Genomic DNA, 263,733 nt, shown 5'->3' with positions numbered 1-263,733 from the left:
GGGATAACATTTCGAATTGAGAGACCTCTTACTTGGTCAGGAACATTTTATCGCATTCAGAACACTTGATCTTCGAAGTGTGTTTGCTAGCCAATCCCGTCGGTTAATAGAACGCCTTGCCGCCCACTGGGCATAGGTAGATTCGTGCTCGCGTGTGGATGTTGACGTCGCAACAATAGTTGGACGCGCTCACGAAGGCTTTCGGACAGTACGGGGATTGGAGTCGCTTCCCACTTTTCATCACCACTTCTGTCCCATCGGCATCCTCTATATCTTTCACTTTTGGTCTACCACTCTTTCTCGGTATAACCTTCGAATCGGATATCTCCTTCCGTTTCGTTGGTTGTACTTTCTCGACCATTTAATCTTCGACTGTAGTGTATGCCGAACCGACATCAGCAACACTATAGCGTTCCTCTTCCCGATCCTTACCCAGCGGTTCAAAATCCGGGTCCAGATCATCATCCATTGGATCTTCGGCACTGTTTTCCAACTCCTCCTGTTTGAAATCGGTTGATAACGATTAACTGACTTGATTTTGTTTCTTCACTGTACTTTCCGACAGACGTCGTTGGTAGATTTCGTCATTCTTGAGGCAGGTATTGTTTAACCGGTGCCACTCCTCGATCAACGTTTGGCAGGTTGTGCAAATGAAGGGGCCTCAGTGCATTCGGTTTTGATGGTCTGAAATTCGATATTATTAATGAGAATCTAATGTTTAGTTTAATTCTATACATTATGGGCTCTCAACTAATGTCGTACCTTATTTCCACGAAAACGAATTATTGTACTTACTAACATGTTGGTGCTGTTTTCCTGGGCAGCATCCTTATGGGCCTTTAATCGTGACCACCTTGTAGACACAGTCAATAATTCCATTCTTCCAACGGTACTCCAAAAATCAAAGGTAGTTAAGGAAACAAACATCACTACAAACGGTACCATTACACATCAGAATTAGTAAATTTTTGAATATAAACATTGTTTACCGAAGATAACAGTAAGTCCAGAAAGTCTTTATGTTATTTAAGTCGTGACCTTTTGCTGCCGTCCCGCAGCAGAACCAAACACAAAAGCGTCATTCGAACCGATCGAAAACATGAATCATTCATTTTGCAATACTATTTTCAATGTAGTCAGTGAATAATAACGTTGAAAATTTAGTAGAAACGGTAAAATCACAATTTTACTTTGAATTTCATGCTACAATATAGAAAAAAGTCACATAGGACGTTTTGACTAGTCAAGTTGTACATAGGACATGTTACATTGGACGATTTTTCTCTATGACATAATCAATGAGTGTTCCATTGGACGTTTTGTTCTACGTGATACTAGATTCCCTTTCACAGATTTCAGAGTAGAGTACTTGAAGTGTTCTTCTCAAAGAATAAAGAAAGTTTGAGTGCTTCTAACTATACGTTTATTCAGGTTGACATCTACACTTCAAATCACTATTTTTTCCATCTCGGTCGCAGCTGCTGCTATTACTTGAATGGAACATCGTGATTACTTGGATGGAACATCTCCCCTCTTAATTCATCCAGTACTCCTCGAATCTAGCTGGTAAACGAGTCTGCCGGCGTTCCCTTGTTGCTGGCGGAACTGGTACTGGATCTTGCTGTGGTGGATTGTCTGCCTCACTATCATCCGAAAAATACTCCGCCTCATCACTTCCAAGCTCTTCATCAACTGGACCAAGTTCGTCGGGCACTGCAGCCGGTATCGTTGCTGGAACGGATGGTACGTCTAGGCCAAAACCGTCGAAGAATACCGATAACAGACTAGGACCTTGGCTTGGACTAGGATCTGGACCAGATTCGACCGCACGTTGCTTCCGTTGATTGGCATGAGAACGGATGAGCCGCTGATTATCCTCCAGGAAAACGGTGTAGTTGACTTTTCCGACACGCTCGATTACTGTGGCAGCCTGCCATTTCCAGGAATTTGCTTGATGGACTTGAGCCTATACAGCATCACCCGGAACCAACTGCCTCGAAATCGCTCCATGCTTCTTGTTGAAACGCTTGTTTTGCTCATCTGCTTTGGGTTGTGCTGCTGATGTACGGTTGTGTTGCGGTAGTAGCATTGACGAAACTGTGCGGACCGGTCGTCCGAACATTATTTCTGCAGGAGACTTTTCACCTAGGTCAGCCGTTGGTGTTGACCTGTAAACTTGCAAAAACGTCTGCAATGCTTCCTCCAGTGTGTCTCCTCCCGATCGAATCTTCCGAAGAGTGCGCTTCAAGGGCTTCAAGGTGTCCACGAACCGTTCTGCTAACCCATTTGATTGAGGATAGAATGGTGCTGTGCGGACGTGGTGAATGCCTTGATTCTCACAGAAATTCTTGAACTCGTAGCTGGTGAACTGGGTACCATTATCTGAGACGATGGTTTCTGGCACGCCAAATGTTGCGAACGTTTGAGTAAGTAGCTTGATTGTTGTTCTTGTCGTTGTGGTTTTAGTTGCGTATACTTCGGGCCATTTGGTGTACGGGTCGACAACTACCAGGAAAAATACGCCGTCCATCGGACTTGAGTAGCTGCATGCACTGGTAGCGTTTGTGGAATACGGAGGTCTGTCTGCCGAAGATCTTTGTGAGTGTCTTGACGATATCGGCAAATGTGACGTCCTTTGGTAGTTTCGGAAGGATGTAGTTGACGTAGCGACTGTGAGAGGACGTGTCCAACTTCCGGAGCAGAAGCCTAACTTTTGCTGCGTTGTCCAGACTTCGTGCGTCGCTTTCAAACAAATCCGAGTAACGGGCAAACCATTTTTCGAATGTAGTGCCGTTCTCCGGATCGAAGCAGAACTCGCTGATGTTCGTCGACAGGGATTCCAAAACTTGCTCTGGATTCGTTGCTTGTGGAACGGCCAACCGCTGGAGAAGCTGCAAAATCGCTGCTTGGAGTTCTTCGTTTGTTGCCGCCATCCTTCCTCGGTTCGATTCTGGAATTTCTTGAACTTGTGAGCTTCCAGAAAAATCCTCGTCGCCAACTGAAGTGTTCTTCTCAAAGAATAAAGAAAGTTTGAGTGCTTCTAACTATACGTTTATTCAGGTTGACATCTACACTTCGAATCACTAATTTTTCCATCTCGGTCGCAGCTGTAGGTTGCTGCGATTACTTGAATGGAACATCGTGATTACTTGGATGGAACAGTACTTAACTTTAGATTGGCCCCGCCTTTGGAAAATGAGCACCAATCATGCTCTAGGCAGTCCGAATGTACCCATCATTTCAAACTGTACATTGGACAATTTTTGACCTATGATTATCGTAAATAAACGAGGGGGGCGACACATCTAAATCTCAATTCTAGGTATTCAAAAAATCTCACACTAGCGAATCAATCTTTGAAAAATCATCTTTCATTTCTCGCATCTACTTGCATCGTGTTTCATCTTTTTGCAGGAAATCTTCAAAATCGACATAAATCATTCTTCTATCTACGCAGCGTGCGTGCAGCTAGCAACAGCAAAACACAATCTTTTCTGCATCGTAGATAGAGTCGTCCCCCTCGTAAATAAATGAAAGTAAATTTGGATGGCTGTTTTTGTATCACATACAATGATAGCAGAGCAATAGTTTGTATCGCTTAACTCGATTTGTTCACATTTGTTACTTAGGACCTATTGAAAAGTATGTAACATGTCCGATGTACAACTATTTGACTAGTCAAATCGTCATATGTGTTTTTTTCTATATTGTAGCATGAAATTCAAAGTAAAATTGCGATTTTAACGTTTCTATTGAATTTTCAACGTTATTTTTCACTGACTACATTAAAAATAAGATTGCAAAATGTATTGTTTCTAAACAGTTAAAATAATAATCTGTCGAACTTCAACTTCGATTTTCTCAAAATGGTGTATATGTTACATTGGTCTATTTGAAAAGTTACGCGAGAAATGTCATTGGTTTCGTGTGGCATTTTCATGTGTGTGTGTGTGTGTGTGGAGTGAACCGACCGAGCCGACAAAAAAAAGGTCGACCAAAAAGCGACCGTGACCATGACAGCTGACTTTGACAGACTTGCATTGTTGCAAAACATCGTCATCCCAGAGCATTCGTCCTTCGCTTCGCACGAATTTCGCTCGATATTTTCGTTACGTATTCCCATCAATGAAAAGTTAATAATTCAAGCCCCCCAAAATGTTTCTAAGCCGCGTTTGTTGTTTGCGGGGTGTTATTCGGAATAGGAACCTGTTGATGCCGGGTGTGAGCGTACCTAAAAGTCGTGTGATTTCATCGGTGATTAGATTTCCACCGCTAGCACAGCAGCATCCGGTCGGGCAGCAAACGCAGGATGGATTTCAGATCGCCGACGAAAACATTCAAAAGTATTTGGAGAATATTCGCTTGGAATACTACTCGCTGAAGGTTTCCGATCAGCTGAACAAGCAGGACATCAAACGGTTGGCACTGTTGTCCCATGTGGTGGAGATGTACGAGCAAAGACGTATAATCATGGATAATCTGAATTCGCTGCAGGAGATGAACTCCGAAAAGGACGAAGATATGCTGCAGTTGATGAAGGAGGAAAAAGAGGTAAATGCAAGCAATTACCACGGTGAAATTGGCATTACTCAGGAATTTCGTTTCAGGCATACACTAACATCCTCACCAAGTTGGATGGCGAAATCATGGATGGCATTTTGTTGATGGACGACGAAGAAGATTTCAACTCCCTTATTTTGGAAGTGGTAGCTGGAGTTGGAGGCCAAGAAGCAATGCTATTTACTCGGGAAATATTCGACATGTACTGTGGCTTCATCGACCACAAGGGATGGGAAATTGAAGTAATTGAAACGGAGGATACCGAACTGGGTGGAATCCGTCATGCATCCATTGTCGTTCATGGCAGGGATGCCTATCGTTATCTGAAGTTCGAAGCCGGTGTCCACCGGGTGCAACGAGTTCCCAGCACGGAAAAATCCGCCCGAATACATACCAGCACTGCAACCGTATCGGTCATTCCTAGACCGGACGAATTTAAAATCGAGCTCAAAGATAAAGACTTGAAGATTGAAACCAAACGTGCCAGCGGAGCTGGTGGTCAACACGTCAACACCACGGACAGTGCCGTTCGAATAGTGCACATCCCCTCCGGGGTTGCGGTTGAATGCCAAACGGAGCGCTCGCAAGGGAAGAACAAAGAAATCGCCAAACAGAAACTTTTAGCCAAGCTGACCCAGCAGGAACTGGAAAGCAAATTCAACGCCACTCAGTCGATGAAAAAGTCCCAAGTGGGATCCAGTTTGAGAAACGAAAAAATCCGTACTTATAACTACAACCAGGATCGCATTACCGATCACAGAATCGACGGAGGAACCACCCACAACTTGAAAGCATTCCTCGAAGGAGGTCCTCAGCTCGAAGACATGATCGCAAAGTTGCAAACCATGCATCGGCAAAAGCAATTGATGGACATTATTAACAGTACCATAGAAGCTAAGTAGACAATACACACCAACCTAGTCGTGATTCAGATTATTCTCCATTAAAAAAAAAGTCAAACCATCATGTTAACTCGTTCAAACCTACCCTTCGTCTTTTATTTACCAACAGTTCCCCAATCCCCTGCCTGTCCTAGTTGCGTCACGTGTTCCCTCACGGCTTGATCGATGATTTTCTGCACCTCCCGACATCCCTGCAGTGCCGTCTCCAGCACCCTCGGTAGATGGTCCAAATGGAAGCGCTGAGACATTTCCATGAATGCAATCTTCCCACTGCTGGGAAGCGATGCCACCGTAAGCGTTGGCCCTCCACTCATTTCTTCCAAATTTGATACGTCCATCAGCGGGACTTTTCCGGCCAGTGAAGCCGTACAGGCGCAAACGTACTCCTTTAAGCAGATTCCCGCATCGATCAGGGCCAACGTCGCTGCATTGACCGAGGCACAGTAGTTTCCACCGTCCGCCATCAGCACTTCAATGTACACGTCGATCTGCGATTTGGGGTACAACTCGGTCTTGATGGCCGCACTCAGTGCTTGCTGCAGGTGAATGGTCATCTCCTGGCTCTTCCTGTCCCCTCGGGGTCGCTTCTTACGTTCTCCGGTGGAAAATGTGGCCATACTGTACTGGCAGTTGACAATGACCTCTTCATGGCTGCTCTTTTTGGCCGGAGCCTGATGAGGTCCGTAGACGGCAGCAAGCACCTTGGTATTGCCCTGCTCGATGTAGGCACTTCCATCCGGCTGGCTGAACACTCCCAGCTTGCACTGTATGCGACGCAGTTCATTGGGCCGCCGTCCATCCAACCGGAGACCTTCGTCCGATAGGAGTTCCATGTTTTGAAGGCAGAATAATAGTTATTGCAAATTTTGTGTAATAACTCGAAACACCGAACGATACCGTACGCGCGTGGTTTTGTTTACATATGCTGAGCTGATGCTGATCCTGATCAACACCGACACACCAACACAAATATAAATAAATTCGTGATTCAAAGTCGACATTGAGATACAGTAGAGGCTGAAGAACATGCCCATTTTATGTTCATTTAAAAAGGCTCGTTTAAACATCGGTTTAAACCACGGAGGTGCTATAGCAATCATGACGCCCTAATAAAAAATAACCACAAACGAATGATAACCCAAATCATTGAACTATTCCACAAATGGTTTGGATGATACCCAGAACACGTCGTTAAGCAAATTAACCATACAATTTTTATTAGGGCGTTTATATAAGGTCTGGGGCAACAGGCTGCTTGCTGGTGTTAGAAGCAAACATATTACAAACATTGCTGAACATGTCACCACAAACGAAGTGACAGACGACTTACTGGCGAAGAAATCCATTAAAATAATGTGGTTCACTGTAATAGAATTTTCTTGGAAGCTTGTGCCATCATCCACCAGATGGGTTAGTTTTTTTGTTTTGATTTGAACAAAGTTGATTTTGTGTACAATGATTCTTTGACAGTGTGCAAAGAGTGCGTATCATTTTGTCATTTTTTTTATGCATTTCAGTTTTGAGTAGAGTGAAAGAGATAGAACCAAAACATTCTAGTACATTCGGTTAAAATGCTAGTTCAATCTAGTAGTAGTTGGTAGTAGTGTTGCCATGTGGTACAATCCAGTAGTAGTGGTGTTGCCATGTGGTACACTGAAAAATTGCAATAGCAGGTTAGTCACCAAAGTTTTCGAGCCGCTCCGTCTGTCACTTCGTTTGTGATGTCACTTAGCACAATAAGCCCTTTGGCCCAGACCTTGTATAAACACGGTGTATCGGCAAAATTTCATTAATGGGTATAAACATACGATTTAAATTAGCTCTCGACTTGACTAGCCTATTGGTCCCAAGTAAATCTATACAGCTTTCCATGCTCGGTAATGGCGGCCTGTTTGTATGAGTAAATGTAACCTTCACTGTGCTTTTTGACACTAACTGAAGGGCGTATGTTGTTCCATTTTCTTCTGTTCCTGGGAGAGGGAAAGGGAGGGGTCAAAATCCGAACCTCAAGATAGTGTCAAAAATCACAGTGAAGGATAAATTTATTCATACAAACAGGCCGCCATTACCGAGCATGGAAAGCTGGATAAGCGTCTCCCATTCTAGTCGAGATTCTAGTACTACACCGAGGGGGACGACTCTATCTACGATGCAGAAAAAGATTGTGTTTTGCTGTGGCTAGCTGCGCGCACGCTGAGTAGATAGAAAGAAGATTGATTACGATTCTGAAGTTTTCCTGCAAAAAGATGATGCTCGATGCAAGTAGATGCGACAAATGAAAGAAGATTTTTCGAAGATTGATTCGCTAGTGTGAGATTTGTTGAGCATCTTAACTTGAGATTTAGATGTGTCGCCCCCCTCGTACTACACTATGCTTGTTTTGATTAGCTATGAAAGTTTGACTGACAAAATGAGGGGTTCGTGGATTTTCCTATGTTTCGAGGATTGCATCGATTAGCTTGGGACCGAAGTGAGTATCAGAGCTGAGCCAAAAAGTTGAGCACGTTTCTTCGGGACCTTCTAGTCTTAAACGCTGTCCAGACTGCAGAGTTGTATCATAGAGGTAACTCTAAGACCAGAAGGTACCGAAGAAACGTGCTCAAATTTTTGTCTCAGCTCTGGTCCCAAGTTAATCGATGCACCTCTCGAAACATACGAAAATCTACGAACCCCTTAGTTTATATGTCAAACTTTTTTTTTTTTTATTATAGTCACTTTAAAACGAGCTTTAAAACGCTCTTGGGTCATTTGTGACTTGTCCGGGGGTGAGATTTGAACTCGTGACTTTGGCGTGAGAGGTATGGATGCTAACCACTACGCCGGGTTCAACTGTGAATTGTCAAAACTTCTCGGTAAACAAACAAATCAGCTGACCGCAGCTGTCTCATGGAATGCCTTATTGAGCTACTGCGCTCCAATGAGCTGGATTACCGACGTGAAGCAATCTGTTAAGTTGTGTGAGTGAAATTACTGAACGATACAAGCAATTGGTGACGTCACTAATTTCTTTTACGTTGATTTTTTGGTTTACTAATACAACAATATTTCACGATCTGCTTTCCTCTCTATGTACTCATTGGCTGCGCTCGACTGTTGTTGAGGAGTTTGAGCAGTACAGTCTGTTGAATTTACTCGCTCGCTTTGTTGTAATGGGTAAGCATCGCTCGCGAAGCCCGCTGAAGGCCCAGGACCCCGGTGAAGGAAACTCGGGTGTACCTACAACGAACAGGTTTGCTGTTCTTCCCATCGATGGGAATGGGAATACTCAGCCTGCTGTAACCGTAAAGCACAGCAAGAAGAGGAAGAAAAATCGGGGCCAGTCCGATGGCACGACTGGTCGCGACGATGTCAGTGATATCGGAGATTTCGGTGACGCTGCCGACACGAGTGCGGCAAAAGAGAAGCTACCTCCGTTGGTAGTGAAAAATGCCTATCTTAACGAGCTCATCGCGGATTCCGAATTCAAGCTATGCAGAGTCGGCACCAAGGTGGTGCTCTGTACGAAAGTGGAGTATGACTTGGTCGTCGCCCACCTGAGGACTTCCAAGGTAGAATTCTTCACCCATAACATTCCCGATGAGAAACCATTCAAGGTCATCATCAAAGGCCTACCGAACTTCGACCCGAAGTTTATCGAAGCTGAAATCAGGGACCGGTTCAAGCTGACCCCAAGTGCCGTCTATCGGATGACGAGGAGGAACGAGCATGGGAAGGCGTACCCGGATTGCCTTTTCCTGGTATACTTCCAGACGGGAACGGTGGCGATGTATACAAACAAACCGTTGCTTAATAGATAACTATTATATTTCAAATGAAATGAGCTGATTGTAATACGAAAAAAAAACCCGGACCGCGTCCACTAACAAAGTGTTTAAGAACCCAAATAAAAAAGGAGTCGATTTTCGCTTGTGTAGAACAACAAAAGAAATTCACAGGTCCCTCTTGGGCGATTCGAGTTTGATAGTGATGTTGTTGGATTCAGGGGCGTTGGGTCCGGTGTCGGAAGATACATCAATGGCAACCGTTTTGACCGCCTTCGGCCCCCGATGGGTCTTCATGTGCGTTCGGAGGTTATCCTTGCGGCTGAAGGCTCGATTGCAAATCTCACAGTTGAACGGCTTCTCCGGTAGGTGTTTGGTGAAGTGCTTCCGTAAGTCAGAACTGCAAAGCAAGTCGATGATTAGAAAGGGGTAACATTTCAAACTGAGAGACTCTCTTACTTGGTCAGGAACATTTTATCGCACTCGGAACACTTAATCTTCGGTTCGTCGAAGTGTGTTCGCTTGTGCCTGGCCAATCCCGTCGGTTGATAGTACGCCTTTCCGCACACTGGGCACAGGTAGATTCGTTCCTTGAAGTGCGTAATCCGGTGCTGTTTCAAGCTGTTCAGCATGGCATATTGCTTATCACAGAGGTCGCATTTGTACATTTTCGCTCGCGTGTGGATGTTGACGTGGGAACAATAGTTGGACGCGCTCACGAATGCTTTCGGACAGTACGGGCATTGATGTCTGAAAGTTGGAAATACAAATCAAACATTTACACAATCTAGACAAAATAACCCACCGCCAACCTTCTCTCATTGTTGTGAATCCTCATGTGTTCGGTCATGTTTTTGATAAACTTTCCGCAAATGGTACACACCTCAGCACGCTTCCGACTTTTCATCACCACGTCTGTCCCATCGGCATCCTCTATATCTTTCACTTTTGGTCTACCACGCTTTCTCGGTATAACCTTCGAATCGGATTTCTCCTTCCGTTTGATTGGTTGTACTTTCTCGGCCATTTCATCTTCGCTTGTAGTGTATGCCGAACCGACAACAGCAACACTATAGCGTTCCTCTTCCTGATCCTCATCCAACGGTTCAAAATCCGGGTCCAGATCATCATCGATTGGATCTTCGGCACTGTTTTCCAACTCCTCCTGTTTGAAATCAGTTGATAACGATCGACTGACTTGATTTTCCTGTTTCTGTACTGCACTTTCGAACAGCTCCGACCGACGTCGTTGGTAGATTTCGTCATTCTTGAGGCAAGTATTGTGAAACCGGTGCCACCCCTCGATCAACGTTTGGCAAGTTGTGCAAATTAAGGGGCTCTCAGTACATTCGGTTTTAATAACCTGGAATTCGATATTATTAATGAGAATCTAATGTTTAGTTTAATTCGATAATTTACTTATGAGTGAGCCAAAACAAATGCCATACCTTATTTCCACGAAATCGAATTATTATACTTACTAACCTGAATGGACAAATACTGCAGAACAAGTTGAACCAGACTCTGCTCGGCGGTGGACTCCTCTGTGTTGGTGCTGTTTCCCTGGGCATCATCCTGTATGGGCCTTAAATCGGGACCACCTTCTAGGCACAGTCTACACAATGGCTCCATTCTCCACCCGGAGGGAAGTCTTAAAATCAAATCTAAAAATTAGTTAAACAAACGAACATCACTACAAACGGTACCATTACACATTAGAATTAGTAAATCTATGAATATAACGATTGTTTACCGAAGTTAACAGAACGTCCAAAAAGTGTTTCTGTTATTAAAGACGTGACCTTTTCCTGCCGTCCAGCAGCAGAACCAAACACTAAAGCGTCGTTCGAACCGATCGAAAACATGAATGCACGAATTTTGACAACTGAACCCAATGAGTGTAATAGCGAATTCGTTTATTATCGGGGTGGGAACCAGTTCCAACCCAGTGCGAAACCGAACTTTTTGTCAGTGCGAACCTCAACCTGAGCTAGGTTTTAAAAACAAACGAGCAAACTGACGTTTGTCAGAAAACAAGCAGACCCAATCCTGATACCCGATCCAGGTTGGAACTGAATAATAAACGAATTCGCTATAAACAGTTGAGGCCCAGAGAATTTTTTGTCTCTTTTTTTCCTCCGCTGTTTAAATGGTTGACGTACACGGAGATGAAAAACTACCCAAAATTAAGTACTTTTCCCTCAATTCCGGGGTTCAGCCCAATAACCCAAATTTGAGTAAACCGCATATAGTAGTTTCCATTTAACACCAGCAAAAAAAAATACCTACTCTTAAGTATATTCTACCCAAAATTAAGTTTAATTCACGTAAATTTGAGAATATGCATTTTACTCAGAAGTAGCTTATTGGGCTGAACTATATCGTTGGGTCGAATCTCTTCTTCCTTTTTTGACAACAATAACGAGTGCAAGTGAGAGGCTGAAGTCAATATTAAGTAAAAAGAACTCAAATTTTGGGTAGTATTTTTTCTCCGTGTAGTTTGATGTCAAACTCCGTCATCCACACAGAAAAACAAAACTACCCACCGCTTGGGTTTTTTAAACTCAAATTTGAGTTATTTGACCTCAGTCCGTTTCATTTTCTCTCGCTATTGTTGTCAAAAATAGAACGAAAGATTCGACTCAACCGTCTAGTTCCGTACGAGAAGCCAAAATTGAGTAATATGCGATATACCCAAATTTGAGTTAATTGAACTTAATTTTGGGTAGAAAAAATTGAAAATAACTTAGCGATGGGTAATTTTTTTTGCCGTGCTTAAATGCAAACTACTTTGAGCCGGTTATGAGTGAAAAGAACTTAATTTTGGGTTGTTTTGAATTTCTGTGCATGTAAACACCGGAGGAAAAAAAGAGACAAAAATTATCTGGGCCTCAACTGTTTACACTCATTGTACCGAACCGCTACAGATCAGTGCACGAAGATTTGCTGCACTCTTCTTTCACCCGTAAATTTTGACAGTTTTGGGTGGTTTGTTTTGGTTCCCATTCGTTGCCATCTCTTTTACTCAGAGACAACATGATTGGAACCAAAAAAGTGAGGTTAGGGACCGTGCACTGCTCTACCGTCGTGTCGTGACACTCGTGACAAATTTTGTATTGTGCTCACATGTGTGAGTGAACCGACCGAGCCGACAAAAAAAAGTCGACAAAAAAACTATATATAGGGTGATATTTCTATAGTCGCTATATTCATAGTCTGGCGGATAGAATCTCTGTAGTAATAAGGCTGTCCACGAGACAGCTGCGATCAGCTGACTTTTAGACGTTGGATAACGTCTTTCGGCAACATACGGGGGTACAAAATTGAAAACAGTAATTTTGGATGCGTTACGAAAAATTAAAAGATTTTGAACCATAATAACTCAACCGTCTCTCGATAGATTTACGAGATAATGGCATCAATCGATTGGAAATATTTCTAGCAATTTGCTGAATGTTTCAAAACTATTGATTTCATTCTGTAAACTATTGAAACATGGTGAAAATCGATTTATTTTTTTATATTCTTATTCTTTCTCCAACCGAGACATCAGTCGCGAGTATCTGACACCGCTGATAATTTCTGTTCTACTATATAAGCGTCCAACAAGGTCGCCCGTTCCATCCCATCATTGTCTATCCGATCGTCGACCCAGCAGCAGAGCAGCAGAGCAGCAGTACCAGAGCAGCGGAAGCAGAGCAACGGCAGCAGAGCAGCGGCAGCAGAGCCTGGGGGCGAAAGGGCAACTACGCCGAGTGCGTTGGTGCCAGTGCTTCGGTATACTGGGCCGCCGTCATGGAATGCCCAGCTGCTGCAGTTCTTAGTCGGTCGTATTCACCGTATGCTCCGCAAGGGCAACTACGCCGAGCGCGTTGGAAAAATGGCCCTTTTCAGGGCCACAACATTATCAAGAAAGAGTTTAACGATTAATTTTCTAATGCCTTTCCGACACTTTTTTCATATGACTTTCATCGGCCTCATGATATTCATGTGATTTTGTGGTGGAATTTTTAGCTATGTGAAATTCACATGGTTTTCATCCATTAGATACCTATGTGGTAAATTTTTTGAGTGTTTGCTTCGGCAATCAAAATATTGAATTTCATTCCGCTGCATCAATGTAGGCCATAAGTCCAGGGCCACCGCAGCTCTGCAAGGTAGGGGAAATTAAAGAGCCTGAATTTATAAAGAGACGACATCTCATCAATTTGACAGGTCTTCTGCTCGATTGGAATGACTTTTCCTATGACTTTGACAGACAATCGATTGTTCCAATTTTGACGTGTCGCCTCTTTATAAATTTAGGCTCTTTAGGGGAAATGAATCTAAGATTGGGCCCATCGCTAAAAATCTGCTATTTACCAAACTTATCTATATGAACGCGTCGTTGGGACGGTACTGATGTATATTTTAGGGCGCTATTGAAAATTTAGTCGATAGTTTAATTTAAGATATGGATGGAATGATAACACTGCACTGGTTAATTTCTTGGAATTCAAGACACGCCTACACTAATCAACCATCATCGAACCTACTCGATGAGGATATCAATTAACTAGGGAGAGCATGACAGAAAGATTCAACCATGTTTTTAATGGATTCATTTTATCACTCCTTGCGCATCACGAAGGAAACTGTTTTGAAAACGAAACTCTTTACCATCAAATTGGTCGTCCTGAAAAGGACGGATTTTGTTAAAGGGTGGGAACTTCGATCGAATTTAGGCCTTCTTTTCGGTCTTCTTGGGCAACAGGACGGCCTGGATGTTTGGCAGGACACCACCCTGAGCGATGGTTACTCCGATGGTTACTTCTCATATGAATTTCTGCTTTGTTTATGTTTACATTCAGCACCATAAACACCAGATCACTCACAGACTCTATAGAGTTCTAGCTGTCAGTGCCACTGAGAAACGTCCCTACGGAAATGAAAGACTACCCAAAATTAAGTACTTTTCCCTCAATTCTGGGGTTCAGCCCAATAACCCAAATTTGAGTAAATCGCATAAAGTAGTTTCCATTTAACACCGGCAAAAAAATTACCTACTCTTAAGTATATTCTACCCAAAATTAAGTTTAATTCACGTAAATTTAAGAATATGCAATTTACTCAGAAGTAACTTATTGGGCTGAACTATATCGTTGGGTCGAATCTCTCGTTCCTTTTTTGATAACAATAACGAGTGCAAGTGAGAGGCTGAAGTCAATATTAAGTAAAAAGAACTCAAATTTTGGGTAGTATTTTTTATCCGTGTGGATCACCTTATTGTTAGAAATACTCAGAGGGAGAGATAGGCGGAGAAAACAAAATACAATTCGGCAGCAGGGATTTGATCCTAAATTATCTTGCAACCCTTGCAGCACAAACGAAGTGACAGACGACTTACTGGCGAAGAAATCCATTAAAATAATGTGGTTCACTGTAATAGAATTTTCTTGGAAGCTTGTGCCATCATCCACCAGATGGGTTAGTTTTTTTGTTTTGATTTGAACAAAGTTGATTTTGTGTACAATGATTCTTTGACAGTGTGCAAAGAGTGCGTATCATTTTGTCATTTTTTTTATGCATTTCAGTTTTGAGTAGAGTGAAAGAGATAGAACCAAAACATTCTAGTACATTCGGTTAAAATGCTAGTTCAATCTAGTAGTAGTTGGTAGTAGTGTTGCCATGTGGTACAATCCAGTAGTAGTGGTGTTGCCATGTGGTACACTGAAAAATTGCAATAGCAGGTTAGTCACCAAAGTTTTCGAGCCGCTCCGTCTGTCACTTCGTTTGTGCTTGCAGGAAGCTAGCATTTCAAATGACTTTTATTTTTGATTCCATTTTACCAAATACAGGATGATTTTCGTTTGAAAATTAGCTATAAAACATACGGCACTCAGAGGACAAACATTTAAGAATAGTGTGACATGCAAGTGCTTTTAAATAGATTTATAATTTGATTATCTACATTTCTATACTGAATAGCCATAATATCATAAGCCATTCCACTATGGATACAAAATTTTTTCGTGGTGGAGGAAACCTCCTCCACCACGAATCAGCCAAACATTGGTTTTCATCCTTTACCTACGTTCGACACAGCTCTGATAGCGATGCATATGCTTCCACTTCGTTTATCAGCTCAGATCAGCAAATGACATTCGATAGAATTATTTACATCATCGTTTTGAATGATTTGCGTTATGGGACTGAACCAATACCATATGCATTTCCATTTAGTATGACAGTCATTCTGCAGAGAGCATTACCGTTTCAACTGAAGGCCTTATCCCTTCTCATAACAATTTTCATCCTGTTTTCTAGAGGAAAATCATCTGATTTAAAAACAACCGTCATCCGTTGCAGGTAGCATTCGAAAAAACGATCTCGATAATTTGTTTTGAATGGTCTGAGGTTTCATTCGATCAGAGGATGATGTTTGTGTACAGTGTACTCGAAATTCAACAGTAAAAATCATTGTAATTTCGTTGTTTTATTAAAATTATTTTTTCGGGTAGGTTTGACTCAAATAAAGTTCTGACCATGTCCTCGAAGGCACTCGGAACATGCCTGATGAGATCATTGCACTGAGCCAATATGACATATTCCTGTTATGTGGAAGTCTAATAAATTTGCGCTATAAGATAATCCAATGAAAATTATATGATTGAAAATGTGTCAGGTAAATTCTATATGAATATCTGATACATTTACAATGCTGATAATTTGGTAACTTTTATATGATCGTCATATGATAAATGAAAATCGGTCAAATTATAATAATTAACTGAAATGGATTTGAAACCCATAAGCATAAGCTTTACTTTTCACCACAACATAATATATGTGTCATAAATCAATCGAAGTAAAGTTTATGTGAAAATCACATGAAATTTACTTCTTCTTTTGACACATATATTTAATCGATTTCTAAAAATAAATCGAAAAATAAACATCACGCAGTGGGGAGCTTTCACAGTTGTGTCTTTTTTTATTGTAGCTGATTTGGGATTCGATAAAGAACTGTTGAAGTGTGATGCTTTCGGTGTTTGCGCTCGATTCCACTGGGACACGGCTGACTTCAAGATTGAGCTCGTTCAAATAGCATGAAGTAAGAACAGCTCTCCCGACATGGAATGTAGTGCAACGTTATGCTCGTTTTGCTAGAGTGAAGAAAAATAGCACTGACAAATGTATGCTCCGTTTCGGTGGTGTCGTGTATTAAAATCTTGCTTAATGCTCCTGTGTGCAATAAAACAACGACTAGATTATATTAGTTCATGGAACTGGTTCATGGAGTTCGAGTACTAGTGCTGAAATCTGAATTAGCCGTGTAGAAGGCTTACAATTAGAATTTTAGCAAAGTAAATATTGCAGTAGAATCATGCCCATTTTTTCAATCTCAATACATTCTTTTCCGGAACCCCTTATCTTATGGAACAATGACAAACAAAGATTATTCAATACAGTATCATTTTTGCTAGCAATATTTAGTTCGACTAATCATTTTAATGAGTGAATGATAACATCGTTGAAAATTGTTTCAATAATTCACAAAGAACAATCATGTAAGATGTTTTTTTTATTGGGAGCGATATTCATCCCGGAAAGCCATGCCAAAACCTCGGCCAAAACAAATGTTTGCTGTTGGATTTCTTAAAAGGCACATTTATATGACTATTTAATGATTTGGATAGATCTGTTTACAATCTTTAAACCTCAAAAATCAAAGGAAGCTATTTCAATTAGATATACATGTTTTCCTATACTGCAAAGTTAAATGACAGTCCAATAGTTTCTACATGTCTGTTTGCACGTGACATATCAACAAACGTCAAAAATCGTTAAAAGCAACTCCAATAAAATATACATCTTATAAGATATATCTTTTAGTGAGCAATATTCATCATGAAAACAGGTATATTTTACTGAATTTTCTCATAGTGCAAACTTATATGATTTTCCATTAGTTTCTAGATGTCTGTTCCTACCCATGACATATCAACAGTTTTTCACCATGAAATATATCAGACAATATTCATATACATCTTACCTATCGCTAACCACATTCGAAGCAAAGTTTTATCAAGTACTAAGTATGTGAAATTACGATATAAATCATTCCATATCGCAGTCATAGTTTTTAAGTGATAATCCGATGGAATCTATCAATCATCACATAGAATGGATAAATCTGCTGACATTGCTATGTTATAAGATGGACCCAATAAACGATACATGTCGATTTGTTTCAGTGTGGGATCTTGGCTTTCTCGATCTCTATTTGAATGTTCTTATCATAATGGTTGCATTTTTACCTTGTTTCCTTAATAATCCAATATCACAGCTATCACCAAAAATATGAAGGCCCCAGGTTTCGACCACATTTGAGTTCCAGATTCTTCAATCATCTGGCACATCGACTTGGCTACTTCCCTTCGGGATGGACCCAACCAGAAACCTGGGAAGGATCCTTCCTCTCCATCAAGCTACCGGCCCATTAGCCTTCTCTCAAGGTTATCCAATCTGTTCGAAAGGGCAGTTTACAGGCGACTTCTCACATCTACCGAAGAAAACAACATCTTACTTGAGAAGCAGTTTGGTTTTAGAAAAGGCTGATCGACCATCCACCCACTGACCCGAGTAACAAACATTCCTAGACGGAACAAGGCTGTTTCTAAAATATCTGCTATGGCATTGTTAGACGTTGATAAAGTGTTTAACAATGGTGTGCATGGTCTTCCGATCTTCCTCGTGAAGATCATACAAAATTATGCATCCTCCTAGTGAAGATCATACAAAATTATGGAAGTATCCTTGGGCTGTTCAATCTATTCACCTCCGATATTCCGGCTCTCCCTGATGGTGGATCCACAGACAAACAGACGTAACTCTTCATTGTGTATCTTCGTTCACGCATTTAACGGTTGATTTGAATATTATCAGTTCCGCGAACTACTCACCGGAGCGCTGGCATCGGATCACTTTGACGTTTCTATACATTCTATAGAACTTTTATGCAATATTGTTTGCGAGTTAGCGAGCAAGCTTGTTCTCCGCGAGAAGCCTGAAAGATGTCGCTACTGAGGTCCTATGTTTTGAGATACTATGTTTTCAAGAAAAACTTTTTCAAAGAGTTACGTCTGTTTGTCTGTGGTGGATCGTTGTCTCTGTTTGCAGGACACATCCATCGTCTACAAGGGTAGGGTCATCGGACTACAAAACTCCAGAGAGACTTGGATGTCCTGTCTGAGTATTTAAACAGCTGGAACGTGGTAAATACCCAGGTCATATTTTTTACGCACTCAAAATCTCCCAGACTTGTTCCGCCTGAGAATAACAAAATCTGCTTAAACCGCACACAGTGGTGGAATGGCACAAAGAGGTAGACTACCTCGGACTTACTCTAGACAGTGGGTTGTTTTTCAGGAAGCACGTTGACAAAACGAAAACCAAGTGCAACATCTTGATAAGATCATTGTATCTACTAGCGGCGCCGGTGGTGTAGTGGTAAGCGTGATTACCTATCACCCCAGCAGGCCTGGGTTAAAACCCAGTCGGCGCCGCCGGGATTTTCTGAGGCATAACATCTCTGATCGCGCCTTCCTTCCTAAACAGTCCTCCACCGACGCGAAATTCTGAAGTCTTCAGTCTCTGGAAGAGCGAAAAATTGTCTTCTTGGAAAGGTTCAGAGACACCTGTTTGAGATCAGATCATCAGATCATACGTGATCTAGTAATTTAGGTTAAGTTATACTCGCCAGCACTGTCTCGTTGTTTTAAGACGCTCTGAGAGAGGCAAGACGTGGCTATTTAACGGTTAATCGTGGCAATTTTGAATTAAACCGATGGAAGCTTGACATCAGACCTAAAGGGGAAGTTCACCGCTCCAAAAACAAAAGTTACGTTTTGATTTTTCTAAAAATATTGGAATAATATATGAAAAATCTAAATAAATCACATTTTTTTCTAAATTTCTAAAGAAAATTCACGTGTAAAAACATTTTTTGTAAATCATAGCATAAAGTTGAACTAAAAAAAACCACAAAAAAATTGACTTTTCGGTTTGCCTGAGGGTCCAATTTTTTATGTTGAGATAGAAAAACTATTTTTGCTTGTAATTTCTTGGAGAACTGATTTTCTTGGATTTTTAATAATTTTTCCCACGTGCCGAAAAAAATAATTATATAGAATATATAGAGATATAGAAAATTCCATCATCAGCTGGAGCTTTCATATTTTTAAACTTTTTAGTTATAGATCTCCCTTCGTCCAAATCAGTCCCCCAGGAATCATCAAAAATATTTTCTCGACAGAAAATATTCAGATAATCCCGAGCAACGTGATTCTCAATAGGACTAGTAAGAACCAAAATGAAATTATACACACAAAAAACAAAAATTGTTGCTTTAAGAATAATGCATGATCAAATTAAAAGTTTCCCAAATTTCGTAGTTTCAACTATGAAATTTTTCAAATGTAAATTTTTTTTTTTGATTTAAAAGTGTTACTTTCACTTTCGGCTTGTAATTTTAAAAGTCTATTTTTTAGAATAAAAGTTGTAAAATTGTCAAAAAATCTCTTCCTTGCGATGTTTTTGACAATACTGGACCTGTGTTTCCCGCCAAATTGGACATGCGAAACAAACAAACAAAACAAAAGCAGCTGTGATAATTAGCATGAGCAGCAGCAGTTTCTTGAACTTTTCCACATTTTCATCCACCGGTGCGCTTGTTTCTCTTCTGTAATATACAAATAATAAAATGGAGACATTCGTGGTGACGCTATGAAGTGGAAGGATTGGAAGGATCCTCCAGCTACGGGATTTGGAGGTAAGATGATGAAATTTTCGAAGAGTTTGCTTGGTTCCAATTTTCCTAATTGATATGTTTTGATTTTCAGCAGCTTCGTCAGAATTGCCGGAAAGGAAGGATACTCCCACCATCACCATCACCAGCTGTTCAGCCAACTGTATATATATATATATATTTGCGCAATACGCTTGCCATGCTCTGAAGTTCCATAATGCCGTGCCCTTTCAGTCAGCATCATATAAATAAACTAAAATATATTAAATTAAATATTTCTATGCTTTATTTCTTTCAAAGTAAAGAGCAATTGAATTAAAAAGAATTCATATTTGAAATGAAAACATAAATCATTGCGATAAAACTGCCCATCTTTTAAATTAAATCCTTTCATGAGTCTATTTAACAAAATAGGTTTTCATATTGACAGTTCTACAATTCGATTTGAAAGTTTCAACTTTTAAAAGTAAAAAACGAGTTACTTTTGAATTGACAGTTAGCTGACTTTTGTTTTGAAAGCTAAAGACTTTCTACCAAAAAGAACCAACGGAAACTTTTAATTCTACCAATGGATTTTTCAATTTTACTAACGATAATTTTTTGTGTGTAGGAACTCTCGAATTGCTTACCAACTTTCTGAGCTTTTTCCAATTTAGTGATCAAAATTTTATAATCTTCTTTTAGCGCTGAAATAGGCTTTTAAGGTTTTTTTTTCAAAATTTTTGTGAGCTTCCAAAAGGGTTTGTTACTCGGGTCTAATTTAGAAACATTATTTTCAAAAGTTTTGTTCATCAGGGCAGATAATCGCTTTTTAATTTGTTTTTGAAAATTCTGCTAGATAACTTTTATGGCAGGATCGTGTGTTCTTTGTTATTGTCTTCTACGGACATTTTTAAGACGGATCAAGAGCTGAAGATCGTCGTCTATTATAATTGAATCGAATTTAACTTGGCATTTTGGTACTGAGGCAGCTCTTGTTTCAACTATAGAAGTAGTCAGAGATTCAAGAGCATAGTTAATTTCATCTTTGGTTTGCAAAGGAATGTTTGGATCGAAGTTATATTCCATAAATGTTCGATATTGCTCCCAATCAGCTCTATGGTAATTGAAAGTAGAGCTGTTGGGATTAGAAATTATTTCTTGGGATATTTCAAGAGTTACTGGAAGGTGATCAGAACCGAAGTCAGCATGGGTAACCAGTTGGCTACAAAGTTGACATGAATCAGTTAAGACCAAATCAATAGTGGAGGGATTTTTTTGCAGAATTTAGACCTATGACGGGTAAGTTTCTGTAGGTCACTCTTGAGAAAATTCTTTTGCTGGCCTACGCATTGGAATGGCAAATAGGCAGCTACAAACGTAAGTTGTCTAAATTTTGTTTCGACAGAAACTCCCAAAGTTTCAAACACTTTGGTTTCAAATGAAGAAAGAATTTGATGTTTGATTCGTCTATGAACAATGATGGCAACGCCACCACAGGCTCCATCAAGACGATCATTTCGGTAAATGAACTTGCGTCCCTTTTAACCAGTCAGTGGTCAGGTTTAAGGAACGTTTCAGTTATAACGGCAATATGCACGTTTTCGAATCTCATGTCTCGTGTGTCATGATATCCATAAAAACCAATATCCCATCTACGGCGAGGCATGGAAAAGGACATAATTTACGACCAAGAGGCATCCGACTCCGCAAAAACCGAGAAAGATTTAAATGCGTATAAGCTTCTTTCATTCATCGGACAAACGTGGGACGGTCTGGAATAATGATGGTAAGACATTTAAACCGGTCAGCCTTCCGCTTCGTCCGGATTTTGTCTTGGCTCGGTCAAATTACAGGGAGCGGATTTTGTTTAGGAGAAATTTAAATTGCAAAATTGTTGACAACAGCAAATCCGGCCTTTGCTGCAGCATTGCCTTATTGTGTCTCGCCAAAAGTACCTAGGATGGATTCATGTACTTTCCTACCGTCGTCAGAGATTTTGAACAAAAGCTATAGCGAAGGCATTCGAAAAAAAAGAAGATTTATGATTCGCACCCTTATGAGGTTTTGCCGTGTTTACCCTATTTACCTGCGCAGCCGATTTAGTCTCTAGCATCATTCCATCCATCCATTCCATAGAAGCAGTGGTTGTTATCGTCCTTTTTGAATCTCTGACGTAAACCATACTCAACCACGGGACTTCGAACGCAGCACGTTTTCAAGTGTGCAACCAGCTGATTGGAACCCTCATGTACATAAAACATCGTTATGTTGCTCATTGTTGGAGGTTCTCTCCTCATATACCTACTCACTCAAATCGAATCGAGGCAGAGCAAGAGAGTATTCCCTCCAAATTTCTGTTCCCGCATTTAGTCTAGATAGATGGACGGGCAGATGTGTGTTCCCTCGCTAGTGCAGAGTCCCGTGCGTAGTGGCATTACCCGGATGTGTATACATAGTTTACGAAGATTGTCATTTAATGCAATAAACGTGGTAATGTAATACCGATACACTCACACTTTTGTCCTTGGGGTCCACTTTTATTGATTACCACTACTTATACGAATAATGTTATGCTATTTAGTTATGATAGTTTTTTAATACACTGTTAATTTGAATTAAATCTAACACAAAAATGATGTGCATTAATTTCCGCCCAGAATTCATCATACTAGAAAATTGCAAATGGACAATAGTATGACTTTTAGGTCATACTTCTTTTATTTTCTTTTGCTTGACAATTACAGTGATTTTTTAGAACCTCCAGTTTTGCATTTATATAGTGTAATAGATGTATTTTGGGCCACTATCATATTTTCACCCACCTGGCTATTTCTGCACATTTTTATACATAAGATTAATTAAATTTTAGAATATTGTGAAAGTTACATGAAAATCATTACACTTCTTAGAGTCTTCCATTTTTGTTTTCACTCGTGCTGAATTTGAACCCAACTTTCAAGAGTTATTATTTTTAAAATGTATACCTTTTAAACAAGCGAATGTGGTTATTGCGCCAAGTAAACACGATTTAAAGCGATTCTTAGCGACAACGCTCTGATGAGATAACGAAACCCCACCTCCAAGCTCCTCCCCTGATCATATCCTTCGACAATGTGCCCCTCTAACCTTGGGTAAACCGCGAGTATTCGGTTAAGTTAATTCTGTTACAAACAATGAACAATGAATTATCGGCTCGGTAAAACTAGCGCGATTGAGCCTTACAAATAAACGAACTAGATAAAAATAAAACCGTTTCTTAGTTCGAAGAAGCGATAAAATGAGTTAAAATAGTGATCTGAGGCATGGCGAAAATATGTTCATCATTATCTAGAGAAAACCTATTTTTGCCATGCCCACTAACAGCACGTCCACGTGGTCCAAAAAATGTTCCAAACCTGGTCAAACATATGTTTCCACAAGCTGCTTGAAGTAGAAAAGGTGGGCCAAAATATGTTTTATTGCTGGTTCAAAATAAAATAAAAAGCGTCTTCAGTATTTGTGATATTTCTTGTTTATTTGCTTGTCAAATAGCGTTGTACAACGTTTTGTTTTGACAAAAACATTTAGCTCTTTGTAATGACCTTGGGGTCTATTCTGACCATCACGTTACTTCACTTTTTTGTCACAACTAAAGGACGCTAGGGAAAGGCAGCTTTTAATCATGAGCAATGTGGAATACATTTTGAGTAACTCTGAGTAACTCGAGTTGCTCATTATTGCATGCACGGTAACACAGCAACCTGCTTTTGTGCGCCTACTGCTTAGTGGTTAACCTTTGTATTAATTTAGGAATGGCTAATTCAAACGGTTTACTGGAATATTGATTAAAATAAATTCCATTTTCAATTAATGTTGTCCCGGAATCGATGGAAAAGAAGCTCTTCATCGTCTAGTCACATTTGTTTATTCAAAATTATATGCTCGGTAAAAAGAAAAAAAAAACCGTATCCTTCTGGAATTTCATTCACTCAAAAAATTTGTCACATAAATATATAAATAAAATATATAAATAAATAAAACACGTAACCTTCAGATATTAAAAATTGTCTGTAAAGTATATGACGTTTATAAAATTTATTACAAATCGTATTAAGAGCCATGTAATACGCTTTGAAACTTAGATGAATATATATAAGTTTCAAATGAATTTCATGTAAGATAATTTCACTTAGATTCTACATGAATTTATAGTATGAAAATTTCTGAGTGGTGCTGGCACAACCGAAAGATTGGCAAAGGAAGTGCAGCTGGCCGGAGGTTGCTGGACACATAAGACATTATTTTGCTTAACGACGTGTTTGGGGTATCATCCAACCCATTTGTGGAATAGTTCTATTATTTGGGTTATCGTTCGTTTAAGGTATTTTTTTTATTGAGGGATATATGATCAGCTTTCTGAACAATACAATTTTTATTATTTCGAAAAATAATTTTCAAATTCCTAACAATGGCAGATGCTACGAAGAAATTTACTAAAATATAAGTGAAAACATAATAAAATTTACTTAGAAAATACCATAAAATCTATGTTGTTCTTTAGTGGATTGGGTAAATATCTTTTCACTTTGATTTATTTTCACTTAGATGTTCATGTAGCATCATGTAAAGTGAAATTTACTTCCAAAGCCTATACATCTCATTAGAGTTGTATGTGGATTGAAATTAGAACTTTCAAACCGATCCACATATGAAGAACGTAAAATTTACGTGAAATATACTAGATGGAAAAAAATCTATGTATGTTTTCATGTAACATCTAAGTGACAAAATTTCGGAGTGTTCTTAATATTTTTGTTAGGCGCGGTACACAAATTACGTAACGGAAAAAATCCGGATTTTCGACCCCCTCCAGGATGGGGAGAAGCTTGGGGGTTGGGTTTCGTTGTCTCACCATGTAACAATTAGTAACTTTTGACAAGACCCTCCCCCCTAAAATTACGTAACGCTAACTCACTCGACACCCCCCTTTCAAGATTAAATAAAAAATCTCAATTAACAGTTTGAAATTTTTTTATTATGTTATGGATACAAAGTTCGAGTGGATTTATCTAACCCTGAGCATTGGTAAAGGGTGTCCACGATGAAATTGCCACACACAAAATTGATTCGCAAAATTCGAGTTTTCATCCGATTGCCATCAAATTTTCAGGGATTGAGAAATAACTATTAAACTTCATTTTACCATTTTACTCGTATTTGTTTACAGTCCATACGCAAATGCCCGCACCTTGGCCTTAACCCCGGCCATAAGATTCTGCACAACCTGTGAATCAACCGTTTTTTGCATGTAAACCCATACTTTCTTCAGTTCCTCGACTGTCTTCACTACCTTAGGTCGTTTAAGAAGGTGCTGCTTCATAATCGCCCAGTACTTCTCGATGGGGCGGAGCTCCGGAGTGTTGGGAGGGTTGAACATTTTCGGCACGAAATTGACCTTATTGTCCGTGGTATGCACGTGGCAGCACGTCCTTGGAGTAGTGGCATGAGGCCAAATCCGGCCAGAAGATTGTTGGGACGTTGTGGGCCTTCAGGAGAGGAAGCAGCCGCTTCTGGAGGCACTCTTTTATGTACACCTGTCCGTTCATCGTGTCCTGGGTCACGAAAGGTGCACTCCGCTTCCCGCACGTGCAGATGGCTTGCCAAACCAGGAATTTCTTCGCAAATTTGGACATCTTCTGAGTGCGGACATGCTCCGGAACGCTGAACTTATCCTTGGCTGTGAAAAACAGGTTGCCGGGGATCTGTTTGAAGTCGGCCTTCACATATGTTTCGTCGTCCATGATGCAGCATTCAACTTTCGTCAGCATGTTGAGGTACAACTTCCTGGCACGGGTTTTGGCGGACTTGTTCTGCTTCTCGTCGCGATTAGGGGCCTTTTGTACCTTGAACGTTCGAAGCCTAGCCTTAGTTTTGGCCTTCTGGACAAAACTTCGGCTTAGGTGCAGCTTCTTAGCCACATCCCTAACGGAGGCGTTCGGATTTCGGTTGAAGGCCCCAACTACGCGATTGTGATTTTTGGTGTTGTACGGAATACTTTTTCCTTCACTTCTGGGCTTCCGATCGGTGGTCAACCGTTCCTCGAACCGCTTAATCACACGCGACACCGTGGAATTCGCGATTCCCAACGTTTTAGCGATGGAACGATGCGAGAGATCCTTGTTCTCGTGATGAATGCGCAAGATTTTATCACGCACGAGCTGTTCTTTCGACTCCATTTCCGCGAGTTTTGATCACAGGACTTTAAAACTTGCAGGATGTAAATAATGCACTATGAAAGCTTTCATTTTCAAATTTTCATTAAATTCTACCCAACGGTTAAAAAGTTAGAGCAATTTCATAGTGTGGCAATTTCATCGTGGACACCCTTTATAACCTTGAGGATTGCTTAACTGCAACCAGGTCCCAGGGCGTTCTTTACATTTTGAAAGATGCACACTGTTGTGATGTAGCGAACCAAAAGTTTGTTGGAATTTAACTAATAGCCAAATTTAAACAATTGTGTAGTTTAGAATTATGATTATTTTTTCTAAATAATTGAGTCTAATGGGTGCATTTTTTTTTTATCTGGTTCAAAAATTTTGGAATGCGACATTACACAGTGGCTTGATCGAGTGGCGATTTTCTTTTCTTTTGATCAAGACGATGAAGTTTTGAAGAAGACAATGATATTAAATATCTGCAATCTGCATCAACATATAGAGCAATTCCCTACACGAATTCGCAAATCGGTTTATTTTTGTATTTTTTGATTTGGTTGAAAATTTGCGGAAACGTCCCTTATTACCAACTCTAGATAGAGCTGGAATTAGGGCCTAACAGCTTTTGTAAACAATGATTTCTCTTGATGATTTCTAGAAATTTTAGGCTCGCCCACGCAAACTAACATCTTCATCGGGTAGGGAAAGACTTCCCCTATCCGATGGTTAGGTTGGTCTGCGTGGACGTGCCTTGAATTCCTAGAAATCATCGATAGAAGTCATTGTTAACAAAAGCTGTTACGCCCTAATTCCTGCTCTATCTAGAACTATGCCATTTTGCATCTTCATATCACCATTTTGAAACCAACCTTATTTTTGAAAAGGGCCTATAGAAAATATCAAGCTTATCTTCAAAAAATTTTTTATTCGAGAACTGTTTGCCCGATCGGTTTGGTGTCTTGGGAAATATTGCATATAATGGATGAGACTATTTGAAAAAAAGAACTCTAAAAAAATTACCCAATTTTTTTTTATTTCAAATAAAATCTTAAAAAAAAAATTCTCAAAGAAGGATTTTTTGTATTTTTTATTTGTTGATATTTTTTAGGGGACAAAAAATGCCATATATTGCACTATAGGTCAAGATGGAGAAATGATGGACAAAAAAGTTATGATTTTTAAATAATAAAAAATAGAAAAATATCCAAAACTTGTTCCAATTACTTTTTTGACTTTATATAATGAAAGTACACCAAATTTACAAAAAAAAGCACTCAAGTTTTCAAGATGTAGCGGTTTGAAAGTAGATATTTTTAAAATGTTGGTAGTTTTTTGCCATTTTTAAATGTATTTCGCGGTTCTCCAGAAAGCTTCAAAGTAAAAAAAAAACAGTGTAACTTTAACGCATACACTCAATGACGTTGCACCGTTGTTGTTTATGTTTACTGCAGCTTTCTGTTTGTCATAATTTTTGCCTAGATTTTCGTTTTCGATAGCTCTGATCGATTTCGACTTCAACTTTTCATGATAAAAACGGTACTGGACGTTCCCCCAGCAACAAATCTCTCCAAGTTGCATGCTCATGGCGAATCGAGCGTAATACGAACACGGAACCATCACTCTGGGATTCCGTTAACAGGGACGGCGTTGTCAATCGATTCTCGTTCCATCAGAGAACAGCACATTGGTCCAGAGACGATAAAGAATTCGTGGAAATTTATTCCTGGAAATGGAAGTGCGGCTGATTATGTGCACAGAGAACAGCTACCAAAAAATGCCGAATTTATGAGAACAAGGAGCGAATTTTGGTGGCGGTGGCCAGCAAGATCATAAAGGAATGACTTGCCTCTCGTGTGGAATGCATTTTTGATTAAACGAATGTCAAATGTACACTTAAAACCAAAATAGTCAAAAACAAACAAAAAACAACTGTCAGACTAAGTATAAGATTCGCAAATATCAGACATATTAAAATATTTAATATTTCCACCATCCGTATTGATACTGACACTTGGAGCTGTCCTTCCCCTAGAATGCGACCTTTTTTAATGTATAAACTTGTTGCTGAAATACTAATATGCTACCTATTGCTAAGCAATTCATGATACCAAGTGGGTTGGTTTTAAATTATCTACGTCCATATACATGGTGTTCGGTTTCTTAATGCAAATAATTTAAGGGGCGATAGATCATATTTGAAGTAAAAAATTGTTCTACGCATATGATCAAATCTCAAAGATTACTGAGTAATTGAACTTTTTCTGTTTTGGTCTATGCTTGCCATAAATTGACTGTAGCTCAAAAACTATGCCATTTAGCACAAAAATTCTTGCCTCCATTGAACAGCTTGGTAAATTACCGACTTAATTGTGTCATTTCTACTTTAAGTAAGCTGCATTTAGACACATTTTAGGTCTAAAACTTGTGTTTTCCTACGGGTTTTTCCTTATTATTTCAAAAAATACGTAATAAAGTGTATTGTTTTGCCTAACCAAAAGATGCCTCTCAATGCGCTCTACAACTCTATCTTTGACACCAATTTTCTATCTTACCCACCGTGCGTTGCTGTTGACGTCTGTTTCGAGGGGGGCGACACATCTAAATCTCAATTTTAGATGCTCAAAAATTTAACACTAGCGAATCATTCTTCGAAAAATAATCTTGCATTTCTCGCAGGAAATCTTCAGAATCGTCATCAATCGTCTTTCTATCTACTCAGCGTGTGAGCTTCTAGCCACAGCAAAACACAATCTTTCCTGCAGCGTAGATAGAGTCGTCCGTCCCCCTCGGTCTGTTTGCAGAACGCATGATGAAAATTGAAAATGTTCTGTTTTTTTTCTCGAGATGTAGATCAGTTCATTGAACTGATTGGGCATTTTCTAATGATTAATCAAATTGAAACACTGATCGTCGTTTCTTTCATAAATTTATTTCAATAGTTGCTCTATGTGTCCTCCATTTTCTTGGATGCAGTACCTGAACCTCCTTCCGGTCTCTTCCACAAGGTTAATATTATTTAGGGTAGAGCGCTACTTCGTCGTAATCGTCTATTTCCGTTCTATCGATCAGAAAAGCTCAATAAAATCAATGATTTCACCATGCAAAAAGCAATAATAGGTTTGTTCAGATGCGTTAGTTCATTAGCTACAACATAAGTCCTATTAGAGCGCATTGTATGAATATTTACGCTCATTGTTCTCAAAACAAAAAAAAAGCGCTCCTAGCGAATCCCCTTTTTATACGTTTATCTGTAGGACGAAGAAAATCTAATGGCGTTTCAATGCGTTAGGATGGAATTGAAACTCGTAGAACGAATTTAGAATCAAAAAGCAGTTATTAGATTTTAAACAATATCTCAACAATTTGTGACTCTTCATCAAATCCAACGGTACATATTTATGGAAAGGTGAATAAATTTAGAAGTCATTTTGACAGAAATATTCCATTTTTCGTTTAAACTTGTTCAGAAAAGAGATGTAAAGCGCGGGTTGTACTTAGTAGGACGGAAATTATCTTTCGAGCAGCAAGAAAAATTCGGTCAACTAGCTGTTCGCGCGTGTTGATTGTCACCGAATACACCTCTTCCTTTATGCACCCCCATAAAAAGAAGTCCATGGTAGTCAAATCCGGACTCCTTGGGGGCCAAACAATCGGCCCAGTCCACCCGATCCACGGTTCCCGATAGTTGGCGTTCAAAAAATGACTTACCGCATTTGTGGAATGAGGTGGGGCTCCGTCCTGTTGAAACACCAAGCGCCGTCTCACAGCAAGTGGGACATCCTCCAGCAGGATTGGAAGCTCGTTTTCTAGAAATTACAAATACTTCGCGCTGTTTAGCGAACCTTCGATAATGTCCGGCCCGATGAGCTGTCGGTCAATTATACCGGCCCATACATTAACGGAATACCGGTACTGTGTTCTTGTTTATTTGACCACTCTTGGGTTTTCAATTGCCCACGTGTGGTCATTGTGGGTATTGAAGTATCCTGCACGGGTAAAGGTGCACTCGGCCGTCCAAAGAATGCTTTTCAAGAACAATGCATCATCATCCATTTTCGCTGTCATAATCCTGCTGAACTCAAGCCGGAGCGGTTTATCTCTTTCCAGAAGCTCCTGTAGCGTATGAAACGGATGCATATTATCTCTGTTTAAAACGTACCATACGCTCCAGTGAGAGACCGGAAACTGAGCTGCAACTCGCCTTGTGCTGGTTTTAGGATCGTTCTCACAGTTCTTAAAACTTTCTCCTCCATGGCCGGTGTCAGCGACCGGCGGGGCTCGAAAAATTTCCGAATTCTAAAATAGATATACAAATTGGTTGATCTGGGTTTTGCGGAACATCTGTGATTCTTGTCGTATACAGTTTTCTAAACGTACTGAACTATCAAGTAGCGACGAGTTATCGAACTGCGATGAACAAGATATCAACATGAATGTTTCAAGTCAGGAATCTTTAGCAACTGTACCATCAATAACATCGGTAGAAACAATCGACTCTAATGTTGGCGAATATTCGCAAAGTGTTAATATTGAACTTTTCAACAAATATATACCTAGTATTATGACATCACCAATTGATATGAAACAAAATGAGTTGTGTAAATTATGCTGTGAAGAAATATCATGAAATTAATCAACGAATTAGAAAGCACATATTTGCGCTTAATGCAGAAGCAAACTTAGATGATAACAAAACTGACGATTTTAATGAAATTATTGAACAGCTAACAGAAAAGTTTTCGAAAGAAGATACAACGAAAACTGGAAATTTTAAGCTCTTGACGATATTACCTAGATCATGGACAGTTCAGAAAATTATGGACTCATTAAACACAACCAGGTAGGGTTAACTACCCCATTTCCGGCCTATTAAGCACAACTCGCACTTAGTCTTTCTTAATCTAGCGTAGTTTAGCACCAAACAGAATGTTATTATTACTGATGGCTTCCAAATTTATTTACCTTTCCGTATGTACCGTAAAATTTGATAAAGAGAAACCAATCTGCTTGACGCCAAACTAGGCCTATGCTTGAGCTTGAGCTTGAGCTTGATTGACCGCCCACGGTTGCTACTCTGTTATTGCCAGACCAGCTGTAATTACACAGAGAACCAATAGACGATGCTTGGGGCTAGCAATCATCCTCAATGTGTAAAAACTGGTGATCTTAAATTAGGCAATACCAACGCCGGCCGCGCCCGAACACAGGTCAAGAAAGGAATGGGAAGGATTGTGTTGACATGACACTCGCTTTGATGGAAGCCGAGAACACCTCTGCACTTCCACGAGGAATCACTGGGATGTTGGATAAGAGGGTTGGGTTTGCAGCAGGGTTCGTTTTGGTAAACGATAAGCTGAATTGATTTCCTAACGATCATATAACGCGAAGGAGCTTGGGACTAAACCCACGGTCTTCTGCTCAGTAAGCAAAAACGTTTGCCACTAGGCAGACGAGCACCTTAATCACCGAGTTGCTGTTATTACCATGTAGTCATATTAACAAATAAAACGATTGACGAATCTTGAATGTGGATGGGCCTGAGATTAGACTCATGTTGTTCAGCTCAGTAAGCAAAAACGGTTGCTCTAAGGCCACCGAGCCCCTCATATCACATAATACCGTTGCTCAACTTTTTGTATCCATTCAAACCCGGAACCAACGACAACAACGAGTTTCGCAAAATACACGATACACAAGCGATTTTACCATAAATCTCTTTGATATGTAAGGACCTGGGACCGCGTTTTTCTGCTCAGTAAGCAGGCCACTGTAACCGACGATCTTTCAAATCCGAAAACTAAAAACTACGAAAAAGTGCTTAGGCCTTCATTAAGTTCCACTTTCACGCGACGTTCAATGTTTCAATTGGCTCTTTACGCATTGTTCAGGCTATAAATAGGCCCTTCTCAAAAGTTACGCGAGAAATACGCACAATCGTCGCCTACCTCGCAAAACTGGTTCCAAACGACAACAAAGGCATAAGCAACGATGGATTGTTGAACTTTGCTGGCTCCGGTGGTGTAGTGCACAGCAAAAAAAAAATGTAATATCGATCAACGTAAAGGGCGAACACGAAATTATTGCGACACATTCAACAGGGCATAACTTTTTTACCATTGGGTAAAAATCAACCAAATTTTGCACACTTTCTCATTGATGTGTATTGTGTACATGCTGTCAAACTCGAAGTCGTGTTTTTCGATTCAACGAAAATGTAGGTGAACCAACGCGAGTTGAGAGAACAAATTCTTTCCAAACACCTGGAATTTCCTGACCTGTCGCACCGGCAGTTGGGAAAAATGTTGAACATTCACCATTCAACCGTCTCCAGAGTGTTGAAGCGGTTCCAGGAGTGGTTGACGTTGGACCACGGCAAAAGAGCTGGAAGAAAACCGGGACCGGAGAACAAAAAGACGGAGGGAAAGGTGAAGCGGATGATTAAAGCAAATCCCAACGTCTCAAGCCGTGATTTGGCTAAAAAGATCGGCATGTCGCAGAGCTACGTCCAGAATGCAAAGAAGAGAGCTGGACTACATACATACAAGGTACAGAACTTCCCAAACTGCGATGAGCGGCCACAATCGACGGCTAAAACTCGGGCACGGAAGCTCTACGAGAAGATGCTGACAAAATATGGCTGCTGTGTGATGGACGACGAAACGTATATAAAAGCCGATTTTAAGCAAATTCCGGGGTTGGAGTTTTTCACCGGCAAGAGCAACTTCGATGTGGACGACAAATTTAAGAAGAAGAAAATGTCGAAGTTCGCCTCCAAATATCTCATTTGACAGGCCATCTGCTCTTGCGGACTGAGGAGTGAGCCTTTCGTGACAAAGGGCACAGTAAATGGCGAGATCTACAAATCTGAGTGCCTCGAGAAGCGCCTTTTGCCGTTCTTGCAGCAGCACGACGAAGCTCCGCTATTTTGGCCAGATTTGGCATCATGCCACTATTCTAAAAGTGTCCTGGAGTGGTATGAGGCCAATTCTGTCCATTTTGTTCCAAAGGACATGAATCCGCCAAACTGTCCGGAGCTGCGCCCGGTGGAGCAGTACTGGGCAATAATGAAGCGGGAACTTCGGAAGAGCAAGAAGACAGTCAAAGACGAGAAGGACATGTTAAGAAAATGGAAAAAACTGAGAAACTGGTACCGGATGCCACTGTAAAGACTTTGATGGAGGGCATCAAGCGAAAATGCGTTCAATTTTACACTGAAGGCTCCATCGATTAACTTTTCTTTTGATTTTTGAAGTAAATATATGTATAAAACTACCCTAAAATTTTGGTTTGATTCTAAACATTATAAGAAAATTGGCATGACATTTTCGGTGTCGCAATAATTTCGTGTTGTGTGTGTGTGTGTGTATTCCCTCTAACCCCCACTGGCCGGCAGTGTTATTATGGAAGAACTCTCTCTACAATGTCGCATTTATGGTCATTGTAGACAGCTTTAGTCCGGGAGTTAGAAGGTGATAGCTCTATTGCAGATCCAGCAACCCATTTCAGAATGTCTGGAGAGTCACGCCCATTCCGAGGTTACTTTCACTCACAATAAGCCCCGCATGTATGCATCACCGTTATCAAATGGATATTGGTGATACATACACACTTCCAGGTTCGAAAATATTCTTTTCAACCCTGACATGTATTTAGTGTAATTTTGATATATTTTTTTTTTTTTAAATTAATGGAAAGCTCTCACCATATTCTGCTCTTCCGCCGTCGTTATTTGCTTCTTTTGGAATCCCTTGGACTTTTTCTCTAACGCTTCGTATTTCATTCCGTGCTTCACCGGCAATTTCCTTCCGTAGACCGTCCTTGGTTGGTTGGTTCTAATATGATTCCGCCTTTTTTGGTCGGTTTGAATTGTGTCGCAATAATTTCGTGTTCGCCCTTTATTAAATAATCTAGGTCTTATTTAGGATTATATCTCAAAAATCCAAACCTGTTCTAATCCACCTGAAATGACTAACGAATGGAAGACTTTGACTACCCAGCCATGCAATAGTTTTTTTTTTTTTATTATTATAAAGGGTGATACGGTCAAAATTTGGTCAAGGGAAAACGCGTGTAAATCGGTGAAATCGTTTATTTAAAAAATCAAATTAAATTTCTTTTTCAAGTTCAATTAGTATAAAATTCAGGAAAAATATTCAGTTAGGCTTCCGCTTTTCCAAATCCGAATTGCCGGGCCTTACGCTTGACCCCTGCCATCAGATTTTGTACAGCCACCTTGTCCACCTTCTTCGCCGCAGAAAGCCAGTTTGCCTTGAACTGCTGCTCGCCCTTAGCAGTTTTTTTGGTCTTCTTTAGGTTCCGCTTGACAATAGCCCAGTATTTCTCAATTGGGCGGAGCTCTGGCGTGTTGGGAGGGTTCTTGTCCTTGGGAACCACCTGCACGTTGTTGGCGGCGTACCACTCCATGGCCTTTTTACCGTAATGGCAAGATGCCAAATCTGGCCAAAACAGTACGGAACAACCGTGTTTCTTCAGGAAAGGCAGCAGATGTTTATTCAAACACTCTTTCACGTAAATTTCTTGGTTGACAGTCCCGGAAGCTATGAAAATGCTGCTTTTCAAGCCACAGGTACAGATGGCTTGCCAAACCAGATATTTCTTTGCGAACTTTGACAGTTTCATGTGCTTGAAAACATCTGCTACCTTTCCCCTTCCTTTTGCCGTATAAAACTCCTGTCCCGGAAGCTGCTTGTAGTCGGCTTTGACGTAGGTTTCGTCGTCCATTACCACGCAGTCAAACTTCGTCAGCATCGTCGTGTACAGCCTCCAGGATCGCGCTTTGGCCGTCGTATTTTGTTTATCATCGCGATTTGGAGTCACTACCTTCTTGTAAGTCGATAGTCCGGCTCGTTTTTTGGCTCGATGCACGGTTGTAGACGATATTTGCGGCATCTCGGAGAGAGAGGTTAGGGTTTCGCTTGAAACTACCGGCAACTCTCTTTGTCGTCTCAGCGGCTTCCGGGTTTCGATTTCCCCCCGATCCAGACTTCCTGGCTGTCGACAAACGTTCCCCAAACACTTTAATTACATTTGTAACGGTTGATTTGGCAACTTTTAGCGATTTTGCCAACTTTGCGTGCGAGTAGCTCGGATTTTCGCGAGTCGCGAGCAAAATTTTGATATGCTGCTCTTCTTGCTTGGATGGCATTTTGACAACTGAAGAATGAATTCCAAAATCAAAATAGGAGCAACATTCTACACACACACACCTTCAAAATGAGGGGTGTTCAGGTTTTTTAAATGCAAAATTGAAAGAAATACGTCAAGTTGATATTGACCAAATTTTGACCGTATCACCCTTTAGTCACTTTAACGCTCTTGGGTCATTCGTGACTTGCCATGCAATAGTCTCATTCCGTGCCTTATGGCAACTTGATGATTCTATTGCGCTCATCTTCTGGCACCACCCAGGGGAGACTTGGTCCTGTACCCAATGCTTAACTTATCTCCATTCCACTCAGCTACTCGCAATTTCTTGTGATATAGTGGGCGGAATATTATTATATGAGACAATTCAATGCAGACGTCTTTCCAAATTTGACAGATCGACAGGTAATCGGTGAGTTACCACGATAGTTGCTATTCAACAACTCGATAACGTCCCATCGTCAACGCCTGCTATGAGAATTTCCCATTGCAGACGCCAACGAAATGATGTCATCGAGCTATCGATCAACTACCCTGGTTATCGCCTGGTACCTTATAGCACGATGCTAGGAGGCGAACCGGAAGAATCGATGAGCTACCTCCCCCACTTGACGCCAAACTAGGCCTACGGATTCTAAACTCGGGCTGACGCATTGAAACGCCATTGAAACGCCAATGAATTCACTTCGGCCTATCGGATGAAAATAAAAATTGATTCGGTCGGAGCGCTTCTTTTGTTTTTGTGAATTATGGGTGCAAACCTTCATATCACGCGTTCTCATTGACTTCGTTCCGTAGCTTATTAACTAAAGTATCGTACCAAACGCATAATTGACTTGTTAACTCTGAAATCATGGATTTATTTGAAGTTTTCTGCTCGATAGGCCCAAAATGGGCGATTAGGCCGAAGTAGTTCTCTACCCTATATGGCAACACAATCTAAACAACTTTTGAGTGATGATACGAAGGAACTTGGTCTGCAGTTTTTTGACGATGAAACCAGCAGAGCAATGCCTGGGCAGCGTAATTGCGTAACAATAAGAAAAGATGATAAGCGTCAGTCAGTTCAAAAAAGGTTAATGACGACCACTCTGCGGGAGTCCTACGACCGGTTCAAAGAATTAAATATTAAAGTTCAAGTTGGGTTTTCAACCTTTGCGAATCTCAGGTCTACGAACTGTCAATTGTTAACTAGTTCAGGGACACATAATGTGTGTGTATGTACTATTCATGAAAATGTTAATTTGATTATTTACAACTTAAAGAAATTTGATTTGTCCATTGATTTGATTACAGGAAGTTTGATATGTGAAAGAAAAGCAATAGATTGCTGCCTACGACGCTGTGAAAAGGCATTGATGAAATACAATTTGAACAATGGGTCACAACCGACAGATGTGATATAGAAACATTAGTTAAAGAGCCGGATGAATTTGTTTCCTATTTAATTAGAAAATTAGAGAAATTAATACATCATGATTTAAAAAAAACAATAGCAGTCTATGTTTTTGCAGAAAACAAAACAAAATTTACAGGAAGGTGGATTTGTAGTAATATGTGATTTTTTAGAAAACTACACATTTGTATTACAAGACGAAGTACAAAGTCATCACTGGAATAATCAGCAAGCAACTATTTATACATTTATCATTTATTTTAAACATGAAGGAAAAATTAATCTCTTGAGTTATGTAGTAATTTCAAAAGAGATGCGCCATGATTCTGTATCTGTAAACTTATTTATCTCAAAAATGATTGCTTTTCTACGTACAGAACAGCACTCAAGGGCTATAACCATTCAAGGAACTCAAAAATACCACTCATTTATTCCTATTTCTGAAAGACAAATAGAAGTCAGACACTTTTAAAACTGTAATAATGAAAAGACAATTGTTGATATTACTAAGAATTAAAGTATGGATTTCTATTACAACTATATCAATCTAACAATGTAAAAATAAATGAAATCATTCTCGAAAAATCACAATTTTAAGTTCTTTGCATATGCTAACGAGCGAACTATGTATTTACAAGAAAGTAAATTGTTTTAAAACATACACATTCCGGATAATTTAGATCATATCGATGAGCCACCAAGAGCATTTTCATTGTTAAATTTTCAGATCTTTCGGAAAAAAAAATATTTTAGGAACTGGAGAACCGCGAAATACATTTAAAAATGGCCAGAAACTACCAACATTTAAACATATCTACTTTCAAACCGCTACATTTCGAAAACGGTGCGACTTAGAGAAAGTTTACTGAGGTGCTTTTTTATTGTAAATTTGTCCTGAGCTTAGATGTGGATCGGGGGTCTTCCAACTTGCTATGTCAGGCAAGTACAAATATTATTCTGAACATTCGCTGCCTGATGCCGAGTTGAATTTCAGCACTCTGGATGTCACCGATCGAGGAAATGCTTCTACTCCTGTTAATTGGAACCTGGGACGCGCTGTAGAAAGCATTGTGGAAGCCCCCAATCCCTCTGACCCAGTCCTGCCATCTGCCGCCTCCGATCTTCATAGTCGTTCCGGGCCTGTGGTTTGATGTGGAGAGGGGGTCTTCCAACCTACTCACTACGGCGAGTATCCACTTGAGATTGTTCATGTCCATTCGGCACCTGATGTTTCCATGACTTCCAGGGAAAACGCCTTACCTCGTGCGACCACCGACCGTAGTAAACACGACGTAATTTTCTACTACCAAAACGTAGGCGGAATGAATTATGATGTTCTTGACTACCACCTAGCTGTATCGGACCGGTGCTATGATGTCATCGTTTTTGTCGAGGCTTGGCTCGATTCTCGAACACTTTCCATCCAGGTGTTCGGATCCGAATACGAGGTTTTCCGCTGTGACAGAAATCCGAAAAACAGTCGGAAATCTACTGGAGGTGGTGTTCTCGTGGCAGTTCGTTCCGGGTTAAAGGCGAGAGCTATTGAAAACGTCTTGTGGAACTGTGTGGAACAAGTTTGGGTGGCCGTAGAACTGAGCAATCGCACACTGTGTACCTATGTGCGGTGTATATTGCACCTGACCGGGTTCGTGACAACGAACTAATCGATACCCATTGCCGGTCCGTTTTCACCATAATGGAGAGTGCGACACCAACTGATGAGATAATCGTTCTGGGTGACTTCAATCTACCCGGTGTTTCCTGGAAACCATCTTACAGCGGCTTTCTCTACCCAGACCCTGTACACTCTGTATTTCATACAGGATCAGTTAGCCTTCTCGACTGCTATAGTACAGCAACACTATCTCAAATAAACCACGTAGTCAACGAAAACAACCGTAGCCTGGACCTCTGCTTCGTTAGCGTTCAGGACACCGCTCCTTTCATCTCCACGGCACCTTCTCTACTAGTAAAACAAGTACATCATCACCCTCCCTTGGTTGTCACTGTTGCTGACAATCACGATCGGGTCTTTGACGACATTTCCACGACCGTGTTATACGATTTCCGGAAAGCCGATCACCGTAGTATCGTCAACGTGCTTTCTAGTATAGATTGGGAGAGCATCCTCGATCCTGATAATGTTGAAACCGCTGCGCAAACATTTTCACATGTCTTGGCTTATGTCATTGACAGGCACGTTCCGAAAAGAGTTCACCGTAAAATTTCTCATCCTCCCTGGCAGACGAGTGAACTGTGTAGGTTGAAGTCGACCAAGAGAGCCGCATTAAGAAAATTCACTAAGTATCGTACGCTTTCGCTGAAACGTCACTACGTTAGGCTTATGAGTTTAAGCGAGTTAGCCGTCGATGCTATTCGCGATATCAACGAGGGATTCAGAGGAAACTCAAGTCGCACCCGAAGTCATTCTGGAATTACGTAAATGAGCAGCGCAAGGAATCCGGCCTACCTTCTTCAATGGTGTTGAATGGAGCAGTTGCTTCCACTCCTCAGAAGATCTGTCGCTTGTTTTCTGAGAAGTTCGCCAGTGTTTTCACGAATGAGAGATTAACTGACGAACACGTTACCCTAGCAGCTAGTAATGTTCCACTGTAGGTCAAACACTGGGTGCGATGGATGTCAACGTCGAGATGATTTCCACTGCCGCATCACAACTCAAGTCGTCCTTCAATCCAGGACCCGATGGCGTTCCATCCGTATTCCTGAAAAAGCATATCGCCAGCTTGCTGATGCCCATGCTTCACCTATTTCGATTGTCCATCTCGAGTGGTACATTTCCATCTTGTTGGAAATTCGCACATATGTTTCCTATCCACAAAAACGGGATGTGGACAATTATCGTGGAATTACGTCGTTGAGTGCAGTTTCGAAGTTATTCGAGTTAGTCATCATGGAGCCTCTACTCTCTCATTGTAAGCAGTATCTAAGTGGTGATCAACACGGCTTCACTTCCGGTCGTTCTACTTCCACAAATCTGCTGTGTTTGACATCGTATCTTACGGAAAGCATGACAGAGAGGACTCAAACAGACGTCATATACACCGACTTGTCAGCTGCCTTCGATAAGCTAAACCATGCCATCGCGATTGCCAAGTTGCATAGACTTGGGGTCAGCGGCAACCTCTTGCGATGGTTTCGTTCATATCTCACTGATCGGCAACTGATGGTTGCCATTGGTGACAACCAGTCCAATATCTATGTAGCTACGTCAGGAATACCTCAAGGAAGTCACCTGGGACCTTTGATTTTCTTACTCTACTTCAATGACGTGAACTTGGTCATCGAAGGCCCACGACTATCGTATGCAGACGATCTTAAAATCTACCTACGAATCCGCTCGATTGATGACTGTCACTTCCTTCAACGTCAGTTCGAAGCCTTTGCCAGCTGGTGTAATTTGAACCGAATGGTGGTTAACCCCACTAAGTGTTCAGTGATCACTTTTACTCGGAAGAAAGAATCAATCACATTTGAATACAAACTTATCGGCACTGTAATCGACCGTGTGAACCATGTGAAAGATCTGGGTGTTATTCTGGATTCTCAACTTACGTACAAGCAGCACATCTCGTACGTTGTCGACAAGGCGTCTAGGACATTGGGATTTATCTTCAAGATAGCAAAGAATTTCTCCGATATCTACTGTTTGGAGTCACTGTACTGTTCCTTGGTGCGATCCATTCTGGAATATTGTTCTGTGGTCTGGAGTCCAAACTACAACAATGGTGCAGCTATGAAAGTCGTTGCCAGCTGATTGATCTGGATCCTCTCCGAACTAGAAGAGACACCTCTAGGGCCCTGTTCATTGCGGACACTTTACAAGGTAGAATTGATTGCAGTGCAATCTTGGGGCAAGTCAACATTAACGTCCAACAACGTGCGCTACGTAACAACGTTATGCTGAGATTGCCACTTCAGCGCACAAACTATGGCATGAACGGTGCAATAGGTGGGCTGCAACGAGTGTTCAATCGAGTCTCGGGCATCTTCGATTTCCATATGCCTCGACAGCTGCTACGAAGATACTTCTCATCGTTCTTTTCTGGCACAGTTAACCGTGAATGATTGTGTGTTTTATTTATGTATTTTATTCTTAGTTTTTATTTTTTGATTTACCTATATAAGTTACTTAAATCATCATTGGGGCTATACACAGCCTGTTGATGCAGACAAATAAATAAAAAATGTCATCAAATGTCATCAAATGGGACGTTTCCGCAAATTTTCAACCAAATCAAAAAATACAAAAATTAACCGATTTGCGAATTCGTAGGGAATTGTTCTACTGTTATAACTCGAATGCCTTTTCTAATTCATTGTTCGCTTGAATATCAATAAAGAGATGTTTCCGGAGAAACAATAGAAAAGAGCCCATCAGTATTTGTAAACAAACCCTTTCCTCACAAATCGGGTAGGGGAAAGTGGGTGGCCTTCGATTTGTGAGGAAAGAGCTTTAGAACGGTTTGTTCAAAAGCTGATGGATCCTTTTCTTTTGTTTGTCATTCTTGTGAAATCATTGTCGTCTCAGATTCAATCTGAAGAATAAAAGATTAAACAATTCAGTGCCAACATTTCAAAGGGGCGTAATTGCATTTGTAACCAATGGCTTTAGCCTTCGATTTCTCATGAATAAAAGCTCACTCATGGAAGTTATTTACACCACCAAGTAGGGAAATGTTTCCTCTACCATTGTTAATTTGAAGAGGTGAGCTTTCAGTTGCGAGAAATCGACAGCTAAAGCCATTGTTTACAAAAGCAATTACGCCCCTTTGAAATGTTGGCACTGAATTTTCGTTAAAGCTGATTGATACTTTTAAAATTGAATTTATATGCAAATTTTAAACAGTAAGAAACATTTTTGCTATGCAAAAATATGGAAGTTTGCATATACAACGTATACAAAGCAAAAATGTTATAAACTAATTTTAGCAGCACTTCCTACTTTCGATAGTTTATTTAACTTTGAAAAATAATCATCAATATTTAAGAAAAAAAAAGACTAAATTCACACTACAGTGTAACTCATTCAATTGCTCGTACCTATAGCTTATTTAACCGTTACGGTCTGTCAGGCACACCACATCAGACAGAGTACATATGCAAGAGGGAATCCAGCGGCACGAGTCACAAGGATACATATGTATATTTAAACCAACACACACCCTTGCAACAGTAATAAGTGTATGTGCGCAACGTAAGGACGACGTTTTTTTCTGCACATATTCTTTATAGCCTCCGACGACGCACGGCTCAGCTGGATGAACCGATAAGTAGATTACCCAGTAAGACCCGAGCAAGAAAACAACGGTTCGTCTTGAAGAAGGGTTTTCCCTTCTTTTTCTTCTCCTTGTCCTGCTGGGAGCTTGATGAGGCAGTCATCGACCGAAACGGAGGAAACATTCGCAGGATGATGCGACCGTCGTTGTGTGAGTGTTGACTGGCTTGGCGGTTATGATTTTCTGAAAAAAGAGGGGATCTTACCGTGGGATTCCAGCCCGGGGTCTTCATTGCAAGTGAAACCATCGGAAAGGAACGTCGAAGATCGTGGTCTGGTCAGGGTTGAAAGATTTGTCTCTATTCAGGCAGCGAGGAACAAACCAAAACGACCGTTATGGAATAGGCGCGAATGTTTTTCGGGTTTTTTGATGAGAAAGGAACGAAAGAAAGAAACGTTAGGGAACTGTTTTTCGGTGTTGGATAAATTGCGTAGGAGTGTTTTAAGTTTTTCGAAGTTGTTTGCTGTTGTTATGCAATGAGTTATTGACAAAGTTTTTTTTTTTTATTTAATTAATTTTATCGTACGAACACAACCCTCTCAAAGTTTATTCCAAAGTTTAGTGTGTTGATTTTACGTTTACCGTTTTGTAAAGCGAATAAAGAAAAAAAAAACAAACAGTCAGCTTAGTTATAATTTCCCAATCAAGTCAAATCGATTCGTCAAACTGTTTCCAATGTTCTCCAAGGCAAAACTGAAGAGATTTAACGACGTTCCAGGTGAGTGAAAGTGATACGTGACGATGTGACCAACTTCTCGGATTAACTGTTTGTGGTTTTATTTATGTATGGACAAAGTTTGTAGAAATGCAGTTTAGTGTTATTGAAGATAGATTTTTGATTGATGCGTAGGCTAGAATTTAGCACCCGAAAAAGTTTATTGAATTTGTTAGATGGCATTCTAATCTCCCCTACTTGAGAGGTATCTATCGTGATGTTAAGGGTGCATGAATTAGGGAAAAAAGGAAACCGTGGGAAAAATGTCTTCCCCGAAGCTATTTTCAATATGAAACCAGATTTACCTGTCCGTGATGCAGAACCTTGTATGTACCGTCAAGAGTAAATGCAATTGTAGGTAAATAAGAAGGGGACCGTTAATTGCAGGAACCTTTTTAGATGTAGAATTGAAAGCAATGCATACTAAGACGATCGTACTGATTCGTCTGCTTGACTTGGATAAGTACATTACAGAGAATTGTATACTGTGAGAAGGGTCCTATAATTTGGGAATGATATCACACGAATGTATTTCTTGATACACTCAAAAGCTATTTTAGGGGCTACGTAGAAGTTTAGGGAGGGGAGGTTTGGCGAAGTTCCGGTACCATCAACATTTGTTCGGATTAAAATTATGAAATGAACTTATAATTGTGTATGTGTCATGACGGAAACATGACATTTTTTCTATGTCTGAGATTTCAAACATTCTGCTAGATATATTTTATTATTCTTTACTTAATCCCGAAAGCGTATTCAAGCCCAAGGCCTCACAAAACATCCCAACACACTTGGTTTTTTTTGCCGAGATTGGCACCACCGAGCAGCTCGGCATTTATTTTTTCTGAGATCTCGGCAAAATTTATGTTTGTTAGCTCAGATATCGGCAAAATTCCCGTTTGTTAGCTGAATCTCGGCAAGTTTTTCACTGAGATCCACCAAAATAAAATGCCGATATGCTTGCAGGTGTAAATCTCTGCAAAAATGTAAGTCTCATAATCTAGAAAAATTTCCCAAGCTCTTGGATTTTTGAACTTTTACGACGACCAGGATGCCTAAAAAATCTTGAAGTCCTCCACAGTTCTCTTTTTTAAACGTCCAAAATATAGAGAAAAAGTAATTACAAGTTCCGCATTCAACGATAAAACACACTTTCAAGTTCCACAAAGTACAAATAAAGTTCCGTCAGAACCTTCAAGCTCCATAAAGTTCGAATAAAGTTCTGACAGAACTTTCAAGTTCCATAAAGTTCAAATAAAGTTCCGACAGAACTTTCAAGTTCCATAACGTTCTGACAGTACTTTCTTCCCAAGCAACCAAAAGTTCCGCATTCAACGATAAAAGTTCCATAAAGTGCATATAAAGTTCCAACACATCTTTCTGGCTAATTTAGAAGCTATAGTAAGCACACGAGGAACTTCAGGTCCCAAAACGTTCCGATGCGTACTCCTAGCAACTCGTAAAGCATCCCTAAGCACTTCTTAGGAACTTCAGGCAAGGCTGAAAATATGTTCATAACAAAGTTCCGAGCAAGTTCCCTGCGGAATTTCTTAGCAACTTGAAAGTTTCTAAAAAGGTCCGTCAAAGCCCACATTAAGCAATGCGCACAAGTCTTAGGTCCAAAAATTAATGTACGTAAATATGAAATGATCAGTGGCTCAAATAAATTGTAATTCTTATATTTATACAGTGCATCAATATTCCATCCAAACAAAGAGCAATTTCCTGGATTCGAACCCGTGTATTCGGCATGCGATCTACGAACGCTAATCACTGCGCCACAAATGTGTTGGAATGCCATGCGGGCAAACACCGATTTCAAACTCATGAAGGTGTTGTGTTTCGTATTCAAGTCAGTCAGCTGGCACTGAAAACTCCAACAGTAGGGGGGACAACAGTTCACTTTAATATATCTCAGATGACGTAGCGGTTTGTGCTGGGGCTCACATGCAGAAGGACTGGGTAATAATTCTTCAAACAGCTCCAATACTACTACTAATGTTGATAAATCAATACACGTTCATACCTGCCTTTAGAAATAACTTTCATAGAGACCTGACTTTCATAAAAGTGCGAATTAAATATAAAATTGGTGTAGAGGACAAAAGCCTTTTTTAACTTATTTTCTAAAAGTTTCGTTAAAGTTCCGCCAGAAGCTGCTTAGAATGCTCTTCTACCGAAACTTTCAAGTTCCTATAACGACTTAAAAAAGAAGCTGCTTAGAATTCTATAGACCACCTTCAACCAAGCTGCTTAAGCCACAAATAGCCTTTTGGTAACTTGGGGTCCCTGACATAAATTGTAAAATTCTTTAAGTAATAAAACTCTAAAAATTCCATATTCCAGAAATTTTAAATATTTTCTTGGAGGATATTTTCAGGAGATTTAGATTTTTAAGGCCCATGATCAACGAAATATATATATACGATATTTTGAACTTAATAATCATGGTGACCACCCTATTTTAAATTTACAATTTGAGATAGACCAGCACAAGTTGTAGAACTACACAGCAAAAAAATATTTTTGATATCACATCAAAGTGGATGCACTACAATCATGTCGAAAATTTCATGTAATTTTTATAACCACATAAATAAACAAATGCAGTAAAAGCAGCATAATGTCAGTTCATGCATTGTATTAATGATAATTTTGTCCTTTTTAGCAAGTAATATTACACCATATTTTCGACATGATTGTAGTGCATCCACTTTGACGTGATATCAAAATTATTTTTTTGCTGTGTATTAATTTGAAGCAACTTTGCTGAAGAAAGTAATTTTATATCTCTAATGGTGCACGTTTTATACTGGTTTTTACAATTAACTTAGAGTGACCACAGAAAAATCGGATTTTTCTAATTAAATCAGATAATTTATAAAAATCCGTATATTTTTCGAAGTTAAACAACCCAAATTTTGCATGAACATTTTCACCATTAAAGAAAATTTCTTTTGGATTTGACAGATAAATAATTTTTTTCAAGATCTGGAAATTTATCTTTTAATTTTGAAAGATTCAGTCGTATGCAGGATGTAATGATGAACATTTTTCAGGTTGCAGCTCAGGTTAAACGAATTCAAAGTAATGGAAGCATCAAAATTCGAAATGGTAACATTTTATCTTCAAACCCCAAATATTTTCTGCGATTTTTCACTCAGAACTTGCCTGACGATGATCCCGAGGAGGACGAAACATCTAAATCTCAAGTTTAGATGCTTAACAAATCTCCAACTAGCGAATCAATCTTGGAAAAATTTTCTTTCATTTCTCGCATCTACTTGCATCGCGCATCATCTTTTTGCATGAAATCTTCAGAATTATCGTCAATCTTCTTTCTATCTACTCTGCGTGCACGCAGCTAGCCACAACAAAACACAATCTTTCCTGCATCGTAGATAGAGTCGTCCCCCTCGGATGATCCATTGAATCATATCAATAGGTTTCTGTCAGATGACGATCGTGTTGATTTGATGAAGGAGATAACGGAAGAGGAATTAAGATCTGTTTTTCTCTGTTGTAATAAAAAAAAAGATCTCCTGGCTCCGATGGGCTTACATATGAGGTTTACTTGAATAACTTCGATAGTTGTAAAGATGATTTAGTTTATATGTTTAATTCATATTTAGCTGGAATAATTTATCCTCCAAAGTCTTTCTCAGAAAGCGTTATTACGTTAATTCCCAAGAATAACAGTGGCAGATCCTCTTTCGATGACTATCGTCCCATTAGTTTGCTAAATTGTGACTACAAACTTTTTATGAAGCTTATTGCTGGAAGAATTATGAATTTTCTTGGTTAGTTGCTAGGGCCTGGACAAACTGCGTGTGTTTCGAATATGTCATGTGTGAATAACTTGAAAGACGTGAGAAGATTGGTCTCGAAATTTGGTCGTGATTGGTCGTATGAAACTAAAAAGTTTAAAGGATGCTTAGTCAGTTTAGATCTTAGCAAGTCTTTTGACAGAATAAATCAAGATTACTTGTGGAAGGTTTTAGGGAAATTTGGGTTTCCGCAAACTTTTGTTGATTGTTTGAAAAACATTTACAAGGGTGCTTCCTCTCGAATTTTGATTAATAGGTTTCTTTCTCAAGAAATTAAAATTAAAAGTTCGGTTCGTCAGGGATGCCCTTGTTAAGACAAATTGCAGACAGCATTCCTGGTGTGCTTGTCTATGACAAGTTCATCAGTGTGATTGCTTATGCTGAAGATATAGCTGTTTTTATTAAGAATGATTTGGAATTTGATCGACTGTTTTCAATTGTTAATTCTTATAGCTGGTTTGCTCACATCCGACTCAATTTGCAGAAGTCAGAATTTCTTCGTTTGAATAATGCTAGGATTGGTCCTCAAAAAATATCCCCTATATCCTTCCCCAACTGATAGTCTCAAAATTTTAGGAGTTTTATTGAAAAGAGCTGGATTTCTATGGTGGATGACGTAGACTATGTCTTACGGGAAGGTACTGGGGGTAAATCGGAAATCTAAAATTGCGACCGTCACGAAAAGGTGTAAGGTTTTGAACGCTTATAACTTTGTCATTTATAGATGAAATTAAAATCCAAATACATCAATCGATAGGAAATAGCTCTCAAAATCTGCTACAATAAATACTTTTTTTTTTCAATTTTCCATAAACAAACTGTTGAAAAATGTTCAAATAAAAAGTGATAATTTTATCACTATTTTCATGAAATAAACGTTCTCCCCAAACCCAGTCGTCATAATCGAGTACCATTTGGTTGCACATCGTCCTTCTTGAATCTGAAAAGTTATAAAAAAGCGCTGCTTTTGTGCCTTAACTCATTTTCTCTGCGGACGGCTTGTAAGCAGGTAGCAGTAGCAACGGCACTAGCAGCAGTAGGAGGAAGGCAGCGGTTCCTGTCAAGCGCGCAACATTCGATTTTTGCATCTCGAACCTTGTGCATCGTTCCCGTCGAGATCACTGTGGTTCCTAAGTGGATCAACCTCCTTGCCAGAGTGATAACGGTCCCGCGTCCTACAAATCTCGATTACTTTTACGAAAGGACATAACCACGCTCGGATAGCAGGGTTATTCGATAACTCATCTGTCACTTTTAACCACGAGTTAAATTTAACTCGCCAATTGGGACACAGCCTTGGAAGTAAATTAAGGGACAATCCATAAATGACAATTTTTTTTGACCAAATATAATATCATAAGAAAACGAAGTGTTTCTGTGGTGGGGATTTCCCTGCACAGAGTACAGATTTCTGTAGCAAGCACTGACATTATTAGACGGTACCTCTATTTATGCTTTTAGATTAGCTATGAAAGGCCATCCTACTTGGAAAATTATGCTACAGAACGGTTTATAAAATCCTAGATTTTCGCTGATGGGGGCGAGGCATAGCAAGCCGTTCGATTGCATAATTCTTCAAGTAGGAGGGACTTACAATGCTTATCTCTTAGAATAAAGAGAGGTACCGTCAACTTTTTTTTCCGTGGTTGGTACTGAAAGCGTTGAAAGGGCCTACTTGCAATGATAGATTCTCTTCATCGAATTTCTTTTTACATTACTACAGCTAAACGAAACAATTCAAGCTGAACATTGCATTAGGTCCTAAGTAACATTGACAGATTCTCTTCGCCGACTTTCTCCTTGTATTCCCTCGACCATGTAAAGACATTCCCATTGTTCTTATGCCAAATGATACATGTGCTTCTACATGATATGATATGATAGTGGTTTACCACACATTGTAGCACGGAAACTAAGTCCGATAGCAGTGGGCTCTCTTCTCTGTTTGTCTTGATCAAGCTTAATAACCTCTGATTGTCCTCAATATGTCGCTGTATGAAGGGCCAAAAACGGATTGGGTAGATCGATAGTCAAAGTCGCCTATACGCATCTACGGAACAATAAAGAATCTCCTTCCAGCAACTTGATCAGCCAATTGGTCAAAAAGACAAGCCCCCAAACAGGAAGATGCCCCAATGAGTGGGGAGAAGAGCCCGCCCTTTATCCACGAAATGTCATCAACAGGGAGTTGGCATTCCCGCTCTCCCCGTCCAAATCGCTTCAATCGGGTGCCCTGTTGGACCGTCCCTTTTTGCAATAGTCCTTGTTACACATTCTCTGTCTTATCCTTTTTTTCTTCCAGTGTTTATAACTTCCTTTTCCTTGATCTTCTTCCTCTGTCGATACACCATCTGAAATTTCGCTATCCTCATTCTTATAAATTTCTTCCACTTCCTTTTTTTATTTTTTCTTTGTCCTTAGCTAGTTCTTTCCATTCTTCTATATCAAGTTTTTCATATCTATCAAAGTCCTGATTTAATGATTTCCTCCAAGTAAGGCTTGGTCTACCCTCTTTTTTCTTGTTGAATTTGAATCTATACGCTAATTGCAATGGATGATACATGTGTGTCTACAAAACGCAAACAAAATCTTTAAAAAAGATGTACGAGAACTTATTGGAGGGATTTATGGCTAATCGAGATATTCCCGATCAACTACGAAATGTTGCATAACATTGGTGCAAAATTGTGCACCCCGTTTTTTTGTTGTGTGCATTGAAGTTGAATCGCTATGGAAACCTTATTTCTGATCAATCTCATTACCACATAAAAATTTCAATAGCACAAATATCAGCTCTCACAAAGCTTATAACAAAGAAACTGGAACTTCACGTACACAAGGAGTTTAATTTCATGAGTGATGTCACAACCGTCCAAGATTTGTGTCCTAGAAATCTTGAAGTGATAGGGAATATCAGTCATTGTTGGTCATTGCTGGACTTTAAATTAATCACCTGAAGAAAGGACTACCTTCATATCTGATAGTAATTTAGGAACCAAATGTAATAGAATATGTATTTGCTTTTTATGAGGTCCTGAATTTAACCAAGTTTTACTAAGTAGGAAATCCAAAATATGTACATTGAACCGAAACCATAGGTTACTTCTACTGTATTTTAAATCAATATCTTGAAAAGTGCACGAGAATTTCACTTTACAGCTTAACGTAGTCTACGTCAACCATGCGGTCGTGTATTGTACACAACCCCACCAATTTTTTTTGATGAAAATTCATAATACAGACGATAATTTCCACAGATTTTCTTTTGGGTTTTCTTTATTGGTGAAAACTTTCATGAGAAACTGTATTTTTTTTTCAATAGCTGACAAAATTATAAGTATTTTTTGTTAATCGACTTTGACTGTGCAATGCTTGGTTCTAAAGTTATGATTTTTTGAAGTTGGTCGTGTCCGAGAAAATCGGAACACTTTAACTAAGGTTTTCCGGAAAAATTGGCAACCCTGATTTTATTTGAATTTACTTTTGTTAATATATCCATGAACTCTACCTATGGGCGAAGTTTCATAGAAATCGAAGACCCTTCGGCCCAATCTGTCCGGTAATTAAAACAATCCCACATGTAACATATTTTTATAAGAGAGAAAGAGGAGCATGTTACACAATGATTACATAAAGGTAACCATGAAAAATATGCAGTTACATATCAAGTCAGCATAAAGTTACGTCATGACCTTCTAAGTAACAGAACACATTAATGTCACATAATGGTCATTGGTACCTACATAGTCAGATTGTCACGATGTTGAGATAAAATGCGACTTATCTGGTCTCATTGATCACACAGTGTAACCTTATTGTGTCGATCTAATGTTACCAATTATTGAACTGTAACTAAGTTTACACACAATAGTGACCGAAAAGTTACGAAAATCTTGACCTGTAAAATTCGTGTGGAAAAGTTGTTACGCTGACACTTTATTTTTATGACGAATATGTAACTTGACAACTATTGTGTGCCACATTACAGTTACATTTTCGTTTCAGCGTGACCTTAATGGCAACACAAATGTTATCTCTATGATCTGGAAAAATGAAAGCTACACTGCAGCTCTATAATGTTTCGCCAATCACAATCTAATTGTATGTTCGTAATCCTTTTTTTATCCAATTAAATTTGGGGTTGGGTAGTAAATCAAACCTATTCTGCGAGGCGTGTCAAACTCTGTCACCAGTGAGGTGACACAAGTCACTCACTAGTGAGGAGACTCTCCGTGCAAATCAAATGAAGATTCAACTCAAACGAGGTAACAAAGTGTCATACGACTCACAGAATAGGCCTGAATATAAATCTTAGGTCTTTAGGAATATATTTGAAAATTATGGACTGTTTTTGAAAACTTATCCTGCAAGCCCAATATGAGATCTACTACGTTAAACTTCATGTGTAGACGCGTGTGATCAAAATGTTGGGCAACACAAAACAACATTTACTCAACAATGAATGATAATTCTCGTCGCCACTGTGCGTACCTTTCGGATCTAATTCATTCATTTCCTGTCGCATGTGGCCAGCTTTATCTATCCCCTCGTATCTCGCAGGGAGCTGAGCATTGCGCCAACGTTTTTTTCCTCATTACCCTTCTCGTCACAGTAAGTCCTCCTGCCTACTGCTGCCTTGCGAGAAAGGTGTGTCGAAACTGGAAATGAGTCCCAAAAGCCACCCAAGCGTGATAAATTAAGCTTCTTCCCGAAGGTCTGCCCTTAGAGACCTCAAACGTTTGACCCTTCCTCACGTGAAAGGAAATGCGAAGGTGGCCCTTCAACCGTGTCCGTGCATTACGGGAAAATAAGATGCCTTCACTAGTTTAGGGAAACAATTAATCATTTTCGTTGGAAGAGAAAAGATTTTTTTTTTCTGATACAAAGAATCAACGATTACCTTCTATTGCTTCATTCGATTTCCGGTAGCTGTGCGCTATATCGTTACTCTGAAAGCATTAGAACTAATCATATTCCCATACGCCTTTGATTAATCGAGACGAATCGGTGTCTTGGGATAATGTCCTAGCAAACAAAAAAAAAAGTTCAAAGTAATTGTCAAGAAAGTCTAGTTTACAGCTGTTCCATTAGATTTATGACTTTACGGGACCGAAGAAAGGAAACCAAACTGTATGGCGGACTCAGTGCATCTGTCCAAACAAACTCTTTTGTACTGTGGTACGCACGGTGTCCAAGTCGCGTGCCTGTGGCGCACACGACCGTTGTGATAAGAAAGAGCGCAAACCGACCCTCTTGACTCCTGTGGTGTCGGTCTGGCTCGTAGCTCGTACATATGTAGTAGGTACCCGAGCAAAGTGCAGCATCAAAATGACAGCAAATCGAAATCACATTTTGATATCATCATTTTATTTTAGTTTACGCGAGAGACACATTTGATAACAAATTTTGTTTCGATTTTGCTGTACATTTCCGTGCAAAGTCTGAGATCAGTTTAAAACCTAAATTAGTTGTTGTGACGTCGCAGATAATTGGGATTTCAGTTTGCTCTTACTAATAGCAGAATTAGTTTTCAATGTGAATTTGTTTTTATCTCGCTTAAAATGACAGCACCATAAGTAATCATTATCTGCGACATCATAACATCAAAATTAGTTTTCGATTTGATATCCGACTTTGCTCGGGTTTGTATCATTAATTGAAGTTCGAAGGAAGTCAAGCTGAAACTTTTTTCTTTGCCGCATGAGCGATTTCGAACTTAAGAATGTCGTTGCAGTTGGGTTTGACTAAGTACACCCAACCGAGAAATGTAGGATTCTATTGCAGATTTGTATAGAAGAGGTACAACATTCTATAATGCTAGACCATAGATTCTATGTTACGAAGCAAGTTAAATTCCCCATTGCAAGCTTTATCGAGGTTTTAAAGTATTGTACAAGTCATAAATCATGGTCTTCGTTGATATCGTGTGATGGTTTCTTACAAAAGAATAACCGTTACATTTCTCACATAAGATAACAGAGAATGTAAGAATTACCTACTTGGATTGGATTGTGTGTAGGGGAAATCGGGGTAAGACGGATACCTTAAAGATTGTTATTGTTTTATTTTAATTAAATACAGCATTTTGCTAATAATATCAGCATTCCAAAAAAAATCCAATAAAAATATAATGATTTTCACTGTTACTGTAACCATGATACTTACTGTAAAAACTTTGAACATTTTTGTCCGTTGCCATAAAATCACAACGAAATTCATGGTTCACAGTTTTTTTTTCAGGACATAGAGAAATTTGTAATATATCAGAGACATAGAAAAATAGATCCTTCTGTAAGCAAATTTTCAATAGAACTAAAAAGAATTTTCAAAAGTAAAACCTACGTCAATATTCATGTCAAACCTTCACCGGTGACAGTGTCCGGGCAGAAAACTACAAACCTACAAATGAGTATCAATCATCAGTCCAGCGAGAAATCCGGTACGATGACGTCAAAGAGTTGTTTTATTTGCAAGGGAAGCTGCCCGAATTCCGTGAAATGTAAGTGGACCTTTCCTATGAAGCAAGATGGGCTGCGGAACGTGAGTTCAGAATATGCCGTAAGTGTATCTGCGACAACATGGAGGAAACTGTAACAGCAAGACATGTGGAGTAGACTGATGCAAAATTTGAAATTTTTGCTCCACAGCGCTTAAACGGTTCCAAATTGGGTCCTGCTTAGCCTCCCCAAATTTGAACTATTTTAGTAAGAAACTAACTTCGCACAAACCATTTCAAGTTTATATGGGAATTACTATGGGAAAACTTATGCTTTTGTTCACATGTATCTAACAATTCACCACATCACTATGCTTTTAAAAATGATAGCAGTGATTGTAGAAAATTTTCCCAGCTACAACTTTGTTGAAACCCACTTTTCAATCAAATGTTAGGAACAAAAGTTATTAATGATTCAAGTCACTGATGTCTCATGATTATGCTCATTCAACTGTTCAGCAGGCAACATTGGTGTTTCTGGTGAGAAGAATAGAGCACAAATATCATGGCTACTATGTCACACTGCAGAATACAGTGTTGCTAACAGAACAGCTGCTTGATCATGCCATAAGATTATCAATCTCTTAAACAATTAATAACTATTTAATTTGACATTTAGCTGAAAAACGATATTCCGCAAAGTTGTAGCTTAGAAAAATTCCCATAAGAATAGTTATAGAACTTTTCGAAAAAGCAATATGGAAAACGGGTAGTAGACAATGAACAAAAAGTTTGGTTTTCCCATAGTAATTTCCATATAAACTTCGAATAGTTTGTGCCAAGTCAGTTTCTTACCAAATGTGTTTAAATTTTGGGAGGCTAATCAGGACCTGATTTGAAACCGTTTGAGCACTGTGGAGCGAAAATTTCAAATTTTGCATCAGTCTAATGTGGAGTCGACGGATGTACATTCAAGCACAACTTCCTTCTACACAAGAATCTCGTTGCACCGAACGAAACAGACGAAAGTTCCCTTTAACCGAAATCGAACGAGAAGCCGAGTGTTAATATTCGTCAGACTGAAGCAGCATTGGAATTGCTATGCTATTTATCAGTTAGAAGAAAGTGGGGCAATATGGCCACCCGCTTAAAAACCAACTAATTCAACATATTTCACAAAAAAACTGTCGCAGTCTTAATGCTTGAAGCCTACTTCAACTACCCATTTCGAAATATTTGTCTCTAGAGCAAATATTCGAAAAATGTTAGACTGGCTCAAAATGTCAAAACTGTTATAACATTTCAGAATCAGATAATAAGGTCTATCAGTAGTTTCTTATAACTTACCGTTGATATTCGTTCAGCCGCTTTGTAAATGGTTTCTTATATGACAGGATGTTTTTTTTAAGTTTAAAAAAACATTGAAGATTTTCTTAACAAAATATTACTTAAGTCCATTCGGGGCAATATCAGCAACACTGATATTTCAGCTTAAATTCTTCAATTTTGCATTATTCCTTTCATAAATATGACTGTATCATTGTATCATATGAAATCACGTTTTAAAATAGCTGCTGAAATTTAATTTATTCCACAGAAAATAATTGTTTCTTTAACTATTTATTCTTGTATTACTTTTGCGTGAAGTTAATAATTTTGCATAGTTGAAGATGGTAAGTTTCAAGTAACAGACTTAAAGTGGTCATTTTATACGATGGATGAGGACATGAAAGTATAGAGTTGATAGTTCCGTTAGGGTACGGCAGTGTGAAAATTGTATATAGAGAGTAGAAAGCGAGCCAGGACGAATCGGGTTGATCATCTCTCTTTACCAAACTCCCGAGGATGCCACCTCTGGCAAAAAGATATGATCGCCGATTTGCTCATGTACCGACGATGTGTTTGAAACAGTTCTATCGATTGTACCGCACTCAAGTCGTTATATGAAGGGAGGCATCTATCAATAGTATAAAATGACCACTTTAAGTCTGTTATTTGAAACTTAGCATCTTCAACTATGTAAAATCGTTAACATCATGCAGAAGTAATACAATCATAAATAATAAAAGTACAAAACTCTAGGTGGGAGCTTACCATCAATCATACTGCCATTGGTCGAAAGGTACAGTATCAGCACCTCCCCTACCCGTGTCTCCTCGAGATCGTCAAGTCGACGATGACAGGAGCACATACAGTGGTAGAGGTAACAATAGCTGCAATTTCCAAACCTACGACTAGATGCCTCCTTTCAGATAACGACTTGAGTTAGGTCGATCTTTTGATGCAGGTGTCACAGGTGCTCGCGTCGGCAGACGCTGAATACTGATCAATTCCGGTGTGCGCTCTATGTAGTTGTTTGAGAATGCGTTTACGGTAGATCTCTGGAACCACGATTCGTTCTCCCAGACGTAGACAACGTTCGACCAAACTGAGCGCAACACGACGACAGATGAAAGGCTTTGCTTCAACGGCAGCGATAACCGTTGATGATTCGGGGCCTTCGGGCCTCGATTGCTCAGTAGCCGTCCGAATCATAGAGTGCGTCACCGGAAAATTGCTGACTGATGAGTCGAGGAAAGTTCAAAGTCTTCGCCGTCATGCTTGCTGTGCGCATAGCCGAACTCATCCGTAGCGATATAGTCGATCTGGAAGTCGTGAGCGAGCAGAATGGTTCCCCAACGCTGCAATCGGTTCGTTGAGTAAACAGGATTGCCTTTGTGCGATCCGATTTGAAGCTTCATGACACTGAACACAAGTGCGAGTCCCTTTTTCTCAATCTGCCCGTAGTTCTTCTCGCCACCGATCAAAGAGGCCTATTCTGCGCCGCGAATGAGGTGAGGTGTAGCTGTGTGCTCGAGTGTCCAGTTTCCGGAGAAGTAACCTCACTTTGCTGGGGTCATCGAGCTTACTTGCATCCTGCGAAAATGTGTCCTCGTAGCGTGAAAACCACACGTCAAACAGGCCGTCGTCGCTGTCAGGGTCGTAGTGGAACTCGGCCATCGTGTTGGTTAAAGATTCTGGAAGGAGAAGGAGTTACTTCTAACCGATGGAGAGCAAAGAGGATGTTTCCGAGGTTTTAATATAGGTTAAATTTTAATATCGTTTAAATAGTCAATCCTGGCTACTTCCTTCCATAACTACTATCGGCGACCAGGGCTGCTGGGTCTTTAGTTTCATTCGTAGAGAACAACAGATTTAGGTTAAGTTCAATCTTAGATTTGATTTAGCAAGTAATTAATCTTAGTTTAACAATGTAATTTAGGAAAATAATCAAGCTGAAATTCACTTTTCGGCTTCTATCAGTTGTAACATATGCAATACAGCCGCAAAATTTGTATGTGTTGTTGAAGTTTGTTATGGGCCATAAATGTATAGATCAATTAAAAGTGTACTGTCAAATTTGTGAAATCCCATCCGATCAATATGGTTGGTATACGGGAAATGGCTTTAATGTTGGCCTATGGATCTAAGATTGGACCCATCGCTAAAAATCTGCTATTTATTAATTTTATCTAGATGAACGCGTCATTGGAACGGTACTAATGGATATTTTTGGTCGCTATTGAAAATTTAGTCGATTGCTGAATTTATGTATGGGCCCAAATTAGGGACATTCAGGCCGAAATTACACCCATTTCCCCTATATCTTATGTTCTTGTTTTCTTTTAAGTCGGAGCGAGGCAAAATGTTCAGTTTGGGCGTTATCATTTGAAGAAGAAATCGTACACAGATACGCCGGACAGAGAAACGATTACGACACTACGGACATTTTCCTAGACATTTTAAAGATTCTAAAACTAACAAAAATATTTAAAACGTCGGGCTTAAAAAAAAAATAATGTCCTAGCCTACAATTAGAAGAATCTACAACATGCAATGACTACACAAAAGAAGACGATTTTCTCCAAAAATAGACGAGGATATTCAACTAACCCTTAACTTCTCTTTCTCCCACAGTCGTTTCCTCTCCATCGCCATTTGCCGAACCACGGGAGAAAGAACCAACCAAAAAGTCCAAGAAGGAGGAAAAAATCAGACTGGGCAGCATGGATGCCGAATCGATCAAACCCAGCAAAAGTGCCCTCAGCCTGTTCAGAACGGTTAGTATCGCTGAAGCAGTATTCGAAAGTACGTGATATATATGTATTCATGACTGTGTCTACCCGAATAATTTCAGCCATCGCTTCCAAAGCGCCTCAAATTCAAGCACATCTCGGACCTTACGCCGAAGAAATCCTCTTCCAAGGAGGCAGCAGCGGAAAAGCTGCGCCAACTGGAACGCGATCTGGAAACGCTGGGCACCAAACCGATCGAAAAGGGAGTCGATTGTGGCGGTAAGATTCCGCCGATCGTTCAGCTGTACAACAAAATCGATGTTAACAAGGAAGCGCTGCAGCGTGCACGCGAGGAGAATGAAGAACTGAAGGCGAAGGTTCAGGAGCTGCTGGCGGAGAGGCGTCTGACGGAGGTTGAGCAATGTAATCTACTGGGCGAGAAAGATAATCAGATAATGTTGCTCGAGCGAGAGTTGACCAGCATTACCAAGGCGGATGAGCTGCTGCAGGAGATTACGGAGGGATGCTTGGAGAAGGTGAAGGAGAACGAGGAAGAGATCAAACGATTGCATAAGGATTACGAGCGGCAGTTGTGTGAGGTTTATGATACGAAGATCGAGCTGGAGATGAAGTTTGAGGACTTGGAGATGCGGCACAATGAGCTGCAGGGGGATTATTTGGTGGTGGAGGGTGAGAATTATTTATTGAATGAAGAGCTGTTGGCAATGAGAGAGATTCTGGAGGCGCATGATTTGGAATTGGAGAGGAAGGTGGGGGAAATCAAGGGCATGGAGGAGAGTTTGGATCAATTGATCAGGGAAGGGAATGATTTGAAAGAGCAGGTGAACTATTTCCGAATCCAAGCGGAAGAAGATATGATGAAGTACGTGGAAGAGAGTCGAGCCACTATCCGTGAGATTGACACGTTCAAGAAGAATAACGAGGCATTGCTAGCACAGCTGACTGAAAAGAACACTATCATCGAGGGGATGCAAGAAGAGTTGAACGAGAATCAGTTCGAGATGGATGAGATCAGGGATGATGTTAGGAACGATTTCAACCATGAACTTACAGCCGTGGTGAAAAAGTACGAAAAGCAATTGGCAACGATCAATGAAGTCAATGAAATGAAGATCAGGGAATGCGAGTCGATATTTGTGCTGGAAAAGTCAAAGCTGATCAAAGAGCATGGGGATAAGATAAAGAACATGGAGAAAGATCATCAGCGGGAGATCGAGCGGATTGGTGAACAAGCTGAAGAGAAGATCCGAATCGCAGAGGTTCAAAGCGAAGAGCGTATCAAGGGGCTGGAGCAGTCGATCCAGAACTCGATCGCTAATGCTTTGGCGAGTGAAAAGATGCGCTGGCAAAAGGAACTGGACAAGTGTCAGAAGATTGCAGAGACGGAAATCATGCAGTGCGAGTTTGAGAAGCGCGACTTGCGAGCTCTTTGGGAAGCATCGAATGAAGTGATCAAGGAGCATGAGAATAAGATTGCTGAGTTGGACAGAAGATTGGTTGCCGAGATGGGTGGCAGCATCAAAACGAAGGAGGAATACGAAAACGAACTGAAGGAGATGAACCGGGAGAATGCACGGTTAAAAACGGAGAAGTACAACTATCAGCTAACGCTGAATAACACTCGATCAACGGTGAATATTCTCATGGAACGGCTGAAGAAATCGGACTCGGACGTGGAAATGCTCAAATCGGAACTTGATTCGGTAATCAAAGGTAAATCGGAGATCGAGACAGAGAGCAACAAACTTCGGGAGGAAATCGAAGAATACAAACGCGTATTGGGAGCTCTCCGTTCGTCATCTAGCCAACTGGAGAAAGAGATGCGTGAAAAGGAGGAAGTGTTCGAAAAGATTATGACCTCCGAGGAAGACGCCATCCTGACTGTTTCGCAGATTGGAAAGCTATTCAACGACAAAATGGAAGAAAGCATTTCCCGATATCTGGATATGTACGATGAGTTGAAGAAAAAATACGAAGCACGTGAAGCATACATTCAGGACATGAAAACCCTGCTAGATGAGTTCGCCACCGGCATAGAATTGGCTCGGATCGAACTGGATACGAAGGATAAGAAAATTTTCGAGCTGGAGAATGAGCACAAGGACATCAAGCTGGAAAACATGACGTTCAGGTTCAAATGCGAACAGTTTGAGAAATATCAGGTCGAAGGACGACTGCCACTGCCTTCACCTGAAGTTCCCTTGAATAATACCGACGACCAGCAGCTGGTATCGAACATGCTGATTGAGAATATCATCAACCAGCTGGAAAAGGTTGGCGAGGACAAGGTGCTGCATAGTGAACACATCGAGTTGCTGCAGGAAGTGATCGAATGCGACACTGAGAAGGAGAAGTCTCGCGTCAGCGAGCTGAATGAGAAGGTATGTAAACAATAGGTTTTCTGTCTACATTCAGCGCAGCATCAGAATTAAATAAACCTTTCAATTTTTCCATAGCTCAAAGCGACCGAGGATAAGCTTCGAATTGTGGAGCAATTCGCCAAAGAGACATCCGAAAAGTACACAGAACTGTTGGAGAACCATAACAACCGCCAGAAGGTGAAAAACATCGAAGGTAGCAAGGATCAACAGCAAATGAAAACGGTAAGTTATGCGGAAATTTCCAAGCGGAACGAAATCTTAACAAAATTTTCTATCAACAGAAAATAGCCAAGCTCCAAGAGGTCAACAAGAAGCAGGAGAACACCATCCTTGGGCTGCAGCAGCAGCTCTCCTGCTATGATTCACCGCAGAAGCTGAACATGTCCGGCAAGCTGTACGGCATCGGTAGTCCCAAAACGCCCAAGAAGCTGATCGTTTCGCCATTTCCCGGAAAGGAAAACCGCTCTCCGGCACCGGCAACTGCTGCCGGTACGGTCTATAGCCCGCGGAGTAACGTACTGCGTCAGAGGAATAACTAGCGCGTTCCGTGCGGTTTACAAATATTTCCACGATTTGATATGGAACAGTTGACGAATGTCAAATTCAAAAAGAATCAGTATTGGATTAAAATTCCATAGCATAAGTTTGATTCGACTCATATTTAGTAAGAAGAAGTGAGAAAATGATATTCCTCATTGCACTTTTCTAAGAGGTTACGTGATAAAAAGTCAAATATATGTATGATCGCTTTGCCGAATTCAATAGGAAATGTTCCTTCGGAATTGTGGGAGACAATCATAAAATGCAACGCAAGCATTTGTTCAGAGAGAGAAAAAGCAACAGTTGCAGAAATAGTCCAATATTAATAAACAAAACCTAATGCAATGAAACAGGGTTAGAGCTGGTTGTAATGAATATCACATGCTCCCGTAACGGTCCAATAATAACAACCAAATGGTCAAATGGTCATCACTTCCGTCAAGTAAAAAATAACGGGTGAAGGTGAAAGTAGGTAAACGGAGCCGTAGTACACCCACCAACATCAGAACGGGGAATAACACACGCTCCTTCAATGTTACTCAAAAGTGAGTAAAAATCTACTCTCTTTCGGTAAAAGTGGAACTACTCTAAAGTGAGTAAACCTATAGTTACTCACTTTTGAGTAATGCTAGCATTTGTCAAAATCAGAGTAACTTGTACTCAGTTCTGATTTGCGGTAAAAAAGCATATCTGAGTAAATGTTACTCAGTTCATATAAAATTGAGCGTTTTTCGAAATGAGTAATTAATTCATTTTATATTGATAAAATATGAAAAATTAAAACGATAGAACAAACAATTTTATTAAAATATAGAAGAGGAGACGTACATTCATATTTAAAAAAAAAACAATGTTTTCGGTGTCTTTTGTGGCTTCTCTAAATGCAACGACGAGGCTGGTGACCGACGCTCTTCAGCGATGTCTAAAAATGTTGCATGGCATTATCATGGCAATATGAGTGAGCACAGGGATCCCAATGTCCTTCAGAAACCGCTGATGTTCCATCTGCATTTCTATGCTGTCCACTACGTCCAATGTAACATCCCACATCAACATTTCCTAGATAGGCCTATTGTTTTTTGATAGGATTGAATAAGGTGCTTTTATTTTCAAATACTTCATTTTTCTTACCTTTCCAATTTACGAAACGAATCCTTATCTACCTCTGCAGCCACTTGATTCATTTCTTTATTCTAAATTTTCAAAACTTCAAAGGGAAATCGGAAGTTTAATCCGAGGTTTAATCACCAACAAAAATTTTCACTTTTGTTACAAGTATTTGACATAAGCATGGTGAGTAACATTTGTGCAGGATTACTCAGAAATGAGTAAACAATGTTTTTAGACAAACAGAGGAGAAGTTACTCACTTTGCTCAATCAATGTTACTCAGATTTTGACATTTTGTACAAAAATACCAAACTGAGTAGAAGTTACTCACTTTTGAGTAACATTGAGCGAGCGTGCAAGTCACCAAGGAATCAAAAATATCCCCAAATGACAAAATAACATGCGATCAACGAACCGAATAATAACGCTATGTCAGAAGTGGAAAGCAATAGATCAGTGCACGAAGATTTGCCGCACTCTTCCCTCTCCCGTAAATTTTGACAGTTTTGGGTGGTTTGTTTTGGCTCCCATTCGTTGCCATCTCTTTTACTCACAGACAAAATAATAGGACGCAAAAAGTGAGGTTAGGGACCGTGCACTGATCTATAACCCGACCAACCGTTCGTGAAACTTCTTCAAAGTTCTTTATATAGAAATAAAGATTTATGTCGGCAATTCTTTAATTTAAATTTTCTATGATTTCGATGTACACATTTAAAAATCGTAATTGATCGATACTTAAATTTAAGATTCATCGGTCATATGATAGTAATCTATAAAGGTGCCATACTAAATTTCTTTTAATTTCTATATGTCACATGGACTTTAGTATTCTTTACAAATATTCATCAATAAATACTTAAATACTGATATCATAGTAACTTTGAACTTTGACAAAGAACAACAAAGATTGCCATCGATGCACATTTATAATCTCCTTGTTATCGATTTGCATAGCTGGTTAAAGAGAGTTCGAGACACACCAGGTGACAGATGGCAATTTTTATTATTATTAATCGACATATTCGGCATTTCATTGGAAGAAGCCATGAACGAGAAGACCGATGGCCGCGACGCAGCAAATGTTTACCATTGTAGTTCTTCAAGTTTATGTCTATATATTTAATAACCCGTGATAGCATGCGTGTTGGGATTCTCGGCATTTGGAACCCAATGAGGAAAATTGATACCTTTTTGACCTCTATTACACCTACATGGTTGATGGTTACGACAAATAAATATTGAATTCATGTTTGAAAAGATTTACAGAAATTTCAATACACCACATACTAGAGTGTGTTTGCCTGTCGTTGATAAACTCATCAACAGCAGCCGTGGACCCGAGGATTAGCAACCAACAACAAAATCAGTACACCCCAGATGGCATGGGATCGAAACTAGAAATTATGCAGATAAAAAATCACAAATAAAATCAGCAGTTGTGTATCGATATTTTGGTTTACGATTGGTAGCAATATCGATATTTTAACATTGGTAACGATTGGTAGCAATATTTTGAGAAAGATCTTTATAAACGATTCACGATTAGACTTTTAGCATCTTTACAATTATTCATGAAATGGTGACGATCGCTATCGATTTTTCTAACGAATGGTTGGTCGGGAATGATATAATCTTCTTCCTTCTTTTTCATGACAAGCAGCCCGTGCGACCAGCTCACTCTGGGCGGTAGAAGGAAACGAGCAAATTGTTGGCAAGCTGCTTTACGAAGTAAAGCCAACAATCAATACGAAACTAACGATTTTAAATTGGCTCACCACTTTAGTAGCCTATTGGTCCCAAGCAAACGATTAACGTACCCTATTCTAGTTGAAATTCTATTACTACACTATGTTTGTTTTGATTCGCTATGAAAGTTTGACAGATAACATCAGGGGTGTGTGGATTCATGCAGAACATGCAGGGGTGAGTGAAATAGCTTGGGACTGCTTGGGACCGTTGTTCTGGTACTGAGTGAGCCAAAAATAATAATGATTTTCTTCGGGACCCAGTAGTCTTAGAGTTACCTCTATGGTAAAGCCACGTATGTTAATGGGGATTTTTTTGTTATGCCTTTTCTTGATTCAGATCAAGCTATGTCCTCATCCGTGTATATTGCAACAAAGCAGGCAAGCAATATATCATCCTCCTTCTACCACTCCGATCGAGCTGTGTTGCTCTTTGAGTTTGTCGTGGTAGTCGTAGCAAGCCTTTTGTCTGTATCGTTAGTTGCTTTATATGTTTGAATTTGCTGCTAGTCACCAAAGAGTAACCCGCGGAGAATCAGATTTAAGGTGATTCCTTGTAGAGTCCACAAATGGCCACCACGTAGGCTATACATGCACTTCCACTTCGAATTTTAATGTCCTATTTCACCTGAAATTGGTACTTCATGTATGCTGCAGTGCAGCAAACGTGGAGTAACAGTTTCATTGTTGTACGTATCGTAGGAGCTGATATTTTTGAACTTAAAGTTTTGGAGTGGTTACGAGAATAAAGATCTCACAGCGAAACACCTCAAGCTTTGCAACATTGAAACATGTTTAAAATTATGCGTAATTTACATTCTGATGTGATATTCATTTTAGAATGTAACGTCTTAAACATAGTAAATATAACGCTTTACATTTCGTAACGGGACACCATCGCAGAAATCCACTTTTTCGAGTATCGTACATATTAGCTCTCTGGTAAATGATTTTGAACCCTAGTTTATTCTCGTCGTTTTTTTTTTGACACCAATCAAAACAAAACTGTGTTACTGGAATTTTGTAAAACATGAACATTTAACGAATTATTCTTAAAAACATTTCGTAAGCGTCGCGTTACGCTAATCTTGCAACAGTGTTTTGCAAATGATGTCCCGTTACAAAAATGCGGCCATCATAAATATGCTCATATTTTTAATTTTAGCCGATCAAAACGTTTCAAAAGTATTGTTTTAATTTAATATAGGGTCAACTTATCTTCGGCCGCTTTACCCTTCTACAGAATATAAGTAATGAAAACAATTCGGCATCAAATTATTCAGCAACCGGACGCAATAGCCACCAAATGAAGGGAGTATAATCAACCGGTGGAAACTAACGGTTTTAAATTGGCTCACTACTTGACTAGCCTATTGGTCCCGAGCAAATCGATTAACGTACCCCATTCTAGTAGAAATTCTAGAACTACACTATGTTTGTTTTGATTCGATATTAAAGTTTGACAGATAAAATGAGAGGTTCGCGGATTTTCCTATGTTTCGAGGGGTACATCGATTAGCTTGGGACCGAAGAGAGTATCAGAGCTGAGCCAAAAAGTCGACCACGTTTCTTCGGGACCTTCTAGTCTTTTAGTTACCTCTATGGAGATACTGTATACTAGACTGATGCAAAATTTGACTTTTTCGCTCCACAGTGCTTAAATGGTTTCAAATCGGGTCCTGATTAGCCTCCCAAAGTTACAACTCATTTGGTTAGAAACAGACTTCGCACAAGACGTTTGAAGTTTACTTGTAAATTACTATGGCAAATCTCAACTTTTTGTTCATTGCCTTCTAGTCTTTTTCATATTGAGCTGCGAAACAGTTCGATAGTCATTCTTATAGAAAATTTTCTCAGCTACAACTTTGCTGAAGATCGTTTCTATGTAAAACGAGACAGGAAAAAGTTATTAATTATTTAAGAGATTGGTAAACTTATGACATGATCAAGCAGCTGCTCTGTAGACAACACTGTATTTTGCAGTGTGACATAGTAGCCACGATTTTTGTGTCCTGTTTAACGCCCCAGAAACACCAATGTTGCCTGCTGAGCAGTTGATTGAGCATGATCATAAGACATCAGCGCATTGAACCATTGATAACTTTCGATCCTTGCATTTAATCAAAAAGTGGTCTTCATCAGGTGGCAGCTGGAAAAATTTCCTACAAGTACAGTTGAAAATTTTTGAAGCAGACTAATATGGTGAATACGCAGCTAGTACTGCAAAATGTCCAATTTGAGGAACTCGCTTAAAAGAGTACAGTGGTGAACTTTGTACGTCTTTCGAAGGCCTTAAATGCATTTAAGCTAAATATGTAATATATCAAGCAATTTGACTAATTTTCAATTTCAGCAGTTTACTTTACTTGCCCCGTAAGAGAAACACGGGAAAGTAAACATTTTTTTTTATTTTAACAGGCTCAGGACAAGCCTTCATTGCACAACTATGATGATAGTAATAATCTGAAAGATAATCAAATTCAAGCACAAAAAATAACTGAAGAAACCATCACTTCACCACGAAAATCATAAATTAGCTCTTTTCATATGGCATTCTTGTCTGTTGTTTGGCATTCACACATGGTGAAACAAAAAGCTGGTTTTCCATAGAGAAATACCGTTGCGGCGGTGAAGGATAATCCCCTTGTTTACGTCGTCTGGCGACATCTACTATTTGCAAGTGGGTACGTGAAACTAAGGTTATCTGTCACCTTGCCGGGGACTTGCTTTGAATGGACTAAAGGCCCAAACCAACTGGGTGGCATGCCGCCATGTTATTGAAACCAACATCTGAAACGTCACAATTCCAGTGTGAACTGCAAAAATGGCGTGACTGAATTGTCTTATTTTTATCATATGAAATTATTTTCCCTTTTATGCCATATAAATGGTTGACTCGTGGTAGAAAATCAGAAAATAATATTTTATGAGTCCTAAGTTTATTTTTCACAAAATGTAAGCAAAAACATTAAGAATATCCATAATATCAGTCACGCCTTTTTTGAAATTCTGGATTGAATCTTCTATTTGTTTACAAATTATGAGCTGTCAGTGGGTCCCGCAATTCGCGGATCCGCAGCGATGTTAGCTCTTTTCAAAGCAAGGCAAACAAGATAGGGATGCCACCTAGCTGGCCCAAACGCAATGTGGGCGGAAGTGGAACGGAAACGGAAAGTTTGACAGTTGTCACATCAAGATGCCTACACTGAACGAAAATACATGCCAAAAATCAAATGAATCGTCATTCAAAGTGCTCTGTAATGCCATCGGTTCGTTTTCGAATGACAACAGAAGCAAACGACACAGATTACTTATATCAAATGCGAATCGTCCTGCTTGCAGATGATAATGGCTTTGATATGCATATGCCTTCATGATTGATATTTGTATGCATACCATAGCTAAAGAACTTCATCTCAAACGCAACAGATAAATAGATCAAAACACCCTAAAACGAAAATCATTCATTTTTCGTGAGGGTGTGTGATAAGAAGTAGAACTACAAAGTTAAATGTTGTTAGTCCTCATGCTAGTCAGACATATTGTAGACAACTTTCTTTAATTTGTGTACTACCTGATTATATCCTCAATTATATCCGAACAGGTAAGTAATAAACACATTCGCAACGCGTTATTATGAAAGATCTATAGCCTTCATTTATTCCCAAACAGAACGATCAAAAAAGAAAGTGTTTTCACTTCAAATACCAGTAAAAGTTACAAAAGTTTGAAAAGCACCAGCGATGCCGATTCCCACATTAATTTATTTTATTTTCTCAGGGCAGGAAGACATATACCGACCTTGCCAATCAATATCCTGATCGACGTCAATGTGGAACAGATCCAGCAGGTGGATAACGAACTACAATGAGTGCTGAAACGGCAGCGTAACAAATAGTGGATTCGTGCCAACAAGGAACAGTATTCTTTGGCACAGGTATCCCGTGGGCACGAGGACAACTCCGAGACAACACGCTTGCATCACCTGACCCTGGTCCAACCATAAACCATTATGCAGCTCACCTACAACACGGTCCATGCCATGGACTCGGGAACCATTCAGGTTGGTCCAAATTAAAACATGAACACGTAGGACTTTCACCGGTGGTGCTTAGCATATTGAGCAATATTGTCCTTAAGTGTATTTTTTTATTGTTTAAGGAAAATAAAGTGTCTTTATAAATGTTTCTACCATGCAGTAATCATTTAAGCAGGGGAAAAATTCAACATCATATGAATTATGTAAATTTTGAGGTAAATTTCGTTCAGTTTTGGGCGTATTTTCATTAACATAACTGATGAATTTTCGTTTGGTTTTCAGATAGCGAACATTTTAAAATTGTATTCTAGTATTCCAAAATCAGGATGACACGCATATGAAACTCATGGGATAAGGTGTAAGAAAGAGCAAAAGATAATCATCCGAATATCTAATGATTAGTGTTATAGGGCTCCATCGAATCAATAATCACACAATATTTGGCGGAGGTTTTCGTTCAGTGTAACCAAAGTCGATTTGGATCTAACTAGTTTTCAATCCGACAAGTAGGCTTACTCAGATCGGGCTTTTCCGCTGCCGTTGCCATTCCGCTTCCGCCGTCATTGCGCTTGGCCTTAAAACAATCAAAAACCGATAGCGATTGAGCAGTGTTACTATCAAAACAAACAATCATGAAATAATTCATCATGTAGAGATTAGTATGAGATGGTGTTAGAGATGGTGTTTTCGAGACAAATGGGTTCATATCACGCGTTCTCATTTTCGGTAACTTTTGAACTAAAGTATCGTACCGAACGCATAACTGACTTGTTAACTCTGAAACAATGGATTTATTTGATGTTTTCTGGTCGATAGGCCCAAAATGGGCGATTAGGCCGAAGTAGTGCTCTACCGAAGACAACAAATCAAGAAGACTGGCAACTCTTCCTTTTTCTTATACGAACGCTATGAGAAAGGTACAATCGCGTCATCTACCGCTCAAAGGTAAATGCTTCGAACGAATTTGATAGCAAAGATTACATCCTCAGGAGAATATGCTCATTTTTCTATGCGTTGCTTCCACCTTCACTCAAGCGCAGCGCCATTGTATCTGTCGCTTGGATTCTGGCAAAGTTGCCAGTCTTCTTGATTTGTTGTCTTCGGTAGAGCACTACTTCGGCCTAATCGCCCATTTTGGGCCTATCGACCAGAAAACATCAAATAAATCCATTGTTTCAGAGTTAACAAGTCAGTTATGCGTTCGGTACGATACTTTAGTTCAAAAGTTACCGAAAATGAGAACGCGTGATATGAACCCATTTGTCTCGAAAACAAAAGCAGCGCTCCGACCGAATAAATGTTTATTTTCGTCCGATAGGCAAAAGTGAATTCAATGCATTAGTAATTTGGAATAGTAGGCTGAGATTGGGGTCAAGAATCAGTGTTAGATTTTCGACAATATCTTAACATGTTGTTTCTCTTTAGCAAATGTTACGGTACGTACGAAAAGTCAAATACATTTAGAAGTCATATGCAGTAAAAATATTCCATTTAGTGAAAACAAAATGCACCCGAAAAATAGAGGCAAAGGGCGGGTTGTGCTTAGCAGGCCCAAAATTAGATCTAAGCCCTACTAAAGAGATTAGTTTCGAGAAGTTATAGTTTCATCGGATTCCTCCGGCGTCCAATCCGCCTGGCTTCAGCCTTCAGTCTGATGTACGTTTCCGCCATCGTCTCAAAGTTCCGTGTCATGATGTCAATGTCATCGGCGAAGTCAAGAAGCTGGATGGACTTCCCGAAGATCGTGCCACTCCTGTCTATCCCAGCTCTTCTGATCACACCTTCTAACGCGATGTTGAATAGCAGACAAGAAAGTCCATCACCTTGCCGTAACCCCCTTCGAGATTTAAAGGGACTCAAGAGTGTCCTTGATACTCGAACAACGCACATCACTCGATCCATCGTCGCCTTGACCAATCGCGTCAGTATATTCGGAAATCCGTACACCGAAAATTGTTTTCATGTAGCTTCCATTGGAAACGAACATGATTTTCATCCATAATCAAAAATAATGGAATTCATCTGAATTTCACATAACATTAATGTGATCACATGAATTTCGTATGATTTTTCATATGAATCTCATCGGCCTCCTAATATTCATTTGATTTTGTGGTGGGATTTGCAACTATTTGATCACAGGAAAGTATGTGAAATCCACATGGATTTCATCCATTAGGTATGTGATAAATTTTTTGAGTGTACCCGTGCACAATCTGCCATGTAGTTGATCTCGATCGATTGTGTCGTATGCGGATTTGAAATCGATGAACAAATGATGTGTGGGCACGTTGTATTAGCGGCATTTCTGTAGATCCTGCCGAATCGCGAAAATTTAGTCCGTGGTGGCATCCATAAATCCCGCCGGGTATGGCTCCACGAACTTTCTTGCAAATGGTGACAGGCAGCGGCATAGAATTAGGGAGAGAACCTTGTAGGCGACGCTCAGCAGTGTGATCGCGCGGTAGTTACAGCAATCCAACTTGTCGCCCTTTTGTAGATTGGGCATACGACACCTTCCATCCACTCGTCTGGTAATATTTCCTCTTCTCAAATCTTGGAAATTCCCCAGTTCAGCGCTCTAGCCAGTGCTTCCACTTCACACGTTCTTAAAATAAAAGCGTTCAAAATAAAAATATATCATCACAGACAAACAGACGTAACTCTTCATTGTGTGTCTTCGTTCATGCATTTAACGGTTGATTTGAATATTATCAGTTCCGCGAACTACTCGCCACAGCTCTTTGACTTTTCCATACTTTCGATAGAACTTTTATGCAATATTGTTTACGAGTTAGCGAGCAAGCTTGTTTTCCGCGAGAAGCCAGAGAGATGTCGTTACTGAGGTTATATGTTTTGAGATACTATGTTTTCAAGAACAAGTTTTTCAAAGAGTTACGTCTGTTTGTCTGTGATATCATGCTCATAATGCCTGTGTTTTGATATTTTTTAATAAAATAGTGTTATTCTTGTAGTTAGATACACTTTCTATCATATTCTCTAAGGCATGCCCTAATAAAAATTGTATGGTTAATTTGCTTAACGACGTGTTCTGGGTATCATCCAAACAATTTGTGGAATAGTTCAATGATTTGGGTTATCGTTCGTTTATGGTTATTTTTTATTAGAGTGTGCAATCATATCACAGAGAACAGACGTTCAAGTTCGGTCAGAAACTTGTGTAAAGTTAAGTGGAAACGTCGCCGTTACGTGGTGTTAGCATCTCCTGATTTTCTCTATAAATTTTCCACTTTCGACCAATAGAGATTGCTGACGTTTATCGTACACACACTAGGTAGCGTATACGTATACCAGAAATGTTTTCATCGGGAAAAAATCTTTCAGAGCTAAAAATTTTCCCGATGAAAACAAATTACTAACACAATCATACTTTAGCAATCTCTATTTGGCGCTAGTATTGATAAATTTTCTGTTGAAAATTGCCACTTGGCGCTACTAGCACTTAGTGTCTTGTGTAATTTGTGCAACGCCAGCGCCATCATGTTGTCAAAGAGGGTTTTTAAGTGGGGAAGTCACCGTTAGTGGCGCTTAAGTCGAATAAGAATCTTTACACAAGTTTTTAGAGAAATTTTGTTCGAGCCTCCATGTCTGTTCTCTGTGATCATATTCAGTTGGAAATTTTGATTTCTCACCGTAGTGGATTGTGTAATATGCTCTGGGTATGGGAACAATTTCAAGCTCCCAATCATAGACAAATTCAACCAGATTTTCAACTTAAAATAAATGTCAATTTATATGAGCAAAATTATGATCAAGATACAGACACCGACAAACCGACATGAAACTCAAACTTAACTCTTGATCGAGAATCATAACGACCGATTTAAAAGTGCAGCGATCCCATCTGCCAAAACCATTGAATTCTTTTTATCTAGATAAAAATAGTTTGTCCGGAATAGATTAGACACGAACCAATTCATACATTTTGTGCGCCTGTTCGTGGCTAGGATAAACATTTTTCGCGAACACGGCGGCAGATGTCAGTTTTGTGCTTTAATCGGAAATGTCATGGTAATTTGTAAGGTCATTCATGTCGGTTTGTCGGTGATACGGACACAGAACCCTAATGAAGGTGGTTTAAAACAATTTTTTTATATGAATTCTAAAACTTAACATCCATAATTCGTCCGATCTGGCCCACAGCCATCAGTGATGCCAACGAACAAATTCCCTCGAACTTTCTGACACTGCCCTACTGAAGGCGTGTTACGGCTACGCTACTGTCACAGTCACTGCCTCCCCCGAGGAACGACTCGGAAAGCCGAACATGAATAAATATAAAAAAGCATAAAGAAAGGCAGAGCAGAAGATGTGTACCTTATCGGAATGTGTTGTTGCCGTGAGGAAAATAATAAAATAAATACGCAAAGTTTGAGCCGCGATTCGAAGACAAGTGAAATAAACCAGTGCCACCAGGTATCATACCACCGAAAAACCAAAACAAACACAGCCCACAAGGATATTTGCAACCTGAGTGGCTGAGTCTCGGTTCTGACCTCCGAGGATCGTCCGAGCGACAGCAAATAATGGAAAATATTGTCCTAAAAGAAGCAATAATCATGGCGTAAGTCTCTCTCTCTCGCGGGGGGTTCGAGTTGCTTGAGTAAACAAACGATTTTGTATTTATTCCGTTTTATATTATTATCTAAATTAACACCTCAATTGTGCGGAGCCATGAAATGATGATGATTGGTGTTGTTTTGAATTTTCTTTCTTCGCAGCAACAGTAACAATATGTGTCGGCTGTGCTTATCGGCCAACGGGATTACGGAGCCCATTTGCTACGACCAGCGTGATCAGTTTTTGCTGCAGAAAATCTACGAATGTACTACGCTTCAGGTGAGTGTGTGGGGATTGACGTGTAGTGAGTTTTGTACAAGTGCATACATAATAAAAAATAGAGTCCTTGGAGAAGTGCGATGGGGGCGCGTGGTTACTCCGGGGGCGTTGATGGCGGGTGGGTGGTCGGTAGACATCTTTATAAATATTAATTATTTATTCAGAATGCGCCTTCAGCGCATCGTTTGTTGCTGTTTGCAAACGGAGATTGCGTTTTTAAAAGTTTAGCTACTGAAGCCTGGCTAAAAATAATTCTAAACGCATTCCAATTCCTCAAATTTGTGAATTAAGTAAGGTACACAGCTCAACGACAGCTCAAATTGTAGGGTTTTTGTTCAGCTTTCAAATGAAATAAAGGAATAAATGCCATGTCTATATTTCGAATGAATTATTAATCACACTACAACCAACCAGTGGAAACTAACGATTTTAAATTGGCTCACTAGAGAGTACCAGAGCTGAGCCAAAAAGTTGTGCACATTTCTTCGGGACCTTCAGGTCTTAGAGTTACCTCTATGCTACAACCATAGAGGTAACTCTAAGAACAGAAGGTCCCGAAGAAACGTGCTCAACTTTTTGGCTCAGCTCTGGTACTATCTTCGGTCCCAAGTTAATCGATGCACCCCTTGAAACATAGGAAAATCCACGAACCCCTCATTGTATCTGTCAAACTTGTATAGCGAATCAAAACAAACATAGTGTAGTACTAGAATTTCGACAAGAATGGCTTGCTTCTCTTTCATATTTCTGAAGATACCGTCTACTGGGTACATGGTTTACATATCCATACTGGGCAATAACAGTATCTTTCGATAGGACGCAGTTCAGGCAACCGGTGAAAACTTACGATTTTGAATTGGCTCACTACTTGACTAGCCTATTGGTCCCAAGCAAACGATTAACGTATCCCATTCTAGTCAAAATTCTAGTACTACACTATGTTTGTATTGATTCGCTATACAAGGGGTTCGTGGATTTTCCTATGTTTCGAAGGGTGCATCGATTAGCTTAGGACCGAAGAGAGTACCAGAGCTGAGCCAAAAAGTTGAGCACGTTTCTTCGGGACCTACTAGTCTTAGAGTTACCTCTATGGTTCAGGGCAGTTTGGGGGATTTTGGAATTTTTCGGCAAAATCGACTTTTTCCTTCTTGAGCATCTCCAACGTAGCAGAAACATAGTGAGCAGATGCCAGATCCGGCCAAAACAATGGAGGATCCGTATGCTTTCGTTTGATGGGTAGAATACGTTTTTTGATGCATTCCTTTCTGTAATTTTCACCATTGATTGTGCCCGTTGTGAAATACGAAGAACTCTTCAAGCCAGAGGAGCAAATGGCTTGCCACACCAAAACCTTTTTTTCCATTTTTTTTTGGTTCGGATGTATCGCACATCATCAGCCACGTCTGTCCTCTGCTCGGCGTTGAAAAATTGCTGCCCGGGAAGTGTACTGGAATCCAATTTGACGTACGTCTCGTCGTCCATCAAAATGCACCGGTTCGGCTTTTGAAGGAGAACGTCATACAAGTTCCGTGACCGTATTTTCGAAGAAGCTTTCTGTGAGTTCGTCTTTTTGGGTGCTTTTTGCTTCTTATAGGTTCTGATATTGTTACGTTTTTTTGATATTCTGCATAGTTCCGACGCTAAAGTTCAATTTTTTGGCAATTTCACGAAACGTCTTAACAATCTTGAACATGGTAGATTTACTGCACTTCACGCTTTTTGCCAATTTTCGAAACGACAACTTTTCGGAAAACCATTTGTGCAGAATTAATCTGCGAGTTGATAAGCTGATCCGACCCATCGTTCGAAATTTCTCACTTTTTTTTTATTTTTCAGGTGTGTTGCCAAAATAAACAATGTTTTTACACACTGAGTGAAAATTCTCAATTTTTCGTTACGTTTTAACCCTAAACCAATAATATACAGGTGTCCACTTTGTTTAATGAACAGTCCTTACCCCCAACGTGTGACTAGATAATTGAATCAAAATTCCATGCAATGATTATATTTGGAAAATTGTCTCAAATCTAGATCTTAAATTAGAGGCATTACACTGCAATTATTGACAGGAAGAAGACTAGCCGACCTCCAAGCAACGCTGTCCTTTTGGGCGCCAGCTAAGTGATAGTTATCTATCAGTATTCTCAATTAAAACAACAGTCCTTTAAAAAAAAAAAACAACGGACCACGTGTCTACATCGAAAAATTAAGCAATCTCTAAGACCAATCCTCTATCTTCCATTCCAGATATCGCCCCTGAATGGCATTCCCTCCTCGTTGTGCACCATCTGCAAGACTCGTCTGGATGAGTTCTACCAGTTCCGGTGGCAGTGCATCAAGAACGATGAAATCATTCGTCGGATTGCAGACAACTTCCAAAAGCAGCCAACCGACGTGCAAACGTCACCACCACCGACGACGACGCCACCGTCGGTACCTAGTCAAAATCCCAAACAGGAAGTAATTGATCCACACCCGGGAGGTGGAGAAATGCAACAAGTTTCTTCAGCGGATGGTTCTTCGCCTTCCGAGTACAACGCTGGTAGTGAGGAACGAAGAGCGGCGGATGGACGAGTGACACCAATCGGCTACGGAGCACATACCGAACAAGTCATAGGGGTAAGACCGGAATCGGGTGGTTACAGTCTGGGGGAACATGGTCATCCCAGCCATAGCCAGTACGTGACTGGCCCGGGCATGGTCTCGTTTCATGGTGAACATTCAGTGGAAGCATTTCAGTCGGAGAATAAATACCCACTGCCGCATCAATATGACTTTTCGGATTTTCGGAGGAAGCGTGGTCGCCCTCCGAAGCAAAAATACGATCAGTATCACCACCCTATCGTGAAATACGGCGAGAATTCTATTGATGAAGCCAAAGCACCGGAGCCTATGGAATCGAACGCGATGGTTCAGGAACCGGAAACTATTCTTACCTATGGAGAGGGAACGTCCAGGAGTAGTGATTACCAACAGGGACCGGTTTACGGCGAATGGAGTCCCCAAGCGAAGATTAAAGTGGAGCAGATAGATCACCAACAAGTTCGGTACGATGAACAGCAGCAGCAGATTTCACCGGAAGTGCAAAATTTGAAAGTTCCATCAACGAGTACGGTCCAAACCGTGCTGACACCGGAAGGATTTGTGAAACGAAGTCGTGGACGACCTCCGCGTGAAGGCGGCTGTCCGAACCAGGATCGAACGGAGTACCGATTTCAGTGCCAATTCTGCGACGCCAGGTTTAAAGCGGCCATAAATTTGAAATTACATACAAACACACATACGGGCGAACGGCCGTACAAGTGTCAACTATGCGATAAGTCCTTCGCCCATCCAAGCAATTTAAGTGTTCATACAAAGCTCCACACTCAGGAGCGAGTGAAACGGGAAGGTGTTCAATCGGAGAAGAAGTTCCAATGTCCCTATTGTCACACGCTATTTGCGCTAGCTTTTCAGCTCAAGATCCACATTAACACCCACACCGGACAGAAACCGTACGTGTGTAAGAATTGTGGTAAGGGATTCGCTCAGCCTAGCAACTTGCATGTGCACATAAAGAAGCACTGCCACAAACGAGTTGAGTTTCATGCTCAGCAGGGCCAAAGTGAGCACCATCCACCTCCAACACATCTTCCACCCCAGCAGTTGCACCATCAACAGCAACAGCACCTACCGCAACATTATCAACCCATCCATATGCAGCATCATCCAGTGATTCCACTCTCTTCGCAACCCCAACTACCACCACCGCCACCATCCTCGCACCATCAACAGCACTCTCCTCACCTGCAAACTCCCCATACTTCCGATCCCAGTGCAGTAAGTCACCCCCCACAACATACAGTTGAACATCCTGAACCGGTACCCGAGCAACCTCACCAGCAACTCCATCAAGAACACCAAGAAACTGGTCCCAGTCACCAGGGACATGCCAGCATGGCTATGGCATCGGTTATGTTAGTTTAGAAAATCGCAAAGTTATACTCTATGCACATGTTTAGTGTGCAAAACTGTTACAATACAACAGACTAATCGGAAAATCAAAAAATACGATTGAAAATAGTGTTCACTTCTTGGTCCAAATCCAAATCTGCATGTATCTATTGTAGCGGTAGTTTTCTAGGTTATATTGATTTGAAGATGATTATCTGTTTTCGACGTACTATTATTGCAGCTAACAGCTAGGATGTAGGAATAACATATTAATTTCTCTATATTTACAATTCTACAATTTGTTGAACAAATAATAAATAACAAAACAGGAAAAAGCTCAGCTGTACTTACTTGAACGAAAGATATCCGTATGAGAGAAATGTTTTCCACGTTTTCTGAAAAAAGGTAGAAAATATAATAGATTACGATTTTAACATTCTGGAAGCTAATGAGTTAGCCACTTTTTTTTCAAAATGGGTACTTTTTTTACTTATTAATGTGTACTTTTAAGGTAGTGTGAGCTTTACACACTTATCAAAACACGCTTTCCCTTTAATGGCGGTAAGCTCCAACTCGGATTAACTTTTAATCCTGTCCCTATTTGGATGATCTGCCAAATGTTTGATGTCGACATCAAAGCAGCCGGACATTCTTGCTCTGAATTTAATCCGAGGATAATTTCGGTTGGAGCTTACCACCATAACCGAGTCGGTGGGATTTTTCTGAGGCATAAAAATCTCTGGTCACGTCTTCCTTCGGAAGGGAAGTAAAGCCGTTGGTCCCGGCCCATGTGTGTTGAATGGGCGCGATATCCTACGCAGGTGTGGAAGCTACCTTCCTTCACATTCGATTGCAGTCAATGGATGGCAATCGATGTCCGTCGGTGATTGGTACTAGATTGCGGAACAGAGACCGACGTTAAATAAAGGAAAGAAGAAGAATAAATAATGTTACATACCAATTTCATAACTACTACACAAAACTAAACATAAGTGCATATAAACACATAACCCACTCATTTGACCAGGCTTAGCGTCAGACAGCGTGCACGTGCGCTCTACTCGAAGTATCCTTTCTTTCAAATTCAGCCTTAACTTTACAATGTTGTGATGCAGCACGGAGTGAGATTCACTAAAGTATTAAAATACTATTGAACGATTCAGGATTATATCCGAAAAAATCAACGCCCACCGCTTCAAAATTTTGGAAACCACATAGACATAAAATAGATAGTTGTAGATGCTCTTAACGTGAAATATCAGACTTAAAGTGGTCATTTGATACGATAGATGAGGAGATGGTATAGAGTTGATAGTTCCGTTAGAGTATGGCAGTGTGAACATTGTATATAGAAGGGGCTGTTCATCAACTACGTAGACAGTTTAGGCATAGAGGTAACTCTAAGACCAGAAGGTCTCGAAGAAACGTGCTCAACTTTTTGGCTCAGCTCTAGTACTATCTTCGGTCCCAAGCTAATCGATGCACCTAGGTTAAAATAAAAAATGTAATTAGATTTGAATTTGGATCAAATAAAAAGTTTAAAAAAATAGGTGTTGATAGATAAAAGGGAAAAATTCCTTATATTTTCGAAATTCGTCAATCTGGAACGTTAGATGTTCTTCAAAGTTGTACCTAAGTATGTACCAATACGAAACTAACGATTTAAAATTGGCTCACTACTTGAGTAGCCTATTGGTCCCAAGCAAATCGATTAACATATCCCATTCTAGTATAAATTCCAGTACTACACAATGTTTGTTTTGATTCGCTATGAAAGTTTGACAGATAAAATGAGGGGTTAGTGGATTTTCCTATGTTTCGAGGGGTGAATCGATTAGCTTGGGACCGAAGATAGTACTAGAGCTGAGCCAGAAAGTTGAGCTCGTTTCTTCGGGACCTTCTGGTGCTAGAGTTACCTCTATGATATTACCATAGAGGTAACTCTAAGACTAGAAGGTCCCGAAATAACGTGCTCAACTTTTTGGCTCAGCTCTGGTACTCTCTTCGGTCCCAAGCTAATCGATTCACCCCTCGAAACATACACGAAACGAAAATCAATTATTTTATTCATGTGTTTCACTTATACATTTTTGCCAAAAGATCAGCCTTATACATTCCATAAGGCAAACCAAATAGGTCCTACAAGAATGCATAAAAGGTATGTGTAACCACTTATACATTTCATTTGACACATGAGCTTCGTTAACTTTTTGCAAGGCGTCTGCTTATTAGTTGACTTATACATTTTATGAATAATCAGCAATAGAAATTTGCCAAAAGGTATAAGGAAATTTCTATCCGTGTAGGAAAAACCAATAACCCCTCATTTTATCTGTCAAACTTTCATAGTGAATCAAAACAAACATTGCGTAGTACTAGAATTTCGACTAGAATAGGGTACGTTAATCGTTTGCTTGGGACCAATAGGCTACTAAAGTGGTGAGCCAATTTAAAATCGTTAGTTTCGTATTGATTGTTGATATTACTGTCAAGCGACATGATAGAGATTTAAAGCACAGACAAACAGACATAACACTCGCAAGATGTTCATCGAACAAGCATTTATCGGTCAATTTAAAAGTATCTTAGTTGGTAGTACCGCCACCTGTGGCGCTCATAGTCAATTACCTTGCGTTTGACGTTTCCACACTACCGCCATCTGTTCAGCGTACTACCCACCACAGTGTACTCAACAGATGGCGGTAATGTTTTAAGGACGATGTTTTACAGTGAGAAATATTCAATGTGTTATGTCTGTTTGTCTGTGTTTAAAGCATTTCCAACGAAGTTGGCATATGTCAAGATAGAGCTTTAACATATTCATAAGTTGGGAGTGCATTTAATTACCGACCATTTCAGGAAAAACCACACAGCATGATGGTTTTAGTGGCCATATAAATAGGAACAAATTAGGACTTTAATATGATTCTCAGAAGATTTTTACTTTCGGGAAAATTCCAGCAACAACATTTAAGGTCAAGTTAAGGTTTTTTTTTGTTCCTCTGTTCGGGACCTATGGACGACGAGGGAGTCAAGTCTGCGTCAAGTATCGGGACGGACAAGGGCTCATCGACCCATTCCCCGAAGGACTTCGAGGGACTCAAACACGCTGCTATAACAACGACCGAAGCTGCCAAACCCAGTACGCCACCATGTAATACCTCTTCTCTCTATGTTGGGTCATCCCTGCCCTGGGTGGGTGGAACTTCTACACCTGCCCTTGGTGGGGCCCTGCCTCATTCAGCAAACAACATCAATCTGTCAGCTGGACACCTACGATATAGATCTACCCGTCGCCCAGAGTGGCAGTCACCGTCGCGATGACACTAGCTCCACAATCACAGCGCGCTCGTACCCCACTCCTGCCTTGCCTAAGCCAGTAAACTTCATCCTGTAGTGGAACATTAACGGGTTCCTGAACCACATTGGTGATCTAGAGCTCCTTTGCCACGAAGATCCCCCCTGGGTCATCGCGCTCCAGGAAACTAACAAAGCGACAACAGACCAAATGAACCGCTGTCTAGGCGGTAAGTATACGTGGACAGCAAAACGGGGAAACAACTTCCGGCACTCCGTGGCCATCGGGGTTTTGAAGACGATACCTTTCCTGGTTGTCGATATGGACTCCGAGCTTCCCATACTTGGTGTCCAGCTGGCGGCCAAGGTCCTGGAGCGAATGGTCAACAGGAGGCTAAAGCATTTCCTTGAAGCCGAAAACCTGCTAGACCATCGACAGCACGCCTTCCGTCAAGGGTACGGAACGTCAACTTATTTTGCAACATTAGGGGAGGTCCTCAAGAGTGCCAACGATAGCGGTCTCCACACCGAGATCGTCTCGTTGGATATATCGAAGGCCTTCAACAGGACGTGGACGCCCCTCGTCTTAGAGCAGCTTGTCAACTGGGGGCTGTGTGGACCCATGGTCCACTTCATCAAAAATTTCCTGACCGATCGCTCTTTCAGAGTCGCAGTTGGCAACACGAGGTCCCAGTTTTTCAGAGAAGAGACGGGCGTTCCACAAGGTTCAGTTACCGCCGTTACCCTCTTCCTTGTTGCCATGAACGGAGTTTTCGGAGGACTGCCAAAAAAAATGTTTACATTTTCGTGTATGCAGACGATGTACTTATCGTAACTACCGGCCCAACAGCAGCACGTAACAGGATCAAGGCCCAGGCAGCAGTCTCCGCTGTAGCCAGATGGGCCAGCGCGGTAGGTTTCCAGCTTTCGGCCACCAAAAGCGTCAGGTGCCACGTGTGTCCATCCCGGCACCGTGTCAGCGGGCCACGTATTAAAGTTCATACAACAGCCCATACCACTGAAGAAGACGGTCCGTATTCTGGGGGTACTTGTTGACCGGTCCCTCAACTTCGATCAGCACTTTAAGGCTGTGAACCATTTGCCGAGTTAAATTTAACTCGTGGTTAAAAGTGACATTTCGAAAGTTATTTTCTATGTTTGAAAATCCCTGTGCTGTCGATCGACCGGTTTTCGAGAAGAACTCAGCCAAAGTTGTCAAAATTTAACTTCTTGTCTGTCAGAAGTAACCAAGCTCGGATAGCAGGGTCAATCGATAACTTTCCATCTGTCAAATTTTAACCAAAAGTTAAAATAATCCACCAAATGGTTCAGAGCCTAAGGCGATCAAGAACGACTGCCGCAGTAGGATCAACTTGATCCGCACTATCTCTCGCCCCCACCGGTCTAACAATCGCGACACTCGTTTCCGGGTTGCAAGAGCCGTCATCGATAGTCGCCTACTGTACGATCTTGAGATGACGTGCATCGCCACCGAAAAGCTCGTGCAGATACTAGCACCAACTTTTAACACCTACGTTCGGATTGTCTCCGGTCTTCTTCCGTCAACGCCCGCCGATGCCGCATGCATCGAAGGGGGTATTCTGCCCTCCCACCATCGTATAACCGCAGCAATTGCAACGAAAGCCGCTGCCTTTACCGCAATGACCTCCGGAAATGACAGGATCTTTCTCCTCGATGAGGGGAACAGACTCGTCCGCATGACTGCCAATGTGGAGCTCCCCCCAGTGGCCAAGGTCCACTGGTACGGACAAAAGTTGGCGCATACCTCCACCAAAAATCGAGAGTCGGATAAAAAGCAGGTTCAAGGCTGGAGATAACTCTGCAGCGCTGAAGAGAACAATAGCCGAACTGCTAGGCTCGGAATACCCAACCCATGCCCACATATACACGGACGGATCGCTTTCCCGAGCCGGGGTCGGAATTGGAGTAGCCGGAATTTCAGCACCGATGAGTAGCAGCCTACCGCCACAATGCTCGGTTTTCTCCGCCGAAGCTGCGGCCATCTATGTTGCCGTTACAACACCCTCGGACCGGCCCATACTGGTGCTATCCGATTCGTATAGTGTGATACAAGCCCTTACATCGGAGACCATCACTCACCCTTGGATACAGGGTATTTCCTGGATCCCCGGGCACTGCGGTATCCCAGGAAACAGCGAAGCCGACAGCCTGGCAGGGTCTGGACCAGCTGGCCCCCGTTACACCGACGAAGTGCCACTACAGGACATAAAGCGATGGATAGTCAGCAAAATGTGGGAAGCCTGGGAAGCAGAGTGGTGCCAATCCCAATCCCACTTCATCCGAAGAATCAAAGGAACGACGAGCAAGTGGACGGATATGTCGAAACTACGGGACCAGAAGGTGGTTTCTCGTCTTAGGACAGGCCAAGGATCTCACATAGTTTTGGTGGGACGCAGTTCCACAGAATGTGCTACGTTTGCGGAACCACAGCATCGGTGGAACACATCCTATGACAGCAGCGCTAACAGCATCGGTGGTACACATCCTATGCCTGTGTCCGTAATACCAACAACTACGGGAGCAGTACGCACTTCCCAACAGCATTAGGGACATACTGTGCGACGAACCTTCCACTTTAGCGACAGTTATTTATTTCCTCAAGGACGCTGGGTTATACAACAACATTGAGGTCCTTTTAACTTTCTTTTGGCTGACGGTACATCTCTACCGAACGGGGGATTACCCCTCCTACGGTGGAGCTCCGATCTCTTTCAAAACCCTACCTAACTTTGATGCACCAGATTGTTTTTTTTTCTCGTTGCCTGTATTGTTAGTCTTTTTACTGGAATCTGTTTTAATTGCTGCTATTTGAGTACATGTGAATTGTAAGCCAACTCCGTAACAAAATTTGCTGGCAGAACCCCTCTCTGGGTCGTCCCATTTTATAGAGATGAACTAGCCAACGGCTAAAAATCTCTCTGATAGTTAAAAAAAAAAACACTGCGCCCAGTAGTTTGATCTATTGTAGTACATCCCGTGTCCTTAGTTTAGTGCAGTTCGTATTACTCCATTACTACTGAGAAATGATGAAGTATTCGATTTATTTATAGTTGTCATTCTTGCATTTATCACAAGGATCCGACTCTAATTGAAAGGTTCTGCTATTTATACCCTTCGGAGTGTTGAAACGCCCTCCAAAGGCGCGCCCCTTCGTCAGTCAAAATTGGATTCCTTAGCAACAAAATTAAAGAATGACACCGATAGTGACCATGCATCAGAACCCTAGTCTTTACCACTTCAAACTAGGGAACAACGAATAGAAGATTAGGAATCACACAGATAAAGACTAACTAACTCTTTTTTTTTCCCCGTGTTTCAAGATCATCCTCGGTGGACAAAGCCGAGTCTTGTCACTATCAACCAGGCATAAAAAGTAACAAGTATTAAGATGTGCTCCTTTGATTACTGAGAAATCCTGTTCTCCTAGTTTGAAGTAGTGAGGACTAGGAATCGGTGGTAGATCTTACATCCCGTAACGTACCACAAAAAGGTGATCTACCCACGTTACGGGGCAAGTTAAGGATAACATGGCATCTATCTTGGAGAATTTAAAACAACAATATAAGAGAAAATAAGAGGATATCCAGGAAAAAAAATATTTGCAACGAAACTAAACAACGGATTTCGGATTTGTTTTTGGAACTGAATGGTACAGAATGGGACATGTCCTGCTGTTTTGCTTTTTTATCCATTTTAGTAGATATTTAATATCTTAATTATTCTTCATTTCATATAATATAGATAATATAATATATAATACAATAAAGTAATATCAACCCTACTAAATTTGGGTCGTTAGCGATGAATATTTTACTCTTTCCTATTCTTTGCTTACCTTCCGTTCCTATTTCATAAGTCTCCTTCGTGTTACTTTCCGCGTAGTATTTAAACTTTTTGTTTTCTTCCGTCCACTAGCTAAGAAAGCGGTTTATGATAAACCATCAACAATCGTTCATATCGTTCTTCTTTCACTCAATTTCTGCCTCTCATACCGTTTTCCCTTTTCCAAGTGAACGACGACGACAACACGAGTGGCAGACTCCGCGTTCCACGTTTCAGTTTTTCCTATACAAAATTTCTACCAAACATGTACCTAGATGTGAAGCAAAATGATGAGATAAGTTTTACACACCATCGTTGCGAGGGAGAAATGACACACATTTAGGTTTCTCGTCAGCAAGCGCAAGGAATTCAGTAAATTCAATTTCAAATCTGTCGTAAAGCAGTGCGTGATCCTCGAATTCACCACTGCCGGTATGGATAATATGCACACTAGCCGGATACTCAACAGACGTGTCTCTAGTGAGTGGAACCAAACACTTTCGTGCGCGTGTTGCTTCTCAATCACTGCGGAATATGCATACGTTTATATTTTGTTTTCGTCTAGAAACTAAAGCGCCTATCGATTATTTTACTTAGTTATCCGAATATAAAATATGCACACTTGTATGTGTTTGTGTTTTTGTTGTTTATACAATTCTTTTTACCATTTTGCAGTAAGTGTGTGTATTTTCTTTGTGAGTAAATATCATTTCTTTTCTCTCTATACGATTAACAGCAATATTTGTTTTATGTTTCAAAAAACACCGTCGTCCCTCTAGTCGAACTTGTATTCATTGACGGGAACCAAAGGGCGTTACCTAACAAAAGCATTGAACATCCGGAAAATAGCAAAGTTGTGTGCACCGGAAATTGCAGGATTAAAGTTAACGCCAAACATCTATTGGTTTAACAAAGTTCACCATCCTACGGACCACAGGATTCGGTCAAATTATGTCCCTCAGTTCCCAAAAGCGAGCATGCAATCAACTATACAAGGAAGGGTGAAAGTTTCAAGACCAAAACTATGCAGTCAACTCGCAGCGATATTTTTTTCTTCTCTGGGATGAAACTGGAATGGAATCGTTGCGCGCATCGTTTCGTATTTCCTCTGGTAGAGTGTGTCTGTCGAAAGGTAGGTTATTTGGGCTCGTTTAGGATATTCTTCATTTTCTTTTCATTTTCGGTTTCAGATGAACGACGAAAGCGTTATTCAACAGCCAACCAGCAGCCCCGGAAAAGTGAAGGAGAAACGAAAAGCCAATAAAATGTGGCTTCTATATATACCTCTAGATAAATATATGTACGTTCATAAAAAAAAAAACAATGCTCACAAGCAGTAGCAATTAAATTCCTCTAGGAAGAAAAAACACCCTAAAAACGAACCACTAAAACTACCACTTTGCTTTGTTTTGCATTACCCCCTCGTGTCACACTATAAATTAGCAGGGTTGGGTTATTTGTCTATTTGTTCGTTTCGTTAACGATCGTCAACGACGCGTCCAGCTCGATCAATTCGGGACCACTGCCGCCACTGCTGGAGCTACCGATCGTGCTGTAGTTGTTGTAGGAAGGAGTGGTGATCGTATTCTGATCGAAGCCTCGACTTACGGTAAGCGTCGGCGATGTGATGTCCGTGATAACAGGCCCCTGCTGCTGCTGCTGCTGCTGTGGACCGGGGCCCTGCATCGGTACTTGCACCTGTTGTTGTTGCTGCGGCTGCGGTTGCGGTGCAGCCGGCTGCTGTTGCGCTGCCGCTTTCATGTCCTCCTTTTGCTGTTTGAGGAACTTTTCCAGCTCGAGGAAATGGCGCAACTTCAGCTCTTCGTGTTCGATATGCTGACGCTGGAGCAACAGTTGCAACTGCTGTCGAGCACTGGGCATCAGCTGCAAACTTCGCAAATGATTCTGGATGGCCACCAGGTTCTGGCCGATGTCTTCGCTGGTGAACGACTCCATGGCATTCTGTTCCGAGTAGACTGCGACGGTGTCTGTGGGTGAGAAATTAGACGTTTGTTGAAGGGATTTTAGAAGGTATTTCATAAAACTTCGGGATTCAAATTTTTTTTATATCTCGCGTACTTCCGTTATACGATTAACTGTTCCATGTTCTATGCAATCTTTATGCACCGTGGGACTCTTATGCGTTTAACGGCAGCGTAGGGCGCTACATTTTCGAAGCTCTAAAATAAACTCGAGTTCTATGTTTGTCATACACTGTGTTCAACGCATCATATCTATAACGCCTAGCTTGACTATCAGCACGATGCGAAAGTGAAAAAGAAGAAGGTACGCTTATAGTACGTTCAGACTACAGAGTTATAACATGTTATAGCGCTTTATTGATGGTGGTTTCTGTGTTGCAATTATTTGACAACCAGCGTACAGCGTTTTAGATCGAAAGAACGGTTGTGGATTTTCTCATCGTTGCTTTGTTTATCGCTTTCAATGAAAGTAACGTCACTTTTCGAGTTGAAACGAACCCTCATTATGGCTTTCAATTCCTTCCACCAATACTCTGTCACCACTCTTTCAATTTGTTAAATATGCGTTATGTTCTGTTTTTGTTACTTTTTTCAATAATATAAATAATATATAATATAATTAAATATAAAACGTGGAGTTTTTTTTTTTTTTTTTCTTTATTTTTGTGATTTTTAGCCGTAGGCTAGTTCATCACATTTGATAGTAGAAGGTCAGGCTTAGGGCCTGCCTCTAAGGAAACGTTTCAGTCTAACATTAACGTAACGTAAAACTGGCTCTGGAACAACATTAAAAAAAAAAACTTAATGTAAAATGGGAGTTACATCGGGACTGTGGTGAGGAATGGATGCGCGAACAAGGTAGAGCTCCACCGTAAGAGACAGTGAGACAGTCCGGCAGAGATACCCCGACGGCAGGAAAATAGGAAAGTGGAAGAACACGGACAGCGCAGCCAACGACGAGAGTGCTAGATTTGGTTGTACAGGTGGGCGTCCTTCAAGAAAGCAATCAGCGCAGCCAGCGTCGAGGGGTCGTTGCCAAGTAGCTCCCTGATGTTCTCTGGGAGTCGGTGTTGTTCGCGTAGCCTTTGAAACTCTGGGCAGACACACAGCACGTGTTCCACCGAGGCAGGGATGCTGCAGATTGGACAAACCTTGTGGAAGGGTGTCCCACCAAAATTGTGGGAAATCCTCGCATGGCCAGTCCGGAGTCTTGAAATGATCCGTTGGTCCTTGTACTTGTGGCTGTCTAGCCAGGGTCGTACGGTTTCTTTGATCTTTCTCAGGAAAGTGGTCCGCGACTGAAACCATTCCTCCTGCCAGGCTTCCATGATAATATTCGCGATCCAACGCTTGACGTCTAGGAGTGGTACGTTCCTGGTGAAGCGGGGACCAGATGGACCGGATCCCGCCAGCCTGTCCGCAGCCTCATTTCCAGGAACACCGCAGTGCCCGGGAATCCACGTAAAAACGGTTGAGGGTTGGGGCATATCGTGTAATGGCTTGTATCCAGGGGTGGCGCGGGGCTTCGGATTCCAGCGCCTGGATGACGCTGTGTGAGTCCGTTAGCACAAGGATCGGTTGATCTGCAGGAGTGATGGCTGCATCAAGAATAGCAGCGGCTTCTGCGGAAAAAACGGAACACTTCTCCGGTAGACTTTGACTTGTTGCGGAGTTTGGTCCTGCCACTCCGAGTCCCACTCCAGCCCGTGATCGCGATCCGTCCGTAAAGCGAGGAACGTGCCCCGGATAGACCGACCCAAGAAGTTCTGCAACTGAACGCCTCAACGCAATATAACGTGAAGTGTTGGAAAAATATCAAAACATCAAATCTCACCAACGCCCAAGATCACGCTTGATTTTCGTAGACAAAAATCAACAAGCAAACATTTGCAGTTGTTTTTGCAAGCTGTGATATCGCAGCTCGGAATATCAAGCTAACAAAACTCACCAACTGCAAATCTCACCAAACTGAGGTGATATTGAGTTTATTGATTTTTGCTTTACACCCGAATGCAATCGAAACTTCCATAACGGCTGGCAGCAGTCCCTTCGTGTCCGCCATCGGTGTAGAATAAAAAGAGATAGCAAACTATACTTTCTCTTTCTAAGAAAACGATGTGGAACGGAATCATGTTTGTGTCGAGTCAGCTCTTAGCTTGATTTTTGCACGTTGCGAATAGTCTCGCAATATCAAAGGAGCTTGTAAAATGAATATCAAGCAAGACACTTTGTTCCAATATCACGCGTGATATTGAGATCGTATGAGAGCGGAAAAATATTATTTGATTGATGATTTTGCCAACACTGGTCAACGTGTAATATTCAAGTGTTTTGCATGACAGTGCTGGTAGCTATTACTGCTGTCTAAAATATTGATTTTAGTGACCATGTTGAAGAAATAAGTGACCAAATAGTGTCTTATAGTTGTAAACATAGTGACTAAAAAGTGACCAAAGAGAACAAAAAGTAGTCGTTCTGATGGCACACCAAATAAATGTTTCATGTTTAAGACTTATTCAATCAGTATCTCTTAAACACTTATGTACGATATGAACCTTTAAAACGAAAGATTCAATAGAAAGTTTTGGTCAGGATGTGTACTAACTGCAAAAACCTGGAAAACGGGGAATCCTCAGGAAATTTTATTTTTTCCTCAAAATACCTGGAAGTCTCAGAGAATTTAATAATTTTCTTACTATGGATATTTTAAAGAAAATAATGAATTTAAAAATACAAACATCGTGCTCCACTTGGAGAGTAACGGCTACATTGACCATCACCAGCACGCCTTCCGTCCCGGACATGGCACTGGGACCTATTTCACCACACTAAATCAGGTACTTCGGGACGCGTGGAGCTAGCCACTTTAGACATCGCCACGGTATACAATCGGACATGGACGCCTGACATCCTTGTCCAACTTGCGGAATGGGGTCTGTCCGGCCACATTATCCATTTTCTGAAGAATTTTCTCCAACATCGTACTTTTCAAGTATGTATTGGCAACCATAGATCCAGAGGTTTCCCGAAGGAGACGTTCCACAAGGTTCTGTGATCGCAGTCCCGCTGTTTTTAATACGGATAAACGGAGTTTTCAACAATCTTCCCAAGGAAATATACATTTTTGTGTATGCAGCCGACATCGTCTTGGTAGTAGTTGGCAGCACCGTGAAGGCTATCCGCAGAAAATTAAAAGCAGCCACGAACGCTGTCCTACGGTGGACTAAATCCGTTGGATTCCACCATTCGGTGGAAAAAATGTGCTTATACTCACATCTGTCCGATGAACCACCAATGTACTCCGCTCCAGTTGTTGGAAATCACCTTGAACCCCTCGCACTACAACCCTGGAATGGTCATCATCTTTACATACAGTCCACTATCCCTTGTGTCGCTGGCTACAACTGCACTATATCCAGAAAAGATAGACAGGACCTCGTTGTTTACGGCGTGGTGATCTCAGCAACATCTACCAAACACACATAGGCTATGTGGTGGTGAGTTACGATCGGCCTGCGGGAGAGGATAATCGGCCGTTATCTCTTATCGAGATCGTGGCCGAGAGATGGAGCGGGATGGAACTTGCGAACCCCAAATTCATCGCTAGTGCCTATCGATTCGCCGGTGAAAACGGTTCGATCGGGGGAATCATACATAGTTTTTACACTTATGACTAGAGTTAAGTAGTAGTAAAATAAATGTTAGTCTAATCGTAAATAAATGTGTTTCGCGTAATGTGTATTTAACCGTACGACACGTGTACTTAGTGCAATAAACAAGAAAGGCCCCGGAACCCTATCAAACGGGGTAATTAGGAGACCATACTCAGAGCAGAGGAGAAGCCTTATTATGAATGCGTCATCCCTATGGAGCCATAAGGGTTGGTGAAACCCAATTTCATGTCGGCAGAGCTATCGGAACCGACATTTGGTCCTTCGAGCCTTGCACATCTACGTACTGCAATCGATAGTTATCACTTATTGGAGGATTCCAACGTCGAGATCTACATAGCATATACCTTGCTGACCAACGTGATCAAAGCCTTGGCACCATTTTGGCACAGGCAATGCCCGTCGTCCACCACCGAAGCTACTACGTCATCAGCAAAGACACCGTACTCGTCTTCAACCAAACGGATTGAATTTTGGAATTTTTCAACCCTGACCGTTCACCGAAGCATCCTTAACTAATCTGTGGGTTCCGGATTACGCATAATGAAGAGGGAGCATCAAACTATTTTTCTCCAAGTCAGTGTAGAATATAGTATATGTAAGCCGAAGCTAGGCTCAGAGATTACACGTTGGTGATTTATGTTTTTCCTCTTCGATCGTATCCATATCCATTACTCACATACTGTAAATTGAGTCGATTGATTGAGGCCCGTATTCAGTGAGAAAAATATTTCCTGGTTTGCGATTTGATGGTTTAATTTCCAAGAAGAGTACTACTGTTTGTTTCTCCAGGTGAGGCACAACAGTATATGGCCAGTCGTGGCCAAGGTTCTCTTGATATTACATCCTGAATTTCCTTTCGACTCCATTGATCCCTTACCGAAACGAGCCGTGACGTCACATGTGAGCTGCTGCGACTGGTGGCTTATTTCATCGTTTGTTCTCCCATTTGGGAACAACATTATTTTCGACCAGGTAAAATACAGAATTGTATAGTATATGCCTGGCGAAGCTAGGATAAATCGCAGCATACTACACCACTGTCTTCTCTTCTCGTGCGTGACGAACAACCACTTTGCAATCCGCTGTCGGCAAGAAACCGCCATCCCTCAGGGCACTGAAGATGATGCTGAAGGACACACAGTCATGCTTCAACGACATCCTACAGTTCGTGGACGGCTTTAAGGAAGGTTTTTCGATTACAGAGGTAGAGGTACCCTTGCAGAAACTCGATGAACTATGGGAAAGGTTCAGTGACATCCTAATCGAGATTAGATCTCATGAAGACTTTCCGGAAGACAGCGACACCTACGAGAAGGAACGGAAACAGTTCAGCGACAGTTATTATCGAGTTAAGTCGTTCCTCGTCGACAAGATCAAGGTGAAATCTGGACCATCGGTACACGATCAATCCATTCATTCATCAAAGTTAACAGGTCAGGGCGCGTCTGGTCATGTACGCCTTCCCCAAATTAGACTACAGACGTTCAATGGGGATATTGATGAGTGGCTTAGCTTCCGGGATCTTTTCACTTCCCTGATCCACTGGAAAACCGAACTACCGGAAGTTGAAAAGTTTCACTATTTGAAAGGATGCCTTCAGGGGGAGTCTAGAAGTATAATCAATTCGCTGCAGATGACCAAAGCCAATTATCAGATCGCTTGGGATACACTGTTGAAGCGATATAACAACAGTAAGTTACTGAAGAAGCGCCAAGTACAATCGCTGTTCAAGCTGCCTAGTATCTCGAAAGAGTCGGCCCCTGACTTGCATATTCTGCTGGAAAATTTCGAAAGGATCGTTCAAACTCTCGACAAGCTTGTACAACCGGAAGAATACAAAGATCTCCTTCTGATGAACCTGCTTACAACGCGTCTGGATCCAGCAACGTGCAGAGGATGGGAGGAGTTCTCATCGACCCAGGAGAAGGACACACTGAAAGGGCTCTCGGATTTCCTGCATCGTCGTGTCCAGGTGTTGGATTCTCTACCATCTAAAGCGGTGGACAGCAAGGGTGTCGGTCCACCCCAGGGGTCAGCAAAACCGAAACCTATCGTGAAAACAAGCTACCACTCACCAACACACTCACATAAGCAAGCAGAGCAGCAACTGCTTCAAAACGAGCACAGATGAGTGTCGTGATTTTCAGGAATGACCAGATCGGTGATGGATCACATCAGAAGACGACATTCACCAGTTGCTTTTTACTTCTTTCGTCGACTTGATGGATGGTCATGGAGAGAGCACATTGATAGGAATGTACAAAGCGTTACTACCATCAGCTGTTTGATGATGGTGATTGTGATAGGTCGCAACTCTGCTCCGCTCTCCAATCAGCATTGATGAAAGAATAATGCCCTTCAAGAGGTCTATCCGCATCCTCGGCCTACGACTCGATAGGCGTCTAAACTTTTTCGACCACTTTAATGAGGTGAAAAAGAGCTACCAAACGAGGATTGATTTACTCCGAACACTGGCCAAAAGACACTTAATGAACAACCGTGCTATTCGTATGCGTGTAGCAAAAGCGGTAGTCTATTCCAGACTGACCTACGGTTGCCTGGCTGCTGATAGATTGATTTCCAAACTGGCTCCAGTGTATTATCAGGCCATTAGGGTCACATCAGGTCTCCTCCCATCCACCCCCAGGTTGGCAGCCTGCGTGGAGAGTGGAAGGCTGCCTTCTGAAAAGTACATAGTTGCATCTGTTTGCAAGAAAGCGATTGGCTTTGCAGGAGAGACTACAGAGACAAGTGACGGAGTGTCCCTCCTCATGGAGGCGAACGATCTCCTCAATAATACCGCCAACCTGGAGCTCCTCCCTGTAACCAGGGTCCACTGGTGTGGAGCCAGAGGTTGGAACTCACCCGGTCTATCCATCGATCCGGTGATAAAGAACAGCTTCCGGGCGGGAACCAACTCCCATGCACTAGTGAGAACAGTAGCCGAATTACATCGAACCAAATACAACAATCATCAAGTATGATGCACTGACGGATCCCAAAGCAGCGGTACAGTTGGTATTAGAATTTCCGATCCGAAGCTGTGCACCTTTTACCGACTACCAGACCCCTGCAGCATTTTCACTGCTGAAGCTAGCCGCCATTCTCGTAGCTGCCACCCTACCCTCCAACAAACCGATCGTCATATTCTCCGATTCTGCCAGTGTTTTAGCAGCTCTTCAGTCTGAAACAGCTAAACTACCCATAATCGCATATCTGTCCCACCTTTGCTTGATTTCCTATCCATATGGGACTGATATGCGATTATGGGCAGTAAACACCCCTGGATCCAGGGTATCCAGCAGTTCGCTCCTAAACAAAAAACAACCTTTGTCTGGGTCCCCGGGCACTGTGGGATCAGAGGTAATGAGGAAGCCGACCACCTGGCGGCATCCGGAAGACAGTCCAACTTTTACACCAGAAAGCTCCCGGTCCAGGACATTAAGCGGTGGATCACAATCACTATATGGAACTGCTGGACTAACGAATCGATGCGATTTCGAGACTTATTTATCCAGAAGGTAAAAGGGGATACCAGGAAATGGGAGGATCCACCTGAACACCGACTTCTATCCCGGTTGAGAACCGGCCATACCAAAGTCTCCCACAACATGGGAGGCGGAGGCGGGTTCAGACGACAGTGCGATACGTGCAATGTTCCACTTACACTGGAGAATTTCGTATGCGAATGCCCCCGTTCCCTGTACGGGATCTCAGGCAGCATCAGGGATACCCGCATCCAGCATCGCTGCACTTTTCTGCATCCTTCAGGAGGCAGGTCTGATTAACCAAATTTGATCTATGAACACCCAAGCAACGACAACGGACAATGATCCGGACCAATATATGAACTCAAAACTATACCTCGGCAACAAATACTGACTCGGACACGGATGAACGAAGATATCAAACCAAGCAAAGTACGTACAAGGACACGGAAATGGACGAATGACGGCACTAAAATTAAATACAGCGACTACAAAGGAACAGGACACGGAACTTGACCACTTGACCACGATTATTCAAAAGGACAGTAACATCGGTAGCATTAAAGGAAAATTCCCAACTCTGAAATATTAAAACTCTGTTATTATGGGGACTCCCTGTTGGAGCTCCCGCCCATTCCCTAACTCCGTATCCTCGGGGTTCTCTTCGGGAACCTAACCTCCCCTTCCTTTTGAGGAATATTCCACTGGAAATCTCCGTTGAAAATGAAATGAACTATTCTGAGGTCTTCAGAACTATTTGAAAGTTTCCATATTTTTCCAGATGTTAATAAAACTGTCTTGAAGTTCTTTTGTAGTTTGAGAAACTAGCCTGATGCTCACAATACTTCTCACCAAATTCTTAACCTTTCCTGAACTTTATAGGAGTTCCTAATGTTTCCTCAATTTTTCTAATGATCATGGTTCTCCTCTAAAGGTTTAACAATTTGCTGAAGTTCTCTAAACTTCTTTAAAATTTATACTTCTCTAATGTTAACGGACCTACTCTGAGGTTCTTTGTTCTTTTCTGAAATTCTCAAAACTTCTCTAAAGTTTCTACAATTTTCATGAAGCTTGTTGTACTGTGCCGAATTGAACCGTCCTAAAAATGTTAAGCTTCAGTGAACTTCTTAACTTTTTAACGTCTTTGAAGTTATCTGAAAATTTGGGAACTGCTTTAAATTTCCTAATAATTTTCTGAAACTAATGGAACTGATCTCACTGACCTCCCCTGAAATTCCTCCAATTTTCGGAGCTCACTAAACTTCTTTCACATGCTCCCGTATTTTGCTAATGTTCATAAAAATTTCTGCCCTTAAGCTCCATAGATTTCTATGAATGTTTCTGAAGGCCACTGTACTTCTGTGAAGTTTTCGAAGTTTTTCTAAATTTCGATGCGTATCCCAAGGAACAGTCGTAGCTCTCCCAGGCTTGAGAATTTGAACTGCTTCGCCAGTGCTTTTGTGATTGTCTCGAATTCTTCTTTTGAGTGGCAGCATACAACCATGTCATCAACGTAGATCAAGATGTAACTGCGCTTACCATGTTGCTCCTTCACGTACAGGCAAGGATCCGATTCGGCAGGATTGAACCCCATCTTCTTGAACGTGCTGTCAATTTTCCGGTTCCAGACCCGTGCCGATTGCTTCAGCTGCGTTTCAACCGACAAACCTTGTCGCCGTCCGTTTTGAATCCAGGTCGTGACCACATGTATATTTCTTCATCTAGCTCGGCACACAAATAAGCAGTCTTGATATCCCTTTGTGCTGCACCAGCATGTCATCCCGACTGGCTATGGTCAAGATGGCACCCCTCACCATCCCTCTCCAAAGGGGGAGTTTGGTAAAGAGAGATGAAAAAACCGATTTGTACCTTCCTTAAAAGTTGTTCTAGCTCGCTATTCTAATAGCTATATGCAATCTTCACACTGCCGTACTCTAACGGAACTATCAACTCTATGCTTTCATCTACTCCATCTATCGTATAAACATTACCACTACAGTCTGTTATTTGAAATTAGCATCTTCAACTATGAGAAATACTGTTAAATACCCTTCAATATGGGTATTTTTGGAATCGGGATATCGTATAGAGTCCGGAAATAGATAACCGATGTCATCTTGAAATCCAAGATGGCAGCTTCTGGTTGCAGAAAAACTGAGAAATACTGTCAAATACCCTTTAATATGGGTATTTCCGGAATCGGGGTGACGTCTCGAGAGCAGAAATCAATGTCCGACTCCTTTTTGAAATCCAAGATGGCAGCTTCCTGTCTTAGACAAGCTGGGATATACTTTCAAATACCCTTCAAAATGAGTATTTTTGGAATCGGGATGACGTATGTTATCCTGATTCCAAAAATATCCTTATTGATGCATATTTGGTATTATTTCCCAGTTTTTTGCAACCGGAAGCCACCATCTTGGATTTCAAAATGGCGTCAGACATTTATTTCTGGTCTCTAGACATCACCCCGATTCCGAAAATACCCATATTGAAGGGTATTTGACAGTATTTCCCAGTTTTTTCTTTAACAGGATGCCGCCATCTTGGATTTCAAAATGGCGTCATAAATTGATTTCCGGTATATATACGTCAACCAGATTCTAAAAATACCCATATTGAAGGATATTTGGAATTATTTCCCAGTTTTTCTATAACTGAAAGCCACTATATTGGATTTCAAAATGGCGTCAGACATTGATTTCTGGTCTCTAAACATCACCTCGATTCCGGAAATACCCATATTGAAGGGTATTTGACATTATTTCCCAGTTTTCCTACAACTGGAAGCCGCCATCCTAGGTTTCAAGATGGCGTCAGACATTGATTTCCGGTCTCAAGACGTCACCCTGATTCCTGAAATACCCATATTGAAAGGTATTTGACAGTGTTTCAATTTTTTTCTATAACCGGAAGCCACCATCTTGGATTTCAAGATGGCGTTGGTCGACGATTTCTGGTCTCCACGTCACTCCGATTTTGGATATACCCACATTGCATAATACATCATTTGAATTCACAGTTTTTCTGTATTCAAAAACCGCTATTTCGACTTGACACTTCATAATTTTATTCATCAAATACAAATTCTGTTTAGTTATCTGCCAGCACTGGCAATTCTGAATAATGCGCACCACGCACATAAACATAGAACAGTACCGGATCGGTTCTTGAATTCAAAACATCATCCTTGTGAACACGAACGCCGGTGCTGGAAAATCAGAACCGCACCGTGTGCAGCAAACTGGTGAACACGGTGCGGTCATAGAGGTAACTCTAAGACTAGAAGGTCCCGAAGTAACGTGCTCAACTTTTTGGCTCACCTCTGGTACTCTCTTCGGTCCCAAGCTAATCGATTCACCCCTCGAAACATAGGAAAAACCAATAACCCCTCATTTTATCTGTCAAACTTTCATAGCGAATCAAAACAAACATTGCGTAGTACTAGAATTTTGAATAGAATGGGATACGTTAATCGTTTGCTTGGGACCAATAGGCTAGTCAAGTAGTGAGCCAATTTAAAATCGTTAGTTTCGTATTGATTGTTGGTGCGGTGTTGCTTGCAACTACCAAATCGAACCGACAGTAGCACCAAACACTCGGTACAACAGATCAGCACATTGGTTATGATTTAGAAATCCGTACCAGTGCTGTACCGGTGTTTTGCCCATCACTGCTTTTCTGGTCCGGCCTCGACAAACGTTGCGTCCCGGCTGATGTAGATTTTCCAGGTTGCTTTATCCAGGAACCGATACGCCTTGTGATTCCTTACGGCGTGACTGTAACGGATCTTGATGGCGATATGTTTTGCAAATATACCGCCGTATTCAATGCTTCCGCCCAATAACACTGATGCAATTCAGAATCGAACAGCAGGCACCTACCCATTTCGATGAGATAACGGTTTCGTCGCTCCGCCACTCCGTTTTGCTGCGGACTGTGCGCCACCGTGTATTGTGCCTTGATGCCTTCTTGACGGTAGAACGAACGAAGTTTCTCGCTGCTATATTCTCCTCCTGAATCGGACCGCACGACTTTGGGTTTGCGGCCAAACTGGGTCTTGACCGCTTCGACATATTCGACGATTTTATCTGCTACCTCCGATTTCCCTCTCAGCAAATACAGCGTACAGTACCTGTACAGTACTGTATCATTCGGGGTAGCGGCGTTCTGGTAATGTTATACTGTCACCAGCGTTGGAAAAGATCGTGATATTTCACGAAGTTCACCAAGGGAAAAGTTTGAGAGTCATAGTGAGTTTTGGTGCACTTTTCCAACACTGACTGTCACTAACATATTTGAATAGATTTTACACCAAAACATAGGATTTCAGGAAACGGATTTTCCAGGAAAGTTAACATTTCCAGGTCAAATAACGTAAAAAAAACGACCCTGGAGACTTGCATTTTGACTCATTAAAAAAATGCATAAGTAATTGAACGTAGAATAATAGGAGCCACAATCTGATAAGAGTAAAACGATACTTACTGCTCGCATTCTGCACCGGCACCATCTGCTGCGATGACATCTGCGTAACTACTGGTGGCAATGTAGCAGCCATCATCGTCGGTTGTTGCTGGTGCTGCTGCTGTTGTTGTTGCTGAACTGCAACCGGTTGTTGTTGTTGTTGTTGTTGTGAGATCTGCTGCACTGGCGGCTGCATCTGTACCACAGGTTGATACTGCTGCTGCTGTGGTAGTTGCTGTTGATGAATCTGTTGCGATTGCATTTGTTGTTGGACAGACTGCATCTGTTGCTGTTGCTGTTGTTGCTGAAGGTGATGTTGCTGCTGTTGTTGGAGCAATATCGCTTGTTGTTGTTGAAGAATTTGCTGTTGCTGTTGATGGACTGTTTGTTGCTGCTGTTGCATAGGAACTACTGGAATCATTGGCTGTGGTGGTTGTTGTTGTTGTTGTTGTTGTTGTTGCTGCTGTTGAGGAATCTGTTGCTGCATCTGTTGTTGTTGTTGTTGCATTTGTTGAAGTTGATGAATTTGCTGCTGCTGCTGCTGTTGTTGTTGCTGCTGCTGTTGTTGTTGTTGCTGTTGTTGTTGCTGCTGTTGTTGTTGCTGCTGTTGTTGCTGTTGTTGTAGAGCTGCAGCAAAGTTCGGTTGAACAGCTTCCATGTTGGGTGTTTTCGGTATCACCAGGTTGAGCTTGGCCTCCAGATCATTGGTAGTGGGAACTTCGCAGACCAGCTGTTGTTGCATCTGCTGTTGTTGGGCAGGGAAAGTCTGGCAGGACTTTTCATCCGTAGGCGATGAGTAATTCGGAATAGGCTGTTGTTGTTGCTGCTGCTGCTGCTGCTGCAGCTGTGGTGGTGTTTGATCTGTTTTGGAAGATTCTTGCACGGTTTGCACCTGGAAGCGAGACACTTTACGAACCATAGGCTTCGCATCATTCGGGAACTTGGGTTCAGAATATTCCACCGAAGGACTCGTCACCGTTGAATTTTGCTGTAATTAAAGAAACGTTCAAGTCAATCGTCTTAAGCGCTCCCAATTTTAATCGGAAATTACCTGTGTCTGAAGGTGCTGCTGTTCGAACGCAGCCAGCTGCGGAGGCTTCGGATGCTGCTGCACTACGGGTGGCTCGTTGATTTGAGCGGACGTCAATTGAGCCAATTTTTGATGGAGATCAGCCAACGAATTGTTTCCAGAACTGTTGAGTAAAAACCAAAAATGAGATAAAGCAATTTTGAATAGCCAGATACCAACTTACCTATCTATCCGATCGACGCTACCCTGATTGGACAACCGTTTCTCCTGATCCCGCAGGTTGGGAGTGCTGGCATCACTGCCGGCAGCGCTGACAGCCGTCACTGAGGTTGGTATGGATCCGGGTTGCGTTTGTTGAATGTGCTGATGCTGCTGCTGCTGATCGGTGCCCGGTTGGACGTTTATATCGGCCGACGTGCGTCTTGAGTTGTACATCGAGATGTCCTGGGACGATGGAAGTGTATTTAGCAAGTGCTGTTGCTGCTGAAGAAGTTGCTGTTGTTGCAGCTGTTGCTCTAAATACGCCGTGTTGCCATCTATCACATACTCCTGAACCACTTCCGGTTGGACATCCGGTACGAACTCTTGTGCTTGGTAGGTTTGCTGCTGTTGTTGTTGCTGCTGGACGAGATAATCATTGGGCGGAAGTTGACCTTGGGAATCAACTGGCTGCTGGATCGGTTGCTGTTGCTGCTGTTGTTGTTGGACCGAATGTGTGGACGATGAAGATGACGACGGTTTGCTCGTAATCACGTGAACGTGTGTAATGCTTTCGAGACCTATTTTCAACTGTTCGAGGGTTTCTGGCATGCGACTAGGCTGGGAATCACGTGATGCGTGATCAAGTGAGGTTTGAGATGAAACCGAAGCTGGTTGTGATTGTGGTTGCTGTTGCTGCTGTTGTGCTTGTTGTTGCTGTTGCAGTAGCTGCTGCTGCTGGAGAATTGCTTGCTGGTATTGTTGCTGCTGATACAGCTGTTGTTCGTACTCAGCAGCTGTTACTTCTGAGATGATTTGTTGCTGCTGCTGCTGCTGCTGTTGTTGCTGGAACTGAAGCTGCTGCTGCTGTTGCTGTTGCATCTGGTATTGATACTGACGCATTTCCGCTTCCTTTTGTTCCATCAGTAATCTTTGCTGCTGCTGCTGCTGATACATTTCCATCTGTTGCTGTTGTTGCATGAGCATTTGCTGCTGAAGGACTTCATTCGAAGCTTGCACATTAATCTGTTCCGGTGGAACATCCGTTGGTTGCTGGGGGACTTGCGGTTCGACATTCGGAGCAACAGCTTCCGCAGCAGGAACTTGAGATGGAATTTCATTATTTTCCCCTGGTCTGGGCGATTCTAGGGCAGCTGATTTCATGTCCTCTGTCGGAAGAACTACGGGCGTAACGGAAAATCGAGACATCTTCCTTTCCCGTATCGGTTGCCTGTTTTCAGTACTCGGGGAATCAACGGGACCATTGCTAGTGCTTGCATTGTTAGAAATAGGGGTAGGAGTTGCGGTAGAACTAGTAGCAGAAGTAGATACTTCCTGGTTACTAACTTGTTGACTAGATGAAATTTCAGTATTACTGTTAGTAGTAGTAGTATTAGTGGGTTTGTTATTCTCATCGTTACTGGCTAATGGCACTGTAATAATACACTGATCAGTTTTGTCTGCTTCCTGACATCCCGAGGAAGCAGCAGGTGCGGCAGCGGCAGCAGCTCCACCCATATCCTGCTCCAGATCGTTATACACAAAGTGCTGCTGCATCTGGCTACCCGGCGTAATCGTATTTTCCGGGGTATTTTCATGCGATGTATAATCCGTACTTATCGTACTGGTCTTTCTGGAATTTTCATCACAGCTACTGTTGTTATCATTATTTCCATCATCCATCACTACGTTGGTAACGGTCGTCAAATCTCCGGTTCCACCACTCAGATCCCCGATCGTGACAATATCTTTCAAATCCCCTTTGGAACCATGTTGTATCGTCGAGTCAGAACCACTATTCCCCGTGACGCTACCGTTGCTGTCGACGGACATCGTCTTCTGCAGGTCCCCGTTGATACCGGAACCGGCTGGACCGGGTTGCTGCTGTGACAGTGGCGATGAAGAAGCCGATGAATTCGTTGTGCTGGACACGGCCGTAGCCAGCGCTTGCCGATCGATTATCGTCGGATCGAACATGTGGGAAAAGTTCGAACCGGTCGAAGAGGTTTCATCGCGCTGGTTTTTATAGTGAAGCAATCAGAAAAGATTAGATTCAATCGAAAAGTGAATGGCGAAATGGTGTGAGAGGAGGTATGTGGGAACAACATTGCACAAACTTGGTCTACATGGTATACGGCGTATGCTAGCAGGTGAAGGTTTAACGTACGAGATGAGTTGAATTGGTAGGTAGTTCTTACCAGTGATTGGTTGGCACACTAGAAATTCGTTAATGAAAAATATGAAAGCTTTCAACACACTGGCAACAATCACTAATGGAAACAGAAAGTAAACAACACTATAAGCTTACTGTCGCTGCATTATATGCTATTTGAAACCGTCTCGTAAATGCTATCCAAGTTGGTAAGACTACAATAGGCTGGACACTAAGCACGAATGCCGAAAAAAAAACAAAACAAATAGCTCAAAGTCGAAGGGCAAACTTTGCAACCTCGGCCCGACCAGCATCAAAATGACTAATTCCTAGCGGTCGATCCGAGCTGCCACAATGGGAATCAAAGCTTTAGCAACTATTTTGACCCGTCGTCATTGAAGCTGTTCGCCAACGTCGGCCAAAACTGTGTTCTTAATCAAACCATAACATGTTTGACAGTTCAAGCTGAATACGACAGCTCTCGGCCAAATAGCAAAACAATTTTTTTTGGCTCGATCTCTCCGATTTGCATATAATTGTTTGTCATGGGCACAGGACACAGGGTGGCCACTGAATTTAAGACATTATGTTTCCGGTTTTTCCAGAGTGCCCAACATATTTTCCCGGTTTCATAGAAACAGCTGAATATGGTAAAAAGGGAATACCGATATGCTTGATTTTAGCAATTGATGCAATTCAACAATTTAAATGCAGAAAATCGTAGAAACCCCCTCCCCCTCTTCTATTAAGAAACAACGTAATCTACGGAATAACATTTGAATTCTACGATTAAGATTCTTTTTAAATTACACACGAAAATTTTCAATATTTTCAGGCAAGGTCAGTATTTTACAATCTTGAACTTTGTGAGATTTTTACTTGAATTATGGCCTATTATAAAGATCTCAGATTAAAAATAAACTACAATGGACAGCCCTATGGGGTTGTACGCAATGGTGACGTAGCACTATGTGGTCTTATATAATCAATCTTATTTTTTAACTGCAGCAGGAGCTTGTGTTTTGTGTAGGAATAGGAATTTGAGCGGGGTTCTCTCTGTTTATACTCTTTAGTATGACGCGCTTGACATAGATGGCCCACAGCGACTCACGAAGAGCTACTGATTCCGATCAATAGCGGTGCGGCTTCTTCCTTCTTGTATGGACGCTCATGTGGGCTGAAGCTCGCTGCTTGCGGGGAGCCTTTCGTACACAACTGGAGAACACCACCACTCACCACGCGGTGATTGAAAAAAAAAACACCGTTTGGTGAGACCGGATGGAATTCAACTTTGAAATCTGTGTTAGGGAAATCGCTTTTCGTAGGCAATCGGTGATCATTTTAATTATCATAGCAACAATTGCACATTCGGGCAAATTTCAATAGTAACATTTTGAAAAATTATAAATTCCTTATTTTAATAGATACGTAGAAATATTTCTGATCCATTGGTGATAAAATTATTGAAATTGGTCCAGGGGCAGCTGAGTTATTAACGTTCAAAATCTTTCATAATTTTGTTGCATGTTCCATTTTCGGTTTTCACAAAGTGTACCCCCATATAGAAATCACAAACGTAGTCCTACGTCAAAAAGAATCAGGGCTATTGGACTAGGACAAAAATTTAGGATTCTGACACTTCAAAGCATTGCCTAAAGAATTAAAATGAGAATGCCAAATGAGCAGAGGCGAATTGCACAGGAAATCTAGGGATGATTATAAAGTATTTCTGGGGAGATTTTCAATTGAATTTAACTAGAAACTTCATGTATTTTGTTATGTATTTAAAGGTAATTTTAAGGAGAACTACAGGTAATTTCTAAGGTAGTTCTGAAGAGACTATTGAGTGAAATTGTAGGGAACTGTAAATCAAATAGGAAGGAATTTCAAGAAGCATTCAAAGGCAATTCGGAAGAGGATTCAATGTGAATTATTCGTAAAGCAAACTTAACTGTCATAATACTGAACTTCCAAAATGCGTGTCGATTCTGTGAAATAGCACGATTTTCCCGTTGTCGAAAAGTAATTTTTTTGTTTGAATTAAATTCTTAATATAGGGCTTAAATCTAATTTTGGACCTGCTAAGCACAACCCGCCCTTGCCTCTATTTTTCGAGTGGATTTTTTTTCTCACAAAATGGAATGTTTTCACTGCAGATGACTTCTGAATTTATTTACCTTTCTGTACGTACCGTAAGATTTTATAAACAGAAACAAATTGTTGAGATATTGTTAAAAATCTAACACTGTCTCTTGACCCCAAACTCGGCCTACGAATTCTAAATTAGGCCTAATGCATTGAAACAGCATTCAAATGCCATTGAATTCACTTCGGCAAATTGGATGAAGAAAAAATTGATTCGGTCGGAGCGCTTCTTTTGTTTTTGAGAAAAATGGGTGTACACATTCCTACCACGCGTTCTCATTTACTTCATTCGGTAGCTTTTGAACTGATCGTATCGTACTTACCTTACCAATCAGGCTAAGGCCTTGTTGTCCTCTGCTGTCCGAAGAAGTCGTCTCCACTCTACTCGATCCATGGCCACAGTTCGCCAGCCTCGTAGTCTGCGAAGGGTCCGCAGGTCACCTTCTACTTGGTCGATCCACCTTGCCCGCTGCGCGCCTCTTCTTCTTGTTCCTGTTGGGTCGCTTTCTAGAACCATTTTCACTGGGTCCTCGTGCGGCATTCTTACGACGTGCCCAGCCCACCGTAGTCGCCCAATTTTTGCAATGTGGACGATGGATGGTTCTCCCAGCAGCTGGTGCAATTCGTGGTTCATTCGCCTCCTCCACGTTCCGTCATCCATCTGCACTCCACCGTAGATGGTACGCAACACCTTCCGTTCGAAAACACCAAGGGCGCGTTGGTCCTCCACGAGCATAGTCCAGGTCTCGTGGCCGTAAAGGACCACCGGTCTAATCAGCGTCTTGTAGACAGTCAACTTCGTGCGGCGGCGAATTTTATTCGACCGGAGCGTCCTCCGGAGTCCAAAGTAGGCACGATTCCCTGCCATAATGCGTCTTTGAATTTCTCTGCTGGTATCATTTTCAGCGGTCACCAGTGAGCCCAAATACACGAACTCATCGACCACCTCGATTTCGTCACCGTCAATCTGAACTCGGGGTGGGTGTCTTCCCTAGAACCTCTTGCTTTCATATATTTTGTCTTTGATGCGTTGATGGCAAGTCCAATCCGTCTAGCTTCAGCCTTCAGTCTGATGTACGTTTCCGCCATCATCTCAAAGTTCCGTGCCATAATGTCAATGTCATCGGCGAAACCAAGGAGCTGGATGGACTTCCTGAATATCGTGCCACTCGTGTCTATCCCAGCTCTTCTGATCACACCTTCTAACGCGATGTTGAACAGCAGACACGAAAGTCCATCACCCTGCCGTAACCCCCTTCGAGATTCAAAGGGACTCGAGAGTGTCCCCGATACTCGAACAACGCACGTCACTCGATCCATCGTCGCCTTGACCAATCGCGTCAGTTTATCCGAAAATCCGTACTCGTGCATAATCTGCCATAGCTGATCTCGATCGATTGTGTCGTATGCGGATTTGAAATCGATGAACAAATGATGTGTGGGCACGTTGTATTCGCGGCATTTCTGCAGAACCTGCCGAATCGCGAAAATTTGGTCCGTGGTAGCGCGGGCACCCATGAATCCCGCCTGGTATTGCCCCACGAACTCTCTTGCATATGGTGACAGACGGCGGCATAGAATTTGGGAGAGTACCTTGTAGGCGGCGCTCAGCAGTGTGATCGCGCGGTAGTTGCAGCAATCCAACTTGTCGCCCTTTTTGTAGATTGGGCATACGACACCTTCCATCCACTCCTCCGGTAATATCTCCTCCTCCCAAATCTTGGCAATTACCCAGTGCAGCGCTCTAGCCAGTGCTTCACCACCGTATTTCAATAGCTCACTTGGTAGTTGATCTACACCAGTTGCTTTGTTGTTCTTCAGCCGACCGATCTCCTCCTCAACTTCTTGAAGATCAGGGGCCGGTAGCCTGTCGTCTTCTGCGCGTGCTCCAAGGTCTGTTGCCGTGCCACCTTCGTTTTCTGCTGCTTCACCGTTGAGGTGCTCGTCATAGTACTGCTTCCACCTCTCAATCACCTCACACTCGTTCGTGAGAAGGTTACCGTCCAAGTCCTTGCACATATCGGCTTGCGGCACGTAGCCTTTGCGCGAACTATTTAGCTTCTCGTAGAACTTCCGTGTGTCGTTTACGCGGTACAGATTTTCCATCGCCTCGCGATCTCGATCTTCCTGCTGACGCTTCTTCCTTCGGAAAACCGAGTTTTGTCTGTTCCGCGCTTGTCTGTATCGCTCCACATTCAATCTCGTGCGGTGTTGCAGCATTCTCGCCCGTGCTGCATTCTTCTCCTCTACTAACAGTTTGCATTCGCCGTCAAACCAGTCATTTCTTCGGTCCGGGATTGCAGTACCTAGTGCCGCTACAGCAGTACTACCTATGGCTGAACGGATGTCCCTCCAGCCATCTTCAAGAGAAGCTGCGCCAAGCTGCTCTTCCGTGGGTAGTGCAACTTCCAGCTGCTGCGCGTAGTCCTGGGCAACTCCGGTGTCCCGTAGTTGCTCAATGTTGGGTCGTGGCGTTCGACTTCGACGTGTGTTATGCACCGTCGAGAGTTTTGAGCGCATGCATACTGCAACTAGGTAGTGGTCCGAATCTATGTTCGCACTGCGGTACGTGCGGACGTTGATAATGTCGGAGAAGAATTTCCCATCGATTAGAACGTGATCGATTTGGTTTTCTGATCGTATCGTACCAAACGCATAATTGACTTGTTAACTCTAAAACAATTGATTTATTTGATGTTTTCTGCTAGATAGGCCCAAAATGGGCGATAAGGCCGAAGTAGTGCTCTACCCAACCGTGGTTTTAATCTGAACACTTTATAATTTGAACCCCGCTAATATGCACGTCGTGCAAACTTAAAATTGCTCAAACGTCATTCAGTAAATGGAATGGAGGAAAGCGAAATGGAACATTGCGAAACGGAACACGCAGATTTAAAACAAAATAGCAAATAAGGCTACCAGAAACATGCATTTCTGATGCTGATAGGGTTACTAGAAGAAAATTAACCTTGTTAATATGTATGCAGTGCTGCGTGCTATCAACAATGTCAATTGACGTAAGATATTGGTGTAGCACTGAATTTCACTTCCGATACTTATATTCGTAGTAGGCATAAGGCGGTACGGCTTTGATATTACTAGGGAAAAGTTGAGAATCTTATACCCCGTTCACATTACAGCCTATATCACGTAATATAGGCTGTCTTGCAATGAGCACTCATACACACAATTTATAATGCCAATATCAATATTGACAAGAAAATAAAGACCAACAATTGAAAAGGCCTCAACTCCATTTTGTAAACAAACCTTGTAAGACCATTTCGTCACGAACCGAAGTCCACCAACGCAAACCAACAAATGAACAGGTAGGGGAAATTCTCCTCTACCCGATTGTGTTTTAGGTTTGCGAATGTAGGTTTCGGTTCGCGAAAAAATGGCCGTACAAGGTTTGTTTACAAAACGGAGTTGAGGCCTTTTCAATTATTGGTCTGGAAATGATTAGGCGTCATCTAACCTAATCATTTTCCAGGATGCTTTCTCGTACTGGCTGCATTTGTATTAGATTAGATTAGAAAAAAGCCAACGAACCTAAAGTTCTTGTTCTACGATATTTGAAAATTTTCAAGATCTTCAAAACTATGGATAGTGTATGACAAAATTTACTCACTACATAAATAGATCACCATCTTAAAAGCACATTATATAACGCTACCTACAGATCACGATGGATGGTTTTCGTCTTGAGCAAAGTCGTTTAGCTGAACAAAACCTATATTAAGTAAAAGAGTTTAGTTCATAATTCACTCACAAGGCAGCGCTAGTGTGACGTTTCATTTTGAATTATTTGCCCTATTTGCCCTATCTTAACATTGATAGAAGGTTCCCGTCTTGGAAAAAGTTGTTCTGATGGACAAGACCTATCCTAAGGTATCGAGTTCAGCTCAGGGAACACTCTCTATAATAAAGCAAAAAAAAACACCCCTCACCATCTCTCATCAATGGATGAGTTTGGTAAAGGAGATGATCATCCCGATTTGTACCATCCTCAAAATGGTCCTTTGCTCGCTTTCTACTTTCTATATTTCTATTTCTAGTCAAGTAGAGAGTAAATTTAAAATCATTAGTTTCCACCGGTTGGTATAACGATCATACGGGGCTTAAGCACCTCTTTGTTCTCCAATTTGGAGGACAACCCTAACATAAAATTATCATGCATCATCATTATGTAGTTTACAGCGTGTTCGTAGAATGATGCAAAATAGAATACATACTGTGACTTTTATTCTCAAATCAAACTTCTGGTTTCCAATTAGTAGGTGTTTAGTACAACATTAATTGAAATTAGGGGGAATCAGTTGTTGAATTTCAAAGTCAGAGCAAAAGCTTGTATGCTGGTTCTCCACCTGTTCAATATTTTCATCATATTTAAGGTACACCGGGGTAAGTTGAAACGTTGCGTGTATATCTTAGCGAAGATATATATTCACTGAATTATTTTTGAGAGGCATTATGTGCTACCGCAAACTACTATATTAGAAATAATTTCAGTGTTTATTCACTTCCGCTAAGAGATACATCTACCGTTTCAACTTCCCCACGCGTTTCAACTTGCCCTAGTGTAGGGTAATGGATTTTTCCTATGCATATATGGACATGAAAAATGTGTGTTTGGTGTCTACCATTCTAGTTTCTAATAATTATCCATTACCTATATGTTCTCTAATAGGATTTTATTGAACGTTTTTATTCAGCAATGAATTTGAATCATGGTTGGACCTAAAAATGCATCATGGTTGGACCTATTATATAAAGTACCATTTGTATGCTATGACCGAGTATCATAAACCAATCAACAGCCACTAAATGAAAGGTATAATGGTCACATAGAGCACACATTTTTTGGAATCGGTCAACCGGTTCCGGAAATTTGACCGGAACATGCTGCGGTTTATATGAGGCATGAGGCTAATTGCGACCCCAAACGAATAAAACTTATCATGTGACACCTCAAATCACATTAGAATTCAAAAACTAGTTGAATGGTAGTCATTTGGGGGGCCTTGTGCCCAGTCTTGTAAGCGGTCACGGTAGTCGACACATTTTCTGTGATAATTGACTGCCTTTGCCTCCGACACTTGCAAAACAAGCTATCATAGTACAGTACCAAACTAAAATGTCGTATGACAGGCTCTGTCATACGACACTGTCGCCGAAGACCGTCGAGAATGTATGTATTTTAGTTTTTCTCATAATAAGAGCTGCTGATGGTGTACTTGTGTGAATTCTGAAAATAGCAAGCAATTATGTCCTAGTAATAATATTTCTGATCAAAAATGGTTTGATTTACACCAAATTGAGGAATTACAACGAAATCACACATGTCATATGATAGCTATTTTGATAATTTTCTTTTAGCTCGAATGTTATTCTACCGCTCGTGTTGTGTGAGAGAGACGACGGTAGAGCATGAGTGTTCGAATACAAACAGACTGTCGCGCACGACAACGAAGCGAGTGTAGTAAAAAACGTCAACTGTTTCAACCCCTGCTTGTGCCACATTGGCCACACCTGGCCATGTTTCGATCCCCCGGAGAAGTGGCCAGTTGCTGAATATGGTCAAAAACCATTTAATTCAACAACCTGTTCAATGGCAATTATAAGGAATAGCCAGGATCACGCTGGCCACATCCAGTAAATTTCCGGAAACCCCTAGGGAAGTAGCCAGTTTTAGACTTTGATCAAAATCCATTGTGTGATGCCTCAAATCACATGAAAATTGATCTATTTCCTCTATTCTCTGTTTAAGAAAGTTGTGACTAGGAAAGTATACAGAAAATCATGTTGATGTGCGTATAGAAAATTGTAAACAAACCGAAGGCTTGATAACACCGAACTCTCTCTGCAGCGGTCTTGGGTCGTTTTGGAGAACCGTCTGCTTGACGATCCTTCGCATCCAAACATATCTGGTAGTATGGTAGTATGCAATTAGATTAACATTCGAAGTCCATAATGTTTTACATATTCTGCTCAAAAATACTTTCTAAGCTCCGCCCCTGACAGGATTTCCCGCCGTTTTTTTTATGAATGGGGCAGGACAGAAAGTATCTTTTGTGCAGAATATGTAAAAAAAGGATGGACTTCGGATGTTAATCGAATTGCATATATAGAGCTATCAGATATGTTTTACAGTCAGTTGTTGATAAATCACAATCATCATCGTGAGCGAATTTGTTCTCTAATTTGAATGTTTTGTTTCTCAAGGCAGAAGCCGGTAAATCATTAATGGAATTAATTTTACTTAATTGTAATTTGTACCGTGATCCACCTCTAGGGGTGTTTACATCTGTGCTTCTTTGCGAGCGCTAGTGTACTAACATGCTGGTAGACTCTGATACCCTGCTTACATTATGCTGGCTACTTTTTACACAGTGCTAGTACACTAGCAAATCCGCATAGATGTAAACACCACATTAACCGCTAACTTGCTCCTGCTTGCCGGACCCAATGCCACGCCATCTGAAGCGGTAATGAGCAAAAGCACGACAGCAGTGCAGCAGTCACAGTCCGCATCGTGCTCTCTTGCCGTGCGGATCTATTTGCTTTTTGCTTAAGGAAGTGTTACTACTACCTAAAGCTACAACAAATTTAAACAGCACTTTTCAGTGCTCAAGCTGTAAAAATTTTCTACCTTGTTCAACTCTTATTCCTCTTCGATCTTTGTTTGGACCCTACCCGAGGTAATCCTTCTTGGATATCGATTTGGAATATTCCTCTTCGATCCTTCAGATTATTATAGTAATCTGCTTGGAAGTCGATTAGGATAAAAATTTACTGCCGCCATGGCGCCTAAACGCAAAAGAAAGGGGCAAACTCTTGACCCCCCTTCTGAAATTTAAGTAATCAATTTGATTTGCTCACAGATGATGAGAATGATCCATCATCCAAGAAATACTCTAGTAAACTTTCCCGGCTTAATGCCCTATTGTGATAACCACTTCCGATTTCCATGCTCTTCGCATGGAACTTTTGAATTTCGTGAAAGTTAAGTTTTCACTACAAATTGGACGTCGGGGTGAATGCCGTGTATTGGCTGAAACCTTGGACGGATTTAAATGTCTTCTCAAGTATCTTACTGAGAGGCAGCACAATTTTTTTACTAACGACACCAAAACTGAACGTGTGTTCAAGGTTGTCATGAAAGGACTGCCCAGTGGTGAATCCCTGGATGAGATCAAAGATGAACTGGCAAAATTACTTGGAGTTGTGCCACTCCAAGTAATCAAAAGGAAAATGAAATCCCGTCCTGGCGATTCGCGCAACGGGATTTCTAATGATTTTTATTTAGTTCACTTCAAGTCTAGTGAACTAAACAACCTTAAGGCCTTAGAAAAAGCTAGCCTTATGCTCCATGTCCGAGTGAAGTGGGAACACTTCAGGAAGACTGGAGGAAATTTCCAAAACCTCACTCAGTGCCATGTGAATTGTGTGCCAGGGATGGGGTCACGGAACTAAAAATTGCTACATGCCAGCTAAATGCATGAATTGTGGTGATTCCTCTCACGCAAAGGACGACTGTCCTGTGAAGGAAGATCCTAAGAAATTTAAATGTTCAAATTGTGGTGAAAACCACAAATCCATTTTTTGGGAATGTAAGACTCGCAAAGCGATCCTACAATCTCGTTCTAACCGTCAGGTAGGAAACGCTCCACGTTTCCGACCAGGTACAAATTCCTCTGCTGTTAACAACGATCAGCGAGGAACAAATTCTACATTCGTACCTAAGACATGAACTAGCCTATGGCTAAAAATCTCTCAAATAAAAAAAAAACATTCGTACCCGTAGGTACAAATATCACCCCTGCTTCAAATGTTTCATCTGTACCTACTCCCCTCGCTGCTAACAATGTTCAGCGAGTTAATGGAGCTACCTATGCTGCTATTGCAGCGGGTAGAAATCAAAATACTAACCAACGTTGACAATTTTGACTTAGGAAGCATTACTGCTCCTAAAATGGATTTTTTACAGAATTCATTAAGTGACATGATTTCTGATATGCTTAAATCTAACTCCATGTTTGATGCTATTCAAACTGGAGTAAAATTTGCTAATAATATTGTCATGACTTTAAAATTCAGTAATGGATTTTAAAGCATTAAACATTTTAAATTGGAATGCTCGATCTCTTAAAGATAATGAAGATGAGCTATTTAACTTTTTGAAAGTTCATAACGTGCATATTGCCGTTATAACTGAAACGTTCCTTAAACCTGACCATAAAGTTAAGAAGGACTCAAATTATTTAATTTATAGAAATGATCGTCTTGATGAACCCTGTGGTGGCGTTGCCATCATTGTTCATAGACGAATCAAACATAAAATTCTTTCTTCATTTGAAACCAAAGTTTTTGAAACTTTGGGAGTTTCTGTTGAAACAAAATTTGGACAACTTACGTTTATAGCTGCCTATCTGCCATTCCAATGCGTGGGTCAGCAAAAGAATTTTCTCAAGGGTGACCTTCAGAAACTTACCCGTCATATGTCTAAGTTCTTCATTATTGGTGATTTTAATGCAAAACACGGCTCATGGAATAATGCTCAAAGCAATTCCAATGGTAATATTCTGTTTGATGATTGTTCTGCAGGTTATTACACTATTCAATATCCAAACAGCCCAACATGCTTTTCTTCTGCAAGAAATCCCTCAACTATTGATTTGGTCTTAATTGATTCATGTCAACTTTGTAGCCAATTGGTTACCCATGCTGACTTCGGTTCTGATCACCTTCCAGTAACTTTTGAAATGACCCAAGAAATATTTGCTAATCCCAACAGCTCTACTTTCAATTACCATAGAGCTTATTGGGAGCAATATCGAACATTTATGGAATATAACTTCGATCCAAACATTCCTTTGCGAACCAAAGATGAAATTAACTATGCTCTTGAATCTCTGACTACTTCTATAGTTGAAGCAAGAGCTGCCTCAGTACCAAAATGCGAGGTTAAATTCGATTCAATTATAATAGACGATGATCTTCAGCTCTTGATCCGTCTTAAAAATGTCCGTAGGAGACAATATCAAAGAACACGCGATCCTGCCATGAAAGTTATCTGGCGGGATTTGCAAAAACAAATTAAAAAGCGATTCTCTGCCTTGAGGAACAAAACTTTTGAAAATAATGTTTCTAAATTAGACCCGAGTTCCAAACCCTTTTGGAAACTCACAAAAATTTTGAAAAAACCTCAAAAGCCAATTCCAGCGCTTAAAGAAGGTGGTAAAATTTTGATCACAAATTTGGAAAAAGCTCATAAACTTGCTAAGCAATTCGAGAGTTCCCATAATTTCAGTTTGGGTCTTACTAGTCCTATTGAGAATCAGGTTGCTCGGGATTTTCGGAATATTTTCTCTCGGGAAAATATTTTTGATGATTCCTGGGGGACTGATTTGGATGAAGTAAGGTCTATAACTAAAAAGTTTCAAAATATGAAAGCTCCAGGTGATGATGGAATTTTCTATATCCTCATCAAAAAACTCCCAGAGAGTACCTTGTCTTTCTTGGTAAAATTATTTAACAGATGTTTCCATTTGGCATACTTTCCTGATAAATCGAAAAATGCAAAAGTTGTTCCAATCTTGAAACCGGATAAAAATCCAGCTGAAGCTTCTAGCTACCGTCCAATAAGTTTGCTCTTCAATAAGTAAACTTTTTGAAAAGATAATTTTAAATAGAATGATGCTTCACATAAATACGAACTCAATTTTTGCAGATGAGCAGTTTGGATTTCGCCATGGGCATTCAACTACTCATCAACTCTTAAGAGTTACCAATTTAATTCGTTCAAACAAATCTGAAGGCCACTCAACTGGAGTTGCTCTTCTAGACATAGAAAAAGCATTTGACAGTGTTTGGCATGAAGGTTTGATTGCTAAATTGAAAAAGTTTAATTTTCCACTTTACATTATGAAATTAGTTCAAAATTATTTAACTGACAGAATTCTGCAGGCAAATCAAAATTCCAAATCTAATCGACTACCTGTTAGAGCAGGAGTTCCTCAGGGTAGCATTCTTGGGCCTATATTGTATAACATTTTCACTTCGGACCTCCCTGATTTGCCTCAGGGTTGCCACAAAGCTTTGTTCGCCCATGACACAGGCATTTCCGCTAAAGGAAGAAGTCTTCGGGTTATTTGCAGCAGACTGCAGAAAAATTTAGATATTTTCTCTTCTTATTTACAAAAATGCAAGATTTCTCCCAACGCTTCCAAAACTCAACTTATAATATTTCCACATATGCCTAGAGCTTCCTTTTTGAAACCTAGTAGTAGTCACATAGTCACTATAAACAGAGTTCCAATTTCCTGGTCAAACCAAGTGAAATATCTTGGATTAGTTCTTGACCAAAATTAACTTTTAAAGATCACATTGAGGGCATTTAAGCCAAATGTAACAAATATATAAAATGTTTGTATCCTCTTATAAACAGGAAATCCAAACTTTGCCTGACGAAGGAGGTGAGGTGAGGTCGGCAGCTCAAAATGTTAGAGTCATACTGTACTGGACATATTTCAGCATGTAAGATGAACAACAAAAATGAGCTGTGTTTGTTCACATCGACTGATACTGAGTGGTTGCGGTACAAGCACATATCGTCGATAATAGACGATTGTTGTGTATCAGAGAACGCTTGCGCAAAAAGACTAGGGTGGGGAACGGATTCGAAACTCAAATGTCATTAGCCAAATACATCCGTAGACCATAGGTCCACCGTTATATAATTGGCAATGCACCCGTGTACTGAATGGGAATTGTGGGTTCGAATCCCACCGGTGCCCTTAGATTTTTTCACAAATTTTCTCACACACATGTCTCTTACCGATGATATGTGCTTACCTCTCAGTATGTTCAAACTTTCCTATAAACAATTAAATTGACTGCAAAAGTCGCTAAACCGTAAAATGACGAATAAACTTCTAATATTTAAACAAGTTTTTAGACCGGCCATGCTTTACGCTGTGCCAATATGGTCTTGTTGTTGCACTACCAGGAAAAAAGCACTTCAAAGGATTCAGAACAAAGTTCTGAAGATGATTTTGAAGTTGTCTCCCTGGTACAGTACTACCGAAGTACATAGAATTTCGAATGTTGAGACTTTAGCACAAATGTCCAACAAAATAATTAATAATTTCAGGCAAAAATCGTTGCAATCCTCAATTGCAACGATTAATTCCCTTTATACTTAGATAAGATTTACTTTTAGTTTTTAGTTTTAATAGGGGAATTTACGTATTCTCGTTAATCTAAGCAGCGTCTGCACTTCTACTAGCATTTTCTCAGCGTCACGCACATATATGATGTGTCTGTTTGTTTACATTCATCTGCTGCTTGCTTCTCTATCCATTCCAATCGACAGAATTTTTCAAAACGTTTTGAAAGCGTTTTTACAACGCTCCAAACTTCTCAGGTGAATGTGACTATTGTCGGCAGTCTCTTTTTCTTCGGCAACCTTCCCATTAGAACTGCGTGTTAACCAGCTGTTCTATTATCGGCAACTCGAAATCAACCTCATTTTGTAGTGCGTATGCTTTATTTGAAGAAAAATGTAGCATTACTGGATTGCTCGATCGTTCAAATATAATCAGATTGAAGCTGAAAGGCTAAATAATCGTTTGGACACATTCAGGGAAGTGCGTTGATGGGAAAACATAGTGAAATTAACGTTTAAATTTTGGTTGCCGAAAACCGTCAATGGGTGCCAAACCCAACATTTACCCTATATCAATTGTTATACTGACATGCAGGTTTAAAAAACCTGTTTAAAATACTGAATTGCCAAGACAGGAACAATGTAAAAACACTTAGATATATATCATAACAATTAAGGCTGGTAAGTTACTGTAGTAACTGGAGCACCTAGGTTAAAAATGAAATGTAATTTATTTTGAATTTGGAACAAATAAAGAGTTAAAAAAAAAAAAGTTCAGCAGGTTCAAACTTCACAAATGTTTAACATTCTTGCAGATAGGGTAAGGTGGGGCAACATTGGTCCCGGATAGTGTTGAGAAAAACTAAAAAAAATCAAACCCTATGCGTGAGTTTATACGCCAACGAATGCCAATTTTCAGCTTCGACAGCTCAGCCCAACTAACGAAGCCTTTCACTAAGTGGGCTATGGATTTAGCCCAACGAGCGAAATTTGACTGTACATGATATCAATTGACGGTTGTGCGCTTTTTGAGAGTTTAAGCTTTGAATATTTGTTTTAGCTTTGTAACTGTGTGCGTTCAAATGCATAAGAATCTTAACCATGATTTTTGGATTGTAGATTTGCACGCGAGTTTATTCTCTCTTTATTCACGGGACATTTATTATTTTTTGTGTTTGTCAATAATAACATGTTCAATGCAACCACAAAGATGGGTTGCTTTTCCAAACCAGCATTGGAGTCAATGTAGGCCCAATGTCTGATGATGTGAACAAAAAAATAGATGACCCGTCCAGCCCCAATTTACCGTACACATTTTAAGCCTAAGCGACAAATTTGCGATATCCCGAACTTGGTGCAAAAATTTAAATGCATTTTTGGCGAAAATGAGTTATACATCGGAATCGATTGTCAAGTACCATCACTTCACAATGTACATGAACAGTTTCCTACTTTATTCAGAAAATGTCGCTACAACTACCAAAACTATGTTGTGCCATCCAGAAGAGCCCATGGAGAAAACAAAATTTTGAATTATGCTGAAAAGGGCAGTACAGCTTTCAATGTTTGTTGCGGTATTCTCCCTATCAGTGATGCAAAATATCATGACTCTCACTCGACACTCGGCAATGAATCACCCGACTATCGCTGACAGAACGTTTGGTCACGCAGTGAGAGGTAGAGCCATGGCAAACAACAATCACCACTAGGGGAACTAGGGACAAGAAGGTCACCCTAACGATAGCGCATTTTAATATGCGATTCCGTGAATATTTATAGGAGTTCGTGAACCGAATTGTAAGTTTATAACCTTGTCTCCATGTATCATCATTGAAATTAAAATTAAACCCCATTAAAAAATGTTAATGATTTTTTTCAAAATGTCTGCTTTAAAAAATGCTACGGGGCAAGAGGGCCACTCTTATGGGGCAAAAAGACTATATGTCTAAAATGAAGTGAAATTAATGAATGTTCATTTCAAAACAACAAATTACTATTCTTAGGTATGACAGCAACTGCTTTTATTGTTTATTCCTCTAAAATATTGATATTTTTTTTTAAATCAAACCATGTGCGTCATAGAATTCAAATGGAAACTATTTTTGATACTATTTTATACAGTTTGTTTTCCAAAATTTCACGAAAACAATGTATATTGGAAACATAAATGCCCAATTATGCTAATTTCTGAACAGTTTTGTACAATTTAATACATAAATGTAGGGGTGGCACTCTTGCCCCGTATATAGTTTATTTTTATGAATATTTTTTTTTGATTAATTAAAGAAAATATTTAATAATTTATTGTTACTAATGTTTCAATCAACTATCAATAGTGACGTCTCAATGCAGAAATTGTGAAAAAAATAAATTGGAAATTTCGAAAACCTATTTTATGATGCCTTATTCTTATAAAAAAACTAGCTTTTCAATGCATCAACTAAAGGGTGTCCACGATGAAATTGCCACACACAAAATTGATTCGCAAAATTCGAGTTTTCATCCGATTGCCATCAAATTTTCAGGGATTGAGAAATAACTATTAAACTTCATTTTACCATTTTACTCGTATTTTATTTACAGTCCATAAGCAAATGCCCGCACCTTGGCCTTAACCCCGGCCATAAGATTCTGCACAACCTGTGAATCAACCATTTTTTGCATGTAAACCCATACTTTCTTCAGTTCCTCGACTGTCTTCACTACCTTAGGTCGTTTAAGAAGGTGCTGCTTCATAATCGCCCAGTACTTCTCGATGGGGCGGAGCTCCGGAGTGTTGGGAGGGTTGAACATTTTCGGCACGAAATTGACCTTATTGTCCGCATACCACTTCAGCACGTCCTTGGAGTAGTGGCATGAGGCCAAATCCGGCCAGAAGATTGTTGGGACGTTGTGGGCCTTCAGGAGAGGAAGCAGCCGCTTCTGGAGGCACTCTTTTATGTACACCTGTCCGTTCATCGTGTCCTGGGTCACGAAAGGTGCACTCCGCTTCCCGCACGTGCAGATGGCTTGCCAAACCAGGAATTTCTTCGCAAATTTGGACATCTTCTGAGTGCGGACATGCTCCGGAACGCTGAACTTATCCTTGGCCGTGAAAAACAGGTTGCCGCGGATCTGTTTGAAGTCGGCCTTCACATATGTTTCGTCGTCCATGATGCAGCATTCAACTTTCGTTAGCATGTTGAGGTACAACTTCCTGGCACGGGTTTTGGCGGACTTGTTCTGCTTCTCGTCGCGATTAGGGGCCTTTTGTACCTTGAACGTTCGAAGCCCAGCCTTAGTTTTGGCCTTCTAGACAAAACTTCGGCTTAGGTGCAGCTTCTTAGCCACATCCCTAACGGAGGCGTTCGGATTTTGGTTGAAGGCCCCAACTACGCGGTTGTGATTTTTGGTGTTGTACGGAATACTTTTTCCTTCACTTCTGGGCTTCCGATCGGTGGTCAACCGTTCCTCGAACCGCTTAATCACTCGCGACACCGTGGAATTCGCGATTCCCAACGTTTTAGCGATGGAACGATGCGAGAGATCCTTGTTCTCGTGATGAATGCGCAAGATTTTATCACGCACGAGCTGTTCTTTCGACTCCATTTCCGCGAGTTTTGATCACAGGACTTTAAAACTTGCAGGATATAAATAATGCACTATGAACTAAATCCACCCAAATTTTCATTAAATTCTACCCAACGGTTAAAAAGTTAGAGCAATTTCATAGTGTGGCAATTTCATCGTGGACACCCTTTACTTGACAATGACTTTTTGCATTTTTTTTTTTACGACTTCGATTCGGACAGAACTTTTTAGAATGCTTCATAGGAATACCGTGCATAGGTTCATCGTGGGATAGGATTGAAATGATTTCATTTTCAAAATATATTGAGGATGGCATTCTTGCCCCGGGTGACCTTCTTGCCCCTAGTTCCCCTAATGGTCGGTGCTCACAGGCAAAACGTAACACTCGCTGCTGATGATGTAAAGCATAACGAAAACAGTGAAGACTTCTGCAGTACGATGATGAGAATAAGCGAAACGACAGAAGAAAATGAAAACAATGCCTACGCATTGCAAGTTCGCCTCGGCACGTGCGACTGTGTGAGTTATAAACATGGCTGATAAAATTAAACGGAAGCTGTTGGGCTCAATCACCAACACACTCACAAAAGCATACAAAGCAGCAACTGCTTCAAAACGAGCACAGATGAGTGTCGTGAATGTCGGGAATGACCAGATCGGTGATGGTTCACCACCGAAGACGACATTCACCAGTTGCTTTTTACTTCTTTCGTTAACTTGATGGATGGTCATGCAGAGTGCTTCGACAAGCACATTGATAGGAATATACCAAACATTACTACCATCAGCGTGATTGTGATAGGTCGCAACTCTGCTCCCTATTGCTATTATGTCAAGCTCTTGACGTTCTTAAGATCTAACCTTAAAGTAATCTTAACCAACTCGTGTACTGCCTTTCTACGCATAACTGTCCCTTGTTGAAAATGTTGTAAAAGAATAAGGCGCGATTAATGTTACGAATCATTCTTGCCTATTGCAGATAGTATACGTTAATATAAAATAGTATAGGGGAAGTGCACCAGTATTGGCCATAGGTTCCTATTTTGACCACACCTCAGAAAACCGATTAAATTACAATATTCGTGCATTTTGTGGCTGAAATGCTTATGTACACCGATGAATATGATTTGTGGGACTCTCTTGCACGTATGTTTCTTTCTTGAAACGAGGAGGAATCGAGCATACACGTATTATCGGCAAAATTTTTGAAATGAACTCAAATCGATCCATTTATTGGATTCAATAACAAAATTTTAGTGGGACTGTTATGCCTAGAATTTCAACATGGGACAATAACGCTTGATGATGTTTTTTTTCACAAATTCAGAATAAACAATATTTATTTTTTTATTTATAGTAACATGGGCTAGTTATTGTTGCAGGATTTTGCTAAATTTGCCTCTATATTGAACTCCTTAATTTCTCACGACTTGTTCTGGGCTTGAACAAACTTGATATCGTTATTGAAACTAATTAATTCGATATCAAAGTTTAGACATGGCCTCGAATCTAATCTAGCCTGGAATAGTTTCAAAAGTTCCCCGGGCTTACTCCCGATCTTCTGGATTGATAATAATCGATGTCTTTGGTGTGAAGATGTACTAGCTAGTGGCTTAAATACTCCTTAATAAAATTAAAAAAAAACGATGTATTTGGAGCTATCCCTGCAATGCAGTAGTACACCTGCCTGCAGAACTGTCTACGAAAAAACCAAACCAGTAAACGAAATACTTTGGACCTATATTCCCCTGCATACATATTTGTGTAACATACTGGTCTGATTCATATTTTAATTTAAAGTGGCTCATTGAATTTTAAGACTAATACGAAACAAGAGCGAACGGTAGCTGCATTAGCGGAAAGGTCCGAGTTTCAAACATTGCATTTGGACCTTGAGACTTTTTGCAAATTAAAGGAACAAAACTACAAAGTTTCAGAAAATAATTCATAAGAATAATAGTCCAAACGAGACGAAGGCAACAAATGTGTCCAGCTGCTGAAAATGGAGATGATCACACAAGCTACAATGGCAAGCGATACAAAAATATGAATTCACACACACAAACACTAAAGGCCTTATATTTAAAAAATAGAACCGAGGGGAAATTTTGTAGTGTGTCGTTTTATTTGTTTTTAGTCATTACAAAAATACACGTTACTTCTTCGATTAGAGATTGGATCAAGTTTGCCTAGCATGTTTTCGGGCTGGTAGCATTCTAATTAAAATTTAAGCACTCAACAAGTGAACAAACAAGAGATTTAAAAAAAAATAGATACAATAAACAAAAGTTATAACTGTATTTTAGGAAAGTAAATAGAACAAAGAAAAGGAAGAGTAAAAACTTCAAATAGAGTAACAAGTGGAAAGATTATAACAAGTCGAAAAGGAATACAAGAGAGTGAAAAACAATAGATGTTGGAACGCTTGGCTGGCCCCCGTTTTACCGGGTTTCAAGGAAAGCGGTCGTCATTGGATGAAAGAAAACAGAACTTACTGATCTATGTCTCTGGTGTGTCTTAAAGTTCGAGCGTTGACGCGTGAGAGACGCATGGCGCACCTGTGGAACCGAGCACAGAGAGCACAGGAGAGAGCGAGAGCGAGAAAGAGCAAAATAGAGAGCATGAAATTATAAAAGCCACAGCCGTTCGGAACCGGTGTAGCGCGGCGGTAAACACTATTCGGTTAAATTTTCTTATGATTCACGTTACTTGAATGGGATAACATTACTCAAACAAAAGTTATTTGAAAGAAAAACAAAGAAACTACGAGAAACTATAAAAATGAACGTGTACGGGTGTAATATGTTCGTTTCACGTGGGTAGTAATCGAAACCGGTGATTTTCAAGGAACGGAATTCAAACGAGTAACTTGTCGGGTAATGTAGTAATTGGGTGCACCAGTTTTTGTTTTGTTTGTTTAACGATGCTGTTAGATAGAAGCTCCTAATCATTTTCAAATTTTGCCTTTTAGTAGAAGCTTTTATCTTGAAGCACACCTTTTCGCATTAGACGCATTCGAACACAAATCAAAATTTAAGAAAATCAAATCAAATCGAAATCAGTCAACAAATAGAACCAATGCCGTGTGTAACCGATAAAGCATCATTCTAATTATCAACCATCGAAATGAGAAAGGCATATTTATTTTTTATATTGTATATGCTCATTACTGGTGCCATGATGATGGGAAAGGTGGTAAAAGTGAAGCAAAACTTACCTTCTCGGCGGTATTCCTTCGGCAGCTCTGCGATGCCACCGGCAGTTGATGCGGATTTTCCTTCAACTGCCGCAAGATGTCGCGTACCATGTCGATAAATACCAAACTTTGCGCCTCTGTCAGTAGGTCTTTGGACACCTGTGTGGTGAGTGGGGAATTGTTGTTAATCGGTGGGTTTCTTAAACAAAAGTTCATTGACGTAGCTAGGACTCCCATACAAATGTTTGATATAATTTATGCCTCAAGGAACTAAAAAGATGTAACGCTACTAGGTATGGATGAGCCAATAGGTCTTTGCAGCACTATGTACAACTTTCAGCATTGTCTCATTTGGTAAGAAAGCATTAAATTCAAGTAAGAAAAACAAAAAAAAAAGTTTTATGACGGCTTTAAAAACCAGTGCTTTTTGTGTAAACAAAAACGACAACACCCAAATAGATTGCTTTCCTTAAATCGTCTAGTCCGGCAGGCTCTAGCTACGACAATGCTCATCTCTCGTATTGGGTCGATAGAAAAATTCCGACTTACCAAATCCTGTGCCACTTCCACCGGGTTGACATTGTTCGCGTCGAACTTAAACGTGATGGTCTTGGGTCGGTTCTCCATCTCGCACTCGACGATGTTGTTTTCGAATCCCAGCACTTGCAGCTTCGGATTGCGCTCGGTCGAGCGGTAGTTTCGACGTTTTTTGGAACCCTCGTTCGTTAGCCGCTTGGGGATAGCAGCTTGCGGCGTAGGAGGTATGCCAACTCCGGGCGATGCCGTTGGATCTACTAGCGGGGGCATTTGGGCTGGCTGCGCCGCCGGTTGCGCTGGCAGCTGCTGGGGTTGGGACGATTGAACCGGGGCTGGTGCAGTTGAGGGTGTTGGTTGTTGTGGTTGTTGGGGAAGAGCTTGCTGTTGTTGTTGTTGTTGGGGTGGAGGTTGGAGTTGAGGCTGCTGGATGACTTCCACCGGTACAGGAGGAAGTGAATCCGAGCGGACCGGCTCTGGAATTTGATTTTCCGTGGGTTTAGGAGGGGGGATCTGCTGTTGTTGCTGTTGCTGCTGTTGTTGTTGTTGTTGCTGTTGTTGTTGAAGTTGCTGTTGCTGTTGTTGAAATAGTTGTTGTTGGATCTGCTGCTGCTGAATTTGTTGCTGTTGTTGCTGAATTTGCTGTTGTTGCTGCATTTGTTGTTGTTGTTGCTGTTGTTGTTGCTGTTGCTGAATTTGCTGCTGTTGTTGTTGTTGAATTTGCTGCTGTTGTTGTTGTTGAATTTGCTGCTGTATCTGAGGAGGGGAACTTTGAATCACTTGTTGTGCAATTTGTTGTTGTTGTTGTTGCTGTTGCTGTTGAACGTGATTTACTACAGCTTGATTAACAAATTGTTGTTGCTGTTGGGGTTGCGGTTGCGGTTGTTGCTGTTGATTGATGACCATTTGCTGGGTTCCAGTGGGAACCATGTTGACCTGATTGGACAAACTGTGCTGAAGTTGCATTTGTTCCTGGATCTGTTGTTGAATTTGTATTTGATGCTGTTGTTGTTGTTGTAGTTGAGCGGCCTGCATAGATTGGCCGTGTGTCATTTGAGGTTGCTGTTGCTGCTGCGGAGGTTGTTGATAGTGTTGCTGGGGTGGTTGTTGTTGTGGCGGTTGCTGTGAATGAATAGGAAGAACCGCTTGCAGTTGCTGTTCAAGAGTAGGAAATTGATCCTGGATAGCAGCCTGTTGCATTTGCTGCTGTTGGAGCTGCTGCTGCTGAAGTAACTGCTGCTGGAGCATTTGTTGTTGTATTACCTGCTGTTGTTGCTGGGACATTTGGTTCACATACTGTTGTGGCACAGTTTTCGCCTGCTGAATGGGAATTTGTTGCTGCTGCATTTGTTGAATTAGCGCTTGTTGTTGTTGCATTTGTTGGATATACTGCTGTTGTTGTTGGGCATCTATAAATACTTGCTGAGGGGATTGTTGTTGTTGTTGTTGCTGTTGCTGGACAGCCTGTACGACCGTCTGTTGTTGAATTGTTTGAGTTTGCTGAGGTACACTACACGGGATTTGTTGCATCTGAGGAATTTGGTTAAGGAACTGTTGCTGCTGCTGTTGCATGACCTGTTGGGCGGCTTGTTGCTGATTCAAAAACTGACCAACTTGATTCTGGTAGTTCTGTATGAGCTGATCGTTTCCGACAGGAGCGGACATTTGCTGTTGATAGATGATTTGTTGAGCCTGCGACGAAGGTAGCGAAGCTGGCTGATAGTAAACTTGTTGCTGAAGTTGAGGAATCGGGACTCCTCCGACCATCTGCGGGACAAGCAATTCCAAAGGTTGTCCTTCACTTTCCACCTGACTCTGTTGACTAGCATACATTTGTTGAGCTAGCATCGCCTGCTTCTGCAATGCCTCTGTTTCCTTCTCCAACTGAATTTGCCTGGCCCGTTCCTCTTTCTCCTTCACCAACGTTTGAATCTGCACCTTTAGAATCTTCGCCACCGTTTTCGAATCTTCCTCCATCAGTATCCCACTCTTGTACATATCACTAGCTATTTCATCCGCATCGTCCACCCTTGAATCGAAATCGAACTGAATCGCTTCATTTTCCTTATGCTTATTGACTCTCTTCTTGGGATCCATGATTCTCAACCGGAACTCCATCTTCGTACTGTCCGGGTTCGAAATGAAGCTTTCCTTCGAAATCGGCTCCAACCGTACGCCGATGTCTTCGCAAAAGAACTCAAAGTTCAGCAACTCCTTGCACGTCGGCCTGCCTTCCTTCTTGTCATGGATGCACCGTTCGATGATCTCCCGCACTTCCGGGTTCTCTACCTTCTCCAAGCTGGCCGGCTTGATACCAGACGTCACCTTCTTGTAGATCTGCGCCGGCGTATTGCACTCATTGTACGGATACTCGCTGGTGGCCATCTCCAGCATGCACATCCCGAAGGCGTATACATCGACTGCCTCGTCGTAGTGCTCCTCGTACATCTCCGGAGCCATAAATTCCGGCGTACCGATCACCGATTTGGCAAAGCTCCGGTTCTTCAGCGTGGCTAGCCCAAGATCTCCAATTTTTACACTCCCTGTCGTTCCGGTTATAAATATATTATCACATTTCAGATCACGATGGATGATGGGCGGGGCACGTGAGTGCAGAAAGTACAACCCCTTCAGAATTTGCCGGCACCAGGATTTCAGCACTTTCGGGTTGATCTTCTTGAAGCGACGCAAGTACCTGGTTGCGGAACAACGAGAAAAGGGGGACCGGTTAATTTCTGTTAAAATATCACGAAAAGGCTCGGAAAGCCGTGATGAGGTGGAGGCTTAAATTTTTTTGATCTTATTGCTCATGAAGGTTGTCTAGACTTCCACAGGAGGCTTACCAAAATTTTCCTGGAGGTTGCTTGAGCTTCCCCAGATTACCTTAATTTTTGTTTCGGAGACCTTCATGAGCTATCGTCGAGGTTTCGGTGGTATTCTTGAAAGTTTTCTGACAGTCCAATAGAACTTCTTTGAGCTTCTTATGGAAGACTCTGGCACCTTCACCGGAGACTTCGTAATCTTCAACTTCTGACGGTTGCGACAGCTTTATAGCCTGATGCTACTTGATCTTTTCTGCGACTGCTACCCCACTGACCTTGTATCTAGTTGTTATAGAAATTTTCGAAGCTTCTCCTTAAAAATTAATAACTATTTATGGCAGGTGCAACCATACTGACCTACTCCTAGATATTCCTCGAGTTTTGTCCGAATGCCATGGAGGTTCCTCTAATTATTTTCTAAGTATCACAATTAACGGAGTTCACCTTGGGAATCCCCGAATTTTATCGAAAAATCTCTCGACTTTCTTATGCAGTTAACTTGAAGGTCCTACATTCATTCTGGATCTGGAGTCTCGAGTCTTTCTTAGTAGTTTCAATATTGTGACAAATCTCAACTGAAATCTAACGGCACTTTCCCTTAAGCTTCCAGAAATGTTTCAAGTAACCTCCTGATGCCTGACATTCTACCGAGAGTTCGCTGCCTCGCGGTATTTTTTTTTAAATTGAAATGAAAAAGTTTGCCGTTTTGACTTTCAAAATGAGACCCCAGGTTATTGAATGTTCTATGAACATCATCCGATCGTTTCCTGACTTTCTTGAAAAAGTTTTCTTGATTTTCCAAGCCATCCCTAATACTAGTAACATGTTCTGGAGATTCCTTATATGTTCGCTAAGTTCTACTGAACTTTTTCTGGATCCTATGAGATCGTTGGATGTTCTTTGAACATCCTCCAAGAGTTTCCGAAGTTTCTTCCATGGGTTTTATGATTTTCTGCACAATCTTTAAATCTATGAGCATGCCCCCAAACGCCCGCAAAGTTCTGCTGAAGATTTTCGAAACCTTTCCTGGAACTACTAGGTTATTGAATATTCTATGAACATCCGCCGATCGTTTTCTGAGTTTTTTTTAGGGGGTTTCTTGATTGTCCAAACCCTTTTCTAATACTAATAACATGCTCTGGAGATTTCTTAAGAGTCCACTAAGTCTGCTGATTTTGTTGGCCTGTTATCAAACTCTTAGATCGATGAATGTTCTATGAACATCCTCCGAGAGTTTCTCAGGTGTGTTCATAGAGTTTCTTGATTTTCCATGCAATCCGTAGAACTAATAGCAGATCTTGACGGTCCCCAAACAACCACTAGCTTAACCATTATTTAATGTTCTATGAACATCCTCCGATCGTTTCATGAGTGTTCCTTAAAACGGTTTCTTAATTTTCCAAGCAATCTCTAGAACTAATAACATGTTCTGGATGGACGACCATTATGTCAAATGACATTCTGCAAAACGGGGTAGAGCTTTGCTTTGACGATCTCTGAACGTAGTTCAGAGTGACGATCGATCTTAACCTTCTCGTGGTTGGCATTTTAACATGGCATGAAAACGTAATATTAAAATGCTGAAATGCTCCTTAAACCTTGGAAAAATGCTGTTTTACTGCGTAGCTACTCGCAATTTACTGTCCTGCCCGTGTTTTTTTAGTCAGAGGAGCAGCTTCGGGTATGCATCTAGAATGAACTTCCAAAAGAAGCTTGTTTTAGAATCGTCTTAAAAAGCTTTTGTTGGAAGCTTCTTTTAGAAGCTTATTCTAGACGCTTGCCCGTCGCTCTGCTCCCCTGAATAAAAAAACAGACAGGACTGTCGATCTGAGTAGCTACGCACTAAAAGAGCATTTTTCCAAGGTTTAAGGAGAATTTCATGGTTTAAATATTAAAATACCTACACAGATGTTTTTTTCAAAACCACACTGATATTTGGCCTACACTTGTGATGATTTCTTAAACTTCATCAAGGAATCGAGCTTTATATTGACTTATTGAGGTTCCCGAAGTTTACGCCGAGCTTTTTACGAAATTCTTATTTAGGTCAATTGTTTTTCCCTTTGAGGTTCCCTGTACTTTCCGATGAATTCCTCCTAACTGCTCTCCCGAGTATCCCTCCTGAAGGTAACCTGAATTTCTGGAAAGTTTCTAGAACCACGCAATGGAATCGGTACTTACGATTTCAAGGTACCGGACAGCATCAGTTCCGTCACTAGAACAATGTTCTTCTTCTTGTTGCCACCGGTCGGTGGCGATTCCCAGTAGTTGTAGAACCGCACAATATTGGGATGCTGCAGCTTCTTCAGCATTTCCGCTTCCTCGCGGAATCGAGCTCGCTCGACTCGATTTACCTTTTTGTCCTACAAAATAGAAACCAAAACCAAATCAATCAACCATCTTTGGCAACTCCACCCACCAGCACACTTACCAGCAACTCGCACCACGCCACCGCGACACCGGTCTGCGTGTCCAACCCGCGGTAAACCGTCTTGAATGAGCCCCGTCCAACTTCTTTGTCGTACTTCAAGAACCTACCGCACGGCGAAATTCCAATCGCTTCGTCCTCATCGTCTTCCTTCTTCTGCTGTTTCCGTTGCTCTTCGAACTTTTCCAGATCGAAAATCGGTCCATACTGGACCAGCTTCTCCTCGGAAGGTTTGAACTGCAACGCCAGATTTTCCGCCTCCCGGCTCAGGATCTCGATGTTGTCGTCATAGTTGCGTGGATATTCCGTCTCGATGGTATCGTTATCGATGAAGTTCTTCGAGTAGGCTACCGCCAGGGTGTTTTCCAGACTCTTACGAATGAAACGCAAATTCGTTCGGCCAACGGAACCGTCCGATTCGCACGAATCCAGACGCTTTCGCAGCAGGCCGCCATCCGTAGTGCTTGATTCCATTGTGGAACTGTAAAGAATCAAACTGTATTTTAATCGAACTTATTTTTTTTTGGATTAATGTAACTTACCTCAACCGTCTCCGTTCGACCACCGTTGCCGATTCTTCCTTATGGTTTTCTTCGACCTCCTCATCCGGATGCGGAAGCTGTTCGCCGTCTATCCCGGAATCGTTGGTAAGTGCCTTGGTTCGAGGTTTCGGTTCCAGATCGAGTAGTTCCTTCTTATCCGACGGCGGACTGGTGGCCGTTTCCGAGTCCGAGGGAGGTGTCCTTTTCCTGGGTGACTCCTGTTCCCGATCAACACTGTTCGACCGCTGCTGCTGATCGATGCTGTTGCTGTTGTTGATGATGGGCTTTTTCCGAACGGGAGTTGATTCACGCTGCGGGGCTTTGGTTGGGGTTTTCGGTTGCGATTGCCTTCTCTCATCCATCTTGTCATTGTCGTTTTTGCCGTTGTTGTTGGTGGTGGTGCTGGCGGTGCTGGCGGCGAGAGATGGTCTCTTCTCACTCGATGACCCACGGTTATTGTTGCTTCCGGCCGTAGTCGTCGTCGTCGTCGTCGCTGCTGCTGATGCTGCGTGGCTACTACTGTCAAACACTCTTGAGATTATTCCACCCGTGTTTGCTGCAGTGTTCGTTCCGGTGGCTGCAGATGCCCGATGATGTCCTCCGGCAGTGGAACGATTCGGGGGATGCCGGCTGGTGCTGTTGTTGGTGGTGACGCTGTTGTTCGAGTTGGCACCGGGGCCGGAATTGTGGTTGGTGTTGTTGTTGTTGTTGTTGATACTGTTCAAATTGGCCGCCGAATTCGACTGAGTACTTGCAGAACGCAGTCTTCGCACACGATTGTTGTTGTTAGTGTTGTTGTTGTTGGGATTCGCCGAACTTCGTGTGCTCTGCGGTGTGTCGTGACTGTTTACAGACGATGCTGGTTGGGCTGAATTGCTGAAAATGTGCAGAAAAGAATGGCACCAATTAGCATGATTCACATCCAAGTGTTTTTTTTATGGCTATGAAAAGCAATAAAGAGCATGTACTAGTAGAAACGAGTTCCCCTGTGGGCTGCTGTATGTGTATGGTTGGCTGCACTCTCTTCACTGATCCTCCTGACCACCGTCAAAAGAAAGGGGACACGGATGGAGGAGAGCACGAGCACGAGCGTTATAAATCATACGAGTTTCATGTGCTTCCCTATGTACCTATACGTACGATAATTTTAGCCCACACTTTTTGCCATCATCATTCACCTGGTTAGATAGCATCGGTTATGTCATTTACCTATGAGTTGTTGCTGTGGGGATGTAGATTTTGTTTATATGCAGATCATCGTCGGAAAGGAGTTCTTCACCTGTTCCACAACTGAGACGAACAGCAGAGATTTTCTGAATTTCCTCGTTTATTTGGAAACGGACGACATAACCAATTTTACGGTAGACTTCTGATTCTAATATATATATTTAGCCAATCAAGTTTCAGTTCCAGATAGAAACCCGAAATGTAGTGACTGTTAAGTGATCGTTGGGAACGGGTTCAGTGCTAGGAAAACTGCTCTAGTGTACTGCTCGGGGAATCCAGAAAGGTCAAATTTATTTTTTTCTAAAGGATAGGTTCAGAAGACTTGACGATAGGTTTGGTCAAATAATAGCTAATTAATTTCTTGGTTGGATCTTTTCGACTTACGAAGAAAATCCGGAAAGCTTTGATGGCGGTTCTGTTGAGCCTTCAGATAGAAAACAAGAAACTCCAAAGAAAATTATGATAGTCTTCATGAGGAAAGGATCCGGTAGGGTTCTATGACACTTCAAAGGCAGTGTGTTTATGATGTAAGAACAGATGCATAGGTGCTATTTAACAGGAATTTGAATGAATGTCAAGGATACTGAAAAGTGGTTTCTCTGCAATAGTGCGGAATTCCCAGGACTTCATTTTGTGTCTGGTTATATGAATATTTTTTTTTAAGAAGCTGCATAAGTTCCTTTGACTATATGTTTAGTATTACTTCTGCGTGAAGTCAACGATTTACATAGTTGAGGATGCTAATTTCAATTAACATACAAAAATGGTAATTTTTATACGATAGATGAGGAGATGAAAGTATAGAATTGATAGTTCCGTCAGAGTACGGCAGTGTGAAAATTGCATATAGAGAGTAGAAAGCGAGCAAGGACAACTTTAGGACGGTACAATTCGGTTTTATCTTCCCTCTATATCAAACTCCCCCGTTGGAGAGTGGCGGTGAGGGGTATTCCCCCGCCACCACTGGCTACATAAGTCCCATTTTTATCGAAAACAACCTTTCAGCAGTTTTTGGATCCGCATACATTAATACCCCTCTCCTACAAATATCGCAAAAATTGAATGCGGGAAAAATATCCAAAATATTAATTTGACCTCGGTTCAATTTTTTGCTATTTTCCAGCAGTTGTATCTGTGGACTTATTCGGTTGCTCAAATAAATAATATATATTTTCTACAATTGTCATCCAAGTTATTTCGGTGCCAACATTTCATTGGGACGAAACTGTTTTTGATAACAATGACCGATTTCTCGCAAATGAAAGTTCTCTTCTAGTCTAGTCTAGTCTAGTCTAGTCTAGTCTACACATACACAGCCAGTACTTGAAAGAATCCTGGAAAATGATACATCCATCATTTTTCTTGTCATTATTAATGCCTGCTGCACATCAAGGATGTGAAACAAACAATAAAGCGGCCAGGCCTACTGTGTAGCGTTTAGTTAATTTTTGTGGAAGTGAATGTTTACCATGTCTACTTAATAAGTATAGACAGTGGTTAACATTTAATCCACAGGTAATCAAAGAGCGGGGACATACCGTACCAACCGCTCCGTATGCAGGATTTGAAAATAGGCTATATAAATCGATGGGAGTGACAGAGCTAAGAAAGTTAATGTACACTCCTTGGTTGTCTGATCTCCTGGGATGGAACACAGGTATTTACCCCTTGTGTTCGAGCGTACAGTCCTCCCTCCGTACAAGCGTGGACGGCACCGCCCACCCACTGCCATCCCTCAATCGATCCAGCCGACCTCAGTCGAAGGACAACAGAGAGCGGTGTGCGGACGTAACCTATACGGAGGGAATGCTGTATTCGCCTAGGTTATAGCGCCCTTGCTCGCTATTCGTTATTCGCTGTCTACAATGAGAAGAAACAATGCATGAACTTACAACACGTCCCGCATACACGTAGTACCGATATAAAATGTATATTGGTACTGCGTGTACACTTCCATCATCAAAGCAATTCCTGCTTTGTAGATGGCACGTATTTAGTAGGATGTCTCCTAAAAAAATAGGATGTCTAAAATCCATAGGATGAAAGTTAAGTCTCATCCGAATCAAACGATTCCAAATGCTACGGATTCATAGAAATTAAATTTAAATAGATAAAAGTAAAAAAAGGAACAATCTCACCAAATCAGTCCAAGTGAATCCTTTGCAAGCAGCTCTGTCACGTTTGGTGTAGTAGTTCCGATCATAGACCCGCCTTACGGGGATCAATCCTCAGGTTTAATATAGTCAATTGGTCCTTGACGCAAACACGAAGCGACCGCTTATAAAATCATACAACGCATAAATAAACTGAACTTAAAAACTATCACTTGCGATGCCACAAATTTCTGGAGCGGGAGCATAAGCGAAATCTAATTACAACTTCACAAAATTCTCTCGCAAATGAAAGTTCTCTTCTGCAAATTAACGATGCCAGGATAGAGGAAACATTCCTCTAACGGATGTTGTCGTTATTTTGCATGTGTGAGATTTATTTTTCGCTAGAAATCTATGGGTAAATCCATTGTTTACTAAAGTAATTTCACCATTTTGAAATTTTGGCATCGATTTGATCATGCACATGAAAACTTCAAGACAATCTGAATTTGTCAGGAAGACTCTCTGCTCCATGCGGATGCGAACGCTCTGAAAATAATTTAAAAGTGCATTGGACTTGCCTTAAGATTTGGGCTCACCATGACGATCTACGCACCCTGAAGAAATAGAACACATTTTAAATACTGACTCCCTATACCGTCCATTCGGTCGATCTTATAGTATTTTCACTACAAGAGCAATGTTCCAGGCCAAAAATAGCAAAACCATTGTTTTAAGACTCGACCTCCTCCGATTTGTATGATACTTTGCAAAATTGTTTGTTAAGAAATTCGGCTAGAATTCGGCCATTTTGGATTTTGTAAAAATTTTCAATGAATTTTAGTACGAAAACGTCACTTCTGATCAAAATTTGTCATGAGCTTTTTTTAAACAAAAAAAAAAACTGAAGATATATTTTTTGAGATATTTGAATCACTTTTTAGAAATGTTTACTCAAAACTACTAAAAACTACAAGGGACAGCCCTATGGAATTGTACGCAATGGTGACGTAGGACTACGTGGTCTTATATAATAAATCTTATTTGTTAACTGCCGCAGGAGCATGTGTTTTGTGTAGGAATAGGAATTTGAGCGGGGTTCTCTCTATTTATACTCTTCAGTATGACGCACTTGGCATAGTTGGCCCACAACAACTCACGAAGAGCTACTGATTCCGATCAATAGCGGTGCGGCTTCTTCCTTCTTCTATGGATGCTCATTCGGGCTGCAGCTCGCTGCTTGCAGGCAGCCTTTCGTTGTGTACTGGAGAACACCACCACTCACAACGCGTTTGATGAGACCAGATGGAATTCAACTTTGAAATCTGTGTTACGGAAATCGCTTTTTACAGGCCATCGGTGATAATTTTAACTATCATAGCAACAAATGCACATTCGTGCAATTTTCAATAGTAACATTTTGAAAAATAATAAAGTCTTAATTTTAACAGATTTGTAGAAAAAAAATCCTCTCGATTGGCGTATAAAGAATTAAAATCCATCATCACTAGATCAAAATCAGACCACTTTCATGCCGCGACCGACTTTGGTTTTTGAAATTGCACCCCCAATGTTGCCTTCAAGAACATGATATGTTAGATTTAAACATATCTAGATAGAGCTGGAATTTAGGATTATGAGGCTGTGCCAGTTTTTCACATTAAAAAAAAAATCATTGGTCTGCTAGAGAATTGTGACGAAAATTACAAATGAGGTTTGAGGATAGCTGTAGAGGAAATATAGGGATCATACTAAAGGAACTCTGGGGAGAATTTCTTATGGAATTTAACTAAAAATTTCTGGTTATTTTGAGAAGTATCTCACGAAAATTGTACGGGGAAGTAAAGGTGAGTTTTAGTGAAGAGACTATTCTATGGATTCATATTATTATTCCAGGTATCTCTAAAGCAAATCGAACGCAATTTCAAGGAGCACTATAAGGGAATTCGCAGCCTCTTTCAAACCCTACGGTGAACTTGTCTACGGCTGAAAATCTCTTAAATGTTGATCAATCAATCAATCAAAAGATAAATTTTGATGAGAGCTGCATGGGAATATGGATAATAATTCCATGGTAATCTAATTCTTAAAATATCTCAAACAATTCTTTGAGGAGTATCATACTAATTACAAGTTAGTTCTCGTTTTTACAACGTCGACAACTGGTCGACAGAAAGGTAATTTTTTATCTGTTTTAACGTTGTAAGAACGATAAGTATTGTTTCTTGTCTTGTAGTTACGTTAGCTCAAAAAACAAAATAAATGGTTTTAAGATAGTTTCAAGAGAATCCCTAAAAGAATTTGTAAGCATTTTGATGGAATTTCAAGGACATTCCAGAAGGGTTTGGCATGACCTTTTGAGTATATTTCCAAAGAAACTATGAGTATCTGAAGAAATTTCAAAACGAACACTAAGGAGAGTGTCAAGAGAATTCCAAGATAATACCAAAAGATCCTATTAAGGGCATTTTGAGAAGAATTCTGAGGTGAAATCCAAGGTAATTTTAAGATATTGCATCCCCTAATTCTTAATGGCATATCCAAAGATTTCAGAAGAATAGTCCAAGCGAATTCTAAAGAGAATTATGGAGAGAAATCAAACAAATTCTTGGAAGAATTATTAAGACTGCGATGATAAATTATGCAAAGATTTTTCTGGAAGAAATTCCCAAAAAGTAGTCTTCTTCTTCTTCGCATTGCAAGCTTATTGTTTATCGTATATTAGCTAGCTGCGTGCTCTCAACTTAGTGTTTTAAATGCACTTCCACAGTTACTAATTGAGAGCTTTCGATGCCTGTACCATCATGGTACTACCATGTTGGCATTAGTATACATGTGTGGCAAGTACATTCATAATCCATCTAATACCCAGGGAAGTCGAGAAATTGTCCAACCCGAAAAAATCCTAGACCGGATTGGGAATCGAACCCAGCCACCTCTAGCATTGTCTTGCTTTGTAGTTGCATCTTTACCGGCTGAGGCCTCTGAAAAGTGTTCTGCACAGAATTCCGAGGCTGTTGTGGTGAAAATTTCATGAGAATACCGAAAAAAAAATCATGTAACTATTGAGGGAAACACAGAAAGTAAAAGTAGTTCTGAAGACTTCGGAATTATTAGAAGAAAAAAAAAATAGCTGAAAGATATCCACCGATGAGTTCCTAAGAAACAATTTAGTAAATTCAACAATTGGAAATTTTTCAAGCTCCCGTCCACAGAAACTCAAGAGCCAGGATTGACAAAAAATCTTAAGATTCTGAAATTTCGATTCAGAGCAAATTTCAAGATCCTGGTCTTAGAAAATTGTTTGAGATCATGAAACTAGAACCTTACAGAAAAGTGTAACAGTAAGGTATATGAGAAAATCCTCTGTGGACGTGCATTGCATTGAAAATCCTCATTGGACGTGCAACGTGATTCCAAACATTTAACTTTCAAAAATATGAGACATGATAAGTTTGCACTAATATTTTTTTTAAATCTCAGACTCAATTTTTGGTGTCCTGTACTATGGAAAGGACTAAAATTCCGGGCTTGAAGAAATATTCAAGATTTTAAGAGTGGAGATGAACTAGCCAAAGGCTGAAAATCTCCCTCATACAGAATTAAAAAAAAAGATTTTAAGAGAACTTTTCAAGATATCAAACTTAAATTGTTTATTGGCAGAATTTTGGGCGCAATAACATCCCCGGTTATTTCCCGGTTGTTCTCGATTCCCGGTTCCCTGGTTTGATTCCCTGAAAAAATGTCAAGGCTTCGGGACCTGGAAGGACTTGCAAGGTTCTACAAAATAAAATCCATTATTTTTGTAGAATTCTGCTGATAATATATATAAATTGGATTATTTAATTTCTAAAAAATATACGGGTTTTTATACTTCATTTGAAAGAGCTGAGATCAGCGATGTTTTTTTTCGACTATCATCTTGATTTTTAAATCAAGATTAAAAGCAACATATTTTGACACTAAAACTAAACTTGTTAGTTGAAGGCTCCCATGCATACGAGGGGCGCTAAGATGGTAATATTTGCTAATGTAATCACACTTATTTAAAATAGTTCCAAAATTGACGAAATTTTGGATTTCGATTCCAATTTAAAAGCACATTACGAATATGGATTTACATCAATACCCCTAAATAACCCAAGTTTGGAGAAAATTTAAAAGTAATTAAAATGTTCATTCCAAAGAAATGCTGAGGAAGGTTTCTAAAAAAAAATGCGGTATAAATTCTAAGCAGTGACCAGAATTCCAAGATAATTTTGCGATTCAGTTCTAAGAAATCTTGAGATGAATTCCAAGAAATTTCTATGAATATTGAATTACATTCCTAGGTGATTCTGGGGAAATATTATGGGAATCGTGAGGAGAATTTTTAGGAGGATTCCAAGATAATTCTGATGTGAGTTCAAAAAGAATCGTAAACAGCATTTAACAGGTGTTCTAAGAATAATTTCAAAGGAACACTGAAACAATTCCAAGAAAGCATTGACTAGAATTCCAAGATAAGATTTTGCGATAAATTCATAAGAAAACCTGAGTTAAATTTCATCAAATTTCTGTGGAGAAGAAAGAATGATTTGAATTGAATTCCTAGGTGATTCTGGGGAAAATTTATGGGAATCGTGGGGAGAATAGCAGGTGAATTTTAAGGAGGAGTTCTGAGGATAATTTCAAAGGAATACTGACGAAAACCCAGAAAAGAACTTCAAGAGAATTCCGAGAAAAATATCAAAGAAATCGTATTCTGAGGGTAATAAAAAAAAGGTGGAGCACACGAGAACAAAAAATCAGAAGAGAATTCAAAGGGATTTCTGATGAGAGTTTTGAGTTCAAATAAATGTTGATGATTTATTTTTCTCATAAAAGTTGTAAAGGAATTTCAAAAGGATTCCAAGTTAATGCTTAGGATAGTTTCAAGGGAATTCCAAGGTAATTACTAAGAGAGTTTCTAGGGAATTTTCTGGCTTTCCGTGATAATTCTAAACATGCAATATTGTAATTCGTTGACGTGTCATGTCAAAAGGACAGTTCGCAATGTTGAAGAGTAGAACACTAATGAAGCATAAACCTTTAAATTTATCATGAAAACTAGTTAACTTTTATGCCTCGTTCAGTCCAGGAAGCTGTTTATAACAGTTAACAGTGGTTATCGTAATACAATAACAATGTATCACAATTGTTCTTTTATCTTGTAAGCAGCTTATAACAAATTACTTCCTAGTTAGAACATGGCGTTAGAGTCACCGGAAATTCATCGAAGTTTCGATTAAATAATTTTTCAGATATGAAATTGATTAATATTAAACAAATTGAAAAAGTAACACGTAAAGGGTGATACGGTCAAAATTTGGTCAAGGGAAAACGCGTGTAAATCGGTGAAATCGTTTATTTAAAAAATCAAATTAAATTTCTTTTTCAAGTTCAATTAGTATAAAATTCAGGAAAAATATTCAGTTAGGCTTCCGCTTTTCCAAATCCGAATTGCCGGGCCTTACGCTTGACCCCTGCCATCAGATTTTGTACAGCCACCTTGTCCACCTTCTTCGCCGCAGAAAGCCAGTTTGCTTTGAACTGCTGCTCACCCTTAGCAGTTTTTTTAGTTTTCTTTAGGTTCCGCTTGACAATAACCCAGTATTTCTCAATTGGGCGGAGCTCTGGCGTGTTGGGAGGGTTCTTGTCCTTGGGAACCACCTGCACGTTGTTGGCGGCGTACCACTCCATGGCCTTTTTACCGTAATGGCAAGATGCCAAATCCGGCCAAAACAGTACGGAACAACCGTGTTTCTTCAGGAAAGGCAGCAGACGTTTATTCAAACACTCTTTCACGTAAATTTCTTGGTTGACAGTCCCGGAAGCTATGAAAATGCTGCTTTTCAAGCCACAGGTACAGATGGCTTGCCAAACCAGATATTTCTTTGCGAACTTTGACAGTTTCATGTGCTTGAAAACATCTGCTACCTTTCCCCTTCCTTTTGCCGTATAAAACTCCTGTCCCGGAAGCTGCTTGTAGTCGGCTTTGACGTAGGTTTCGTCGTCCATTACCACGCAGTCAAACTTCGTCAGCATCGTCGTGTACAGCCTCCGGGTTCGCGCTTTGGCCGTCGTATTTTGTTTATCATCGTGATTTGGAGTCACTACCTTCTTGTAAGTCGATAGTCCGGCTCGTTTTTTGGCTCGATGCACGGTTGTAGACGATACACCCAGCTTATTTGCGGCATCTCGGAGAGAGAGGTTAGAGTTTCGCTTGAAACTACCGGCAACTCTCTTTGTCGTCTCAGCGGCTTCCGGTTTTCGATTTCCCCCCGATCCAGACTTCCTGGCTGTCGACAAACGTTCCCCAAACACTTTAATTACATTTGTAACGGTTGATTTGGCAACTTTGAGCGATTTTGCCAACTTTGCGTGCGAGTAGCTCGGATTTTCGCGATGCGTGAGCAAAATTTTGATACGCTGCTCTTCTTGCTTGGACGGCATTTTGACAACTGAAGAGTGAATTCCAAAATCAAAATAGGAGCAACATTCTACACACACACACCTTCAAAATGAGGGGTGTTCAGGTTTTTTAAATGCAAAATTGAAAGAAATACGTCAAGTTGATATTGACCAAATTTTGACCGTATCACCCTTTATGTTGAATATGATGAATTCTATATATGAATATATGAGTATATGAATTCTAAGCCATGCATATTTCAACTTTATGCATGGCTTAGAATTCATATCGCATTGTTAAATTGAATGGTCATAAGCTATATAGTAAGTTTATGTAGAAAAAAAAACAACATTATTCATAATAATAAACTTGTACATCCATTAGGTATACAAATCTAATTTACAATTAGAGTGACTCTATATTAGGTTTTTTTCCCCCAGATTTCCAGATCACTAGCCACCCTGCTTGGATGTACCAATGAGAATAACTCAGAGAGAGAGGCAGAGAGTCACTGCTTCGCAATTGTATCATAGAAGTAACTCTAAGGCTAGAAGGTCCGAAAGAAACGTGCTCAACTTTTTGGTTCAGCTCTGGTACTCTCTTCGATCCCAAGCTAATCGATGCGCCCCTCTAAACATAGGAAAATCCACGAATCTCTACTTTCATCTGTCAAACTTGCATAGCAAAGCAAAACAAACATAGTGTAGTATTAGAATTTCGACTAGAATGGGGTACGTTAATCAATTTGCTTGGAACCAATAGGTTAGTCAAGTAGTGAGCCAATTTAAAATCGTTAGTTTTCACCGGTTGGTTGTATGGAGAAATCAAGCTGAACAATGCATTAGGTCCTAAGTAACCTAAATTGATTCATGGGCGTTTGGGTAGAATAATTGTATACCTTTTAACGTTGTTTTTCCTTTTAATTCGACTTCTATTGTATCACTTTTACTAATTCACTATTCATTAATTCACTATTTACTTTGACTATCACTTTAAAAAAAAACTATAACAGATAAGTATTTCGTTTGCTACTTGCAAACTTCTTCAGTGTCTAGTCTAGTCTGACTAGACACTGAAGAAGTTTGAAAGGATTAAAAGAAATACGTACACTGAAAATAAAATTTCGTTTATACAACGAAATCGCTCGTTTGTTCTACGAATTTATTCGTTGTTTTCTGCAACGAAATGGATTTGTACATTGTATGAAGCTAGTTTCGTTAGAACTGCCATACTCGCTATGGCTACACCCAACCAGCGGTTCACAAGTGTTGGTTGAGGAAACCGGAAAATGTGGAGTGTGTTAGTGAGGATGGGTAAAAATAACTTCATCATTGGAAGGAATAAATATGACAAAAAAATAAAAAAAGGCTTCAGACCGGACTCGATTCTTGAACCTTGCGATCGATAGATCTGTGCCTTATCCATCGCTCTATGTGAGCTGTGAGAAATGGTAAAGCTAAAGGCAAATAAGAAACACTCATGGAGCGGTACTTTTTCTCTAACATAAAACCATCGTGACGAGTAATTTGATTTAATGTGGTAGCTTGCATGTATTGGTCAAACCGACAATATTTCTAAAAAAAACTATCCCATCTCCAACACACAATCAGCACTTTAGGAGACAATAAGCGCAGTTGTTGGTTTGATTGTACGAAGATGTATTTGTATATTATACTAATAAGGCGTAATATTGACATTGCGCCAGATGACAAGAAAAACGAATGTTTCGTACCATTTATGAAAGATGTGTTGTATGTACGATATTCATTTTTACGAAACGGTTTTCAGAGAAATAACGAAAATACATTTTCAGTGTAAGTAAAAAACGAAATACTTATCTGTTATAGTTTTTTTTCAAGTGGCAATGAAAGTAAATAGTGAAAGTGTATAATGAATGAGTGAATAGTGAATTAGTGAAACTGATACAATATTAGTAGAATTAAATGAAAAAAAAAAAAAACAACGTTATAAGATATCCTAAGTAACATTGATCGACTCTCTTCATCGAATTTCTCTTTCGTTTTAACTTGGGTACAGAATCGTATTTTTTGTCGTAAAGGGTGTCACACATCAAATTGCATCACAGAAAAACGCTGTAGAAAATTACCCATTGGGTATTTGCTCTTGAACATTTGGTTAGAAGTAGTTTAGAGTGTATTGTTTACACTGTATTTTTATCGCTGCCAGTTTTTCGAAACTTGGAAAAAATGGCGTCACCCGAAAAGCAACGACGCGAATTGATTTTGCGCAAACACCTGGAAAATCCTCAACTTTCTCATCGGGACATCGAAGAACAACTCGGAATCGTGCAGGCAACGGTGAGTCGTGTGATTAAACGTTGCTACGAAACTCTGAGCATCGAACGGAAGGAGAAATGCGGTCAGAATGGATGTTCTGTTAGTAATCCGGAACACAAGCGTGTCGTGAAAGCGTTTAAGCGGATCGATCAGGGATGTGGCCAAAAAGAAGAATCTGTCCAAGTCTTTCGTTCAGAGAGCCAAGGACCGTGAGGGACTGAATGCGTACAAAGTGCAGAAGGCTCCAAATCGTGACGAACGGCAAAATACGGTGGTAAAGTCACGGGCCCGGAAACTGTACACCCAGATGCTGACGAAACCTCATTGTCTCATCATGGATGATGAGACTTACGTCAAGGCGGACTTCCGGCAGCTTTCGGGTCTACTGTTCTTCACCGCCTAGAACAAGTTTGATGTTCCGGAGGAAGTAAGGAAGCCGACATTTTCAAAGTTTGCCAAGAAATACATGATCTGGCAAGCGATCTGCTCATGTGGCAAATGGAGTGCACCGTTCGTGACTACCGGGACTGTAAACGGGGAGATCTACCTCAAGGAGTGTTGAAGCAACACGAGGGCCCTACGATCTTCTGGCCGGATCTAGCTTCGTGTCACTATTCAAATGTTGTCCTGGAGTGGTATGAAACCACTTTCATACCCAAGGACATGTACCCCCCCCCCCCCCCCCAACGCACCGGACCTAAGGCCCATCGAAAAATACTGGGCTATTATGAAGCAGGCATAAGGTGGGAGCGTACGGTTATGGTATTGAAGTTGAATGAAATAAATATGCCAAAAACTTACTAATTGGTTATATTTTATTGCCCAAAAGTTGGAAAATGATCGCTCAACTAATTTTCTACAGCGTTTTTTCGTGATGCGATTTGGGACACCCTTTATTAGAAGCTAGATTATAGCTTCTTTCGTCGATCTGTGTGCTGAAAATTACTGGCAATGTCTTAACATGGTCGTGGGATGCAAAGAGAAAGTCGACGAATAGAATCTGTCAATGTTACTTAGGACCTACTGCATTGTTCTGCTTAAAATTTCTGATTTCTCATACAAGTGAATCGAAGTGACTCTCTCGCAGATATATTCTCATTGACCATAAAAGAAGAGGAAAAACGACCATCCCTAAGCAGTTTCAACAGTTTCACAGGTGCCATGCCATGACAGAACTTGTTGTGCAGTTAAGAAAAAAAAAACAAACAGTCCTAGATACAGCGATTGGAAGAAACTAGACAAGCTATCTACCGATCACCTAATTAAACTAGCCAAATCACTGTCGCTGTCGTTTGCATGATGGAGGTGACTAATTCAAAACAATCATCATCGATGCTTGTTAAGTGCAAATGACCATACCGCCCCGTTGATGATTGTACAGCAATAAACCGATTTGGCTGCCTCTTGGCCTCTTGCCGAATGCGAGTGAATTCGATTAGCTGACGACACGAGCACGGCGGTGATTATTGTGTGCGTGTCTTTCTGCCCGTGCTCGAGGGGGGTGATATTTGCAGGCGATCGATTGTGCGGCGGCGCGCGACATTCGAAGGACGAACGTGCGAAAAAATAATAAAAACAAAAACACCCGTCCGTCATCACATATGCCTACCCTACCCGAGCAAAGTCGGTTAACAAAATGAAAGCAAATCGGTAGTAAAACTCATTTTGATTTCAATTGTCACGACATAAGTCTGATATCATATTATGCTTTCATTATGCAGTCGAGAATTTTTTAAATGAAAGCAACTTAACTTAAAGTTTTGCTGTTAACGTCTTGTTGAACATTAAATTCACCATTCACGCCAGGTCCATGTTCAGTTAAATATTATGAATGCAGAATCAGTAATCAAATTGATTCAATTGAAAGCAGAATTAGTTTTCCGTTTGATTCAACAGTGTAAAATTTTGCTCTGATTTTTGCTGTGTTAACCGTTAGATTATCTAAAATGAGATCAACTGGAGTATTCAAAATAAGTTACATCATAACAGCAAATTTTGATTTCAATTTGATCTTCAGCTTGGCTCGGGTACACAATGCTTGAGATAACGTAAACAGAAAAGCATCGATTGCGAATTGGCGATATTTGCGACGAGACAACAGTGGTTTAGCAGTACATAATTTTCGTGTGGTTTCTGCGGTTGGTTCAAGAATTTTCGAATCCCCATCGTGCGTTGCAACAACAACAACAACAACAACATTCAAGCAGGTTGTGGTGTTGTGGACATGATTAAATAACCGAACAAATGCAGAGTGATCGTTTGTTTTGGTCGTTTCAAGGTTACTGATAGACATGGTATGGACGCAGTTGAACTGAAGTGATATTCGTATTGAAATGTGTAATGCTGTACTTTAACCTAAGGGGAAGCTAACCGCTGAAAAAAATTTGTTTTTTTTTCTGGTACGTTTTGAAGTCAGTTTTTTTCCTTAGAATTTTTAGGAAATTTACAAATAAAACCTTTTTTTTATCTCATCATGAAAAAAAAGTAGAAGTCTTAACAAAAACCGAAAGGTCAATTTTTGAAGTTATTTACGTTCAACTTTTTGACATGAGGACATGGAAAAAAAATACGAGTAAATTTGCTTTAAAATTGAAGAAAAAAAAACGGATTTTTATATTGTTTAGATATTTTATTCACAATATTAAAAAAATAATTAAAATGTATATTTTTTTCAAGGCGGTAAGCTTCCAGTTTCTCAACTTTAATGAACTGATTGAACTTCCGCGTGCGTCATCACGAGGGTTGGACGTTTGAAAGCGTTCAACTTTCATTGGAAAGTTGATAACCAGTAATCTAGAATTGCATGAATGCTCATAAAGCAATTGCGCTGGGATAAGAAATTAGTCACAAACGGCCGTGATGAATTACATTTTTGTCGGCCTCCGTTCTACTAACTTTAGTCATAAGAAATCGCTGCATTGTGGCTCCGCAAAGCTTACGCAACTGAGCCTGGACAAACGAATGGAGTTTTTTTAAAAATACATTTTTGAAATAAAAGTTTGTTTGGTTGTTTTATTTTATAAAGTAGGATTTGTATACTTGATTTTGTGAGACAGGAGGGAACTTATAAAGTAGGGTTTGCATACGCCAAGCATAATCAATTATTTTATAAATAACGTTGATATTGGAGAGGAAACATCTTTTTTTCGTACGACGAGCACTTTTTTATGTTTATAAATCCGAGTGGTACTGGAAAGATGCGTACGAAATTGTATGTGTCGAGAACATGTGAGATTGGATGGAAGATTGCAACCAGTTGTTTTGCCTTATGAAATTCTTTACTGCGCAAAAATCACCAGTGAGCTTCTGCTCAAAAATTCATTTTTTATTTATTTTTATTCTGATGTTATTCGTTGTTCTTAGTGGTATTTTTGCAGTATTCACTGGGACATTCGTGTTCACTTGGAACTCTTTTCGTATAAACTGGAATCTGTAGCTGCGCCGGTGGTAAGCGTGACTGCCTCTCACTTCAAAGGACCTGAATTCATAAAATCTCGGAGGCATAAAATCTCGGATCATGCCTTCCTTTGGGGGAAGTAAATCCGTTGGTTCCCCGTTTCATGAGTTTGATGGGTCGATAGGTAGGGTCCAGGTATGGGTAGCATTGGTACTGAGTACGAAAAATAAGATCGACTCCACTAAAATCAAGGAGAAAGAATATACTGGAATCTCCTTCTGGATTTGCTTGAAACTCCTCTCAGAATTCTTCAGAGACTGTCTGCAGCATTTAATTTTCTGGTTATTTTTTTAATTCTCTGCTGAATTCTCTTCAGTATTTCTACGATAATATCTTCAAAATTCCCTTATGAATTCCCCTTGAATGCTTCTCATAAAAAACCACATTTTTTAAACTTTATTTTTGAGATTTTTGGCCGTAGGCTAGTTTACCTCTTAAAAAACCACTTGAAATTCTCCGCAGGATCACTTTGAAATTTTACTAGGAACTACCTTGGAATCCTCCTTGATGTTCTCACTAATTTCGTGAAATTTTTAGCAGAATCACCTTAGAATTCAAATTATTTTAATGCATTTCATTAGCAACACAACAACACAAATTAACACGAACGTCTTTAAGACATGACAATCAGCATTACTATCAAATCAAGTCTAAAATCTCAAGTTATTCAATGTTTCAAGTTTCGTATTCCATGTACAAGTTCAAGATATTGCAAATTTTCAAAGTGCCAGAATTAAGGAAAAAAATAATTTAGGGGAAATGGAAGTAATATCGGCCTAAATGCCCCTAATTTTGGCCCATTCATTAATTCAGCAATCGACTAAATTTTCAATAGCGACCAAAAATATCCATTAGTACCGTCCCAATGACGTGTTCATCTAGATAAAATTGATAAATAGCTGATTTTTAGCGATGGGCCCAATCTTAGATCCATAGGCCAACATTAGAGCCATTTCCCCTATTTCATGTTTGTAATTAACTTTATGAAAGTTTAGAGATTTTCAGTGAAGTCCCATTAACTTCACAACAATTGCAAGAATTTTACAGAAGTTCTGAGGAATGAAAATAAGGGGAACTAACTGGACGCTTTAAGAACTTCAAAGCGGTTCTATTGGCTTACGAAAAACTGCAGGAACTTTTAAGAACTTCACCGGTATCAAGAGAGCTTCAGAAATATAGAGAACTTGAGGAAAATTGTGGAAACTTTTATGAAATCCTAAGTGCCTCAGAAAAGTTAGATCTAGAGATCTTTAAGGAATTTCAGAGATCATAATGGCAGTTCCCGGAACTTTAAACCAGACTATCGGAGCAGTTTAAAGATCTATGAGCGTAAGTTTAGAAACAATCAGGACAGTTTCATGATGTGCTGAAAAAAAAATCAAAAACCCTCAAGATGTTCCGATAATTTCTACCTTCAGAGAATTTATGAAAACTTTAGAAATATTTCAGGAGCTTCACAGAAGTCCATAGAATTTCAGGGAAGTTTAAAAGTGAGAATTCCTTTTATTTGACAGCAGAGTCGAGATCTTCGATAGAAATGAGAGCTTCAGGGAATCTCCGAGAACATCAGGACAGATCAGCATTAGCATTAGCATTAGCATTATTGACCGCCCACGGTTGCTACTCTGTTATTGCCAGATCAGCTGCAATTACACAGAGAACCAACAGATGATGTTTGGGACTAACATTCATCCTCAATGTGTAAAAACTGAAGATCTAATATTTAGCAATACCAGCGCCGGCCGTGTCCGAATGCAGGTCCAATAGGGAATGGGAAGGAATGTGTTGACGTGATACTCGCTGTGAAGGAAACCGAGAAATCCTCTGCGCTTCCACGAGAAATCACTGGGATGTTGGATGTGGGGAAAGGTTTGCAGCAGCAGGGATCGTTTTTGGTAAACTAATGCTGATTGTAGTGATTTATGATAAGTACACAAACACAAAAACACACACACGCACACACACGCACTCGTGAGTATAAACAGAATATAAAATGATATTTAACTGAACTTTAACTTAAATTAAATTTTAACTTAACTTTAACTTAACTTTAACTTACCTTTGACTTAACTTTAACTTAACTTTAACTTAACTTTAACTTAACTTTAACTTAACTTTAACTTAACTTTAACTTAACTTTAACTTAACTTTAACTTAACTTTAACTCAACTTTAATTTAACTTTAACTTTACTTTAGTTAACTTTAACTTAACTTTAACATAACTTTAACATAACTTTAACTTAACTTTAACTTAACTTTAACATAACTTTACCTGAACTTTAACTTAACTTTAACTTAACTTTAACTTAACTTTAACTTAACGTTAACTTAACTTTAACTTTAACTTAACGTTAACTTAACTTTAACTTAACTTTAACTTAACTTTAACTTAACTTTAACTTGACTTTAACTTAACTTTAACTTAACTAACTTAACTTTAACTTAACTTTAACTTAACTTTAACTTAACTTTAACTTAACTTTAACATAACTTTAACTTAACTTTAACTTAACTTTAACTTAACTTTAACTTAACTTTAACTTAACTTTAACTTAACTTTAACTTAACTTTAACTTAACTTTAACTTAACTTTAACTTAACTTTAACTTAACTTTAACTTAACTTTAACTTAACTTTAACTTAACTTTAACTTAACTTTAACTTAACTTTAACTTAACTTTAACTTAACTTTAACTTAACTTTAACTTAACTTTAACTTAACTTTAACTTAACTTTAACTTAACTTTAACTTAACTTTAACTTAACTTTAACTTAACTTTAACTTAACTTTAACTTAACTTTAACTTAACTTTAACTTAACTTTAACTTAACTTTAACTTAACTTTAACTTAACTTTAACTTAACTTTAACTTAACTTTAACTTAACTTTAACTTAACTTTAACTTAACTTTAACTTAACTTTAACTTAACTTTAACTTAACTTTAACTTAACTTTAACTTAACTTTAATTTTAGTTTAACTTTACATTAACTTTACTTTAACTTCTGTAGGCTAGTTCATCTCTAAGCTGAAAAAGTGAATATTTATAATATAAAATAAATGCAAAGTTCAATAATATAAATTAATTATTATAATATAATCCTAGAGGTGTTTCATCATCGAAGAGCTGAAAGCAAGCATAGATAATTAAAATCCTGAATCAGTGTTTTCATGCATTATACTTGGATTTGCCTGAAGCCTAAACAAAATGGTGGATCATTGTTTTAATATAAACCTGAAGACTCCATCATCGAAAAGCTGAAAATAAACTTAGAGCATGAGCATCAGCAAAATTGACCGCCCACGACTGCCAACACCAAGGAGCTGAAAACCAATTCAAACAAATCAAATCAACATACAAAACCAGGGTGAAAGCTGTAATAGTGAATCATTACAGTATAAATCTAATGATGTTCCGTTATCGAAGAGCTGGAAGAAAACTCAAATAATTTAAATCAATAGATCCAGTCTAAATTATACAGCAATGACCCTGTTTTGCCAGCTAGCAAAATATGTGTATCTTAAACATCCATCTTGAAGGAGGAAGTGAATCAAAAATAACATTTACTTTAAGTGCTATCATGCATTAGAATATTCTTGAATTAACCTGAAAGAATTCTGAAAAAAAGAATGAATCATTACACTGTCAATCTAAAGATGTTTCTCCTTTGAAGAGCTGAAAGAAGTTGAAAAAGCTGAAAAAAGCTAAAAGTTTGGTTAAAGTAAAGCTAGATTTGGGTAATCCGCTTTTAGCGTGTACGGGGGACATCCGCACATCTATCATATAAGTTTTTATCATGAACTACTCTTCAAAATTAATAGCACCATCATCAAAAGTGCAAATTGAACACCGACGCAGCGAGACAGCACCGATGCGCGGTAGATACTAAGAGGTGAGGAGAAAGGAAACCAGCGGACTCCCCCATCCCGACAGTGTTCTTATAGACCTTTTTGATGTTTAATAGTCTTTCTCTATCTAGTACACAGGGATGAATGAATGGTTTGTTTTCCCACTAATCTGTTTCCCTCTTGCTCGCAATCTTTTCATTTAAATAATGCATTAGTGTGCGCCGATTAAACGTCAAAATGCTCAATGCAGCAGCAGACGTGACGTCACGTCTATTGTTGCGCAAGTAACCGCGAGAACGAAATAGCCCACCAGTCTCCCCCCCCCCCCCGCCGCCCAGCACCGCGCATCGAGACAGTACAACTGCATCGTTGCGTATAAACTAACTCGTTTTCAGCATCGACCCATAGCCCATAGGGGAAGTGCACCAGCATTGGCCACGCTCTCACATCGGCCACTTCTGAACGACACTTCACGTTCCACTACTTCGAGATGTTAAGCTGCGTTCATTTTGTAGGCACAAACCATACCCACCGGTGTATACAAACATTTCGATCACAAAACGCACGAACACTGCGATTCTATCGGTTTTCTAAGGGCCATGTAGGATTTATGAAATACATTAATTAGCGTTCAAATCCTCTTACCTTATCACTCAGGTCGATACCTGATTTACCTGATCTCCCTTCCTCCGTCTTTCACTTGCTTTGTTTTGCTGTTTTTTTTTTGTTTCCGCCCCTCACTTATACGTGGGACAACAACGCGACGATCACTCGCAGGTTGACAGCTGTCGAGCCATCCGCACACACATTCATCATTCGAACCCCTCACTTGGGGGAGCTCACAAACACCATCTTACTCTCTCGCTTAACACATTTTCTCCTTTATTCCACAAATTCACCACCGTTTACCGCCTCGATCCAACACAAACACAAACATAGACTAGATATTTATTTTGGTTGAATGAACCATCTCGCGCGTGTGTGTTCGTTGCACTACGGCTAATACATCGCACTCGGGTATCGCGAACTAGAAACATCGCCACATCAATGACGCAGCATTATGCAAATAATAACTAATAAAACAACGATAAAAAATTCGACTTTCAGGCATCCTCGGTAATATTTCGGACTACCGTACAGAAATTCACACCTATCACTCGCGAATTTCACCTCTAGAGATCTATTTTCAATAAAAAATCGATAAAAATATAAGCACCGATTTACACACGACACGACGCGTGGCCAGGGTTGCCAGCCTCCATCCCGAGAACATCAGGACAGATCAGAGAATCAAAAGTGCAGTTTAAATAATGATAAGTAAATTGCAAAAATCTTAAAGAAATTGCACAAACATAATGATATTCAGCGAAGTCTGAGGAGGACGATCAGATAACTTCAGAACAATTTCATTAACTAAAGAAAATTTGCAGCAACTTACAAGGAATTCCGTGACATTATGAAATATTCCGAGGTTTCTATGATTGATCCGAAAACTTCAGTATCGTCATGGAATTTTGAACATAAAGTCTGGAACGCACAAAAATTGGTCAACTTCAAATTGGTGAATTTCTGTTAAAAATGTATTAAAAACAAACCTGAAATGCTGCATTTGAAAGTTGAGTGTATATACAATGGTTGCTATGATGACTTTTCACCGTTTGCTCTCCAGTTTTCAAAATGACGTCCAAGCAAGAGGAGCAGCGTGTCAACATTTTGCTCGCGCAGCAAGAGAATCCGACGTTCTCACACGCCATGTTGGCAAAATTGTTGGATGTGGCCAAATCGATCGTGACAAACGTTTTAAAGGTGTTCGGGGAGCGTCTGTCGACCGCCAGGAAGCGGCAATCGTAATCCGGATGTGGCAGCGACGACGAAGAAGGTGGCGGTGAAATATAAGCGGAATCCTAACCTCTCCATGGGGGCGACCCTGGCGTAGTGGTTAACATCCATACCTCTCACGCCAAAGTCACGAGTTCAAATCTCACCCCCGGACAAGTCACGAATGACCCAAGAGTGTTAAAGTGACTATAACAAATAAAAAAACCTCTCCATCCGGGACGTCTGACAAGCTCAATGTCTCCCATACTACTGTGCAGCGGGGTTGTCGACGTTTAAGAAGGTGAAGGTGGCGAACCGAGATTACAAACAAAAAAAACGTCGGCAAAGCAGGACAGGAGTTTTATACCGCATCAGGAAAAGGGAAGGCGGCTGAAATTTTCTAAACTATCAAACTATCGAAGTTCCCGAAAAAATATCTCTTCTGGCTGGCCATATGTACGTGTGGTCTGAAAAGCGGCATTTCAAGAGATCAAGAGATCTACGTCTAGGAGTGCCTGGAAAAGCGGCTGCTACCGTTCCCAAAGCAACATAATAGACCTGTGCTGTTCTGGCTGGACTAGGCGAGCTGCCACTATGGAAAAAAGGCAATCGAGTGGTACGATGCGAACAACGTGGTTGTGGTACCCAAAGACCACAACCCTCCCAATAGCCCAGAACTCCGCCCCTTCGAACGGTATTGGGCCTTGGTTAAACAGAATCTCAAAAAACTAATAAAGCCATGGAAAAGAGCAAGTCTTTCTTTTGATAAAGACTTGCTCTGTTTCGCTAAGTGATTTTGAAACACTAGCGTAAAAGTTTGACCGCATGTTAAAGTTTATTGATTTTCCTGGTTCTCCTCTCCCGTTGTATTCCTGGATCTTCCCAAGCTACTGGAGTTCGAGATCGGACATTTTTTTATTGGCATGAATCTGCTTCCCTATCTTCAACTAGCTTCGTAACAGAATCTGCCTCGCTCAGGCTTGATACTGGAACTACTTCACTCGGAAAACTGTAGCATAAGAACTCACACTTCTGCTCCAATGACAGCCAAAGAAAATTATAAAAATAAACTCTGCGAGCTATCGTGGCAGGATAAACGGAAAAATCAAAAACAACGTTTGCCTAGTGCACCGCCAGATTGCTAGTGAGAGAAAAATAAGAGTAGAGAGTAGTGTTTTGTTCGTTTTTAAAATTTTTGTTGGCTTAACACAGGCATAATTTGAACGCTTTATCAGATGTGTAATAAAATCTATATAGGGGAAATGGATGTAATGTCGGCCTAAGTGCCCCTAATTTGGGCCCATACATAAATTCAGCAATCGACTAAATTTTCAATATCGACCAAAAATATCAAATATCCATTAGTACAGTCCCAATGACGCGTTCATCTAGATAAAATTGATAAATAGTAGATTTTTAGCGATGGGCCCAATCATTGCATCCATTTCCCCTATTTGAGCTTTAGGAAAGACGTGTCGATTGGAAATCCATATCAAATTCTTCTCAAGAGTAATTTTTGTCATCGTCGGTGAGGTCGTCGCCGGGATCGAAACATAGTAACAACAAATTGAACGGAAACTTGATCGTAATTGTTTTGTGATATAAGGAGCTCGGTGGCCTAGTGGCGACCGATTTTGCTTACTGACGTCAATTCAGCTTATCTTTTACAAAAAACTAGAGGATCTGGAGGATAGGAATTTGTTGCCCAAGTGTTGGTATAGGTACGTGGATGACATTTTAAGCATTGTCAAAAGGGAAGATTTATCAAAAACTTTGGAGGTCGTAAGCAACGTCCACAAGGACATCAAATTTACTCACGAAGAAGAGAGAGACGACAAACTCCCCTTCTTAGATCTTCTGATCATCAGGGAAACGTCTTCGTTCAATTTCGAAAACTATAGGAAACCAACAAATGCAAAGAGAGTAATACCAAGCACTTCGAACCATTCCCATCAACATAAAATGGCCGCTTTTCACCACATGGTTCACAGGATGCAAACTCTTCCTCTTAGCGATACAGGCAAATCAACGGAAATAGCTCACATTTTTGAAATCGCTAGACTAAATGTGTATCAAGAAAAAAAAAAACAATTCAAGCAGTAATCGATAAAAGAACAAGGGATCATTTTAGGTGTACTTCGACTTACGTACTTACACCATTAGCAGAGGGTTTAAAACGGGTAGCGGTGAATTTCACCAAAACATTACCAAACCATTGATTTCGAAGCAGGGTGTCGACTCAACGAAGAAAACAAAATTCCCTGATATTCCAGTAATTTTCAAAAAAAAAAAATCCAGGTGCCTACCCGGTTTTGGCAACACAACCCCTCAGCTATAACTTTCCTCAGAATATATTAGTGCTTTATGGCCATTTTTTCATGAAATACCACAAGGACCTCTAACCCTTGAAGAGTGGTCCAGTAGAATTTCAAATTAAATAGAGCGTTCCATACATTTTATAGAATGCAAAAAAGACAGAAATCTCGTGTTGCCAAAACGGGAAGGATCCGCATTCTACCCTAGGGCCATACATTCATACTACCGTTATTTTGGAAATTATCGTGGTTTAGGTATTTTAATTTAGCACAAAACTTAATGCGATTAAGCCTAAGGTTAAATGGGTAATTTCTAAGGCAGCAGCACCTTTGCTGGATCTTGAATTTGGATCTGCGACAGGTTCGAAGTTTTCACAATTTGTGTATGAAAATTTCGCTCAAAACTTTATTTGATTGTTCTCAAGCCTTTCCTTTAGATTAATTTGCTTTCACAGAGATCTTTACAGAATTCTTCTAAAATAAATTTGAAATTCTCACTTGATTTTTTTTATATAATAGTACAAACATTCTCTGTAGAACACTCCACAAAATTCTTAAAATTCATCTTTCTTCGGATTTTAAACTCTTTCTAAGAATTCACCGGAGCTTCATTTTTTTTTTGCATGAAATTCTCCGTAGAACTCACCTCAGACCAACGATTGAAAAGGGCAAAACTTGTAATCCCCCTTCCCTGTCAACACCATCTGGCAGGCGAAATTCTCCCCCCGAGAATTGTCTTCAAATTTTGCTCCTCTAAATTCTTCTGAAAATTGCATAGATTTCTCAGTAACATTCTATAGAAATTCCTTTCGAAATGCGCTTGGAATTATACGCGGACTATCCTTATAGATCTTCGCATAATTATTTTGGAATTGTACCCTCAAAATTCGCGTTCCTTGGTATTTTTCAAGAATCGTGTAATCCTGTTCACTCTTGGGAGATCTAGTAAAAACTCTACTAGAGGTTTTCCCTAAGCTCACTAGAAAATATTCTCTGAAATACCTTGGTGTTTTCTCTAAAATTTATTCTAAAATTTGGAAAAAAAATCTAAAATTCTCTTAATAGTTCTTCAAAGTGACTGTAGTTATCCTGAAAATCTAGTCCAGTCCAAGGGTCTTGAGATCTTGTTGTTTTCGAAGAGAGAACGAGGTATGTTTTTCCAGATTTGTCACCTAAATTCATGCGATTTTCCCGGTGACTTCAAATTCCAACCTTTCCGGTTTTCCCGGTTCACTGGTCACTCTGCATTTCACATATGAAACACTTGTTTTTAGTCCCATTATATTTGTTTTGCCTTGAGCACATTTTGAGACCCAGCTCCGTAAGAAAATTATACCGGATAAAATGCTTAACCAAAAGCTAATTTGCGGGCGGACTTCTCCGATGGGAAATAGTAACAATAAGGCTGTCATCTCCAAAATTATTTAAGTTAATTCCATCTAAATTGCAATAACAGCAAAATTGCCATTCTAAAACTTTACTGTGAAACTAATTTTACGAGCTAACCAGGTTTTCAAAGAAGCCCTAGAATACTTTTTTTTTTTTTTTTTAACTCTTTATTTGTTCCAATTTCAAAATAAATTACATTTCATTTTTAACCTAGGTGCTCCAGTTACTACAGTAACTTACCAGCCTTAATTGTTATGATATATATCTAAGTGTTTTTACATTGTTCCTGTCTTGGCAATTCAGTATTTTAAACAGGTTTTTTAAACCTGCATGTCAGTATAACAATTGATAGCTTAAAACTAAAAAACTAAAACTAAATCTTATCTAAGTATAAAGGGAATTAATCATTGCAATTGAGGATTGTAACGATTTTTGCCGGAAATTATTAATTATTTTGTTGGACATTTGTGCTAAAGTCTCAACATTCGAAATTCTATGTACTTCGGTAGTACTGTACCAGGGAGACAACTTCAAAATCATCTTCAGAACTTTGTTCTGAATCCTTTGAAGTGCTTTTTTCCTGGTAGTGCAACAACTAGACCATATTGGCACAGCGTAAAGCATGGCCGGTCTAAAAACTTGTTTAAATATTAGAAGTTTATTCGTCAGGCAAAGTTTGGATTTCCTGTTTATAAGAGGATACAAACATTTTATATATTTGTTACATTTGGCTTGAATGCCCTCAATGTGATCTTTAAAAGTTAATTTTTGGTCAAGTATTAATCCAAGATATTTTACTTGGTTTGACCAGGAAATTGGAACTCCGTTCATAGTGACTATGTGACTACTACTAGGTTTCAAAAACGAAGCTCTAGGCTTATGTGGAAATATTATAAGTTGAGTTTTGGAAGCGTTGGGAGAAATCTTCCATTTTTGTAAATAAGAAGAGAAAATATCTAAACTTTTCTGCAGTCTGCTGCAAATAACACGAAGACTTCTTCCTTTAGCGGAAATGCCTGTGTCATCAGCGAACAAAGATTTGTGGCAACCCTGAGGCAAATCAGGGAGGTCCGAAGTGAAAATGTTATACAATATAGGCCCAAGAATGCTACCCTGAGGAACTCCTGCTCTAACAGGTAGTCGATTAGATTTGGAATTTTGATAATTTACCTGCAGAGTTCTGTCAGTTAAATAATTTTGAACTAATTTCATAATGTAAAGTGGAAAATTAAACTTTTTCAATTTAGCAATCAAACCTTCATGCCAAACACTGTCGAATGCTTTTTCTATGTCTAGAAGAACAACTCCAGTTGAGTGGCCTTCAGATTTGTTTGAACGAATTAAATTGGTAACTCTTAAGAGTTGATGAGTAGTTGAATGCCCATGGCGAAATCCAAACTGCTCATCTGCAAAAATTGAGTTCGTATTGATGTGAAGCATCATTCTATTCAAAATTATCTTTTCAAAAAGTTTACTTATTGAAGAAAGCAAACTTATTGGACGGTAGCTAGAAGCTTCAGCTGGATTTTTATCCGGCTTCAAAATTGGAACAACTTTTGCATTTTTCCATTTATCAGGAAAGTATGCCAAATGGAAATATCTGTTAAATAATTTTACCAAGAAAGACAAGGTACTCTCTGGGAGTTTTTTGATGAGGATATAGAAAATTCCATCATCACCTGGAGCTTTCATATTTTGAAAATTTTTAGTTATAGACCTTACTTCGTCCAAATCAGTCCCCCAGGAATCATCAAAAATATTTTCCTGAGAGAAAATATTCAGAAAATCCCGAGCAACCTGATTCTCAATAGGACTAGTAAGACCCAAACTGAAATTATGGGAACTCTCGAATTGCCTAGCAAGTTTCTGAGCTTTTTCCAAATTTGTGATCAAAATTTGACCACCTTCTTTAAGCGCTGGAATTGGCTTTTGAGGTTTTTTCAAAATTTTTGTGAGTTTCCAAAAGGGTTTGGAACTCGGGTCTAATTTAGAAACATTATTTTCAAAAGTTTTGTTCCTCAGGGCAGAGAATCGCTTTTTAATTTGTTTTTGCAAATCCCGCCAGATAACCTTCATGGCAGGATCGCGTGTTCTTTGATATTGTCTCCTACGGACATTTTTAAGACGAATCAAGAGCTGAAGATCGTCGTCTATTATAATTGAATCGAATTCAACCTCGCATTTTGGTACTGAGGCTGCTCTTGCTGCAACTATAGAAGTAGTCAGAGATTCAAGAGCATAATTAATTTCATCTTTGGTTTGCAAAGGAATGTTTGGATCGAAGTTATATTCCATAAATGTTCGATATTGCTCCCAATCAGCCCTATGGTAATTGAAAGTAGAGCTGTTGGGATTAGAAATTATTTCTTGGGATATTTCAAAAGTTACTGGAAGGTGATCAGAACCAAAGTCAGCATGGGTAACCAATTGGCTACAAAGTTGACATGAATCAGTTAAGACCAAATCAATAGTGGAGGGATTTCTTGCAGAAGAAAAGCATGTTGGGCTGTTTGGATATTGAATAGTGTAATAACCTGCAGAACAATCATCAAACAGAATATTGCTTTGAGCATTATTCCATGAGCGGTGTTTTGCATTAAAATCACCAATAATGAAGAATTTAGACCTATGACGGGTAAGTTTCTGAAGGTCACCCTTGAGAAAATTCTTTTGCTGGCCTACGCATTGGAATGGCAAATAGGCAGCTATAAACGTAAGTTGTCCAAATTTTGTTTCAACCGAGGGGGGTGACACATCTAAATCCCAATTCTAGATGCTCAAAAAATCGCACAATAGCGAATCAATCTTCGAAAAATGTTCTTGCATTTCTTGCATCTACATGCATCGTGCATCATCTTTTTGCAAGAAATCTTCAGAATCGTCATCAATCTTCTTTCTATCTACTCAGTGTGCGAGCAGCTAGCCACAGCACAACACAATTTTTCCTGCAGCGTAGATAGAGTCGTTCCCCTCGGTTTCAACAGAAACTCCCAAAGTTTCAAAAACTTTGGTTTCAAATGAAGAAAGTATTTTGTGTTTGATTCGTCTATGAATAATGATGGCAACGCCACCACAGGGTCCATCAAGACGATCATTTCTATAAATCAAGTAATTTGCGTCCTTCTTAACCTTATGGTCAGGTTTAAGGAACGTTTCAGTTATAACGGCAATATGCACGTTATGAACTCTCAAAAAGTTAAATAGCTCGTCTTCATTATCTTTAAGAGATCGAGCATTCCAATTTAAAATGTTTAATGCTTTAAAATCCATTACTGAATTTTAAAGTCATGACAATATTATTAGCAAATTTTACTCCAGTTTGAATAGCATCAAACATGGAGTTGAATTTAAGCATATCAGAAATCATGTCAATTAATGAATTCTGTAAAAATTCCATTTTAGGAGCAGTAATGCTTCCTAAGTCAAAATTGTCAAAATTTCCGTTAGAACGTTGGTTAGTATTTTGATTTCTACCCGCTGCAATAGCAGCATAGGTAGCTCCATTAACTCGCTGAACATTGTTAGCAGCGAGGGGAGTAGGTACAGATGAAACATTTGAAGCAGGGGTGATATTTGTACCTACGGGTACGAATGTTTTTTTTTTTATTTGAGAGATTTTTAGCCATAGGCTAGTTCATGTCTTAGGTACGAATGTAGAATTTGTTCCTCGCTGACCGTTGTTAACAGCAGAGGAATTTGTACCTGGTCGGAAACGTGGAGCGTTTCGGTTAGAACGAGATTGTAGGATCGCTTTGCGAGTCTTACATTCCCAAAAAATGGATTTGTGGTTTTCACCACAATTTGAACATTTAAATTTCTTAGGATCTTCCTTCACAGGACAGTCGTCCTTTGCGTGAGAGGAATCACCACAATTCATGCATTTAGCTGGCATGTAGCAATTTTTAGTTCCGTGACCCCATCCCTGGCACTTACGGCACTGAGTGAGGTTTTGGAAATTTCCTCCAGTCTTCCTGAAGTGTTCCCACTTCACTCGGACATGGAGCATAAGGCTAGCTTTTTCTAAGGCCTTAAGGTTGTTTAGTTCACTAGACTTGAAGTGAACTAAATAAAAATCATTAGAAATCCCGTTGCGCGAATCGCCAGGACGGGATTTCATTTTCATTTTGATTACTTGGAGTGGCACAACTCCAAGTAATTTTGCCAGTTCATCTTTGATCTGATCCAGGGATTCACCACTCATGACAACCTTGAACACACGTTCAGTTTTGGTGTCGTAAGTAAAAAATTTGTGCTTCTTCTCAGTAAGATACTTGAGAAGACATTTAAATCCGTCCAAGGTTTCAGCCAATACACGGCATTCACCCCGACGTCCAATTTGTAGTGAAAACTTAACTTTCACGAAATTCAAAAGTTCCATGCGAAGAGCATGGAAATCGGTAGTGGTTATCACAATAGGGGGAATCTTTTCTTTCTTGGCATTAAGCCGGGAAAGTTTACTAGAATTTTTCTTGGATGATGGATCATTCTCATCATCCGTGAGCAAATCAAATTGATTACTCAAATTAATTTCATCAGAAGGGGGGTCAAGAGTTTGCCCCTTTCTTTTGCGTTTAGGCGCCATGGCGGCAGTAAATTTTTATCCAAATCGACTTCCAAGCAGATTACTATAAGAATCTGAAGGATCGAAGAGGAATTTTCCAAATCGATATCCAAGAAGGATTACCCCGGGTAGGGTCCAAACAAGGATCAAAGAAGAATAAGAGGAGTTGAACAAGGTAGAAATTTTTTTTTACAGGTTGAGCACTGAAAAGTGCTGTTTAAATTTGTTGTAGCTTTAGGTAGTAGTAACACTTCCTTAAGCAAAAAGCAAATAGATCCGCACGGCAAGAGAGCACGATGCGGACTGCCCTATAATACTTAATACAGCCACTCTATGCTGTCAAAGCAATGCTTGTCTACGTATATTTGAATCATTATTCAATCATTAAAGTGCTACTCCAAGCAATAAAAAAACTTCTCAAGCAAGACCATTATCCTAAATTCTCATTTAGTTAGTTTTCTGAGCTTGTCAAGCTGTTAAGAACACAATAAGGAACAAGAACTAGAAGTATTCAAAAAAAAAATCATTATCTTCTCTTAAAACAGGGTCTGGACTAGGCAAGTCAATTGATCAACTCAACTCAACTTTATCAACTGACTTGAACGTGTAAACTATGAGATTTAACTGACTTGAATTGAAAAAAAATTGAACCAGGCTCAACTTTTCAAACCACTTGAATTCAACTGAGTTGATCAACAAATGATTCAATAAATGTCTTAGGGAAAGCCGGAGTCTACAAAACCTCTTGACCAGATTGCAATAAAATCTACATTGGTCAGACGTAAAAGGACTTTGGGAACAAGCTTTAAGGAACACATCGCAGAATAATTTAAATCTAAGGTTGCAGAACATATCTTTACAACGGGGCACGGATACTCGAGATGTTTAACATGCTACCTAAAACCACACATCGTATCATGCCTCTACCTATTGGAGACTAAATTTAGGTACCTGGTTAGGTAAACTGTGACATGGCAGTGGATATCTGCTGATTTTTAAGTACCTTCTTCTTCTTCTTCTTCTTCGCATTTCAAGCTTATTGCATATCGCATATTAGCTTATTGCGTGCTCTCAACTAAGTGTTCTAGATACACTTCCACAGTTATTAATTGAGAGCTTTCGATGCCTGTACCATTTTTGCATTGATATGATTGTGTGGCAAGTCCAATCATACTTCTATGCCCAGGGAAGTCGAGAAATTTTCCAACCCGAAAAATTCCTAGACCGGACCGGGAATCGAACCCAGCCGCCTCCAGCATGGTCTTGCTTTGTAGCTGCGCCTTTACCGACTGAGCTAAGGGAAGCCCCTTTAAGTACCTATTGATTAGTATATAACTCGTAAATAAGGGATGGATTCTTCAATAGTGTTGAGTACTTGACACTGGTGAAGTCTTCAAGTAGTGGAGGAAATACGCGTATCTGTCAAAAGATAAGCAATTTTAACGAAATTGAAAGGAAATAAACCAACACACTCAAAACTCTTCAAAATGGGATTCCATTAAGAGGTTCGACAAATTTAAAAGACAGGGTGTCTATTCTAAACAAGTTTTTCAATTCCTGGTTATTTAAAAAAAACATCACCCCTGCCTTAAACAATAAAAGCGTTCGAAAATAGCCGGTTAGAGATAATCATATTTTTCTCAGTACAATTGTACAATACGCTATGAGATGAGATTTACATTAACATGTCGATGATCTAGATCTCGAAAATCTTATGGAATCATGAATTCGTATAAAATCAAAGAGTCTCACTGCAAAAAATAGCCTAAATATTGTTTTGGTATGTCGGAAAAAGCATATATCAATACAAGAGACCTGAGCAGGAGAAAGGCTGGAGTTTAGATTTTGAAGTTCTATAAGCCAAACAACATTTTGTGGAATACAAAGATATCTTACCGAAATATTCATCATTCTCCAAATTTCCCGGGAGATATTTTACAGGTTAATCAGAATCTTGTTCGATGTCCAATGAGAATGTTTGAGCTTTTTGTACTTCAAGGAGACTTATAACATAATTTAAAGTTATTAATTCTGTTTAAACATAACATTCTTGAACCGATCTTGAAGTTCTGTTGACTCAACAATGCGTACGATGATTCGAGTTAATGATAGGAATAAACCTTCGTGAAGCACCATAATTGGTTTGGTACACTGAAAAAAGTTTTTTCTTAGTTTCTATTGCGTTGCTAATATTTGCATAATATTTTTCCAATAACAAGCCGAAGTAAAGCCGTTAGTCCCCGGTTCATGAGTTGAAGGGTCGATAGGTAGGGTCCAGGTGTGGGAGCTGCCTTCCTAGCGTCTGTAGCATTGGTGCTCAGCACGGAAAACAAGATCGACGGAAAACAAATCAAGGAAAAAAAATGTAGTCACTTGGATCATTTGTGCCATATCCGGGTGAGATTTAAACTAATGACTTTGGCGTGAGAGGTATGGATGATTTTTTTTAGTTCGTCGATTGTGTACGGTGTCGAACCAACAATCAATATGAAACTAACGATTTTAAATTGGCTCACTATTTGACTAGCCTATTGGTCCCAAGCAAATAGATTAACGTACCCCATTCTAGTCAAAATTCTAGTACTACACAATGTTTGTTTTGATTCGCTGTGAAAGTTTGACAGATAAAATGAGGGGTTATTGGGGTTTCCTATGTTTCGAGGGGTGAATCGATTAGCTTGGGACCGAAGATAGTACCAGAGGAGAGCCAAAAAGTTAAGCACGTTTCTTTGGGACCAACTAGTCTTAGAGTTACCTCTATGGTCGAACCGAAATTATTTTCTATCTTCAAGCAGCTTTCTGACAGGATATGTCTCGCTCAGGCTTTATACTAGAACTACTGATTTTGTTTATACTTTACCACCATGAAAAGCATAATATGAAAGTTGTAAACAGATGTGTAAACAAGAGAATATAGTGGTGTATGTGATACAAAGTTGATTGATTCCAAGGGACATTGCAAGTTTAAAGGTTTAAAGGATTCTTCAAGACCAAATTATGACCTGCAAGATTATGATAAAACCTAATTTTTTACTTGGAATGAGTATATATGGTCTATCCCGGTGCGATTTGGGTTATCCCGCATTTTTCCCGGTAAATCTGAATTCCTGTTTTTTCCTGGATTTTCCAGTTGGATGGACACCTTATTAGCATAGAGAACCTCAATTACGATCTGGGATAATTGGAAGTGCTAAGTTGAGAGCAGGCGACATCTCATGTAAGAGCGATAAAGGTTAGGTTTTCGGAACTGGTTTCGGCAATATTTTCACCTTTTATCCTCAGAAGGAACATCAAGTCTTTGAACGCTTAGTTTTGGCTAAACGAGGCACTGATCAATGGTGCTCGTTACTCTCTTGTCGATTATAGATATTCTTCTTCTTCGCATTTCAAGCTTATTGCATATCACATATTAGCTTACTGCGTGCTCTCAACTTAGTGTTTTAGAAGCACTTCCACAGTTATTAATTGAGAATTTTCGAATTCATACTCTATGCCCTGGGAAGTCGACAAATTTTCCAACCCGAAAAACCGTGAATCGAACCCAGCCACCTCCAGCATGGTCTTGCTTTGTAGCTGCGCCTTTACCGACTGAGCTAAGGGAGGCCGATAAGAGGTAAAGAAATAAAATAAAATAATTATTTTATTTTGCTACAAACTATTAACTATAGCACTCAATCGAGTTAGAGACATAGTTCTAATAGATGATAAATGACTACCAAATGGACATCTTCGTCGTAAATAACCACGTACAACTGGACTTGCAGCATTTTGTTTACGATGGAGTATATCATCTGTTTCATTGGAGGCAAAACGCGCCGAAACCGTCGCCATAGGAATTCTGCGAAGGTTTCGGCACGTTTTAAACCCAATGAATTAGACAATATATGATTTATATTACTTTTCCAAATTGTCCTCTCCTCAATAGAGAAAAAATAAAAACAGTTTCTTGTGAATGGAAAAGGCCCAAGTACACATGCACACATCATTATCCATATCGATCGGTTCCATTTCCGTTCACCGAACAATTTTTGTGGAAGTCATTCATTGTCGTATCACAGTGGATGCGGCAAATGGAATGATGGAAATGTTTGTCCGAAAAATTTCCGCTCTCAAAAAGATCCGTACACAAAAACAACAACGGCGTAAACGTAGAAAGGCAGGGGAAAACCAGCATGCTGTACAATTGCAGCTGAAGTGAGAGTTCATAGCTGGAGCTGGTTGTCGTCTAAAGCAAGAAGAATTTTAAAGCGCCCCTTGAATATTTCTAGGCCAACAATTGAAATAGGCGGAACAACCAAACAACCCCGCAAACTAACAATGCCTTTCGTCGATAAAGGAAGTTTGCTCTATCAGATGCTGGTGTTAGATTGCTCGGATGTGTTTTGATTTTAGAGAAATTTGCGCTTAAAGCCATTGTTTACATTTGGTTGTTCCGCCTATTCCAAATGTTGATCTAGGTTTGAAACATTTGTCACTTATTCCCAACCAAAGCTCAACACATACCTTTTACAATGGCAACAGCTTAGCAGTGCATGGAGTCGCGGTAGCAACTCCATCAGGAAATGATAAGTACAGCATAGAATTTGTGTCATCCTTGCGGAATGATCGCGATTTGATTGATTAGAGGAATGTAAATTTTAACTAAGCTCGAGGTCGAAGCGCGCGCACTTGGAGGCCCGTTCCTTTCAACTGACTCTTCCAGCTTTGTAGTAGAATTCCTTGCCGAAACGATCGATGGCCGTTCCACGAGGATTCTTCACCATGCTTGCACAATAATCACAACCACCAATTGTCGATAGTGCCATTCACTTTTTTTTTCTTTTTTGTAATTTTTGTTTTTGATTTCAATCAATCTAGATTGTACTTTCAAGCGATCTTTTGAAGAATTTCAACCATCAACAACACCCACACGAACACGCTATTCTGACCACGAAGTGTGTGCATCCAACCTTAACCGAACGGGAAAGCCAGCCAGCCAAACTGGACTGGAAATTCTTCGAATTCCTTCGGTTCAACACGGTTGAACTTTTCCTTCTGGTGCACTTTTGTTTATCTGCAAAGTTTTACCCTACGCATAATGCCATTTGTCAGCTGGGTCAGATCGTTGATTGTCGGTGCTAATCGAAAACAACCCCTGTGAGTCACGCGTGTCAACAATCACGTACACGTTTCTCTTTACTATTTACTTTCCGTCGAGCGTGTTGATAACAACTGACTGGAGATGCTTTCCTTTTTATCACAAACAAAAACAGGATTTAATCACGATATGAAGAGAACGCACTAAACTGCTACTGGACGCGCTACCGATCGGAACAACTCACCGAGGCAAGTGTTTGTGCGATCCACGCAAGCAGAGAGGCCACTGCTAATGACAAAGATCTTTATTTTTTTTTATTATTTTTTGCGCTAATGAGAACTCAACCGTGACGGGGCTGCAGCGGCAGTAAACCGCTGAGAGAGGTCGCCACTATATCTACCACTATAAAACAACGGCAGCTAATGCTGGTGCTGGACTACGAGTTGCTGAGGCTGTACCTACTAAGGGTGGGAATGCACACAACTTACGAGCCGGCGGCAGTCGACCGACCGACAAACATGGAAATAGAGAGATGGAAACTTTACGGGCAGGTAATAATTTTACATTTTAATACTAATACACACGATGGCAAATCTAGACAAACGTATGCAAAGGGACAATGAGCCACATGCAAACAATGGCTTTAAACGTCGGTTCCCGGCGGATGGTGAAGCCGTTGGTTCTGACGATTTGGAAGCCGTCTCCATGGCCATTCGAGTTGCTTACCTTTGGCTCATTGTCCATTTTCAGATGTTTGGCTAGAAATCTGCTTGTTTCTTGCTGTTGTTTTGCTCTATGCTATTGAATGTCCAACGGTGCACTGTTCTCCTTCTCTCGCACTCGCTCTCTCTCCACTGCAACCATCGTCTAATACCTATCATAGACAGAGAGGAAACAGCCCTGCGTGCTGCTATAATCGGAGATACGGTTTGCATTTTGGCACGCAAATTGCGCGAAGTTTTGGAATGATTAGAGTGGCCGAATTATGTCATTGACCCCAGCGGAGTCGTTCGATGAACATGATTGTCGCTTTTTTCCCTGACAGACTGAGTGACTGACTGATTGGGAGGTTGCGCAACAGGTTTTCTGATGTAATCTCGCTCTATTGTTGGGCTATATGGCTTAATAATTGAATGGATGGGCTTTCAGAGTGGATGATATTCAAATCTTGTTCATCAGCTTAGCTTGGAAGGTATTGAATTACCGTAGTAGAACTTTATGAATTCGAATCAACAACGCGGTTGATACCGAGCCACTAGGATCTAATTTGATCTTTGCATGTACGATGTGTACACGAAAGTGTTATACGGTATGGAGCAGTTTCACGCCAAATGACGAATCCATCAGACTCAACGTTCTCCGACTTTGCATAATTGTTTGCTGTGGAGTCGGATCTAAATCAACCGACTCTGACTCCTCTGATTTGCAAATAACCAACTCCGAGTCCGACTGCTCGTGCCCTCAATGAAATCCGGTTGATTAAATGTTTAAACAAACATAGTTTTGGTATATTTAAGCAATAATATTCCATGGGAAATAGCAAGCATATTTATTGATATTGCAGATATTTTCAAACGGATCCTTGTTCATAGATTCAAACATTTACTGTATGACTTCTTCTCCTTCGTATTCAAAGCTTATTGAATATCGCATATTAGCTTGTTGCGTGCTCTCAACTTCAGGGCTGGTAGCGATCACTGCTGTCAAAAATAGTGATTTAAGTGACCATGTTGAAGAAATAAGTGACCAATTAGTGACTTACGGTTGTAAAATTAGTGATTAAAAAGTGACCTCAGAGGAGAAAAGTAGTTGTTCTGATGGCACACTAAATAAATGTTTGATGTTTTAGACTTATTCCATAAGTATCTCATAAACACTTATTACGATATGAACCTTTAAAGCGAAAGATTCAAAAGAAAGTTTATGGCCAAACCCACGGTATTAGTTAGGGTGTCTACTAACTGCAAAAACCTGGAAGACCGAACATCTTCAGGAAATTTTATTTTTCCCTAAAATACCTTGAAGGCTCAGCGAATTTAATAATTTTATTACTAAGGATATTTTAAGGAAAGGAATTAATTTTAAGATGCAAGCATTTCATTTTTCTCGTTATTTTCATTCGCACTTTGACCACAGTGGATTAATCTTCAGTAACAAATAAATAAATAAAAAAAACAGAGGCTTGAAATGTTGTTTTGTTTTGGAACATGCATATTTCCCAGAAATTTCAAATTTGAACTAGTTCTGGGCTTAAACGCTATAATACTTCAAGAAATTTCCAAGAATCCGGAGTAATTCCATGCACAGATTTGAAAGCTCGTGGAATTTTATTATAATTACTTAGGACCTCATTTCATAGAAGTTCTGGGAAAAAAATCTTTCAGAAAAACATCAAATCTCGATGAACATTTCAAATGGTCCTATCTGCTTTGATCGATTCTCTTCATCGACTTTCTCTTTCGTTAATAACTTAGCTGCAAAACCTTTCCCTGTTGTATTTGACGTTTTGGACGCTAGATAAGAACCTCCTTTATCAAACTATGTGGTAGAATTAGCGCGAAATCTGTTTGCATAGCAGTGGTTATGAAAAGAGAAAGTCGATGAAGAGAATCGATCAAAGCAGATAGGACCATTTGAAATGTTCATCGAGAAATGCAGTCTGCTTTCAAGGTAGTTCTGAGGAATTTTGGATTTCTTGTGAAGCCTGATAGCTTTGAGAATAATTCAAGAAACTCTGAATTGAATTGTAAGCAAATTTTAATGAAAACTGTTAGTAATTTCTGAGGAGCACAACTCCTTCAGAGGAAAATTCCAAGGCCTTCTGAGGATAGTGATTTGTGAGTTTGTGGGAGAAAACGAATCCGGGGCATAAGTCCTTGGAATCTTTTTGAAAATACTAAAAGGAGGATTACAATTAAATCTGAGAATAATTCCAGAACATCTTCAAAGGAATTCGGAAAATAAATTCAGGAGAGTTTGCCAAACAAAGTATGAGAAGAAATCTAAGGAATTTGTGAGGAGAAATGCCAATGAATTCTGAGGAGACTTTCAATGTGAGGAGAATTCCAAGGGAAGGAGTGAGATTCAAAAAGAAATCAAAAATGAATTTAATGAATATTCGGAGAATCTTTCCAAAGGGTTTTTTATTGTGGTGAATTTGAAGATAATTCCGAGGAAAACTAAAAGAAAATTGAATTCGAAGCTTCATCGAAATGTTGAGGTATATGTCAATGGAAATCAGAATGGACTATTCTGAGGTTTTCAGAACTACTTGAATGTTCTTAAATTTTTCCAGAAGTTAATGAAACTGCTTTGCAGTTCTTTTTTGTTTGAAACTAGCCTGATGCTAGTACTTCTACTTAAATTCTTAAACTTCCCTCAACTTCTAAAGGTTTACCAATTCGCTGAAGTTCTCTAAACTTCTTTAAAATTTATGTGACTTCTCTAATACTAACGGAACTGCTCTGAGATTCTCTGTTCCTTTCTGAAATTCTCAAACTTCGCAGAGGTTTTTGCAGTTTTCATGTACCTTTATGTACTGCGCTGAATTTAATTGAACCGTCCTAAAAATGTTTAAGCTGCTCTGAACTTCTAAAGTCATGGGAACACCTAAATTAAATTTTTAACGTATCTGAAGTTATCTGAAAATCTGGGAATTGCCTTAAATGATCATTAATTTTCTGAAACTAATGGAACTGACCTCCCTCTGAAATTCGAAGCTTACTAAACTTCTTCCAAATGCTCCTGCATTTTGCTAATGTTCATACAAATTCCTGAAGTTCGCGGATCGCCTCTTAAGCACCATAGATTTCTATGAAGTTCTCGAAATGTTTCTGCAGATCACTTCACCTTCTGTGAAGATTTCGAAGTTTTTCTAAATTTCTGAAACTTTTGTACTTCCGCAATTTTCATGGAATTGAAACGAAATAATTAATATAGTTCTATTTCATTACTTCATTATGATGGCTACCAAGCCTTTGGGGATTTTCCTTATTAGAGAAGTTGTATAGATTTTTCTCCTTTCGCTTACTTAAATCTTTGGTTTTTATTAGTTAGGTAGGTTCCGATTCAACACATTGTAGTTTCATTTTTTATACCTATGATCTTGACTTTTTTTTACCTAGGGGATGAGTACTTAAGGGGGTTAGATTTTGATAAGTTCTTTAGTGGGAATGACACTGATGAAGACTGCACATTGTAGTCGAAATACGTATCTGTCATGGATACCAAAATTAATTAAGTGGAATTAAATGGAAGATAACCTTTTACCCGCAACTTTACTGAAATTAAATGATTTGCTTTGAAGTTTCGACAATTTTCCTTAAGTATTATAATCATTATAAACGCTCACTAATTTTCCCTGATGCTTACCTGAAGTTCTCTAAATTTGTTTAACTATCCGGCAAATTTTGGGTGGCCATTGACTTTTCATTTTGAAATTCCCGGTTATTTCCCGGTTCGAATCATAGAAATTTTCCGGTAGTTAATATTCAACAAAAACGAAATTATACGCATTTTTTAAAACATGGACAACTGTAAAATTTCGGAGGTTTTTTGTGGGAAAAATTTGTAATTTTGCTTTTTATTATAGAAAGTATTTTCTAAAGCTAAGGAAAAAATTCAACTCTCACTTTTCAAAATCAACTTCTACCACTTTTTATGCTCGATACATCTTTTGATTTCAAAGCCCTGGATTTCAAATGCTATCTGGATGAATAGGTTATAAGACAGAATTGTGAAGAGATTTAATTAAAAAAAAAATCAGAAAAAAAATGAACTTGATACAAATGAGAATTAGAGCAAATTGTTAGGGATATCGGAAAAAGAAAATTTGTCTTCACTCCGTTGGCTACACTAACATAAATATTAAACTTACAGAACTCGCGCTGATGAACAGAGTTAAACACGAAAAAAATGTGTAAAATATACTGACATTGGAACTCGCTAAACGTGAAAGTAAACATGGTTCATGAAATTTAATACCACGTCCAATTGACCAATATTTGAAAAACATAACTGAAGTTATTTACTAAAAGGATAACAAAATTGATTCTAGTATATTTCCAAGATTCTGGGACTTTGAAATTTGTGTAGAGTCTGAAACTAGAACTTTTCTTCAAAATTTGGGATTATTATCATGAGAATTTTGAATAAAATTAAAACCCCGGAAAATAATAGTTTAGTTCCAGTTTTTTACAAATATTTGTTTCTCGAGTCCAGCATCTTCAATATTTTGTTTTGAGGACCATGCACTTTACATCTGAAATTGAAACGACAAAAATCAATTTGAAATATGACTGAGTGGTTAAATTCTCAAAATAATAAGACGGAAATCTGAAGAAAATTATGCAGCAAATAGAGAAAGACGTTCATTTGGTAAAGAATCACTCCGTTTGAATGGTTTATTCTGAAATTCTGGTTTTCCCGGTTACTTTTCATATTCCCGGATATTTCCCGGTTTGCTGGCCACCCTGTGATATATATTCATAATTCCCTGACGGTTTTGACGTTTTCGGATCAATCGTAGAATTCTTGAAACCCCCATAATTCCACGGAACTCCGTAAGGGGCTGTTCATTAACTACGTAGACAGTATGTTGGGATTTTTGACCCCCCTACCCCTGCGTAGACATTTGACCATACAAAAAATGTGTATGGACCATGGATGACTGCCAACCCCCCTCCCCCATAAGCTGTCTACGTAGTTTATGAACAGCCCTTAAGTCGCTTCAAATTTGCTCAAGCTAATGGAATTATTCTAAAGCTATCTGATCGTTCTCGAAGTACTCAAAAATTCGCTGACTATCATAAAACCATCTAAAAATATCTAAATGGATTAAAAGTTATCTGGATTTCTTTTCAACTAAGCTAAATTTTCGCGAAATCTCCATAATATAACACCCTTAGAATACTCTCACGTCTTGCGGATGTTCATATAATTTTTATCGCGTTCCACAAATTCTTTCGGAGCTTTGCTGAAGTTTCCGAAAATTCCCTGAGTTTCTCGAAACTACTTTTAGGTTTCTACAATTTCCTTGAAATTATTTGAACTGCCTTTTGATTGTTGGATTTGTCTTGATGTTCTCCAAATTTCCCTAAAGCTCTAAATTATATTGAGGATCTTAGTTCTGCTCGAAAATAAATGGAATTCCCGTAAACACTTTTAAATTTCCCTGAAATTCTCTGGACTTCTGTAAAGTTCCTGAAATATTTCTGAAGTTTTCATAATTCCTCTAAATGTCTCTGTACATCCCTGAATCGGAACATCTTAAGGCTTCTCGTTTTTTTTTCAGCACATCATGGAACTATGCTGAATTTTTCTAAATTTACGATTATAGATCTTTAAACTGCTCCAAAAGTCAGGACTAAAGCTACGGAAACTGCTCTTAAGATCTGAAATTCCCCAAAGATCTCTAGATCTAGCTTTTCTGAGGTACTTAGAACTTCTTAAAAATTTGCACAATACCCCTCATGTTTTCTATATTTCTCAAGTTTGCTTGACACCTGTGAAGTTCTCTGAAATTCTAGGAACTTCATAAAAGTTCCTGAAAATTTTCGGATGCTAAAACTCTTGAACTTGTACTTGGAATGCGAAACTTCAAGATATTAAATAATTTTAGATCTTGTACTTACTAAATTAAGTATTTTTTTTAACTTTATAAAGTGAGAAATTAAGTAAACGTTAAACTTCATCATTCAATGGATTTGATTACAGCTGTTTCTTTAAAACTGAGCTGAAATTTGAGTAGACGTCCTGTAGATAGAGAAAGCCGATTAAACGTCACAAAGCAAATAATGATCAATCTTGAAATAAATTCGCGCTGAAAAAGTTGAAAATAGTGACTTATATTACAATAAAAAGTGACTTTAGTGACTTGGTCTTAAAAAAGAGACTTTTCAGTGAGTGGCTTGAAAAAAGTGACCAACTCACTAAAAAGTGACTCGCTACCAGCCCTGCAACTTAGTGTTCTAGGTACACTTCCACAGTTATTAATTGAGAGTCTCGATGCCTGTGCCAATTTTGCATTAGTATAATTGTGTGGCAAGTACAATCACATTCTAAGCTCAGGAAAGTCGACAAATTATCCAACTCGAAAAATTCCTACACCGGACCGGGAATTGAACCCAGCCACCTCCAGCATGGTCTTGCTTTGTAGCTGCGCCTTTATCGACTGAGCTAAGGGAGGCCCCTGTGTTTGCTGTATGAACGTGTATTGAAATAAACAAATTGAATCTCAATGTTGTAATCCATGTTATGAGTTTTGAAATATGAGAAGGATTGCATTTTTTTTTTCGCTGTAGAAAATTATCTATTGGTTATTCTTTCTTGAAAATTTGGGTAGAAGTAGTTTAGAGTATATTGTTTACACTGTATTTATATCGCTCTCAGTTTTTCGAAAATTGGATCACGTTTGCTCTCTCTGTTAACCCTCGCGTGACCAATTTGTACAAGCATTTGTCGCCACTTATAATGAAGTCGAAAACTTCTTGCAAATCTCATTTTCCAACAAAAATCGTAATTAGCCCCATTTTCCATGAAATGGTCACAGTTCGTGTAAGAACTTGGCTCGATTTCAAGATAAAAAAGATAAAGCTTGCACAACTTCCAACGAAAATAATTACAACTTTTTACCAATTTCATCGGATCATCACTAAATTTAAGAAATTACACTACCGATCATAAGTTTAAGGACACCCCCAAAGAACCATGCAAATATGTTTTGTTCAATGATTTCTCATTTTACGTTCAATTTTCGATCTCCAAAGGTTATTTGAATGGTATGAATGGTATAGCATAAGTGTTCTACTACTATTTTTATTTCAAAATTTGACCAACCCAATTCTGAGAAAATCAGTCACTATTCTTCAGAGTAAATTTTGCAAAATATTGTAACTTTGAGTGAACTTTTAGCACACAAAATATGAAAATTATATTGAACAATTTGCCTATGAGAAAAGTTCCATTCAATACCTTTCAAATGATCTAAAGAGAACGAAAATTGGACGTAACATGACAGAGATATGACCATAACAAATTTGTCATGTTTTTTTGGGGGTGTCTTTAAACTTATGATCAGGAGTGTAAATTCCTGGTTTTTTTCCCGTTTGCCCAAGACAGTTTTCCCGGTCTCATATAAACAGCAAAATATAGTAAAAAGGAATACTCCAAAAGGCTCCAAAGATTGCATTAAATTGTAAAATGTTGTTCCAAAATTTAAACAAATTAGTATACATAAGACCGAAATTTTAAATAAAAAAGGCTAAGTGGGTCATTGGACCAAATGATAAATTGAACTTGGAAATTCATTTGAAGGAAAAAGGGATCTATAGAATAACATTGGAATCTCGGACTGAAAAGTTTGTCAAAGTGATTACATGAGAAAATTTCGAGACTTTGAGACTTGGTCAGTTTTTCACATTCTTGAACGAGATTTAAGACTCCGAAAAATTTCAAATTTAAGAATTAATTAAAATTGTCATGCGATCTCAGATTAAGAAAAAAACATCGGTTTGACAAAATTTTAATATATTCTAGAGATAGTTCTAAAGAAATTTTGAGAAGAAGCTGCAGGTAGAAGAATTATTGCAAGAAAATAGTAAGAAGAAATAACGGTAAATTCCAAGGAAGATCTGAAGAGACTATTACGGAGATTTTGTATAGAATTCCTAGATTGATAGATTGTATCTTCTAAAACATACAATTTATCTCCATATCAACACCAATGCCACATAGCGATAACAAAGTTGCAAAGTTTAGCCAAGTTCAACAATGGAAAATTTCGTGAATCATGGTGAGTTCTAGAGGTTATTTTTCTTGCTTATTTTTCATCGGTATCTGAGCCAAGACTAACGGCTTTACTTCCCTTCCAAAAGAAGACGTGACCAGAGATTCTTCGCCTCAAAAAATCTCAAAGACCTTGACTGGATTGAAGTTAGACCCACTGGGGTGAGAAAGCAGTCACGCTCTTCTCTGAACCACTACTGGCACCTTCAAATTTTAGAGCTTGGATGTAATCATTTTGTTAAACACTTCCATTAAACATTATGCTTAAAGTAAATTGACCAATACACACCAGCTCAGTTTAAAGAAGATGAACTCGTTCTACGACCATACCTACGGCAAAAAAAAAAACATCGATCCACTTACCTTCTGCTAAAACATGCTCTTTTTGTTGCTCCCATTTGTACAGCATTATTGCGGCATTATTCGTGGGTATTGTTGTAGTTGTTGTTGTTGTCGTAGTTGGTATTTTTGTTGTTGTTCCCGAACGGTTTTCCACCTGGATAAATTCAACACGGACGAGAGGGAAATTTGGGGAAAAAACCTCTGAGTTTATTATTTTTCGGCAGATTTTTCTTCTTTTTTGATTTCACTGTGACACACACAAACACACACTCAAGTCCGACGAATAGAACTGCAGACGAAGTTTAGTTGCTTCCTTCTATTGTTTGGATTTTCTCGCGCAAGTTTTAGTAGTTTTTAAGCGTAGGACTAGGACAAGTTTTCGGGATCTTTGGAGAAAATAATAATAAGATGTTCTGTTTTAATCGAGACGCTCGAAGGATTCAGGGTAAGGATAGTAATTGAAATGATAAATTAAAATTAGGAAAAACCAATCAGTGGAGATAAGGTTATCTTCTCAAATCACTATGCCTAAATACAGTTCTCTTGATTCAGTTGTTTTTGTTTTTGGTATTTTCTTACACTCAGATTAGATTGATTCAGACGTTTCAGAAGGAGGGAATAATTAGCACAGTTGCCTTAACTAACTAAAGTCGATATATTGGGATTTTAATAATTCAATGTATGTTTGTAGCTAATATATTTATATCTCTTTGATTATAGTTTCTCGCGATTCGCTAAGTCTAGTTAAGGGGGTCTTACGAACTAGGAAATCTCAATAAAATGCCTTATGTCTTGCGGCTGAAAAAGTAAGTTCAAGGAAAAAGGAAACTCGACACAAAACAAGATCAAATGTTACGTTTAATAAATGGATACTAATTAAATTCTCCGATAATAAACTAACAGCGTGTGGAAATTTGATTTCCAACCGCGCCAACGGCAACTAGGGATGTCTTCTTCGTGTGAGGTATACTGCTAATAAACTCGAATGGGCTAAGACTACTGCTATTACCGTCGTCGTATGTCCTATTGAGAATATCCTTTGAGGACTCTTCGCTCGAGGACACTCGTCGACGGTTTCCACTTGCTTGACTCAGATAAACGTTCTCAAAGTGGTTGCTTGCCAGCGGATCTACGTTACAATACATTATCACAAACGGAACACTGGAAGAGGGAACCGCCGATGGTTGATCATACGAAACAAAATAGGAAACGAGAGAACTGCAATGGGCAATCTTAGGAAAAACAAAAAAGAAATCAACGGTTGAGAGAAACTCAAGCACGATTGGACAGGAAGGAGAGGACAGAGAGATAGAGGGAAGTCACTAACGCCGGTCACTACTGATACTGAAATGAGGACTCTCTTCTTGGCGCGTAGTCTGCAGCAACTCTCTAGGCGAAATAGCCTTTTTTGGGCTCACGTTTCAACGATGTTGCATCGGTGCTCTGATATGACTTGGCTTAGCTGTGAGCAGTCGCAGGAATATGACGTCTGTCTTGGGTGGTTCAGATGATGTTGCTTTTTTATCTGCAAAAGGGAAAGAAAATAAAGTTCAATTAGTAACGGAGTCGGAAATATTTACGAGGAATGGTAATCTTTCTTTAAATTTAGAAGGAATATAGAGATGAAGAAGGATTCACTTGGAAGTGCAGTTATTGATTGATTGTATCTTCTATGTCAACCAATGCATGAATTTGTAAATTATGTGGCAAGTACAATGACACTCTATTCCCAGGGACGAACAAATTTCTAACCTAAAGATTTTCTCGGCCGGACTGGGAATCGAACACGCCGTCTCCGGTTAAGAGATCAAAAGCCTACCTTCGAGGCAAAAAGAGCACAATTTTGGGACTTTTTTCTCGGAAAGTAAGCGACATATTTCAAATCGGTTTTCACACATTTATTGTTCTTGCATTCGTCTTCGAAAATCATTACATTAGGTATGTCCTGATGGTGTTTGTTCTTCAGGACGCCACTCCCATTCATATCCATTCGACACACCGGAAGAGAGGCATCTGAAGCCGTCTCGTGTAAGATGTACCTGTTGATTTTGCATTTCCCCATCTGTTAAACTTGGAGGCAAACAACAAGAGCAGTGGAAACTAGATTTAAAATGTGTGAAATTTAAAATTAGTTGAATCAGTAGCTGTTTTAAAAATAAAACTGTTTCAAAGCAAAGCAATCACCGACGCCGGTGGTGTAGTGGTAAGCGTGATTACCTCTCACCCCAGCAGGCCTGGGTTCAATCCCAGTCGGCGCCGTCGGGATGTTCTGAGGCATAACATCTCTGATCACGCCTTTCTTCGGAAGGGAAGTATAGCCGTAAGCCCCCGGTTCATGAGTTGATGGGTCGATAGATAGGGTCCAGGTGTGGGAGCTGCCTCCCTGGCGTCGGTAGCATTGGTGCTCAGCACGGAAAACAAATCAAGGGAAAACAAGCAAATCAATATTTTTCTTATCTCTGCCATCTCCACCAACCAAAAACTTCCACTCAAGAGCTAGGTAAGTATAAGCTCGGCATTGTGCTACTTATATCTCACATAAATAAGTATTTTAGCATGTCGTCAATCTAACTTGATTGATAAACAACATTCGAACTTTCAGGCCTTGAAAAGTTTGTTGGGATTTCGAGTAATAGTTATTTTTGAAGCAGTCGATAGAATAGAGTTTAAGCTTGTTATTTGCCTTAAACAATGTAGATTTCAATTCTAGTAATAAACTGTATTTGATTTTGCGTTGTAAAAATGAAGTGAGAAATGCTTGCTGCACATACATCTCGGAATTTAAGTGTAAACATTCATTGGCGTTGATTCAAATGTTAAGATTTACCTACTCTTTGCATATCTTTAGTAAACTATGATCCTAATCTATCAATCTATGGATAATCTATGAATTTTTTATAGGTTGCATAGCCGAACGCTATCGGGCTGAATGGGTCATTATATCGAATTTTAGAGGGAGAGATTATATTAAGAAATTGTTTTAAAAATCGTGAGTTCTAGAATATGCTATTTTTTAGAGATGGGTTTTATAAAAATCTATCCTAGATTGAGAAGAAAGACTTTTTCCCACAGTATAAAACTGAGAAAAATAGTAAAAATGTGGAATTTTTTTAATTTTCTATATCCCTGCTTTAAACAAATTTTCAAGATTCCCGATTTGAAAAATACAGTCTCTGGAAAATTGTGTGGTCTTGAAAAAATGTTAGAACCCTGAATAAGAAGAATGTTTTATAGAATTTTGGAAATTCAAAATTCAGAGAAGAACTCGAAGAAAAATTCAACGGAGCTCTGACACGAATCCTAAATTTATTGTAGTATTAAGTCCTGACGAACTCTTAGAAGAATTACAAGGGAGTTGTGAGCAGGGCTCTACAATTTCGAAGCTCTAAAATGAACTCGTGTTTTGTTTCTCTCATACATACGTGTTCGACGCTTCATTTCTATAACGCCTAGCTAGACTATCAGCAAGAAACGAAAATAAAAAAGAAGGACGCTTGGAAGGAAAGGCTGGCTGTGGAACTTCTCGTCGTTGCTTTGATCATCGCTTTCAATGTAAATAACGTCGATTTTCTAGTTAAACGAACTTCATTATGGCTTTCAATCCCCTTTCACGAACACTCTATCGCCGCTCTTTCAATTTGTTTAAAATCTCTTGACTTATCGTGGCACTAGCATCGACTCTGACCACTACCTGGTGATGGTCAAACTGCGCCCAAAACTTTCCGTCATCAAAAATGTACGGTACCGACACCCGCCACGGTACAACCTAGAGTGAGTGAAGCAAGCGGATGTCGCCTTAGCAGCGTTGCCAGAGGAGGGCGAGCTTGATGTGCCTCCTCTAGAGGACTGCTGGAGTACATTAAAGCAGCCATCACCGACGCAGCCGAGAGCACCATCGGGTACGTGGAAAGAAGTCGACGGAATGAATGGTTCGACGAGGAGTGCAGAGCGATTTTGGAGGGGAAGAACGCAGCGCGGGCGGTAATGCTGCAGCATGGAACCCGACAGAATGTAGAACGGTATAAACAGAAGTGGAAACAGCAGACCCGCATCTTTCGTGAGAAAAAACGCCGCCTGGAAGAAGCGGAGTGCGGGGAAATGGAACTGCTGTGCCGTTCCCAAGAAACACGGAAGTTCTACCAGAAGCTAAACGCATCCCGCAACGGCTTCGTACCGCGACCCGAAATGTGCAAGGATAAGGACGGGAGCCTCTTGACGGACGGACGTGAGGTGATTGAAAGGTGGAAGCAGCACTTCGAGGCGCACCTGAATGGCGAGTAGAACGTAGGCACGGGAGACCAGCGCAATGGAGGAAACGACTACGTCAGTGCAGCAGAGGACGGAACTGACCCAACTTCCACGCTTAAGGAAGTTAAGGCTGCCATGCAGCAGCTCAAAAACAACAGAGGAGCTGGTAAGGATGGTATCGCAACCGAACTCATCAAGATGGGCCCAGAAAAGTTGGCCACTTGCCTGCACCGGATGATAGTCAGGATCTGGGAAAAAGAACAGCTACCGGAGGAATGGAAGGAGGGGGTAATCTGCCCCATTCACAAGAAAGGCGACCATTTGGAATGTGAGAACTTCAGAGCGATCACCATTTTGAATGCCGCCTACAAAGTGCTATCTCAGATCATCTTCCGTCGTCTATCACCTAAAATGACCGAGTTCGTGGGAAGTTATCAAGTCGACTTCATCGACGGCCGATCGACAACGGACCAGATCTTCACCGTACGGCAAATCCTCCAGAAATGCCGTGAATACCAGGTCTCAACGCATATTTTATTCATCAACTTTAAGGCGGCATACGACAGTATTGACCGCACAGAGCTATGGAAAATCATGGACGAGAAAGGCTTTCCTGGGAAGCTGATCAGACTTATCAAAGCCACGATGGACGGTGTGCAAAACTGCGTAAGGGTTTCGGGTGAACTATCCAGTTCAGTGACGGATTCTCATGCCTACTCTTCAACATCGCTCTAGAAGGTGCCGGGCTCAACAGCCGGGGTACGATTTTCACGAAATTCGGTCAATTTGTGTGCTTTGCGGACGACATGGACATTATCGCAAGAACATTTGGAACGGTGGCAGAACTATACACCAGCCTGAAACACAAAACAGCAAAGGTTGGACTGGTGGTGAGTGCGTCAAAAACAAAGTACATGCTAGTAGGCGGAACCGAACAGGACAGGATTCGTCTAGGAAGTAATGTCACGATAGACGGGGATACTTTCGAGGTAGTGGAGGAATTCGTTTACCTTGGATCCTTACTGACGGCTGAGTCGTGAAATACGAAGGCGCATCATCAGTGGAAGTCGTGCCTACTACAGGCTCCAGAAGAAACTATGGTCAAAAAAGATTCACCCCCGCACCAAATGTACCATGTACAGAACGCTAATAAGACCGGTGGTCCTCTATGGACACGAGACATGGACTATGATCGAGGAGGACCTGCAAGCACTCGGAGTTTTTGAGCGACGTGTGCTAAGGACGATCTTCGACGGTGTGCCGGAGAACGGTGAGTGGCGGCGAAGAATGAAGCACGAGCTCGCTGCACTCTATTGTAGCAATTATCCACATAGGTAACATTGACAATTTGCTCAGGCTCCGGGCATAGGAATTCAAGATTCAGGATTTGCGTTGCTTTGTGTAGCTTTTGTAACGAAGTATTTCGTAGATTACATACTGGCAGATGTCATGTATTCCCTTTAACGTTCTTGTTCTGATTGCTTGAGGAGAACTATTTAAGAGTGAATATTCCTCTAATCAAAGGTTAGACCAAAAAAACATGACAATTAGCATTGCCGGCCACACCCATCTTCTCCGTTACGAGGATAGGAGGGATATTGATGCTGTAACATCCACTTAATAGGAGGTAGCGACTCGCCGATTGATGCCACGGAGTTGGATGGTTGGGAAGGAAATTGGTCAGTTATCTTCGCTATAAGCAAGCGATGCGACAATATTAGTAATTACGTGGAGAGCTTGGAAGTGAACCCATGATATGCTACTCAGTAAGTAGAATCAGCTGCTACCAGTGGCGTTTCCTTAACCTCAATCTACCTGTGCCCAACTCTCAAAACATAAACAATTATCAAAATATTGCTTGCAATGGATAGATATCGAGTTAACTAGAAGATTAAGTGTATTTTCCAATCGATTCGAGTATGAATATGGCATTAAACCTGTGAGGTTACGGGACGCAACTGGCTGCTACTAAGGGGCAGTTCATTAACTACGTAGACAGGTTTTTGGGATTCTTGACCTTGGTGGTGAATTCAGTGAATTCTTGATTCTTGTTATGGTGGTGAATTCAGAGTCCGTTATAGAGGTTGGTCCTGGTTCGATGCAGTGGGTCGGTTATGGTTGGTTCTTGCCAGTGAGTTAGGTCAGATGTTCTTATACATGTTGGCATTCTTGATGAAACATATAACAGCTGCTTCGGTTGAAGGGTCATTGGCCAAGGCGTTTCTAATGTGCGTCGGGATCCCATAAAGAATCCTAATTCCCTGGAAGCCTTGGCAATTCACTATGAGGTGCTCTACCGTCATCGTTGTGTCGCAAATATCACAGTGTTTTCGGAACGAAGTCGCTCTTCCCATATTGTGGGTCGTCCGAGTATGTCCTGAGCGGAGACCAGAAATAATCAGTTGGTCATGACGGTTTGGGGAATCTTGCCACTTGGTGGTTTCTCCTTTAATTTTACGGAGGAACGGTTTCCTTTTGCTGGCCCACTCCAGGGCCCAAGCATTCTAAAGTTTGAATTTAATACAAGTTTTGATATCAGGTCCTGGAATGGTTTTAGTAGCGAGCCTTCCAGATCGGCCCGTAGCCGCAAGATGGTCTGCTTCACAATTCCCCCGGATGTCGCAACGCCCGGGGATCCATAGGAAGGTAGTGTTCGACGGAGCTTCCAGTTGGATCCCTTGGATCCATGGATGTTTGGATGTCTGGGATTCCAAAGCTGTTAGAACACTTGCAGAGTCCGTAAGGATACAGAGCGGTTTGCTGGCGTGCATGGTAATGGCGTGGAAGATTCCCGCACTTTCCGCATTGAACACAGAGCACTGGTCCAGGAGTCGGAAGAACTGGCAGCGGGATCTGCAATTCCAAGGCCGACTCCCTCTAACTCTTGAGGAGGATGGTTAGAGTAGAGTCACAACGGATTTTAATGTGTTTGTATGTGCTGTAATGGATCTGTAAATATTGTTAACATGTGAATAAATGTCAAGTTAAGTTTAACTATGATATAATATATCTAGATAGAGCTGGAATTAGGGCGTAACAGCTTTTGTAAACAATGACTTCTCTCGATGATTTCTAGAAAGACAAGGCTCGTCCACGCAAATCAACATCACCATCGGATAGGAGAAGACTTCCCCTATCTGATGGTTATGTTGGTTTTCGTGGGCGTGCCTTGAATGCCTAGAAATCATCGAGAGAAGTCATTGTTTACAAAAACTGTTACGCCTTAATTCCAGCTCTATCTAGATATGTGCTATGTGGTTTTATCCGGATGAACGAATGTGTTGTGTGCAGTGTTTTTATTTTTCAAATTTACGGTCGACGCAACCCAATGTAGTGTTGTCGAGTCAATTTTGGGTTTATGTCTGGTCAACATCGGTTGGGGGGGTTGGCATAGCTTTTTTACCGGAATGTCGACACTCAATGGAATGATAGGAGAAATGGATGTAATGTCGGCCTAAATGCCCTTAATTTGGGCCTATACATAAATTCAGCAAACGACTAAATTTTCAATAGCGACCAAAAATATCCATTAGTACCGCTCCAATGACGCGTTCATCTAGATAAAATTGATAAATAGCAGATGTTTAGCGATGGACCCAATCTTAGATCCATAGGCCAACATTAGAGCCATTTCCCCTATCAAGCGTTTCTCAAATGAGAATAATCCATGCCTTCGTCAAATGACTAAGCAATTGATATCACCCATTCGAAGGAGGTCCCCTCTGATAGCGGATAGCTGCTTTTTTTCATTTTCAACGAATGTTCAATTGATTTTGAGAATTTACAGCACTGGACCTGCTACCAGCCCTGCTCATAGTATGACTTTGACACAGATAATTGTCTTTGTAAAACATCGTCGCTTAAACACTACCACCTTCTATTGAGTTCACTGTGACGGGCAGTACGCTCAACAGATGGTGGTAGTGTGTAAACTGCAAACTCAACTACCATCTAAGAAAAAATATACAGTGATCGTTAAATACGTGATCGATGGGCATTTACGTCTGTTTGTCTGTGATCAAAACAAACAAATCATGCAAATCGGAGAAGATCGAGTCAGAAATCCTATTACGTTACTATTAGGTCTCGAACTGCTCCTAAGAATCAAAATGGCCCATGGTCGCTTAAATGGATTTCAAAACACCGAAAAATGCCCTAGAACCACTCAAAGCACCTTCATTTGACATTGAAGCATTTGATACAATGCCACTAAGACCTGCAAAACCGTCTGTCCAGCCAGTTCAAACGATATCTCTCTCGATTGCGCTATAGCCCTGACAGTACCGTGCCTGGCAATCCTGATATTGGTACATTTACTGCTCACGACCGAGCAACGACCGAGAAGAGTGCATTCACTGCACCGCAGCAGCAGCGTGTTACTCATGTCAACCGACAGTAACAAACTGTCATGCCGTCCGTCAATCCGACCGTGTTCCGTCGGAAGCAGTGTTCGATAACGAAATGCAGCAACCTTCCCCGCCACATCGGCCCCGACCGCAAGCGTAAGATTTTCTGCTCTCGCTGCTGACACACGAAACACAAAGATGCAGCGTAACAATATCGCGACCGGGCCATCGATTGGAATACAGCCTGCCTGTCGGAATTGTCAAGCTGCGAACAAAAAGAAAGCTTCAAGAGAGTGATCGGCGGGGGTTTTTTTTTCGGAACGCAACGCAATGCAATCGCGCCATCAACCAGGGCAGGAAGGAAAAAGTGATTTGCTAATTACTGTCCGGCGCACGCTGCACCACTCACTGCGATGAGCCGATACGTAACTGCGCTTCCAAAAATACAACCTCCAAAAAATGCGTCCAAAGACAATGGTTGCGCACCCGATGCATTTTCTTCTTTATTATTTTTGGAGCATTCGTTTCTTGGAAATCGATCCGATGCATGGAGGCAAGTTGCGAGATTTTCGGTTTTTCACTGCATAGTCATCTCGTCGCGTCGCGTCGCATCGCATTGCATCCACCATCACCACCCGGTTCCCAATTCGGTTCGGTTGGATTCCTACGTGAGGGAACGTGGATATTGGGTATTACTCAGCATTGAAATACTTTGTTGTAAACTGACGTGGCTCTGGAGTGCAAGTGGTAAAGCTGCCACCGCTGCTGCTGTGTGGATCTCGGGCTGTAATCCTAGTTTAAATGTTGAATGTACTGAACCGTTGCCTACTTGGAGAAAGCTGTTGGCAAAATGATTCACCTGTGCGGTTCTTGGTGATTGCATGAGCTGGACGTTGAAAAGTGGGTTACCCTGTTGATTCATTGCAAAGCGGGACTATTAATATCAATACTTAACGTTGATGTTTGTTTTATTTAGATATCGTGTCATGGGGTGTGCCGTGAGCATACTCCTGAGGTTCTCAATATGTATTTTTTTTTCGGGAAAACGGACACACGCTGGTCTCCGCTGGGGCACAAATAGATCAAAGAAAGAAACAATGATCAATTGAAGAAACTGAATAGGCTAGCATATGAAGCCTTTATGAACTAATGCAGTAATGACTTTCTTTCGCTCTAAATAAGAACCCAATCCTTTATGACTACTGCATTGATAATGTTACGCTTTGCAGAGTAGATCATGTGTGTGATCCTGGTATGTTTTTGAACCCAAAGTTGAATCTTCTTTATTCGTTTATCATCCCAAAGACAAGTTGAGAATTGGGATTCATTTCCAAGATTGCTCGAGAATTCACAGATGGTGCTTGAAGGCATTATATTGTTCTTAAGTTCGGTCAATACTTGAAAATGCATTTGTCGTTTGGTCTCCATATGAGCACAGAAAGGAACACCAACACATTCTGATCCAAAAACTGTTCGCCCTCGGTATTGACAAATCATCGTAGTTATTCTTTTGCTCTGATCATTTAATGTTTTGAAATTCCCGGTTTGAATCTCAAAAAAAATTTCCCGGTTTATAATACTCACTAAAAAACGAAAGTCCAAATTTACGTAGATATTTCTGGGAAAATTATCCGCAATAGTAAAACTGCATAATTCAATTAAATGGCTTGCAATATATGTCAAAAATATACCTTTGCTCCATTGATGCTTTGATCCATTAAATACGTTTTACAGTCATCCCACAATTATGGGTCAACTAATAATAATTATTAATCCGCCAGTCCAGCATGTTCGTCAACTGGAAGTGATCCTCAAATGTGGAGTGATTGTATGAAATATACAAAAAGTAAAGTAAATGATTTTATCGTGTCCTTAGAAAAATCAATTCAATCACAAAATAAGGAATTTTGGAAATTTAACAAGATCCCAGATTAAAGAAAATCATTGCTTTGGTTCTGGAAAGTTTTTAAGGCTTGGAACTTGGAAGATTGTGGAATTATTATGAGAATTAAAAATGCTGAGGAGAATTACTACGCAATTCTGGCAAGGGATTACTGACCAGGATTCCAAGATAAATCTGAGATAACCCGAGCAAAGCCAGTTAAAAAAATGAAAACAAATCGATATTAAAGTTTGCAGTTCCTATCATAATGAAAACTTATTTTGATTTCATTTGTCGCGACATACAGTGGGGGAAATTCGTTTAAACGCAATGTCATTTTTGCGTTTATTTTCAACACAAAAGATCGAGACAAAAAATCAAATATAGTTTGTCATAGCCCATCAGAAGTCTCGTATTTGAGAACACAATTTGATTGGAAGTTCATAATGACTTTTGAAAAAATCCCAAAAAAGGTGATTTTGGGGGGGAAATTCGTTTAAACGCACTTTTAGTTTTATTAATCAAATCGAGTTCACAGTTCAAAAATCAACAATAAACAATAGTTAATACTTCGTTTGCTTTCCGTTTTTCTGAATAGTTTCGAAAATTCTGTTCGGCATTGATTTCACCAGCTTCTGCAGAGTTGTATCAGGTATCAAGCTCCAGGCTTCTCTTACGGCTGACTCAAGTTCACGAACTGTTTTAAACTGCCTTCCGCCTTTGTAAACCTGTCGTGCCAGGATGCCCCACAAGTTCTCGATAGGATTTAGATCCGGACTACGAGCTGGCCAATCCAAAAGACTGATGTCTCGTTCAGAAAACCATTTCAAAGATTGCTTGCTGACATGAATTGCTGCATTATCCTGTTGAAATACGAAATTTTCCGGCATAACGTCTTCAGTAAACGGGATCAAAACATCTTCCAGAAGCTCCAAGTACTTTCCCGAATTCATCCTGGTTCAAATGGTGGCAATAGGGGTCTTTCCATGGATCGAAAAAGCGGCCCAACACATTAGAGTACCACCTCCAAAGTTCCTGCTCAACTTAACCTGCGGAGATTTCCTCAAATCGTGCCAATAATGTGCGGTGCAGTCTGGGCCGTCCAAATTGAATTTCTTCTCGTCAGAAAAAATAACATTGTCCCATTCCGTAGTCCAAGACATGTATTTTTTAGCGAAATTCAATCTGGCGCTAATGTGGGCCGGTTGAAGATTGGGTTTTTTTGCTTTTTTGGTGTACTTTAAGTGGCCACTTCCATGTAGAATCTGCCGTACACGCCTCTTAGAAATGGAAAGCCCCATTTCTTGCTTGATTTGCGCAGCAGAGAAGTTTCCAGAGTCTCCCATTTGTATGATTTGGTTTCGGACACGGTTGGTGATCTTCGAATTTCCCTTTGTTTTCTTTTTTACGCCATACGTCTTGCCTTTTTTCAGCAGGTTCCTGATTGCTGCTTCCGATCTGTGGATCACACGTGCAATTTTGCGATTGCTCTCACCGCGACTTTTGAGTTCTCGAACCAGTATTTGCTCCGACTGGCTTAAATACTTTCCTTTACCCATTTTGCCGAAAACAAGCAACAACTACCGCGCAACGCAAATTTAAACTCGTGTTAATGGCGAACGAGGGCTATACAGTGTAAATATGACAGATGCGCAAGATAACAGGAGCATAGGTACGCTCAATGCGGCTTTACGTTAGTGTGCGTTTAAACGAATTTCCCCTCTAAAATCACCTTTATTGGATTTTTTCAGAGACCACAATGAACTTCCGTTCAAATTGTGTTCTCAAATACGAGACTTCTGATGGGCTATGACAAACTATATTTGATTTTTTGTCTCGATCTTTTGTGTTGAAAATAAACGCAAAAATGACATTGCGTTTAAACGAATTTCCCCCACTGTATATCTGATATTATATTATACTTAAGTAGGTCATTTCAGCGTGAGAGGCATGGATGTAAACCATTAACGCCAGGCCCGTATTCAGTTAAACATAAATTATGCAAAATCAGTAATGAAATTGAGTTCACTGAAAGCAGGATTGGTTTTCTGTTTGATTCAACTGTGTAAAATTTTGGTCTCATTTTTGCTGTGTTAACCGTTAAGTAAACCAACATTAGATCATCTGGGGTATTTAAAATAAGTTACATCATAACTGCAAATTTTAATTTCAATGTGATCTCCAGCTTTGCTCGGAAAAAGTCCTAAGGAATTCTTAGATGAGGAATTTCTGGGAAGAAAAAAGAAAGTTCTGAATTGAAATTCCTATGTAATTCTTAGAATAATTCCATCTGAGTTGTGAAAAGAACTTCGAAGAGAATTCTTAGATGATTCTGAGGAGAATCTTGTGTGGGGTAAAGTAAATTTTAAGGAGAGAGAACTCAAAGAGAATTGTTTTACAGAATTTAAAACATGTTCTGAGGACAATTTCAAAATGACTAGACTGAAGAGGATTTGATTAATATTTAGAGAAAATTTGCAACGGGATTGATTTCTCAGAAAAAAAAATAAGGATGATTCTAAGGAAATTCTTAGGGGAGTTTCAAGGAAATCTTGACGAGTATTCCAAAGTACGAGAAGAGCTCCAAAGTTATTTTCTTGAGAGTTTAAGGAGAATCCCATGATAATTATGCGCCTAATTCAAGGTTAATATAAACAAAAATTGTTTGATTAAAATAGATTAATACCTATTCATTAAAAAAAATACAACTTATAATTTCCCGCCGGACAAAATATTTTTTCGGGTTTAATTTAAACAACTAAAGATGGTAAAAAAGGAATACCGGCAACATTATAAATGTAACGTATGCAGATCATAAACTAAAAAAAAACACGACTATTGTACTTGACGAACTCTGATTCTTTGACGAAATGTCTGAAGAATTTTGATGAGGATAATTCTTACCAAAAATCTAATAAGATTTCCAACTGAATTTCACTAGAAAATGCAGGTAGTTTTGAGAAGTTTACTATTAGCGGGATTAAGACAAGAATTCCAGGGAATTCAAATCAAATCTGGAAGAATTTTAGGGAGAATTCTATAGGAATTCGGAGGAGATTTAAAAGTGGATTAACCCTTCGAAAAACTTAATGATTATATGGATACAATCCATACCTTTCCCCTAATAATTCTTAATAAACCTTCGCCTGAACACCTATTAAATGTTAATCAATCAATCAAAGAGAGTTCTAAGGAGGACTCTCACTATTCCTAAAAAACTACAAGGGACATCCCTATGGGGTTTTACGCAATGGTGACGTAGGACTACGTGGTTTTATATAATAAATCCTATTTGTTAACTGCAGCAGGAGCTTGTGTTTTGTGTAGGAATAGGAATTTTAGCTGGGTTCTCTCTGTTTATACTCTTTAGTATGACGCGCTTGAGATAGATGGCCCACAGCGACTCACGAAGAGCTACTGATTCCGATCAATAGCGGTGCGGCTTCTCCCTCCTTCTATGGATACTCATGTGGGCTGCAGCTCGCTGCTTGCAGGCAGCCTTTCGTTGTGTACTGGAGAACAATGTCGACCGGACACCACCACACACGGTGATTGGAACTGAATCAGATCAGCCATTGAGACCAGCCTTGATAGCTAGCTGCTTGCGAGGAGCCTTTCGTTGTGTACTGGAGAACACCACCACTCACCACGTGGTGATTGAATAAACAGCGTTCGATGAGACCAAATGGAATTCAACTTTGAAATCTGTGTTAGGGAAATCGCTTTTCGCAGGAATCGGTGATCATTTTAATTATCATAGCAACAGTTGAACAATCGTGCAATTTTCAATAGTATCGCTTAGAAAAATGATACAGTCTTAGATTTAACAGATGCGTAGACATATATCTTATCGATTGGTGAAAAAATCATTGAAATTGTTTCAGGGCAGCTGAGTTATTAACGTTCAAAATCTTTCATAATTTTGTTACATGTTCCATTTTCGGTTTTCGCAAATTACAGACGTAGTCCTACGTAAAAAAACCCTTTAAAATTTAACAGGAATTTTGAGGGAATTCCAAGCAATTTCCGGAAGAATTCCGACGAGGATAACTCAAGGAAAATGTTGGGAATATTTCCGAAGAAATTCTGAGTAGTGCTGCAGGGGATTCTGGAGAAACTTTCAATGAAATTCTTTTAAAGGCATTTTGAGACGAATTTCTCATAGAATTCTGAGATGATACAAAATTTAAAAGAAAATTATGGAGATAAAGGGTTTTCCAAAGGGGTTTCCAAACTTTGACAGTTCATAGCGGTTGTATTGTTGAAGCTATAAGTGTCAAATTAGCTGTCATTTATTCAGTGTGTTTTGCCGCGGCAGTCGATTCCGCACCGGGCACAAGAACTGGGCCTCTCGCAGGCTTCAACTTGGCGAATTCTGCGTCAAGACTTGGGTCTGCACCCATACAAGATTCAGTTGACCCAGGAGCTCAAGTTTAACGATCAGTTGGAAACAGAACCCGATTTTGCCGAAAAAATCTTTTTCAGCGACGATGCCCATTTCTGGATGAACGGGTTTGTGAACAAGCAGAATTGTCGAATTCGGGACATGGCCAATCCACTCGAGGTCCACCAAGTGACAATGCATTCCCAGAAAGTCACTGTTTGGTGTGCATTTTGGGCCGGAGGCGTCATCGGTCCGTACTTCTTCGAAAACGACGCTGGCGAAGTCATCACCGTGGTTATTTCGCGCGAAGGCGATGTCAACTGCCCACCAAGATCGTGTGATTCAACCCCGCTAGAATTTCTCGCAAACCACCGGCGCCCTCAAAACCAACATTACTCAAGCCGAGATTCAGCCCGATTTGTGCGCCAGAGTAATGGAAAATTGAACCTCTCGGATGCACGCCACCAAGCGAAGCCAAGGCGGCCATTTGAACGATGCCATATTTCATACATAATGGCATTGATAGGGCTTTCAATCGAAAAATAAATCTCGTCAATATCTCACACACAGTTTGTTTATTTTAGGTAGGGCGTAACAGCTTTTGTAAACAATGACTTCTTTTGATGATTTCTAGGAGCTCAAGGCACGCCCACGCAAACCAACATAACCGTCAGGTAGGGGAAGTCTTTCCCTACTCGATGGTGTTGTTGATTTGCGTTGGCGAGCCTTAACTTTCTAGAAATCATCAAAAAAAAAAGGCATTGTTTACAAAGGCTGCCCTAATTCCAGCTCTATCTAGATTTCTTGTTTATGCAATATCTTGAGATCTTGATCATCTCAGAAGTTACTTCTTGTGGCCATCTCAGAAAGTTGTGATTACCATGGCCTTCCAGATGGTAGACAGAAAGTTTTCGCAATGTGACGCTAGTAATCATGTGCTCTTCCGTTATGTGCTATATTTCGAGAGGCTGGCTATCTAGAAAGTTTCTAACTTCATAGGAGATGTTCAGGTGACCAAAGCCTTTCAGATTAGCTCAGAACTCTCTCACTACACGACCCTAGTGTATATGGTAACTTTCTTTTTGAGCAATATCTTGCGATCCTGATCATATGACAAATTACTGCCTTCGGACTTCGAATGTAAATGTAAATGCATATATAGAGGTACCAGACATGCTTTACAGTGTCATGGTACTCTATTGTGAATTCTTACAGTCAACTTTACAGATAAGGTCCCAAAGGGTGACATCAAGATCTACACTGGCGACTTAAATGGAAAGATCGGCTCCGACAACACGGACTATGAGCGTGTCATGGTACGCCATGGTCTCGAGCGAAATAAGCAAAACCGGTGAGCTGTTTGTAGAATTTTGTGGCAATAACGACATGGTGATCGGGGGTTCGCTCTTCCCCCATCGGCCAGTGCACAAAGTCACGTGGGTTTCCCGTGATGGACATACCGAAAATCAGATCGACCACATCTGCATCAGCCGAAAATGGAGACGGAGCCTTCTTGATGTCCGGAATAAACGCAGCGCCGACATCGCGTCTGACCATCACCTTCTAATCGGCGAAATCCGCCTACGCATGGCGCGGATCCAGCGACGGGAGGAGAGACTCGGGCGGTGGTTCAACACACGCCGACTTGAAGATCCAGCGGTAAAAAGGTCTTTTGTTGAAGAACTTGGGACTCGAGCTGCGGACGTTCCAGACGGTGGCAGCGTAGAAGAAAGATGGACGGCAATCAAGAATGCCTTTATAGAAACAAGCGAGAACAACCTGGGTGAGCTGCGCACCCAGAGGAAATAGTGGATCACTGACGAAACCTGGCGGAAGATTGAGGAGCGTAGAGAAGCAAAAGCCGCGATAGAGCGGGCGAGAACCAGAGGAGCCAAGAACGAAGCCCGTCAACGGTTGCTCGACTCTAGAAAAAGAAGTCAATCGCTCTTGCAGACGGGACGAGCGAGCGTGGGTGAACTCCCTGGCCGACGAAGGGGAGAAAGCCGCAAACACTGGCGATATACGCCTCCTCTAATTCCGAGGCCCCATCACTGCAGGAGATTGAAGCAGCTATCCGAAGCATGAAATACAACAAGGCTCCAGGGGTCGATCGTATATCAGCAGATATGCTCAAAGCTGACCCCATGCTATATATATTTATCCGCTCAAATGTTGCATCAACTATTCTGTAATATCAGGGACACCACGACTGGATGCAGGGCGTCTTAGTGAAGGTCCCACAGAAGGGGGATCTGACTGTGTGCGACAGTTGGCGAGGCATCATGTTACCTGTGTATTGTTCTCAAAGTTCTGTGCAAGATTTCAGGAGAAGATCCGATACGCGACTCTCCAGCGGCAGCAGGCAGAATTCCGTGCCGGAAGATCTTGTGTGGACCATATTGTCACTCTCCGCATCATCCTGGAGCAGGTCAATGAATTTCAAGAGTCCCTTTATTTGGTATTCATCGACTACGAAAAAGCTTTCGACCGACTCAATCACGAGAATCTGTGGGGCGCCCTGAGACGCAGGGAGTCCCGGATAAAATCTCGTCAACCACCTCATAGAAGCGCAGTATCAGGCTTTCACGTGCAGATTTCTGCATAACGGAGCCTTGTCTGACCCTATCCGGGTAGTCGCTGGTGTGAGACAAGGATGTATACTATCACCGCTATTGTTCCTCATCGTAATCGACGAGATCATGGTGGGTGCAATTGACTGTGTACCGAACCGTGGGCTGCTTTGGCAGCCTATCACCATGGAGCATCTCAACGACTTTGATTTGGCTGATGATGTTGCTCTACTAGCACAACGGCGCTCTGATACGCAGAGTAGGCTCAATGACCTAGCCGAAGCTCCTCTGCGGCGGGTCTCACCATCAACGTCAATAATACCAAATCGTTGGATGTCAACACGGGCAACCTTTCCAACTTTACGGTAGCGGGGCAAGCAGTGGAGAAGATCGAAAGTTTCCAATATCTTGACAGCCAAATAGCGTCGGACGGCGGGACCAAGAGCGACATAGGTGCACGAATCAAGAAGGCTAGGGCTGCCTTTGCGAGTTTACGAAACGTATGAAGATCAAACCAGATAAGTCAACGCACCAAAATCCGAATTTTCAACTCGAACGTGAAATCTGTGTTGTTATACGCCAGCGAGACGTGGTGTCTTCATCAACCGATGCCTGCGGTATATAATTCGTATCTGGTGGCCTCACAACTGGATCTCTGGAATGCCGAGCTCCATCGTCGATGTCATCAGAAGCCGATAGCAACAGAAATTCGAGAGCGAAAGTGGAGATGGGTCGGCCACACACTTCGACGGGGCGGAAACAAAATCTGCAAGCAAGCGCTGGATTGGAATCCGGCAGGACATCGCAGCAGAGGCAGACCCAGGGGCTCATGGCGGCGGAGCCTCAACAAGGAAATAAAGCAAGTCGATAGGAATATGCCCTGGGCCCAGGTCAAGGCAAAAGCGAGCAGCCGCCCAGGATGGAAGTCTTTCACGTTGGCCCTTTGCACCTCCGGTGGTGTACAGGATCCTTAAGTAAGTAAGTAATAAAATTTATCGATTGAATTAATTTCTTATGGATAACGGCCATTTGTCACAGTGGCGACAACGCAACTCCTACTAGATATTAAGTGAATTTTGTTACAAATAATTAACAATGAATTATCGACTCCGTAAAGCTAACGCGGTGGAGCCTTCAAAATAAATGAACTAGAAAAATGACCATTTGAATGTTTACCGACAGTAATTCAAAAACCCAGGAAAAAATACTGAAATTCTAAGGAGGATTCCGTGGGAATTCTTAGGAGAGAGAATTCCAAGGTAATACGAGAGGAGCTTTCTGTTAGTTTTAACAAAGAATGTCATGCTAATTCTGAGCAGAATTCCACGGTAATGCTGGGACTGATACCATGGGAATTCTAATAAGAATTGCATGATAATTTTGATTTCAAACCGGAAACATTGTAGTTGAGTTCGATTTTCACACGTATCTTTTTTCAATGTCCGGCATCTTGAATATTTTACCAAAAGGCTCATGCACATTACATCTGGATTAAAGTAAGGACGATGAACAATTTGCAGTTAGGTAATTAAAATAAAACATATAGCGGAAATGGAAGTAATGTCGGTCTAAATGCCACTAATTTGGGCCCATACATAAATGTAGCAATCGACTAAATCTTCAATAGCGGCCAAAAACATCCATTTGTATCGCGTCCATCTAGATAAAATTGATAAATAGCAGATTTTTAGCGATTTTAGATCCATAGGCCAACATTAGAGCCATTTCCCCTAACTGATGGCAACTATGCAACAAAACAGCAAGTCTTTCTTTTTTGAAAAGACTCGCTTTGTTTCACTAACTGATTCTGAATATCTGGCGTAAAAAGTTGACCGTATGTTAAGGTTTATTGATTTTTCCCGATTCTTTTGTGGAAATTTCGAGTTTTTCCTGGTCTTCCCCGCTACTTTTCAAATTCCCGCTTCGCTGACCACCGAAAGTCAGTTTTCCAAGTGGTATGCATATCGTTCTCTATAAGAGGGATAAACATGAAGATACATTCTTCATTCAACAAATATAATTGGCCACTTTAAAATTCAGTCAAAATACGAACTATAACTAATTTCTTCCCTTGACCTTCCAGGTTCCATTACCATTTAATAATTACTATAAAAAAGCAATTTTCTAGGACCGACTTAATTGCTCCTAATAAAAAACAAATTCACAACAATTTGTTTACTACAGTCAGCTCCATGCTGTACTTTCTACCATAGCATCGACAACGACGAATTATAGACAGTAAGCGTCTCTATAGGAAACATATATTTCTCCTGACTGTTTTAGCACTATTTGTCTTTGCCAACCGTATGTAAAAGTTGGCAAACATTATTAAAAAACAATCCATCTGTTGCCTGATATCGGAGTGGGCGCGGAGCTCTCCAACAAACCCCATCATCATGAACAACAACAACAACAGCAACAACATGTGCATTTAAGGCTTCTGGAAAAACGCACTCTTAAATAACGAATTGCACCAAAATTAATAACAATAATGAAGGCCATCGCTTTTCTACGACTGTGTCTGACAGCCTGAATTACTTCTTCTTCGGTGGGAGCTGCGGTTGCGGAGCTTAATGAATTACCGCACCAGGTACAGTGCAATCGCCCGCCATAAATCTTGCGCGGGATTTGAAAGGCACACACCAGCAGTGTATCTTGACGTTCGTGGGTGTGTAAGCGAAATAAGCGATGACAGCGGTCTGTTTCGGTTGTCCCATTGGGTGTCGGAAATTGATTACATACTACTGAATCAAACGTTCAACTAATCATACCAAAAATCATGTTAAATTCTGATAAAACTCCCATCTGGAATAAGCATAGTATTGTGCTTCCCAGCAAATCGCGAAGGTTTGACCACAAACCGGTACTAGATACTCAATCGCATTATTCCGGGTTAACAAGCTGAACGACCCTAAAATCCAGGTGGGCGTTAGCCGCAGACATGTAACTCAGCTAGACGGACCGAGGAGGACGACGACTGTGTGCAAGTGCTGTTGCAAGTGAAAGTAATTGGGATGAAATTCAAGGCACAAGCAAGTACGGCCACCTCCGCATGGTCTGTCTTGCAGCGCAGACTGACTTGCAACCAGCAGCCGGTTATGTCTACCAATAAGGAAAACGAGAAAAGAGATATAAACCATACGGTTAGCAGCTAGTAGTGCTGATCACCCACGCATTCCGCGCCGACGAAGATGCCAACAACGAAGAAGACAGTTGCAGCGCACTAGCGTCGACTTTCTTATCACTTCATAACTGTCTATATTTCCTTGCTTGTGTGTGTGTGTGCGGGCCTGAATGCGTGTGAGGGGCTCAAGGTCACCAAAGATGAGTCGTATATTACTTCGGTTGACGTTGGTAATCCCGTAGCGCCCTCTTCTCACACTCGCGGCCCCGTTTATAGCCTTTGCCATTATCAGCAACAGGTGTACTTGAATGGGGTTATGGCTTGGTCCATTCGCTGATAAGAAGGGGGCAAGTGGGGGATTTTTGCTCGTTGATAAAATTATTTCCCAGGAAACTTTATTGCACCACCGTATATTTGCCACTCGACAGGGGTCGGACAGCGCTTACCACAGGGTTCACGGCGGGCAGTTCCAGGAAAGCGGAAGCTGACACTGCATCGTGATTTAACATGGTCATAAATAGTGTTTTGATGTTTGTATTTGTATTTGTATTTATTGTATAAATCCATCTGACATCGTGGTCTTAATGAATAAAACTTAACTAAAAAAAACTTTAACACGTTGTACAGAAAAAACAAAATCATTCTGGTCGATTCCGTAGGCGGTTTCGAAAGGCGTTGGCAGAGATATTGAAGTCAAACAAGCTGTAATTGTCTTGGAGTCTTCGACTTATCGAATCGATGGGATTGTTGGATTCGTACTGTGTTCGTCTCGTTGACTGGCGCAATAGCTGTCTAGATCGCAGCACTCGTTGAGGGGCGTAGATGTTGAGCTGACTCAGCAATGCAGGGCAGTCGATTTCGGAGTGTAAAATTTTGGCTCCTAAGATAGCTTGGCTGAACTTGCGTCTATCCACTAGCGGTTCAATACCAAGCAGCGCACAGCGGTGCTCGTAGGGTGGTAGTCGTAATGAGTCGGTCCATGGCAAGCCTCGTAGAGCACAGCTCACAAATTTCCGCTGCACTGATTCGATTCGTGAAATCCACACACCATCGTACGGAGACCAGACGGCAGAAGCAAATTAAAGAATTGATCTAACTAGCGAACAATACAGAGATCGCAAACACAAAGGGTCATCAAATTCGTTCGCTATCTTGAGAATAAGTCCAAGTTGACGATTTGCTTTATCAACTATTTCCGAATAGTGCATTTTGAATGTGAGTTGATAATCCAGTACCACACCCAAGTCTTTAACATGATCAACCCGATTCAGTACAGTGCCATTGATAGTATAGTCATGTAGGATAGGATTTCTCGTTCTTCGAAAGGATATGATACAGCAATTGGACACACTGACTGCTAGATGATTCAGTGCACACCAACTGACAAACAAATCTAGCTGTTGTTGCAATTGACGGCAATCATTGGTGCTCCTAACAACCAGGTAGATTTTCAAATCGTCTGCGAAGAACATTAGGCAGCAATTCAGAAGAACATGAGACACATCATTGAAGAACAACGCGAATAACAGCGGCCCCAAGTTGCTCCCTTGCGGCACCCTACATCGAGGAATGAAAGGTACAGACACGACTGATCCAATTTTCACGAACAATTGACGGCCAGTCAAATAAGATCTCAGCCAACTACAAATTCTCGAAGATGCTCCTAGTCGCTCCAGCTTAGCCAACAGAATATCGTGATTAACTGAGTCGAACGCAGCCTTTATGTCAGTGTATTGTTGATTTGACCTCCTTGCTCCATTTCGCTGATGCAAAATGACGTGTATTCACACAGATTAGTGATGACTGGACGTTGCGGAAAAAATCCATGCTGAGATGTTGAAATGTACGTTTCACAGGCCTGGAACATAACATCATTGAGAATTATCTCAAAGCATTTGGATCCGGCAGGCAACGAAGTTATTCCACGATAGTTCGACACATCCACTTTACTGCCTTTCTTGAAGATAGGCTGCATGTATGACATCTTCCAAGCGATTGGAAACTGCTGGTTTCGTAGAGAGAGAGGTTGAATATAGCTTGCAGAGGTGTAATCAACATGCCACTACATTTTTTCAATATGCACGCAGGAATACCGTCCGGTCCAGGTGATACAGATGATTTCAGCTTCTTCAGTGCATTCTCCACCATCGTCTGATTAACATCGAAAATATCAATGTCGAATGCGTCCACGGGCAGGGACCTTGTCTTGATGCCTGAAAAACACTCGCAAATCGTGCAGCAAATAGTTCGCATTTGGCTTCTGGGTGGATGCAGATTGATCTTCCATGCGCATGGTAGATGGAAGGCCGCTTTCATTTCGCTTAGTATTTACAAAATTCCAGAACTGTTTAGGATTTCTTTGCAGATTGTCCTGAACACGTCAAGTAACGGTTATAGCTCCGATAGTTGCGACTAGCTCGTGCAAACGCCAGTTTGGTGATGCCATTTTTGCGTGCCGAGAAGCGTTTAAGCATCTTAGATCGAATACGTCGAAGGTACTGTAAGCGAGAATTGGACCAAGCAGGTTTTCTCCGAGGTCTTGACAACGGAACACAGAATGTGAAGCAATCGCGCAGTATACTGTTGAAGCAACTAACAGCATCATCTATGTTGCTACACCGACAAACAGTAGACCAATCAACTTGAGAAAGCATAGAGTTGAGTGCGTCATAATCAACTTTACTAAAGTCACGATCATGTTCATCGACGTTCTCAACAAATGGAAAGATTGCTGAACAATACACCGTGAAAACAAGAGCTAGATGATGAGGATCGATATCCACAACCGACTCCGGGGCCTCATCAACTGAACTGCAATCTGTCATGCAGTCGTTCGAAAATATCAAATCAACCGTTCTGTCCAAGTGATAGCGTATCATATTTCGTTGTCTCAACCCTCCAAAAGCAAGGCTGTCCAGAAGAATGCAGCAAGCTTGAGAGAAATGTTAGATCCTCACTTGGGATTATATCTCATCGAAAAATGATTCATTTAGTCAAGGCTATTTTTGACACAGATGGCGCTGTTCCATTGATTGTTAGTAATAAAAATCCCCATATATAAATTTGGAAAAGTGGAAATACAGTCAACTCTCCATATCTCGATATTGAAGGGACTATCGAGATATGGAGGGTTCCAGGTATAGAACAATAATCGCCTACTAGACCGTATGAAGGAACCGACATAACCATAGACGTATAGAAAAAATAGTAACATATCCAGATAGCTAGTTGACTATGATACGCTTTTGATGAATATTCACGTCAAAAAAAGCGCGATAACCTAAAGAAATTATTCATGGACTTTGTCGTTCTATTTTTTTTCGTAAATCATTTTTTAACAAGCTACAACCAATTAAAAAAAAATTCCCATACATTTTTACCCGGTCTACTATACTAGCTCCCAATGTGTCAAAACATTTAAATTTGAGAGAGAAAATTCTCTCTCACGAGCTCAATCTGTCAACATGCCATGTAATTTGATGACACCCGATTTGTGATTTCCCTCTCTCAGACTTCAGAATAGAGTACCCGGAATTGAAAATGTTTTCGGTACCGTAAAACGGGGTGAAGTTGATCACTAGGCCGTTAAAATTAAACTCTATGAGTCACTTAATGTATTCAAAACAAATCATAGATCTTTCGAGATACTTTCCGTTGTCTATACTAACATAAATATTAACCTTTCAGTTCTCACGCTGATGTACGTACAAAGTTAAACACGAAAAAATATGTAAAACCTACTGACGTTGGAACCCTCTCAACGTGAAACTAAACATGGTTCATAAAAATTAAAACCCACGTCGAATAGACCAATACCTGAAGAATATTACTGAAAGGTTATGTACTGAAAGAATTTTATTCAAACGATAAAACAAAATGCGATTTAACAAGATTCGCAACATTCTGGGGCTTTGACATTTATGTAAAGTGTGAAGCTACACAGCAAAAAAATAATTTTGATATCACATCAAGGTGGATGCACTTCAATCGTGTCAAAAATATGGTGTAATATTACTTGCCAAAAAGGACAGAAGTATCATGAATACAGTGGACCCTTACAGGATACATTAGACAATTTGTCTACTTGGGCTATCCAGCTAGGTATCGAATTCTCCACGGAGAAAACTGAGTTGGTCGTTTTTTTCTAGGAAGCATAGCCCAGCACAACCAAAGCTTCAACTTTTGGGTAAACCGATCACTCATTCTATGTTCTTCAAATATCTTGGAGTCTGGTTCGATTCAAAATGCACCTGGAGATCCCACATTGAGTATCTGAAGCGGAAATGCCAACAAAGGATCCAGTATCGCTGTCTTCGTATCGTGTTAGGATGCATGCACTCGACTCATACGATGAGTCTCGAAGTGTTGACGGGCATGTTGCCACTCTCTCATCGGTTTTCGGAAATTCGTTGTGAAATTATGAGCCCACTGGTGATTGCAAACTTTGAGGAGCGTCTTGAGCTAAACCCTCAAACTCGTTTTATGTAATTGTACTACGTGTACATAACACAGGATGTCGGCCCTTCCCAGCATAATCCCTATCGTGTTTGCTTCTCCGATTTCGGCAATTCAGTTCATTTTGATTTATCCATGACGCAAGAGATTCGCGGAGTTCCAGAGCACCATCGTTCGATGATTGCTCTGTCAATTTTCGCTGCAAAGTTTGGCCAAGTTGATTCCGCAAGATCGTTCTTCACAGATGGATCACTAATAGAGGCGTCCGCTGGTTTTGGTATTTATAACGAATTTCATAGCGCCTCTCGAATGCTTCATGCTCCTTGTTCCGTATATGTTGCTGAACTGGCGGCAATACATTATACGCTAGAAACGATCGCCTCACTTGCACCAGATCATTATTTTATCTTTACGGATAGTCTCAGTTCTGTCGAGGCTATTCGCTCCATTAGGCCGGTAAAGCACTTCTCGTATTTTCACATGAAAATACGATAGCTTCTAAGTGCTTTATCTTTAAGATCTTTTGTCATCACCTTTGTATGGGTCCCATCTCATTGCTCGATTCCGGGCAATGAGAAGGCGGACTCGCTTGCAAAGGTGGGCGCTATGGAAGGCGATATTTACGATCGACAAATCGCCTACGACGAATTTTTCTTCATTTATCGTCAACAGTCACTGGCAAAATATATGGAGTGAAGGGAGTTTGGGACGATGGTTATATTCAATCATCCCTAAGGTGTCGAAGTGTCCTTGGTTCAAAGGTTTGGAGGTGGGTCGAGACTTCATTCGTGTGATGTCTCGCCTCATGTCCAATCACTACTCGTTAAACGCTCACTTGTTCCGTGTTGGGCTGGGGGACAGTAATCTCTGTGAATGTGGACAAGGTTACCAGGACGCAGATCACATTATTTGGTCATGTGCTGAGCACCGTGGAGTCAGATCCGAGTTGTACGATTCCCTTCGGGCTCGAGGTAGACAACCTAATGTCCCAGATCGGGATATTTTGGTTAGACGCGATCTATAGTTTATGCAACTCATATATGTTTTCGGTGTATCGTCTGTGTTGATTAACCTTGTGTTTAGTTTGTATTTTGTGTGTGTGTGTGTGTGTGTGTGTGTGTGTGTGTGTTTTTTTGTATATTTGTTTCTGTAATAATTGTATAATTACGGAGTTGATATAACGTCGATAGGATTAAGTATATGTTTTAGAAATAGTGAAATTTTTGAATCATAAATCATACTCCAAATCTCCTTTTCCTTCTCCCGATCCAAACTTTTGTCATCCACTAACCTCGAGAAGACAACGAGTAATCGGTCAAATCCTTTAATTTTAGATCTAAGACATTTATCATGTATAAAGAAAATGATATTTTGGCTCTGTAAATTTTATTCGATTGAGCCCGTACAAATAAAGTAATTAACACAAAAAAAAACTGAATACTGTGCATGAACTGATATTACGCTGCTTTTAGTGCATTTGTTTATTTTTGTGACCATAAAAATTACATGAGATTTTCGACATGATTGAAGTGCATCCTCTTGGATGTAATATTGAAATTTATTTTTTGCTGCGTAGAACTTTTCTTCAACATTTGTGATAATTAACAATCTTCGTGATGTAAGATTTGGAAACACAATTATTAAAATGTGAGATTTTGAAAAATTTTCAAGATCACAGATTTGAAAACAAATAACATACAAATTACAGAACAATGTATAGAATCTTGCGGACATCTGGAATCTTTAGTAAAATTTAAAAGTATTCAAAGTGGCAAATTCTTTAAGGGAAAGCGGGAAAGAGTTACTCTCACCCCAGACTGCGTGGTAAATTAAACGAACATAACGTCAACATCAACATCGCTCCCTACAATGACGTCACTATTTGCGTTTCCGATATTTACGAATACAGCAATATTTGACGGTTTTTGCTACCTCCCTCCTGTGCTCATTGCTACTTACCGTCATGACAACATTTAATTGAATATTATAAAGGAAAGAATTTCTTGGGGTACCAACGTCAACAAACGTATAGTCCATTCTATATATTCTATATGTAAGAGTATTACTGGTTCGAAAGTGAGGTTAACAATAAAAAACCAATATTTTTGGCTATAGCGAAAGCAGGGCTGGAAAGCACCTCAGAGCGTTAGCAAAGCAACTTTGTGCATGCATCTCACAACACTCGATAAAGAATGTGTGGTTCTCCCATTTACTTCGCACACTCTCTTCCAACTAATCTGTGAGAAAGCGATCCAAACAATGAGCGGTACACTCCGTGCGGCGCAGGGAGCGAATATAATACAACAAGCGCTAATGTCTTCTCTGAAATCTTTGCAGGCTTTGCTTACCACGACTGCATACATAGGAGATGAAGAAGGGCATAACGAAAAATATTTTTGTCTTTTTGCTGAGTTCCCCATTTGCAACCCTACACTGAGTGGCGCTCTTTGCGTCAGAGCCGTCGGAGCGATGGCTACACATTGAGCGTTCGTTAGTTCTGGGTGTGTGTCTGTCTTCTTTTCTCCACTGCTTTAAACTTGCGCAGGGTGAAAGACAAGCAAACTTTTTGTTTGCTTGATTCTCACTTTGTTTATTTCAGAAAATAAGTACATTGTACCCATTGAGTGATCAGATGACAGCCCTGAGCGAAAGCGACGATAGCAAACTAAGCACTTGAAAATGGGATTACGAAAGTGTGCGAGTTATAACGGTCAGAAAGGTCACTTAAATAAAAACCATAAGATCGATCTACCAAACATCGATTCTGTGGTACCGATTTTTCCAGTGGATCGATTCTAGAACCAAATACAAGATCGATCTTTCTCTGAAGATCGCCCAATCCTACACTATTACTCTGCACGTTAACCGCAAAATACCCAATAATGACTACAAAGTAAGCATTTTCGAGGGAGACTGGGACTACCCATTAAATGAGTAAAAATATTACCCATTTATGAGTATTTGTTATTCAAAAATGAATACTTAGTACTTGTTTTTGTAGTTTGTTAGTGTATGACATATTTCACATTAATGCAATAAGTGTTTGAAAACACCCCTGTTTCGTTACATGCCTCATTTTAAATATCTTAATGCAACCCCCATTACAGTAAAGAAAGACGTAGTCCTACGTCAAAAAACACATCGCTGATTTTTTATATCGGTCTAGTGATTCAAAAATTATAAATTTTTGAAAAAAATCAGTTTAAAAAAATGATTTTTTGGACCACCCTAACATGGAAATGGTCAACAAGTAACAACACAAACAAAAAATACGGGTTTAATATTTTGCGAATATTATATTACGAAATCTGAGGACCACTATATCGTTTTGCTATGGAATGGCTGTATACAGTCTATCTCAAAATTTAGAGGACAATTGTTTGTAACATGGTGAATAGATATATTTTTTAAAATCATGGCTGGTGGTTAAACAGATGTTTATTGATTTATTGCTATCGTTTTGGTATTTATTGGAAGATCCTGTATGAAGTTAGATTTATTTTAGTAAAACGCTCAATTTTTCAACTTTTTACCTAGTGGACGAATTGTAGTTAATTAGTGGCATATGAATGATCTTAAATTATCTAAAAATGAGCAAAATTTCAAGAAGTTGCGTTCATTTTATTTCAAGCAAATAAGGTTTTTCAAGAAAAAGGCGTTTTTTTAATTGCTCTAAATGTTTGTAAACTTAACAAAATATGCCCAATACTGAACCAATAATTGATAAATGTATGCTGAGTCAGCTGCCAAAAATTCAGATACTTGTGCTTTTAGAGCCGATTACCAAAAATTTAAGTACAGCTGTTCGATCAATTTTGAGATACACTGTCCTGTCTACTTCCCCTACACAGTTTGTGCATGATCGCTTAAAGACAGGTTAAGACTAAGCGCAAGACCCCCCCCCCCCCGCAGTCGACAGTTGCGTAAAACCTCCGCCTATCATTCTGCTTCATGTTTATCATCACGTTGAAGTTGCAAATTGCTTTCGCTTCTTTCAACCCAACAAGCATATTGCCAAATTGATCAGCTGACGTGAAAGCATCCATTAGCACGGATAAATTCGCACTGCCATACTTCTTCTTGTTAACGACGAATACATCACCCAGCAACGATCGTCGTCGGGGAATGTCTTCATTTCCGAAATTTATCAAACTCTTGAGCCACGAGGTGCGCAGAGCTGTTCCTAATGTTTGGTTCCACTGTCTGTCTTGTTGCTGAGCAGTTACCTCCTTCCCGACGTGGCATTGTCGTTGACTCTTACTGTGCAGTCTTCACATCTACGTACGGTGTGTATCTGTCAGTGTGGAGCGATGCATCTATCGGTGTACTCTTCGATGAAGTTGGAACCGGAGAGAGATTGGTTTCGCTCACCACGGTTGTTTTGTCTACCACCAATGAAACGTCAACCGTCAACGTCAGCATCGTTGTTGTTGTTGTTTTGCCTCCATTAGTTGTGGTGTGTCTTAAAATAGAAACCAAGTGAACTTTTCTATCTCTCTATCTCTTATAATTACATGTTTGTGATGAAAATACCCCGCTACTACCTCAAACTCTGTTGCACCGCTCTGCTTGGCCTTGCGATTAGTTGCGCCGTTCATTCATTCAGATGGAGGTGGACAATGCTGCTAGGATGGGAAGCTTTTTCCTGCGCACTGCTCACCTATCCAAGAAAGGGGCAGTGTCAACAAACTGATCGCCGATTTTTGATTTCACTATGGCCTAGAACATATGAAAATTTCCGCAATAAACGGCTAAAAGGTGTTATGTCACATGGCAGTGGTAGAGAAAGTAAATATTTACACACGTTTTTTAACGTTTACCCAACACTGTACTGTACATGCTTGTGACGAATGATGCTTGAAACTTGGGACGGAGAACCGTACATGTTGCATCGTCCCGTAGCAAAAGTTGGCAGCATTGTACGGTTGGTCGGTCGGTTGATGAGACACTATTGTACCTAGCCATGATCGTGTACGTGTGTAGGTGGACGCCGCTGTCCATTTGACCCTTATTATAGTGGGCTTTTGTATGTTCTTCCTTTCCCAGGCGCATATGGAGGCTAATTTATTTGCCTTCTACGCCTCTTTCAGTTAGAGTGAAAGGAGGAACAAATTGTGCTCAAGTTTGAGTTTCCGCAAAGATTTCTATTGATAGCGAGCGTAACTAAGCGAAGGGTAAATATGAGGAATGTTTGCTGGGATTGGGAGGAAAGATCACTGTCGAGCTGGGTTCCATGGCCTCGGCAATACATTTACCTATTATCGTCAAAGGGAGGTCAATTATGTCTTTGAGTGCTCACTTTATCCATGAGGATACATCTCATGTTTGGTCAAAATTGAAGGATAAGTTTAACACTGATTATCTGATTATGTCCAAAGCTCCAAAATTATTCGGAAATTTTAAGAAAAATATGATAGGTATAAGGGTTTTTAAGTGATGATTATAAGCAAAATAAAAACATTGGAGATGTTTTGCCAAAATCCGACTCAAACTACAGTGAAATATTGTAAACAGGGACCACTGGCATGGTTGATTTCAGCAAAATAGATGTCGCTAGTTTTTTTTTCAAGATTTCAGAATATTAAAATTATTATGAAAAAAAAAATAGAAATTGCAGTGGCGTCGCGTAACCTCACTTTTTACCTGTGCACCAACCTTCAAAAACAGATTTAATGCCATACACTGAAAAAAGTTTTCATATAGTTTCCATTGGAAACGCACATGATATTTTTCCAATAACAAAATTAATGATTTTTATCTGAAATTCAAATAACGTTCATACGATCACATGAATTGTATATGACAAATCACATAAACTTCATTGGACACATAAGATTCATGTGATTTTGTGATGCGATTCCCAATTATGAGATCACATGAAATTTAAGTGAAATTCTAATGAATATTTTCCATTGGAAATGTGATTTATTTTTTGGGTGTATTCATACTCGAATCGGTTGAAAAATACACTTAATCTTCTAGTTAACTTGATATCTATCCATTGCAATCAATATTTTGATAATTGATTATGTTTTGAGAGTTGGTGCACAGGTAGATTGAGGTTAAGGCGACGCCACTGAGAAATTGAAAAAAAAAATTGGAGGCTCTTGGATTTGGCAAAAATTTTAGCATTTGACACTTTGAAGAATATTCTAGAGAATTTTGAAGAGGGTGAAAATATGTTTTGAAAAAAATCAAAGAGGAATTTCTAGGTAATTTAAAAAATATTTTTAGGTTGTGAAACTCTAATGGTGAATTCCTCTAAACGGCCACCCACATTAGATTCGGATCTGACGCGTTGAGGCAAAGTCTAACTGTCAAATTTACGTCAACGCAACGTAAATGGATCTAATGTGGGCGACCCTTAATGGTGACAACTGAATTAAAAAAAAATCCCTGGAGTTTCTGCAAGTTCCGTAGATGAGCTACCCTACATAGTACACGCATATATGGGCACCCAAACAGTATGCCGCAAGTAAGTACATCACCAAAACAACTCAAGATCCAGAAATAAAAACCGATGGCGCTGCAGAATAATGAGGTAACTTCTACAATGTACTGTAATTTGTACAATAATACTCATATTACTTTAAACAATCGTCACGTTGGTTATAGCTTGTTATGATTGCCTGAACAATGCGTGAGCAAATCGAAACATTGAACGTCGCGTGATAGTGGAATTTAATCAAGGCCTAAATACTTTTTCGTAGCCTTTTGTTTTCGGATTTGAAAGATCGTCGGTTGCAGTGGCTTGCTTACTGAGCAGAAAAACGCGGTCCCAGGTCCTTTCATATTAAAAATGTATGGTAAGATCTCTTGTTTATCGTGTATTTTGCTAAACCTTTCGTTGTCGTCGGTGCCGGGTTTGAATAGTTATAACAACTTGAGTAACGGTATGATGTGATATGAGGGGCTCGGTGACCCTAGAGCAACCGTTTTTGCTTACTGAGCAGAACATCCTGAGTCTAATATCAAGATTCGTCAATCGTTTTATTTGTTAAAATGACTACATGGTAATAACAGCAACTCGATGGTTAAAAGGAGCTCGTTTGCCTAGTAGCAAACGTTTTTGCATACTGAGCAGAAGACCGTGGCTTCAATCCAAAGCTCCTTCGCGATATACGATCGTTAGGACATCAATGCAGCTTATCGTTTACCAGAACAAACCCTGCTGCAAACCCAACCCTCTTACCCAACATCCGTGTGATTCCTCGTGGAAGTGCAGAGGACTCCTCGGTTTCCATCAAAGCGAGTGTCACGTCAATACATTCCTACCCATTCCTTTCTTGACCTGTGTTCGGGCGCGGCCGGCGTTGTTATTGTCTAGTTTGAGATCACCAGTTTTTACACATTGAGGATGATTGCTAGTCCCAAGCATCGTATATTGGTTCTCTGTGTAAGTACAGCTGATCTGGCAATAACAGAGTAGCAACCGTGGGCGGTCAATCATGCTGATGCATGCTCACAACTGAATTAAAAAAAATCCCTATTTTTCTCCGGCTGCACCCCTCCCCACACACATACTTTTCCCGGTTTTATATACAGCAGCTAAAAATGAAGAAGAATACCAGCATGATTGATGCCATTGGAAAAAAAAGTTACGGAATCTTATATTAAATGTAGAAAACCGGAGAACCCCCTCCTATATGGGTCATTCCAGCTCAAGTGGGTACAGAATTTAAAAAAGTTGTGATCGATGTCACCGATTTGAGTCCAACTTGGCCAAAACGCTTATTTTGGCATTCTGAACAAACGCCTTTTTGATTTTGATCTAAAGTGCCTAGATCTCTCTCGGCTACAACCCTGGGTTTTCGAGATTTAAAAAAAAATATCTTTCAGGAGAGATTACTCTACAACCAAATAAGCTATTCGTGATCTTAGAACGTCAATTTGAAGGTTTTTTTTTATATAGATTCTTATAGGTGTACCCACATTTTGTTTTTGTTATAGTAACAACAGTATACAATCCAGTGTTGTAGCCAAAAGGGATCTAGGCACTTCAGAGCAAAATCAAAAGAGGCGTTTGTTTAGAATGCCAAAATAAGCGTTTTGGCCAAGTTTGGCTCAAATCTGTGACATTGACCACTTGAGCTGGAATGACCCATATTGAGAAACAAAGTAAATTTCCTGATTTTTTTTTAAAGTTTCTTAGACTTCATAATTACTATGATTTACATAATATGTTAAATCCGAAATTTGAATGTCTTGGAATCCTCAAATTTATCTAAGTTACATGTGAATTATTCGCAGGGAACTAGATCGAATTGATAGATTGAGCATAGAAATTCTGTTAGAAAACAATGAGATCCACTGTATAATATTTCAATTCTCGTACTAAGACTTTTTTTTTTTTGAAAAATTGAGAAAATTTTCAATAATTTTAGATTACACAATTTTTTTACATTCATGAATTTTGCGATATATGACTTCAAATATGACATATTTGAGAGATCTCAGTTTAAAAATGACTCATGGACTTGGCTGAAATTTTAGGATTCTGACACTTCGAAGCATGATGAGAATGCTGAATGAGTTTTGAGAAGAATTGTCGAGGAATTCTAGGAATAATTGTAAAGGAATTCTGGTGAGACTTTCAATTGAATTTGACTAGAAATGTCAGATAATTTCGAAAAGTATTTCAAGAAAATTGTAAGGAGAACTGCATGTGAATTCTAAGGTAGTTATGAAGAGACTATTATGGGGATTATGAGTAGTATTCTAGGAAACTCGGAAGGTTATTTAGAGTGAATTAAATAAGACAAGTTTAATGGTGATATGACTGCACCTAACGATCAAATACGGCTGAACATCTCTTAAATGTTGATCGATCAATTAAACAAAGAGTAATTCTGAGGAGAGCTGCAACGAAATATGGATAATAATTGCAAATATAGCTCAAAAGATTCTTTGCAAAATTTAAAGCTAGTTTGAAGATAGTTTCAAGAGAATTCCTAAAAGAATTTTGAAGAAATATCAAAAAGCCCACCCATATGGCACGATTTTTTTTGCATATTTCCAAAGAAACTCGGAGTAGTGTTACAGGAGATACTGAAGAAATTTCCAAAGGAATACTAAGGAGATTTTCAAGAGAATTCGACGAAAATTCCAAGAGATTCTTCTCAAGAGCATTTTTAGAAGCATATCAAGGAAATTCTGTGGTGAAATTCAAGAAAATTTTGGGATAATTCTTTTCTGAATTCTAAAAGATATACCAAGAGATTTCCAGGAATATTACAAGCGGATTGTAAAGCATATAATGGAGAGAAGTTAAAGCAAATTCTCGCGACAATTTTTAAGTAGGAGAAATTGCTCTAATGTTGGCCTATGGATCTAAGATTGGGCCCATCGCTAAAAATTTGCTATTTAACAATTTTATCTAGATGAACGTGTCATTGGGACGGTACTAATGGATATTTTTGGTCGATATTGAAAATTTAGTCGATTCCTGTTGCTAACAATTTCGTGGATAGAGGACGGGCTCTTCTCCACACTCATGGGGCATCCTTCAGGACGAGAGCTTGTTCCATTGCGAATTATATGATCTTGGTTGCTGGAAGGAGATTCTTATTCTGTTCCCGGTGGGTTTCGTGTGGGTGTTTCTGCTTACGGGTCCACCCCTCCGTTTTTGGCCCTTCATACAACGCCAAGCTGAATATGATTTGTCAGTGGGACTTGATCAAGCCGTCCAGATTGGATTGCCCATTGCTATGTGCAGGCGCCTGGCTACATGAGTGGTAGTCTCAATCATCAATCATCATCATCATATTGAAAATTTAGTCGTTTGCTGAATTTATGTATGGGGGCCCAAATTAGGGGCATTTAGGCTGACATTACACCCATTTCCCCTATACAAAGATAAATGTGGAGTGAATTTCTAGCGTTTTCTGGAGGGGTTTCCTAAAATGTTCTGAACAGGATTTTGAAATGATCCTATGGAAATCTTTGAGACATAAATTGGCAAGATTCTGAGACTTCAGTTGAGTACAAATATCAAATTCCTGGTCTTAGTAAACTGTTCAAGATATGGGGCTGGATTCAAAAACTTAAGAGAAATATTTGAGATACCGAACGATGAATATTCATTGTATGTCAAAGTTCCAATAAAATTCCCAGTTATTTTCCGAATTGGTTCTCCCGGATTTCTAATGTGGCCATCCTGAACGTTGTTCTAGAGAGAATATTATGGGGATTGTAAGAAGAATTCCAAGAAACTCTAAGGCAAATTTTAAGGAATTTCTGGGAGAATTCTAAGGGAATTTAAACGATGACATGGCTACATAGTTCTGACACTGTCCATATTGAGCAAATTATATGTGTGAATAAGTCTCCATGTAGAAAACTCTGTAACGCTATAACTTCGTTACACACTTAGAAATTATTATCGACTTCGATAATTTTTGCCGTATTTTCAACAGCTTAGCTTTCGGTAAAACTTCGACCCTAATGTCAAAAGCTGTTTTACTAAATTTTAATTTCAAAACACTGTCAGCCTTGTTTAAATAATCGAGTTTTGTCACCGTGGTGAATCTTCTGTTTTTCAATTTGTCTCAAAACAATGTCACATCGGTACAATTCATTCCTCGCCGATAGCTTGAAGTAGCCGGACGTAGTTTGTTCGTGTCTCCGTTGCGGGTATTGGTTTCGTAGCCGGTGGAGTTTTTTTCCCACCATAGGGGTTTTTTATATCGCGCGTTATTCCTACCGTGGACGAAGTTCAGTGCCCAAGGCAACCGCAGTCAGCAGAGGAAGTAGCCACCTTTAGCGACGCTATAGGTGGACTATCATCTCACCGTCATCATCTCATCACCACTCCAAAGCAGCAAGCAACAACAACAAAGCAGCAAACGGAGTGGCTGCACCAGCTCACACAGCCGGCACCGGCCGGTGTTAAGTATACTATACAATAGTCTTCTCTAGCCCATTGCCGCGCTTTTGTTATAAAATTTTGCGCGTGGCTTTGCCCTCTCCCCTGATAGGGTTGTGAGGGCTATAGTGGTGCAACTTCTTGCAACTAGTGAAAAGTTTTTTTTTTTTTTTTTTTTTTGATAATTTTGTTTTTGTTTTGCTTGGTTGTTTATACACTGGGCAACAAAATATTAACATCTAGTAGTTAAGTAGTTTAATTGTTGAAGGGTTTTTTTTTTTTTTAGTTTTTTTTTTCCTTTCCTTTTTAAGCGGTTGTGCACCGCTTTTGCGCAACACTCATGGCGTCTTCGGATACCTACGTTGCGCGAACTAGATACTACCAACCGTCTTCGAAAGGACCATGGGTTGTCTTTTTTCGGCCTAAAAATAAACCTTTGAAAACTCTCGACATTTCGAGAGATTTGCTGCGGAAGTATCCGGGAATCTTGGTACATAAGGAGAGATTCAATAAACTGCGTGTAGAAGCACCGACTTATGATGTGGCAAATAAAATTGCTGAACATGAGCTGTTTAGTGTTGAGTACAACATCTACATCCCTTCTCGAGATGTGGAGATAGAAGGTGTGGTCTCCGACGCGAGTCTGAGTGTCGAGGATTTAAAACGAGCATCGGGTTGCTTCAAAAACTCGAAAATCGGTCAGCAGGTACAGATACTGGATGTTAGGCAACTGCATTCAGTATCTTTGCAAGATGGCAAGAAAGTTTATCAGCATTCAGACTCGTTTCGGGTGACTTTCGCTGGTTCAGTTCTCCCAAACTTTGTCAAAGTTGATGGTGCTTTTTTTCCGGTGCGGTTGTTTGTACAGAGGGTATATAATTGTACCAACTGCAAAAGGCTGGGACACTCAGCCAGCCATTGCGGCAACAAAACTCGTTGTGGCAAATGTGGTGAAAACCACAAAGAGGATTCTTGCCACAAAGAATCAGTAAAATGCGCTTATTGTGGCGAGAATCCTCACCCCTTGCAGGAGTGCCCGATGTACAAGCAGCACTCCGATAAAGTGCAGCGTTCAATCTCTGGACGCTCCAAGCAGTCATATGCACAAATGGTGAAGGCTGCATCAGCCGTCCAAGATGAAAATCAATTTTCGATTTTGTCAGCTGAAGAATCGGACTCTGACTCATCCGATGAGGGTGACTCTACGGTGGTACACGCACCTTTGAAAACGAACGGATCCTCAAAACGAAAATGCTCCTCCCCGAAAGTGCGCCGTAAGAAAACTAAAGTCACTCCCAGAGGATTGCAAAATTCCCAGGGTAATGGGGATGAAAAAATTAAATCGAAGGCTCCTACTGCTCCACTTCCTGGCTGCAGTAAGGATTTTCCGCCATTACCCAACAAAGAAAAGAAAAACAAAAAAGCTGCTCCTCAAACTTCTCAAAAGAAATCCAAGTCCGAACGCGGTTTGCTAGCTTTTTCGGACATTGTGGAATTCATATTAAATATGTTCAACATACAAGACCCTCTTAGAAGCTTAGTTTCTGCCTTGCTTCCAACATTAGAATCATATCTTAAGCAATTGACTGTTTCATGGCCCCTCCTTGCATCAATCATATCTTTCGATGGATAATTCGTCGAACGAGGTTGAAGATATGATCACTGTGCTACAGTGGAACTGCCGTAGTCTAGTGCCTAAACTAGACTCGTTCAAATTTTTACTTCACAATTCTGATTGTGATATATTTGCTCTCTGTGAAACATGGCTTTCTTCCGATAAAGAACTCAACTTCCACGATTTTAACATTATTCGCCTGGATAGAGACGATTCTTATGGAGGAGTACTTTTAGGGATCAAAAAGTGCTACCCTTTCTACAAAATTTCCCTTCCTGCTCTATCAGGCGTCGAAATCGTCGCTTGCCAAATAAATGTGAAGAACAAAGATCTTTGCATAGCTTCAGTATACGTTCCACCAAGAACCTCCATTAGCCGTAGTCAACTCTGGAATCTAGTTTCGATTCTTCCATCCCCAGTATTAATTCTGGGTGATATGAACTCCCATGGTACTGGGTGGGGCGATCTATATGACGACAATAGAGCGGCTATTTTTTACGATTTATGTGACGATTTCAATTTGACTATTTTGAACACTGGTGAAGCGACACGTATAGCAAAACCTCCGGCTCGAGAAAGCCGACTCGACCTATCTTTGTGTTCAAGATCGCTATCATTGGATTGTCAGTGGAAGGTTATCAATGATCCCCATGGTAGCGATCATTTGCCAATCATCATTTCAATAAAGTGTGGCCCTCACTCTGCAGAACCATCTCGGGTTCCATTTGATCTTACAAGGAACATCGACTGGCAGAAATATGCAACGGCGGTGACAATCGGTGTCGAATCAATAGATGCGCTTCCACCATTGGAAGAATATCGATTCCTAGCCGATTTGATTTACAAAAGCTCACTGGAAGCACAAAAAAGAAAAGTTCCAAGTGCACCCTTTAAAAGGAGACCAGCCACACCTGGTTGGGACGAAGAATGCACAACATTGTATGTAGAAAAATCTGATGCTTTCAAAGCTTTTCGTAGACACAAAACCTTCACTTACTTCGAGGAATATTCAAAGCTTGAGACAAAGCTGAAACAATTAATCAAAGCAAAAAAACGCGGTTATTGGCGCAATTTCGTCGAGGGACTCTCACGAGAAACCTCAATGAACACCTTGTGGAGGGTGGCTCGCAACATGCGTAACCGCTCATCTTTCAATGAGAGTGAAGAATACTCCAACCGATGGATATTCGATTTCGCTAAAAAGGTCTGTCCGGACTCAGTTCCAGCACAAAATATTCTTCGAGAAGCGTCTCCTAGCGGCGGCTCTCTGGATAGACCATTCTCAATGCTGGATTTCTCTATGGCTCTTCTTTCATCGAACAACTCCTCACCGGGAAGCGATATGATTAAATTCAATCTTCTGAAAAATCTCCCAGATATCGCTAAAAGACGCTTGCTAGATTTATTCAATTCCTTGCTAGAAAACAACATTGTACCGCCTGAATGGAGACAGGTCAAAGTAATAGCCATTAAAAAACCTGGCAAATCAGCGTCTGACCATAACTCATACCGTCCGATTGCTATGCTTTCGTGCATTAGGAAATTGTTGGAGAAAATGATCCTTCGGAGACTCGATCACTGGGTCGAATCAAATAACTTGCTATCAAATACACAGTTTGGGTTCCGCAAGAGCAAAGGAACAAACGATTGTCTAGCGCTGCTTTCCACAGATATTCAACTGGCCTTTGCACACAAGGAGCAATTGGCTTCAGTATTCTTGGACATTAAGGGGGCTTTTGATTCAGTTTCCATTGAAATTCTGTCAGACAATCTGCACAGATGTGGACTTTCTGGAATTTTAAATAATTTCTTGTACAATTTGTTGTCAGAAAAGCAAATGAACTTTTCCCTTGGACAACTGACAACTTCCAGAATTAGCTACATGGGCCTGCCCCAAGGCTCATGTCTCAGCCCTCTTCTTTATAACTTTTACGTCAAAGATATCGACAACTGTTTGGCAGAACAATGCACGCTAAGACAACTTGCAGATGACGGTGTGGTTTCCGTAAGAGGTCCACATGCCGTGGACTTGCAAGGACCATTGCAAAATTCCTTAGATAACTTGTCTTCTTGGGCTATGAATCTAGGGATCGAATTCTCGCCGCAGAAAACTGAACTGGTAGTGTTTACTCGAAAGCGGTACCCAGCCCAAATGCAGCTTAATCTTTTGGGCAGAAACATTACCCAATCATTGTCTTTCAAGTACCTTGGGGTCTGGTTTGATTCAAAGTGCACTTGGAATGCCCATATTACGTATTTGAAGCAAAAATGTCAGCAGAGGATCAACTTTCTCCGTTCAATTTGCGGCACATGGTGGGGTGCTCATCCGGGAGACCTCATAACGCTTTATAAAACAACTATTCTCTCTGTTCTAGAGTACGGCTCTTTCTGCTTTCTCTCGGCAAGAAAATGTCACCTAATAAAATTGGAACGAATTCAATATCGTTGTCTGCGTATTGCTCTAGGCTGTATGCACTCAACGCATAACATGAGTCTCGAGGTTCTGGCAGGAGTAACACCCCTCCAGAACCGTTTCTGGGAGCTCTCTCTCAGAATACTAATCAAATGCGGAGTGACGAACACACTTATAATTGAAAATTTTGAAGAAATTCTTGGGCTGAACACACAATCTCGATTTATGAGAATCTACCACCACTACATATCATCAGATATGTGTCTTCCTTGTTATACTCCAGACCGTGTTCACTTCACCAATCGCAGTTCCTCAATTGAATATGATCTGACCATGAAACAAGCAACTCATGGGATTCCCGATCAACTTCGACCTATTATTATCCCACGTATTTTTACTGAAAAGTACCAACAAGTCAATTGCATGAAAAGATATTTTACAGACGGGTCCCGTCTCAATGGATCCACTGGCTTCGGTGTCTTCAATGAAAACTCTAGCGCCTTCCGCAAACTTCAGGAACCTTGTTCCGTTTTTGTTGCTGAGCTGGCAGCAATCAACTTCGCATTGGGGATGATTTCCAACATGCCCGCAGACCATTACTTCATCTTCACGGATAGTCTCAGTTCGATTGAGGCTATTCGGTCGATGAAACAAGGTAGGCACTCATCTTATTTCCTTTCAAAGGTAAGGGAGCAGATGTGTGTGCTGGTCGAAAGATCATATATGATTACCTTTGTATGGGTCCCCTCACATTGCTCAATCCCAGGCAATGAGAAGGCGGACTCTCTCGCAAAGGTGGGCGCGCAGGAAGGCGAATTGTATGACAGGCAAATTTCACACGATGAATTTTATCATTTAGTGCGTCAGAGTACCTTTTCGAGTTGGCAAACCGATTGGGACACTGGAAATCTTGGACGGTGGTTACATTCAATTATTCCTAATGTTTCTTCGAGAGCGTGGTTTAAAGGCTTGGGCTTAAGTCGTGACTTCATTCGCGTGATGAGTAGACTTATGTCCAACCACTACTCGCTAGATGCTCATCTCAATAGAATAAACCTCGTGGACAGCAACATCTGTCGGTGTGGAAACGGTTACGATGACATCGAACACGCAGTTTGGCAATGTACGGATAATGACGCCGCCAGAGAGCGACTTTTGAATACCCTCGAGGCCCAAGGAAGACAACCCTATGTTCCTATCAGAGACGTATTGGCAATCCGTGATCTCTGCTATATGCAGTCCGTTTATGTTTTTCTTCAAATGTCTAGTATAAGAATTTAATTCCTTTTGTCTTTTGTCTCTCTTTATTAGTTTTTGTTTGTCTTGTCCCCCCGTCTCGATGAGTCTCATCGTCGCCCACTGGTCACCCACCATAGCCGGTCGAACTCCGGACGAAGCTAGAACAGCACTACCGTTCATACTGGCGACAACGCTCTGATGAGACAACGAAACCCTACCCCAAGCTCCTCCCCTGATCCTATCCTTCGAAAATGTACCCTTCTAACCTCGAGTAAGCCGCGAGTAATCGGCCCAACTCCTACTAGACATAGAATTAAGTGAATTTTGTTACACACAGTGAACAATGAATTATCGGCTCCGTAAAGCTAACGCGATTGAGCCTTCCAAATAAACGAACTAGATAAAAAAAAAAAAAAATCGGTACAATACAAATGGATATTTTTGCTTGTTAGGGAAAAATTGGCACAAAATGCTTTCCTTCGAAATGTATGTATGAGCCCAACATTAGGTTGTTTCGTTCATACCTCACGGAGCACCAACTGACAGTAATTTTGCTTCTGCCCAAATTTCGGTATACCTCAGGATAGCCATCTGGGACCATTGGCATTTCTCCTTTACTTCGACGACGTTCACCATGTTATCACAGAGCCACGATTATCGTTTGCAGACGATCTGAAAGTTTTTCTGCGCATCCGCTCACTCGCCGGCTGCCATTCTCTCCAAAATCATATTGACATGTTTGCTGACTAGTGTAGTCTAAACCGACTGGTGGTCAACCCAGCTATGTGTACAATCATTACTTTCTCACGAAAGAAACAACCGATTATTTTCACCTACAAACTACTAGGCACGACTATCGAACGGGTGCATTGCGTGAAAGACTTAGGCGTTTTTCTAGACTCAAAGCTGACATACTCACACCATATATCGTATGTCGTCGACAAAGCGTCCAGAACTCTTGGCTTTGTCTTCAAGATTATTAAGAACTGCACAGACATTTACTGCTTGAAATCGCTCTATTGCTCTCTCGTACGATCTACATTAGAATACTGCTCTGCAGTCTGGAGCCCGAACTACAATAATGGGGTCGAGCGAATTGAATTTGTGCAACGACATTTTCTTCGCTTCGCGCTTCGTAAGCTGCCTTGGAGATACCCACTTCGTCTTCCAAGCTCCTTCGATGAATCAAGGGCTCTTGAGAGCAGCCTTGATAGCTTGCTGCTTGCGGGGAGCCTGTGTTGTGTACTGGAGAAAATATACAACGCCACGCGCCGAAAGCACTGCTTCTACTGCTGCTGGTGACGACCGGATACCACCACTCACCAAACGCGGCGACTGAATAAACACCGTTCGGCGAAACTGGATGGAATTCGATTTTGAAATCTGTGTTAGGGAAAGCGATTTTCACAGGCAAGCGGTGATAAATTTAATTTTCATAGCAACAGTTGCACTTTCGTGCAATTTTCAATAGTGATCTTTGGCGTTTGGCATAGGAAGAATTAAAATCCATCATCTCTGGATCAAAATCAGACCACTTTCATGCCACGACTGACTTTGGTTTTTTTTTAATTTCACTCCCAATGTTGCCTTAAAAATACATGGTATGTTAGATTTAAACTTATGGGAGCGGACATCCGATTGATGACCTTAACAAATGTCCAGAAAATCCTCTTGAACAAATTTATGATGGTTCTGAAAAGAACAGTTTTGTTGAGATGGTAGAGTCATGCTGAGCTATTAGGGTGTTCAAAACGGAAGAGGCTGGCGAGCTGTATGTTGTTTGGAACGAGGGTGACGCACTTGGCATCGATGGCCCACAGCGGCTCACGACGAGCAACTGAATCCGATCAGTAGCGGTGCGGCTTCTTCCTCCTTCTTCGGTGAATGGACGCTCATGTGGGCTGTAGCTCGCTGCTTGCGGGCAGTTTTTCTTTGTGTACTGGAGAACAATGTTCAACGCCGCGCACCGAATGCACTGCTGCTGCTGCTGATGACGACCGACCGTGTGACCTACTGAAAATTGGTTAAGTGTTCGTTTTAGCAGATTCGTAGAAAAATTTCCAATCGATTGGCTTGCTTAGAATTAAAATACATCCGCTATTGACAAAGTTATAAGTGGTCAAAACCTGACCACTTTTCGTATCGCGGACGATTTTGGTTTTTGAAATTGCACCCCCAATATGTTGCCCAAAGCCGTAATCCTACGTCAAAAAATCATAATCTCACAATATTGAGGATATCTAAGCTCTTGAGATGTTATTTTTTCTATTCTCAAGGTTTGGAAAATGCATGCCTTTGGTGTACTATATCTTCAGAAATCCAAATTCATTAATATATCGTTGTGGTGATCTCTATATAAGTGTCTTTATTAAATAAAAAATATAAGCAAAAAAAATCACAGAGCTCTAGAATAAGTATCATGTACTGTCTACTTTACCGACAGTTTCGTATCTTCCAAAGAACCATATGCAGGGCTGGTAGTGCTGTTGCGATATAATAGTAGTGACTAAAATAACGGAAATAGTGACCAAATAGTGACTTGTAAATACTCAATAAGTAACCAATTATATGGTAACTTAGAAAATCAAATACGGTTTGATATTAAAATTAACTTTTTATGTCATGGAACTTAAAATCAAATATCATAAATTCCTCTAATTTAATCGAATCTTACAACGGAATCTCCTGTGAAGAGCATTTGAAGTGATTTGAATAATTTACTTTTGCTAGCAAATAGTAATTCTCATTTTTTTTATGATCTTGTATTTGATTCTGCGTTCGAAATCTTTGAAATTTTGATATATCTAGTTAGATAACTTTGATAATTCGCTAATTTCATCAGAATGATCAGAAGAACATTTTTAGAATAATTCACCTTCTGTTAAACATAGAGACAAATAAGCTTTAACAAAAATTATACTGCATTCTTGAAATTCTTAGCAGAACAATCAACAAAATACTTGAAAATAGATTATTTTCGTAGTTGGAAATGCTTAACATCAAATATCAGAATAAAAGTGGAAAGTAAAGAGTTGATAGTTCCGGCAGTACGGCAGTGTGAAATTCGTATATAGAAAGTAGAAAGCAAACAAACGACAAAAGGTACGAATCGGGTAGAGCATCTCCTTTACCAAGCTCATCCGTTAATGAGGGATGGTGAGGGGTGTTTCCCCCTGCTACCACTGGCAAAAGGGATAACCGCCGATTTGCTCATGAACCGCCGATGTGCGGAAACAGTTCTATCGATTGTTTCACACTCAAGTCGCTATCTGACGTAAACAACTACCCGATTCGTACCTTCCTCAAAATTGTCCTTTGCTCGCTTTCTACTTTGTATATACAACTTTCACACTGCCGTACTATAACGAAACTATCAACTCTATAATTTAATCTCCTCATCTATCGTATAACATCTCCACTTCAAGTCTGATATTTGACGTTAAGCATCTCCGACTATGTAAATCGTTAAGTAATGAAGTAATAACACATGAACAGTTCAAGTAGATCATTTTCGATTTGTTGTTGATTCTTCTCGGAACTCCCTGAAGGCTCCTTCCATAAATCCACTTTAAATTTATTTGAATTCTCCTTGGACTTTCGATGCAATCATGCATTTCATAAATTTCTGCTTAAAATAATCTTGGACTTCTCCCCTGCATTTAATTGGAAATTCAATTCGTATTCTCCTTAGGATTCCCATAGTATTTCCTCAGAATTCTCAAAACCAAAATCCATCACAGAATCACTTTGAAACTCTTCTCAGAATTCCTTCGAGATTGAACCTTAAAAAATCGATTCCATTGGAATTCTCACAATTTATTTCGAACTCTTTAGAATTCTTTTGGAATTTCAGAACTAATTTTGAATGGAAGGGGTTAGAAGGAAAGGGGTGTAAGTGACTTTGATCGATTCTCTTCATCGACTTTCTCTTTCGTTAATAATTCCTTGATTCGTGTGTCATTCTGGATACTAGATGAGAACCTCCTTTATCAAACTATGTGGCAGAAATAGCGCAAAAAATTAATTTATAAAGCTGTAACTATCAACAGAGAAAGTCGATAAAGAGAATCGATCAAAGTTACTTACACCCCTTTCCTTCTAACCCCCTCAATTTTTATTAGAATTGAACCTAAAATCCTCATCCAATCATCATAGAATCCTTCTCAGAACTCTCGCTAGATGCACTCTCAATTATTATATTGGAATTATTTCCAAAATTGTTCCGGAGCTGAATTTTGCGTCTCTAATAATTTAAACATAGGTAAACCTGGCTTAAGATTCAAGCGGAGATGAAGAAATCGGTCCTCAGAGCACTTTATTTTACATGAGACTATCGTAGTCTGTACTTGGTATTCTTCTCTGAATATATTGGTGTCATCCCTAGAATCCTTTAAAATTCTCTTAAAATTTACTCTGGATTTTTTAAAGTTCTTAATCATCCTTGAAAGACTTTTGAAAATCTATCACAGACAAATAGCTTTGGAAGGTTTTCAAGGTTTACAATTCATTTTCTGGGAAAGGAAGTATATTTTCTCCGAGTTTTAATCGAAATTGAAGGAATTTCCCAATAGTTTTCTTGGTGTTCTAAAGTTTTGCGGTTCACTGATCACCCTGGTTAAAATTTTAAATCTTTTAAAAGATATGTATATTGTCAAAACTTCTTTGACTTTCTTAGTTCCAAGTACTAAATTTAAACATATTGTTGATATTTTTTTAATTTCACTCTATTTTAGTAGTGAAAAAGTGACTTTAGTGACTATTTTTGAGAAATAGTGACTTTAGTGACTTGTTGGTGTAAAAAGTGACCTGCTACCAGCCCTGCATATCATATTATAGTCCCAGATTTCAATTTTAGTTATTTATCACCTCACTTGTTGTGTTTGAAAATAAATTACTAAGCTAAATTGGGGACAGATCTTCCAGAGGACTACCCCTCGGCCGCCAGGGTCCAATCTTAAATTACATTTGATTTATAAATCCTACACGTGATCTCATCCTGATGCTAGAATAAGTTTCATGAAATGACCACTTTTGCTGATATTCTGGATTTTTTAAAGGACCATCCTATGGCCTCCAGGGTTCATATTCCTGTCGTAGTTTCAAGTCACATATCACCACTGAGCCTTAGAACTTAACGAATTGACCACTTGATCTCTAAATGTTCCGAATCTTCCAGAGGATCACCCCTCGGACCAAGGTTCCACATTCCGGTCATAGATCACACCTACTTGCTAGAATTCCTAACTTTTATTGATATTCCGAATCTACCTAAGAACCATCTGGTGGCTTCCAGGGTTCACATGTTGATCTCAGATACAGATTTTGCCATAAATTACCATAGCAAGTGATATGAAAATAAATTGCTGATCTGTAGAGTAACATACCGGATTTCTTCTTCTTTTTTAAGCGGGCAGTTTTTTTTTTGACTTTACTGGAACAACGCAGATGTCATACGATGAAAAGCAAACAACCATTGATATTTCAACCTAATCACCATTGCCTTCGGAATAATCCGCGCAGAAGAGATTGCACCATTCTTGAATAAAACAGCCTTCCGGATAGTCCTGTGTTAATTTCATGAAGCATGACTCACACCTCTCCTGTCGATTGACCTTTATGCGCGGGGTCAAACGAACATTCCACCGAGAATCATAGCAACAAAAAAAAAAACGCCATTCGTTACGCTATTTTCTGCGAATTCGCGCAGGAAATTGAATCATCGCTGTCCGGCCGCAAATAGTCACTTTCTTTGTTGTGCAAAATTTGTTGACCTCCCTGTGTCAGTTTGACTGACCAAAACTTCGCCACCGGAGAGCTAGAGAGAAAGAGAATTGAATAACAGCTACATACTGTGACGACCGGAATGCGGCATATGTGGACGTGTGTAGGACTTTGGCGAAAGAGTTCCCCTTCCTACCAACGCCGCTGCTGAAACTACACGCAACTTGCAACGTACCCAAAACAGCCGCAGCAGCAGCAGCAGTGGAAAAAACATGCCAACTTGTCCATTACGCAGCTATGGCCTTTCTTTCCATCCGTCGCATCCATATACCTCTTCTTTTATCCCATCTTCGGCCTTCCATCCCGTCCTTGCCAAAGTGGACGAGGCCGAGGCCGAGAAAAACGCAACCATGGCTTAGTCATATTTGCCTATGCCTGGGCATGGCTCTCGGTTCGGTTTTGCGGTTGTTATGGTGCGAGTGCCAAAAATAGACATCGCGAGCAGTCCGTCCGTCTTGTCCGTCGTTCGCCGCCAGCACCTCACACCGTGTCTTCGACACTCTCTGGAACTGGTTCAATTATTTCGATGGGTTCATTATCTGCTTCTCTCGCCGTCGTCGTCCCAGTGTTTCCAGCGAAACGAATACGGCCGATGGGTTGCGATGGTGGGTTATTCTTCGTGTGGAAGGCCGGCCACCATTATTGTCGAACCGCAGCGAAATCAATCGGCCGGGCGATTTGTGTCATGAAATAGGTTGTAATTTTACGATGATTGGAATTGGATATAATTTCAGATAAGTATGCGTGGGCAACTACAAGGTATGATTCGTCGCCATGAAGACAGCGGTTCTATTTCTGCTGGAATCTCCTGCGCTTGCTTGCAGTTTTCGCTTCCGTTTCCGTTATTTTTTATGACATCGGCGATGAAGCTCACCACTTGAGATTCAGTTGTGAGTTTGGACAAATTGGTTTGGTGATTTCCAGTTACAATGCCCTTCTTCTCGATCACTAGACATAGATGCATTATCGAAGACTCCAGTGTGGTTCTTTTTTATCCTTGATCGAAAACATCAAATAGCTTATATTTGATTTAGATGGATGTCCACTAGAGTGATGCAAAATTTGAAATTATCGCTCCATAATACTTAAACGATTCCAAATCGGATTCTGACTAACCTCTCAAAAGTTGAACCCATTTGGTGAGAAACTGAGATGGCACAAACCATTTGAAGTTTGTATGGGAATTACTATAGTAAAACCAAGATTTTTGTTCATGTCCATCTAATAATTCACCATATCGGTCTACTTCAAAAGCTTTCATTTGTACTTGTAGGAAATTTTCCCAGCTACAACTTTGCTAAAGACCTCTTTTTGATTAAATGCAAGGATCGTAAGTTATCAATGGTTCAATGCGCTGATGTCTTATGATCATGCTCAATCAATTGCTCAGCAGGCAACATTGGTGTTTCTGGGGCGTTGAATAGGACACAAAAATCATGTCTACTATGTCACACTGCAAAATACAGTGTTGCCTACAGAGCAGCTGCTTGATCTTGTCATAAGTTTACCAATCTCTTAAATAATTAATAACTTTTTCCTGTCTCGTTTTACATAGAAACGATCTTCTCTTGTAGCTGATCGAACTGTTTCGCAGCTCAATATGGAAAAAGACTGGAAGGCAATGAACAAAAAGTAGAGATTTCCCATAGTAATTTACATGTAAACTTCAAATGACTTGTGCGAAGTCTGTTTCTAACCAAATGAGTTGTAACTTTGGGAGGCTAATCAGGACCCGATTTGAAACCATTTAAGCACTGTGGAGCGAAAAAGTCAAATTTTGAATCAGTCTAATGTCCACATCAACATACCATTTTGGTCCTATTGATGTTTTACTTAAGACTAACATTCATAAGTTAAGTGGTAAAAGAAAATCATAAAAAAACTTAACACTCACTGGACACTAATAATAATAATAATAATAAAAGAAGATCTTAGAATTTTCCTCAATTGTTCGTCGCTTCAGAAAAGACCTCAGTAAATCGGCGGCGTAGCGTAAGGCGAGGGATATCGTAGTCGAACACCGAGGCGACTCTATTGAAGGTCCTGTGAATGCCATCGATAGCGGTATGCATCCCATAATTTGTCCGGTGTAGAGGTAAGCGCAGCATATGATTGTTCCGTAGGGCTCTGGGTTGGACATTTATGGCGATATCCTGCAGAACGGCGGGGCAATCGATTCTGTTCTGAAGAATGTCTACTACGAACAAGGCTCTGGATACGTTTCGTCTAGACCGCAGGGTCTCCAGATTGATAAGCTGACAGTGGCTCTCGTAACTGGGAAGATGATAAGGATCACGCCAAGGTAGCCTACTCAAGGCAAATCTTACGAACCTTCGTTGTACAGATTCGATCCTTTCCGAGCCGTTGAGGTATACTGGATTCCACACTGCAGAACTGAACTCTAGAATTGGGCACACTAAAGAGCAGTACAGCGATTATAAACAGTATACGTCAGTGAAGTTCTTAGCTATGGGTATGATGTTCTTGATGCTTTATCAACAATGTACGATACGTGTTGCTTGAAGGAAATTTGGGTATCCAGTATAACTCTGTTTTTTTTCTCATGGTCTGGCAACAGTACTTTGTGGACAGAAATGATGTCTTCTAGACAACAGGGCTTCATCACAGTTGAACCTCGGTATTATTTGAGAAGCTCGAGTGCTTAAAGGCTTTAACCAATTTTGACTCAAGTCTTCGCTCAAGTCTAGTGATTCTAGTTTTTCGTTAAAGACTTTGTAGGTTTCGTTTTCCGTCCGAAAATTCCTTACGGCGTACCAGAGATCGTCAAGCTTCGGGAAACTTTGAATAGGTTACCCAATGTTTCGTCCATAGCAGAGTTAGGTAGTTAGCTAGTAGGTCCAATAATCTATTAAAGTGAGGGCAGATTCAAATTATAAATAGTTCGTATATTGACGTCTATTCACGAATTATTACAGCTTTCCTCCAAAATTTTCATCTACATCTACTCCACATCTAAGCCATACTTCACTGCCAGCGACCCAGAAGATATCGGATAGTGAAATACCGTACCACCGGAATCCTTACTTACCTTACCAATCAGGCTAAGGCCTTGTTGTCCTCTACTGTCCGAAGAATTCGTCTCCACTCTACTCGATCCATGGCCACATTTCACCAGCCTCGTAGTCTGCGAAGGGTCCGCAGGTCGCCTTCTACTTGGTCGATCCACTTTGCCCGCTGCGCGCCTCTTCTTCTTGTTCCTGTTGGGTCGCTTTCAAAAACCATTTTCACTGGGTCGTCGTGCGGCATTCTTACGACGTACCCAGCCCACCGAAGTCGCCCAATTTTTGCAATGTGGACGATGGATGGTTCTCCAAGCAGCTGGTGCAATTCGTGGTTCATTCGCCTCCTGCACGTTCCGTCATCCATCTTTACTCCACCGTAGATGGTGCGCAAAACGTTCCGTTCGAAAACACCAAGGGCGCGTTGGTCCTCCACGGGCATAGTCCAGGTCTCGTGGCCGTAGAGCGTCTTGTAGATAGTCAACTTCGTCCGGCGGCGAATTTTATTCGACCGGAATGTCCTCCGGAGTCCAAAGTAGGCACGATTCCCTGCCATAATGCATCGTTGAATTTCTCTGCTGGTATCATTTTCAGCGGTCACCAGTGAGCCAAAATAACGAAATCGTCGACCACCTCGATTTCGTCAACGTCAATCTGAACTCGGGGTGTGAGGCCCTAGATCCTCTTCCCCTCATGTATTTCGTCTTCGATGCGGTAAAGTCCAATCCACCTAGCTTCAGGCTTCAGCCTGATGTACGTTTCTGACCATCGTCTCAAAGTTCCGTGCCATGATGTCGATGTCATCGGCGAAGCCAAGAAGCTGGATGGACTTCCTGAAGATCGTGCCACTCGTGTCTATCCCAGCTCTTCTAATCACACCTTCTAATGCTATGTTAAATAGCAGACACGAGAGTCCATCACCTTGCCATAATCCCCTTCGAGATTCAAAGGGACTCGAGCGTGTCCCCGATACTCTAACAACCCACATCGAGTCTTTAAACTTCTCCTTAACATCAGAAAAATTGCGGAAATCATAGTTTTGAGAATTTCAAAGAACTGTTGATAACTTCAGGATAGCTCTGAGAACTTCAAAAACGTCCAGAACTACGGGAAAGTTTTAAGATTCCATTGGTCTCAGGGCCTCGCTTAGCTCAGTCGGTTAAGGCGCAACTACAAAGCAAGACCATGTTGGAGGTGGCTGGGTTCGATTCCCGGTCCGGTCTAGGAATTTTTCGGGTTGGAAAATATCTCGACTTCTCTGGGCATAGAGTTATGATTGTACTTGCAACAGGAAGGGGAAATTCTCCTCTACCCGATTGTGGTTTAGGTTTGCGATTGAAGGTTTCGGTTCGCGAGAAAATGGCCTTACAAGGTTTGTTTACAAAATGGATTTAAGGCCATTTCAATTGTTGGTCTTGAATTTACAAAAATCTGTTCGATCAACAGTTGATGCCGGCGAATCGAAAAATTCACCAGGAATACGTAAGCCTTGACTTGACAAATCCTTTCTGTATGAAACACGCAGTCCAAGCAATATCATCGGAAGCTCGATGTACCAATCCTTCGGGTTGACTTGCTTTCAACGTCCTTTGGAACCTTTCCACAATTCTATTCGCTTGTGGATGGTATGCAGTAGTCCGAATATGATGAACCCCTAACATTTGGGTCAGTTCGTTGAATAATTCCGACTCAAATTGACGTCCTTGGTCTGTTGTTATATTTTCAGGAACACCAAACCTTGAAATCCACGTCGAGTACTGCTTCTGGCCAGCGTGAAAAACGATCGATCATCGTGAGAAGATAGCGATGTCCTTGTGATGGTGACAGAGGTCCAACAAGGTCGATATGAACGTGCCTAAATCGAGCCTTTGGACGATCAAATTCACCCGGAGGAGACGTAATAAGACGATGCGCCTTCGAACGTTGACAGTTTAAACAGTTCTTGATAAATCTATTGATATCAGCATTCATGGAGGGCCACACGAAACGCTCTGCTATGAGTTTTTTTGAAGCCCGAGAACCGGGATGCGCTAGTCCATGAAAGTGCGTCATGACATTTACTCGATGTGGCTTGGGAATATACGGACGAGGATGGCTGGTGAGAACTTTCCGCTTACAACGACCGCTGAAGCCTGGACGCTTGCTGTATCTACCATTTTATCTGCCATTTCCGCAAGCTTGGCCAGTGTTCCGTCGTGACAAGGACGAATGTTCGCAGGCAAACGCTGGATAAACAACATCTTCAACAAATTGTCGTCAACTCCCAAACCAACCGGAAGTTCCTGTATTTTTGACAGCAGATGCGTACGACGTAGATCCTCTAGATCGTGCGTTCCGATGGGTTTTTACGGCATTGTATTTATTTTCGGTGGGCGGCGTTGCAACAAGATTGGCAATGTGACAAATGACAGACTGGTCAACTTTTGCCACAATATGATGAAATTCCGTCTCGTCGATGGTAATCTTGGCAAGTGCGAATTGCGATTCAGCTTGCGCAAACCACATGACCGGGTCCGTCTTCCAGAAGTCCGATTATTTTACACCTACTGCTTGATTGTTGGGCTCCAGGTTAGCCATGTTGAGGTTAGTTTCATACGATTTTCCGAAAAACGGGTCTTTGTGATCGAAACGGGTATACGGACCGAATTCGCGACGTCGCGGGTCACCAATGTGGTGTTTCGAACCGATTTCAATGATCGAAGACGTTTATTACGGATAATATCAAACTCTTTATTCTTGGCAAATTACAAACTCGGCGTTACAAGAATAATTCTTCTTTTTCTTTCCCCTCCTTCTCACCGTCCTTTCTCTCTCTTCGCGCACAGCTCTGTCAACGGCTGCAAATTCCAGGGTGGTTTCCATTTCATCAGTTGCATCCCACACTTCCTTTTGTTTTCAAATCTGAGATTTTGGAAAATTGTTTGACATCTTGAATGTTTACCTTCAATGTAGAATCTTGAAAAACGATCGAATTTTTCTGCGAGATCCACCACTCGATGTCCAGTAACTCGATATCGAATGATAGAACCATAGTAAAAATGTGATAAGTGAATTTCATGGCTACTGCGAAGGTGATTACCTATGGGATTGATGTTCTGTAACTCGATGCTCCCTTCAAAATCGAGTCGTAGAAAGTTCAATGTATGTTAGAAGTTTCTAGACATATACAAGAGCACCCTTTTACCGATTCAGAGCAAGACTAATAATAACATAATAGCCGAACAATCGACACAATAGGTGCTTATTGTAAAAAATAGCAATCAAACTGTATCGCTCCAAAGGAGCCACACGCAAACAATTTCATTCTCAGATCGAAAATTGAAAGAGCATCCACCACTCTGCATCTACTTTACTAAATTTAGCATCATCAACAACATTGTTTACGTTGTCCATCGTGGCGGTGCTTCTGCTGGTGCGTCGAGCGCGTGACTTTTGCACGTCACCTTTCGTCTTGTTTCCATCCCTCTCCACGGTGCAAATCACATGTCAAGTCAGCTTATATTCATCACCACCGCCTCCTCTGTGACTGCAAATAATTGACCAAATATGCATGCGGGCGCCTCCCCTCTCCAGCCAGTCGTCCTGCCCAGTGCCGGAGGGGTGCCGGCCTGAGATTAAATTATCTTTTTGCCATTTTTCGCAAAACAGCAGCAGCAACGAAGAGAACCCCTCGCGCACACACAATATACGAACGGTTGTTATCTTTTGTTATTGGTAATTCGATAGTGTCGTCGGTTTGTCGCTGACGGCAAACCGACTTTGTGCTGCTGCTGCTGGTGGTGGTGGCCATGTGACACCACCAGCCGATCCAAAGGCGGTGTGGCAAAAATACACCTCTCGGATCTTTTCTTCTGGAAGGGCTCACGTTTGTTTACATCCAATAGAAAATGCTACTGCATTGCTTACTTCTTGCTGCGTGTAGCCAAAACATGATTAGATAAGAAACTGCGAATTTCGCAATCTACAGCAATGGATTTTACTAAACTATAAACGATCCAAGATGCAATTTTAAAACGCCACCTACCTTGGAAGGAATTGAGACTGCTTCGGTTGTCCGTCCGTTTATCCGTGGCTTGTTAGTAGATACAAAGCAGGGAAGGTGAAACCTTCGAGCTATGCGGCTGTGCACGTATTATTCCTCTGCAGCAGATGATCAATAACACACCGCAGAGCAGTGCGTGTATCGATGTGTGTGTGTGTGCACGAAACGCAATCGGACAAAGCAGTAGAACCCTCCCGGAATGGAATCCGGAAAGTTTCCGGACAGAATCCTAGAACTGTTTCCTCTCGATACTCGATTACTGCTTCCTTCTGAACACTCACTCACTCTATTAATGCTGCAGGAATTCCCATCTTCCTTCTTCTTCAACTGACACTAAATCACTATTTCTTTATACAAAACGAACACGGAAAACGTGAATCAATTCGACATTTTTCAGGCTGCTGTAGAGCTAAAGAAGAAAAAAACCGTTTCGTCATCCAAAAATTTTGCTTCCGAAAATGGAGAAAAGAGTGACACATACAACACTACACTGTTCCACTCGTCGACAGCAGCAGCAGGCCAATCGATAAACTATTTTTCCGCAACAACAATCTGACAGCAAGGATTTTCTCCTCCCTAATCATCGGGCATGGAATCTGTCACTCTTCTTCGCCATCGATTATTTTCATTTGCAACCAATTTCAGCACAAACTTTCCACTTTTTTTCCTGCAGCCACTGCTGTTGGCGTTTTCTGGCTGCTGCTGCCCTCTCCAACAGTAGGTAATCGTTATTACAGATTTTTCAAGTTCACACACCCGTCGTGGCCTACAACGGAACAAAAAAAAAATGAGCAATGGATGATCCGAAGAAAATCCCCTCCTACACGGAGGCTTTTTTTAACCATCCAGACCGGAACAATTCCGCCGCAAATTCATACGCACCAAGCAGTCCACAGCGATCCGCGCCGTTTACGTCTGGTTCTGGACAGGAATGTTCACCAAATTGTGCCCGAAAAAAAAAACTAGCAAATTTTCACGATCCTTTGCGCTAGCGAACAAAAACTACCTTCATCGATGTACACCAATATTCCGATTCAATTTCAGTGAAGAGTATAGTTCGAGTGTGTTGTAGTCAGAGAAAATTTTGACGTTTTGATTATTTTCGTCGTCGTCGTCGTCTGTCTGGCAGGCTGCTCGCTCACGCACACAGCTGTTCATCACTGCTGCCTGTTTGATGGAAATCGCGATGCGAAACGAGCAGGCGATCGGCAGAGTGGATGGGTAGATTGGAAGAAAAATGCCTTCTTGCACAAATACAGGTGCACGTCGGCACAGTGGGAAATGGTTGTTGGTTATTCAACTGCCAAATCAGTGATCGAAATTGTTTTACGTCGGAAAGGTCAATTTTAGAACTTGGGTGTCTTCGAGGAAGTTTCTTGAGGAAACACCTCCTGCTTGTGGAAGTGTCTCTTATGTGATTAATCCTCCTAAAGGTGATGCACATTTTGTTTTTCGCATAAGTGAAGATAGACTAATGGTTTCTTCAACAAAGTTGTAGAAGAAATCATTGGGGATTATTCCGAGAGTCGAAGTGTTTTTTGTCACTAGTAAAGTGAGAAAAGTCACGACGTGGTGACGTGACTCTCTGAGCAAATCAAACGGACGTTCACGTCACCACGACGTGATCTTTCTCACCTCACTAGTGACAAAAGTCACTTCGACTCTCAGAATAACCCCCATTACAAGCAATTGCATGATATATAGAGCTATGGTGTGTTCAGTAATGTTAACTATCCTCATCTATATAGGATGTTTTTATGATCGATCCCGTAAATCAGTTTTTCTATTGTAACATTGTCTAGTTATTTCAGGATTGTTTTTTACATTCTACAAAGTTGTTTACTTTTATAAAATTACGTAATTCTCGATTACTTTTTCGAAGGGACGTATCAGCTTTTGTAAACAATGCATTTGATCGTAGATTTGACGTAACTGGTAGCTCGCCCACTCACAACAAACATCGTAGTGAGGAAATGGCTCTAATGTTGACCTATGGATCTAAGATTGAACCCATCGCTAAAAATCTGGTACTAATGATTAATTTGTTTTTCTTTTAACTAGTTCGTTTATTTGGAAGGCTCAATCGCGTTAGCTTTAAGGAGCCGATAATTCATTGTTCTTCGTTTGTAACAAAATTCTCTTAATTATGTCTAGTAGGAGTTGGGCCGAATACTCGCGGCTTACTCGAAGTTACATTGTCGAAGGATAGGGTCAGGGGAGGAGCTTGGGGACAAGGTTTCGTTGCCTCATCAGAGCGTTGTCGCCAGTATGAACGGTAGTGCGGTTCTATTTCGTCTGGAGTTCGACCGGTTATGGGTGACGATGAGACTCATCGAGACGGGGGGACAAGACAAACAAAAACTATTAAAGAGAGACAACAGGCAAAGGAATTAAATTCTTATATTAGACATTTGAAGAAACACATAAACTAACTGCCTATAGCAGATATCGCAAGTCTCTGATAGGAACATATATGGTTGTCTTCCTTGGGCCTCAAGGGTATTCAAAAGCCGCTCTCTGGCGGCGTCATTATCCGTACATTGCCAAACTGCGTGTTCGATGTCATCGTAACCGTTTCCACACCGACAGATGTTGCTGTCCACGAAGTTTATTCTATTGAGATGAGCATCTAGCGAGTAGTGGTTGGACATAAGTCTACTCATCACGCGAATGAAGTCACGACTTAAGTCCAAGCCTTTAAACCACGCTCTCGAAGAAACATTAGGAATAATTGAATGTAATCACCGTCCAAGATTTCCATTGTCCCAATCGGTTTGCCAACTCGAAAGGGTACTCTGACGTACTTAATGGTAAAATTCATCGTGTGAAATTTGCCTGTCATAAAATTCAAATCATAAAAATATCTGTTCACGCAATTGAAGTGTTGGTACTTTTCAGTTAAAATACGCGGGATAATAATAGGTCGAAGTTGATCGGGAATCCCATGAGTTGCTTGTTTCATGATCAGATCATATTCAACTGCGATTGGTGAAGTGAGCACGGTTTGGAGTGTAACAAGGAAGACACATATCTGACGATATGTAGTGGTGGTAGATACATCGAGATTGTGTGTTCAGCCCAAGAATTTCTTCAAAATTTTCAATTATAATTGTGTTCGTCACTCCGCATTTGATTAGTATTCTAAGAGAGAGCTCCCAGAAACGGTTCTGGAGGGGTGTTACTCCTACCAGAACCTCGAGACTCATGTTATGCGTTGAGTGCATACAGCCAAGAGCAATACGCAGACAACGATATTGAATTCGTTCCAATTTTATTAGGTGACATTTTCTTGCCGAGAGAAAGCAGAAAGAGCCGTACTCTAGAACAGAGAGAATAGTTGTTTTATAAAGCGTTATGAGGTCTCCCGGATGAGCACCCCACCATGTGCCGCAAATTCAACGGAGAAAGTTGATCCTCTGTTGACATTTTTGCTTTAAATACGTAATATGGGTATTCCAAGTGCACTTTGAATCAAACCAGACCCCAAGGTACTTGAAAGACAATGATTGGGAAATGTTTCTGCCCGATAGATTAAGCTGCATTTGGGCTGGGTACCGCTTTCGAGTAAACACTACCAGTTCAGTTTTCTGCGGCGAGAATTCGATCCCTAGATTCCTAACCCAAGACGAAAAGTTATCTAAGTAACATTGCAATGGTCCTTGCAAATCCACGGCATGTGGACTGCTAATTCTGGAAGTTTTCAGTTGCCCAAGGGAAAGGTTCATTTGCTATACTGACAACAAATTGCACAAGAAATTATATGAAATTCCAGAAAGTCCACATCTGTGCAGATTGTCTGACAGGATTTCAATGGAAACTGAATCAAAAACCCCCTTAATGTCCAAGAATACTGAAGCCAATTGCTCCTTGTGTGCAAAGGCCAGTTGAATATCTGTGGAAAGCAGCGCTAGACAATCGTTTGTTCCTTTGCTCTTGCGGAACCCAAACTGTGTATTTGATAGCAAGTTATTTGTTTCAACCCACTGATCGAGTCTCCGAAGGATCATTTTCTTCAACAATTTCCTAATGCACGAAAGCAGCGCAATCGGACGGTATGAGTTATGGTCAGACACTGGTTTGCCAGGTTTTCGAATGACTATTACTTTGACCTGTGGCCGATCGTTCTAAAGCAGGTCGAAGTGTATCAATCAAGGTGTCAATATCCCACGAGTTTGGCAACTCTGAAATTATACTTTTGTGATTGTGTTTACATTTTCCATGGTTTATGGTTCATGTCAAACATTAAGTTTTATTTTCATAAGAACGAGATCGGAGTGGGCGGTAATTGAGGAATTGGAACAATCCAACCTATACGATCCATCCACAAGTAAAGTGTGCAGAAGCGAGGGTTTAGCCTGATCGCTGGAGGACGATATTTCCACCAGCTGCCAGTAAAATGATCCCCGACCAAATCAATCCCAGAATTCGAACGGGCGAAAGTTCAATCCCACCCTAGAAACAACATTCTCGAAACAGATCATCTGATCGGCTCAGACGTGACCTAGAAGACATCACCCAAGCTGATTATGATGTCTCCTACCACCACTCAATTACACACACGTTCAAACCTACCAAGTTCACGATCCTTTGCAGTTGTGGTACGTTCCACAAAGTACCACCAATCAAAACCCCAGTGAAAACCATCAAATGTCCCTCCACTTTCATATCTGTCATACTTCGGAAATGGTGCGCGATTCAGATAAGCTTCGTATCTGCAGTTCAACTGCAGGCCAGAGCTGGTAAATATCACGGTCATCATGTGAGGATTAGAAAACAGATCCTCTCACTATCACGAGACGAAACTAGCTATCATTAGCTCTCTTGTCATTTTTCAATGATCAAGCACTCATGATAATAATTCTTATGCGGTTTTGACATCAACATTTCTAACTTATTTAGATGAATTTAAGTAAACAACCGTATGTAATCGGTAGAGTGAATATGTTATTAAGATTTCCTCGGTACAAGTAACTTTAATAGCATTAAATGCGCTAGTAATTACGATGATCACAACACTGTCACGTTCTGTCATGACGAACCTTTGACCTTTACCAGCCCTGGTTGTTGTTCATCTGCACGACCATGGGATCTTGCCCAACAGTAAAATTATTTAGTGTCGTCATGCGAGACCTACTGACCCCACCGAAACCTCTCCTGCCGCGAATCAAACGTTGGAGATTGAGCAAGGCTTATAATTGACTGATTGGTAGGCCACCCTTCGCCCGGGTCCTTTCGAGACGAACTAGTGCAACAGAAGAGTGCAGATCGGATCGTTGATGATGAGGTGTACTCACGAAATATAATGTTATTGCATTTCTGATTGCATTGATCTGTTCCTATAAATCCTATGCTGTTTCGCTAAGGCAATCGTACATCAGTCCAGATCTTATGGAATATTTGGGGTTAATACGTATCGACGTCTCCCAACAGTACTGGTACTTGAATGGACATCCCTTTCCCTTCGAAGTCCATATCAATTGAAACCAATGATTTGCAAGAATACCCTTGGACCGGGATTCAAACTTGGGCCGAAATGCACAACCCATCACGCACACTCCCTATGTTTTTTTTTATCGTTTGTTCTGCATAACATTGCATTCCGCACCGTACCGTCGTATTGGCCGATCTTACGGGTATTTGACCCGTGGAGGGAACCCATTTTGGCCGTCTTGACTGTCGCATCGACCCTCTTGACCGACCATGGTGTGGAAGAACTCTGTTGGCGTGGGGCCCGAATATAAGCTAATCTGGATGAAACCATGATCCACTGGGATTATCGCTACGAACCGGATGAGATAAGCTAAGTTTTGTTGGTTTTGAAGAGATAAGAGATTCAGATGCTGACAATACTCACAGAATTTTTCGTTGGAATATTTCGAAAAGTGGCAAGGAACGATCCATGAACTCAATGTGAAGTCCAATAGAATAAATCCGGAGAACTTTGAGATTTGGGCGTAATTGTTTTGTAAACAAACACGTCTATCGCCGATTTCTCGCAAATTGAAACTCAATCTCGCGAACAAACCCGACCAAATGATAGAGGAATCATTTATCTACCTGTGTGTGCCGTTAATTTTTTAGATTGAGCTTTGAATTGCGAGAAATCGGTGATTGTCGTGTTTGTTTACAAAAGGAATCACGCCCTTATCTCAAAGTTCGCCGGAGATAAGAAATAGTCGACCTTAGCAACGATTGGAAAAACGTCAACACTCGACAGTGATGCCGTATTATACTATATTGTTTGTATCCTACTTGTCAACGTGTGTCCTAAAGTGCCGAATAGTGTGCTATGCTGTTTTTCGCGAGGGGGCGACACATCTAAATCTCAATTCTAGATGCTCAAAAAATCCCACACTAGCGAATAAATCTTGAAAAATCTTCTTTCATTTCTCGCATCTACTTGCATCGAAAATCTTCAAAATCGTGATAAATCTTCTTTCTATCTACTCAGCGTACGCGCAGCTAGCCACCGCAAAACACAATATTTCCTGCATCGTAGATAGAGTCGTCCCCCTCGGTTTTTCGGCATAGTGTGCAGAGTTGATTACCCCTTGAGGAAGGAGCAAGATAATAAAAGTTGTATGCATTAGGGTTTAGTAATGTCCTCAAAGGCAGACCAGATACCCAGCCTTTCGAGATGTGAAACGCAACGGTCTATCAGCAGCTGGAACCGGTGGGGAACAATGTTGAAGACTTAATATAGAGGACGATGAGAATGACTTCTGTAGTTTGTTTTGCGTTAGTGTAGGATTATTTGAATTAAAAGTACTATTGGGGTCTGAATAACTACCTCTTACTCTAGAGCCCTAGCTAAAGTCTACATTTCGGATTTAATGTGAACCGAAAAGTGAATTGCTGGTTCCTCTGGTATATTAAATTAGAGGATGTTCCTGAAATATATAGTCAAACAGCACGTATTGTTGTGAACAACTTCAATGATAGCTGTTCAGTAGTGCTCTGAATGAACAATCCAATGCCTACGAGAAATCTACTTTCGGCACAATGTGTTGAGTTACTTACCCCTTGGGTCTTTTACATATTTCGCGTGGAATTACGCGTACTAAACGCAGTAATGATAAGATTTAAATAATGTGTTAGCTGGCTGCATTGTATTGAAATACTTGTGCCTGCCTCTTGCATCAGAAGTCTCTCCAAAATTGATTTGAACGTCCATTAAATTTTCACCGGAGTCTCCTTGGAATTTTGAGGAATCTATTTCGAAAAATTTCTCAGAATTCTTTCGGTGTAAACCCTTTAAAACATTCATAAATTTTTTTTGGAATACTACCAGAAATTCCACTTGCAATTCATCTCTACATTCTTGGAAACTATTGTCAGATTACCATTTCTTGGAGTTCTCATTTCAATTCTCTTGAAATCTCGATAACTTTTTCAAAGGGACGTATCCACTTTTGCAAACAATGCATTTGATCGTCGATTTGGCGTAACTGGTAGCTCGAACACGCTTGCTAACACCACTATCAGGTAGGGTAAAATTTCCCCTATTTCCCCTGATGGTAGTGTTAGCAAGCGTGGGCGAGCTACCAGTTACGCCAAATCGACGATCAAATGCATTGTTTACAAAAGCTGATACGTCCCTTCGAAAAAAATATCGAGAAATGCTTTCAGAAACTCCTGATACTAGCCCCATATCCCCATGGAATTCTCCTTAGAAATGCTTTGGAGTCGAAGTCCAATATCACAACATTTATTCCAAGAATCTCAAGTTTTCATGCATGCTCAAGATTTAAAAAAATAATTTCTTAGTTTAATATAATTCTTTTAAAAATTATGCCTAATGTTTCATTCAGCCCAGCAGCGTAAGGCCTATTGACTTTTAAAATTCTTGAATTTAATTCTTTTAAATTTAATTCAAATTAACTATGCGTGCCACATGCGGTGGAATTAACAATTAAGAATAGTTTAAAATGTCATACATGCAAATTGGGTTCTTTAATTTTGAAAATTATATCGGTTTTTATATATCATCTGAGAGAGCTTCGTTTTCTGAGCACAGCGATATTTTTTTCGAACCCACACACTTAATAACTTCACTGTTTGACACTAAACTGACACACTGACAGCTCGCTCCCATACAAATTGACACCGAGGGGCGCTAATAAGGTGATTGTTGCAAATGTAATCGTACTTATTTAAAATAGTTCCAGTGTTCCAAAATTGAAGAAATTTTGGGTTTGGGTTCCATTTTTAATGCAGATAACGAATAGGTATTTACCTCAATACCCTTAAAAAACCCAATTGTAAAAATGCATGTTTGATGAAAAATATTCAAGAATTTTGTCTGTTTGTCTGTGCTTCAAAGTATCCTTTTCCAAATTTATTTTGTTACTAATAGTACGTTCAGACTACAGAGTTATAACATGTTATAGCGCTATCTTGATGGTGTTTTCTGTGTTGCAATTATTTGACAACCGTTATAACATGTTATAACTCTCCAGTCTGGACAGCGTTTAAGGCGGTCTTGGCAAAAAAAAGTAATGCTGGCCGAGCAAATGAACCCCCCGAAAAAAAAATTACAGTGAAATTTTCAGTGGAAACAATGCTCTAACATTAATATTTATTGTCGACAATAAAAATGATTGTTAGAATGTTGTACTCTTCCGAAAACGGCAAAACTGCTACCTAGATGTACAATGAATGTACATAATAAAATGTTGTTACAATGATTTTTATCGTATTTTTAATTTATTTTATTGTTAACATGATTCGATCATGAACAATAATGAGCAACTCTATTACAATAAAAATTGTTGTTACATTAAATATTGGTGTATTTTCATTGTGGGTTACTTCACGAACAATAAAAATAAATCTGATTGAAGCATGCAGACTATGAGAGGGTCAGCAACACTGCCAATGTAATTAAGATGGCTCTGGCTTTGACAGTTCGTTTGGCTCAAAACCAGGCAGTCCGCGTCCGCTCATATCTTATCCTAGACCCTCTCTAAAGCTTAATGGAGACCTTGTCCGTGCAGTCAATAATCATACAATAATAATAAAAAATTCCACCACTTGAAGATCTCAGGAAGGAACTCTCAGGTGGAAGCATATTTCATGGGTGATTCTCTCCAGTCGAATGCATTAACTTATCAACGACGCTCAACCACCAAGGAGACGTGACCTAGGGATATCGAGCGCAGGGGAGTTGGCCTGCATTTCTCACAAGTTCCGGATCGAATCTCGATCCATAACCAGTAAAAAAAGGACCACCCGTAACAGACATACCACCCCCTTCCCTTCCCGGGGCAAAGTTTTATTTTTTCGATTTATTTTTAAAGTCGATAAAGTAGATCTGTCAAGCCAACACAAACACTCTAAAGTACACTGTTATTTTTTTAATAAATAAATTCGCCAACCAACAGTAAAATAACAATAATATATAATGTTATTGAAAAAAAATTATATGGGAAAATCACGAAAATTTCATTGTTAAGATACTTAACAACCCCCCTTTTTTATTGTAAATTTTCCATTTACCATGAAATTTATTGTTTTGTACAACATAAATCAAGGTAAATTTATTGTAGACGTAACAATATAAATCATTGTTAAGACAATAATTTTCGTCTTATTGTTACATTGTTTTTTAATGTATTTTTGTTGTTATTTTTTTTCGGGCCATTACGCCATCAAACTCACCCACTGTGCGAAAAGTATGAATGCAATCTGTCAACTACCATGATTATTACACCGACGGCAGATGATCGCAAAGAAGTCGGTGATGGTCGTAGAGCTAATCCTATCCTCATTCCCCCCCCCCCCCATTCGCATCCTCACGGATGATAACTTACAACACCTTTGGCATCAGGAGGCGCCAACGAGGCCTCCTTGTCGTTTGTGTGCCTTTAAACGCAAAATTTGCGTTGGAATGAGTGAGACATCTAGTGCGTCTCTCCCTCTCGTGCCTTCACAAAATCTCGCCCTGCACGTGAAATATCAGGATTGAATTCACCACTAACCATTCACAAGAGAGAGAAAAGTACTAGTTCTCTCTCTCATGCCAACGCGGATTTTGCTCCGCTCCGCTAATGCACGCTCAGATCTGAATACACCATAAGTGCAGCAATCATTTACGCTGCAGAAGATCGCAATATGCTGCTAGCTGTAATGACCACGACACCATTCATGGTAGACGCTACTTGGTCACATACACAAGTAGGTCTCAGCTTTGGCACAAGTTGGATCCAAAAACAACAACAGTAGAAAAATGGCAATGGCAATGTGTGGAATCATTGGCGAAATCGAAATCGGGTGCATCCACACCAAAGAATAATCAATCATAGGAGCTGTGGTAGGTGCATAAACAAGATGAAGAGGCACTGATACCAGTACCTAACTAGTTCATGCAATTGAACTTTATGTGCGGTTGCACACAATGGGAGTTAATGGAATTTCAATGGACATGTTCTATAATTCTACATAAATTTGTTTTCAAGCTAAGCCTAGCAATAGTCAGATATCGATTTATTGCGACATGTGGAACTCATCAACAATCGTAGAGATCTCCGTTCCCTCATCATATGCGTTGTGCTAAATAGTTTTCAATTTTGTGAGCATGATCAGGACCGGATTTGAAGCCGGCATTGTTTGCGTACCTCAATTCACTAAATCGGCAGATAACGCAATGAGTCCGTAGAAGGTGATGTTGAACGATTATATCAACCAAAGGGACGAGACAGTTCCTAAGCTTGCAATTTCACAGTTGCTTTTGAGGCACCTCGAGAAACACAAATTGCTCAGTGAGCAAGATCACTGTCATTTACTTTCTCACTTTTCGCATCACAGCAACCTATGGAAGCCGAAAAGCTGCTGTTAAGCAAAACCACAACACAAATCGAAGGCTTTCGGCCTGCGACTCTAGGCGAGTATGATTTCAATTCGGAACTTTCGGTAGGGTTAACTACCCCATTTCCGGCCTATTAAGCACAACCCGCATTTAGTCTTTCTTAATCTAGCGCAGTTTAGCACGGAATGTTATTATCACTGATGGCTTCCAAATTTATTTATCTTTCCGTATGTACCGTAAGATTTGATAAAGAGAAACCGATCGTTGAGATATTGTCAAAAGTCTAACACTGCTTCTTGACGCCAAACTCGGCCTACGGATTCTAAACTCGGCCTAAGGCATTGAAACGCCAATGAATTCACTTCGGCCTATCGGATGAAGATAAAAATTGTTTCGGTCGGAGCGCTTCTTTTGTTTTTGGGAATAACGGGTGCAAACCTTCATATCCCTCGTTCTCATTGGCTTCGTTCAGTAGCTTACTAACTTAAGTATCGAATCAAACGCATAATTGACTTGTTCACTCTGAAATCATGGATTTATTTGAAGTTTTCTGCTCGATATGCCCAAAATGGGCGATTAGGCCGAAGTAGTTCTCTACCCTATCTAAATTTCTTTTGGTTTCCAGCTCCCGGGATTGCTCCTCGAATGGCCTCCGAATTTATTATTAAAACGTGCGTGGGCTGAGGACTTAAATCGACTCGTTATTGTTGGCTGTTGCGGAGGCTGAATATGATTTGATCGTACTGAAGGAAACTAGGCTGGATGACCGAATCTATTCCTCGCAACTTTTTGGAACACTTTCCGTCTCCCCTTAACAGTCAAAACTGGCACGGTGGACGCTGTCTGATTGTTGTCTCAACTAGACTAACCTAAGTCTACTGGAACAGCTCTGGATTGTCGTGGAATTTTCACAAAACATTCACACTATAGACGCTGTCTACCTGCACGATCATCTGTGAGCATGTGGAATCTTTAGGCTCGATTTCGTCTCGATTGAGTCCACGCTCTTCTATTTGGTGACTACAACCAAGTTGGTTTGCAGTGGCGCTTCACCGACAGCGGCACACAGTGCATTGACCCACTGCTATCGCATATACCGGAGGCTGCTGTGCTCTTTTGGACGGATTTAACTTACACAGGTTTACTCAAGTAAACACTTTTCCAAACCGAACCGGACGTTTGCTAGATCTTGTCCTGGCAAATGATTCCGCATTACCGGGCACTTCTACTTCTTTGCCGGTCGAGCCACTGATCGGTCTAGATGCTGACCATCCCAATCTCGTCGTGTCATTCAGGTTACATATTCCGATTGTTTATACGCCGCCATCTGAGGGCTACTCTCTGGACTTTAGTCGAACCGATTACGCTGCATTGAACAATGTGCTTGCGGACATTGATTGGCAATTTATCGTATCGACCGCTAGAGATGCTGTAGATTTTTTCAGTACTGTGCTGGAAGATGCTATTTTCCGCATTGTCCCAGTACGACGACTCCCGCAAAAGCCTCCGTGGTCGAACCCACACCTACGCGCGCTTGAGCGTCAACCCTCAGTCGCCCTCTGAAAAAACAGCAACTCTCGTTCACAGCACTACAAACGACTGTTCAATTTCGTAAGTCATTGCTATCGAAAATACAATCATTAGATTGTTGCTTCTTCCATCGGTCTGTGTGTTGAAAATATCCGGAAATATCCAAACACGGCTGTGGCGATCCAAAGAGAAAGTCGATGAAGAGAATCGATCAATGTCTACATTGAAAAGTGATGCGAGAATTCTATTTTGTTTACAAACAAGACTGACGCCTAATATGTGAAGGCGGTAAACGGAGTAAGCCAGTAAAAAGCAATTCAGAGTAAAGCTGTATCACCTCTTGTATCAAACATTACACAAACTGAAACAACTCAATGATAATTTTTCTATTTTAAAATCTCGGATTTTAAATTTTACTCCGAAGTGGTCAAAACTCAAGAGCCTGAATTTATAAAGAGACGACATGTCAAAATTGGAACAATGGATTATGTGTCAAAGTCATAGGAAAAGTTATTCCAATCGAGCAGAAGACCTGTCAAATAGATAAGATGTCGCCTCTTTACACAATTCAGTCTCTTTAGTCAAAACCAGAGACGCGCGGAGAGAATAAAAGTAAATCTGGTTGCACGGCCAAAAAAGTTATTTTGTCTGCAAGGTTTGGCAACCCATAATTTTGTGTTTATTTCGAGTGACTTTTAATTTGAACGAATATTTTTTTAATCGTTTCGGTAATATCGGTACAGTCGAATTTCGCTCCTTGGGCTATCTTCAAGAGGGCTACGTTTTAGTTGGACTCCCGTTAGTTGGGCTGTAGCCACCTAAATCGAAGTCAAATGTCATTTTGGCAATGCTGATTCGTTTTCACTACAAAATGGTGACTTGACAACCTGGAAGGAGCGGAATACCTAGTCTTGGTCCTCACAAGTTCCTACTTCACGCCTCCTCGAGTCATATGATAATAAAAGACTACCAGCTGAAACATGGACACAGCTGGGTGGCGTAGCCAGGGCAATGTTGCCAGTCCAGCAATAGCAAAGTGAAGAGGTGCGACGCGAACACTGGCGCGGTAACCATAGTACGGTGATAGAGGAAATGCTTCACCAAACCTGAGCGTCTGTTCACCATGGAGGTGCGGCTCAAAACGGCGTCACGATGGTCCCACGGCGAGACAGGGGGTTGGGGCAGGCCCAACAAGCCGCCCTGAAAAAAAAAACAAAGTTGCAAATACTGAAGAAAGAAATACGAATCGCAACAATCGGCACAGACCTACGCGACGAAATAAGGACTACGATTGGAAATTCGGAACTAATCTATGACGAACTTCAACCACGCAAGAAGGTGTGATCAGAAGAGCTGGAATAGACACGAGTGGCACGATATTCAGGAAGTCCATCCAGCTCCTTGGCTTCGCCGATGACATTGACATTATGGCACGGAACTTTGAGATGATGGCGGAAACGTACATCAGACTGAAGGCTGAAGCTAGGCGGATTGGACTTGCCATCAACGCATCAAAGACAAAATACATGAAAGGAAGAGGTTCTAGAGAAGACAATGTTAGCCTCCCACCCCGAGTTCAGATTGACGGTGACGAAATCGAGGTGGTCGATGAGTTCGTGTATTTGGACTCACTGGTGACCGCCAAAAATGATACCAGCAGAGAAATTCAAAGACGCATTATGGCAGGGAATTGTGCCTACTTTGGACTCCGGAGGACGCTCCGGTCGAATAAAATTCGCCGCCGCACGAAGTTGACTGTCTACTAGACGCTGATTAGACCGGTGGTCCTCTACGGCTACGAGACCTGGACTATGCTCGTGGAAAACCAACGCGCTCTTGGTGTTTTCGAACGGAAGGTGTTGCGTACCATCTACGGTGGAGTGCAGATGGATGACGGAACGTGGAGGAGGCGAATGAACCACGAATTGCACCAGCTGCTGGGAGAACCATCCATCGTCCACATTGCAAAAGTTGGGCGACTACGGTGGGCTGGGCACGTCGTAAGAATGCCACACGACGACCTAGTGAAAATGGTTCTAGAAAGCAACCCAACAGGAACAAGAAGAATAGGCGCGCAGCGGGCAAGGTGGATCGACCAAATAGAAGGTGACCTGCGGACCCTTCGCAGACTACGAGGCTGGCGAACTGTGGCCATGGATCGAGTAGAGTGGAGACGACTTCTTCGGACAGCAGAAGACAACAAGGCCTTAGCCTGATTGTGAATTGAGTGAAATTGATTTCTTTTCGAGGAGCTAATGGATGAACAATTTGGATAGTTGCTCAAGGTTTGCGATGACAATAATCAATCGGTGTGTCCCTCTACCAATGTTTAGCTTGACAGCTCAGCCCACCTAACGAAAGCCTTTCACTAAGTAGGCTATGGGTCTAGCCCAACGAGCGAAAGTTGACTGTATTCAAACGAAGTATTTTGACAACACTGAATGAAACCAAATATACTACATTGCTGGACATATTTTACAGAGCGTTGCGTAGAATTATGCAATCTATGATTTATGCGTCCTACCCTGTAGGAATGAAATCTCTATTTCTTTCACAAATGGACGTATCTGCTTTGAAAACAATGCATTTGCTTGTCGATTTGGCTAAACTGGTAGCTCGCGCACGACTGCTAACACTATCATAACTACCTGATAGAGGTTTTAGTATGCGTTGGTGAGCTATCAGTTACGCTAAACCGACGATTAAATGCATTGTTTACAAAAGTAGATACGTCCCTTTAAAAAAGTTATCGAGAAATCCATTTTTTGAAGTAAGAGATGAACTAGCGTACGGCTAAAAAATCTCTATAGTTAAGTATTTAAAAAAAAACTTTTTTTCTAAGTCCTTCACGAAATTCACTATCTTGACAGATTACACCGTTAACGCCTTGATCAACGTTACAGGGCCTGTGTATATGATTTTCGTTGCACTGGAGAGCATATTTCGTGAGAACATAACGAGAATACAGCTGGTGAATAACAATAATATTCTAGCCCAGTAAGCTACCTTGTTGATGCTATTGCAAATCACTGTTTTTGAAGACTGCCATGCTGTTCACATAAAACTAGATGATAGGTTCAAAATGTTTTGACTTTGTATTCATCAGCCATACAAATCCAGTGATTAAAAACTTGACAGTCGATCAGCGGCTTTGTAATTTTATAAAAATATTTGCTTTTTGACATTTATGTAAACGTTAAAACAAATAATCTCAAAAGATTTGACTTGTGTTTTATTTGTATTCCATAAGTCAAATAGTATCCAATTGCACTTTTCATACGCAAACTTAATTATCCATCTCAATACTCCTCACGCTTTCCTCGTGAAGCGCTCGTGTCTATTTACATTGCTCGATTGGAAACGCGTTTGACTGGATTGCGCGATTGGAACTTTTGGCTTCAGTCTTCGGGCGTCTCTTATTAACCATCGTCTCTTACCACTTTTCGTAACGCGGTCGATCTTGGATTGCACCTCCGAAATGTTGCTGAAAGACTTTATCCTACGTAAAAAAACAGACATGCTCCAAACCTTAATAAGGACACATTTGTATTAAAATGGTTTCAATAGAAAAAAATGGCAGTTGTTTTGAAACTTAAAACCACATCTAAATTTTAGAATGAACAATTCAAGGCGGCGCCGGTGGTGTAAAGATAAGCGTGATTATACCCTGAACACGTCGTTAAGCAAAATAATCATACAAATTTTATTAGGCTGGGCATAGATATGATTGTACTTGCCACACAAAAATACTAATGCTAAAATTAAACAGGCTTAGCTCTCAATTAACAAAATTGTGGAAGTGCTCAAAGAACAATAAGTTGAGAGTCGGCGTATAGTCCCAATAGGGACCGTAATAAAGCCAAAAGAAGATGAAATTTGCATAATTTTACCAGGCACAACACGTCGCCTTAAAACCGTTTCACATAAAAAAACACACGAAACACCCTGGGAAATATTACCAGAACTCAACACCATTATCCCACTGTGCTTACCATCGAATTGTTGAACTTTATTGAATGGGTGTGTACATCCAATCACAAATTCACCCATACCACCGCACATCTACGAACAACACAGCAGAAGAACGACGGACGAACGTCATGTCACACGAAAATACACCCTCAAAGCGAATCAAAACTTGATGAATCCTGGTGGCATTTTTCTCACCGTGTTATCACCCTCCCAACCTGAACGCCCGTCTCTTTCGCTCGTAAACAAAATTCCTTCGGCCACTGACTGTCTGCACACTTCTCCCTTGCTCCCGGAGATTTTTTTTCAGCGAGATTTTACATTCTTGATTCGGGAAGAAACTTATTCTTCGAATCACATTTTCCCAAAGAGAGTTTCACTTGATTTTCCGTCACCACAAATATACCACTTACACCAAATTCACTTCGCCGCTGGACCACGATCGAGCGAAAGTTTGCCCGAGATTTTCTGCACAAAATTTGCCCGACCGAGAAATCCGAAAACTATAACTGACCGACCGAACCGAGCGCCGCACGATAGTGGAAAAGAATGTTCGATTTTCTTGTGCGGTGCCTCCTCGTTGCGCTAGTGTGGTCGTCGGTCGACGATCCACGCACGGCAGCAATCATTATCTCTCGCTCTCACTCTTTCACATCGGCTGGCAGTGAGGAGGGAAAGGCTCTTCCCATTTTTTTTGGCGTGCGCTCTCCTTGCGAAAGATAGTGGAGCTTTTTTGAGGATGCGGTTGACAGATTTTTTTGGTAAACATTGTTAACCAGTGGGGCCAGAACTGTGGGGGTTATAAGGTAGGAACAAAGTGAAAACGGAATTTAGAGCATGTCAATCGCTGGGAGTGATTCTAACAGCGTTTCAAGCACTGATAAACCGACGTGAAATTAAAACTTGACTTTTGCTCGAAAATCTGTAACGGCCGATTCCCATATGTTAAAATCTAAAATTTCTCTTTGCTAAAATCAAAATCTATACATAAAATAACTTGTCGATAATAGATCAGACATGAACCAATTCATAAATTTTGCACGCGTGCAATCGTTTCCGCGAACATGGAGACAGATATCAGTATAGTGTGATTTGAGCAGACTTTTCATGGTAATTTCTAAGGTCATTCATGTCGGTTTGTTGATGTTTCAAGTGCCAAATATTCAATTGTTTCTTTATTTCCGAAGTTTATCATGCACACTTATTCCATTCAGCCATTTTTACACTATACTAAAACTGCATCCTAGGGGGAAAAACAGATCATTCGTCTTCCGACGATTCCATGCCGTCACTATCAGCCGCCGCCGACGATGAACTATCATCCATATCTAATTTACTTTGAGCTACGTTTCGGCGTCCAGTCGGGATGATAGTAACTCCCTGGAAGACTTCCAGGATTTTGTCGATACAGTACGATACGTCCCCTGCGTTGCTGCATCGAGGATTCGAGTAGAGATATGCCTCGAGAAAGGATGGATCGTTAAGCACAGGGTCGGCCATGATGCAGTAGAAAGCGTTCTGAAAAAAGGAAATGCACAGTTTTATTTTTTTATTTGTCAACAGGTCAGTGTTACGAACGCGTTGACCTAATTGTCTTTGAGGCTGTGTTCCATTTGGAAAATTTTTACTTAGATTTGACACTTCGAAAATAAATTAAGATGTTCGAAAATCCCTCTGTTGCTGATCGGCCGATTTTCGAGAAAGCGTCGGTCAAAATTGATTCCTTGTCTGTCAGAAATAAGTCTGCTGGAATAGCAGGTTTATTTGAAAATTTTCCATCTGTCAAATTTAATTAAAAATTCACCAAGTGGAACACAGCCTAAGGCTGTGCCTCGGGCTGTGTTCCATTTGGTGAAGTTTCACTTAAATTTGACAGATGGAAAATTTTCAAATAAACCTGCTATTCGATCACACTTATTTCTGACAGATCAGGACTCAATTTTGACAAACACCTTTTCGAAAACCGGACGATCAGCAAGAGAGGGATTTTCGAAGAGTATAATTTATTTTCGAAGTGTCAAATTTAAGTGAAAATTCACCAAATGGAACACAGCCTTAAGGCTGGCGCACAATGCATAAGTTTCCGGGTTTTTTTTGACAGTAACTGTCAAAAAGCCTGGGCTAACTGTCAAAAAGCCTGAAAACTTATCCATTGTGCGCCGGCTTTTAGGCTGTGAACCATTTCTGGATCATCATTAGAAAAGGACCCATCAGCATTTGTAAACAAACCGTTCCAAAGCCCTTTACTCACAAAACGAAGGCCACCCACGCAAACCAAAACCATCATCGGATAGGGGAAACTTCTACCTACACGATGATGGTGTTGGTTTGTGTGGGCGGCCTTCGATTTGTGAGGAATGGGCTTTGGAACGGTTCGTTTACAAATGCTGATGGGCCCTTTTCTATTGTTGATCCAGATTTGCCCAGTTAAATTTAACTCGTGGTTAAAAGTGACATTTCGAAAGTTATTCTGTATGTTCGAAAATCCCTGTGCTGTCGATCGACCGGTTTTCGAGAAGAACTCAGCCACGGTTCTTCTTGCCGGTCAGAAATGTTCAGAGCCTTAGGCTGTGTTCCATTTGGTAAATTTTCACTTATATTTGACACTTCGAAAATAAATTATAATGTTCGAAAATCCCTCTGTTGTTGATCTTTCGATTTTCGAAAAGGTGTTTGTCAAAATTGATTCATTGTCTGTCAGAAATAAGTCTGGTACAATAGCAGGTTTATTTTAAAATTTCCGTCTGTAAAATTTAAGTGAAAACTAACCAAATGGAACACAGCCTTAGGCTGTGAACCATTTACCGAGTTAAATTTAACTCGTGGTTAAAAGTGGCATTTCGAAAGTTATTTCTTATGTTCGAAAATCCCCGTGATGTCGATCGACCGGTTTTCGAGCCACGGTCGTCAAAATTTAACTTCTTGTCTGTCAGAAGTAACCACACTCGGATAGCAGGGTTAATCGATAACTTTCCATCTGTCAAATTTTAACCAAAAGTTAAAATAATCCTCCAAATGGTTCAGAGCCTTAGGCTGTGAACCATTTGCCGAGTTAAATTTAACTCGTGGTTAAAAGTGACATTTCGAAAGTTATTTTCTATGTTCGAAAATCCCCGTGCTGTTGATCGACCGGTTTTCGAGCCACAGTTGTCAAAATTTAACTTCTTGTCTGTCAGAAGTAACCACGCTCGGATAGCAGGGTTAATCGATAACTTTCCATCTGTCAAATTTTAACCAAAAGTTAAAATAATTCGCCAAATGGTTCAGAGCCTTAGTAATGTTTAGCTAAGTATATTAGCTAATTAGTGATCGAACTCTGTTTTCACACAGATCATGAACACTTTCAGCCGTGGGCTGGTTTGCTTCTGCGGATCACGAAGCTGGTAATGCAGCAAGTTGATAAATATATCAAATCAAGGTGAACATTGCATTAGGTCCTAAGAAACATTGATAGATTCTCTTCGTCGATTTTCTCTTTCGTCTTTTTAGCGAAATATTGTGGTGGCGCGTTTAAAACCATTTCCCCCTATAATCAAAAAAAACTCACCCTCACCGCCGCATGCACATCGTACAACCGCACGTCCTCCATCAGAATGGCCACCGTTTTCATTAGCTCCGGCCAGCGTCCGCGCAGGGCACAATGGCGTGCCACTTGCAGCACATTGGCCGTATCGTTCATGTAGTTGTCCACCCTCCGGCTGGCACTGACCTTGTTCGCAATGTTTCCGAAACAGGCGTAGCTCTGCACCTCTCCTTTTCGTTTTGAAATCTGTTTGCCACCGTTGTCAGCTTCCAGAAATTCCATTGCCCGGTCCATCTTGGATCGGGGAATTTTGTGTGTGGGAAAACATTTCCCCGTAGGAATTTTCTTATTTTTTGCTACCTTCTTTTTCGAATAGGACTTGGATGGAGCAGATTCGGATTGTGACTTCCTTGGCTTCATGTTTCTCAAACAACCGGCACCGGCACCGACTTCGACTGATTGTAGTTTTGTTTACGAATCGTTCCATTGACGTTTATCGTCAGCCGTGCGGAACGCCTGGAAAGTGAAACAAAATTTCGCACTGGACAGGTGAACAGGGGTGAACCCAATCGGTTGTTTTGTTTTGATAGCTTCAGTGATAAGACGGTAGTGATAAAACAGTTTCTGCTGCTGTTGAATAATCAACGCGATTTAATCTGTACAAATAGCTGATAAAATCATTCAACCCCATCTACCTATTGGTTTGAATGCAGTCGTCATTTTTGCTCATGACTAGCGGCGCCCTGCTGGCGAGACGAATCAGCAGTATTCAGCGATTATCTGGAAGAACCATGTCCGCTTTGAGGACCAGTACCAACCCGAGGATTGCCATCGCCCAGATGCGATCCACCAACGATAAGGAGCACAACCTGAGCCAGGTGAAGACGATCGTCCAAAAGGCCAAGGATCAACAAGCTTGCGTGAGTATAGCATCATCATCTGCCAATAGCAGTTCGAATTTTGATTTGGGGGAGAATGGGGAACCGGTTTGTACAGAAACCCTGACTAAATTGTTCATCCTGATTGCAGTTTGTCTTCTTCCCGGAGTGCTGCGACTACGTTGGAAGCAATCGCGATGAGACTTTGAAGCTGTCGGAACCGTTGTCCGGTCGTACGGTGGCCGAGTACAAGCAGCTGGCCAAGGACAGTGGCCTGTGGTTGTCGATGGGAGGAGTTCACGAATCGATCGTGGATGACTCGTCGGCTGATGGGTCGATCAAAAACATCTACAATACGCACATCGTTATCGATAACCGGGGCGAGTTGGTGTCCAGGTATAGGAAGTTACACATGTTCAACGTCGTTACGCCGGAATTCAAGTTTCGCGAATCGGAGACGGTTCGCTCGGGGGGCGAGCTGGTGCCACCGATTGATAGTCCAATCGGCAAGCTGGGATTGCAGATTGTAAGATTAATGCTACGATGGATTAGTTTTGAGAGGTTTTATTTCAATCAAGATTTTCCCAGTGTTACGATGTCCGGTTCCCGGAGGCGAGTACCCTGCTGCGCAAGCAGGGAGCCGAAATTCTGACCTATCCCTCGGCGTTTGCCGTATCGACAGGCCGGGCCCACTGGGAGGTTTTGCTTCGAGCACGAGCCATCGAGAATCAATGCTTCGTGGTAGCTGCGGCTCAGATCGGCTTCCACAATAAGAAACGCGAGAGCTACGGTCATGCCATGGTTGTTAATCCGTGGGGTGTCATCCTGGGTAAAGCCAGTCAGCAGGATTTGGACGTCGTGGTTGTTGAACTAGATTTTGACAAACTGGCGAACGTGCGTCAGAATATGCCGTGCTTCGAACACCGACGGGACGATATCTACAATCTGTCCTACCGGAAGGGAACGGCCAGATTGGACAGCTTTGATAAAAAGTACAACTTTGGAGGGTTCGACATCCCAAGGGAAACGGTTTTCTACTCATCGGAGCTTTGCTTCGCATTTGTCAATATTCGTTGTGTCGTTCCGGGACGTATCCTTTTTCTTCAAAACGATAACAGCTTGAATCAGAAACATTCGGAATCGGAAATTTCCTTAACCAATAACATTTTTTCTCAAACTCGACAGACGTTCTCGTCTCGACCAAGCGTTGGGCGGCCCGGATGCCGGATCTGACTCCGGCGGAAATCAACGACATGTTCCAGACGGCCTGCAAGGTGCAGAAGGTGGCCGAACGGCTCTATGAAGGTTCGTCCTCAACAGTCACCGTCCAGGACGGCCCGGAAGCGGGCCAGACCGTCTTTCACGTGCACTGTCACGTGATGCCGCGGCACGTGGGTGATTTTCCGGAGAACGACCAAATCTACTGCGAGCTCAACAAGCACGACAAGGAAGAGGAACGGCCGCGCCGATCCCCCCAGGAAATGCTAGCCGAAGCGCAGCAATTCCGGGAGGAGTTTGCGCGAATGGGATTGTGAAAGTTGTATCGATGAAATTTGTTTTACTTTAAGTTCAAAAGTGTCTTCTGTTAATAATGTTGTTAAGAAACTTGTGTAGACCGTTTTTTATTTGAATACACTATAACATCGGCTTAGTACCGCCTAAGTCTAAGGCTCGGCCGCCGTTTCCACCGAAAGTTTCTTAAACAGCTCCTGTTCGCACATCGCCTTATATCGGCCCAGTTTAGACTTCTCGGCCGCCATCAGCAATCCCTTGGCAGGCTTTCACAGGTCAAACACCTGATCTGTATACACAAATCGAAGCAAACACCTCCGTAACCACCTCGGCTTCGATGTCCTCAATCTCCACTCGATTTCACAGATATTGAACATATTCGTAACCACCAGACTTCGCGCCATCAAAATCGGCTTGTGCGCCTCAAAGTTCTGATTCCCAACGACCAACGGGACATCGCTTTCAAATCCCTTACAAGGGTACTGGTGGGAGTGTCGAACCTAATAATGTCCCCCTTCCCGGACAAACACTTCTGTTTGATCATCAGATGCAGATCGCAGACAATCATGAAATGTTTTTTTTATCTAGTTCGTTTATTTGGAAGGCTCAATCGCGTTAGTTTTACGGAGCCGCTAATTCAATTTTCTTTGGTTTTAACAAGATTCACTTTTCGATAGATTGTCGAAGAATAGGATCAAGGGAGGAGCTTGGGGGTGGGGTTTTGTTGTCTCATCAGAGCGTTGTCGCCAGTACGAACGGCTATGGTGACCAGTGGGTGATGATAAGACTCATCGAGACGGGGGTACAAAATAAACAAAAAGTAATAGAGACAAAAGACAAAGGAATTGAATTCTTATAAAGCATGGCCCACTTAGTAATGGAACAGCATCATTTGGGTCTATTTCGGTTTTGAATTAATGCTGCGGATACACTTGGATGACAAACTGAGCATTATTTGTGTAATTTTTATGAGCACTATACACGCTAACTTGAAAGTACTCCTTAATGAGTAAAAAAAGACCCACTTTGAAGAAAAGTGGCTTAACTCATTAATGATTAAACAATTTTACCCATTAATGAGTATCTGTTACCCATTAATGATTAACAATTACTCATTAATGGGTAACAGATACTCATTAATGGGTAAAAAATTTACTCATTTAATGAGTTAAGCCACTTTTCTTCAAAATGGGTCTTTTTCAACCATTAATGGGTACTTTCAAGTTAGCGTGTACAACAGCTATACAAAAACTATACAAGCAACAATCAATACGAAACTAACGATTTTAAATTGGCTCACCACTTTAGGCTGTGAACCATTTGCCGAGTTAAATTTAACTCGTGGTTAAAAGTGACATTTCGAAAGTTATTTTCTATGTTCGAAAATCCCCGTGCTGTCGATCGACCGGTTTTCGAGCCACGGTTGTCAAAGTTTAACTTCTTGTCTGTCAGAAATAACCATGCTCGGATAGCAGGGTTAATCAATAACTTTCCATCTGTCAAATTTTAACCAAAAGTTAAAAAAATTCGCCAAATGGTTCAGAGCCTTAGTAGCCTATTGGTCCCAAGCAAACGATTAACGTACCCTATTCTAGTTGAAATTCTATTACTACACTATGTTTGTTTTGATTCGCTATGAAAGTTTGACAGATAACATCAGAGGTGTGTGGATTCATGCAGAACATGCAGGGGTGAGTGAAATAGCTTGGGACTGCTTGGGACCGTTGTTCTGGTACTGAATGAGCCAAAAATAATAATGATTTTCTTCGGGACCCAGTGGTCTTAGAGTTACCTCTATGATACAAGTGCGTCCAGGGATGTGCTCATAATTTATAATACAAATAATGCGCATGTTCATAGTTTGTCATCCAAGTGTATCCGCGGCATAACGGATTTGAAAACGGGTTTCACTCAAGTGAATACTATTGCTTATAATTCAAAAAAAAAAAAAAAAAAAATGTAGCTAATTATTCGTCGCGGTTTTGAAGAAATTATCGAATTTTTCCCTTTATACGACTCATCAAGCGGCGCAAAACGGTCTCGTCTGCTGTTTTTACCAGTTTATCCCACCAATTTTTCATCTGAGCTGCCGTTTTGATGACTGTACCTTTTACCTTCAGTTACCTCTTCATAATTGACCACTTTGTCAAGCAGTTTTGGCGTGACTTTCTACCAGCGATTTCACAAAACTGGATCAACTAATTTCTATTTTTTTATGAAACGCACAAATGTTGGCTATTTTTCTCGAGGTTCTAGAAGAAAAAATCTCAAAATAATGTTTCATTTCAAAGTTCGAGTGGTAGTAAACGTCATTTTATCTGCTCGAATGAAGTGGTTAATTGCCAAGTAGTTTTCAATGGGCCTGAACTGGTGACAATTATGCGGATTGAGGGTTTTCGGAACAAACTGAAATCCGCTGTCATTGTACCATTATTGTGCTTCCTGACTGTAGTGACAACTCGCATGATTCGGTCAAAATGTCAGCGGACCTGGATGTGACTTGATGAAGGACAGAATTCGGTTTTGTAAGCCTCCGAGTTGATCATTTTCTCAGTCTCAGTCGAAAACCTTTGTCTTCTGGCCGCTGCTGCAAATTCCCTGCCAGATCATGTATACATATTTGCGTGTGAATTTATCCGCAAAAACAAATTTGAATGTGCAAGGGACACCTTCTCGAGCCTTTTCCTTACAAAATCTTGGTCCTATAAGCTCCCGCATAAACGATAACAATAAGGAGTGCGTAACAACTTATTCGGGTTATTATCCCAACAATATACGGTTCGGTGGCACGATTTGTGGTATCGTTCATGTATGGTGCTCCTTTTTTAGGGCTGTTCGAAGTCGGCCTTTACATGCACGGAGAAAAAATACTACCCAAAATTTGAGTTCTTTTTACTTAATATTGAGTTCAGCCTCTCACTTGCACTCTTTATTGTTGTCAAAAAAGGAACGAGAGATTCGACCCAACGATATAGTTCAGCCCAATAAGTTACTTTTGAGTAAATTGCATATTCTCAAATTTACGTGAATTAAACATATTTTCGAGAGAGACGAACCAGCCCAAGGCTGAAAGTCTCTTTAATAAAGAAAAAAAAACAAAAAAAAACATATTTTCGGGTAAAATATACTTAAGGGTATGCTGCTATTGCAGCGGGGATAAATCAAAATACTAACCAACGTAATACTAACGGAAATTTCGACAATTTTGACTTAGGAAGCATTACCAACAATCAATACGAAACTAACGATTTTAAATTGGCTCACCACTTTAGTAGCCTATTGGTCCCAAGCAAACGATTAACGTACCCCATAGGCGTAGCCAGATAGGGGCCGGGGGGGGCGACTGCCCCCCCTAAACTCGGCAACACAAAGGCTTTCGAGGAAATGGCGTTCGGTGAAATGGCATTCGGCCAAATTTTCCATGGTAATTTTTTTTTCGCCCCTCCCTAGCTCGAAACCTGGCTACGCCCTTGACGTACCCTATTCTAGTTGAAATTCTATTACTACACTATGTTTGTTTTGATTCGCTATGAAAGTTTGACAGATAACATCAGGGGTGTGCGGATTCATGCAGAACATGCAGGGGTGAGTGAAATAGCTTGGGACTGTCAGTCTGACTGTTGCAGAGTTCAACTAGAATAGGGTACGTTAATCGTTTGCTTGGGACCAATAGGCTACTAAAGTGGTGAGCCAATTTAAAATCGTTAGTTTCGTATTGATTGTTGGTATTACTGCCCTTAAAATGGAATTTTTACAGAAATCATTAATTGACATGATTTCTGATATGCTTAAATCTAACTCCATGTTTGGTGCTATTCAAACTGGGGTAAAATTTGCAAATAATATTGTCATGACTTTAAAATTCAGTAATGGATTTTAAAGCATTAAATATTTTAAATTGGAATGCTCGATCTCTTAAAGATAATGAAGACGAGCTATTTAACTTTTTGAGAGTTCATAACGTGCATATTGCCGTTATAACTGAAACGTTCCTTAAACCTGACCATAAGGTTAAGAAGGACGCAAATTATTTGGTTTATAGAAATGATCGTCTTGATGGACCCTGTGGTGGTGTTGCCATCATTGTTCATAGATGAATCAAACATAAAGTTTCTTTCTTCATTTGAAACCAAAGTTTTTGAAACTTTGGGAGTTTCTGTTGAAACAAAATTTGGACAACTTAGGTTTATAGCTGCCTATTTGCCATTCCAATGCGTAGGCCAGCAAAAGAATTTTCACAAGGGTGACCTCCAGAAACTTACCCGTCATAGGTCTAAATTTTTCATTATTGGTGATTTTAATGCAAAACACCGCTCATGGAATAATGCTCAAAGCAATTCCAATGGTAATATTCTGTTTGATGATTGTTCTGCAGGTTATTACACTATTCAATATCCAAACAGCCCAACATGCTTTTCTTCTGCAAGAAATCCCTCCACTATTGATTTGGTCTCAACTGATTCATGTCAACTTTGTAGCCAATTGGTTACCCATGCTGACTTCGGTTCTGATCACCTTCCAGTAACTTTTGAAATATCCCAAGAAATAATTTGTAATCCCAACAGCTCTACTTTCAATTACCATAGAGCTGATTGGGAGCAATATCGAACATTTATGGAATATAACTTCGATCCAAACAGCTTTGGAGGCGAACCAGCCTAAGGCTGAAAGCCTCCTAAATAAAGCTAAATAATAATAATTCGATCCAAACATTCCTTTGCAAACCAAAGATGAAATTAATTATGCTCTTGAATCTCTGACTACTTCTATAGTTGCAGCAAGAGCTGCCTCAGTACCAAAATACGAGGTTAAATTCGATTCAATTCTTAAAAATGTCCGTAGGAGACAATATCAAAGAACACGCGATCCTGCCATGAAAGTTATCTGGCGGGATTTGCAGAAACAAATTAAAAAGCGATTCTCTGCCTTGAGGAACAAAACTTTTGAAAATAATGTTTCTAAATTAGACCCGAGTTCCAAACCCTTTTGGAAACTCACAAAAATTTTGAAAAAACCTCAAAAGCCAATTCCAGCGCTTAAAAAAGGTAGAAATTTTTATCACAAATTTGGAAACAGCTCAGAAACTTGCTAAGCAATTCGAGAGTTCCCATAGTTTCAGTTTGGGTCTTACTAGTCCTATTGAGAATCAGGTTGCTCGGGATTATCTGAATATTTTCTCTCGGGAAAATATTTTTGATGATACCTGGGGGACTGATTTGGACGAAGGGGGATCTATAACTAAAAAGTTTCAAAATATGAAAGCTCCAGGTGATGATGGAATTTATATATCCTCATCAAAAAACTCCCAGAGAGTACCTTGTCTTTCTTGGTAAAATTATTTAACAGATGTTTCCATTTGGCATACTTTCCTGATAAATGGAAAAATGCAAAAGTTGTTCCAATTTTGAAGCCGGAGAAAAATCCAGCTGAAGCTTCTAGCTACCGTCCAATAAGTTTGCTTTCTTCAATAAGTAAACTTTTGAAAAGATAATTTTAAATAGAATGATGCTTCACATCAATACGAACTCAATTTTTGCAGATGAGCAGTTTGGATTTCGCCATGGGCATTCAACTACTCATCAACTCTTAAGAGTTACCAATTTAATTCGTTCAAACAAATCTGAAGGCCACTCAACTGGAGTTGCTCTTCTAGACATAGAAAAAGCATTCGACAGTGTTTGGCATGAAGGTTTGATTGCTAAATTGAAAAAGTTTAATTTTCCACTTTACATTATGAAATTAGTTCAAAATTATTTAATTGACAGAACTCTGCAGGTAAATTATCAAAATTCCAAATCTAATCGACTACCTGTTAGAGCAGGAGTTCCTCAGGGTAGCATTCTTGGGCCTATATTGTATAACATTTTCACTTCGGACTTCCCTGATTTGCCTCAGGGATGCCACAAATCTTTTTTCGCTGATGATACAGGCATTTCCGCTAAAGGAAGAAGTCTTCGTGTTATTTGCAGCAAACTGCAGAAAAGTTTAGATATTTTCTCTTCTTATTTACAAAAATGGAAGATTTCTCCCAACGCTTCCAAAACTCAACTTATAATATTTCCACACAAGCCTAGAGCTTCGTTTTTGAAACCTAGTAGTAGTCACATAGTCACTGTGAACGGAGTTCCAATTTCCTGGTCAAACCAAGTGAAATATCTTGGATTAATACTTGACCAAAAAATAACTTTTAAAGATCACATTGAGGGCATTCAAGCCAAATTAAACAAATATATAAAATGTTTGTATCCTCTTATAAACAGGAAATCCAAACTTTGCCTAACGAATAAACTTCTAATATTTAAACAAGTTTTTAGACCGGCCATGCTTTACGCTGTGCCAATATGGTCTTGTTGTTGCACTACCAGGAAAAAAGCACTTCAAAGGATTCAGAACAAAGTTCTGAAGATAATCTTGAAGTTGCCTCACTGGTACAAGTAGTACTAGAGGTAACTCTAAGACTAGAAGGTCCCGAAATAACGTGCTCAACTTTTTGGCTCAGCTCTGGTACTCTCTTCGGTCCCAAGCTAATCGATTCACCCCTCGAAACATAGGAAAAACCAATAACCTCTCATTTTATCTGTCAAACTTTCATAGCGAATCAAAACAAACATTGCGTAGTACTAGAATTTCGACTAGAATGGGGTACGTTAATCGTTTGCTTGGGACCAATAAGCTAGTCAAGTAGTGAGCCAATTTAAAATCGTTAGTTTCGTATTGATTGTTGGTACTACCAACAATCAATACGAAACTAACGATTTTAAATTGGCTCACCACTTTAGTAGCCTATTGGTCCCAAGCAAACGATTAACGTACCCTATTCTAGTTGAAATTCTATTACTACACTATGTTTGTTTTGATTCGCTATGAAAGTTTGACAGATAACATCAGGGGTGTGTGGATTCATGCAGAACATGCAGGGGTGAGTGAAATAGCTTGGGACTGCTTGGGACCGTTGTTCTGGTACTGAGTGAGCCAAAAATAATAATGATTTTCTTCGGGACCCAGTGGTCTTAGAGTTACTTCTATGGTACTACCGAGGTACATAGAATTTCGAATGTTGAGACTTTAGAACAAATGTCCAACAAAATAATTATTAATTTCAGGCAAAAGTCGTTGCAATCCTCAATTGCAACGATTAATTCCCTTTATACTTAGATAAGATTTAGTTTTAGTTTTTAGTTTTAAGATATCAATTGTTATACTGACATGCAGGTTTAAAAAACCTGTTTTAAATACTTGCCAAGACAGGAACAATGTAAAAACACTTAGCTATATATCATAACAATTAAGGCTGGTAAGTTACTGTAGTAAGTGGAGCACCTAGGTTAAAATGAAATGTAATTTATTTTGAATTTGAAATAAATAAAAAGTTAAAAAAAGGAAGCTATTACAATGAGATATACATGTTTTCCTTTACTGCAAAGTTAAATGACTGTCCAATAGTTTCTACATGTCTGTTTACACGCGACATATCATCAAACGTCAAAAATCATTAAAAATATAAATATAAACATAAATATCTTATAAGATATAACTTTTAGTGAGCAATATTCATCATGAAAACAGGTAAATTTTACTGAATTTTTTCATAGTGGAAACTAATGTGATTTTCCATTCGTTTCTCGATGTCTGTTCCCATCCCACCCATTACATATCACCAGTTTTTCACCATGAAATGTATCAGACAATATTCATATACATTATATCTATCGCTAACCACTAGACTGATGCAAAATTTGAAATTTTCGCTCCACAGTGCTCAAACGGTTTCAAATCAGGTTTTGATTAGCCTCCCAAAATTTAAACTCATTTGGTAAAAAACTGACTTGGCACAAACTATTCGAAGTTTATATGGAAATTACTATGGGAAAACCAAACTTTTTGTTCATTGTGTTCATTGTCTACTACCCATTTTCCATATTGCTTTTTCGAAAAGTTCTATAACTATTCTCATGGGAATTTTTCTAAGCTACAACTTTGCGGAATACCGTTTTTCAGCCAAATGTCAAATTAAATTGTTATTAATTTTTTGAGAGATTGATAATCTTATGGCATGATCAAGCAGCTGTTTTGTTAGCAACACTGTAAAGGGTGTCCACGATGAAATTGCCACACTATGAAATTGCTCTAACTTTTTAACCGTTGGGTAGAATTTAATGAAAATTTGGGTGGATTTAGTTCATAGTGCATTATTTACATCCTGCAAGTTTTAAAGTCCTGTGATCAAAACTCGCGGAAATGGAGTCGAAAGAACAGCTCGTGCGTGATAAAATCTTGCGCATTCATCACGGGAACAAGGATCTCTCGCATCGTTCCATCGCTAAAACGTTGGGAATCGCGAATTCCACGATGTCGCGAGTGATTAAGCGGTTCGAGGAACGGTTGACCACCGATCGGAAGCCCAGAAGTGAAGGAAAAAGTATTCCGTACAACACCAAAAATCACAACCGCGTAGTTGGGGCCTTCAACCGAAATCCGAACGCCTCCGTTAGGGATGTGGCTAAGAAGCTGCACCTAAGCCGAAGTTTTGTCCAGAAGGCCAAAACTAAGGCTGGGCTTCGAACGTTCAAGGTACAAAAGGCCCCTAATCGCGACGAGAAGCAGAACAAGTCCGCCAAAACCCGTGCCAGGAAGTTGTACCTCAACATGCTGACGAAAGTTGAATGCTGCATCATGGACGACGAAACATATGTGAAGGCCGACTTCAAAGAGATCCCCGGCAACCTGTTTTTCACGGCCAAGGATAAGTTCAGCGTTCCGGAGCATGTCCGCACTCAGAAGATGTCCAAATTTGCGAAGAAATTCCTGGTTTGGCAAGCCATCTGCACGTGCGGGAAGCGGAGTGCACCTTTCGTGACCCAGGACACGATGAACGGACAGGTGTACATAAAAGAGTGCCTCCAGAAGCGGCTGCTTCCTCTCCTGAAGGCCCACAACGTCCCAACAATCTTCTGGCTGGATTTGGCCTCATGCCACTACTCCAAGGACGTGCTGAAGTGGTATGCGGACAATAAGGTCAATTTCGTGCCGAAAATGTTCAACCCTCCCAACACTCCGGAGCTCCGCCCCATCGAGAAGTACTGGGCGATTATGAAGCAGCACCTTCTTAAACGACCTAAGGTAGTGAAGACAGTCGAGGAACTGAAGAAAGTATGGGTTTACATGCAAAAAACGGTTGATTCACAGGTTGTGCAGAATCTTATGGCCGGGGTTAAGGCCAAGGTGCGGGCATTTGCGTATGGACTGTAAATAAAATACGAGTAAAATGGTAAAATGAAGTTTAATAGTTATTTCTCAATCCCTGAAAATTTGATGGCAATCGGATGAAAACTCGAATTTTGCGAATCAATTTTGTGTGTGGCAATTTCATCGTGGACACCCTTTATTCTGCAGTGTGACATAGTAGCCATGATATTTGTGCTCTATTCTTCTCATTAGAAACATCAATGTTGCCTGCTGAACAGTTGAATGAGCAGAATCATAAGACATCAGTGACTTGAATCATTAATAACTTTTGTTCCTTACATTTGATTGAAAAGTGGGTTTGAACAAAGTTGTAGCTGGGAAAATTTTCTACAATCACTGCTATCATTTTTAAAAGCATAGTGATGTGGTGAATTGTTAGATACATATGAACAAAAACATAAGTTTTCCCATAGTAATTCTCATATAAACTAGAAATGGTTTGTGCGAAGTCAATTTCTCTCTACAGTAGTTCAAATTTTGGGAGGCTAAGCAGGACCCAATGTGGAACTGTTTAAGCACTGTGGAGCGAAAATTTCAAATTTTGCATCAGTCTACTAACCACGCTCGAAGCAAAGTATTAGCAAGTACTAAGTAGGTATGTGAAATTGCGATAGAAATCATTCCATAGTCATAGTTTTTGAGTAATAATCCAATGGAATCTATCAATCATCACATAGAATTCAGTGTCAACATTTCAAAGGGGCGTAATTGCTTTTGTAAAAAATGGCTTCTGACGTCGATTTCTCGCAAATCAACGCTCACCCCTCCAAGTTAAAAATGCTAGCTAGTAGAGGAAACATTCTTCTACCTGTTGATGTCATTATTTTTATGAGTGAGCTTTTATTCGCGAGAAATCGATGGCTAAAACCATTGTTTACAAATGCAATTAAGCCCCTTTGAAATGTGGGCACTGAATTAATAAATCTGCTAACATTGCTATGTTATAAGATGGATCCAATAAACGGTACATGTCGATTTATTTCAGTGTCGAGGCCTCTGTTATTTAGCTCCAATGACGTTTATATAAGGTCTGGGCCAAAGGGCTTATTGGTGTTAGTGAAATGTGCAAATGTTTAGTGGTGTTCGTATTTTATTGCAATGTTTATCTTTTTACACGAAACAGCTGTTGGCAGTGACGTATTTCTATCTGTTCTCAGTATGTTGGCAGTGACGTATTTCTATCTGTTCGGAGATGTTCAGCAATGTTTACAACATTTTTGCTTCTAACACCAGCAAGCTGCCTGTTGGCCCAGACCTTATATAAATGTCATTGATTTAGCTCCAGTTTCCTCGGCATGGTCGTGTCACATACTCTCCCAAATGATTCTGTCAACTCTTCTTCCACTTCAGGTTGCAAGTTCTCGTCCTATGTACTGCCACAGGATTCCGTTGGTCGATGCCTCTATCGGATTGCCTGATGGTCACTATAGGTATATCCTTCACACACTCTCCTACTCATGTTTTCCACCAGCGATGGACTGCAGTCCGCATAAAGTGACGTCGATAATGGATTCCCGGCCATCTTTGCGAAAAGTGCTGGTGGTGCCTTTATTGAACAGCCTAATTTCCAGCTTCGTCAGAGCTTCCAGCAGAATGTGCCCTCTTGCGTTGGTACATCTGTTTCCTCACTCCACTGCCCAAGCATGAAAGTCTCGTCCGATGACTACCGGTCTTTGTCCGATCAGCTCTTCGGTAAGTCCAACCAGCGTCTCGTGGAACTGCTCCATCGTCCATCGGGTGCGTAGCAACTGCATATGAATATTCCGTTAATTTTGGCGATCACGAAACTTTCTTCTTGAATGGGGTATCTGCCCATTACTTGTATTGCAGCCATCCCAGCTCTATCTGCCACCTAGTTACCTTTATCGGGAGGGACTCAATACAGCTGTGTAGTGTTGCAATAATTGAGGTTATTTTAAGTTACCTCTGTTATTGTTGCGACAAAACAATTAAGTGTCATTTGGAGCGAAATGCTTGAGAATTCATGGTTAACACAAAAAAGTTCAGCAAAATCTTCAGGCTGACAAAATCGGGAAAAAAAGCTGTCAAAATCGGGGGTAGACAAAATCGGGAACTGACAATATCGGGAACTGACAAAATCGGGAAAGCACTGTATTGGAGTTTCATGGAAGATAACAAAATTCAAAGTAACAAATTGGGGGGAAGTTGACCCCCCCCCCTTTGGAAACGTCTATGTTTCTAGTTCTATTAAAATAGAACTATTTAAAGATATCCAATTTAAAAGTTATAATTCTATTCTTAACATATTAAAATATGAACGCAACGAAATTGGTCTCTACCGCTTCATCTTGTTAGCAAAGTCTTTCACCAAGAAAAATCTGAATCTTTTTCATCATTTAACTCAGCATGAAGGGAAACTTCATAGCGAAACAAACTTCCCGCGCGTACTTTGACAAATTATCATCTAAATTGATACTTTATACCGATACTGACACGCTTCACTTACCCCAGTCTCTTGGACGGTTTTTTAAAAGACAAGCAAATAAAAAACAACGATCTTATGAGAGGACATCCCCGTGGTTATTTTTAGCTTGTCATTATTTGAACTAAACTGTTTGAACATAAATTTCATTAAGAAAACAGAAAGGCAACTAACCGAGGCCGTCGCCGTTATTGTTTTTCGCTGACGTGGCTGTATGGTTGGTGTAAGTTTCACTCCGCACCGAAACGCGCAAAACTTTTATGATGGAGCAAGTTTACAACCTCCCACTCAACCGCCCCCCCTCCGCCTCACTATTTTTGATGTTCGTCTGACTTGTACTTATATCAAAACTAATGCCCAGCAGAGGATTTATCCTACTTTTGAAGTGGAGAGCGATTAAACTAGATTAGTGGTTCGTTTGTTCCTCGTGTTCGAAGGAAACCTGTTGAGTTTTCATATATCGAGGATGGCCAGAGCTATGCCGTATTTCATGTGCCCTTTTAGACATTGCGTCAACACGAGGGAAGTTTTTCAACTGACCGCAACCAGTCGTATTCTCCTGCGAAGCAGAAAATATGCTTCAGTTCAGTTTATTTTCGTAACTTTGTGACAGTTTGAGAAGTTTTGTTGGTTTTTGGTATCAGTTTATTTACTTTGCTCGTTTGGTATACGCCGTTTGACAGTTCGATTCCAATGGAATTATGTTGAGTAAACTTCTTATTAATTGAACCAGTCATACAATGGTTATATATATATTAGACTGATGCAAAATTTAAAATTTTCGCTCCATAGTGTTCAAACGGTTTCAAAGCGGGTCCTGATTTGCCTCCGAAAGTTTAAACTCATTTGATAAGAAACTGACTTGGCACAAACCATTTGAAGTTTATATGGAAATTACTATGGGAAAACAAAACTTTTTGTCCATTGTCTTCTAGCCTTTTTACATATTGTACTGTTAACAAATTCTATTGCTATTCTTATGGACATTTTTATCAGCTACAACTTTGCAGAAAATCATTTTTTAGCCGAACGTCAAATTAAATAGGGTTACGGTATGTAATGTGGGTCTAGTCCTTTCATTCGGCCTATCACGCAAATAAATAATTAATTAAGGAATATTACACAAAAAATAAGGAAAATATTGATCACTGATGATTGATAAATGTGTACCACACACAAATCAATTTATATCACAACATTTCAATACATTTTCAGCTCTCGTAAGTAATAAAACTGGTTGAGAATATCACTCTGTTCGGAGTTTTTAGCCGCCATGACTTCTAAGGTTAAGATGGGAAGGTTGCACTGACGATCATCAAATGGCCTGATTATGGCATTTATTGAATGGAATTACCTGATAATACACACTAGACGTAAAACTCACAGTTACTGTTTGAATATTTTATGTTTATTTTAATTGTTTAACAACGTTTTCACAAGTAAATCATGGACCCAACTTTAGGGACACATTTCTTTTCTATGTTCCTAACTTTGGCCCATGAAATTCATTTGACAGCATATAGCAATAAGAGTAACGTCAACAATGTGGTTTGCATTTGGATGATAAGGAACGAACAGGAAGGGAGATTTTTTCTGCCAAATCTGTATAATGAACATCACAATGTTTTGATTTAGATATTCTGCGGTCGAAAGACGATAAGCGAAATTTTTAATTTTTAATTTTTAACTTGAGTGATTTAATGTAGTTTTCGTAAAATTTTCTCTAAGAAATGTTTTGAGGAATGAAGAGTATTAAGTTAACAGTGATAGTGATAAAAAAAAATACATAAGAAAACGTTACCAAGAGCGTTTTTTTTGAGAATCAAACAGGATAGGACGAAGTTGCATCCATAAATAGACCCAATTTGGGGACAATAGACCGATATTACATACATTTCCCTGTTGAGTTTTTGTCTTAAAAAAAGTAAGTTTTTCAACTTTTTGCGGTTCCTGATAGCAAACGACATGATAAGCATATCTAAGCATACCATTTAGCAGTAGAATATCGTTTGCAGGTAAATTAATTGATGAGTTATGATTAAAAACGTAATCTATGGCTGCATATTAGACCGAGGTTAGGGACGTATACCCTAGTTATTAATTGTTTAAGAGATTAATAATCTTGTGGCAAGATTAAGCAACTGTATTGTGGGCAACACTGTATTCTGCAGTGTGACATAGTAGCCATGTTTTTTGTCCTCTATTCTACTAGAGTCGGTGTATAATTATACACCGACTCTATATTCTACGTGCTTTAAACACCAATGTTGCCTGCTGAACAGTTGATTGAGCATAATCATAAGACATCAGTGACTTGAATCATTAATAATTTTTGTTCCTTATATTTGATCGAAAAGTGGTCTTCAACAAAGTTGTAGCTGAGAAAATTTTCAACAACAAGCTCAGCTATAATTTTCTAAAGTAGAGTGAACTGATGAATTTTGAGATAGATATGAACTGAAATTATGGTTTCTCCATAGTAATTCCCATATAAACTTCAAATGGTTTGTGCCAAGTCAGTTTCTAACTAAATAAGTTCAAATTTTGGGAGGCTAATCAGGGCCCAATTTAGTGCCATTTGAGCACTGTGGAGCAAACATTTCAAATTTTGCATCAGTCTAATATATATATATGTGTTGCTTGGGTTGGTACTTCTGGCTTCTATGGTATACTTATCTGGCGGCTTTGAATTTCAAATTAGAAAATACAATACATTTCAAACCAATCGAAGAGAATCTTTTTACAGTCGAGCAAGCTTTCAACAAACGTTGAGGTTATGTTTGCAGTAACTGAATTAAAATTAACCTCAATAGCACTAGCCGCACCACCTCTCTCACATCAAAGTGACAAACGCTAGAGAGTGTCGACTATAAGAGAAGCGTGGTCTGAGCCAAAAGAAAAATTTAAGTCCATGTGAATCTCAATGTGAATCATGCCACCGACAGTGTTGCTAGTAACAGTCTATATGTATGAGTTGCCAGTGCAGTTGTCTTCACTTATTATCCTAGGCACTCGCCTATAAACGTCACACCATCTTCCAACACCCACCCACGTGATGTGAGTGCACAGCACAAGTTATGCCACACTGTCAACCCTCTACCGCCATCGTCATCTATATACTAGTTTAAGTACTATTCGAATGTTTCCACCGTTTCTATTAAGTCGCTCGTGACCGTAACTTTTCATTATTATAACTTTATAAAATAATCGGTTTTTCCATCCAGCAACTGTATCCAATTGTTGCTTGCCATATGTAGCTGTATGCTGTTTATATGTGGGTTGTGCTACTGGTAACAAGACTTGCAGCACCGACGACCGACGCAACTGCATCAAATTTAATCAAACTCGAAACTTTGTCGACCAACCAATCGCTCCCGTGTGTGTGTGTGTTTGTGCGTGGGTAGGCGAATCAAAACAAACATAGTGTAGTAATAGAATTTCAACTAGAATAGGGTACGTTAATCGTTTGCTTGGGACCAATAGGCTACTAAAGTGGTGAGCCAATTTAAAATCGTTAGTTTCGTATTGATTGTTGGCTATAACATGTTATAACTCTGTAGCCTGAACTCTGGTACTCTCTTCGGTCCCAAGCTAATCGATGCACCCCTCGAAACATAGGAAAATCCACGAACCCCTCATTTTATCTGTCAATCTTTCATAGCGAATCAAAACAAACATAGTGTAGTACTAGAATGTCGACTAGAATGGGGTCTTTGCCAGGCTTGTGGATTAGAATGACTTTGGCTAACTTCCAGCATGCAGGGATTTAGCCAAGCACCAAACACTTATTGAAGACCGCTGCAAGGTGCCCCGAGGTTGACCTCTCCATCGACACCAGCAGCCTTCATGTTCTTGGTTGACTTAATGGCTGCTATCACCTCATCAGCCGATATTCTACTTTCGTCAGGGACAACTACGGAGGCAGCGACTCTAGAAGACATTGCCTCCGATACTGCAGGCTCGTGGGGACTCACCATGGCTTGACCAAGGTTATGTGAATTCGCAAAGTGTTGACCAAGAGCATTGGCCTTTTCAAATGGGGTTATGAGTAAGGATGGATCCGAATTCTGATTATGAGGGGAAAGGGGAGTGATGAGCCTCAGCCTATTATTTTTAATCTTTGTAATTTTCCAGAACGGCTTTTTTTGCATAATCGTTATTTCTGAGATCCTCCATCCTGGCTTGGATGATTTTGTTTGAGCGGTTGCAATTGGTCTTCAGGTTAGGCAGCCAAGTACGCTGGTGCTGCCTACGAATGGTGTTGCGGATTCTAATGAGGTCTTTAGTGGGCCTGTCAAGGTTCAGAGTATTACCAAAGAGGTAACTCTAAGACTACAAGGTCCCGAAGAAACGTGCCCCACTTTTTGGCTCAGTTCTGGTACTGCATTGATTAGCTTGGGACCGAAGAGAGGACCAGAGCTGAGCTAGAAAGTTGAGCACGTTTATTCGGGACCTTCTGGTCTTGGAGTTACCTCTATGGTATTACTCACCTGTCTTGGTATTACTCACTCGCTTCATCGATGGAGCGCAGACAGCGGTCGATGTCGTCGGTCGTTTCTGGCTGTACGTCATAGTCGATACTGGTGTCAACGCAGCGTTGGAACTGTGCCCAGTCAATGTGGTGATAGTTGCATCGGAAAGCTTCGAATCGGTTCACGGAGGAACCCACTTCGGCCACCACCGGATAGTGGTCCGAGCTGAGTTCTTGGTAAACCACAGGTTGCGAGATGTTGTTGGCCAAGTTGCTTATGTAGATGTCGATGGTAGCGTGAGAACCGGACCTACTCAACCAGGTGGGAGTGTCCGGACTCAAGATGTTGTATTGCGCTTCCTGCAGGTCGTTGTTCAGGGTGGTGCCGTTTTGATTGCGTCGACGGTTGCCCCAAGCTTGATGTTTGGTGTTCCTCCTCTTCATCCTCCTCCTCTTCGTCGTAGAGCGAAACCATCGGCTCTTGGAGTAGGGGATGGGGTGTACATGATGAACGTCCTTCCAGGGAACAAACTTACGCCTACGTTAAATCCAACGGTTATGACAGTTACTGCAAGCAAGGCTCTCGTGTAACAGTCCAGAATAGTGAAACTGGAAGATCATATGACAGAAATTTCAGCCATCTAAAAAAAAAAGTAGCTTCTGGGAATGGTGACCAGGGCGATGATGTACCAACGGATGCGGAACGGATTAACGAGTCAAACCTAGTGATTGCAGGTAGTCTGGTTGAGCCAAATCCAGGGTTTGTGGTTCAACCATCCGAAGAGGCTGTCATCGACTTTATTCAGGAGTTTCTTCTAACTACTACCGCAAGGATCTTCTGGTTTCCTTTCAAAGATTCTTCGAGCATCTTCCAAATGTTTTTCTAAAACTACCTCCGGTTGATTATCTTATCCTTATCCTGACATTTTTCAGTATTCTCCTAGAAGTCCTGTTGACTTGCCTCGAAAGTGTCTGCCGATAGTCTTCGGAAGTTTTTCAGGGACAAGGAAATTTATTCCGAATTTTCCTGGATGGCTATCTCCCGACAGAGGCGGTCAGCTTCCTCTGGATTTTTCTACCAACTTTCTCCGGAAATTTTTTCTGACTTCTCTGGGAACTTTTTCCAACCGCTCCACTGTATTTTTTCTTTTATCATTGATAGTTCGACACAGAGTAAATGTCACGGGAATCGTTTACTGCTCGGTGTGGGCTCTTTAGGGAACATTTTTTTGCAGACGATGATAACATATTTGCTCTGTAAAGATTTTTCTTGATAGTGACAGATTTCACAAAGCATGTAAATTTTGAAAGTTTTCCAAGAGGCAATATTTTCATTGTTATTCAAGCTTCAAACAGTTCAAAGGAAAATCGTTTTATTCTTATGATCGCTTATATAGACGCTGGCGTAATCAGATCAAAATTCAATTTCCCATCATTTATCAAAGCAAAAGTTTCC

At 40.4% G+C, this 263,733-nt stretch overlaps 8 protein-coding genes across 16 annotated transcripts; 4 read left to right on the top strand and 4 right to left on the bottom strand.

Moving 5' to 3' along the window:
- Positions 1-4,060: 4,060 nt before the first annotated feature.
- mRF1 (mitochondrial translation release factor 1) lies at positions 4,061-5,546 on the top strand. Its single transcript, XM_065221818.1, has 2 exons — positions 4,061-4,551; positions 4,608-5,546. Exons 1-2 carry the CDS (start codon positions 4,156-4,158, stop codon positions 5,460-5,462), a joined length of 1,251 nt encoding a protein of 416 aa, XP_065077890.1. The 5' UTR covers positions 4,061-4,155; the 3' UTR covers positions 5,463-5,546.
- On the bottom strand, positions 5,529-6,317 carry Ski6 (exosome complex component Ski6). Its single transcript, XM_065221819.1, has one exon. It carries the CDS (start codon positions 6,293-6,295, stop codon positions 5,558-5,560), a length of 738 nt encoding a protein of 245 aa, XP_065077891.1. The 5' UTR covers positions 6,296-6,317; the 3' UTR covers positions 5,529-5,557.
- A 2,927-nt stretch (positions 6,318-9,244) lies between these two features.
- LOC135701183 (zinc finger protein 691-like) lies at positions 9,245-11,051 on the bottom strand. Of its 4 annotated transcripts, none has more exons than XM_065221943.1 (5): positions 10,977-11,051; positions 10,709-10,916; positions 10,036-10,586; positions 9,683-9,973; positions 9,245-9,623 (listed from the first exon to the last, which is right to left on the bottom strand). In XM_065221943.1, exons 2-5 carry the CDS (start codon positions 10,853-10,855, stop codon positions 9,392-9,394), a joined length of 1,221 nt encoding a protein of 406 aa, XP_065078015.1. In that variant the 5' UTR covers positions 10,856-10,916; positions 10,977-11,051; the 3' UTR covers positions 9,245-9,391. The 4 variants fall into 4 exon arrangements, with proteins under 4 accessions (XP_065078015.1, XP_065078014.1, XP_065078016.1 ...); XM_065221942.1 differs by having other exon boundaries at positions 10,709-10,887; XM_065221944.1 differs by having other exon boundaries at positions 10,709-10,874.
- A 31,206-nt stretch (positions 11,052-42,257) lies between these two features.
- mira (miranda) lies at positions 42,258-60,314 on the top strand. The gene is made up of 5 exons (XM_065221915.1): positions 42,258-42,767; positions 56,985-57,127; positions 57,205-59,484; positions 59,560-59,706; positions 59,766-60,314. Exons 1-5 carry the CDS (start codon positions 42,725-42,727, stop codon positions 60,021-60,023), a joined length of 2,871 nt encoding a protein of 956 aa, XP_065077987.1. The 5' UTR covers positions 42,258-42,724; the 3' UTR covers positions 60,024-60,314.
- A 10,894-nt stretch (positions 60,315-71,208) lies between these two features.
- LOC135701115 (zinc finger protein 768-like) lies at positions 71,209-76,042 on the top strand. The gene is made up of 3 exons (XM_065221817.1): positions 71,209-71,505; positions 71,663-71,780; positions 74,028-76,042. The coding sequence occupies exons 1-3, from the start codon at positions 71,468-71,470 to the stop codon at positions 75,744-75,746; spliced, it is 1,875 nt and encodes a 624-aa protein (XP_065077889.1). The 5' UTR covers positions 71,209-71,467; the 3' UTR covers positions 75,747-76,042.
- A 6,684-nt stretch (positions 76,043-82,726) lies between these two features.
- LOC135701158 (serine/threonine-protein kinase Wnk-like) lies at positions 82,727-240,758 on the bottom strand. 6 transcript variants are annotated; one of them, XM_065221864.1, is made up of 14 exons: positions 224,781-224,966; positions 223,881-224,307; positions 171,243-171,440; positions 169,937-170,301; positions 126,273-127,148; positions 125,734-126,211; positions 125,484-125,665; positions 120,496-123,175; positions 119,968-120,105; positions 119,246-119,308; positions 97,739-99,729; positions 97,537-97,678; positions 96,507-97,473; positions 82,727-84,862 (listed from the first exon to the last, which is right to left on the bottom strand). In XM_065221864.1, the coding sequence occupies exons 4-14, from the start codon at positions 169,969-169,971 to the stop codon at positions 84,336-84,338; spliced, it is 8,079 nt and encodes a 2,692-aa protein (XP_065077936.1). In that variant the 5' UTR covers positions 169,972-170,301; positions 171,243-171,440; positions 223,881-224,307; positions 224,781-224,966; the 3' UTR covers positions 82,727-84,335. The 6 variants fall into 6 exon arrangements, with proteins under 6 accessions (XP_065077936.1, XP_065077937.1, XP_065077932.1 ...); XM_065221865.1 differs by having other exon boundaries at positions 169,937-170,069; positions 171,334-171,440; XM_065221860.1 differs by lacking the exon at positions 224,781-224,966 and adding an exon at positions 240,618-240,758 and having other exon boundaries at positions 169,937-171,440.
- A 637-nt stretch (positions 240,759-241,395) lies between these two features.
- On the bottom strand, positions 241,396-244,164 carry LOC135701114 (uncharacterized). Its single transcript, XM_065221816.1, has 2 exons — positions 243,752-244,164; positions 241,396-241,722 (listed from the first exon to the last, which is right to left on the bottom strand). Exons 1-2 carry the CDS (start codon positions 244,145-244,147, stop codon positions 241,465-241,467), a joined length of 654 nt encoding a protein of 217 aa, XP_065077888.1. The 5' UTR covers positions 244,148-244,164; the 3' UTR covers positions 241,396-241,464.
- Positions 244,165-244,348: 184 nt separating this feature from the next.
- On the top strand, positions 244,349-246,140 carry NitFhit (NFT-1 protein). Its single transcript, XM_065221815.1, has 4 exons — positions 244,349-244,647; positions 244,757-245,131; positions 245,194-245,695; positions 245,791-246,140. Exons 1-4 carry the CDS (start codon positions 244,435-244,437, stop codon positions 246,138-246,140), a joined length of 1,440 nt encoding a protein of 479 aa, XP_065077887.1. The 5' UTR covers positions 244,349-244,434.
- The last annotated feature ends 17,593 nt before the right edge of the window (positions 246,141-263,733 follow it).

The sequence above is a fragment of the Ochlerotatus camptorhynchus genome, unplaced genomic scaffold, assembly GCF_037179485.1.
Source record: "Ochlerotatus camptorhynchus isolate MF236.1 unplaced genomic scaffold, CSIRO-AGI_Acam_v1.1 ptg000150l, whole genome shotgun sequence".
NCBI lineage: Eukaryota > Metazoa > Arthropoda > Insecta > Diptera > Culicidae > Ochlerotatus > Ochlerotatus camptorhynchus.
This window is presented reverse-complemented; position numbering and strand designations above follow the sequence as displayed.

Excerpts from the sequence above, each read along its gene's own strand:
- NitFhit (XM_065221815.1), top strand. The coding sequence starts at position 244,435 with ATGCAGTCGTCATTTTTGCTCATGACTAGCGGCGCCCTGCTGGCGAGA. Across the intron at positions 245,132-245,193 it reads GCAAGCTGGGATTGCAGATT|TGTTACGATGTCCGGTTCCC; the intron begins GTAAGATTAATG and ends AGATTTTCCCAG. Across the intron at positions 245,696-245,790 it reads TCGTTGTGTCGTTCCGGGAC|ACGTTCTCGTCTCGACCAAG; the intron begins GTATCCTTTTTC and ends CAAACTCGACAG.
- LOC135701183 (XM_065221943.1), bottom strand. The coding sequence starts at position 10,855 with ATGGAGCCATTGTGTAGACTGTGCCTAGAAGGTGGTCCCGATTTAAGG. Across the intron at positions 9,974-10,035 it reads ATTCACAACAATGAGAGAAG|ACATCAATGCCCGTACTGTC; the intron begins GTTGGCGGTGGG and ends TCCAACTTTCAG. Across the intron at positions 9,624-9,682 it reads GATAAAATGTTCCTGACCAA|TTCTGACTTACGGAAGCACT; the intron begins GTAAGAGAGTCT and ends CTTGCTTTGCAG.
- LOC135701114 (XM_065221816.1), bottom strand. The coding sequence starts at position 244,147 with ATGAAGCCAAGGAAGTCACAATCCGAATCTGCTCCATCCAAGTCCTAT. Across the intron at positions 241,723-243,751 it reads ATGTGCATGCGGCGGTGAGG|AACGCTTTCTACTGCATCAT; the intron begins GTGAGTTTTTTT and ends TCCTTTTTTCAG.
- mira (XM_065221915.1), top strand. The coding sequence starts at position 42,725 with ATGTTCTCCAAGGCAAAACTGAAGAGATTTAACGACGTTCCAG. Across the intron at positions 57,128-57,204 it reads CCCTCAGCCTGTTCAGAACG|CCATCGCTTCCAAAGCGCCT; the intron begins GTTAGTATCGCT and ends GAATAATTTCAG. Across the intron at positions 59,707-59,765 it reads ATCAACAGCAAATGAAAACG|AAAATAGCCAAGCTCCAAGA; the intron begins GTAAGTTATGCG and ends TTCTATCAACAG.
- mRF1 (XM_065221818.1), top strand. The coding sequence starts at position 4,156 with ATGTTTCTAAGCCGCGTTTGTTGTTTGCGGGGTGTTATTCGGAATAGG. Across the intron at positions 4,552-4,607 it reads TGATGAAGGAGGAAAAAGAG|GCATACACTAACATCCTCAC; the intron begins GTAAATGCAAGC and ends ATTTCGTTTCAG.
- Ski6 (XM_065221819.1), bottom strand. The coding sequence starts at position 6,295 with ATGGAACTCCTATCGGACGAAGGTCTCCGGTTGGATGGACGGCGGCCC.
- LOC135701158 (XM_065221860.1), bottom strand. The coding sequence starts at position 169,971 with ATGGGAGCAACAAAAAGAGCATGTTTTAGCAGAAG. Across the intron at positions 126,212-126,272 it reads GTCGAACGGAGACGGTTGAG|TTCCACAATGGAATCAAGCA; the intron begins GTAAGTTACATT and ends GATTCTTTACAG. Across the intron at positions 125,666-125,733 it reads TGGCGTGGTGCGAGTTGCTG|GACAAAAAGGTAAATCGAGT; the intron begins GTAAGTGTGCTG and ends TCTATTTTGTAG.
- LOC135701115 (XM_065221817.1), top strand. The coding sequence starts at position 71,468 with ATGGAAAATATTGTCCTAAAAGAAGCAATAATCATGGC. Across the intron at positions 71,506-71,662 it reads AAAGAAGCAATAATCATGGC|CAACAGTAACAATATGTGTC; the intron begins GTAAGTCTCTCT and ends CTTTCTTCGCAG. Across the intron at positions 71,781-74,027 it reads ACGAATGTACTACGCTTCAG|ATATCGCCCCTGAATGGCAT; the intron begins GTGAGTGTGTGG and ends CTTCCATTCCAG.